Source organism: Elephas maximus, chromosome 18, assembly GCF_024166365.1.
Source record: "Elephas maximus indicus isolate mEleMax1 chromosome 18, mEleMax1 primary haplotype, whole genome shotgun sequence".
Classification (NCBI taxonomy): domain Eukaryota; kingdom Metazoa; phylum Chordata; class Mammalia; order Proboscidea; family Elephantidae; genus Elephas; species Elephas maximus.
In genome coordinates, this window is record NC_064836.1 from 20,441,672 (window position 1) to 20,685,464 (window position 243,793).

Genomic DNA, 243,793 nt, shown 5'->3' on the forward strand with positions numbered 1-243,793 from the left:
TTACACTGAATGTAAATAGCCTAAATGCACCCATAAAGAGACACAGAGTGACAGAATGGATTAAAAAAAAAAAAAAAAAAAGGATCCATCAATATGCTGTCTATAAGAGACACACCTTAGAAACAAAAATGTAAATTTATTAAAAAGCAAAGGATGGAAAAAAATATCTCAAGCAAATAACTACCAAAAAAAAAAAGCAGGAGTGGCAATACTGATCTCAGATAAGATTGACTTTACAAATCACAGCCAACAGCAAACAAACTCCAGAGGATAAGCTAGATAACTGGGATTTTCTAAAAATTAAACATATATGCTCATCAAAAGACTTCACCAAGAGAGTAAAAAGAGAACCTACAGATTGGGAAAAAAAATTTGGCTGTTACAAATCAGACAAAGGTTTAATTTCTAAAATCTACAAGAAAATCCGACAAAAATACAAATGATACAATTAAAAAATGGGCAAAGGAAATGAACAGACACTTCACCAAAGAAGACATTCAAGCAGCCAAAAGACTCGTGAGGAAATGCTCGCGATCTCTAGCCATCAGAGAAATGCAAATCAAAACCACAATGATATACCGTCTCTCCCCAGCATTACTGACACGAATCAATAAAACAGAAAATAACAAATGTTGGAGACGATGTGGGGAGATTGGAACTCTTGTGCACTGTTGGCGAGAATGCAAAATGATACGACGTTTTTGGAAAATGATATGGCACTTCCTTAGAAAGCTAGAAATAAAAATACCATTTGATCCAGCAATCCCATTCCCAGGAATATATCCTAGAGAAATAAGAGTCATCACACCAATAGATACATGTACACCCATGTTCACTGCAGCATTGTTCACAATAGCAAAAAGATGGAAACAACCTAGATGCCCATCAACAGATGAATGGATAAACAAACTGGGGCACATACACGTAATGGAATATTACGCAATGCTAAAGAACAGCAATGAATCTGCGAAGCATTTCATAACATGGATGCATCTGGAGGACATTATGCTGAGTGAAATAAGTGAGTCACAAAAGGACAAGTATTATATGAGACCACTACTGTAAAAATTCATGAAAAGATTTATATACAAAAAGAAACAATATTTGATGGTTATGAGGGAGGGGAGGGGTGGGGATGGAAAAACACTTTAAAGACAATAGATAAGTGGTAACTTTGGTGAAGGGTGAAACAGTACACAGTACTGGGGAAGCCAGAACAACCTGTACAAGGCAAGCCCATGGTAGCTCAATAGACACATGGGCCAGAGGGACTGAATTGCTGGGCTGAGGGCTGAGGGGACCATGGTCTCAGGAAACCTCTAGCTCAATTGGCATACAGAGTTTTTAAAGAATATGTTCTACATTCTACTTTGGACAGTACTGTCTGGGTTCTTAAAAGCTTGTGAGTGGCCATTTAGGATACTCCACTAGTCTCACCTCTTTGGGAGCAAGGAAGAGTGAAGAAAACTAAAGACATAGGGAAAAATTAGTCCAAATGACTAATGGACCACATCTACCATGGCCTCCGCCAGGCTGAGTCCAGTACAATGAGATGGTACCCGGCTACCACCACTGACTGCTCTGACAGGGATCGCAATAGAGGGTCCCAGACAGAGCTGGAGAAAAATGTAGAACAAAATTTCAACTCAAAAAGAAGGACCACACTTGCTGGCCTGACAGAGACTGGGGAAACCCTGAGACCATGGTCTCCAGACACACTTTCAGCTCAGTAATGGGGCCATTCCTGAGGTTCACCCTTCAGCCAAAGATTGAACAGCCCCATGGAACAAAACAAGACTAAAGGGGCACACCAGCCCTGGGGCAGGGACTGGAAGGCAGGAGGGAACAGGACTGCTGGTAATAGAGAACCCAGGGTTGAGAAGGGAGAGTGTTGACATGTCATGGGGTTGTTAATCAATGTCATACAACAATGTGTGTACTGTTTGACGAGAAACTAGTTTTTCTGTAAACCTTCATCTAAAGTTCAATAAAAAAAGAGAGAAAATAATAATAATAATGAATAAATACCTTTTGTTGTGGGGGAGAAAAAAAACTTATCGACTTGGCTACTTGACTTATGCCTGAGAATACCAAGCTGTAGGAAAGGACCCATTTATATCAAGTGGGAGAAACACCAGCCCAGTGCTTGGGGCATCAGGGATGTCATAGTTCATATCCACAGGAAGGGCTGACAGCGAGGACAGGTAGGCTGCAAGGCTAGGCACAAGCTCTTGAAAGATGAATCACCTTATAAATACTTTAGCATCACAGCAGCATTAAAGCATGAGTCATGCTCAAAAGACAGATGAAAGAATGGTGAGGGGGCACCAGGGAGGCAGAACGAGGAAGGAGCCAGGATTTTTTTGCTCAGGCTACTGCCCCCAGACTCTCTTTCAAGGTTTTAGTATGTTTTTAATCACTTTAGTATTATATACAAAGCCCAAGAGCGGGTGCCTGGTAGATGAAAGAAAAGAATGACTGAACGTGAGAGCCGTTTTCCCTTGATTTCCTTTCTCTTCATTTCCTTTTGACCTCAGCAGAGAGGCACAAGCCTCACTATTCAAACAATCGTAACTTAGTCCTTACTCATGGACTTTGTTTAAGAAAGTGCTTAATATTTTTCTTCATGTGTCCCAGGGCACTACATTTCAGGTGTTTAATCATCTTTACAGCCCCCAAATATTTGGGATTTATGGAAAGCATTTAAAATCTGTTAAAAAAAAAAAAAAGAGACTAAAAAGACTGTCCTAAATTCAGGGTAAATTTTTACTCTTGTTATGGGTGTTAATTTATGGTTTGACAATGATTTCAAGGTTTTACCTCAAATCCTCCAAGGCTTCTATTTTCAACCTGGTTTTATTCTGTGTCAAATGAATCACATCTTTGATCACACAGAGCACAGCGTTCTCCTGTCTGCAGAATTCAGTCTTAGTCCGTGGAATTATGAGCCCCCTCGGAAGAAGATCAAGCTAGTCCTTGTGGTAGCTCATTCCCCCTGGTGAGGAAAACACCTAATCCCTCAGACTGATTCTGGAGGGGCCAACGCTTCTGGGGGTTCGGCCTCCAGGCTGAGTGCCTCAGCCTCCTGAGTGAGAGTCCCTGCTACTGCAACACATTGAGGAGCTTCTCCAAAGAGCCAAGTGGTTTTGCGGAAGAGTCCATCTATGCTTTTCTTAAGTGGTCTCAACGCCTTGGTCTCTGTGGTGGTAGATTCTCTACACATGCCCCAGAGGTGGAAGAAGGAGCTGGGATTTGGGGCATGAACTATAGGAGGTGAGAGGCAAGAAGTGGCTGGATGGAGGTTCAAGGCAGATTTTGGGTGGCAGAGAAAATCCTTATACATTCAGCCCAACTGTCCTTGCTTCTGCCCTAGGCTGCAGGTACTCAATGAAATGCCTCTGCAGCCACCTCTCAAGGCTCCATGGCCCACCCTGCTTTGAACCTTCCCCTCTGGCTTTCCTGGACACAATCCCTCATCTCCCCAGATTCTCCCTTTCTGACTAGTCCCTGACTGGACTTTGGATTCAGCTTCTCCCCAAGATGATCTCAGCCCCATGTCACAGATAATGCCCTCACCTCCACACTCTACCCAAGCCTACAGTACCCCCAGAACCCTATTTGCCAGAAGGGAGATTAGACAGCCTGTGTGACTCACATTTCCTGAGGTGCAGGAATGTGTTGCCCAGGCTGATGCATCTCCCCTTCCCATGTCTCTCCTTGCCAACTCAGCCTGTACCCCCGGAAACCACTCAGGCCGCTCCCTCAGAGCTGCGCCTCCCCTCACCCACCTTCCCCATCAAAGCTGATCTAACGTGTCCCACAGTGCCCTGCTAGGTCAGTGATCCACTGACTTCTGACCAGGTGGAAATAGGAGTGGTTTTTAAAAAGCATATTTAAAGTTTTTAGAAAAAGTGTCTTAACTTGAAGAAATGAAAGCAGGAGTCACGGAACTTCAAGCAGCTGGATGGAAGAATTATTTTAGGGAAAATCTGTCAGTAGTGTTGCTCAAATCCTATTATACAGAGTAAAGAGACAGCTATAACGAAGAAAAAACTAACATTTATTTAGTAGCTACCATGTGCCAGACCATATGGTAGGCTTTTCCTCCCAAGTTATTTTATTTTATACTAAAAACCACAAAATATTACTTGCTTTTATAAAACAGAAACTGAAATTTAAAGAGATTAAGAGAATTTACTCGTGCCACTCAATTGGTAAGCTGAAGAACCGGAGTTCAAACCCAGGTCCACGTTTCCCCTTAAATTCAGGAGTTTCCCAACCCATGCTTTTCCCTTGGCAGATTTCTTCCTTCCGGAAGCCATATGCATTGACACGTTCTTCTGTAGCAGGAACTGGTGGCTGTGGGTGAAGCACTTTTCTCCATCCCCATCCTCTGCTCTGGAACTGACACCACTTGCCACCCTAGTGAACGCTACAGGTTGAGCTGCCCACACTGGTTCTTGCCCAGGCCCTGTAGAGAGGCAGGCCACCATGCATTCAGTTCTCTTGCTGCCTCAGAACAAGGCACTTTCGCCTCTCAGAGACCGTAGGGCCTCTCAAGAGTCCCTTCTTGCTTTTGACTCTACAGAGCTGCTCCTCAGATATGAGGTTGCAGAAGGGATAGTTCTAGGTTTGGGCCCTGAATTAGTTTTCTGGAGTCCCTGAGTGGTGTAAATTCTCAGCTGCTAACTGAAAGGTCAGAGGTTCAAGTCCCCTCAGAAGTACCTTGAAAGAAAGGCCTGGCAATCTACTTCCAAAAAAATCAGCCATGAAAACCCTACGGAGCCCAGTTCTACTCTGATATGTATCAGTGTTTATAATAGCAAAATAAAAAAAAGAGATTTAAAGTTCAGTACAGAATTGTTAAATAATTTATGTTATGTTCTTACAATAAAACTATTATGAAGCCATTTAGAAATGATAATGTTGATCTATATTTATTGACAAGGAGAGACGTTCAAGAATACTGCCAAACAAGAAATGCACAGAGCAGTCAAACACATACATAGAGAGAGAGACCTGGTGGTGCAGCTCAGCTGCTAACCAAAAGGTCAGCAGTTTGAACTCACCAGCGGCTCCTTGGGAATCCTATGGGACAGTTCTACTCTGTCCTGTAGGATTGCTATGAGTCAGAATTGACTCAACAGCAAATGGCATAGTAGTTAAGACTCAGCTACTAACCAAAAGGTCAGCAGTTTGAATCCACCAGACACTCGCTGGAAGCTCTATGGGGCAGTTTTACTCTGTCCTATAGGGTCGCTATGAGTTGAACTCAATGGCAACAGGTTTGGTTTATATATATGTGTGTGTGTGTGTGTTTGTTGTTGTTGTTAAGTGCATTGAGTCGGTTGTGACTCATAGTGACCCTATATGTACAACAGAATGAAACACTGCCTGGCCCTGAGCCATCCTCACAACCCTTGTTATGCTTGAGCGCATCGTTGCGGCCACTGTGTCAATCCATCTTGTTGAGGGTCTTCCTCTTTTTCACTGACCCTCCACTTTACCAAGCATGATGTCCTTCTCCAGGCACTGGTCCCTCCTAATAATATGTGAGACAAAGTCTTGCCATCCTTGCTTCTAAGGAGCATTCTTATTGTACTTCTTCCAAGACAGATTTATTTGTTCTTCTGGCAATCTATAGTCCTCATCAACACAATGATTCAAAGATGTCGATTCTTCTTCCATCTTCCTTACGTATGCATATGAAGCAATTGAAAACACCATAGTTAGATCAGGTGCACCTTAGTCTTCAAGGTGACATCTTTGCTTTTTGACACTTTAAAAAGGCCTCTTGCAGCAGATTTGCTCAATGCAATGCCTCATTTGATTTTTTGACTGCTGCTTCCATGGGTCATTTCCACAAGGGCCCTGGTAAACCCCTTAAGTGAGGACTCTCTTTCATCTGCAGAGAGACAAGCACTTAATTCATCAGAAAGCTCACCAAGCCTCTTTGGGGGCAACTGAACCCCTGAGTTTACTCATTACAGTTCAGTTTTAACCCTGGTGCTACCTATGGGAAAGAAAAGGAAAGAAAAATGGTGTAGGCAGAACTCAGGAGAGGGACCAAAGGTAAATAGATGAACAGGAACACTGGTTGTGATGGTTAAGGTTGTGTGTCAGCTTTACTGTGCCATGATTCTCAGTGGTTTGGCAGTTATGATGTAGTTTAGCAGTCATATAATGAGATAACTAAGCCATGATGAGACTTGATATAATGTGATCATTTCCTTGATGGAATCTGCTGTGAGTAGCCAATCAGTTGAAAGGGAGTTTCCTTGGGGATGTGGCCTGGATCCAATATAGGTGGACTTTCTGGAAAGGCTTTCAGGCTTGTGCTTGCTCTGGATCGTGTGGCTGTCACCTGTTCATCTGGCCTCTGGTTCTTGGGATTTGAGCTAGCAGTTTACCTGCCATCTTCCCTGCCCATCTGGGGATTCTTCAGTCTTTGCAGCCTGTGAGTAAGAACTCTGCTGCCTGATCTATCTTGGGCTTGCCATCCCCTCTGGCTACGTGAATCAGGAGAAGCCCCCAGCCTGACCCACAGACTTGGGATATTCCAGCCTCTACAACCAAGGGAGTCATTTCCTTGACATAAATCTCTCCGTATATAAATATTTATATGCTTTACTGGTTTTGCTTCTCTAGAGAACCCAGCCTAAGACACTGGTTTTCCTAACTGAGCTGCACAGAAACCAAGTTCCTTGGAGACCCTGTGAGGTGATGCCAGGGAGCCGAGCTAGCTGGGCTGACAGCCCTCCCCCCTGATTTCCCAAGAGCAGATCCATGCTTAATTCTTTTATACATCAGGAAAAACTTCCAGATTTTATTTCAAAAAAACGATGTTGCTGTTGTTAGTTGCCATCCAGTCAGCTGTGACTCATGGCAACCCCATGTATGACAGAACAAAACATTGCCCAGTCCTGCATGATCTCCGTAATTGTTGGTATGTTTAAGCCCATTGTTGTGGCCGCTGTGTATTTTGAGGACCTTCCAACCCAAGGAGCTCATCCTCCAACACTTCATCAGACAATATTCTGTTGTGATCCATAGGGTTTTCACTGGCTAATTTTTGGAAATAAATCACTAGGCTTTCTTCTTAGTCTGTATTAGTCTGGAAGCTCTGCTGAAACCTGTCCACTATGGGTGATCCTGTTGGTATTTGAAATAATGGCAGCATAGTTTCCAGCATCATAGCAACACGCAAGCCACACAGTACAACACACTGTCAGACGAGTGGTTAGAAAAAAATGATATCATTGCTAAAATCAAGGTTTAATAAAACGCTGATACCGTGATGGTGGACACATGACCATATGCATTTGTCAGAACCCATAGGACTGTAAAACACAAAGAGTGAACCTAATGTAAGCTGTGGATGTTGTATCAATACTGGTTCACCAAACAAATATAATCAATGCAAGATCTTAATAATAAGAGAAACTGCATGCAGGGGGTTGTCCCTGGGTTGTTCCAACAGGTAATACACTTGGCCGCTAACCTAAATGTTGGAGGTTCAAGTCCACTGAGAAGTGCCTTGGAAGAAAGGCATGGCAATCTACTTCCAAAAAATCAGTCACCAAAAACCCCATGGAGCACAGTTCTGCTCTGACACATATGGGGTCGCCATGAGTCAGAATTGACTCAGCATGAACTGATTTTGTGTGAAGGGGGAAGAAAGGGTAAATGGGAAATCTGTACTTTCTGCATAAATTTTATGTAAATCTAAAAACCACTCAAAAAAAATAAGTCTATTTAAACACTGGAGGAAAACAGTGAACTAGTGAACTAGGGCATTAGAGGAAGATAGGGTCTCAGGACTAAGGCCAGGGCCGAGTTCTGGTTGGAACATGCATTTATTCATTAATTAAAGAAATACTATGTGACTTGGGGTCAGCATGACCTGACTCACTGCAGAAGTGGAACTGTCTGACCCCTCAGGTTAGGACTGGCTCTGGGGATCGAGAGCCAATCTTGGTGTGTTCCAGTTACCTAACCAACCACCCCAAAGGTGGTGCTGAAAACAACAACACTCATCGACTGTATTCAGGGTCTGCAGTTTGGGCAGGCTCAGTGGGGACAATGTGTAACACAGCAGCATCACTCACAGGCCTGGCCGTGGGTGTGGCTGTCGGCTGGGACCTGGGCAGGAGCTGTCACCTCAGATACCAGAATGCAGCTCTCGTGCCTGCTTGCTGCCTTACCGCATGGAGGCTGGGCTCCAGGAGTGAACACCCCAAGAGTCAGTAAGTGGGAGCTGCCAGTTTCTTAAGGTCAGCCTGGAGACCTGTACTGAGTTGCCGTTGCTGTTGTTAGTTGCCATCAAATTAGCTCCAACTCATGGCAACCTTATGTTGCCTGGCCCTGCGCCATCTTCAAAATTATTGGTATGTATTATCGATTAAATCATGTCCCCCCAAAACATGTGCTGGGATCCTAAATCCTCTACCTGTGGATGCAATCCTATTTGGGAATAGGGTTTCCTTTGTTATGGTAATGAGGTCATATCAGTGTAGGGTATGTCCTAAACCTAATCAATTTCAAATTATAAAAATAGCAGATTAGATTGGAGGAACAGGGAGATAGATGCCACGTGAAGGTCACCAAGGAATAGAGGAACACCATGGCTACAAAGACTGAGAGAAGGCTCTTCCCCCAGAGCTGACAGAGATAGAGCCTTCCCCAAGAGCCAGTGCCCCCAGTTCAGACTTCTAGGCTCACAAACTGTGAGAAAATAAATCTCTGTTCTTTAAAGCTACCTACTTGTGGTATTTCTATTATAGCCACACTAGGAAACTAGGATGTTTGATTCTGAATCCTTCCAACCAGGGGCTCATCTTCCAGCACTATATCAAACAATATTCTGTTGGGATGCATAAGGTTTTCTCTGAGTAATTTTCTAAGTAGATTACCATGTCTTTCTTCCTAGTCTTAGTCTGGTAGCTCGTCCAAGCACTGTCCACCATGGGCAACCCTGCTGTTGTTTGAAATACTGATGGCATAGCTTCCAGCATCACAGCAACACACAAGCCACCACAGTACAGCAAACTGGTGGGACACAGTGTTACTGACCTTATATTCTATGTGTTAAGTAGTTACAGAGCTCAGATCCAAGGAAAGGGGACATATATCTGGCACTGGACGTAGGTCTCTTGATGAAAAGCATGCCAAAGACCTTTGGGGCCATGTTTTCAAATTGCCACGGCCTGTAAGTTGGGAAGAAATAGGCCAGCTGTGAGGAGGAAGAGCAGTGTGGACTGGCAACCTGGCTAAGCCCTTACCCTAGAGTGTAAGGGTTAAAAACGGGGATTAGCAGTTTGGTTTTTAAGTAATATCCTCTGGGGGACACCAGGAAAGAGTTAATTTGCCAAGGCAATGAATGAAGATTTCTTCAAAAAAATTCTCATATTTGCAAAGGAGACACTTTCATGGAGCCTGTAATTTTTTATTTAAGATTCCTTTAGACATCCTGGTAGATGTGTGCCGAAGGCATTTGACTAACCATCTAAAATTCATAAGAGGGCCAGAATAGGAAATAACTGTGTGTGTGGGTGTGTGCATGTGTGATTCTTCCCCAAGTGTGTGTGCTGCACATTTATGAAAAATTATCTACTAAGAGATATTCCATCTCCTGTCTGTCAGTTTGTTGTATTGTGGTGGCTTACATGTTGTTATGATGCTGGAAGCTATGCTACTAGTACTTCAAACACCAGCAAGGTCATCCATGGTGGATAGGTTTCAGTGGAGCTTCAAGACTAAGACAGACTAGGAAGAAGGGCCTGGTGATCTACTTTGGAAAATTAGCCAGTGAAAACCCTATCAACCACAACAGAGCATTGTCTGATATAGTACTGAAAGATGAGCCCCTCAGGTTGGAAGGCACTCAAAATACACAGCGGCTACAACGATGGACTCAAGCATAGCAACTATCATGCAAATGGCACAGGACCAGGCAATCTTTTGTCCTGTTGTACACGGGGTTGCCAAGAGGAAGAGCTGACTTAAAGCAACTAACAACAACAAGAGATGTTAGATTATAAAATTGGGGGAAGAACACATGAATTGTGGTAATGTTCACTTCTCGACCCAGCACTGCCCTGTGGAGCAATATGGAATATGCTTATGCCCTCTGCTATGGCAGCTGCCCAGTTCCTGGTCCCAAGAAATGCCTAGACCCCAGATTAAGCATTCTTACTTTCTTCATCCATTTCTTAACTTTGGTTTCTAGGCCCTTTACAAAACCAGCCACCATCTGAGTGAACTACCTGCACCAGTCTGTGTTCCTTGGAAAATGCAGCCTGTGCTCAGCCCTTGGATCACAGTCCGCACACCAGAACCAAAAACCACTGGCTGCCACCTCCCTTGTGTGGCTGCTGCATCAGCAGATGTAGTTGGGTGTCTCCAGCAGGCTCTTGGTTCTGCTGACACATCCTGAGTAGCAGGATCCAAAAGCTCTCTCCCCTGGAGGGCTATTAAATCCTGTTCCCACATTCCTACAATTAAATTCCAGTTATGAAGAGCTAACACTTATGGACCACAGTGCAGGACTTCACATCACCTCCAGAAGGGAAAAGTCATAATGGGTATTAAAACTTCCCTCTCTCAGAATTTTAAGAGCAGCTAGGGATAAACGAAAAGTCATCTACAAATGACAGCCAATCAGCTCGCACTACTCAGCAGAAACCAAGCAGGCAAGGAGGCAATGGGATGACTTATTCTGAAAAAAGAAGGAAAAAAATTGCCAGCCAAGAATCATATACCCAGAAAAACTGTCTCTTAAATATGAAGGTGAAATTAGGACATTTCCAGATAAACAGAAGTTTAGGGAATTCGTAAAAACCAAACCAAAACTACAAAAAATACTAAAGGGAGTTCTTTGGTTAGAAAATCAATAATATCAGGTATCAACCCAAGACTAGAACACTGGCCAGAGCAATCAGAAGTTAACCCAGACAGGGAAATCAGAAAAACAAAGCAAGATTAAAAAAAAAAAAAAGCTCAAAACAGGGTAACAGCAATGTTATTATATAAAAGAAGACAACATTAAAACAATAAAGAGGGGCTAAGAAATGTAATCATAGATCTTCCATATGGAGAGGGAGATACAGCGATACAAAGAAATAAAAGTTAGGTTTAAATTTAGAAAAATAGGGGTAAATAATAAGGTAACCACAAAGGAGACAAACTACCTACTCATCAAAATAAAATACAAGAAGAAAATAGAGACTCCACAGAAACAAAATCAACAACAACGATTATAAGGAAAGGACAATATATAAAGATAATCTACTCAGCACACAAAATTAAGTGGGAAAAGAAACTGTCAACAACACGCAGAAAAAGATATCAATGTGATACCACTAAATTCATACCTATCCATAATTATGCTGAATGTAAATGGACTAAATGCACCAATAAAAAGACAGAGAGTGGAAGAACGGATTAAAAAACATGATCCGTCTATATGGTACCTACAAGAGACACACCTTAGACTTAGAGACACAAACAAACTAAAACTCAAAGGATGGAAAAAAATATATCAAGCAAACAGCAATCAAAAAAGAGCAGAAGTAGCAATATTAATCTCTGACAAAATAGACTTTAAAATTAAATCCATCATAAAGGATAAGGAAGGACACTATATAATGATTACAGGGACAATACACCAAGAAGATATAACCATATTAAATATTTATGCACCCAATGACAGGGCTGCAAGTTACATAAAACAAACTCTATCATCATTGAAAACTTAGATAGAGAACTCCACAATAATTGTAGAACACTTCAACACACCACTTTCGATGAAGGACAGGACATTCAGAAAGAAGCTCAAAAAAGACACAGAAGATCTAAATGCTAAAATCAACCAACTTGACCTCACACACATATACAGAACACTCCACCCAACAGCAGCCAAGTATACTTTCTTTTCTAGTGCACATGGAACATTCTCTAGAATAGGCCACATATTAGGTCATAAACCAAGACTTAGCAGAATCCAAAACACTGAAATATTACAAAGCTTCTTTTCTGACCATAAGGCCGTAAAAGTAGAAATCAATAACAGAAAAAGCAGGGAAAAGAAATCAAATACTTGGAAACTGAACAATACCCCTTCAAAAAAGATGGGGTTATAGAAGACATTAAGGATGGAATAAAGAAATTCATAGAATCCAATGAGAATGAAAACACTTCCTATCAGAACCTTCGGGACACAGCGAAAGCAGTGCTCAGAGGTCAATTTATATCAATAAATGCACACATACAAAAAGAACAAAGGGCCAAAATCAAAGAATTATCACTACAACTTGAACAAATACAAAGAGAGGAACAAAGGAAACCCTCAGGCACCAGAAGAAAACAAATAAAAATTACAGCAGAACTAAATGAAATAGAAAACAGAAAAACAATTGAAAGAATTAACAAGACCAAAGGTTGGTTCTTGGAAAAAATCAACAAAATTGATAAACTGACAAAAGAAAAACAGGAGAGGAAGCAAATAACCCGAATAAGAATAAGATGACAGATATTACAACAGACCCAAATGAAATTAAAAGAATCATATCAGAGTACTATGAAAAATAGTATTCTAACAAATATAAAAACCTTGAAGAAATGGATAATTCCTAGAAACACACTACCTGCCTAAACTAACACAAACAGAGGTAGAACAACTAAATAGGCCCATAACAAAAGAAGAGATTGAAAAGGTAATCAAAAAACTCCTAACAAAAAAAAAAACCCTGGACCTGATGGCTTCACTGTAGAGTTCTACCAAACTTTCAGAGAAGAGTTAACACCACTACTGCTAAAGGTATTTCAAAGCATAGAAAATGATGGAATACTACCAAGCTCATTCTATGAAGCCACCATACCCCTGATACCAAAACCAGCTAAAGACACCACAAAAAAAGAAAATTACGGACTTATATCCCTCATGAACTCAGATGCAAAAAACCTCAACAAAATTCTAGCTGATAGAATTCAACAACATATCAAAAAATAACTCACCAGGACCAAGTTGGATTCGTACCAGGTATGCAGCGATGGTTCAAAAAAAAAAAAAAAAAATTTAATGTAATCCAAATAAAAGACCAAAATCACATGATTTTATCAATTGATTCAGAAAAGGCATTTGACAAAGTTCAACACCCATTCATGATAAAAACTCCCAGCAAAATAGGAAGAGAAGGAAAATTTCTCAACATAATAAGGCCAATGGCCAACATCATCCTAAACAGAGAGAGCCTGAAAGCATTCCCCTTGAGATCGGGAACCAGACAAGCATACCCTTTACCACTGCTCTTATTCAACATTATGCTGGAGGTCCTAGACATAGCAATTAGGCTAGATAAAGAAATAAAGGGCATTCAGATTGGCAAGGAAGAAGTAAAATTATCTCTATTTACAGATGACATGATCTTATACACAGAAATCCCTTAGGAATCCTCCAGAAAACTACTGAAACTAATAGAAGAGTTCAGCAGAGTATCAGGTTACAAGAGAAACACACAAAATTCAGTTGAATTCCTCTACACCAACAAAAAGAACATCAAAGGGGAAATCACCAAACCAATACCATTTATAGTAGCCCCCAAGATGATAAAATCTTAGGAATAAATCTTACCAGAGATGTAAAAGACTTATACAAAGAAAACTACAATACACTTCTGCAAGGAACCAAAAGAGACCCATATAAGTGGAAAAACATACCTTGCTCATGGATAGGAAGACAACATTATAAAAATATCTATTATACCAAAAAGCGATCAATAGATTTAACCCAATCCTGATCCAAATTCCAACGACATTCTTTAATGAGAAGGAGAAACAAATCACCAACTTCATATGGAAGAGAAAGAGGCCCCACTAAGTAAAGCATTACTGAAAAAGAAAAATAAAGTGGGAGGCCTTATTCTACCTGATTTTGGAACCTATTATACCACCACAGTAGTCAAAACAGCCTAGTACTGGTACAACAGCAAACACATAGACCAATGGAACAGAATTGAGAATCCACACATAAATCCATCCACATATGAGCAGTTCATATTTGACAAAGGCCCAAAGTCAGTTAAATGGGGAAAAGACAGTCTCTTTAACAAATGGTGCTGGCATAACGGGATGTCCATCTGCAAAAAAAATGAAACAAGACTCATACCTCACTCCATGCACAAAAACAAGTTCAAAATGTATCAAAGACCTAAATATAAAATCTAAAACGATAAAGATCATGGAACAAAAAATAGGGACAATGTTAGAAGCCCTAATACATGGCAAGTATACAAAACTTCACTAACAATGCAGAAGAAAAACTAGATAACTGGGAGCTCCTAAAAACCAAACACCTATGCTCATCCTAAGACTTCACCAAAAGAGTAAAAAGACTACCTACAGACTGGGAAAAAGTTTTTAGCTATGATATTTCCAATCAGCGCCTGATCTCTAAAATCTACATGATACTGCAAAAACTCAACTGCAAAAAGACAAATAACCCAATTAAAAAATGGGCAAAAGATATGAACAGACACTTCACTAAAGAAAACATTCAGGTAGTTAACAGATATATGAGGAAATGCTCACAATCATTAGCCATTAGAAAAATGCAAATCAAAACTACAGTAAGATTTCATCTCACTCCAACAAGGCAGGCATTAATCCAAAAAACACAAAACAATAAATGTTGGAGAGACTGTGGAGAGATTGGAACACTTATACACTGCTGGTGGGAATGTCAAATGGTACAACCACTTTGGAAATCGATTTGGCACTTCCTTAAAAAGCTAGGAATAGAACTACCATGCAATCGCACTCCTTGGAATATATCTCAGAGAAATATGAGCCTTTACAAGAACAGATATATGCACACCCATGTTCATTGCAGCACTGTTTACAATAGCAAAAAGATAGAAGCAACCAAGGTGCCCATCCACAGACGAATGGATAAATAAATTATGGTATATTCACACAATGGAATACTACTCATCAATAAAGAACAGTGATGAATCTGTGAAACATTTCATAACATGGAGGAATCTGGAAGGCATTATGTCGAGTGAAATTAGTCAGTTGTAAAGGACAAATATTGTATAAGACCACTATTATAAGATCTCAAAAAATAGTTTAAACAGAGAAGAAAATATTCTTTGATGATTATGAGACGGGGGAGGGAGGCGAGGTGGGAGGGAGTATCCACTAATTAGATAGTAGATAAGAACTACTTTAGGTGAAGGGCAAGACAACACACAGTACAGGTGAGGCCAGCACAACTAGACTAAATCAAAAGCAAAGAAGTTTCTGGAATAAACTGAATGCTTTGAAGGCCAGTGTAGCAGGGGTGGGGATTTGGGGACCATGCTTTCAGGGGACGTCTAAGTAAATTGGCGTAACAAAATCTATTAAGAAAACATTCTGCATCCCGCCTTGGAGAGAGGCATCTGGGATCTTAAATGCTAGCAAGCGGCCATCTAAGATGCATCAATTGGTCTCAACTCACCTGGAGCAAAGGAGAATGAAGAACACCAAGAACACAAGGTAATTATGAGCCCAAGAGACAGAAAGAGACACATAAACCAGAGGCTTCAACTACCTGAGACCAGAAGAGCTAGATGGTACCCAGCTACAACTGCTGACCGCCCTGACAGGGAACACAACAGAGAACCCCTGAGGGAGCAGAAGAGCAGTGGGATGCAGACCCCAAATTCTCATAAAAAGACCAGACTTAATGGTCTCACTAAGACTAGGACCCAAGTGGTCATGGCCCACGGACCTTCTGTTGGCCCAAGACAGGAAGCATTCCTGGGGCCAACTCTTCAGACAGAGATCGGACTGGACAATGGTTTGGATAGGGATGCTGCTGAGGAGTGAGCTTCTTGGATCAGGACACTTGACACTATGTTGGCATCTCCTCCCTGGAAGGGAGAAGAGAGGGTACAAGGGGTTATTAGCTGGCAAAATGGACATGAAAAGAGAGAGTGGAGGGAGGGAGCGTGCTGTCTCATTAGGGGGAGAGCAATTGGGAGTATGTAGCAAGGTATATATAAGGTTTTGTGTGAAAGACTGACTTGATTTGTAAACTTTCATTTAGAGCACAATAAAAATTTTAAAAAAAGAAAAAAAAAAAAAAACCTCCCTCTCTCAAGGACCCTTTAGTTAAAGGTCCTTGCCCAGAAGTATGGAAGTAGGACCAGCAGAGAGAGAGACATTACCTGTGCAGTAATCTTCACCAAACTTAGAATATGTGACAGGACAGTGACATGGTCCTGAAACATGCGAAAATCTGATTTCATTTCTCACAAACCAGCATCCTACCCCTTCCCAGGTAAGAGCCAGCATATCTGAGAAAAGATTTGGAACCTAAACAGACAGGTGGTGGCCTGGAGCTAGATTTATTTAGAAACACCTAATTAAGCTCCAGAGTAAACTAGTCACCAAGGTGTTTAATTGGCAGCATGTGACTATTAGAAGCTAATTAAGTTGTTCCCTTGAACTTTAATTAATGTTTGTCTTTGGCCGCTGGATAGTGGGTGCAAGGTTAAGGAAAGCAGAAGGGCTCCCTGGCTACTTCAAGGCCACGGTTCTATCTGTTCTCAGCACCTAGCAGAGCAGAGCAGACAGGGCCTTGTGTGGTGTTGGAAGGCACGTCCCAGTGTCCAAGCCCCAGAAGTTTCTTTGACTTCACTTAACAAATACTTACTGATGCTGCTCTGTGCCAGGTAGGGTTGCAGAGAGGGCAGTGGACAGAGTGTGGCTAGTCAAGGTGTAGAAACCACCTCTTCCTCTTACGAGTTGTGTAACTATGCACCACCCAGTATTCCTGAACTTCGTTTTTCCTACCTGTAGATAGAAGACAAGCAACACCTGCCTCATCCATCTATGGCTTTAAAATAAAAATCATATCTTCTGGGTCTTGTGCGTAAAACCCATCTCAGAGTAAAACTGACCGTCCATCTCAGAGTAAAAGCTGAGTCTTCGCAGTGATCTGGAAAGCTTTTTGGAATTTACTTCCTTCCCCTGTTCTCTTCCCCACCTCTCTCCCAACCTTCTCTTCCTGCTGCTCTCTCCTCACTCGGATCAGGCCCTTCTTGCTGTTCCTTGAAGGCACCAAGCTCTCCACTGCCCCAGGGCCTTTCTACCTGCCCTTCTCACTGCCCATGTGACCTTCCTTTCCAAATATGTACATGGCTCACTCCTCATCTTTGCTCAAGCCACCTTCTCAAAGAAGTTTCCCCTGACCGCCCTACTTATGATTCCGACACTCTCCGCCTTCATCCCAAAAAAGCTGGCAAGTACTCTCTCCTATCCCTAATTTATCTTTCTCCAAAGCATTTGATATTGTACATACTAAATATTTGCATGCATTGTGCTTATTTATTGTTTTAGAATATCTGTCCCCATCTAGAAAGCAAACTCAATGACCGAAAAAAAAAAAAAAACTTTTGGTTTGCTCACGGCTGTATTTCCAGTGCCTACAATACTGCCTGGTACATGGCAAAAAAAAAAAAAAAAAAGACAGGAAGAAAAATTGTCAAGTTGACTCTGATCTACGGTGACCACACATGTGTGCTATTAAATTCTGTCCCCTTATTCAGAGTAGAACTGTGCTCTGTAAGATTTCAATGGCTGGTTTTTCAGAAGTACATCTCCAGGCCCTTCTTCCAAAGCACCACTGAGTGAACTCATACTTCCAGCCTTTAGGTTAGAAGCTGACATGGTAGGCACTTGCTAAACATTTGTTGAGTAAGTGAATAAAAAAGAATTAAATGAGATAAAGTATGTAAAAGACATGGCACAGTGCCTGGTGCATATTGGTGCCCACAAATATTTGTTTCCATCTCTTCCCTTCCTCTTCTCTCAACACTGCAATAAGAACCCATCTTTCTTGGAAAAACTAATCATTAACTTTATAGGGAAAGGGAAGAGGCCCCAAAGCACTATCGAAGAAGAATAAAGTAGGAGGACTGGCACAACCTGACCTCAGAGCCTACAACACAGCTACAGTAGTCAAAACAGCCTGGAACTGGTACAACAACAGACACATTGACCAATGGAACAGAATTGAGAACCCAGATGTAAATCCATCCACCTCTGGTCACCTGATCTTTGGCAAGGGCCAAAAGTCCATTGAGTGGGGAAAAGACAGTCTTTTTTAACAAACGGTGCTGGCAAAACTGAATGTCCATCTGCAAAAAAATGAAACAGGGCCCATACTTCACACTATACACAAAAACTAATGCAAAATGGATCAAAAAACTAAATGTAAAACCAAAAACTAAAAAGATGCTAGAAGAAAAATAGGGTCAACACTAGATGCCCTAATATACGACACGATACAAACCATAACTAACAAGACACAAATTGCAGAAGATAAGCTAGATAACTGGGGTCTTCTAAAAATTAAACACTTATGGTCATCTAAAGACTTCACCAAAAGAGTAAAAACAGAACCTACAGACTGGGAAGAATTTCAATGGCAGTGGGATGGCAAATCTGACAAAAGTCTAATCTCTAAAATATACAAGAAAATTCAACACCTCTACAAGGAAAAGACAAATAATCCAATTAAAAAATGGGCAAAGGATATGAACAGACACTTCACTGAAGAAGACATTCAAATAGCTAACAGACACATGAGGAAATGCTTGCAATCACTAGCCATTAGAGAAATGCAAATCAAAACCACATTGAGATACCATCTCAACCCAGCATTACTGGCAGGAATCAGAAAAACAGAAAATAACAAATGTTGGAGAGGCTACAGGAAAATTGGAACTCTTATGCACTGCTGGTGGGAACACAAAAAGGTACAACTATTTTGGAAAATGATATAGTGCTTCCTTAAAAAGCAAGAAATAGAAACACCATATGATCCCACCCCTAGGAATATATCCTAGAGAAATAAGAGCTGTCACACAAACAGACACATGTATATCCATATTCATTGCTGCATTGTTCACAATAGCAAAAAGATGGAAACAACCTAGATGCCCATCAATAGATGAATGAATAAACAAACTATGGTACATTCATACAATGGAATACTACACAATGATAAAGAACAATGATGAATCTGCAAAGCATCTCACAACATGGATGAGTTGGGAGGGCATTATGCTGAGTGAAATAAGTCAATCACAAAAGCACAAATATTGTAAGACCACTACTATAAAAACTCATGAAAATATTTATACACAAAAAGAAACAATATTTGATGGGTGGGGAGGGAAAACACTAAATAGACTATAGATTAGTGGCAACTTTGGTGAAGGGTAAAACAGTACATAGTGCTGGGGAAGCCAGCACAACTTGTACAAGGAAAGGTCATGGAAGCTCACATCCGTAGACACATCCAAACTCCTTGAGTGACCAAATTACTGGGCTGAGGGCTGTAGGGACTCTGGTCTCAGGAAACATCTAGCTCAACTGGCATAACTTAGTTTATAAAGAAAATGCTCTACAGCCTACTTTGGTGAGTACTGTCTGTGGTTTTTTGTGTTTTTTTTAATAATATTTATTGAGCTTTAAGTGAACGTTTACAAATCAAGTCAGTCTGTCACATATAAGCTTATATACACCTTACTCCATACTCCCACTTACTCTCCTCCTAATGAGTCAGCCCTTCCAGTCTCTCCTTTTGTGACAATTTTGCCAGTTTCTAACCCTCTCTACCCTCCTATCTCCCCTCCAGACAGGAGATGCCAACACAGTCTCAAGTGTCCACCTGATACAAGTAGCTCACTCTTCATCAGCATCTCTCTCCAACCCATTGTCCAGTCCCTTCCATGTCTGATGAGTTGTCTTCGGGAATGGTTCCTGTCCTGGGCCAACAGAAGGTTTGGGGACCATGACCGCCGGGATTCCTCCAGTCTCAGTCAGACCATTAAGTCTGGTCTTTTTATGAGAATTTGGGGTCTGCATCCCACTGATCTCCTGCTCCCTCAGGGGTTCTCTGTTGTGCTCCCTGTCAGGGCAGTCATTGGTTGTGGCCGGGCACCATCTAGTTCTTCTGGTCTCAGGATGATGTAAGTCTCCAGTTCATGTGGCCCTTTCTGTCTCTTGGGCTCATAGTTATCGTGTGACCTTGGTGTTCTTCATTCTCCTTTGATCCAGGTGGGTTGAGACCAACTGATGCATCTTAGATGGCCGCTTGTTAGCATTTAAGACCCCGCGACTCAGGTTTTAAAAGCTTCTGAGTGACCATCTAAGATACCTACAGGTCTCACCACATCTGGAGCAAGGGAGGATGAAGAAAACCAAATACTCAACAGAGAACCCCTGAGGGAGTAGGAGAACAGTGGGATGCAGACCCCAAATTCTTATAAAAAGACCAGACTTAATGGTCTGACTGAGACTAGAAGAACCCCAGTGGTCAGGGCCCCCAAACCTTCTGTTGGCCCAAGACAGGAACCATTCCCGAAGCCAACTCTTCAGACATGGATTGGACTGGACAATGGGTTGCAGAGAGATACTGATGAGGAATGAGCTACCTGCACCATGTGGACACTTGAGTCTATATTAGCACCTCCTGTCTGGAAGGGAGATTGGAGGGAGAGGGGGTTAAAAACAGTCATGAAAGAAGAGACTAGAAGGAGGGAGTGGGCTGACTCATTAGGGGGAGAGTAAATGGGAGTACGTAGTAAGGTTTATATAAGTTTATATGTGAGAGACTGACTTGATTTGTAAACTTTCACTTAAAGCACAATAAAAATTATTAAAAAAAAAGAAAACCAAAGACTCAAGGGAAAGAGTAGTCCAAAGGACTAGTGGACCACTAGTACTACAACCTCCATCGGGCAGAGTCCAGCACAACTAGATGGTGCCTGGCAACCACCACCAAGTGCTATAACAGGGATCACAACAGAGGGTCCCGAACAGAGCTGGAGAAAAATGTAGAAGAAAATTCTAAATCCCCTTCCCCCCAAAAAATCAGACTTACTGGTCTAACAGAGAATGGAAAAGCCCCAAGAGTCTGGCCCCCAGACACCCTTTTAGCTCAGTAATGAAGTCACTCCTCAGGTTTACTCTTCAGCCAAAGACTAGAAAAAAAAAACAGGCCCATAAAACAAAACGAGACTAAAGGGGCATACCAGCCCAAGGGCAAGGATGAGAAGGGAGGAGGGGACAGGAAAGCGGGTAATTGGGAACCCAAGGTTGAGAAGGGGAGAGTGTTGACATGCCGTGGGGTTGGCAGCCAATGTCACAAAACAGTATGTGTTCTGTAAGCCTTCACTTAAGTACAGTAAAAAAAAAAAAAAAATGAACTGCTTTCTTTGCCTTTAAGAACCTTGAATCCAACAGGAAACAAACCCACTGCAAATACCTGCCATACAGCCTTCCATCCACACCCAAAACGAGGAGCAGAGGCCCCTTCTGGTTAGGCTGAGTTATTGCAATCAGCAACCCTCTGGATTTACTGCGCACTTGCAGCATGACAAGCATTCTGCCCTGTGCTGTGAGAATTCAGACAGGAATAGCATACGCTGCCCACCTGTGAGAAGCTTAGAGTCTGGGACTCTGCAAATTTTTCCTGTAAAGGTCCAGAGACTAAATATTTTAGGCTTTACAGGCCATAAGGTCTCTGTACTCAGCCCTGCTGTTTTATCAGGAGAACAGCCACAGGTGATATGTAAACAAATGCGTGTTAGTGTATTCTAATGAAGTCCTATTCATGGATACTGAAATTTGGAATTTTTATGTGTCACAAAATATTCTTTTTATTTTTTTCAACCATTTAAAAATGTAAACAATATTCTTAACTCACAGGCCATTTACAAAAACAGTCAGTGGAATGGAGTTGGCCCATGGACTATAGCTTGCCAACCCCTGGTCCAGACAGGAGAAAAGAGAAGAAAATACTGCTGCTCATAACTAAGGTCTAAACATGGTGCTACAGACTAAAGCTCATAAAAGTTCATAGATGGGGTCACTACATAAGGTTTGGAGCTGTCAGGGAAGGCTTTGGGGAAGAGACAAGGCTTAGGCCAAGCTGCAAAACGGTTAAGATCAGGTGGGCTAAGCAGAAGACGGGAAAGCTTCCCAGGTACAGTCAATAATAATAATTACAACAATAACCTATTGAGTGTATACGATGTGTCAGTCCCAGCTCTGCATTTTACAAGTGTTGTTTAATTTAATCCTCACAACTTTTGTTGTTGTTGCTAGTTTCCATCGAGTGGGCTCCAACTCATCATGACCTAGCGTGGAACAGAACAAAATGTCATCTGGTTCTTGTGCCATCTTCATGGTTGTTGGTATGTTTGAGTCCATTGTTCCGGCTATTGGGTCAATCCATTTCCTGAAGGGTCTCTCTTGTTTTTGCTGACCTTAAACTTTACTAGAAAACCCTGGTGGTGTAGTGGTTAAGTGCTACAGCTGCTAACCAAGAGGTCGGCAGTTCAAATCCACCAGGTGCTCCTTGAAAGCTCCATGGGGCAGTTCTACTCTGTCCTATAGTGTTGCTATGAGTCAGGATCGACTCAATGGCAGTGGGTTTGGTTTTTTATACCTTACCAAACATGATGTCCTTTTCTAGTGACTGGTTAAAAGTAAGTGAGCTGAAGTCTTGCCATCCTCACTTCTAAGGAACATTCTGGTTGTATTTTTCTAGACGATTTTTTCGTTCTGTATATTTTCAAACAAGGAGACCAAGGCTTAGAAGAGTTAATTGTTCAAATACACACTGTCAATAGCAGATTCAGAATTCAGCCCAGGTTGCTGCCTTCAAAGCCTACTCTCCCTCACACTATCCCTCCTCTGGGCAGACCCCTTTCATCTAGATTCCCTCCGTTTTCTATGATCAGATGCAGCCATGTCCCTGATGTGTCTGTATTCATGTAAATATTAAATATAGTCAATGAAAAGTCAATTACGTAGCAAAGTGGCTGAGGCTTGGATAAACAACCTAATTGTTCCCTCTGGGGCAGCTGGCTCAATCCCTGCTAAAGGAAGGAGGGGAGCTAATATTTATTAAGAGCTCTGCCTCGGGCCCTCATACAAGGTCTTTCCTCCTTAGCCAATGGGTCTGAGCCCCTGTGGCCACACCCACAATACATTTCAGGGGAGCAGCTAGTCTCATACCACTTGAGATGGTTCTAAATTAGAACCCCATAATGAGAGTACGCCTCTAACCAAGGCAAAGGAGTCCCCGGGTGTTGCAACAGTAATGCATTTGACTGGTAACCAAAAGATTGGAGGTTCAAGTCCACTCAGAGTCACCTTGTAAGAAAGGCCTGGCAATCTACTTCTGAAAAATCAGCCATTGGAAAGTCGATGGAGCACATTTCTACTCTGATACACATGGGGTCACCACAGATCAACTTGATGACAACCAGCAACAACCAAGGCAGACTGGAGAATTTGACCCCCAGAGATACCTTCCAGGTTCCTTTCTTGGACTGATTTGATAACAACCCCTCCAGGAAGGCCACCCTGCTTATACACCAAGCTGCCCATCAGCAATTTTGTCTTCTTAGGTTTGAAATTCTGTTATCAGACTTTTCTTCTTTTGAGTCAGGATACCATACCTAGTTGGTAGGCAAAGACCCCAGGAAGGGTATTCTATCAAACCTTATCAATCATTAACACCTTGCTCTGAATTAGTTTTCAAAATTTTCATCCAGACAAGTAGTTAAAATTGAGCAATTGCCTATAGAAAATGTAGAATCCAGGTTTAGGGCAGAGTAGGAGAGGTGTGGGTAAGTCGTGCTGGGCGGTGGAGGCATAGCTAAGCAAGGGAGGCCCCAAAAAGAAGGTATGGCATTCCAAAGGCATGAATCTGCATTTTTTTTCCCCAGTTAGCTATTATCAGTCATTTTTGATGAGCCAGACACAGTGGGTACCAGCGATACTTGAAGAAATAAGATCTAGTTTCCAACCTAGGACTCACAAATAATTACAACAGCCATACAATAAACATTGTAGAAACACAAGTGCCATATCAGCCAGTTCTGGAGCCAAGTGTTCCAAGGTTTGACCATCCCAGCTATGGAAGTTGTGCGGTAACTGAAGGAGCTCTGAACAGGGAGCCAAGAGACAAAAGTTCTAATCTTGGGTCTGCCATGTATTTGCTGTGTGACGTTGCATGAGTGCCTTCATCTCTCTGGGCTTGGGTTTATTCACTCATTCATTACTTCATTCACTCTACTCTACATCAACACTGTACTAAGCTCTGGAGATGGATATATTGATAACATAATAAATACCATTCCTGCTCTAATGGGGAGCCCTGGTGGTGCAGTGGTTAAGAGCTTGGCTGCTAACCAAAAGGTTGGCAGTTGGAATCCACCATCCTGTCCTTGGAAACCCTACAGGGCAGTTCTACTCTGTTCTACAGGTTGCTATGAGTTGGAATTCCCTCAGTGACAACGGTTCTGATAGGTTTTATAGACCAATGGGGGAAACATACATGAAAGAAATTATTTCACAGATAATTGTCCATAAAGTGATGAAATTGATCTAAACTCTGAGCACAGATTAGAGTTCACTGGAGAGCCCAAAAAACAGACTAATGTCCAGGCCTTAACCTCGAAGATTATAATTCAAACTGGCCTGGGTAGGGCACAGACACAGATAGTTTTGTAAGCTCCCCAGGTGATTCTGATGTCCAGCTAAGGTTGAAAATCACTGAGCTACGTACTACCTAAAATTCTTTCCAGCTCTAATATCCTATAAGTCTCTTATGTTCTACACGTAATCTAATGTGAACGTGTCATGTGCTGCTTAATGTCCATGATACATTCTGTGAAATAGGTCACTATGTGATTTGGATGTTGTGCAAACACCATACAGTATTATATAGTTAGCAAATAGACATGCCTAAATTGAGAGCAATAGCGTTCACTGATAGTCCACTTTCATGTTGTTTAATAACCTTTTCTTTCACTTCCAAATCAATACTTCTCCTTTGCCTCTTGATGCTGTTATCACTGCACTGGTTTTGCTGCATTTGGGAGCCATAATGCACTTCTGGTAATATTTTCAAAAGAAAATTAAAGAGAGAGATAACACTACAACACTCAAGAGATGTGTGATACACAAGATATTGGATGTTGTTGCCTACGTGTCAAAGCACACACTGTTATGCAGTAAGCTTTATTTGTGAGTAGGGAAAGTTCACATTAAAATAATGATAGAAACTACAGTACATACATAAGTCAGTAATAAGCATTTATTATGACTATCAAGACACGAGATGAATTGACACAGTGGCTGCAACAATGGGCTCAAGCATAACAACAATCGTGAAGATGGAGCAGGACCAGGCAGTGTTTCATTCTGTTGTAGGGTCATACAGAGTTGGAACCAACACAATGACACCTAACAACAATCAAGACATATGTATTATAAATTATATGTGTATCGTACCATTACCCACCTGGCAGCACAATCACTTTGTATACGAGACATGAGATACATGTGCTGTGTGCTGGAAGCTGTTGTGTCCCCTACATCTAGTTACATCCACTATGTCCCATTTTCTGATTGGAATTTCTGAACTCTATTACCACTTTATGGGACCATGGACATATATGTGGTCGAATCTTGCCCAGACGTTAAGTAGTTCATGACTGTACATGTTGTGTGGGTGAGAGAGAGGTAAAGACAGGGAGAGAGAGAGGAGCCATGACCATGTCATTCAAGTCAGCCCCCGACTCATGGTGATTCCATGCATGAATGAACAAAACACTGCCTGGTTTTGCACCATTCCCATGGTCCATTGCAGATAAGACCATTGTGATCCACAGGATTTTCATTGGCTTATTTTCAGAAGTAGGTCACTAGGTCTTTCTTCCTAGTCTGACTTAGTCTGGAAGTTCTGCTGAAACCTGTTCAGTATCACAGCAACACACAAGTTTCCACAGACAGACAGGTGGTGGCTATGGATAAGGTACAATGGCCGGGAATGGAACCCAGGTCTCCTGCATGAAGAAGACAAGAATTCAAACCATGTAGGTGGGACAAAACATTGAAGACCAGTAAGGAAAATAATATAAATCAACACTTCCCAAACATAGGATTGTTCAGTTGGATGTTAGTGTGTGGAGAAACTATTTGCCTACTCAACACTCATTCTTCCATTCCTCTTTAGATACAAAGCTTGTGTTTAATTCAGGTCAGCAATGTGCCCATCTCTAGGCCTACATTTCCCAAGCTCCATCACAGCCAGATGTGAGCAATGAGGTACAGGCAGAAGTCACGGGAGGACACTTCCAGCAATCTCCTTACAGGAGATGCTCACCAAAGGGAGCATACTTTATGCCCTCACCCTTTCCTTCATGGTTCTGCATAGCACATGGATGTGATGGCCAGCACATCATTAGTCACTGTCACCATGTCATGACTTTGAGGATGGAAGACTTCACCTAAGGATATGACAGCAGCAAGTTAGAAGGAGCCTGGGTCCTGAGCAATATTTTAGGGTCACAGTCACCTGAATGGTCTACTTCCATATCTCTTTCATCCAGAAGAAAATAAAACCCCTAATTTGTTTAAGGGACACTTTAAAGGATCTGACTCTGATACAGGTGTTCTATGAAAAGACGAGCTCCCTAGTCAAGTAAGGGTGAGAAACATTGCATGCCACAGTACATTCCCCCACTTTGTCTCTTAAGAGTCCCATTTTGCATTTGCCCATTAAAGGTTCCTAACAAGGAAACACATTCCCTGTGTTTAACTTGAAATTTCACAACCTGGACTTCCACACATCACTTAGGCAACACACACACACACGCACATGTACAAAAGACACAAGACACAGAGCATCTTTTACTATTTTATGAAATGAACACCTCAACATAAAACAAAAATCCTCACAACTGGACCAATAAGCAATGTCATGATAAATGGAGAAAAGATTGAAGTTGTCAAGAATCTCATTTTACTTGGATCCACAATCAACACCCATGGAAGCAGCAGTCAAGAAATCAAATGATGTATTGCATCAGGCAAATCTGCTGCAAAACACCTCTTTAAAGTGTTGAAAAGCAGGGATGTCACCTTGAAGACTAAGGTGCGCCTGACCCAAGCCATGGTGTTTTCAATCACCTCATATGCGTGTGAAAGCTGGATGATGAATAAGGAAAATGAAGAATTGACACCTTTGAATTGTGGTGTTGGCAAAAAATATTGAATATACCACGGACTGCCAAAAGAAGAAACGAATCTGTCTTGGATGAAGTACAACCAGAATGCTCTTTAGATGCAAGGATGGTGAGACTACATCTCACATACTTTGGACATGTGATCAGGAGGGACTAGTCCCTGGAGGACATCAGGCTTGGTAAAGTAGAGGGCTGGAGAAAAAGAAGAAGACCCTCGATGAGATGGATTGACACAGTGGCTGCAACAATGGGCTCAAGCATAACAACGTTGTGAGGATGGCACAGGACCAGGCAGTGTTCGGTTCTGTTGTACATGGAGTGGCAATGAGTCGGAACTGACTCAACAGCACCTAACAACAACAACAACAACAATATTTTTCAATGCAGTATTTGGGAATTAGGAGCCCTGGTGGTGTAGTAGTTAAGCGCTCGGCTGCTAACCGAAAGCAGCAGTTCAAACCCACCAGCTGCTCCGTGGAAGAAAGATGTAGCAGTCTGTTTCCATAAAGATTTACAGCCTTGGAAACCCTATGGGGAAGTTCTCCTCGGTCCTATTGAGCCACTACAAGTTGGAATTGACTGAACAGCAATGGGTTTGGGTTTGGATTTGGGAATTCTGACATAAATGTGTAAATATCCACATGTTTAAACTCTAGAATGAATACTCAACACCTGAGCAATTCAGCCCAAACCATCAATCAAATGCTTGATATTGGGTGTGACAGAACAACTAGTTAAATATTTTCTTTCCCATTTAGTGCTGGTCTATAGGAAAGAAAAAGTCACAGCTGGTCTGCTCAAAAAGATCTCCAACAACCCATCCAAGATGACTCAGGAGAGGTTTCTGTCTCCAGCAGCAAACAGCTTCTTGGTTGTCTTCTGTGGCTGACTTAGCTCCATGTAGTATGTTAACTTGTATTTTCTTGCCCTGTCCCACCTGGAAAGCTTCTAGAGATATAAACAAGAAATCAAGGTTGCCCAAGGACTGGCATTCAGAATGAATCTCTGTTGGAAAACCCATTTCTCAGGTTACCTTGGAGAGTCAAACCACCCAGTCATTAGCTTCTCCTTCATAGTAACTAACAGTGCATACACAAGCAACCTAGCCTATCCAGGCGTGCCATTGGGATTTGACCATTTCACTGATCCTCGGAGTTGCCCATATCCTTCCTCTCTTAACAGATAAGTTAAGAGATAAGTTCTTTCCTTTTACAAAAAGCTTAAACTGAAAAAAAATTCACAAGAAAAGGAATACTAACAAATTCATAAAAAGGATAAATGCCTGATCCTCTTTCCTGAGAGCTGGTTTTACCTTCCCTATTAGCTTATCTGTCTTTTTATATTTAAAGTGTGATTCATATATACAACGTATAGTCAGGTCTTGTTTTTTGATTTGTTTGTTTTATTCATTCTGACAGTCTGTGTCTTTTGACTGGTATATTTAGACCATTCACATTTAAAAGTAAAATACTTCCTGTTGGATTCTTTCATGCCTTAAGGGAAAACATAGAACTAACTCTACATGGAAATTCAGAGAAATTTCCTCTCTGCTGCCTCCTCTAGTGGCTCCCAAATCAGACTGCACATCACCCTGAGACCTAATTTAAAATGAACTTTAGACCTACTACACCAGAACCTTTAAGTCATGGAGCCCGTGAAACCATACTTTTAACATGATTCCCTATGTTCTGACTCACCCAGTCCATGGCCTGGCAATAGAGGACCACTGCTAAGTTCCATAACTGGGCATGTTGGTTGCTCTTCATGAAAGCTCAGAAGTGCCCACATCCCCAAACCAATCCTGACTTGTCTTGGGCCGTATTTAAAAAGCATTTACTTCTCCCTCCTTCCCTTCTTCGTTCAGGTTGACCTAGTGTCCTTCACACCCTTAGAGATGCACTCCAGAGCCCCAGAGCTGAGTGCTGGGCCCCCACTCTCCTTTGATGGCATTCAGTCAGAGAACATAGTGCTCCCAGTGACATTGGCTAAATGTTCCCACTGCCTCCCAGCTGTAACTTCTTCTGTTCTTTCTACCCCATCTGACCCCACTTAGGCCAGCCCATGGAAACATGGCCCCATTCATAAGTTCCAACTAGTTACCCTAATCCTCAGGTGCCTGTAGGACCTGATCCTTCCTAGGTCCCAGTCAACAGCTAGGGATCCTGATGGTCTACATGCTTTTACTAGATCTACATCCTAGACTGCTATCTTGCTCCATGTACCAGCCCATAGGCTGGTACCTTGCACCCTTAGACAAACTGCCTGTGAGAGCCATTGTTCCACCTGTTTCCCATGAATTCCAAACATTAGCCATCACAGATTCCCTAGAGTCACCTATCCATTTGTTGGAACCCTGCCATTCTCCTGGTGCCCTGTAATCACAGAAGGAGACATCTGTGCCCCTTGGACATGGGCTGGGCTCACTCATCCCAACAGCTCCATATGTCAGTATGAGAAGCAAAAATGGACTCCTCAGAACCTGGTCCAAGACTCTTCTAGGAGCCTTTGGAACCTAGGTTGCAATGTTTAAGGAGGCACTCACTCTCAGGATCATGTAATTGCAGGTTTAGCATCTAAAAGTCAGTGCTTCCTTAAATTTGGTTCCCTAAACTCACTTGCCTCACCTCACCCTAGGAGGTCCTACCTCTGCCTCAGGTTGGCAGAAATGTGCCAGGTCCCGGTGCAGAATTAAAAGTAGAGCATTAGCAACCCCAAAACCTCCAGAAAGTCATTTAGTCATCTAGCCAATGTACATTGTACATCCCTGGGTTACAAATACCAAGAAGGCAGAGTCCCTGTCTGTAAGGATCTCACAGCACCATAAGGATAGAGACATGTGAAAGGGTACCACAGGCTGGCTATGACACGTGCTTTATCACAGGAAGATGTGGAGGTGCAGAGGAGGGTGGGTTGCTACAACTAGAGAGGTAGACAAGGTTGCAAGGAAGTAGAGCGTTACTAGGCGTGCACAACATGTGGACTACATCTGGGGGGGAAGTGGGAGGCTGATGGCAGTAGGAAAGAGCTTTGTCACGTCTTGGTGTGTTCTGAGATCAGCAGGTAGTCAGGAATAATTGGAGGGTGGAGACTTGGAAAGAATGAAGAAGACAGAGACATGGAAGATGAGGTTGGAGAAGAAGAGGAGACGATGGTAGACAGCCTGGAACGCCATGCTAAAGAGCGCTAGGCTTCCACATGCAGGCATCTTGAAAGATTCTGAGGCAGGGGAGCAAAGTGCTTAGATTTCAGCCTCACAAATCAATAATCAGGAGGGGGTAGTGAATAAGATCAGAGATGGAAGGACAGCAGGTGAGAGACTGTTTTAAGAATACCTGCTGAGTAGAGCCTGGCTTTCTAAGCAAAAAAAAAAAAATTTTTTTTTTCCAAGGGGCATCAAATTTCAGAGGCTGCTATATTATGGGCTGGAATGGTCTAGATAACTGGGCAGCACTAGGAGAACCAGCCTTGACAGCATTCCTCAAGCATCTGCCAAAGCATTGGCCTCTGAAGAAAAAGAAGCTATAGCTACTGGCCCAGATGTTCTGTGGAACAGCAGCCTCCATAGCCACCTGTTGGAGATAGCATGCAAAATGGGGCTTGATGGGCATTGCGACCTGCATCCCAGGGTCCACCCAAGCTGCTGCTGCTTTGACAAGCTTCTGCTGGGAAGAAAAACTTCTCTCTTAAGTCCAAGAAGCAAAGCATCCACCTTTTAGATAGTTTTCAGCTTTGGGATTAGATGGCCCCGTTTTATCAGAAGCTCTAAAAAGGAATGCCCAAATGACTTCCATGCCCCCTTCCTGCCCTATCCATCTATGCTTAGGATTCCATGGGCATCAGGCCCAGATGCAGAAGAGTTTAGTCCACATGGACTCCCTCACTGAAGTAATTCCTGCAGTCTATAAATACGATGGCTCACTTCTCTTCATCCCCACCGCAAATATCCTAGTCCGAGCCACTGTTGTCTCCCACCTGGACCACTGCTATAGCCTCTCCCTGGCTCCAGTTCTGCCCTTACTCCTCATTTTATTGCCCACAAAAAAGCCAGAGCAGAATTTCTAACTCACATCAATCTGATCAAGTCACCGCTCTCTTAAAACCCTTCCTGTTGCCTTCAGGGGACAGTCAGGCTCCTCTGGGGGCTCACAGAACCCTTGCTTTCGACCTCTCCAGCCTTGACTCTAGAGCCCTCCCCAAACTCCAAGATCGGCAATTCAAAATCCCTTCCAGTTCTCCAAACCTGCCTACCTCTGAGTCTCTGCACAGACCATTCTCTTTGGCCAATAGAAATACACATAATTTTAAATTTTCTAGTAGCTGCGTTAATAAAAAAGAAAAAGAAACAGGTAATCTCATCATTAATAATATATCTTATTTGATTCCACATATCCAAATTGTTGTAATTTCAATAGGTAATTAATATAATAGGTTATGAATGAGATAGTTTACTGTCTCTTTTACACCATGTCTTACAGCCATCTCAGTTTGCACAGCTATGTTTTCAAGTGCTCAGTAGCCACATATGGCTAACCCACTGCCATCAAGCTGATTCCAACTCATAGCGACCCTATGTGACAGAGTAGAACTGCTCCATGGGGTTTCCAAGGCTGTAAAATTTATGGAAGCAGACTGCCACATCTTTCTCCCACCAAGCAGCTGGTGGGTTCGAATCTCTGACATGCCATTTGTGGGCGAGTGCTTTAACCACTGTGCCACTAGGGCTCTTTCACATATGGCTAGTGGCTACCATATTAGACAGGTAAGGCCTAGAGCTTTCTGCTTCTCCTCCAGCCAGCATATTACTCAACTCTTAGCAGAAAAGTTACTCTTCTAGTCCTGTCCAGTTGCCCTTCCTCTGTGCCCCACAGCTCCCTACGCACCTCAGGTCCCTCTCACCATCTCTGGTGAAAGCCTGTGTTCCTGTCTAGCTCCCTGAGGGCCAGGACTAAGTTTATCTTGTTTATTGTTAAACTCCAGCACTAAGCCCAGCAGCAAACAGATGCTGTGTGTACTCGATCAGTATCTGTTGAAGGAAGAAAAATAGTCTTGTGTGCCCTTACCCATCACTAAAAGATACCAGGATTTTTTTAATTTCCTTAAAGATTTCTTTCTGCATTGCCCTCCCTTTCTCCACCAACTACACACACACACACACACTCACTTTCACATGCCTTCACACTCATCCTCACACTCTCACACTCACTCACTATCCCTCTCAAACATACTCTTACACACCTTCACACTCACACACATACACTCACACACATTGCCAAGGTTGGTGGGAGGCCCAGAGGGGTCTTTTATTTGCTCCAGGTCACACATCACGGTGGGCAGGGCTGAAACTATATCCCAAGATGCCTGCTGAGGCAACCTTGCTGCCTCCCACTGGGCAAACAAGAGCATGGGGCATGAGCTGTCTGAGTTTAGTAATAACAATTCCTTTCAGCTGCCAACCAGTGGCTTCTGCCAGAACTAACCATCAATTAAGTGCTTTCTTGGGCTTTTATGATCTTAGCACAGGTCCTGCAGCTGCATTGCCTCAAGAGAAGTACCAGGCCCTGGTACTTCTGGCTAGGCCCTGCTGCCTTATCCTAGAAGGGCCAGGAGCCAAGCATCTCTACAGAAAATCGGATCACCCCCCTGTCTCGTAAGTGGAACACGAACCCCTGGCCTACGTGAGAGGAGCTCTAGGTGAGGGCCTAGAGCAGCAGTCTGCAAGCTGGGGTGCACATTCCCCTAGAGCTCACAAGACATTGCATTCATGAGAACTTCCCAAGGGTTGTGCAGATATGGCCACTTTGATCAGTTTTCAGATCCTCAAATTCCACATAAACTTTCTTCTACAATATAATAGGAGCCTGGGTGGCTCAGTCAGTTTGTGATCAGCGGCTAACCCAAAGATACCACAGAAAGAAGGCCTAGCTATTTGCTTCCATAAAGGTTTAAAAAAAAAAAAAAAAAAAAAAAAGCCCATTGCCCTCCAGTCAATTCCAACTCATAGCAACCCTATAGGACAGAGTAGAACTGCCCTGTAGGGTTTTCAAGACTGTACATCTTTATGGAATCAGACTGTCTCATCTTTCTGTTGCAGAGCAACTGGAGGGTTCAACCCATTGACCTTTGGCTAGTAGCTGAGTGCTTTAGCCACTGTGCCAAGAAAACTCTATGGAACTGTTCTACTCTGTAATACATGGGGTCACCGTGAGTCAGAATTGACTTGAAAGCAACAGGCTTGGTTTTTAATTTTTTAATATCATATAAGTTCCTTTTTCCCATCCATTCCCCTTTTTAATTGCCCTTCTTCTGCTTTACAAAAAAAAAAAAGGCGCTTCCCTCACTCATTCCCAGCCTTTCCATGGCAGACTCCAAGTGTGTAAAATCCTTCAGGACACCAAACAAAAAGGACAATTAAAAATAGTACTTCACATTTTCTTGTTCATTAAAGAATGATAAATCTACCTGGGGGCATCCAGTCTTTCTTTCATTTACACATGCTATTTTAGTTGACAGAAAGCCACAACCTTAGTAAATGGCCCTTGTTGAAGAGGTCTTTACTAAGATATATCATACAATACGGGTGGCACTGTCTGTGTAAGGACCCCATCTCTTACATTCCTCAGGTGTTCCCAAGATGGAGGAGTAGTCAGACGCTTCTGATGAACCCTCTTAAAACAAAGACCTGAAAAAAACAAGTGAAAAGATTACATTTATGATAAGCCAGAAGCTGTGAACATTAAAGGCAAAGTTAGAAAAAAGACTGAGCAGCAGCAGGAGGGAAAGACAGTTCAGAAGCAGAGAGGAGTTGCCAGACCTGAATCACCGGTAACCCTCAGGCACAATTACCTGGAGCAGCTGAGGCAGGCTGGTGGTAGCATTTGGCTGCAGTTCCCTTAGGGAGAAACATCCAGCCACACAGACTACTCACACCTTGAGAACCAGAGAAGAATGGTGCTTTCGGCAAAATTTAAGTACTTGCATATATTTTACCACTCCCCTTTCCCCAAAGCCGGCTTCAGTGGCTATTGATTTCCCTTGGCCTGAGATAGTTTCTGTTGTGTGGCCTGAGATAGTTTCTGTTGTGTGACCTGAGTCATTCTCTCAGCCTTGGAGAAGGAATAAATTCACAACTGGAGAAAAGATAATCTGCCAGTTCCAATAAACTGGGGAGCTCAGGACAGAAGTGGCTCCTGTCCAGGCATAAACAGTCTGTGGGTATTGAGTATCTTTCCCCTGCATGGACCTGTGCAGGCCTATTTCAGAAGAATAAGCCCTTGTTGGCAGGCTGCAACTGTTTTGGCTGTGCAGTGCAGAGTTGGGTATTTGATGTTTGACACTGCTTTACCTATTAAACAAGGTCCTCACCTACCCACATCAGGGGCCTAAGGACTGCTGGCTCCAGTCACATCACCCAGCCACGTGCGACTGGGGTCCAAGGATAACTGGTACCTCCCAGTTCTTACAACCAAAAACATTGGCTGCCCAAGGTCCATCTGCAAAACCCACCCATCTGTGTGCTCTAGGGAATAGGGATGCACTTTCCTCACAGACACCCGGGGGAAAGTTGTCACCCCCCTGCCTTGTTCAGAGCACAACCCCCTGCTGCAGTCAGATACCAGTACCTATACCAAACACTCCTGCCCCCCTAAGACTGTAGGACAGAGCCTGTACCACAGACTTTATGACCAACTACCTGGACACCTGAGCTGACTCCATACAAGAAAAGTGAATGGACTCCTAGGCTCATATACCTGGTAACAGTTCTAGCCATCTGGTGAAAGGACATCAGAGCTTCAAAGACAAAAATAATCAAGCTAGCTCACTCAAGCAACCTATCTGGGCATATCAAAAAAAAAAAAAGCTAGAAGCTAGGATACAATAAGCAAACATAAAATAAACTAATATAACTTATAGATAGCTCAGAGACAACAGTCAATATCAAATCACATAAAGAAGCAGACCATGACTGCTTCAAAAGCTCTCAAAACAAACAATCAAGGGATCTTCTGGATGAAGGTGCCTTCCTGGAATTACTGGATGCAGAATACAAAAGATTAATACACAGAACTCTTCAAGACATCAGTAAGGAGATCACGCAATACCCAGAACAAGCAAAGGAACACACAGATAAAGAAGTTGAAGAAATTAAAAAGTTATTCAAGAACATAATGAAAAATTTAATAAGGTGCAAGAATCCAAGAATCCATAGACAGAAATCAGAAATTCAGAAGGTTAACAATAAAATTACAGAATTAGACAAATCAATAGAAAGTCAGAGGAGAAGGATTAAGGAAGTTGAAGTCAGAATGTGTGATACTGAAGATAAAGCACTTGCCACCAATATACCTGAAGAGAAATCACATAAAATAATTTTAAAAAGAAACCCTAAGAATCATGTGGTACTCTATCAAGAGAAATAACCTATGAGTGATTGGAATACCAGAACAGGGAGGGATAACGGAAAATACAGAGATAGTTGTTGAAGACTTCTTGGCAGAAAACTTTCCTGATATTGTGAAAGATTAGAAGATACATAGCAGAAAATACAGAGATAATTGTTCAAGATTTGTTCGCAGAAAACTTCCCTGATATCATGAAAGATTAGAAGATATCTGTCCAAGGTGCTCATCAAACTTGACATGAGGTAGACCTTAAAAGAAAGTCACCAAGATATATTATAATCAAACTTACCAAAACCAAAGATAAAGAGAGAATTTTAAGAGCATCTAGGAATAAAGGAAAAATCACCTACAAAGGAGAGTCAATAAGTATAAGCTCGGAATACTCGGCAGAAACCATGCAGGCAAGAAGGCAGTGGGATGACTTCTATGAAGCATTGAAGGAAAAAAATTGCCACCCAAGAATCACATACCCAGCAAAACTGTCTCTCAAATATGAAGGCGAAATTACATTTCCAGATAAACAAGTTTACGGAATTTGTAAAAACCAAACCAAAACTTCAAAAAATACGAAAGGGAGTTCTCTGGTTACAAAATCAGTAATGTCAGATATCAACCCAAGACTAGAACACTGGACAGAGCAATCAGATGTCAACCCAGATAGGGAAATCACAAAACTCAATCAAGATAAAAAAGTGCTCAAAACAGGGAAACAGCGATGTCATTATGTAAAAGGAGACAACATTAAAACAATAAAGAGGGACTAAGAAATGTAGTCATAGATCTTCCACATGAAGAAGAAGACAAGGTGATACAAAGACATAAAAGCTAGGTTTAAGTTTAGAAAAATAGGGGTAAATATTAAGGTAATCACAAAGGAGACTAACAATCCTACTCATCAAAATAAAATACAAAAAAAAAGAGACTCAGCAGGAACAAAATCAACTACAGGAAAATACAATATATAAAGATAAACTACTCACAAAAAATTAAGTGGCAAAAAGAAACTGTCAATAACACACAGAAAAAAGACATGAAAATGACAGCACTAAACTCATACCTATCCATGATTACGCTGAATATAAATGGACTAAATGCACCAATACAGGGACAGAGAGTGGCAGAGTGGAAAAAATACATGATCCATCTATATGCTACCTATAAGAGATACACCTTAGACTTAAAGACACAAACAAACTAAAACTCCAAGAATGGAAAAAAAATATATCAAGCAAACAACAATCAAAAAAGAGGAGGAGTGGCAATACTAATTTTGACAAAATAGACTTTAAAGTTAAATCCACCACAAAGGATAAGGAAGGACACTATATAATGATTAAAGGGGCAATATACCAGGAGGGTATAACCATATTAAATGCCTATGCAACCAATGACAGGGCTGCAAGATACATAAACCAGCATTAACAAGTGAGATACACAGTGCCACCATTATACTAGGAAACATCAAAACACCACTTTTGGTGAAGGACAGAACTTCCAGAAAGAAGCTCAGTAAAGACACGGAAGATCTAAATGCCACAGGCAACCAACTTGACCTCATACACGTATACAGAACACTCCACCAATCATTAGCCAAGTATACTTTCTTTTCTAGTGCACATGGAACATTCCCTAGAATAGACCACATATTAGGACGTAAAGAAGCCTTAGCAGAATCCAAAACATTGAAATATTGCAAAGCACCTTCTCTGACCATAAGGCCATAAAAGCAGAAATCAAACAGAAAAAGTAGAAAAAAGAAATCAAACACTTGGAAACTGAACAATACCTTGCTCAAAAATGACTGGGTTTTAGAAGACATCAAGGATGGAATAAAGAAAATCATAGAATCCAGTGAGAATGAAAACATTTCCTATCGGAAGCTTTGGGGCACGGCGAAAGCAGAGCGCAGAGGTCAATTTATATAAATACATGCACACACCCAAAAAGAAGAAAGGGCCAAAATCAAAGAATTATTCCTAAAACTTGAACAAATAGAAAGGGAGCAACAAAAGAAACCCTCAGGCAACAGAAGAAAGCAGATAATAAAAATTAGAGTAGAATTAAATGAAATAGAGAACAGAAAAACAATTGAAAGGGTTAACAAGACCAAAAGCTGGTTCTTTGAAAAAATTAACAAAATTGATAAACCATTGGCCAAACCGACAAAAGAAAAACAGAAGAGGAAGCAAATAACCCAAATAAGAAATGAGATGGGAGATATTACAACAGACGAAACTGAAATTAAAAGAATCATGTCAGATTCCTATGAAAAATTGTACTCTAACAAATTTGAAAACCTAGAAGAAATGAATGTCTACAAACACACTACCTGCCTAAACTAACACAAACGGAGGTAGAAGAACTAAATAAACCCATAACAAAAGAAGAGATAGAGAAGGTAATTTTAAAACTCCCAACAAAAAAAAAAAAAAGCCCTGGTCCGGATGGCTTCACTGCAGAGCTCTACCAAACATTCAGAGAAGAGTTAACACCACTACTACTAAAAGTATTTCGGAGCATAGAAAAGGACGGAATACTCCCAAACTCATTCTATGAAGCCAGCATAACCCTGACACCAAAACTAAGTAAAGACACCACAAAAAACAAAAATTACAAACATATATCCCTCATGAACGTGGATGCAAAAATCCTTAACAAAATTCTAGCCAATAGAATTCTACAACATATCAAAAAAATAATTCACCATGACCAAGTTGGATTCATACCAGGTTTTTTTTTTTTTTTTTTTTTTAACGCAGGGATGGTTCAATATTAGAAAAACGATTCATGTAATCCAGCATATAAATAAAACAAAAGACAAAAACCACATGATCTTATCAATTGATGCAGAAAAGGCATTTGAAAATGTTCAACACCCATTCATTATAAAATCTTCCAGCAAAATAGGAATAGAAGGAAAATTTCTCAACAAAGTAAACGACATTTATACAAAGCCAACGGCCAACATCATCCTAAATGGAGACAGTCTGGAAGCATTCCCCTTGTGATCGTGAACCAGACAAGGATGCCCTTTATCACCACTCTTATTCAACTTTGTGCTGGAAGTCCTAGCCAGAGCAATCAGGCTAGATGAAGAAATAAAGGGCATCCAGATTGGGAAGGAAGAAGTAAAAGTATCACCATTTGCAGATGACACGATCTTCTATACACATTACCCTAAGGAATCCTCAAGAATACTACTGAAACTAATAGAAGAGTTCAGCAGAACATCAGGACACAAGATAAACATACAAAAATCACTTGGATTCCTCTACACCAACAAAAAGAACATTGAAGAGGAAATTACCAAATCAATATCATTTACAGTAGCCCCCAAGAAGATAAAATACTTAGGGATAAATCTTACCCAGAGATGTAAAAGACTTATACAAAGAAAACTACAAGACACTACTGCAAGAAACCAAAACAGACCTACATAAGTGGAAAAACATACCTTGATCATGCATAGGAAGACTTAACATTGTAAAAATGTCTATTGGGGGGAGGCGGGGCCAAGACGGCTGACTAGGTAGATGCTACCTCGGATCCCTCTTGCAACAAAGACTCCGAAAACTAAGTGAATCGATCATATACATGACAATCTATGAACCCTGACCAACAAACACAGATTTAAAGAGTTGCCTGGAGTGACAGAGACTGAGAACGAACAACTACGGGGAAGCAGCGACTGTTTTCGGAGCCTGGAGCCAGCGTCCCAGTCAGGACACCTTGGCACCGGGCTTTGGACTGGGTGCAGGGGAGCTGAGCACGGCATCCTGAGATGGTGCAAAAGCGGGGCACAGCCCTAGACCCCTGAACTGACCTCGGGGGAAGCCCAGCCAGCGCACGTAGGCAGCACAGCGATGCGGCTGACAGGAGGAGAAGTTACCGGGAGGCAGCAATTTGTTTTGGAGCCGGGAGTGCGGCGTCCCAGCCGGGGAACCTTGGCGCTGGGCTTTGGACTGGGAGCAGAGGAACTAACCACGGCTTCTGAGACAGTGCAAGCACAGGACATGGGCCTGACCATTGGGGACAATCTCTACCCAGCCAGTGCACACAGTTGACGCGCCCCTCGGGAATCTCAGATAAAACAGTCATCCCAAGCAAGATAAGTAATTCTGTCTATATTCTGGGGTGCTACTCTCTCCTATTTATCTGAACCCTCCCCTCCCCTTCCCAGGTGGCTTCATTAACATTGGAATTTCCTGAGCCAGAGGGAGAACTGCTCTGCGATTTTTCTTTTCCTTTTTTTTTTTTTTTTTTGGTCTTTTCCTAACCCATTCTCCTGGCCTGAGAGAAGCAACTACAAAAAACCCAGGGACCAAAAATCCTTCCCTAATTGGACTAAAAACACAGAACCAGCTCCAGCCAAGCATATGTGATCCACAGTCCTGGGCTTTCATCCCTGCAGGGAACAAGGTGGCTATTATAATGCAAAGGCATTTCTGATAGGGATCTGAGTGCAATTGTTTTAGCGGATTTACTGGAAAGACAAGTTTCCCAGGTCTGACATCTCTGCCTATTCAACAGACCCTCACTGACCCACAACGGGGAACTGAGGGCTGAAGCTCCCCCCAGACCACCTAGCCTCCTGCTTTAGGGGTCTAAGGAGGGTGACACCTATCAATCTGTAGAGGTACTTGCATTGGGGGCCTAAGGTACAGCTGCAGAGCCCACCCACCAAGGTGCTTTAGGAATAGAGATACACCTACCTCACTGACACTTGGGGGAAGCCTGTCAGCATCCTGCCCCCCTCCCCGGAGTGTGAACCCCAGCTGCTTCTAGAATCTGGTGCACACAAATATCACCACTACTTCTCTAGGTGGTTAGGTGACAGTCTGCATCACACACTTGATGACACAAAATCAGATTCTACTCAAGAATACTGAATGGACTCAGGCTTATACATCTGGTAACAGCCCAAACCAGCTGGTAATAGGACATAAGTGAGTCAAGGGCTACAACAATCAAGACAGTGCAATCTAGTAGCCCATCTACGTATATTGAAAGAAAACAAAACAAGATAAGACACAGTGAGCAAATATAGAATAAATCACTACAATATCTTAGTGATGGCTCAGAGACAGCAGTTGATATCAAACCACATAAAGAAGCAGACCATGACTGCTTCTACAACTCCCCAAACTAAAGAATCAAAATCTTTCCCAAATGAAGATACGATCCTGGAATTGCCAGATACAGAATATAAAAAACTAATTTAGAGAATGCTTCAAGACATCAGGGATGACCTCAGATATGAAATAAGGCAATCTACAGAAAAAGCCAAGGAACACACTGATAAAGCAGTTGAGGAACTCAAAAAGATTATTCAAGAACATAGTGGAAAAATTAATAAGTTGCAAGAATCCATAGAGAGAGAGCATTCAGAAATCCAAAAGACTAACAATAAAATTACAGAATTAGACAACACAATAGGAAGTCAGAGGAGCAGACTCAAGCAATTAGAATGCAGACTGGGAAATCTGGAGGACCAGGGAATTAACACCAATATAGCTGAAAAAAAAATCAGATAAAAGAATTAAAAAAAATGAAGAAACCCTAAGAATAATGTGGGACTCTATAAAGAAGAATAATTTGCATGTGATTGGAGTCCCAGAACAGGGAGGGAGGACAGAAAACACAGAGAGAATAGTTGAAGATCTGTTGGCAGAAAACTTCCCTGACATCATGAAAGACGAAAGGATATCTATCCAAGATGCTCATCGAACCCCATTTAAGATTGATCCAAAAAGAAAATCACCAAGACATATTATCATCAAACTTGCTAAAACCAAAGATAAAGAGAAAATTTTAAAAGCAGCCAGGAATAAAAGAAAGGTCTCCTACAATGGGGAATCAATAAGTTCAGACTACTCAGCAGAAACCTTGCAGGCAAGAAGGCAATGGGATGACATATACAGAGCACTGAAGGAGAAAAACTGCCAGCCAAGGATCATATATCCAGCAAAACTCTCTCTGAAATATGAAGGCGAAATTAAGACATTTACAGATAAACACAAGCTTAGAGAATCTGCAAAAACCAAACCAAAGCTACAAGAAATACTAAAGGAAATTGGTCAGAAAACCAATAGTATCAGATGCCAGCACAACACAAGGTCACAGAACAGAGCATCCTGATATCAACTCAAATACGGAAATCACAAAAGCAAATTAAGATTAATTTTAAAAAGCTCAAAACAGGGAAACATTGAAGTCAATATGTAAAAGATCACAATAATCAAAAAGAGGGACTAAATACAGGTGGCATAGAACTGCAATATGGAGAGGGATACAAGGTGATATAGGACAATACAAGTTAGGTTTTTACTTAGAAAAATAGGGGTAAATATTAAGGTAACCACAAAGAGATATAACAACTCCATAACTCAAAATAAACACCAAGAAAAACATAACGACTCACCAAACATAAAGTCAAATACTATGAAAATGAGGAATACACAATTTACGAAGAAAAATGTCTCCGCACAAAAAAATAAGTGGAAAAATGAAATTGTCAACAACACACATAAAAAGGCATCAAAATGACAGCACTAAACACATTCTTATCTATAATTACGCTGAATGTAAATGGACTAAACACACCAATAAAGAGACAGAGAGTCTCAGACTGGATAAAGAAACACGATCCATCTATATGCTGCCTACAAGAGACACACCTTAGACTTAGAGACACAAACAAACTAAAACTCAAAGGATGGAAAAAAATATATCAAGCAAACAATAAGTAAAAAAGAGCAGGAGTAGCAATATCCATTTCCGACAAAATAGACTCTAAAGTTAAATCCAACACAAAGGATAAAGAAGGACACTACATAATGATAAAAGGGACAATTGACCAGGAAGATATAACCATATTAAATATTTATGCACCCAATGACAGGGCTGCAAGATACATAAAACAAACTTTAACAGAACTGAAAAGTGAGATAGACACCTCCACAATTACAGTAGGAGACTTCAACACACCACTTTCAGAGAAGGACAGGATATCCAGTAAGAAACTAAATAGAGACACGGAAGACCTATTTACTACAATCAACCAACTTGACCTCATTGACTTAAACAGAACTCTCCACCCAACTGCTGCCAAGTATACTTTTTTCTCTAGCGCACATGGAACATTCTCTAGAATAGACCACATATTAGGTCATAAAACAAACCTTTGCAGAATCCAAAACATCAAAATATTACAAAGCATCTTCTCAGACCACAAGGCCATAAAAGTGGAAATCAATAACAGAAAAATTAGGGAAAAGAAATCAAATACTTGGAAAATGAACAATACCCTCCTGAAAAAAGACTGGGTTATAGAAGACATTAAGGAGGGAATAAGGAAATTCATAGAATGCAACGAGAATGAAAACACTTCCTATCAAAACCTCTGGGACACAGCAAAAGCAGTGCTCAGAGGCCAATTTATATCGATAAATGCACACATACAAAAAGAAGAAAGAGCCAAAAGCAGAGAACTGTCCCGACAACTTGAACAAATAGAAAGTGAGCAATAAAAGAATCCATCAGGCACCAGAAGAAAACAAATAATAAAAATTAGAGCTGAACTAAATGAATTAGAGAACAGAAAAACAATTGAAAGAATTAACAAAGCCAAAAGCTGGTTCTTTGAAAAAATTAACAAAATTGATAAACCATTGGCCAGAATGACTAAAGAAATACAGAAAAGGAAACAAATAACCTGAATAAGAAACGAGATGGGCCACATCACAACAGACCCAACTGAAATTAAAAGAATCATATCAGATTATTACAAAAAAGTGTACTCTAACAAATTTGCAAACCTAGAAGAAATGGATGAATTCCTGGAAAAACACTACCTACCTAAACTAACACAATCAGAAGTAAAACAACTAAATAGGCCCATAACAAAAAAAGAGATTGAAAAGGTAATCAAAAAACTCCCAACAAAAAAAAAGCCCTGGCCCGGATGGCTTTACTGCAGAGTTCTACCAAACTTTCAGAGAAGAGTTAACACCACTACTGCTAAAGGTATTTCAAAGCATACAAAATGACGGAATACTGCCTAACTCATTCTATGAAGCCACCATATCCCTGATACCAAAACCAGGTAAAGACACCACAAAAAAAGAAAATTACAGACCGATACCCCTCATGAACATAGATGCAAAAATCCTCAACAAAATTCTAGCCAATAGAATTCAACAACATATCAAAAAAATAATCCACCACAACCAAGTGGGATTTATAACAGGTATGCAAGGATGGTTTAATATCAGAAAAACCATTAATGTAATCCACCGTATAAATAAAACAAAAGACAAAAACCACATGATCTTATCAATTGATAAAGAAAAGGCATTTGACAAAGTCCAACACCCATTTATGATAAAAACTCTCACCAAAATAGGAATTGAAGGAAAATTCCTCAACATAATAAAGGGCATCTATATAATTTTTTTATTTTTTATACAAAGCCAACAGCCAGCATCACTCTAAATGGAGAGAGCCTGAAAGCATTTCTCTTGAGAACGGGAACCAGACAAGGATGCCCTTTATCACCGCTCTTATTCAACATTGTGCTAGAGGTCCTAGCCAGAGCAATTAGGCTAGACAAAGAAATAAAGGGCATCTGGATTGGCAAGGAGGAAGTAAAATTATCTCTATTTGCAGATGACATGATCTTATACACAGAAAACCCTAAGGAATCCTCCAGAAAACTACTGAGACTAATAGAAGAGTTTGGCAGAGTCTCAGGTTATAAGATAAACATACAAAAAACACTTGGATTCCTCTACATCAACAAAAAGAACACCGAAAAGGAAATAACCAAATCAATACCATTCACAGTAGCCACCAAGAAGATAAAATACTTAGGAATAAATCTTACCAAAGATGTAAAAGACCTATATAAAGAAAACTACAAAGTACTACTACAAGAAACTAAAAAGGACCTACATAAGTGGAAAAACATACCTTGCTCATGGATAGGAAGACTTAACATAGTAAAAATGTCTATTCTACCAAAAGCCATTTATACATACAATACACCTCTGATCCAAATTCCAATGACATTTTTTAATGTGATGGAGAAACAAATCACCAACTTCATATGGAAGGGAAAGAAGCCTGGGATAAGAAAAGCATTAGTGAAAAAGAAGAAGAAAGTGGGAGGCCTCACTCTACCTGATTTTAGAACCTATTATACAGCCACAGTAGTCAAAACAGCCTGGTACTGCTACAACAGGCACATAGACAAATGGAACAGAATTGAGAGCCCAGATATAAATCCATTCATATATGAGCAGCTGATATTTGACAAAGGCCCAGTTTCAGTTAATTGGGGAAAAGATAGTCTTTTTAACAAATGGTGCTGGCATAACTGGATATCCATTTGCAAAAAAAATGAAACAGGACCCATACCTCACACCATGCACAAAAACTAACTCCAAGTGGATCAAAGACCTAAACATAAAGACTAAAACGATAAAGATCATGGAAGAAAAAATAGGGACAACCTTAGGAGCCCTAATACAAGGCATAAACAGAATACAAAACATTACCAAAAATGACGAAGAGAAACCAGATAAATGGGAGCTCCTAAAAATCAAACACCTATGCTCATCTAAAGACTTCACCAAAAAAGTAAAAAGACCACCTACAGACTGGGAAAGAATTTTCAGCTATGACATCTCCGACCAGTGCCTGAGCTCTAAAATCTATATGGTTCTGTTAAAACTCAACCACAAAAAGACAAACAACCCAATCAAGAAGTGGGCAAAGGATATGAACACGCACTTCACTAAAGAAGATATTCAGGCAGCTAATAGATACATGAGAAAATGCTCTCGATCATTAGCCATTAGAGAAATGCAAATTAAAACTACGATGAGATTCCATCTCACTCCAACAAGGCTGGCATTAATCCAAAAAACACAAAACAATAAATGTGGCGAGGCTGCGGAGAGATTGGAACTCTTACACACTGCTGGTGGGAACATAAAATGGTACAACCACTTTGGAAATTTATCTGGCATTTTCTTAAAAAGTTAGAACTACCATACAACCCAGAAATCCCACTCCTCGGAATATACCCTAGAGAAATAAGAGCCTTCACACAAACAGATATATGCACACCCATGTTTATTGCAGCTCTGTTTACAATAGCAAAAAGCTGGAAGCAACCAAGGTGTCCATCAACAGATGAATGGTTAAATAAATTGTGGTATATTCACACAATGGAATACTACGCATCGATAAAGAACAGTGACGAATCTGTGAAACATTTCATGACATGGAGGAACCTGGAAGGCATTATGCTGAGCGAAATTAGTCAGAGGCAAAAGGACAAATATTGTATAAGACCACTATTATAAGATCTTGAGAAATAGTATAAACTGAGAAGAACACATACTTTTGTGGTTACGAGGGAGGAGGGAGGGTGGGTGGGAGAGGGTTATTTACTGATTAATTAGTAGATAAGAACTACTTTAGGTGAAGGGAAGAACAATACTCAATACACAGAAGGTCAGCTCAACTGGACTGGACCAAAAGCAAAGAAGTTTCCTGGATAAACTGAATGCTTCAAAGGTCAGCGGAGCAAGGGCAGGGGTTTGGAGACTACGGCTTAATGGGACTTCTAAGTCAATTGGCAAAATAATACTATTATGAAAACATTCTGCATCCTGCTTTGAAATGTGGCGTGTGGGGTCTTAAATGCTAACAAGCGGCCGTCTAAGATGTATCAATTGGTCTCAACCCACCTGGATCAAAGGAGAATGAAGAACACCAAGGTCACACGATAACTATGAGCCCAAGAGACAGAAAGGGCCACATGAACCAGAGACTTACATCATCCTGAGACCAGAAGAACTAGATGGTGCCCGGCCACAACCAATGACTGCCCTGACAGGGAGCACAACAGAGAACCCCTGAGGGAGCAGGAGATCAATGGGATGCAGACCCCAAATTCTCATAAAAAGACCAGACTTAATGGTCTAACTGAGACTAGAGGAATCCCGGTGGTCATGGTCCCCAAACCTTCTGTTGGCCCAGGACAGGAACCATTCCCGAAGACAACTCATCAGACATGGAAGGGACTAGACAATGGGTAGGAGAGAGATGCTGATGAAGAGTGAGCTACTTGTATCAGGTGGACACTTGAGACTGTGTTGGCATCTCCTGTCTGGAGGGGAGATAGGAGGGTAGAGAGGGTTAGAAACTGGCAAAATTGTCACGAAATGAGAGACTGGAAGGGTTGACTCATTAGGAGGAGAGTAAGTGGGAGTATGGAGTAAGGTGTATATAAGCTTATATGTGACAGACTGACTTGATTTGTAAACGTTCACTTAAAGCTCAATAAAAATTATTATAAAAAAATGTCTATTCTATCAAAAGTCATCTATAGATTAAACACAATTCCGATCCAAATTCCACAGCCATTTTTTAATGAGACGGAGAAACAAATCACCAACTTCATATGGAAGGGAAAGAGGCCCTGGATAAGTTAAGCATAACTGAAAAAGAAGAACAAAGAAGGAGGCCTTACTCTACTTGATTTAGAACCTATTTTACTACCACAGTAGTCAAAACAGCCTGGTACTGATACAACAACAGATATATAGGCCAATGGAACAGAATTCAGAATCCAGGCATAAATCCATCCACATATGAGCAGCTGATATTTGACAAAGGCCCAAAGTTAGTTAAATGGGGAAAAGATAGTCTGCTTAACAAATTGCGTAACTTGATATCATATTAAAAAAAGAAACAAGACCCATACCTCACATCATGCACAATAAACGAAATCAAAATGGATCAAAGACCTAAATACAAAATCCAAAAGGATAAAGATCAAGAAAAAAAAAATAGAGACAACGCTTCTTGTTGTTGTTGTTAGCTACCATCGAGTTGGTTCTGACTCATAGCGACCCCACGCACAACAGAAAGAAACACTGCCCGGTCCTGCCCCATCCTTACAATCTTGTTAGGCTTGAGCTCACTTTTGCAGCTAATGTGTCAATCCACCTCGTTGAGGGTCTTCCTCTTTTCCACTGACCCTGTACTTTGCCAAGCGTGATGTCCTTGATCCTTCCTAACAACATGTCCAAAGTATGTAAGACTCAGTCTCGCCATCCTTCCTTCTAAGGACCATTCTAGTTGTACTTCTTCTGAGACAGATTTGTTCGTTCTTTTGGCAGCCCATGGTATATTCAATATTATTCACCAACACCACAATTCAAAGGCATCAATTCTTCTTCGGTCTTCCCTATTCCTTGTCCAGCTTTCACATGCATATGATGCAATTGAAAATACCATGGCTTGGGTCAGGCGCACCTCAGTCTTCAAGGTGACATCTTTGCTCTTCAACACTTTAAAGAGGTCCTTTGCAGCAGATTTACCCAATACAATGCTTCTTTTGATTTCTTGACTGCTGCTTCCATGGCCGTTGATTGTGGATCCAAGTAAAATGAAATCCTTGACAACTTCAATCTTTTCTCCATTTATCATGATGTTGCTCATTGGTCCAGTTGTGAGGATTTTTGTTTTCTTTATGTTGAGGTGTAATCTATACTGAAAGCTGTGGTCTTTGATCTTCATTAGTAAGTGCTTCAGGTCCTCTTCACTTTCAGCAAGCAAGGTTGTGCCATCTGCATAACGCAGGTTGTTAGTGAGTCTTCCTCCAATCCTGATGCCCTGTTCTTCTTCATATAGTCCAGCTTCTCGGATTATTTGCTCAGCATACAGATTGAATAGGTATGGTGAAATAATACAACCCTGACTTTCAACCAATCAGTATCCCCTTATTCTGTCTGAACAACTTCCTCTTGATCTATGTAAAGGCTCCTCATGAGCATAATTAAGTGTCCTGGAATTCCCATTCTTCGCAATGTTATCCATAATTTGTTATGATCCACACAGTCGAAAGCCTTTGCATAGTCAATAAAACACAGGTAAACATCCTTCTGGTATTCTCTGCTTTCAACCAGGATCCATCTGACATCAGCAATGATATCCCTGGTTCCACAACCTCTTCTGAAACTGACCTGAATTTCTGGCAGTTCTCTGTTGATATACTGCTGCAGCCATTTTTGAATGATCTTCAGCAAAATTTTGCTTGTATGTGATATTAATGATATTGTTCTATAATTTCCACATTCAGTTGGATCACCTTTCATGGGAATAGGCACACATATGGATCTCTTCTAGTCAGTTGGCCAGGAAGCTGTCTTCCATATTTCTTAGCATAGGTGAGTGAGCACCTCCAGCGCTGCATCCATTTGTTGAAACATCTCAATTGATTTTCCATCAATTTCTGGGGCCTTGTTTTTCACCAATGCCTTTAGAGCACCTTGGAGTTCTTCCTTCAGTACCATCGGTTCCTGATCATATGCTACCTCTTGAAATGGTTGAACATTGACTAATTCTTTTTGGTGTAATGACTCTGTGTATTCCTTCCATCTTCTTCTGATGCTTCCTGTGTCGTTCAATATTTTCCGCATAGCATACTTCACTATTGCAACTTAAGGCTTGAACTTTTTCTTCAGTTCTTTCAGCTTGAGAAATGCCAAGCATGTTCTTCCCTTTTGGTTTTCCATCTCCAGCTCTTTGCACATGTCATTATAATACTTTGTCTTCTCGAGCTGCCTTTTGAAATCTTCTGTTCAGTTCTTTTACTTCATCAATTCTTCCCTTTGCTTTAGCTGATCAACAGTCAAGAGTAAGTTTCAGAGTCTCTTCTCACATCCATCTTGGTCTTTTCTTTCTTTCCTGGCTTTTCAATGACCTCTTGCTTTCTTTCATGGATGATGTCCTTGATGTCATTCCACAACTTATCTGGTCTTCAGTCACTAGTGTTCAATGGGTCAAATCTATTCTTCAGATGGTCCCTAAATTCAGTTGATATATACTCAAGGTCATATTTTGGCTCTCATGGACTTGTTCTGACTTTCTTCAGTTTGAGCTTAAACTTACATATGAGCAATTGATGGACTATTCCACAGTCAGCCCCTGGCCTTGTTCTGACTGATGATATTGAAGTTTTCTATTGTCTCTTTCCATAGATGTAGTTGATTTGATTTCTGTGTGTTCCCTCTGGCGAGGTCCATGTGTATAGTCACCGTTTATGTTGGTGAAAGAAGGTATTTGCAATGAAGACGTCGTTGGTCTTGCAAAATTCTATCATTCGATCTCTGGCATTGTTTCTATCACCAAGGCCATATTTTCCAATGACTGATCCTTTTTCTTTGTTTCCAACTTTCGCATTCCAATCACCAGTAATTATCAAAGCATCTTGATTGCATGTTCGATCAATTTCAGACTGCAGCAGCTGATAAAAATCTTCTATTTCTTCATCTTTGGCCCTAGTGGTTGGTGTGTAAATGTGAATAATAGTCATATTAACTGGTCTTCCTTGTAGGCGTATGGATATTATCCTATCACTGACAGCGTTGTACTTCAGGATAGATCTTGAAATGTTCTTTTTGACGATGAATGCAACACCATTGCTCTTCAAGTTGTCATTCCCAGCATAGTAAACTATATGCCTGTCTGATTCGAAATGGCCAATACCAGTCCATTTCAGCTCACTAATGCCTATGATGTCGATGTTTATGCGTTCCATTTCATTTTTGACAATTTCCAATTTTCCTAGATTAGTATTTAATACATTCCAGGATTCAGTTATTAATGGATGTTTGCAGCTGTTTTTTCTCATTTTGAGTCGTGCCACATCAGCACATGAAGGTCCCAAAAGCTTTACTCCATCCACGTCGTTAAGATCGACTCTACTTTGAGGAGGCAACTCTTCCCCAGTCATCTTTTAAGTGCCTTTCATCCTGGGGGCTCATCTTCCAGAACTATATCAGACAATGTTCTGCTGCTATTCATAAGGTTTTCTCTGGCTAATGCTTTTCAGAAGTAGACTGCAGGGTCCCTCTTCCTAGTCTGTCTTAGTCCGGAAGCTCAGCTAAAACCTGTCCTCCATGGGTGACCCTGCTGGTATCTGAATACCGGTGGCATGGCATCCTGCATCACAATGCTGGGAGCCCTAATACATGGCATAAACACTATACAAAACATTACTAACGATGCAGAAGAGAAACTAGAAAATCAAACACCTATGCTCATTGAAAGAGTTCACCAAAAGAGTAAAAAGATTGCCTACAGACTGGGAAAAAGTTTAACTATGACAAATAACTGAATTAAAAAATGGACAAAGGATATGCACAGGCACTTCACTAATGAAGACATTCATATAGCTAACAGATACATGAGGAAATTCTCACCATTATTAGCCATTCCCAACCCAGATAAGTGCAAATCAAAACTACAATGAGATTTCATCTCACTCCAAAAAGGCTGGTACTAATTAAAAAAAAAAAAAAAAAACACAAAATAATTAATGTTGGAGAGGTTGTAGAGAGACTGGAACACTTATACACTGCTGGTGGGAATGTAAAATGGTACAACCACTTCGGAAATCGATCTCATGCTTCCTTAAAAAGCTAGAAATAGGCCTACCATAAGATCCAGCAATCCCACTCCTTGGATTCTATCCTAGAGAAATAAGAGCCCTTACACAAACAAATATATGCATACCCACATTCATTGCAGCACTGTGTACAATAACAAAAAGATGGAAGAAACCAAACTGCCCATCAGTGGATCAATAGATAAATAAATTATGGTATATTCACACAATGGAATACTATGCATCAATAAAGAACAGTGATGAATCTGTGAAACATTTCATAACATGGAGGAATCTGGAAGGCATTATGCTGACTGAAATTAGTCAGTTGCAAAAGGACAAATATTATATAAGACCACTATTATAAGAACTCAAGAAATAGTTTAAACAGAGAAGAAAATATTCTTTGATGGTTACAAGACTGGGAAGGGAGGGAGGGAGGGAGAGGGGTATTTACTAATTAGATAGTAGACAAGAACTATTTTAGGTGAAGGGGAAGACAACACATAATACAGGAGAGGTCAGCACAACTGGCCTAAACCAAAAGCAAAGAAGTTTCCTGAATAAACCAAATGCTTAGAAGGCCAGTGTAACAGGGGCGGGGGTTTGGGGACCACGGTTTCAGGGGACATCTAAGTCAATTGGCATAATAAAGTCTATTAAGGAAACATTCTGCAACCCACTTTGGAGAGCGGTGTCTGGGGTCGTAAACGCTAGCAAACAGCCATCTAAGATGCATCAATGGGCCTCCACCCACCTGGAACAAAGGAGAATGAAGAACACCAAAGACACAAGGTAATTATGAGTCCAAGAGACAGAAAGGGTCACATAAACCAGAGACTACATCAGCCTGAGACCAGAACTAGATGGTGCCAGCCACAACTAATGACTGCCCTGACAGAGAACACAACAGAAAACCCCTGAGGGAGCAGGAGAGCAGTGGGATGCAGACATCACATTCTAGTAAAAAGGCCAGACTTAATGGTCTGACTGAGACTAGAAGGACCCCAGTGGTCAGGGTCCCCAGACCTTCTGTTAGCCCAAGACAGGAACCATTTCCAAAGCCAACTCTTCAGACAGGGATTGAACTGGACTATGGGATAGAAAATGATACTGGTGAAGAATGAGCTTCTTGGATCAAGTAGACACAGGAGACTATGTTGGCATCTCCTATCCAGAGGGGAGATGAGAAGGCAGAGAGGGTTAGAAGCTGGTGGAATGGACATGTAAAGAGAAAGTGGAGGGAAGGAGTGTGCTGTTTCATTAGCGGGAGAGCAATTAGAAGTATATAGCAAGGCGTATATAAGTTTTTGTATGAGAGACTGACTTGATTTGTAAACTTTCACTTAAACAATAAAAATTAAAGAAAAAAAAAGAATGCATTGTTTTTGACAGAGCCTGGGGAGAGCAAGGAAACCCCAGTGGCATAGTGGTTAAGAGCTATGGCGGCTAACCAAAAGGTCAGCCATTCAAATCCACCAGATGCTATTTGGAAATCCTATGGGGCAGTTCTACTCTGTCCTATATGGTCACTATGAGTCGGAATCGACTCGATGGCAACAGGTTTGGTTTTGGTTTGCAGGGTGGCGGGGCAGAGCAAAGAAAAGACAGCATAGTAAGAAACAATGAAGGCTAAATCTGGCTTCCCCCCACCACATATTAGACATAAGCAGCCCTTTGCAATGATTCTCAATAATCAACCCCAGGATGAGCCCCTGCAAAGAACCTTTGAACAGCCAAAGCATAAGTTTCTCATAGTGATTCTTTTAAACATAACTAAAGCACAACGTTTTAGGGGCTACTGAGGTTTATAAGTTATACTGGATAAAACCTACAGATAAAAATTTTATTTGATTTCTTTTGAATTCAGTGTGCATTATTCAATAGAGTAGTTAAAATCTATTTTATTAAATCATATAATGAAACATTTATTTCAATTGTGATCAATCCTGAGCTCATTTCATCTTATAAAATGTTTAATATTTTTGCTCATATACCACCTATTAATCAAAAAGTAAAATTAAGTGCTAGCTGCTGAACCAATTCATTTTTAGCCGTATATACTTTTCTTTCATTAAATTAATTGGAAGAGTTTCTCAAAATGTCTAATGAAATTATAAGAGTTATTTCTGTGTTTTTACACAAGATTCTTATTTAATGATTCCTAAAAGCCAACTCCAAAATTCAGTACACACGTGCCAACACATTTACCAAGAAAGAATGCCACATCTTTGATCATACCCTTTGTCTCATAAATAATTTACCATGTGGGCTGTACGTTACATTTCATTATGACAAACTAAGTAATGAGAAACAGCACGTAGATTTAATCTTGTGTCTATAATTTTTCATAAATTACATTCCTTAAGATTTTAATCTTGATTGCCTTCAGTAATTTTTCTATAATTAATTATTCTTACAGTGTTTGCTTTTTCCTAATATACCTCAAAACATGTATTATAATGCTTATTTGAGTTAAATACTTAAGTCAGACTTTTTCTTAGAGAAATCACTCGGATTTGTGGGCTGGTTAGACAAGGAAGACTGGCTTTGCTAATCCAGCTATGTGCAGAGCAATTTCCAGAAACTGAACAAGCTAAACCTGAGCTCTGAGGTTTTGACAAAAAGATATTTAAACCAGAAACTCAAACCCACTGCCATAGAGTTGATTCCGACTCATAGCGACCCCACAGAATTCCCAAGGCTGTAAATCTCTATGGAACCAGACCGCCATATCTTTTTCCCATGGAGCCTCTGGTGATTTTGAACTTCTGCCTATAATAGACATTTTATTTCTTTAAAAATTGCACTAAGAAAAGCATAATGAAATTAACTATATTTAAATTTCCCAACCCTTTTTTAATGAATGGGATGAGCCAAAGCGACTCTAACTGAAAAATAAAATGAAAATAAAAAATAATAACAAGTGTAATTAATAGTCATTTAAAAACATACAGAAACTCTGGTGGTGTAGTGGTTAAGGGATACAGCTGCTAACCAAAAGATTGACAGTTTGAATTCACCAGGTGCTCCTTGCAAACCCTATGGGGCAGTTCTTCTCTGTTCTATAGGGTTGCTAAGGGTTGGAATCAATTCGATGGCAACTTTTTTTTAATTTTTATTGTACTTTAAGTGAAAGTTTACAAATCAAGTCAGTCTGTCATACAAAAACTTACATACACCTTGCTAACCCAGTGCTGTCGAGTCGATTCCGACTCATAGTTGCCCCATAGGACAGAGTAGAACTGCCCCATAGAGTTTCCAAGGAGCACCTGGTGGATTCGAACTGCCAACCCTTTGGTTAGCAGCCATAGCACTTAACCACTACACCACCAGGATTTCTGTACACCTTGCTATATACTCCTAATTGCTCTCCCCCTAATGAGGCAGCACTCTTCTTCCCTCCACTCTCTCTTTTCATGTCTATTCTGCCAGCTTCTGACCTACTATACCCTCTCATCTCCCCTCCTGATAGGACATGCCAACATAGTCTCATGTGTCTACTTGATCCAAGAAGTTCATTCTTCATCAGTATCATTTTCTATCCCATAGTCCAGTTCAATCCCTGTCTGAAGAGTTGGCTTTGGAAATGGTTCCTGCCGGGCTAACAGAAGGTCTAGGGACCCTGACCACTGGGGTCCTTCTAGTCTCAGTCAGACCATTAAGTCTGGCCTTTTTACTAGAATGTGATGTCTGCATCCCACTGCTCTCCTGCTCCCTCAGGGGTTTTCTGTTGTGTTCTCTGTCAGGGCAGTCATTGGTTGTGGCTGGCACCGTCTAGTTCTTCTGGTCTCAGGCTGATGTAGTCTCTAGTTTATGTGTCCCTTTCTGTTTCTTGGACTCATAATTACCTTGTGTCTTTGGTGTTCTTCATTCTCCTTTGTTCCAGGTGGGTGGAGGCCCATTGATGCATCTTAGATGGCTGTTTGCTAGCGTTTACGACCCCAGACACCGCTCTCCAAAGTGGGTTGCAGAATGTTTCCTTAATAGACTTTATTATGCCAATTGACTTAGATGTCCCCTGAAACCGTGGTCCCCAAACCCCCGCCCCTGTTACACTGGCCTTCTAAGCATTTGGTTTATTCAGGAAACTTCTTTGCTTTTGGTTTAGGCCAGTTGTGCTGACCTCTCCTGTATTATGTGTTGTCTTCCCCTTCACCTAAAATAGTTCTTGTCTACTATCTAATTAGTAAATACCCCTCTCCCTCCCTCCCTCCCTTCCCAGTCTTGTAACCATCAAAGAATATTTTCTTCTCTGTTTAAACTATTTCTTGAGTTCTTATAATAGTGGTCTTATATAATATTTGTCCTTTTGCAACTGACTAATTTCAGTCAGCATAATGCCTTCCAGATTCCTCCATGTTATGAAATGTTTCACAGATTCATCACTGTTCTTTATTGATGCATAGTATTCCATTGTGTGAATATACCATAATTTATTTATCTATTGATCCACTGATGGGCAGTTTGGTTTCTTCCATCTTTTTGTTATTGTACACAGTGCTGCAATGAATGTGGGTATGCATATATTTGTTTGTGTAAGGGCTCTTATTTCTCTAGGATAGAATCCAAGGAGTGGGATTGCTGGATCTTATGGTAGGCCTATTTCTAGCTTTTTAAGGAAGCATGAGATCGATTTCCGAAGTGGTTGTACCATTTTACATTCCCACCAGCAGTGTATAAGTGTTCCAGTCTCTCTACAACTTCTCCAACATTAATTATTTTGTGGTTTGGGGGTTAATTCCAGCCTTTTTGGAGTGAGATGAAATCTCATTCTAGTTTTGATTTGCATTTCTCTAAAGGCTAATCGGAAACCCTGGTGGCATAGTGGTTAAGTGCTGCGGCTGCTAACCAAAAGGTCAGCAGTTCAAATCCACCTAGGCGTTCCTTGGAAACTCCACAGGGCGGTTCTACTCTGTCCTATATGGTCGCTATGAGACCGATCGACTCGCCCGACTCGCCGGCAATGGGTTTTTAATGGCTAATGATAGTGAGGATTTCCTTAAGTATCTGTTAGCTACTTGGATGTCTTCTTCAGCGAAGAGCGTATTTATATCTTTTGCCCATTTTTTAATTGGGTTATTTGTCTTTTTGTAGTTGAGTTTTTGCAAAATCATGTAGATTTTAGAGATCAGGCACTGATCAGGAATGTCATAGCTAAAAACTTTTTCCCGGTCTGTAGGTAATCTTTTCACTCTTTTGGTGAAGTCTTTGGGTGAGCATAGGTGGTTGGGCTCCCAGTTACCTAGTTATTCTTCTGTATTGTTAGTAATGTTTTGTATACTGTTTATGCCATGTATGAGGGCTCCTAATGTTGTCCCTATTTTTTCTTCCATGATCTTTATCCTTTTAGGTTTTATATTAGGTCTTTGATCCATTTTGAGTTCGTTTTTGTGCATGGTGTGAGGTATGGGTCTTGTTTCATTTTTTGGCAGGTGGATATCCAGTTATGTCAGCGCCGTTTGTTGAAAAGACTGTCTTTTCCCCATTTAACTGATTTGGGGCCTTTGTCAAATATCATCTGCTCATATGTGGATGGATGTATGTCTGGGTTCTCAATTCTGTTCCATTGGTCTATGCATCTGTGTGTTGTACAAGTACCAGGCTGTTTTGACTACTGTGGTGGTATAATAGGTTCTAAAATCAGGTAGAGTGAGGCCTCCTACTTTGTTCTTCTTTTTCAGTAATGCTTTACTTATCGGGGCCTTTCGCTTCCATATGAAGTTGGTGATTTGTTTCTCCATCTCATTAAAGTATGTGCTTGGAATTTGGATTGGAATTGCACTGTATCTATAGCTTTGTATGGCTTTGGGTAGAATAGACATTTTTACAATGTTAAGTCTTCCTATCCATGAGCAAGGTATATTTTTCCACTTATGTAGGTCTCTTTTGGTTTCTTGCAGTAGTGTTTTGTAGTTTTCTTTATATAAGTCTTTTACGTCTCTGGTAAGATTTATTCCTAAGTATTTCATCTTTTGGGGGGCTACTGTAAATGGTATTGATTTGGTGATTTCCTCTTCAATTTTCTTTTTGTTGGTGTAGAGGAATCCAAATGATTTTCTTATGTTTATCTTGTATCTTGATACTCTGCTGAACTCTTCTACCAGTTTCAATAGTTTTCTTGGGGATTCCTTAGGGTTTTCTGGGTATAAGATCATGTCATCTGCAAATAGTGATACTTTTACTACTTTCTTGCCAATCTGCAGGCCCTTTATTACTTTATCTAGCCTAATTGCTCTGGCTAGGACCTCCAGCACAATGTTTGGTAAGAGTGGTAAAGGGCACCCTTCTGTGGTTCACAATCTCAAGGGGAATGCTTTCAGACTCTGGATATTGGCTTTGTATAAATGCCCTTTATTATGTTGAGGAATTTTCCTTCTATTCCTACTTTGCTGAGAGTTTTGATCATGAACGGGTGTTGAACTTTGTCAAATGCCTTTTCTGCATCAATTGATAAAATCGTGTGGTTCTTGTCTTTTATTTATATGATGGATTAAATTCATTGTTTTTCCAATGTTGAAGCATCCTTGCGTACATGGTATGAATTACACTTGGTCATGGTGAATTATTTTTTGATATGTTGTTGAATTCTATTGGCTAGAATTTTGTTGAGGATTTTTGCACCTAAGTTCATGAGAGATAAAGGTCTGTAATTTTCTTTTGTTTATGGTGTCTTTACCTGGTTTTGGTATCAGGGATATGGTGGCTTCATAGAATGAGTTTGGGAGCATTCCATCCTTTTCTATGCTCTGAAATACCTTTAGTAGTAGAGTTGTTAACTCTTCTCTGAATGTGTGGTAGAACTCTTCAGTGAAGCTGTCAGGGCCGGGGATTTTTTTGTTGGGGTTTTTTGATTACCTTTTCAATCTGTTCTTCTGTTATGAGTTTATTACTTGTTCTACCTCTGTCTTAGCTTAGATAGGTAGTGTGTTTCTAAGAATTCATCCATTTCTTCTAGGTTTTCAAATGTGTTAGAATACAATTTTTCATAGTAATCTGATATGATCCTTTTAATTTCATTTGGGTCTGTTGGAATATCGCCCATCTCATTTCTTATTCGGGTTATTTGCTTCCTCTCCTGTTTTTCTTTTGTCAGTTTGGCCAACAGTTTACCAATTTTGTTATTTTTTTTCAAAGAACCAGCTTTTCGTCCTGTTAATTCTTTCAATTGTTTTTCTGTTTTTTATTTTATATAATTCTGCTTTAATTTTTATTATTTGCTTTCTTCTGGTGCCTGAGGGTTTCTTTCATTGCTGTCTTTCTATTTGCTCAAGTTGTAGGGATAATTCTTTGATTTTGGCCCTTTCTTCTTTTCTTTTTGTATGTATGCATTTATTGATATAAATTGACCTCTGAGCGCTGCTTTCGCTGTGTCCCAAAGGTTCTTATAGGAAGTGTTTTAATTCTCATTGGATTCTATGAATTTCTTTATTCCATCTTTAATGTCTTCTATAACCCAGTCATTTTTGAGCAGGGTATTGTTCAGTTTCCAAGTGTTTGATTTCTTTTCCCTGCTTTTTCTGTTATTGATTTCTACTTTTTTGATCTTATGGTCAGAAACGGTGCTTTGTAATATTTCAATGTTTTGGATTCTGCTAAGGCTTGCTTTATGACCTAACATGTGATCTATTCTAGAGAATGTTCCATGTGCACTAGAAAAGAGAGTATACTTGACTGCTGTTGGGTAGAGTGTTCTGTATATGTCTATAAGTTCAAGGTTCATTGTGGCATTTAGATCTTCCATGTCTTTATTGAGCTTCTTTCTGGATGTCCTGTCCTTCACCAAAAGTGGTGTTAAAGTCTCCTACTATAATTGTGGAGCTGTCTATCTCACTTTTCAATGCTGTTAGAGTTTGTTTTATGTATCTTGCAGCCCTGTCATTGGGTGCATAGGTATTTAATATGGTTATAGCCTCCTGGTATATTGCCCCTTTAATCATTGTATAGTGTCCTTCCTCATCCTTTGTGGCAGATTTAACTTTGAAGTCTATTTTGCCAGAGATTAATACTGCCACTCCAGTTCTTTTTTGATCATTGTTTGCTTGATATATTTTTTTTCATCCTTTGAGTTTTAGTTTATTTGTGTCTCTAAGTCTAAGGTGTGTCTCTTGCAGGCAGCATATAGATGGATCATGTTTTTTTAATCCATTCTGCCACTCTCGGTCTCTTTATTGGTGCATTTAGTCCATTTACTTCGGCGTAATTATGGATAGGTATGAATTTAGTGCTGTCATTTTGATGTCTTTTTTTTGTGTGTTGTTGACTGTTTCTTTTCCCACTTAATTTTTTGTGCTGAGTAGTTTATATATTGTCTTTTCCTCATATTCGTTGTTGTTGATTTTGTTTCTGCTGAGTCTCTATCTTTTTCTTGCATTTTATTTTGATGTGCAGGATAGTTTGTCTCCTTTGTGGTGGTTACCTCATTATTTACCCCTTTTTTTCTAAATTAAAACCTAACTTTTATTTCTTTATATCGCCTTGTGTTCCTCTCCATATGAAAGATCTATGACTACATTTCTTAGTCCTTCTTTATTATTTTAATGTTGTCTTTTTTTACATAATGACATCGCTGTTTCCCTGTTTCTAGCATTTCTTTTTTTTTTTTTTGATCTTAATTTATTTTTGTGATTTCCCTGTCTCGGTTCACATCTGATTGCTCTGGCCAGTGTTCTAGTCTTGGGTTGATACCTGATATTATTAATTTTCTAACCAAAGAACTCCTTTTAGTATTTCTTGTACTTTTGCTTTGGTTTTTGAAAATTCTCTAAACTTCTGTCTATCTGGAAATGTCCTAATTTCCCCCTTCATATTTGAGAGACAGTTTTGCTGGATATATCATTGGCTGGCAATTTTTTTCTTTCAGATCTTTATATAAGTCATCCCATTGCCTTCTTGTCTGCATGATTTCTGCTAAATAATCTGAGCTTATTGTTATTGACTCTCCTTTGTAGGTGACTTTTCGTTTATCCCTAGCTGCTCTTAAAATTCTCTCGTTATCTTTGGTTTTGTCCAGTTTGATTATAATATGTTTTGGTGACTTTATTTTAAAATCTACCTTATGTGGAGTTCGATGAGCATCCTGGATAGATATCTTCTCATCTTTCATGATATCAGGGACGTTTTCTGCCAACAAATCTTCAACAATGCTTTCTGTATTTTCTGTTATCCCTCCCTGTTCTGACACTCCGATAACTAGTAGGTTATTTCTGTTGATAGAGTCCCACATGGTCCTTAAGGTTTCTGCATTTTTTTTAATTCTTTTATCTGATTTTTCTTCAAATATATTAGTGCATAGTGCTTTATCTTCAAATTCACCAATTCTGCCTTCCAGTTGCTCAATTCTACTCCTCTGACTTTTCTACTGAGTTGTCTAATTCTGTAATTTTATTGTTAATCTTCTGAACTTCTGATTGCTGTCTCGCTATGAATTCTTGAAGCTTATTAAATTTTTCATTATGTTCTTGAATAACCTTTTTAATTTCTTCAACTGCTTTATCTGTGTGTTCCTGGGGTTGTCCTGCATATTACCTGATCTCCTTCCTAATCTCATTCCTGATGTCTTGAAGAGTTCTGTATATTAATCTTTTAAATTCTGCATCCACTAATTCCAGGAAGGCACCTTTATCCAGAAGATCCCTTGATTCTTTGTTTTGAGAGCTTGTTGAGGTGATCATGGTCTGTTTCTTTATGTGACTCGATATTGACTATTTTCTCTGTGCCATCTCTAAGTTATTGTATTAATTTATTTTGTGTTTGCTTACTGTATCCTAGTGTTTTGCTTTGTTTTTTTGTTTTTGTTTTTGTTTTTTTATATGCCCGGATAAGTTGCTTGAGTGAGCTAGCTTGATTATTTTCACCTTTGGAGCTGTGACATCCTGTCCCCAGATGGTTAGAGCTCTTATCAGGTATATCAACCGAGGAGTCCATTCACTTTTCTTGTATGAAGTCAGCTCAGGTGTCCCAGGTAGCTGATCATCAAGTGTGTGGTACAGGCTCTGACCTACAGCCTTAGAGAGGCAGCGGTGATTAGTGTAGGTACTGGTACCTGGTTGCAGCAGGGGGTCATGCTCTGAACAAGGCAGGGGGCTGAGAACTGTACCCCAAATATCTCTGAGGAAAGTATGTCCCTCTTCCCTAGAGTGTACAGGTGGGCAGGTTGTGCAGACAGGCCATGGGCACCCAGTGTCTTTGGTTGTAAGGACTGGGAGGTACCAGTTATCTTTGGACCCCTGTCACGGGTGGCTGGGTGACCTGGGTGGAGCCACCAGTCCTTAGGCCCCTGATGTGGGTAGGTGAGGACCCAGTTTAATAGGCAAAGTGGTGTCAAACATCAAACACCCACCTCTCTGCTGCACAGCTGAAATATTTGTAGTCTGCCAACAAGGGCCTATTCTCCTGAAATAGGCCCACGCTGACCCATGTGGTGTGGAAAGTTATTCAAAGTCCATGGACCATTTATGCCTGGACAGAAGCCATTTCTGTCTGAGCTCCCCAGGTTAATGGAGCTGGTAAATTATCTTTTTCCCCAATTGGAAATTTATTCCTTCTCCAAGGCCGGGAGGATAGCTCCAGGCACTCAACAGGGCCTGGCTCAGGCCTAAGTAAATCAACAGCCACTGAAGCCAGTTTGGGGACAGGGGATGTGGTAAAATAGACACAAGTGCTTAGCTTTTGCCGAGAACGCTGTTCTTCTCTGGTTCCAGAGGTGTGAGTAGGCTGTGCGGCTGGCTGCTTCTCTCTGAGGAAACTGCAGCTGACTGCTATTACCAGCCCACAGCAGCCACTCCGGGAATGGCACCTGAGGGATCCCAGTGATTCAGGTCCAGTAACTCCTCTCTACTTCTAAACTGACTTCCTCTCCTTCTGCTGCTCAGTCTGTTTTCTAACTTTGCCTTGATGTTCAGGGCTCCTAGGTTGTCATAAATATAACCATTTCACTTGTTTTTTGGGGTCTTTGTTGTAAGAGGGAATAGCCGGAAGCAACTGGCTATTCCACCATCTTTCCCTGCCTCCTCAATTTTTTTTTAATAAAACTTAGAAAAGATTTTTCAGTATTTTCCCAAAAATTGAGAAAGAAAATGGTTCTAGTGATGGGTAACAAATCCTGTAGCAAATTTTTTTCTTCAAATTGAAAACATTGAAAGATAAAATAATTTTTGATGACACCTGGGAATTGGAACATTTAACCCCCTAAAAGCCCAAATAATTGACAAAGTTGCTATAATAAAACACTTTCTATTCCCACCAAATTATTCAGGTGAGCAAGAGGTGTGTCAGTGTTTGCATGAATAAAATCAGAACAAATTAAAAAAAAAAAAAAGAACTGATGCTACACCCTTGTTCATTCTAGAAATAAATGGTATTTAGTATCGGAATTGACTTGATGGCAATGGTTTTGGTTTACTGTCTAATGGGTAGGAACACACTAGTCTCATTAAGAGTTGTATTTCCAATACATCTATTATGTATCAAAGTATAAAAAAAAATACTATTTATTTAATTTAGTATTGACAAGATTTAAATTTATGTATTTTTGATAAATGTGCACTAATAATAATCATAATGCTCCCTCAGTCAAGAAGTACTTTTACTCCTTAGAGCCTTATGTAAATATTTTAATATTAAAAGATTGCATATATAGCATTACTTTGGAGATGCATTTTAGATGATCAATAAAAGGCTACAGAGCATAAAAATACTACATTAGGGTAAAATTCCGTGGGGAATAAAATAGAAATATGAGTTTAAGAAGGCTAGAGAATGAAATAAAATTTCCTGATGTTAAAGAAATGGTTTGTTCACATATTTTTTTAAACAGATGTGATGAATATCAAATCACTGACATTTAGATTTCACTGAACACATTTAACAAGTGGTAACAGTTTCATTTTAATAAGTCAATATTTACAATACAGTGAAATAAATCCTTTGGAATTATTTCATTTTATGGAGAAAAATGGATGTCAACGTAAAAATGTTTGAGGAGCTATAGCAATTTTCAGAATGCTTTTAGCAGGTATGTGAACAAAACTTTGAGCCTGAGGGTAAGGAGGGGTCCTCCCAGCAGAGGCCAGCCCCAGGTTTCCCCTGGAGTTGTGATTACCTGCCCTTTTTCCCTCACCTCTTTCCTTCCTGGCACCTCTTTCTTCTGGAGAAAGCAGTGACCACATGGACCTAAGTTTTCAAAGGGTATGAGCTTCTTGAGTTTTATCCCTGCAATGTTACAACAGTCTTTCAGTCCAAAGGGAACCCCAGTCAGGCCAGACTTTTTACTACATGGGCTAGTTTGTTCATTTAGGAAGGAGAAGTGGTGGGGGCCTTTATATATTGAACAAGTGCTGTGTATAAGATGCTTTATAGACATTATCTCATTTATTAATAAAATAATTTTGGCTATTATTATGGTTGTTATTATAAGGAGCCCTGTGGTACACGGTTAAACATTAAGCTGCTAACCAAAAGGCTGGCAGTTCGAACTCATCCAGCAACTCCACAGGAGAAAAAGACCCACAAAGATAGCCTGGGAAAGCCTCTGAGGCAGCTCTACTCTGTCAAATGGGGTTGCTATGAGTCAGAATCAACTTGACAGCACCTAACAAAAACAGTTATTATTATACTGAGCACTTGCATGTCCCAGACACTGGGCTGAGAACTTTACATGAGTTAATCTTAACCAATCCCGGCATTTATTATCCCCATTTTACAGACGAGAAAAATAAGGCTAAATAAATCTCCCAAAGTTAACAGCTAATAGGTGGCAAAGCCTGACTACGAAGCTCACACTTTTACCATACCCATTTAAAATGACGCTCTGAGAGTTTAAATAACTTACCAAGACCACGACTGGTTAGTCAAAGGTCAGTCTGATTCATTCGGTCTCTATTTTGTTCCACAAAAGAATTAAGGCACTGCTTAATAACTACAAGTGTTCATATTTATCTAGAACTGTCCAAGCACATTATCCCCATTGCTTCTCTACCAATTGTTATGAAGTAGGTAGAACTGATTTTGTTATAATTACTGCTCCCCTCTCCCCTCCCCATTTTTTTTTTTTTTTTTTTGCAAATGAACTAAAATCCCCAGAACCTTTTCTGAGACTTGTCCTGCCTTGTCAGCTTCCTCCAAACTCCTGATCAGTGCAAGCGTGGCAGCTGTGGAAAACCAAGCCAAAGCAGCTGATGCAACACCAGGATCCCCAAGGCACAAACGGCTTATGTGGCTGAGCCCAGGCTAAGAAGCCCTTGACACCATCTTTTGTGCTTTTTGATATCACTGTGGGTGGGCTCTTATGACATGCCCCAGTAGGAGGGTGTCTGTCAAAGACTCACGCAGCATTTTGAGGAGGGATCTCTTGAGCCCTGGCCCAGGAGTAGACAGGAAAGGGGCATTTCTGGGGGTCTCCAGAGAGGAGGGGTGTATGAGTCTCCCTCCTCACTTCCACCCCCCGTTGTTGGTTAACAAAGGCAGGGTCTTCTGGAATGAGTCCCCGGGTGGTACAGTTAATACATTCGGCTGCTAACTGAAAGGTTGGAGGTTTGAGTCCACCCAGAGGTGCCTCAGAAGAAAGACCTAGCAAACTACTGCTGAAAAGGCAGCCATTGAAAACCCTATGGAGCATAGCTGTGCTGTGAAAACACCTGGGGTCGCCATGAGTCGGAGTCAGTAACTGGTTTTGGTTTCATTGGACTTTGCATAAAAGTCTGTGTTTACTCAGTATGCCCCAGCCAGTGGGGCATACTGCATCTGCATCTGCAAAAATCTGCAAAAATCCCAACAGTGATTTGACTCTGACAGACTCAGAGCTGTGGAGGAGCATGCTAACACAGAGAGAAGGAACAAGAGATAAACCAGAAGACTGTCCCTCTGCAGAGGGGTCCTCCATAGGGATGTTCCCACATAGCTGGCCAGCTGGGGCTCCTATAATTTCCCTATCCACCTTATTCTACTCCTCCCCAGAAATGGTACATCCCAAAGAGAAATAAATGGTCTCACACCAGTGCTCTTTTTTTTTTTTTTTTTTAAGGTGTAGGAGGGAAGAAATGGCTTTTGTCTTCTTTTTTCCCAGCTGGCAAAACATGATATGTGACCTACAGTCTTGGAAAACAACTTGACTAGCAGTGTGAGTGATTAGACAGGACACAGCCTGGGGTATTCGCTCATGGAATGTGAGAAGCCAGGGCTGTCTTCTCTTCTAAAATTTGTGACAATCATCAGAAAAGAGCAACTGTCAAATGTGCCCCAATGGGGCTGCCAGGCTGCTACTGTCTTTATTTGACTGGTTTATTAATCTCATAATACAATGTGAGACTCCATCTAATTGTGCCCACTAGGAAGACAGAAGAAAAATTGATGAGTTCAAGCTGTGGTGTTGGCAAAGAATATTGAATATATTGTGGACTGCCAGAAGAACACACAAATCAGTCTTAGAAGAAATACAGCCAGAATGCTCCTTAGAAGCAATGATGGAGAGATTTCAGCTTGCTTGCTTTGGACACATCATCAGGAAAGATCACTCACTAGGAAAGGACATCATGTTTGGAAAAGCAGAGGGTCAGAAAAAATGAGGACAACCCTCAATGAGATGACTGACCCAACAGCCACAACAATGGACCCAAACATACCAATGATCATGAAGATGGTGCAGGACTGAGCAATGTTTTGTTGTTGTACATGGGGTCACTATGAGTCAAAGTTAACTTGACAGCACCTAACAACAATAACAAAGTTAATCAGACTTGGACTTGGTAAATATTTTTATTTAGGCCCCAAAAGCCAAGAGTCCTGTATCCTCTTGGTCACACTCACCCATCAGGCTAGACACTAGCAAGAGCTAAATTAAACAAACGGATCTACCTTCCTGCCCATCTGCTTCCACCTGGGGGTGGCAACAGGAGGGGAAGACACTCTGAGGGAAGAAATGCCCTCCACTCCATCTAAAGTTTGCTGACCTCCACAGTGGGGGAATGGCTATTTTGTGGGAAAATGTTAATTAAGAGTTCTAGAGGGAAAGGAGAGAAAAGGACACCTTTCAAACTTTTAAGTACAAATCCTTGTTCTTCCCATACTTGTTTGAAAGGGAGAGCTACCTACCACAAAAGAGCATCCCTTCTCTAGTACTCTTTCAAGTCCAGGGTCAATGCCTCCACCCTAGAGAGAGGAACAGCAGGAGTCCAGGAAGAGAGGGTGAGCATGTCCAGAGATGGATCTGGAGAAGACATGTACTTACCCATGTTCTACAACAGTGTTCTAACTGCAGTGGGCACATTGGTCTCACCCAATCAACTGTGAGCCCTAACAGGTAACGACTGGTACCTAGCACAGTGCTGGGCACCTAGGTGGCATAGACTTTTGAAGTGGACAAAGAAGAAAGGGAGGGAGAGCAGAAGAAAGGGAAGAAGAAAAAGAAGGGCAAGAGAAAGAGGGAGGAAAGGAAGGGAAAGTAGGTGGGTGGGTGAGGAAGTGGGTGAATAGTTGCCTGGCTGGCTAGCTGGGTGTGTGGATGGATGAATGGATGGATGATATGATAGGGATTTGGGCCAGAGACTTCACTCACTATAATACAGACTCTGTGGCTCCAGAAAACCGTGCCATTGTGTTTCTTCTTCAGGCTGCCCTGTCCATGTGAGCAAGACTGTTTTTCCCAGGAGGGTACCCAGAGAGCATAGTCAGGGATGGCTTCACACCTTCACACCACACCACCAAAACAATGCCAGCAGGGAGAAGAAAATCCCAATCAATCTACCAGTTCAAGATTCTGAAAATCTCACTGCTCGAATGGTAAAGGCCTTTTTTATTTATCCATCTATTTGTTTTTGCTGAATTGTGTCACAGGGCACCAAGTACCCAGAATAAACAAACTACGAAAATTAAACCTACCATCTGGACATTTGGTTTTAGTTGACCCCGGTGGTTGCCTTATGGCTGTTTGTTTATGGCCCAGAGCAATGGTAGGGCAGAAGAGAAAGAAAGCATTGTTCAGAGTGATCGTACATCTCGCAATGCCCCTAAGTGACCAAATGTTCTAACCCATTATCAGGCTACGTTCCTATTTTTAATTTGGAAAATATGGCCACACTAGCTTCAGGGGTATGGGCAAGAGAATGGAGAAAAAGAGGAAGAAAGAGAGCAAGTGAGGAAGGAGCCAGCTGAGGCACATCTCTGAGCAGCAGGAAAGGGGCAACAGGAGACGGACCATTGCGCCATGTGGCATTCCCGAGGAGGCTTTCTCCAGAGCTAGTGCTTCACCCTAGCTTGGCAGGTCTCCTCACTCCCAGCCCGAGGCTCAGATGGAAATAGCCAGAGCCTCACGTTCCTCTAGGATGTGTCTTATACCAGTTTGAGGAACGCCACTACTTTTCCTCACTCCAGTGGTGTGGAACAGAAAAAGAGAGCGAGTATCTCCCGCACTCTCTGGAGAAGGAGCCTAAGGCTCAGGAGGAAGAGGAGGCTATCCAATGAAGAGCTTAAAGCCAGAGGTAAAATCTAAGCTCCTTGCTTCCAGAGTGGCATTTGGATTTTCCTCCCATTCCAGAGGGTATCATTGCCCACTGCCCACGCACACACTGAAATGCAGGCAGGACAGGAGATGGGCTGGAGACTGCTGGAAGCTGGGAGAAAGCCAGCACCACTTAAAACACAACTTTCGCGCCTCTCCTCACCTCCCCCCGCCCCACGCACACACTTGCGCACACACATGCCAAGTGCCCTTAAGATTCATTTTATTTTAAGCACATAGAAAGAAAAGCATCCTCTCTACAGGGTCATCCTCCCTCTCTGCTTGTCCAGGGTCTCCTCTCAGCCATGTCAAGCTTCCTTGGTGTGTTTTTGTTTTCTGTATGGAGTGACTGATTATAAAAGAGCAAATTGGTTCCCACTGCTTTTAAGACAGGTTTTATTTCATAAAGAGATGACGTGAGCATTAGTTACCACCCCCTGCCCCACCCCCTACTCCCCCACCCCAGCCCTCACTCCCCCGCCCCACTCCCTCGCCCCACTCCCCCCCACCCCCCCACCCCACCTTGGCTGGTAGCCTGCAGTTGCTGCAGGTTTAGAAGGGCATCCCCAGAAGGGGGAAGGAATAGCAGGTTCTTCTAGCCTCAGAAGCCCACCTTGCTGTGACCCAGTCCTGTGCCCACCTTGCTTCCCCAAGTTTCCTCCTCCTACCCCAGGGGAGTCTCTCTGGTTACTCCAGGCTACTTTATCACTCTCTGTACCAATACATGTGAAACCAGCTGCCTAGCACAGAGTCAGCACTGTCGTATGAAAGAACAAATAAATCTGTTATCAACACCAAAGCCTCAACTTAACTAAATGTGTTCTGGGCTCCAAAGTGCTCTCTCTCTGCTATCGGTCTTGTTACTCAAAGTATAGTCCTCAGACCAGCAGCAATCACTTGGGAGCAAAATCCCCAGGTAACCTATACAGAGCATTAAGAACCACTGTGTTGGCCTGATTGGAGGCAGGGTGGTAAACAAAATGACCTCTTAAGACCCTTCACTGTCTTATAAGTCTCTTAGGTTGATATGGTCACCAGAAGGCTTAGCTCAGGGTCTTTTTAGACATATAGCTGGGTCTAGTATGAGGAAGGTGGAATTTCAACTTTATTCCCTTTTGGTTCTAGCCGTTCCTGCTCTTCTGCCCCTCTATATGTCCCAGGTGACAATCCAGAGCACAGCATAGTTCTGCTCTGTCAACAGTTGGCTGCAGCTACATTCGTTATTAAAAAAAAAGGCTCATTAATCTCCTAATGCCAGAGTAGCCATGGTGGCTAAAAGTGCCTCTCACTTCCCGACACCCAGTTCTGAGTGGGGCCTCCTGATGACTTCTGGCAGCATAGCCATCTAAACAGCTACCTTCTCAGAAGGCTAAAATAGACATGGAGCCTGGCTGGTTCAGAGCCTGGTTGAGCCCTGGCCCTGGCTGGAATGATCCTAACAGCCCCAACCCAATTCTAGGGCACCCTTGGATCACAGAGCCTTACAATGGTCCAGGCAGCTGTAAGAGTGGGTTACTAATAACACAGGGAGGGCTCCCTGGGACCCCTTAAGTGTACTGAGGTGTTCTCTCACAGCCAAATAAAGGACTTTGTCCCTCTGTCTCTTGGGCATAGAGAAATCTTGCAGGGTATTAGGAGGCCCAGAAGAGGCATCCTGGAAAGTTCATGATGAGGAGCTTCTGAAGATCTTTGGAGTCTTTTGCCAAAGTGTTAATTGGAGGCTCAAAACTGCGTTTATCCTACAGCCCTGAGAACATGATCTAACTCTTCCCCTGGCTCTCCACTGTCACTGTGGGTTTGTCTTTTCAAGACATAAACTCTTAAGGAAAGGAATATGTTACATCTTTCACACCTACCACCTGGCGTCCAGTCCCTGGCCCTGCTATCAACCACCAGACCACATCTATGAACTGCCTAATGAAGGCTGGGGCCATTGCCCCCAGTGGCTCCGGGACTGACCCCAGACAGGGGAGCCTCAGGCAGTAGGATTAGAGTCAGCTCATTCTCTTTTTTCTTCCAATGTTTTATTATGAAAATTCCAGACATATATGTTGAATGAATTGTACAGAATATACTAATTTTCAAATATAGATTTTAGGTTATGTGGGTGTCTTTTTTTTTTTTTTTTTGCTGTTGTTCTTTAATTGGACCAGATTCTCTGGTTTCCATGAATTCCATCAATATTGCCAAAGTTAACAAGAGCAACCCATCCTGGTCTAAGGAATTAAGTATTTGTTAAAACAATACTGCCCTCTGCTGGCCACAGACTCTCATTTCTCTGGATTAGCTCTGCCTCCAAGGGCTCAGAAAAGGCTGATCAGATTGTTGTTCCCAGCCCTTTGCCTTGTCCCTCCTGTGTCTACCCTTTGCCGTGCCTCCCCCTTAGTTCTGGTGGGGCACACCAAGGAACAGTGGTGGGCCCCAGAGCCAAGAACTAGCCCAGACAATTAAGCGATATGTCAGGCCAATACATCTCTTTTTATCTTCATTTTTCTACAACCACTTACAGAGTACCTGTTTTTGCAAAGCATACTCTAGGGCTGTCTACAGTGCAAAGCTCTGTCTCCACACTGTGGACAAGTAGCCTGATACTCTGAGCCCCACTTTCCTCCTCGCTGATGTGGAGACCATCAGACTCTTTCTTCCCTGGGGTAAAAAGGAGCTTTAACACAGAGGGCCAGAGAGTGAAATAAAGACACAAATTGGGTTCTCCAAAATCTCAGTTTTTTTTTTTTTTTTTTTAGATGAGCCCGACAAATGTAATGAGATGTTTTCAGACACACTTGAAAGGAAATAGAAAGCAGTCACCTTCTTAAAACACACACACTCACGCACACAAATCCATTGCTGGTAGGTCAATTCTGACTTATGGCAACCCCATGTGTTAGAGAAGAGAACTGTCCCCATAGGTTTTTCTTGGTTGTTATCTTTATGGAAGCAAATCACCAGGCCTTTCTTTCACAGCACCACTGGGTAGGTTTGAACCACCAACCTTTAGGTTAGTGGTCATATACAAGCACAGTTTGTGCCACCTAGGGCTGCCCTTCTTAAAGCACAACTGAACGTATTTCCAGGTGGCTTGCTGACTCCAAGTAAATATACTAGGTCTCGATATACAAAATCGTTAACTATTCTGAGGTAGTTGGTATTTAAATATTTCCACCAATGGGAAGGGATAAAGAAGAATGGATCATCCCAAGCAGTGCCAGCACCCTGTACATGGCCTATTGGAGCAGGGTTCTATGAGAGTAGAAGCTGAGAAAACAAAATCTCTCCTCAGGCCTTTGACACCTCTTTTACTCAGGTCAAGTTAGAGCCACCAACACCGCCAACTCATGGTGCCCCCCATGTGTGTCTGGGTAGAACTGTGCTCCATAGGGTTTTCAAGAGCTGATTTTTTGGAAGTAGATCGCCAGGCCTTTCTTCTGAGGTGCCTTTGGGTAGATTCAAACTGCTAACCTTTTAGTTAGCAGCTGAGCACATTAAACATTTGCACCACCAAGGGACTCCAGGTTAGAACAGTGGCTCTCAAACTTGAGCTATATCATAATCACTTGGAGAGTTTGTTAAAACCCAGATTTGGGCTGCACCCTCAGAGTCTCTGACTTAGTAGGCCTGAGGTGGTGGCTAGTTGCAATTAATTTGATTCTGACTCATAGGGACCCCATGTTATATGTATTTAAATATATAAATACATACAAACTTTCAGAAGCAGATTGCCAGGCCTTTCTTCCAGTGCACCTCCTGGTTGGTTTGAAGCAACAACCTTTTGGCTAGTAGTCGAGAGCTTAACTGCTTGTGCCACCCAAGGACTAGGCCAGAGGTAGAGCCCGAGCATGTGCATTTCTAACAAGCTCCCAGGTGAGGGGACCAGACTTCAAGAACCATCTGGTTAGGCTAGACTATGCTATGGTAATAACCCCCAAATCTCCATGGCTTCACGTCACAAGTTTGTTTCTTGTCCAGGCTACATGTCAAGTAATAGTGTGGGCTCTGCTCCACACAGTCACCCAAGGGCCCATGCCAGCACAGGCACCACCATCTTTCAGCTGCAGCTTCTGGAACATATGAACTTCTTGGTTGCTGTGACAAAGGAAAAGAACCTGGAGAGTCGCATTTGGGTGTTTAACTGGTTCAGCCCAGAAGTGACAACATGAATCGCATCTGATCATGTGTCATCGATCAAAACTACCCACACAGCCCTGCCCATATCCCAGCCAGGAGCCTTTCATGTCCACAGAAGGAGAGGTGAACTGGATGGTGGCAATGCTGTACTGTCAACCTGTACCACCTAAGCATAACTCTTTCACTCTCAAAACCATGTGCAATCGAATCGAAATGAGATGGTGGTTAGTAAGGGAACGTTCTCAGCCTCTTCAATGTTGATCATATAGTAATGATGATGACGATGATGGCAATAACTACTGGGGCCCCCTGTGGCTAAGAACTGTTCTAAGTGTTTTACTTATTAACTCCTTTAGTCCTCATAACAACCACATATAGGAAGTGCCACTGACATTCTCATCCTATGAATCAGCAAACTCAGGAAGAGAGAAGTTAGACAATTTGCCCAAGGTCGTGCAGCTAGTAAGAAACAAAGCTGGGACTGGAACCCAGCCAGTCTCATGCTTCAGTCCATGTTTTTAGCCACTGTTCTCTCCATCACTGTGCAGTTAACGTTATTTTGTACTGCTTGTTTTATTGTGGTAAATACATATAACATAAAATTTGCCATTTTAACCATTTTTAGGTGCACAATTCAGTGACAGTAATTACATTCATAGTCTATTTCCAAATTTCCACCACTATCCTCAAGAAGACCTGGTGACGCAGTAGCTAAGAGCTCAGCTGCTAACCAAAAGGCCAGTAGTTTGAATCTACCAGCTGCTCCTTGGAAACCCTATGGGGCAGTTCTACTCTGTCCTATAGGGTTGCTATGAGTTGGAATGGATTCAACAGCAACAGGTTTATCTATTTCCAAAGCTTTTTAGTCACCCTAAACAGAAATTTAGCATCCATTAAGCAACAGCTCCCTGTTCCTCCCTCCCCCAGCACTGACCTACTGCTGTCTCTCTGCATTGGCCTATTCTAGGCATTTCATCTAAGTGTGATCAGACAGTATTTGTCCTTTTGTATCTGACTTATTTCACTCAGCATAATGTTTTCAAGGTTAATCCATGTCATGGCATATATGGGAACATTATTTCTCTTTATAGCTGAATTATACTCCATCCTATGGATGTACACATTTTGCTCATCCGTTCATCTGTTGAACATTTGGGTTGTTTCCACCTTTTGCCTGTCATAAATAATGCCACAACGAACATCGATGTACAATTATATGTTTGAGTCCCTGCTTTTAATTCTTTTTTGCAATTCCACCTAGGAGTGAGATTGCTGAGTCATATGGAAACCCTATTTTAACTTTTCGAGGAACCTGCCAAACTGTTTTCTAATTTTATTTGTAAAGAGAGAATAGGAAAAACTGTTGTGAGAAGGCCTAGCTTCTGGATAAGCTAATAGTCCAAACCCAAATACTTAAATGCAAACAGCTCCGCAAAGAGACCATCCCCATAGAAGTATGTAGATTTACTGGTACACAAAGGATCTGTCTCAAGTTAAATATGTTAAAATGGAATCGAGTTCCAACAAAAGGCCCTTAAAGGCCCTCACCAATGTCCCACAACCTGTGAAAGACCATGCGGTGTCTGCTCCACACAAAGAACACAGTTTTCCTGGTAATCGATCCAGAGGACGGAGCAAAACATTTATTAATTTTCTCATATGATTGCCTCCCAGGTCATACAAAAGCCAAAACCAAACCCAGAGCTGTGGAGTAGATTCCAACTCACACTGACCCTATAGGACAGAGTAGAAGTGCCGCATAGAGTAGCCATTGTTCATACAAGACCTTCTTAAATGGGGACCCAAGCATCTTCTTACCCTCACTTTCCTCTCTGACTGCTTCCCGGCTCTTTTAGATCTGGAGAAATACAGCTGGCTGCAGCGCCCCTGCCTGAGACACTGAGCACCTCCTCTCACTGGGCCCTGATGGGCCAGGGGCAGGTTCTTACTTCATGGTATCACAGGAGGAGGCTTTACAGCTTAGCATTGCTAAGAGGAAACAATTTCTCAGGACAGAGCACCTGTACGAAAAATCATTCTTTCTCCTACCAATAGTGGTAGCCTCTCATTAACTTCAATGAGTTATGTTAGTAAAAACTCTGTTCCTTTGTTCTGTCTCACCAAAGACTCCCTCCCCACAAGAAATTGGGAAAGGGGTAGGTAGAAAAAATACAGGTGAGGGATAAAACCAGAAAACCAAACCCTTTGCCGTCAAGTCGATTCCGACTCATAGAGACCCTACAGGACAGAGTTGAACTTCCCACACAGGATTTTCAAGGAGCGCCTGGTGGATTCAAACTGCCAACCTTTAAGTTAGCAGCCATAGCTCTTAACCACTAAGTCACCAGGGTTTCCAGCTGAGGGATAGGAGAGAAAAATCTCACTGGGGCATACTGGATTTGACAAAATCCTAAGGGGGCATCTCATGTCTGCTCTTGAGCTAGTCCACTTGGCTGGTACCCATTGTTGCTCTGTTGGGCTGCAGGTCCTACTAGGGCTGCTGCTTGCCATTCCACAAGGGTCAGAGATGCTCCACAAGCCACCCTGGTCCCATCTGCTTTCCTCCTGAGCTCTGTAGTTCTTCCCTGGTGACCATCACTGATTGATCACGCACTATCACCAATGTCCTGAACCTTCATAGTGCTATGATTCTATGCATGGGCAATGTAGGAATGAGGAGGAAGGGTTTGGCATGATTTTTTCCCTTTCATGGAACACTGTTAAGTGATGTTCCACAGCGGTGCCATCTGTACCCCGATGCTAAACAAGGTTTGGTGAAGCAAACCTTACTGTTTTTAATTAAAATTACTTTCTCTTCTGGGGGCACATATGAGGACTGAGCCAAAGCTGATTTCAAGAAACAGCCACCATGCTGTACTCAGAGTCCCTCCTCCCCTCCAACAATTAGTGTCTTCTCGGGATCAAACTCATCATGCCTCAGAACGACTCCTCTCAGTGGATCTTCTGCTCCCCTGCTATTAGCTTCTGGGGAACCATTCTTCCTGTCTACCATGACATGGTTGGTTATGTGTGACCCCATCAGTGGACCTATACTGAGGTTCTTTCCCAGGGTCTACTCCATCTCCATGCAAGCAGACTTTTGCAAGCCCACTTCACTAGTTTTCCAGACATGCCCAGATGTATCCAAATTTTTCTCAAATACAGTATTTCTTAAGCGTCTACTAAGTTCTAATCAGGTAGATGAATATGACAGTCTACCTGGAGAAACAGTCATATATAGAAGATATTTTCAACACAAAACCATCTATCTAGTGATGTTATTATCTTGTCCAATTGAGTCAATCCCAACACATTGCAACCCCATGTGTTACAGAATAGAACTTCTCCATAAGACTTTCTTGGCTGTAATCTTAACAGAAGCAGATCGCCAGGCCTTTCTTCCTCAGTGCCACTGAGTTCAAACCACCAACCTTTTGATTAGCAGCTGAGCACAAACTGTTTACTCCACTCATAGACCTTTAAATCTAGTTATAGAGGCACATAAGTAGAGTGATAGCATGTCACAAATCTCTCGCCCAGCCCAGAGAAGGCTTCTCAAGGAGGTGAAGTCTGAGATGGGTCTTAAAGGTGAAGAAATACAGGATAAGTAGCCTAAGCAGAGGGAGAGCACCTACACGAGAAAGTACATGAAGCATAAAACAGCAAGATGTATGCAGAAAGCCAAGAAAGAGCTAGGAGAGCCTACCATGCTGTGCCATAAAGCTTGAACTTGATCTTCCAAGCAATGGGAAGCCATGGGCAAATTTTAAACAAGAGTGACATGCTTAGACTCACATTTCAGAAGAATCATTGTCATAGGGTTAGTGGAGAATGGGGATGGGAAAGGGACAAAACTGGAGGAAAGAAAACCAATTCAGACTCTTATGCTAATCCAGGCAAGAGATGATGAAGTCAAACCATGAAGGAATGGAGAAGGGAAAAATTCACAAAATATTGAACATTGCACCCTAGACAGATGCACCATGCCATCCCTCTACAGCAAAGACCTGAAAAACTAAGTAAAACAGACACAAATATCAATCCCGGAAACCTAAGCACCAAATGAAGGGTTAAAGAACTAGATCAAACACCGAATGGAAGAAGAAGCTGAAGGAAAACACAGAGTGAGTAGAGATACGAAGTGAAAGTTCCCTGTCAACTAACACAGCACAGCGTCACCATCTTAGAACACAGCCAGCAGCAACAATCCTGGAAGGATGTACAGGAAAGCAACTTCACAGAACTCCCAACAGGAGACAGAGCACCCAGTAACTGGAGAAACACACTTTCCCACCCTTCACCTTTCTGCGCCATATGTCACCTCTACCCTTTCCCAACCAGCCACGCCGTGCTGCTCAGCTGGAGAGCCACTGGCCCACTGCCAACCTGGGGCCACCCCGCTACCACCCACTGGCTCTCACCATGCCTTTTTTTTCTACTTTCTTCCTTTTCTTTCTCCTTCCCACCTACCCCTGTAAGCCACATCTACCATATCTTGCCGAGCCACACACACCACTGTGGGTAAAGAGCCACTGAACCACTGCCATCTGGAATGCTCACCCCCACCCACTGGCTCCGCCCTGCAATTTTTTAATTTTTTTCTCTTTCTTCCTATCCTTTCTCTCTCCCATGTAGCCCACTATGCCACCTCCACCCCTTCCACTGGCTCCTGCAGTGCTGCCCAGGCTAGTGAGCCACTGGCCTGCCCCTGCCCTGGGTCCACCCCGCCCCCACCTGCCAGCTCCCACTGTGCTGCCCTTTTTTTTTTTTTGCTTTTTTGCTTTCTCTTCTTTCTTTTCTTTCTCCCTTCCACCTGGCCCCGTTCATCACCTCTCCTCCCTTTTCGCTGACACTTGGGTCTGTCCTGCCCTCACTCCCCAGCCCCCACTGCACAGCAGTTTTTTTAATTTATTTTCATTATTTTATTTCTCTTTTTTTCTCATTCTTTCTTTTCTTTCTCCCTCCCACCTAGCCCTGTATGCCACCTCCCTACTTTCACACTGGACCCCACCACACCACTGCAGTTAAAGAGTCACCAGCTCACTGGCCCGGCACTGCCCCAGATCCTCCCCACCCCCAACCTGCAGCCCCCACCACACCATTTTTTTCCCTTTCTTTTCTTTCTCCCTCCCACCTAGCCCAGCACATTTTGCAATACATGTAAAATGGTAAAACAACTATGGAAAATGATATGGCACCTTCTTAAAAAGCTAGAAATAGAAATACCACAGGATCCATCAATCCCACTCCTAGGAATATATCCTAGAGAAGTAAGGGCTGTCAATGAATAGACATATGTATACTCATGTTCATTGCAGCATTGTTCACAATAGCAAAAAGATGGAAATGACCTAAGTGCCCATTGACAGATGAATGGATAAACAAATTATGTTACATACACACAATGGAATACTATGCAATGATAAAGAATAATGATGAATCTGCAAAATATCTCACAACATGGGTGAATTTGGAGGTCATTATGCTGAGTGAAATAAGTCTATCACAAAAGGACAAATATTGTGTGATAACACTATTATAAAAACCAAAGAAAAGGTTTACACACAGAAAAAAAAAAACTTTGATGGTTATTAGGGAGGGAAGGGGAGGGGAGGGAAAAACACTAAGTAGACAGAAGATAAGTGCTAATTTTGGTGAAGGGAAAGACAGCACAACTTGATCAAGGCAAGGTCATAGATGCTTCCTAGACACATCCAAACACCTTGAGGGACCAAGTTACTGGGGCTGAGGGCTAGGGATCACGGTCTCAGGGGACACCTAGGCCATTTGGCATAACGTAGTTCATAAAGAAAATGTTCTACATCCTACTTTAGTGAGTAACGTCTGGGGTCTTAAAACCTTGCGAGCAGCTATTTAAAATACATCTATTGGTCCCATGATGTTCAGAGCAAAGGAGAATGAAGAAAGCCAAAGACACAAGGAAAATATTAATCCAAAAGACTAACGGACCACATGAACCACAGCCTTCACCAGCCTGAGCCCAGAACTAGATGGTGCCCGGCTACCACCAACAGCTAACTCCTCTGACAGAGATCACAATATAGGGTCCCAGACAGTGGGAGAAGAATGCAGAACAAAATTCAAATTAACAAAAGACCAGACTTATGGTCTGACAGAGACTGGAGGAATGCCCAAGAGTATCGTCCTTAGACACCCTGCTAACTCAGAACTGAAGCCACTCCCGAAGTACACCTTTCAGCCAAAGATTAGAAAGCCCCATAAAACAAACAATAACACACATGAGGAACGTGCTTCTTAGTTGGATCAAGTATGGGAGACCAAACGGGCAACACTTGCCCAAAAACAAAAACAAGTAGACCAGGAAAACTGGTGAAATGGACACGGAGAATCCGAGGTGGAAAAGGAAAGGGGGAGAGTGCTGATACATTGCGGGGATTGCAACCAATGTCACAGTCTTGAAGGAGAAACTAAAAAATAATAATAATAACAATTCAAGAAATATTTAGGAAATAAAGTCAGCAAGACTTGGCTGGAGATTTATTGCATGTGGAGGGACTTCAATGGGGAGGAGTCACAAGTGCCTCAGGCTTCCAGAGTGGACAGTTGGGGAGATGACAACACAGGACACAGGTGCGAGGGAGAAGATGTCAGGTACAGGGTTATAGCTCAACAACCCTTCGCGCTTCCTACTTCAAATTCCTCATGCCCCACGTAGTTACGACTGTAGCCATGGTGAGCTTGAGGTGACTGTGGGACATACGGGAGCAGGGTTCATCTGCAAACCACCTCATTCATGCAGCCACTCGTCAACCAAGCAACCATCACAGAGCACTGCTAAGATCCCAGGCACACTAGGCACAGGGGATTCAAAAATAATGAAGACACAGCCCCTGATCTCAAAGAATTCACATTCGAGCAGAGAAGATAGACATATATGATCCAGATATGCCTAGACTCAGCTACCTACAATATCCACAATTCCAAATCCAAAAGTCCTGAAAATCTGGCTGGGGACCATGGTCTCAGGGGATATCTAGCTCAACTGGCATAACATAGTTTATAAATAAAATGTTATACATCCTATTTTGGTGAGTAGCATCTGGGGTCTTAAAAGCTTACAAGCGGCCATCTAAGGTACTCCACTGGTCCCACCCCTACTGGAGCAAATACACAAGGGAACCAAATACCCAAGGGAAAGATTAGTCCAAAAGACTAATGGGCCACAGGTACCACAGCCTCCACCAGACTGAGTCCAGCACAACTAGATGGTGCCTGGCTACCACCACTGACTGCTCTGACACGGATCACAAGAGAGGGTCCCTGACAGAGCTGGATAAATGTAGAACAAAATTCTAACTCACACACGCGGAAGAAAGACCAGACTTACTGGTCTGACAGAGACAAGAGAAGCCCTGAGGGTATGGCTTCTGGACATCCTTTTAACTCAGTACTGAAGTCACCCCTAAGGTTCAGCCTTCAGTCAAAGATTAGACAGGCCCGTAAAACAAAACAAGACTAAACGGACATACCAGCCCAGGGGCCAGGACGAGAAGGCAAGAAGGGACAGGAAAGCTGGTAATGGGAAACTCAACGTCAAGAAGGGGAGTGTTGGCACGTTGTGTTGGCAACCAGTGTGACAAAACAAGGTGTGTATTGTTTAACGAGAAACTAATTTGCTCTGTAAACCTTCATTTAATGCACAAGAAAGAAGAAAAAAAAAAAGCCCTGAAAATCTGAAAGCATTTAAAAAAAAAATTCAAGTTCATTTGACAGCAAAACTAAATTGAATTGACCTGAGGCCATTTATACTGTTCATTTATTCCATTTAGTGTAAATACCCATACATTTTACTGCAGAATTATTCACATGCTTGATCACGGGGTACTGACTTAGATTCTGGGGAGGGTTGGTTCCATGGCAGAATTCATGTTTTCCATGCAGGAGGCCTGGGTTCAATTCCAGGTCAAGGCACAGTACCACCCTTCTGTCAGTAGAAGCTTGAGTGTTGCTATGATGCTTAACAGGTTTCCAGGCTAAGATGGACTAGGAAGAAAAGCCTGGCGGTACACTTTCAAAAATCAGCCAGTGAAAACCCTATGCATCTACAACAGTCCAATCTCGTTGTACATGGAGTTGCCCTGAGTTGGGGCCTGACTCAATGGCAGCTAACAACAAGTCTTAGACTTTGCTGGGGGTGTCAGGTAAAAAGAAATACATGCGCCACATTACCTTTCCAAAATCTGAAAAGATTTGAATTCCAAATAACATCTGGAGGGCCCTACAGGTTTTTATAAGGGAACAGTGTAACCATACCTGGATTTCACTAGCTTGTTGTCTCCCATCTGCCTCACTGTCGGACCTCAGCCTCCCTGTTAGAGTTTTCGCTCCTGGAAGCTCAAAAACATGTCACGGATCAAGCGACCACTGCCCCTATCTCTTTAGTCCCACATTCCATGGCTGCTGTCACAGCAGCCGACACTGCGTCCTCGTTCCAGTTCTGCTTCTCCAGGCTGAGGTTCTACTGCTGCCTGACAGCGAAAGGCCACTAAGCTAGGCCACCAGTCTGCCATGATGCCACAGCTGTCTGTGTCTCCATCCCATGGGCAGAGCCTTCACCAAAGAAACTCTCAGGCTTCACCATGACAGGAGAGCTGAAGATCTGCTGGGAAGGGAAACAGAGCCTGTCCTGTGCATTCAGCTCCACCGAGGAGCTCACGGGGCAGAGTCAATGGCCTAAGACGTTGCAGACTTTTACTTACAGTCTGCCTGTTCACAGTCTCTTCACTGTGCCCAGAATTATTGGTTGTCTCCAACCTCCAAGCCCTGTTTCTAAGCCTGCTTCTTGGTACCTGATACTTCTTCTTAAGGTTAAATTCACTTTGGAAGGCCCCCCATCCTCCATTTGTAATTTGGTTTTGGTTCTCCCCTCCTGGAGTCCCTGGGTCGTGCAAACGGTTAAGCACTCAGCTACTAACCAAAAGGCTAGAGGTTCAAACTGACCCAGAGGTGCCTCAAAAGAAAATCCCACAATCTGCTTCTAAAAGGTCACAGCCTTGAAAACCGTATAGAGCCTGCTACATGGAATCACCAACAGCATCGGAATCTACGTGACAGCAACTGGTTTGGGGTCTTCAGTTTTTTTCTCCTGTTACAACTAAGTTCACTGGTTCACGCTCATGTCTTCTAGCTCTTCTCTCTCCCTAGATGATCTTATTTGGGCCCTTGGCTTTAACCATATGTTTGGCTGCTAACGAAAAGACTGGAGGTTTGAGTTCACCCAGAGGTACCTCAGAAGAAAGGCCTGGTGATCTAATTAAAAAAAAAATCAGCCATTGAAAATGCTACAAAGCCCAATTCTACTGTGGCACACATGGGATCGCCACGAGTCAAAACTGACTCAACAGCTACTGCGTTGTTTTGTTTGTTTGTTTGTTTTGTTTTTAGTATATCCTAACCAGTCTCACATTTGTCTTATGGTTCAGCTCTGTACTCTGATCTCCAGACTTGCACATGGACACTTGGCTGTCTCACAGAGCCCTCCAAATAAGCATGTCCAAAACCTGCTCTTCTCTTAAGCTTACTCATATCTATAAATGATACAACCATCTACCCATCACTCAAGACTTAGGGTCCATCTTTGATTCCTTCCTCTCTCTCTCAGCCCGCCCCCACATCCAATTCATCACCAAGTCCTGCCTGCTCTGCCTCCAAAAGATAACTTGTCCCTGTCAACCTCTTCCTCCCTTTGCCGCCAACACCGCTGCCATGATCACCTCTAAGCAGGACCTTTGCGAGATCCTTCTTACAGATATCTCAATCTACTCTTACCTCTGTAATCCATTCTCCACAAAGCAGAAAAAGTGTCAGTTTATAACCATAGGTTAGGTCATTTCCCTATTTAACACTCTTGAGTCAATGGGTGTAATTCATTAGAACGAAATCCAAAATGTAGTATACTTAAGTGAGCTACAGAGGGAAAAAGGTAGCAATATGCAAGAGTGGTTAAGATCATGAAATTCTAGCTCTTCCACTCAGTGTCTGAATCAGTTTCCACCTGTAAAATTGGGGAACGACGATATCTATTTCCTAAGTTGTAGGATCAAATGAGATAATGCATAAAAAGCACAGCATAGGGCTTGGCACAAGGTAAGTGTTCAATAAATACTAACTTTTCTTTGATTATTATTTTTTTTCTTAATTTAGAGGAAGTTACGACTATCTCTGCTGTGGGGAACAAGGGTACCAGAATATTTTCAAAGAAAATGAGATGCTTGAAATTTCTTTAATAGACCTTATTTTTTAGAGAAATGTTAAAACCGGTGGCTGAGGAGTTGATTCCAACTCATGGAGACTCCATGAGTGTCATAGTAGAATTATGCCCCATAGCAGGCCTGTCCTAATCATCAAGTGCTGCTATAACAGAAATACATGTGGATGGCTTTAACAAACAGAAATTTATTCTCTCGCAGTTTAGGAGGCTAGAAGTCTGAATTCAGGGTGCCAGCTCCTGGGGAAGGCTCTCTCTCTGTCATTTCTGGGAGAAGGTCCTTTTCATCAATCTTCCCAGGTTGAGGAGCTTCTCAGCACAGGGAACCAGGGTCCAAAGGACACTCTCAACAGCAGGCACTTCTTTTCTTAGTAGCATGAGTTCCCCCTCTTCTCTGCTCACTTCTCTTATATCTCAAAAGAGATTCACTTAAGGTACAACCTAATCCTGTAGGTTGAGTCCTGTCTCATTAACATAACTGCCTCCAGTCTTGCCTCATTAACATCACAGAGGTAGGATTTACAACACATAGGATAATCACGTCAGATCCTAAAATGCTAGACTACCATACAATACTGGCAATCACGGCCTAGCCAAGTTGACACACTCTTTGGGGGGACACAATTCAACTCATAACAAGGCCTTTCTTCTGAGGTGCCTCTGGGTGAACTCAAACCTCCAAGGAACCAAAGAACACCCGGGGCAGCTGACAAGGAAAGAAACAGTAAGGCTGAGACCCTGATTTGAACTTTCAGCCTCCTGAACTATAAGAAAACAACTCTTTGTTCTTGAAAGCCACCCACTGTGGTATTTGTGTTACAGCAGCACCAGGAGACTAAGACAGGTGCATGAGGTGGATTCTCGTGGACTCCCATGAGATATGCTAGTGCTGCCCTGTTCTTGGTAGGAGGCAGGAACACCTATGCCTGTGTTTCCTTTTCGGAGAAAAAGGACAAATCAACAGTCCAGGAGTCTGGCTTATTGACTTATTGGCTCATTGCACCGCCAGCCCATCAGTCACATCTGAGAACGTGTCAGTTCTGTACCACCAGCTGCCAGCTCAGCACCATTCCAGGTTGGACACCGGGTCTGGCTTCCATTAGGGAGCCCAGAAATCTCTTTAGTCCACTACTCACGCAACTCAGCGTCCAGCCTTACTCAGGGCTCTGTGGATCTGTGACTCTGTGACTGAGTCCCTGCCTTGTTCCTGTGACCACTTCTATTCCCTGAACCCCATTTCCCACCTGGATTCCTGCATTAAGAATCTGCCCAGGGTTCAATTCTTCTGGGACAGGGGCATGTCCTTGCTTTGTGTCTACCCCTGACCCAGGTTAGAGTCTTGCCCTCATGGCTCACATGCTGGTAGCTCCCACCAAGCCTCACCTCTCTGCTACCTGCCAGCTGGCCTGCCTGAGTCTTAATTTATGTTTATTGAATGAATTAACAAATTACTAGCTGCTATTAAAAAAACTTTCTTTTTCTTATATGCTAGGCAGAGTTCCTAGGGGTATAAAAGGTTAAGCACTTGGCTACTAACAGAAATGTTGATGGTTGAGATCCACCCAGAGCCACCTCAGAAGAAAGGCCTGGTGATCTACTTCCAAAAACTCAGCCATTGAAAACCCCACAGAGCACAGTTCTACTCTGACTATCGTGGGGTCACCATGACTCCACAGGAATTGGCTTGGTGTGTTTGTTTTTATGCTAACCAAAAAAACAAACCCACTGCCATTGAGTCAATTCTGACTCAGCAACACTAAAGAGTTTCCAAAGCTGTAAATCTCGATGGAAGCAGACTGCCACATCTTTCTCCCATGGAGCGGCTGGTGAGTTCGAACTACCAACCCTTTGGTTAGCAGCCGACCACTTTAAGCACTGTGTGACCAGAGCTAAAATAGAATAAATATGACACAGTACCTACTCTAAGGGCTCAAAATTTAGTGGAATAAGTTACTTTAATAATTGAATATAGCTGGAATATAATGGAGTCCTGAATAAAATATTGCAAAACGCTAGGGAAAGAGTAAATCTTTTTGTTATGGAGAATTTCATAGAGAAGGTCAGATATGAGCTGGCTCTTGAAGCATAGTTAACAATTCTCTAAGCAGAAAAGAAGCTGACCCTCCAGGCAGAGGACACGGTACAGAGAAAGGTGTGTGGAATGGAAATCTCAGAATAGTGCCTTCCCCCAGACACCTGCTGCGGGTCTCTGCACACGGGTAATGCCCCCATTACCTCTTGCTGGAGCTTCAAAATGAGACACTGTGCTGGGCAACCCAGCTACTACCCATTGCCACCTCCTTCAGATACTGAGCTCCATCTGGTCTCTAAATCTTTTCATCCTCAGCAGGGTTACAGGTTACAATAAGGTCGATTGAGTCATACAGAGAAAGGTCCAAAACGATTGGCCTAGTCTTATTGCAAAGGCTGACACTCCCAGAGCTTCCTACAGTCTGCCTTTGATGCTGCCCTTGCTTTCTTTCCCAGGAATCTGCCTTCTCTTTTGCACCAGCTAATTTTTATGCCCTAGTCCAGAGGAAGACTAGAAAGAGTCTCTTCTTCCCCTTCTGTCTTCACATCTCATCTTGCAGGCCTGGCCCCCAAACATGACCCTTTCAGCAGGCTGATTTAGGGTCCTCTAGACCCCTTTTTTTAGACCCCAGGAGGAGTTCCCGGGTGGTGCAAACTGTTAACATGCTTGGCTACTAACCTAAAGGTTAGAAGTTCAAGTCTACCCAGAGGTGCCTCAGAAGAAAGACCCAGCAGTCTACTTTGAAAACCCTATGGAGCACAGTTCTACTCTGACACACATGGGGTCGTCATTAACCAGAATCACCTTTGTCGTAACTGGTAACTGGTAGACCCCAGGACTATCAATAATTTTCCCCTGCTACTGGCCTTCTCCTCCTGCCCCCCATGAAGATATAGGCCTTTGTCTTTCTGCTAGCGCTTAGTCTGGATACTTTACCCCCAGGTCTTGGAAAGCCTGCGCAGACCATTATCTTTACTTCCTCCCACCTGTTGGGGAGAGGTGGAAATGCTGAAAGCTGCAATCAACATAACCCATAATAGGGAGTGCAATGCCAACCTGCTCCCATCCCCAGGCTCCAGACTTGCCTCCAATGTCCACAGCTGCAGCAACTAGCCTTGAATTTGGAGTGTCTGTTGGCCTTGTTTCCCGTGCACCGTATGGAGAGGAAGCCAGGCCATTGTCCTTAGCCCACAGACCTTGCACTGGAGGCACCGTACCCACATTCCCTCCTTCCACGCAGTCAGAGGAGCTCTTTCAATTCATCTCTGAAGGTCATTATTTGGACCACAGCATTGAGAACATTCAGACAAGAGATCTGGTGTCTAAATCAAGCAACTGTTTCCTTCCTCAAGAGCAAAGCACTTCTGCCGATTTCTGCTTATAGTCAGTTCTATTATTTAAACGTTCCCTCTCTGAAACAAGAGCACACAAGAACACTTAGGTGGCGAAGCTGCTGCCTCAGGAACCCTCCTTCTCCTGAGAGCCTGGGAGAGGTGGAGGGAGAGAAGGTTCACCTCCCTGCAGCCTGTGTTTCAGGAAAGGACAACTGGAAGATGAAATTCCTTGTTGCTCCCCTCCTCCAGGAGTCCCCGGATGGTGCAAACAGTTCATGCACTCAGCTGCCAACCGAAAGGTTAGAGTGTCGATTCTACCCAGAGGTGCGTTGAAAGAAAGTCCTGGTGATTACTTCCAAAAAACCTTCCGAATAAGTCCCCTAAATAGGGCGTGCGTTTGGTGTGCTTGGGCGCTCAGGACCACTCTTCTTCCAGGAAAGACAGTTATCCCAGGAGGGGAGACCACCTGTCCCTCTAGGTCTTACTAACTTAACCTGAGACCTCACTGCTTATGGAAATCCTCCATCCCAGACATCTGGCTTAACGGACACGCACTTACAGACACCCACCCCCACCCAGCCACACAGACACTGGCTCTCCTTCACCACTGAGCTGCCTTCGCATCCATACTGATCCCTGTAATGTCTCAAACTAATTCATGCCCCTCGTGAGTCCTTTTCTCCTTATCATTTTCCAAGCATTTCACATACATTATCTCATTTAATTCTTCTGACACTCTTCATTCTCTTATACCCATTTTATGCCTGAGAAACTGAAGCTCAAAAATGTTAAGAAACTTGCCCAGGATCACACCTCTAGGAATAAAAACCAAACCAAACCTATTGCCATCAAGTCCATTCTGCTCATAGTGACCCTGTAGGACAGAGGGTTTCCAAAGAGCAGCTGGTGGATTACAACTGCTGACCTTTTTGGTTAGCAGTCGCAGCACACTGTAGCTTTTAACCACTGCACCACCAGGGCTCCTCTAGCAATCAAAAACACAAAAAAACCCAGTGAATAAAAAAAAAAAAAATTTTTTTTTTTTTTTTTTATGGGGCACCCAAAATTCAACCCCAAGCTTGCCTCGGGTGTCTGTTTCTTAATCTCTGCGCTACAATGACTCTGTAAGAGGCAGTGCCCAGGGCCCGGGAGCCAGGCAACGCTCTGGGGACACAGCCAGCCCACCGCCAGTTGCATTGAGACGATTCCAACTCATGGTGACCCCTTGGGTGTCAGAGTAGAAGTGTGCTCCATAGGGTTTTCAATGGCTGGTTTTTCAGAAGTAGATCACCAGGCCTTTCTTCCAAGGCACCTCTGGGTAAAATTAAACCTCCAACCTTTCAGTCTGCACCTGAGTGCATATTCTGAAATATTACAGAATTTCAGGATCTCTCAGAAGAAGGCAAGGTCCCTGAATGGCACAAATGGTTAATGCACTTGGCTACTAACCACAAGGTTGGAGGTTCGAGTCCACCCAAAGTCACCTCAGAAGAAGGACCTGGCAATCTTCTTCCAAAATATCAGCCACTGAGAACCCTCTAGAGCACAGCTCTACTCCGACAGACGTGGAATCATCACGAATCAGAGTTGAGGCCATAGCAACTGGTGGTGGTACCAGGGAACGCGCTCCTGAAGTCAACTATTTGCTTGATAGACCTTCCAAAATGCCTGCTTGGGGCCTACCTGGTGCCTGGCACTGTCCTAGGCACCCTGGGAGACAGAAAAGACCAGCGGACAGTCTCAGTGGTCCTTTTGCATCCTTTCCACAGATGGGAAGAGAGCTGAGTAATCATCCCTGGCAAGTTTCCAAAAGCCTGACATGGTGGGTGTGGCTGGTCTGTGATCTCCTCTCATAAGGGAGCCAGGGTGGGAGGCTGGAGGGGTGGGGTATTGGGGGTTCATCACAATGCCTGGCCCACTGCCTGCCCATAATGGACATCCGACAGACACAGAGGCTAGCAAGAGGGGACACTGGGGGGTAGGGTACTTGCTCCCAGGCACAAGTGCAAGGACACGCCAGTGACGTCACTAGAAGGGTGCGGGTGGTGGGGGTTGCAGACCGCACCTGATGGCACTGTCGGAGGGGGTGAAGCCACAGGGTCCAGAGATAAGTCCAGGACCAAACTCTGCAGGAATTGAGCTGCTCCAGAAAGCCGGTGCCCATTTCATGCATTGGGGCTGCCTTCTGCCCCGGCGTATGGCTCTAGGTGTCTGTTGGGGTGATTGATTTGCCCCGAGGTGTCGCCGCTGCCCTGGGGGCCTGAAACTCATCTGCCAGCCAGCCCATCGGCCTGGGCTGGGGTGTCACAGGTGTGCTGGCTTCTCCTTTTTGTCATTGCTATCAACATCTATTCATCTTGAAATTTGTGGGTGCAACTTTGAGATCGCCTCTGGGTGCTTGAATGGGGGAGGGGGCAATTTGGAGATTGCCTCTGGGCTCTGTTACTCTCCCTAGGCCTCTGGTCAGATATTTATTGGTTTAACCTCTTTGTTCTTAGAATATTATAGAAAAGGAGCAGCAGCCACCATCCATATCAGGAATGTGGAGAATTTTGAAGGGGTAGAAGGAAAGACTGTCAGAAACAATTCTGCCAAGAAAAAAAAATCTGTTGTCCCTGCAGCCAGCCGGAGGGGGAAACAAAGGCAGCAGGGCTGGGCAGGATGTGGCCACTAGAGGGCAGTAACAGCTCACTCCTGAGAAGCCAGCGCAAGCCCAGCCTCGTAACTCTGCTTCTTTGTGAACAGCAGCGGAGGGCATGGGGGTGCGCGCAGGTTTCAACTGGGAATAAATGTACCATTACTTTCACTTTTCATCCACAACATTTCATTTTATTTGACCCCAAGAGCAGATGCTTAGGGTAGACTGACATCACTAGCCCTTTTGACAGATGAAAGAAGGGAGATCCTTGAGGCTTAGACTCATCCCAGGCACCCGTCTCATAAAGGTGCAGCAGGGACAGGTGCCAGTCCTCCTGAACCCCGACCCCAGGCCGAATCCAGTGCCTATTTGTAAACATGGTGGTTTGAGCTAAATTCTCCGGTGAAATTCTCACCTTTGTGGGCCATTCCCTTTGTTATTTGTTCATGCCTTGGAGGGTTAGGAAGAAACAGACAAAGGAGATTAAAACCAAATGGACAGTTGAGTACTTTGTAAATTAAAGAAAAAAAAAAGAATTGATTCCAACTCATGGCAACCCCATGTGTTAACAGAGTAGAACTGCTCCAAGGGGTTTTCTTGGCTGTAATCTTTACAGAAGCAGATCGCCAGGCCTATCCTCTGCACTTTGTCAGTAGCCTTGACACAGTTTGGATGAGGCAAGTGATACTCTACCCTCCCTCCCCTCTTTGCCAGCCTTACAAGGTGATATACTGGTGGCCTTGGAGAGAGTCAGCACTGGTTCCTTCAGCTATGGATATGGAAGAACATGCAGATAATGTTGGACACAGAGGTGACAGTATGCAGTCTCTGCTAAGGACCAGAAACATGTCCCCACAATAGGAACTGACTAGGTGACAAGCAAAAAATTAGCAGTTCAGGGTAATGGGCTTTATTCTGCTCCCGCCTTTTCCTGGAACACGGCACCCACCAGGGCTGGATGATCCGGACATGTGACTCGAGGAAACGGAGGTGACAGATTCTTTTAGCACATCATCACACGGCCACACACGGGAGGAGAGGAGCAGGCGAAAAATGGACTTACCTTGTAGAGCCCTGGTAGTGCAACGGTTAAGCACTCGGCTGCTAACCAAAGGGTTGCCAGTTCGAATCCACCCAGCAGCTCTGTGGGAGAAAGACCTGGCCATCTGCTTCCATAAAGATTACAGCCAAGAAAACCCTAGGGGGCAGTTCCACTCTATCACATGGAGTTGCTATAAGTTGAAATCAACTTGATGGCACCCAACAATAACATCCTACCCAGAGTAGAACTAGATATAACAATATAACCAAATGTTTGACAAACCTTGGCAGACAGAGACTGAAGAGAATAGAAAACTTTGGGGGAGGAGGATATATACATGAAGAAAGAGGAGAAGAAGGAGAACGTCCAGACAGAACAGGCTGATATTTCCTGTCCAGGAGGGCTGACCGTGAGGCAGCAGCCCAGAGACCCTGATGGAACTGTCCCACCTCCGGGGACTCTAATGAAATTGGAAGATGCAATACAATAGGAATAAAAGGGCTGTTTAGAATATTCTTCTGGATTCTATGCACATAGGGACAGCAATGGTAAGCCTGTGTGCTAATGTACCATTCTCCTCTTCCCTCCCTTTGTTGATGGTGTCAAACTCAGGATACACCACAGAACTCTCATTTTTAGCTTTTATCCAGCCTTTTGATTTAGCAGGCCTTAGTGAACCAAGGATTCCCTGGTTGGTGCAAACAGTTAAGGTACCCAGCTGCGAATTGAAAGGTTGGAAATTTGAGCTCACCCATAGACACTTCAGAAGAAAGGCCTAGTGATCTATGTCCAAAAAAACAGCCATGAAAACCCTATGGAGCACAGTTCTACTCTGACACACATGGGATTGCCAGGAGTCAGGGTTCACTCAATGGTAACCTGTTTTTTTTAATGAAACATGCTCTCTTTCAAGCCATATGGCAGAATTCAGGTGACTAAAGGAAGTGTTGTTTCTACCTTGGAGAACTTGCCATTTCAAGGGCAACTCTGACATGCCGCAGGCCAGTTTCAACAGCAGTAGAGCAGGGCCCTTGTAGAGAGGGAGAGCTTTGGGAGCACAGAGCATTGGCCCATTCTGCCTGTGGATCCAGGAAAGGAAACCCAGCCAAATAAAAAGTTGAGCACAAGAGGCATCCTGACTGCACGAATAACGTGGACAGACACAGCTGCGTGAAGTGTCTATTTCAGGAAGTACTAGAAATCTGGTGTCTTACTTTTAAAATAAGTAAATACTAAAGTAGCAAGTCTTACATAGATTCACGTCTGTGTGCCAGCCTGTCTCTACTGTAATTCACATTCCCCCCACCTCCTCTTCCTGATCAGGAGCACAGCTCCATTCTCAGTTACTCAGCCTCAAATTGGAAACATGTTTATCTTTGGTTGCTCCCCCTCCCCCTTGTCTTTCCTGTCAAATATAACAACGTAGATATTGTTATATATCAAAGCCTCACACAGTCTGTTCTTTTTCCTGCCTCACTGGCTGCACCGTGGGCTACTTCCTCCAGCCACAATTCCTCTGTCTCTCCAATAGGCCTTGCTTCTTCCCACCCCAGGGCCTTGGCACACGCTGTTCTTTTGTTCCTCTCTTTTCATGTAGCTAACTCTTCCTTCTTCTGATTCCACTTGAAAGTCACTTCCTGAGGGCTTGGCAAGATCTCTTAACATATGTTTTTATAGCACCCTAAACTTCTTGTGCATAGCACCTATTGCAATTGTAATTTAATAATTAACTCTGTATTTGTTTAAAACCTGGCATTTTCTCTAGAACATAAAATCCATGAGGGAAGAGACTGTGTCTGTCTTGTTTATTACTGTATGTTCAGAGCCTAGCATACTGCCTAGTACACAGTAAAAAAAATAAATAAATAAATATATTTATTGAATGAATAAGTGTCCTTTTCCACCCTGGCATGTCATTTTCCCTGGCTGCCATTTGGCAATCCAAAAGGCTCAGTCTGTAGAACAAAACTCTAACTCACACACACAAAAACCAGGCTTACTGGCCTGACAGAGACTGGAGAAACCCCGAGAGTATGGCCCCTGGACACCCTTTTAGCTCAGTACTGAAGTCACTCCTGAGGTTCACCCTTCAGCCAAAGATTAGACAGGCTCGTAAAACAAAACGAGACTAAATGGGCACACCAGCCCTGGGGCAATGGCTAGAAGGTGGGGGTGGGGGGGGGGACAGGAAAGCTGATAATAGGGAACCCAAGGTGGAGAAGGGAGAGTGTTGACATATCATGGGGTTGACTACCAGTGTCACAAAACAATATGTGTATTCATTGTTTAATGAGAAATTTGCTCTGTAAACCTTCATCTACAGTACAATTAAAAAAAAAATTTTTAAGATATGAACTTAATATTTTATAAAATTCTGAAAAAAAAAAACAAAAAAAAACAGAGCTCAATCTGGAGATGTAATTAAATGTAAAAGCCAATGTAGACCAAGCAAGAATCTGCTCTTTAACAGAGAAAAACTGCTCTGTCCCCATGAGCACACCTCTCTTTTCTCCTCCTTACACCAAGCCATTAGAAGACCACTTATTTTGTTTATTGGGACAGGTAAGCACAACCAGATGGGAACACGGCCGCTTCTCTCTTTGTTAACATCACCTGTGAACCAAGCACCTTCATAAGCCCAGACCTATTGGTGGTTTCGGGTGAGAGGAAGATGCTCTGGCAGGCACTGGCATCTCCGTTACAACGGTTCCCCTTCTCATTCCTTTCTCTTCACCCTTGCTCCTACCATCCATCAAGCTCTCACCCCTCAGATCTCAGTGACTGCAAAAGCTCCCCAGCTGACTTCCCCGTCTCCAATTTATCCCACCTTCAGGCACACTGCCATTGATTTCCTATAAACACCCTTGCTTAAAACTTACAATATCTCTCTACTGCCTTTGCATTCAAGTTCCAACACTCCACCCCTCCAGCCTATTTCCCACTGCACCACAGGGCAGGCTTGCCATTGCAATACTCAAGCTGTGGGTGTTCTGTCCCCCACTCTCAGCCTCCAATGTTTCACGTACAACCTGGTCAGTACCTGGGAGGAGAACACGTCTTGTGTATTCCAACATCTGTGTTTTTCCTAATCCCACCCCACCTATCACTGACACCTCAAAATCTGGTCCTACTCATCCTTTAGGCCCAGGTTGACTTCCATCTTTTCCATGAAGCCATTCCTGATGTCTCCAGCCTACAGCAATCTCCCCCTGGCCTGTCTCTGATGACAATATACGTTAGTAGAACTCTATTTAGCTATTTCTTGATCTCCAATTGTTTTGTGCGTTTTAGTCATGTCTCCTCACGGGGAACATAACCAGTGGCTGTCGAGGTGAGTCTGATTGATGGCAACTCCATGTGTATCAGAGTAGAACTGTGCTCCACAGGGTTTTCAATAGATGATATTTTCAGAAACAGATTACCAGGCCTTTCTTCCAGGGTACCTCTGGGTGAACTCAAACCTCCAAACTTTTGGTTAACAGCCAAGTGCTTTAACCATTTGCACCACCCACAAAGTCCACTGGGCACACAGTTGATGTTTAATTTGATTTGATTGTTGACTAGGGATAATGTAGAGATAAGGTCATTAAAAGAATATGAACCAGGCAAAACTGCAGCTCAGTGTGTATGTGCGTGTATGTCTGTGTGTATGTATGTAGGCATGCATGTACATATGTTACACTGCCTAAAGCCCTCTTCCACTTCCTTGAGAAATAATATCAAACTCCTCTTTAGTTCTTTAGTCTCCTTCTGCCAATACTCAAGCTGTGGGTGCCCCGTCTCCCACTCTCAGCCTCCAATGCTTCACATACAACCTGGTCAGTACTTGGGAGGAGAACTGGCTTCTACATTTTCTTCTCTGACATCCAATATCGGCTGAGCCTATTTCTGTTTCCACAGCTGAGAATTCATTCCTGACTTTGTGGCTCGCCAAGACCACCAGTGTGCAGACGGACTCAAGGGACGAAGAGGAAGGAAAGATCAAACTTTTTAAAATCATATTTTTAAATAATATTTTATTAAGTTTTTAGTGAAAGCTTACACAGCAAGCTAGTTCCCACTTGACAATTTCCACACAAATTGCTCAGCAACATTAGTTACGTTTATCACAACGTGTGGCCATTCTCTGTAACTGTGTTCTGTTTGTTTCATTTCCAGTGCTCTAGTTTCCCTGCCCCCATGTCTTCTCATCTTTGCTTTTGAGAGATTGTTGACCTTCTGGTCTCATACTGGTGGTTTTTAAGTAGGGAACCGGTCTTATGGGTAATATGCTTTATTTTGCGTGCTACTCTGCTATTGCGCTAAAAGGCAATCTCAGGGGATAGGCTCAGTTCAGTGTTTAAAGGGTGTCTCAGGGGGATAGTCTCCGGGAGGGGATCTTCTGTTCTCTACTGTTCCACTTTATCTGGCTTTTTTTTTAAAATAAAAATTTGAGCTCTGCTCCATATTTTTCTCCCATTCTAGCCAGGACCAACTGTTGTGGCCCTGGTCATAATGGTCAGTGGTGGTAACTTGCACCACCTAGGGTTTCTGCTCTCAGGGTAGATAAGGTTGTGGCTCTTATAGACTTCTTTCTTCTCTATACTTTTGGTTACCTTCTTACTGTTTTGCTCCTGCCAAGTAGAATCCTGTAGTTGTATCTTAGATGGCTGCTCACAAGCTTTTAAGACCCTAAATGCCACTCAATTCACTAGGATGCAGATAATGATTTTTGTGAACTATGTTATGCCAATTGACTGAGTTGTCCCGTGAGACTATGATCCTAAGGTTTCAAATCCAGAAAACCAATCACGGAAGGTGTTTGGTTATATCTGAGGAGTATCCCTATTTATGTCTTCAATGAACATATGTGCCTGCGCATACATATTTGTATTTACACGTACCTGTAGATACTTCTGCCTGTTCTAATCGATGTGCACATGTCAACCTAAAACAGCCGAAAAGATTTCAAAGAGTGGCTCGAGAAGACAAAGTATTATAACGAAATGTGCAAACACCAGGAATTAGAAAACCAAAAGGAAAGAACAAACTTAGCATTTCTCATACTGAAAGGACTGAGGAAAATATTCAAGCATTGAATTGCAATGTTGAAGGATTCTATGGGCAAAGTATATAATGATGCAAGAAGCATCAAAAGAAAATGGAAGGAATACACAGAATCACTGTATCAAAAAGTACTGGTCAGCATTCAGCCATTTCAGGAGGAGGCATATGATCAAGAACCAATGGTAATGAAGGAAGAAGTCCACGCTGTGCTGAAGGCATTGGGAAAAAAACAAAGCACCAGGAATTGGCAGAATACCAATTGAAATGTTTCAACAAATGGATGCAAAGTTGGGAGTGCTCATTCACCTGGGCCAAGAAGTTTGGAAGACAGCTACCTGGTCAAATGACTGGAAGAGACACATATAAGTACCTGTTCCAAAGAAAGGTGATCCAACAGAATGCGGAAATTATTGAACAATAACACATGCAAGTAAAACTTTGCTGAAGATAATTCAAAAACAGCTGCAACAGTACATAGACAGGAAACAGCTAGAAATTCAAGCCAGATTCAGAAGAGGATGTGGAACGAGAGATAGCATTGCTGATGTCAGATGGTCCTTGGCTGAAAGCAGAGAATACCGGAAAGATGTTGACCTGTGTTTATTGACCATGCAAAGGCATTTGACTGTGTGGATCATAACAAATTATGGATAACATTAGGAAGAATGGGAATTCCAGAGCAATTGTGCTCATGTGAAACCTATACATAGACCAAGAGGCAGTCATTCGAACAGAAGAAAGGGATACTGCAAGGTTTAAAGTCAGGAAAGGTGTGCATCAGGCTTGTACCCTTTTAGCATACATATTCAATACGTATGCTCAGCAAATAATCAGAGAAGCTGGGCTATATGAAGAAGAATGGGGCATCAGGATTGGAGGAAGATTCATTAACAACCTGTGATATACAGAGCCTTCAATATGGATTACACCTCAACAAAAGGAAAACAAAAATCCTCACAACTGGACCAATGAGCAACATCCTGATAAGGGGAGAAAAGACTGAAGTTGTCAAGGATTTCATTTTGTTTGGATCCACAATCAACACCTACAGATGCAGCAGTCAAGAAATCAAATGACATATTGTATTGGGAAAATCAGCTGTAAACGACCTCTTTAAAGTGTTAAAAAGCAAAGATGTCACTTTGAAGACTAAGTCATAATTGACTGATTCATGTGTGTGGGCAGTGAAGTTCTATAAGCATAAGGACTGAGTCTAGTTTTGTATCCCTGTTACCCAGTACACAGTCAGCCCTTGATAAATATTTACAGAAAGAATGTATGTGTGTGTGCTGAGTAGGACTTCAGGAAGGTAGAATTCAGCTCCCTTTGGGATGAATTTTATAATATGTGTTGGTTCTCCTTGGGTACTACTTGACTGTCACAGGCTGTAGTAAACTCCCTAGTTCCAGAGTGCTCAAACAAGAGGACAGCTACTGGTTAGAGATGACATCCCCAGGGAATCTAAGCAATAAACAGGATGTCGAACCTATAAAAATAATATGTTATTATTCTTGTTATCAATACTAATGAATACTAATGCTCTCATTTATTGATCACATTCTACGTGTACCAATCACTAGCAAATCATATCTTCTTTAATAACAATAACTATCAAAGGCCTTTCCACTTCTGAGTGCTTGTGAATCTACCAGATCTAATAAGCATTTGCAGAGCCTCTACTCTGTGCCAGGTACTGGAGGAGAATTGGAGAAAGGACAAGAAGGAAGCAGGAAATACAGGCAAATCCTTGCCCATAAAGAACTCTCCATCCAAGAAGAGAGACAGAAGTGGAAACTCACACTATATTCAGGGTATAATAAGATTAAGAACTAAGGGAAATCATAGACAAAAAGCTTTGGGAACAATACACAGAAAGTTGTGATTAATGCTGAGGAGGTAGGGGAATCATGGAAGACTCCATAAATGAGATGGCATCTGACAGGAATTTTTAAAATCTATAGCATTTTACACCACTTGCTCTTGAATGTAGAGTAGCTAAAGTAAATGGGAGAAATGAAAAAGTAAGAGTTGAACAAAAGATTTCTAAGGGTGCTTGAGAAGACAAAGTAAAGTATTATAATGAAATGCACAAAAACCTAGAGTTAGAAAACTAAAATGGAAGAACACACTCAGCATTTCTCAAGCTGAAAGAACTGAAGAAAAAATTCAAGCCATGAGTTGAAATATTGAAGGATTTTATGGGGAAAATATTTAATGATGCAGGAAGCATCAAAAGAAGATGGAAGGTGCCCATCGACGGATGAATGGATAAATAAATTATGGCATGTTCACACAATGGAATACTATGCATTGATAAAGAACAGTGAAGAATCTGTGAAACATTTCATAACATGGAGGAACCTGGAAGGCATTATTCTGAGTGGAATTAGTTGCAAAAGGACAAACATTGTATAAGACAACTATTATATGAACTTGAGAAATAGTTTAAACTGAGAAGAAAATATTCTTTTGTGGTTATGAGGGGGGGAGGGAGGGATGGTAGGAGACGGGTATTCACTAATTAGATAGTAGATAAGAACTACTTTAGGTGAAGGGAAAGACAGCACACAGTACAGGGGAGGTCAGCACAATTGGACTAAACCAAAAGCAAAGAAGTTTTCTGAATAAACTGAATGCTTCAAAGGCCAGTGCAGCAGGGGCAGGGGTCTGGGGACCATGGTTTCAAGGGACATCTAAGTCAATTGGCATAGTAAAATCTATTAACAAAACATTCTGCATCCCACTTTGAAGGGTAGCATCTGGGGTCTTAAACGCTAGCAAGCAGCCATCTAAGATGCATCAATTGGTCTCAACCCACCTGGATCAAAGGACAATGAAGAACACCAAGGACACAAGGTGATTACGAGCCCAAGAGACAGAAAGGGCCACATGAACCAGCGACTACATCATCCTGAGACCAGAAGAACTAGATGGTGCCTAGGTACAACCGATGACTGCCCTGACAGGGAGCACAACAGAGAACCCCTGAGGGAGCAGGAGAGCAGTGGGATGCAGACCCCAAATTCTCATACGACCAGACTTAATGGTCTGGCTGAGACTGGAAGGACCCCAGTGGTCATGGCCCCCAGACCTTCTGGTGCCCCAGGACAGGAACCATTCCCAAAGCCAGCTCTTCAGACATGGATTGGACTGGACAATGGGTTGGAGAGGGGTGCTGGTGAGGAGTGAGCTTCTTGGATCAGGTGGACACTTGAGACTATGTTGGCATCTCCTGCCTAAAGGGCAGATGAGAGGGTGGAGGGGGTTAGAGGCTGGTGAAAAGGACATGAAAAGAGAGAGTGGAGGGAGAGACCAGGCTGTCTCATTAGGGGAAGAGTAATTGGGAGTGTGTAGCAAGGCGTATATGGGCTTTTGTGTGAGAGACAGACTTGATTTGTAAACTTTCACTTAAAGTGCAATAAAAATTATTTTTTTAAAAAAAGAAGAAGATGGAAGGAACACACAGAATCACTGTGCTAAAAAGAATTGGTTAACATTCAACAATTTCAAGACATAGCACATTGAAGGAACTGGCAAAGAACAAAGCTCCAGAAATTGACAGAATACCAGTTGAGATGTTTCAACAAATGAATGCAATGCTAGAATTGCTAACTTCTCTGTGCTAAGAAATTTGGAAGACAGCTACCTGGCCGAATGAGTGGAAGATATATATATATATATACACACCCATTCCAAAGAAAGGTGATCCAACAGAATGCAGAAATTATTGAACAATATCATTAATATCACATGCAAGTAAAATTTTGCTGAAGATAATTCAAAAGCAGTTGCAGCTGTACGTGGGCAGGAAACTGCCAGAAATTCAAGCCGGATTCAGAAGAGGATGTGGAATGAGAGACAGCATTGCTGATGTCAGATGGTCCTTGGCTGAAAGTAGAGAATATCAGAAAGATGGTTACCTGTGTTTATTGACATACAAAGGCATTTGACTGTGTGGATCATAACAAATTATGGATAACATTAGAAAGAATGGGAATTCCAAAACAATTGTGCTCGTGAGGAATCTGTACATAGACCAAGAGGCAGTTGTTCAAAGAGAAGAAGAGAATACTGTATGGTTTAAAATCAGGAACGGTGTGTGTCAGGGTTGTATCCTTTCAGCATACATATTCAATCTGTATGCTGAGCAAATAATCAGAGAAACTGCGCTACATGAAAAAGAACAGGGCATCAGGAATGGAGCATGGCTCATTAACAACCTGTGATATGCAGATGACACAACTTTGCTTGCTGAAAGCAAAGACTTGAAGCCCTTACCGATGAAGATGAAAGACTACAGCCTTCAGCATGGATTACACCCCAACATAAGGAAAACAAAAATCCTCACAACTGGACCAATAAGCAACGTTGTGATAAATGGAGAAAAGATTGAAGTTGTCAAGGATTTCATTTTACATGGACCCACAATGGATATGGCAATGGAAGCACCCATGGAAACAGCAGTCAAGAAATCAAACGAAGTATTGCATTGGGAAAATCTGCTGCAAAAGGCCTCTTTAAAGTGTTAAAAAGCAAAGATGTCACACCAAAGGCTAAGGTGTGCCTGACCCAAGCTACAGTATTTTCAATCACCTCATATGAATGTGAAAGCTGGACAATAAATAAGAAGAAGAGAGTAGAATTGATTCATTTGAATTATACTGTTGGTGAAGAATGTTGAATAAACCATGAACTACCAGAAGAACTAACAAGTCTGTCTTGGAAGAAGCATAGCCAGAATGCTCTTTAGAATCAAGAATGGCAAGGCTTCGTCTCACATACTTTGGATATGTTATCAGGAGAGACCAGCCCCTGAAGAAGGACGTTGTGCTTGGTAGAGAGTCAGAGAAAAAGAGGAAGACCTTCAATGAGATGGATTGACACAGTGGCTACAACACTGGTCTCAAACATAGAGATGATTGTGAGGATGGAGCAGGACCAGGCAGTGTTTAGTTCTGTTCTACACAGGGTTGCTATGAGTGGGGACCAACTCGATGGTACCTAACAACAAGAACCATGACAACATAGCATTCCAATAACATTTAAAAATCTATAGCATTCCTATAGAAGGAAGAAAATGCCAGCGTAAACAGAGACAGAACTTTGGAAATCCTTGGTATGCTAGAAATCAGAGTCTCATATAGTATGGTTAGAGTGGCAAGTGGGGCAGAGGAGGACTGGGTGGGGGGAGGGAGGGAGTAGTTTTGTTCCAAACCCAAAAAACCAAACCCACTGCCGTTGATTCGATTCCAACTCATAGCAACCCTACAGAAGAGAGTAGAACTGCACCATAGAGTTTCCAAGGAGTGCCTGGTGGATTTGAACTGCCGACCTCTTGGTTAGCAGCTGTAGCACTTAACCGCTACACCACCAGGGTTTCCAGTTTTGTGCCAGATCTTGGAATTGCTTTGATAATAGGCTGAGGTGTTTGGATTTTTTTCTGTAGATAATGGGACACCACTGAATGTTTTTGAGGTGGAAGCAATATGTTTTATTAATTCTCGCAGGAATGAAAGTTGAATTGGAAAGATAACAATAGTAGCTAATATTTGTTAAGTGCTTACCACATGCTCATCACTGTTCTAAGCAACTTGTATTCTGTCACGCTCCATGCTGCTAGTATATGAAGCATATTCAGTAATTACTTCATTTTACAGATGGGAAAACTGAGGCAAAGAGAGGTTAAGCAACTTGCTCACAGCCACACAACTAGTCAATGGAAGACCCAGCATGTCAACTTAGACGTCTTCTCCATAGCCATGTTTAGCTATTCCACTGCACCACCTCCCCAAGGGACCAGTTAGGACCCTATCACAATAGTACCCATGATAGAGGATGTGGACCTGGATTAATACTATAGAGATGGAAATATAAAGGAAGCAGTATTTATTTACTGCCTTTTGGGTAAGACAGGGGAGTGTATATGCATTCTTTTTTGTTCACATCCACATAAAGAAACACTGGAGGGGTACATGAAAAACTAATTGGTCACTATTGACAGGAGGGTGGGGGAAGAGGTGGAAGGAAGTGGAGTGGGGTGAGATACCTCAATGTATGCCTTTTAATATAGTCCTGATTTTTTATCTATATGGATGTATTATTTCTTAATAAATAAATAATGTATAATAACATAAAATAAAGAAGCACAATTTAAAAGCTAATTGAAGGAGCAATTGAAAATGCATAACAACTGATTGGATTTGGAAGACAATGAAGGAGGCAAAGCAGCCAAAGAGTGTTTGGGAAGATTGTAGCCCATTACGGTAGATAAGACAGGCAGGAGGAAAGCTAGCTTAAAGGGGGCCATAATGTGCTCAGGTTTGTTTGTGGATGGAAGCAGACATTTGGATGATGAGGTTCAGGAAGACAACCCAGACAGAGATATTGAGCTTGGACATTAACATGAAGATGGTGACAGATGCAGTGAGTGGATGTTAACACTGAGGTGGGACTAGTAAAGGAAAAGCAAGAGAACAGAAGACAGAGACATAAGGAAACGACCCTGAGGGGGCTGCCTATGAAAAGCTAAGATAGAGACAGTGAAGGCCTGGTCAAGGGGCAGAATGGACAGATGAGTACGATATGAGTTTCCCGAAGGAAGGGAAGGTCTCTGAGTGTCTAGTGGATTAGGACTGAGAAGAAGATGGTAGAGCTGGAGATAAGAAGGTTATACTTCTGGGAAAAGGGGAGACATGTCAGAAACGTTGGGTGGAAACTTCCAACATCAGGTTCCCCATATCAGAAACATGGGCTGGAACTTTCTAAAATAGGCTCCCCTTTACCAGGGACATTGGGTGGAGCCTTTCAACTTAGGGTCCCCTTGTGGGACATCCAAGGAGTTCTCTCTCCACCCTTTGAGAGACAATAAGCTGGGTGGACACTGAGGGCTCTTCAGTCTCTGCATTCCTGTAAATGTAAACATACTACTGCTCTGCAAAGTGTTTCCAGACAACATATTCCAGCAACTGAACTGTTAAAAAGGGAAACTGAGGCAGGCAGTCCTGTGAAGCTCCTCTGATTTTCTGTTATCAACTCACTCATGCCAATGGAAACATATAAGTTGATGTTTTGGTTTTGTTTCCTATTCTTCCTCTCTCTCTTTTCATGATACACATAAATGCAAACACATACATCAGGCATAAAAGGGCCCCTTCGAAAAAGCATTTTTCTGGATCAGACTGGATACAGCTGGGAGGGAGGGGATGCAGAGCAGAGGAAAGGAAAGAAAGATGCCAGCCACCCTAGCAACTTTCACTCCCCTTTAAGGCTGCCTGGTTACAGTCCTGGGAAAGAAAACTCCTGCGTTCCTCCCCTTTAATTCAGTTTATTGTTAAAGCGCTGGAGCCACTAATCCCCACAGACCTGTAGGAGCCAGTGGAAGCGCCCAGAGCACGGTTCTTTCTGAGTCCCTGGGTAAGCTGGACCTGCTTCTTTTCTTGGCTTTAGGGGTTTTTGCTTAGTAGGAGGCACAGGGCACCTAGAGAATGGATTTGAAGGGTCAGTTTTGTGAGCAACTTGGGCATTTCAACTCTAGCTTCAGTCTTTCCTGACTCTCGTAGTATCACGGGTAAGTTGTAGCTGTCTGGGAAATAAGCCTGAATGAGGGTCCAGGTAGGATCTCCCCCAAAAGCCATCTGGCTATCACTCCAAGGCTGAGGGGCAACTTCCGCCTTTCTGGGCAGGGAAAGGGGAGCAAAATACCTGTGTGCCCCACCTGCAATGCCTGCCTGCAGCATTCTGGTGACAATCCTATGGAGTTTTGAGCCTCGGAGGGTCATCCATCCAGGCTTCCAGCTCTTTGGCACCCTCCCTCCCGTTCAGTCTTCACCTCTTAACCTCTCTGACCCCCACCTGTCAAATGAGGTTATGCCTGCTCAGCCTACCTCTTGGGGTTGTTGTAAGGGTTAGGAAAGTCCGGGGCCAGAACGGAGGTTTGTGAGCAGCCTGTGGCTCAGCACACCCAAGGGAAGATAATTAGTCTCCACTGCTCCTGGCAGGGTCGATGGTCAGGCTCCAGGCTCTGTGTCCCTGGCTACATTCAAATGCAGAACCCAGGCGTGGTGATGCTGTCAGTCACGAGACCACTCCTTCACCTTCCCCAGGGGTGCATCTATCTCCCTCTGTCTTTAAACTTCTCTAGCTTAGTTTTCAAGCAAAGATGTTAAAGAGAGGTCTAGCTTCACCACTACCACCACTCCGTCCTCACCATGGCCCCTTCTCTCCGTGTAACTTTGATGCACAAACATTAACCCCAAAGCTCCTGAGGCAGCTGCCAGAGCCAGCGTTGGCCTGGCTGCAGCGCGTGGCTGGCCAGCTTCTTGTTCTGGAGTCAGACAAGGTGGTCATGAGGAAAATCTCCGAGAAGGATCAAGAGAGTCAAGCAGGTTCCATCTTGGGGAAGGAAAAGATCTTTCCCAGGCCAGAGACAGAGCTGGGTCCTGTCATTCCTACTGATCCAAGCTTCACCAGGGCCAAAGATGAGACCCAGGGGGCAGTGTCCAGGTCTGAAATAGACCGTAACACAAAGTGCTTAGTAATCCCTGATACAGGACTACACTTGACAGCTTCTAATGTGCTTTTAATTAATCACCCCTGGACAAGCCCGTCTGATTATCTTTCCGTCATTACAGGTGAGAAAACTGAGTCTCAAAGAGATTAAATGGCATGCCTGGGGTTACAAAGCTGGATGCTGTGCCCTTCCTACAGATAGCTATAGTGTGTGTGTGTTAATAGCATGCTTCAGGAAAATGGAGCAGAATTATTTTGGGAAAGAAGCCTGAGGTTAGGGTGAGAACAGATTTGAGATGGAGCCAGGAGTGGCACAGGCTATGGGCATGGTGCCCCCATCCTCGATTCTAAGAAATCTGAGTGCTCTTGGAATTCAGCCATTCCCAGATCATCCAAGCCACGTGCACCGGGAGGAATCAGTCAGCTGTTGGGATTGCATGAAAACATAATAAGGATGGGGCAGATATAAGTGACATCCTCGCAACCACTTCTAGAAGAGGCAGCAGGTAACATGGTACAGTGACAACGATACTGGTATTGGGGTCTGATGACCTGGGGCAACCAGCCCAGCTCTATCATTTGCTATTTGACTTGGGACATTTGACTTAACATTTCTACCCGTCAGTTCACCATATAGAAAATGGATTATTGGTTTTTTTTTTTTTTTTACCTTAAAGGTGGCAGCTAGGTATTAAATAAGACAATGCAAAGTGCCTAGCACAGTGCCAGTCCTGGTCCAGGTGCTCAGTCCGTGGCAGCAAAAACTAAGTCCCAGAGCAATTCTGGTTGGAAATAAAAAAGAATGCCCCTGTAAGAGGAGCGTGCATTCCTCGCTCCCTCTTCCCCACGCACACGCGCAGTCAGCCAGAAATAAATTGCCTGGAGGAGTTGGAGTGATGGCGTCCAGCCGCAGCCTGCCAGTGCCAGGCAGAGTGAATGAGCTGCAGCATGAATGAGAGGGGGAGGGCCGAGTCTGCAAACAGGCTGTGTGCCTGCGCTACTACTGCGGATATGCTGCCAAGGCCGGTGCCAAAGGGGCTGAGGCGAGAGCCACTGCCCACAAAAAGCAAGCCCCTGGGGAGCAGGGGGCTGCAGGGACTGTCAATGATTGTCAAACTCTTTAATCAGAGGGAAGGCTGGTGAGAGAGAGCCTCCTGCCACCACCCTCTTGGGCTCAACCTGTCCTTCCCTCTGCACCTCCTCCCCAAGTGAAGATCTATTCTCTCACTTTCTGAAGCCTGTGGAGTCCCTGCCAGAGGTGTTTGGTGGTAATGAGCACCACACCTGTACAAAGGAAGTGCACCTGCATGGGAGTTAGGCTTAAAGACAGGTGCCCCAGTTTATTGCCCGTGGAGAAATCCAGGACCAGCAGCGTTTTCTCCAGTGTTGCCACCAATGTCTGTTGCTTTGGTTGAGTACCAGATAAAGTACTTGGCTGGCATTGTGAGGCCATGTTGTACGGAAAACCATAGATTCTTTAAACACTAAAATGACAGTGAGATGGGATGCTTACACTGGGAGCTGAAACCAGCTGAGGAAACAGCCAATTTCACGTATCCTATCTCGTGTTCAGGGACATGGTGATTCAGTGGTAGAATTCTTGCCTTCCATGTAGGAGACCCAGGTTTGATTCCCAGCTAAGGCAGCTCATGTGCAGCCACCACCCATCTGTCAGTGGAGGTTTGCATGTTGCTATGATGCTGGAGATGCAGTGGCTAAAAGCTTGGCTACTAACCAAAAGGTTAGCAATTCGAACCCCCCAGCCACTTCTCAGGGGAAAGGCCTCAGTACCCAATGAGGCAGTTCTACTCGGTCCTATGAGTTGTCCTATGAGTCGCTATGAGTTGGAATTGACTTAAGGGCAATGAGTTTGATTTTTGTTTGTTTTTATGATATTGAACAGGTTTCAGTGGAGCCACCAGGCTAAGACTAGGAAGAAAGGCCTGGTGATCTCCTTCTGAAAATTAGCCAATAAAAACACTATGGATTACCACAGTCCATGGGGATGACTCAGGGCTGGGTTGTACAAGGGGTTGTCATGAATCAGGGGCAACTCGATGGCAGCTAACAATAGCATCTCGTGTTCACCCTTAATTAAATTATTTCTTTCTCTATCTGTTTCCACAGTGCATAGAGATTAATTCATGTGCCTGCAATGTGAGCCCACTAGATGGCACCTTAAAAAAATGGGTTGTTGTTGTTGAATCAATTCTGACTCATGGTGACTCCATATATGCCAGAGTAGAACTGCGTAGCATAGGGTTTTGGTTTTCAGTGGGAAATTTTTCAGAAATAGATCACCAGACCTTTCTTTCAAGGTGCTTCTGGGTGAACTCAAACCTCCAACCTTTTGGTTAGCAGCTGAGCACGTTAACCGTTTGCACTGCCCAGGGTCTCCAGATATAACCTTAGAAGCAGCAAAATGCTTACATGCCCATTATGCATTGGATCTCCACTATATTGCTGAGAAACAGACATAGTAGGGACCATTCAGCAGATGAGGAAAGTGAGGCCCACTGTGGTGAGGAGCACATTAAGAATAAGCAGTGCAGCTGGTCCTAGAAGCACACCCTACTTTCTCCAGCAGCTCAGATATGTTGACCTCACAGCCACCAAATTAAGCCTGGAGAATTCTACCCTCATTTCCTCTATGAGAGGCATACAAGCCACCATAAACGAACATGGGAATCTGGCTTGTCCGTGCACAGGAGTGATCTGAGCTAAACTTAAATGCGAGTTTGAGCCTGAAATAAGCTGCAGGAAACAATTGAAAAATCTTCCTCAGGGATTTTGTGAACAGCAGCTCCTGTGCGGAGCCGGCCCTTTAGATGCAGGATTAGCGGGAGAGCCAGGGAATGGTGCGTGATGTTCCCTGGAGTTTCTGTACAGCCAGGAGTCTCTAGGAGCCTGTAGCATCCAGGGCCTGGGCTTTGGCAAGTTGAGGAGCCACTTGGGTTGCAACACTAACTGGGCATGAGATCTCACAGCACACACAGACCCACTGCATGACTGACTCAGTGGCTGCAGGAAACGGTGAGCTATGGCTCAGACAATGGAGGTTATGACGGCCTCGTCCACATTTCCCAAAGTACACTCTGAGGAACCCTAGATCCCCTGGATGTCAATAGGTGACATGAAAGGAAAGGATTTCACAGCCTACTAAATGTGGGACTTGCCAAATTAAAGAGCATTAAACAGATGTCTTTAATAGTCCTCAGAGCCTTTAATAAGCTAACGTGGATCATGAATCTCCAAGCAGGGGGCTGGGTGCAGAGCAATTCCACTTTGCTCTTGGAGAGTTTCCTGGGACGAATATTCTAAAAAGCAAACTGCAGGGAGCCTTAATCTAGTCCCTTCCTCTCTGCTCGCCAGGAGAAAGACGGAAACCCAGAGAAGTACAATGCTCTCCCCGGAGCTGCCCCACTCCTCTGTGCCAAAAGGGCCAAGAACACAGGCTCTTTCCAGTCTGCCTCTTAGCCCAAGCAAGAAGGCTTTTTAGCTGTAGCCTTTCATTCCCTTTATAACTATGTGATAGATGTATTTCCATGGCTCCATGTGCCCCTGCCTAGAGGCAGAGAGCACACTTTTATTAAAGATGATCTAGCTGATAACCTTCCTCCCAAGGCCCACAGAACTTTCCAAGCCTTTCTTCCAAAGGACAGAAAAACCCAGAAACAGAGGACATATATAAAGCAGTCTTAGGGTGGACTGATCCCTCTGAGGACAGTACAGAGCCAGGCAGGGCCCAGAGGAAGGCCCTGAGACTTGCTCATCATGCCCCAGAATGGTTAACGGCTCCTAACAAGTCCCGAAGAGAGCCCTGGTTAGGCAGGATGGCTCTTCCCATCGATGCAGTTCAGATTCAGCCATTATTTGTGGGTTGGAGACTGCCAGGGAGCTACTCAAAGGGTTCTCTCCCTCCCTATACCCATCTCATCTCATCTGACATGCCATCACAGTGCATAAACTATCTCCAGTTTAGAAACACCACTGTGAGTTTAAGGAGCCCTGGTAGTGCAGTGGTTAAGTGCTTGGCTGCTAACTGAAGAGTCGGCAGACCGAACCCACTAGCCCAGCTGCTTCTTGGGAGAAAGATGTGGCAGTCTGCTTCCATAAAGATTTACATCCTTGGAAGCTCTATGGGGCAGTTCTACTCTGTCCTATAGGGTTGCTACAGTTGGAAACGACTCAACAGCAGTGGTCTCCCCGCAAGGGGTACTGTGAGTTTAGTAGGCATACATTGGATTAAATTGAACTGAATTCCTTTGGATTAAAGTGCAATGTCCCAAGATTCTGGACATCTTACTAGAAGGGTAACACTCAGGCTATTCACCCAGTTAATGTATTAATAAACACCTAGGTGGCCGTGACTCAGAATGGGAAACTTTTGATAGAAAGGCCGTGTGCAGCAGGGTGACTAGTGTTGAGAGCCCAGAGAGGGGGTCCTGGGCAGTGTGGGGTCACGAGGTGACCTGGCACCTTCAGGGCATGTTGATGGCAATGAAGAGACCACTGCCAGCCCTCTCCCCCTCACAGTCTTGTCTGGAGCCAGTGCTGTGCCTGCAAGCAATATTGCCAGGAAGGAGAGAAGGACAGTGGAGGCTCCGTGGAAGAAGCTTGTGAAGGGCGCCTGCTCCTGGGCTCTTGGCCCAAGCATCTCTCACCAGCACCTCATAAACAGCCAGCTAGCTGCCACCAGGGACCACACAGCCTGTCCCCAGAGCAGGGAAAAGTCTGCATTCGGGGGCAGCCTCCACCCCGAGGCCTGCCCTTCAGGGAAAACATTGCCCTTTATAGCCCCCTCCCCAGCTGCAAAGTCTTTCCCCAAGAGGCCAGGAAGACCCCTCAAATCATATGACAGCCCTGCCCAGGAGCCAGTCACTGCAGGCCCAGGGAGACAGTGAGACAGACAAGGCTTTGTCCCTGGGCAGCTCCTTTCTTGACCTCAGACAAACCAACAGGATAATTTCAGATTGTCATATGCATCACAGAGAAAAGGAGCAAGCCAACATGACAGAGTTATCTTTGGGTGGGGGTGAACTGACTCTAGACAGAATGGTCAGGGAGGGTCCCTGAAAAGTGTCCTAGGGAGGAACTGGCCCCAGATTCCACCCCAGGCCCACATCGTCTGTTCCTGAAGTGATGATGATGGCAAAGAAACCTACGTGATTCTGTCTGCTGTGCCATTCTGCCCCTCGTGGTGAGAACCACGGAGAGGGAAGCGCTGCAGCCTTACCTTTCCGGGGCTTCAGCTTCTCACCAGCTGTGGGGCCCTCTGTAAAGTAGTGTAAAGAATACATCCCCCCACCTGCCAACACTCACCTTAAGGCCTACTCCTCCACAAAGCCTTCCCTGATCAGCCCTCTCACTAGAGGTCACTTCTCATAAGTTCATTTAACAAGCGTGGGCTGGGCCCTTAGTGTGTGCCAGGCACTGTGCCAGGTGCTAGAGATACAAGATAAGAAACACATGGTCCCTGCACCTTACCAGCTCATAGTCTGGGGAGGGAGGCTGATAAGTAAGCAGAATGGTTATAGTCAACCTCTGAACCATTTTGGGCCTCAGCCAACCTGCCAGTTCATTTGCTAGTTGCCATGTTGTTTATTTATATACCTATGTTTGGTCTTTCCAACTTGATTGTAGGTAGTTGAAGGCCAGGCTCATCTCATAGGAATTTCTGTATTTAGCCCAGTGGGGGAGTCCCTGGGTGGCATAAACGGTTACGTGCTCATCTACTAGCCGACAGGTTGGCATCTGGAACCCACCCGGAGACACCTTGGAAGACAGGCTTGCTTGGCAATCTGCTTCCAAAAGCTCAAAGCCTTGAAAACCCTCTGGAGCAGTTCTACTCGGTATACATGGGTTCACCATGAGTTGGAATTAACCTGACAGTAACTAACAACGACAGTACAGTGGGTACACAGCAGGTGCTCAATAAAAGCTTTTTGAACGAAAGAGTGTTACCTCCACAACTCAAAGGTGGTCCCATGAACAAGGTCATTTCCTTTGGCAGGAGTTATTTTTGCAGGATATTCTTGAGGGTCTTGCCCCACTGAGGGGTGAGGGTCCTGACCAGCCTGAACCAACCAGGGGTGCCCGTATCCAAGGTGTTTCCTGAGCTGTGAACATGCAATCGGCTCCACACCTCGGAGAGGTCTGCAGTGGCTGTTCCTGAGCTTTGAAACCCAGTGGAAGTTGTTGCTAAAAAAAGTGAGAGGCAGGGAGAACTGTGGAAACCAATGAGAGCAATATTGGAGACTCAGGCTTCTCAGAAACTGACTTCTTTTTCTCTGAAGGGGTCAAAATTGCAAAACTAATAGGGGAGGGGAAGGACTTTAACTGAAAGAAGCAGGTGCAGCAGCAGGATGTGAACAGGCCCCTTGGAGCCCACTCTCAGTGGTCTGCTGCACAGGGTAGGGACTGCACAGGGCAGGGGCCGCACAGGGCAGGGGCCATACAGGGCAGGGGCCACTTCAAGGAGTTTCTCTGAGGCCAAGGAGGAGCAGGGAAGAAGGGCCAGCATGTGAGTTCACACCTGGGCCCCTGAGTTTTCCACATTGCACTGACGATAGAACTAAATTGTTAGGATTGAGTGTATGGGAAGAGGGGTGGGCGGGAAAGTTGTTTTCTTACAGCCGAGCTTCAGCTAAGAATACTGTGTTTTTAAGCTATTTAAAAGAATGGGGAAAGATGAATAGTGAGTGCAGATCTGCTAATGAGCTGGTGAGGCCTCCTGGAAAGCAGGCAGTTATCCCATGGGGGCTTCAGGAAGGGGTGATAAATGCCCAGCTGACGATCCCTGAGCTGGAGAGAAGGCTCTGGACATGGAAAAGCACCCATCTGCGGCCCCCGTTGTTCTGCAGAGGTGGGGAGAAACAGAGCACGACAGAAGAACCACGTCTGTTGATTTTGCTCCTTTATACGCTCACCGTTCTACTCATATCCCCTACACTCTCCAGGACTTCCCAGCTGCAGGGTGTCTACTCAATAAGAGGCATTGGTCCAAGCCCAGATGTCAAGCATCCTGAGAAGTAGAAGCTGCTAGAGTTGGGGTCAGAATCTGTAGAATGGAACCTGGCTAAAGATACCCCCACCCCATTCTAGTATTTCATTCTCTGCAAAGCAGTCTCTGCCAGTCGGGTTCCATTAGTCTCTGCCTTGTAGACTGTGTTCTTGAAACCAAATGTTGAGTTGCCATTGCTGGCAAGTCCTCCTCTGGCCAGTGACTGGGCCCTGAACTGCTTTGGTCCCTCTGGTCTGACCCTTATTCACTACCCTGACAAAAGAAGCAAATCAGCAAATGGCCTGAAGACACAAGCACAAGCCACCAGATCTACACACGGCTGAATCGAATGCTAAGGAATTCTGAACATTTCTCAAATAATTTTTTTTTATAATAGTGGAGCAAATGGTTAATGTACTTTGGCTGCTCAATGAAAGGTCGGAGGCTTGAGTCCATCCAGAGGCACCTCGGAAGAAAGGCCTGGCAATCTACTTCTGAAGAAGCAGCCATTGAAAACCCTATGGGGGAGTGTGCTGTCATTGTAGGGATTGCAACTAAAGTCACAAAACAATATTGTATAAATTTTTGAATGAGAAATTAACTTGAGCTGTAAACTTTCACCTAAAGCACAACAACAACAAAAAACCCTGTGGAGCACGGTTCTATTCTGACACGCATGGAGCCACCATGAGTCAGAATTGCCTTGATGGCAACTGGTTGGTTATTTCTTAAGTATATGGGTTACGAATGTATATACTAGGCTAAGATTTAAAAAGAAACCATAGCTTCTTCATTTCCTATAATACCTTTCTCATTAACTCCCACCCCACGAGGTAGCAACAGAGGGAACGGGAAACTCTAAATTTGAACTTGTCCCTTAACGACATCTCAATAACTTTTAACACTTTAAACAGTCTCATTTAAATAGATGACCCAGTCTCTTTTAGGAAAATGCGCAGCCTTGAGATGGCCTTTCCTCCTCCTGCTCCACATCAAGGAGGCATTTTGTAGCATAAGGTACTTACATGACCTCATTGAGGTATGGGAGAAGGGGGTTTTAGACTCACCAGAGGCCTCAGCTATCACAGTCCTCTAGGATCTCACCAGAAGCTGACTCTGACCACTGAGGTGTGATTGATCCTACTTGCCTGTGAGAGTCAGGCTGACACTCTCCACTAACGGCCCTGATCCCAGCCACTGGCTTCCACTTGAGAATTCCTGCTTGTAGCTGTCTCTTCTTCCCAGCCCCAGGCTTCTGTGAGCCGAGTGCCCTCCAGCACCTCTACGGCCCCTCTCCAGGGCCATGGGCAGTGCTAAGCTGGTAAATGTTTAACAATGATTCTCAATTTCTGTGTGGGGTAGGATTAGTCCTACCCTGTAGAAGTTGCCTGTTTCCTCGGTGTGAGTTCTTCCACTATGGCCAATTTTAAGCCAACAACAGGATACCACTAAACATGGAGTTGGGAAGAAATGTGCACAGCTGGCTCCCATAAGCTGGCCAAAGCTGGCTGCATCACTCTGGTGGCCCTGTGGAGCTTCTAGAGTCCCTGCCTGTCATACAAGCACAGTCTCAGACTTGTCCTTTTCCTATATGCCTGTCCCATGATTACTTAATGCCACTTGTGATGGTTAAGGTTGTTTATCAACTTGGCGGGGCAGTGATTCTCAGTGGTTTGGCAGTTATGATGTAGTTTGGCAGCTATGAAATGCTGTAATCACCTCCAAATGCTATCTGATCTAATCTAATCGCCTACATGATGGGATCCGCTGTTAGCAGCCAATCAGTTGAAAGGTAATTTCCTCGGTCTTGTGGCCTGCATCCAATATGTGTGAACTTTCTGGCAAAGCTTGTGGGCTTTTGCTCACTGTGGATCCTGTAGCTGGCTCCCCACCTGACCTCTAGTTCTTGGAACTTGAGCTAGCAGCTTACCTGCCAATCTTGGGATTCATCAGCCTCCGAAGCCTATGAGCCAGCAGCCTGCTGTTTACCTGTCAATTTTGGGATTCGTCAGCCTCCATAGTTTGTGAATAAGAGGGCTGTTGTCTCACCTGCAGATCTTGGGATTTGTCAGCCTCTACAGCCTGTGGGCCAGAGCCCTGCTGTCTGACCGGCTGATCTTGGATTCACCAGGCCCTACAGGTACATGAGTCAGGAGAAGCCTCCAGCCTGACCCACAGACTTGGGACTTTTCAGCCTTACAACCACATGAGCCATTTCCTTAATATAAATCTCACTTTATTTTTCCCCCATATATGTGCACACACGCACACATGTAGAGAGAGAGAGAACCCAGCCTAAGACACTCTTTGAGATGTGGTCGCAGTCAGTTCCTCACAGGCTCAATGTCTGCCACTTAGCAGGGTCCTGGGAAGCCGGCACATCCATGTCACCAGTCTGCCCCATTTTTGATGGATGTTATACTCCTAGAGAGTAAAAGCAAATATGTGTGCTTCTTACAACTACACCATCTAACTCTTCCATTTCCCTCCTGGTGTTCACTTGGGCCAAAGTATCAGTCTTTCTACCTCTTCTTCCTCTATGGCAAGGACTTCACCTGTATCACATTCTCCTTATTCCCAGGGACTCTAAGCCTCACAATTCAAGCAGTCATTCTAACAGAAGAAGGGGATACTGTGTGGTTTAAAATCAGGAAAACCTGTGCACCAGGGTTGTATCCTTTCACCATACTTATTCAGTCTGTATACTGAGCAAATAATCCGAGAAGCTGGACTATATGAGGAAGAACATGGCATCAGGATTGGAGGAAGACTTATTAATAACCTGCGCTATGTAGATGACACAACCTTGCTTGCTGAAAGAAAAGGACTTGAAGGACTTGCTGATGAAGATAAAAAAACTACAGCCTTCAGTATGGATTACACCTCAACACAAAGAAAACAAAAATCCTCACAGCTGGACCTATAAGCAACATCATGATAAATGGAGAAAATATTGAAGTTGACAAGGATTACGTTTTACTTGGATCCACAATCAAAGCCCACAGAAGCAGCAGTCAAGAAATCAAACAATGTATTGCATTGGGCAAATCTGCTGCAAAAGACTTCAAAGTGTTAAAAAGCAAAGATGTCACCTTGAGGACTAAGGTGCACCTGACTCAAGCCATGGTATTTTCAATTGCCTCATATGCATGTGAAAGCTGGACAGTGAATAAGGGAGACCAAAGAAGAATCGATGCCTTTTGCATTATGGTGTTGACAAAAAATACTGAATATACTGCCAGAAGAACAAACAAATCTGTCTTGGGAGAACAGCCAGAATGCTCCTTAGAAGTGGGGATGATGAGATTTCGTCTTATATGCTTTGGACATGCTATCAGGAGGGATCAGTCCCTGGAGAAGGACCTCATGCTTGGTAGAGGGTTAGCAAAAAAGAGGAAGCCCCTCAATGAAATGGATTGACACTGGCTGCAATGATGGGCTCAAGCACAGCAACAATTGCGAGGATGGTGCAGGACCAGGCAGTGTTTCCTTCTGTTGTACATGGTGTTGCTATGAGTTGGAACTGACTCGACAGCACCTAACAATGACAACAACAACTAAGCCTCACAGTTGAATTTAAAGGCAGAAGAAGTTTCCCTCTATACAATGGAAACTGTCTTATGACATGTATCCTCCAGATGTGACCAATGGTATGAGAATCATGGAAGACTTTGAACTGAGAATCACCAAGATGAAAATACACTGATTTAATACTTTTTTAAATGTTATCTCTGTTGTGTTTATTACGTGTGAGGCAATGTGTTAAGTCTCTATGAACACTATTTCATTTAACCTTTACCATGATCATGATGGAAACCCTGGTGGTATAATGGTTAAGAGCTATGACTGCTAACCAAAAGCTTGGCAGTTCAAAACCACCAGACACTCGTTGGAAACCCTATGGGGCAGTTCTACTTTGTCTTTTAGGGTTGCTATGAGTCAGAATTGACTCGATGGCAATGGGTTTGGTGTATATATATATATATATATATATATATATATATATATATATATATATATATATATATATATATATACAATCATGATGGGCTTTGTCCCCATTCTACAGATGAAGAAATGGACTCAAAGAGGTTAGTAACTTGCCTAAGGCCATTTAATTAGTAACTAGCAGAGTTAGGATTGGAACTCAGGTTCCGATTGTGGAGGCACAAACTTCCTCTTTGCTCTGAAGCTATTAGAAGACCCCAGGGTTCTATGGGCAGTTTTTTGTTTTTGTTTTTAATGGTGAAAGAAAGCAGTTGCCTAAGAGACATACTTTTCTACTTTTCTGCTGGGTCCAGGAAGTATGAGGGAGAGGGTGATGGCAGAAATGGTATCTCACCCATCACTCCCAGACACTTAATACCCCTGCCACTGAGCTGTAATAGGGGATAAGTAGGGCAGAGTACCCAAAGGAACAAAGATTCCCTCCACTCTGTCCCATCCCAAGAGCATGCTTCTCTCTAGTATTCATGATCTCGGTAAAGGTACCATCAACCCTCATGCTCCTACCAGAAACATGGAAGTCATCCTAGACTCCACCCATTTCACCATGCCACAAATCACCATATCCCATAGATTGTACCTCTAGAACATATCCCTGGCCCACCTACTTCTTCACTATCACCATGGTCTAAGGCACCATCTCTCTCCTGGACTTCTAAAATAGACTCCTACTCACTCTTCATGCACCAACTCTTGCATTCTTCACAGAAAAGCTAGAGTAATATCTTTAAAACATCAGCAATAAAATTAACTCGACTGCTAAAAATCCTTCAATGTCTTCCTGTTTCACTTAGAATAAAATTCGGTCTCTTTAAAAAAACAAAACCAAACCTGTTGCCGTTGAGTCGATTCCGACTCATAGTGACCCTATAGCAGGGTCTACAAGGCCCTGCGTGATCTGGCCCCTGCCTACCTTTCTCTGCCCACTTACCACCTCATTCCACCCTCCCCCTAGTTCACTCCACCAGCCCACCCTCCCCCTCAGTGTCTGGAGCACACCAAATTCTTTCTTCCCTTTAGGCTTTTGTATCTTATTTCTTCTGCTAAAATACTCTTCTGCATGGTCTTTGCTTAACTGGCTCCTTCACTAACTTCTGGTTCCCTCCTCAGACAGACCTTCCCTAACCACTTTATCTAAAAAAGATCCTCCTTGTTTTTCTCTATTAAAAACCCATGGTTTTCCCCCACAATTTGTAACTATAAACACGTTAGCTTTCTTGCTCATTGCCTGTCTCCTCCTCTAGACTGTAAGCTCCATGAAGGCAGGGACCGTCATCTGTTTTTCCCTCAGTATACATCCAGTACCTGGCACTTGTGGTTGTTGTTGTTAGTTGCCCTCCACTCAATTCTGGACTCATGACAACCCCATGTGTGCAGAGTAGAACTGCTCCATAGGGTTCAAACTGCAGACCTTTTGGCTAGTAGGTGAGTGCTTAATCATTTGCGCCACTGAGGGACTCCTCAACCTGGCACATGACAAGTACTAAATAATGATTTGTTGACTCTTGAATGATTATAGTTACTCCAGAATTCTGATATAAAGTTAGTACACTATTCAATTCAGTTTGTAATGAATATCTAATACAGTTGGCCCTCCATATCCTTGGTTCTATATCTGCAGATTCTACCAATCTTGGATCAAAAATATTTGAAGGAAAAAAAGCTCCAAAAAGCACTATACCGAACTTACACAAATGTAATGATGTGTAAGCAGACCCGGCTGTAGCCTCCACCATTTGACAGATCCTCAGTCTCTCTCCAGCACTCGTTGTCTGAGCATTGTTTGCCTCTCCTCACTATTCCCTAAACCATATAGTATAACAACTATTTACATAGTATTTGCATTGCATTAGGTATTGTACCTGTCTTGGACAAATCTGTCTTGGAAGAAGCACTACCAGAATGCTTCTTAGAAGCAATGATGGCAAGACTATATCTCACGTACTTTGAACATGTTATCAGGTGGGATCAGTCCCTGGAGAAGAACATAATTCTTTGTAGAGGGTGAGCAAAAAAGAGAAGACCCATAATGAGATGGATTGACACAGTGGCTGCAACAATGGGCTCAAGTATAACAATGATCATGAGGATGGCCCAGAACCAAATAGTGTTTCATTCTGTGGCACACAGGGTCACTATGAGTTGGAACAAACTCAATGGCACCTAACAACAATAGGTATTATGAGTAATCTAGAGATGATTTAAAGGATAAGGGAGGATGTGCATAGGTTATATGCAAATACTATGCCTTTTTATATAAAGGACTTGAGCATCCACAGATTTTGGTATCTGAAGGATACTGGAACCCACCCTCCTCAGATACTGAGGGACATCTGTGTTTGCCAAGTACTGTGCCAAATGTTGTGGGAGTCACAGGGGCAATACAATGCTCGTTCTTCTAGTCCTTCATTTAACGCAGGCTAGGTAGGAGAGGTGGGAGTAAGAAGGACTGAGGACGTGGCAGAGTTGAGCTTTAGAAAGGAAGCCAGATTGACTCACTAATGTGAATAAACATCTTGACAATCCTCTGAGTGACACAGGAAACACCTTGGCTAAGCTCAGATACCCTCACGCTTGAGTATCTCCAAGATAAGTTGTGCATATATGTATTATTATACTTCAGAGATGCACATGTTACAAAGTAGAATTTCCACTACTGACGCTAAACTCCCAGAAGGCAAGGACTGGGCCTTACTGATTCTGTGTTCATAGTACTAGCACAAGAGCATGTGGGGGGTATGCAATAACATGGTTGTAGCAATTAACAAAATAAGTGGGGAGAATAGTCTTATTTTTGCCAGTTATCCAGGTATTTCTCCTAATCCTTCTGGCCATCACAGAATTCCTCTCAAAACTTGTTCTCATCTTCTGTGAGAAATTAGCTGATTGGAGACTTTTTTCCCTCCCTCCCTCCCTCCCTCCCTCCCTTCCTTCCTTCCTTCCTTCCTTCCTTCCTTCCTTCCTTCCTTCCTTCCTTCCTTCCTTCCTTCCTTCCTTCCTTCCTTCCTTCCTTCCTTCCTTCCTTCCTTCCTTCCTTCCTTCCTTCCTTCCTTCCTTCCTTCCTTCCTTCCTTCCTTCCTTCCTTCCTTCCTTCCTTCCTTCCTTCCTTCCTTCCTTCCTTCCTTCCTTCCTTCCTTCCTTCCTTCCTTCTTCAAACAAAGCATCCCCAGAAGCTTCAACTCTGGAGGCAATGGGTCGAAAGGAAGAAGTTGACTGCAGTTCCTGGAAGAAACAGACCACCAACATCCGGAAAACATTCATCTTCATGGAAGTGCTGGGATCGTAAGTCCTGGAGCTAGGAAGCCAGGGCTGGGTTGGGCTGCCTACAGCGGGGAGTTGGAAAAGAAAGAGTTGTTCTGGGCTAGTAGCAACTGGTGAACTAGAACTGAGGCTCGCTGTGATATAACTTCAGTAGCTCTAAGGGACCTACCCATTGCCATTGAGTCAAAGGGACTTAGGGAGCCTCTCTGTGGTGCAAGGTGTTAACGAGCTCAGCTGCTAACTGAAAGGTTGGTGGTTCGAGTCCACCTAGGGAAACCTCAAAAGAAAGCCTTGGTGATCTACTTTCAAAAAACCAGTTATTGAAAACCCTGTGGATCACAGCTCTACTCTGACACACATAGTGTCTCCAGTCAGATTTGACCCACTGCAACTGGTAAGGAACCTAGGGAAAATTTTATGGCCTTGGGAGGTGGGCAGGGGGAGGACATCTTAGGTTAATACAGAGGACAATTAATGCATGGAGACCTCAGGGCATACCAGCCTCTCTCAACCAGTTTCTGCCTCTTTCTGACCCACTCCCAGTGAACCCCACCCTACTTCCTGATCTATGCCAATTAGGCATTCTTGCACTGATCTCAGGAGAGAAGTCCCACAGCACTTTCGGAGAGTCATTGACCCTACGATTTTGCTGGGTTTCCTCACCCATCTTCTTTATTTTCCCTGGCAGTGAACAGGTCAACTCTGTAGTCAGCTATATGGAAGAAAAGGGGCTTCTGGGGTCCAGAGAGCTCATGGGCTACACAACACCTGAACCAGCTCCCCACAACCACCCTCTTCTCCCTTTTTAAGTGCTTTGGCTGTGTTGGAAAAATAGTCACTCTGTAGTCCAAACTCCTCCCAGCATTCAGGGTGTCTCTGTTTGCCTCTTGACAATGTAGACCAGGGACAGCTCAGCTGGAGCTGAGTGCCCACTTATTTCTGCCTCTCCTCCAGAGAGGCACGCAGTCTCTGACACAGGTGAGCAGGCACTTCAGGCCACCAGCCCTGCCTCTTCAGAACACCAGCCAGTCAGCTAATAACCAAAAAAGTCAAACCCATTGCCTTCAAGTCGATTCCAACTCATAGTGACCCTATAGGTCAGCTAATTAGTTAAGACTAATTGGGCATGGGCAGTGAGAAGCAGTTAGTGGGCTGCCCATTCAGGCAAGCTTTCACTTTAGCCAATTCTGGCTAAGCTTAGCTCCATTCTGCCCTGCCCAGGAGGCAATGAACTCAGGCAATGATGGCTGCCCACAGTTTCACCTCAGGTGGAGAGGAGCCAGGTCTGGCCCTAAGGAGAGACCTCCAAGCTGAGCTCAGCACAGTAGGACCAGCCTGCACCACTGCTGGTCATCAGTGTTAGGCCTGCCAAGATTAAGTGGCTGAAAAAGGGCTAAGCTCATGGGTGAATCAGAGGTGATTTGCTAAGCATTCCAAAAGCCAAGAGAAGAAGGAAGCCCAGGTCGATAAAAGCTTATTTATCATCTGCTCAGACTTATGTTGTAGGACTGGGAACAGAGTGGTCAAAAACAGTCATACCTGCCCTCTTTGAGCTCAACGACATCTACCTCAGTGGCTTCTAACCCTAGGAACACCAAAGCCACTTGGGGAGCTTATCCCCCCAGCTTTTTTTTTAATTTTGGTAAAGTATGTTGTTGCTGTTAGGTGCCATCGAGTCAATTTTGACTCGTAGAAACCCATGTGACACAGTACAACTGCCCCATAGGGTTTGCTTGGCCGTAATCTTTTTGGAAACAGATCACCAGGTCTTTCTCCCACAGAGCCGCTGGGTGGATTAGAAAGGCTAACCTTTCAATTAGGAGCCAAAGTCATTCTCCACTCAACACCAGCCCATGGTAGCCACTAATCTACTTAATGTCTCTATGAATTTGCCTATTCTAGATGTTTCATAAAGAGCCTTGGTGGTGTAGTGGTTGAGCACTTGGCTGCTAACTGAAAGGTTGATGATTCAAACCCACCAGCCACACCATGGGAGAAAGATGTGGGGGTCTGCTTCCATAAAGATTACAGCCAAGAAAACCCTATGGGGCAGTTCTACTTTGTCCTATAGGGTCACCATGAATCCAAATCGACTCAACGGCAATGGGATTTTTTTTTTAGATGTTTCATAGAAGTGGGATCATACAATATTTTTTATTTCTATCTGGCTCATTTCACATTTGAGTCTATCCTGAAGTACCTTGAAAGAAAGTCCTGGCCATCTACTTCTGAAAAATCAGCCATTGAAAACCCAATGGAGCACATTTCTACTCTGACACATATGGAGTCTCCATGAATCAGAATGATTCCATGGCAACTGTTTTGGTTTTGGATTTATTTCACTTACGTAATGTTTTCAAGGTTCATCCACGTCATAGCAAGTGTCAGAACTTCATTCCTTTTTATGGCTGAATAATAATCCATGGTGACAGAGTGGTTAAGAGCTATGGCTGCTAACAAAAAGATTGGCAGTTCAAATCCACCAGGCACTCCTTGGAAACCCTATGGGGCAGTTCTACTCTGTCCTATAGGGTTGCTATGAGTCAGAATTGACTCGATAGGAATAGGTTTGGGTATTTTTTTCTTTTTTTTTTTTTTTTTGTTTTGTTTTGTTTTAATAGTCCAATGCATGTATATACCACATTTTGTTAATCTATCCATCTATTGATGGACATTCTGATTATTTCTACCCTTGGCTATTGTGAATAACGCTGCTATCCCCACTGGTGTACAAGTATCTGTTTGAGTCCCTGTTTTCCATTATTTTGGTCATATACCTAGGAATGGAATTGCTGGGTCATATGGTTTTTTTTTATGGTAATTCTATGTTTAACTTTTTGAGGATCCACCATACTGTTTTCCACAGTGGCTGATTCCTCCAACTTTTCATTATGAAAATGCTTAAACATAAAAGAAAAGGGAATTAATATTATAATAGACACAAATATACCAACCACCTAAATTCAGTGCTATTAATATTTCACCATATTTTTCCACACACATGTACACACACATGCACACACACTTTTTGTTCAGCTATTTGAAAGCAAGTTGCAAACAACATGGCCTCTCACCTCCGAATTTTCTGTCTGCATCTCCTAAGAATAAAGACTTTTCTTATATGCCCACAATAGTATTGTCACACTCAAGAAAATTAAAATAATTCCCTAACATCATCTTAGCTAGGTAATTTTTAAAAAATACACATTCCTGTTCTGAACTACTAAACTGAAATTTGAGGAGATAGGACCCAGTGGCCAAGAATCTGCATTTTAAGTGTGTCTCTGGTGACTCTAATGTAGCCAACCCAGCACTGATTCAGGGGAGTGGGAAGACAAACAGGGAACAGGTCACAGGTGTTGCAGCAGTTGGGCTAAGCAGAGGCTAATGAGAAGACACCTCTGTGGAGCTTAGGAGTAAGACAAACAGACCCAGGCTGCAAACCCCATAAAGCTACCAAGGTGAGGTGGGATGCTGCGGGGTGTAGGTAGCGGGAAGAACAGACTCCCCTAAGCAGAAGGCACCAGCATACCATGACAAAGGCCTCCTCTCCTGGTCCTCAGCTCTTCTGGAACAACACACCAGGTAGAATGGCCTTCTATTAACTCTGTCCAGACACCCATCCACAATCCCAGAACAACCTACTTCTGGAAACTCAGCCACTGAAAACCCCATGGAACACAGTTCTACGCTGACACACATGGGGTCACCATGAGTTGGAACCAACTCAGCTGTGACTGGTTTTGCTAATTTAGGGCAGCTTTAAAAAAAAAAAAAAAAAAAATTTTTTTTTTTTTAGTATTTACTGGGAAAAGCTCATCTGTAGCTAGGCTATGTCACCCAAGTCCTGGGCCTCCTCCTTTCTGGAAGAGAATTTTCTCCTTGGTCCCCCACCCCACCTTTTGCCCAGGCTCCCAAAGAGAAAGGAATGCTATTCTGAGCAGGAACTGCAAACCAAGCTCCATCGCAGTAGGCACTCCTGGCCCTGCTTGTCTTCTTGGCTTCTGACCCATGCAACTTTGGTGGCTGAAAAGTAGCTCTCTGCTCCCTACCCTGGCAGGAGGCACAGTTAAGTCTTCTAATCCCCCTCCCCATCCCCACCACACACACCTCCACACACAAAGTATGTGACTAAAGCAGTCTGAAGCCAAAGAACAGTAACACCATTTCAAATTGCCACAGCATTGCACAACTCTAGAAGGCACTATTTACATACACTGAAGAAAAACCAGGGGATACAAACGATGTCCCCAGGGCTGTACAGACTGAGGGCCTATCTGATCCCATTCCTTAAGAGGAGCAAGAGTAGGTGTCAGCTGTGAAATAAGTGGACCGTCCATGTGTGGCCCCAAGGTCACAGGTGAGAACGCCCAAGGTGGGTCTTAGCATGTCACAGCTCCTAGGAATCTTTAAGGCCATGTCATGGATTGAATTATGTCCCCCCCAAAAATGTGCACATCAGTTTGGCTGGGCCATGATTCCCAGTATTGTGTGGTGGTTCTCCATTTTGTGATTGTAACTTTAGGTTAAAGAGGATTAGGGTGGGATTATAATACCTTTACTAAGGTCACATCCCTGATCCCGTGTAAAGGGAGTTTCCCTGGGGTGTGGCCTGCACCACCTTTTATCTTACAAGAGATAAATGAAAAGGGAAGGGAGCAGAGAGACAAGCAAACTCATACCACCAAGAAAGCAGTGTCAGGAGGAGAGCACATCCTTTGGACCTGGGGTCCTTGAGTGAAGAAGCTCCTAGTCCAGGGGAAGATTGATAAGAAGGCTGACAGAGACAGAGTGCCTTCCCCTGGAGCGAATGCCCTGAATTTGGATTTTAGCCTACTTTACTGTGAGGAAATAAACTTCTCTTTGTTAAAGCCATCCACTTGCGGTATTTCTGTTATAGCAGCACTAGATGACTAAGAGAGGCCTGGTAGTTCAATTCCCTCATTCTACTGATAAGGAAAGGGGGCCTAGAGATGAATAGGGCACATAACTAATCCCACTCCAAACTTCTCACACATTTATCTATCCATCCATGCATGTATTCATTAAATAAATACTTATTTAGCAGTTTCCATTTATAATCGCCTCATATGCATGCGAAAGCTGGGCAATAAATGAGGAAGACCAATGAAGAACTGATGCCTTCGAATTACAGTGTTGGCAAAGAATATTGAACATACCACAGACTGCCAGAAGAACAAACAAGTATGTCTTGGAAGAAGTACGGCCAGAATTCTCCTTAGAAACAAGGGTTGTGAGACTACGTCTCACATGCTTTAGACACGTTAGCAGGAGTGATCAGTCCCTGGAGAAGGACATCATGCTTGGTAAAGTAGCGGGTCAGCGAAAAAGAGGAAGACCCTCAACGAGATGGATTGACGCAGTGGCTGCAACAATGTGCTCAAGCATAGCAACAATTGTGACGGTGGCTCAGGATCGCGCAGTGTTTTGTCCTGTTATACATAGGGTCGCTGTGAGTCGGAACCAACTTGACAGCACTTAACAACAACAATTCTCCCATCCATTAAGGCCAAGCTCATAGTGTTCTTAAGTCAGGGGGCCAGGTATTGTGTGCTCCTCAACTAGCCCAAGTGGTCACTTTGTACAAACTAGGAAAAAGTATTCCTTTCTCTAGGCCATTTGCCAGAAAAGTTGTCATAATTATTGTATGAAAATCTACACTGGCGCCAAGGTGAATGGCATCTCTTGGAACTGTGCAGCACATAACCTGCCCAACCATAGCAGATACCTTGTCTTAATGATCATTTTCTGTGATCTCATAATACCCCATGCTTATCCATACGTGTCTGTCTCCCACACTAGATTCTAAGGTAGACCACTACTGATCACAGCGCCTCACACAAACAGTTCCTCAATTTCATAAGCATTCACTAGATGCCTGATAACATTTTTCAAATCAAATGTTAATTGCTTACTTGTCTGTGATCTTCAGTAGACTACTGGTTCCTTAAGAGCAGTACCATTTACTCACCTTTTATCCCCAGTGTCTAGGACTCCATTGGTGCTCAGTAAATCCTGGATGGAGGAGTTAGTGAGTGAATGGATGAATACAGCAAGCTCTAAAGGCTTTGATTAACTCATTTCCAACTGCAGCTGGGGCAACAGGAAACTCATCACAAGAAACACCAAGTAATCCCTAATGAAGGTTTTTAAAGCCTAGGAAAGCTTGGGTGCTATCGGGCCTTCATTCTAGAATACCCAGATGGCAGGAAAGAGGGGCATTCTAGAATACCCAGATGGCAGGAAAGAGGGGGAAACCCTGGTGGCGTAGTGGTTAAGAACTACAGCTGCTAACCAAAAGGTCGGCAGTTTGAATCCACCAGGCACTCCTTGGAAACCCTATGGGGCAGTTCTACTCTGTCTTAGCTGTTTCCTCTCTTAAACTCTGCCTCCCCTTATTTAAAAAAAACAAAGTTGCCATTGAGTCAACTCCAACTCACAGTGACCCCATTTGTATCAGAGTACAACTGTGCTCCCTAGAGTTTCTAAAAACTGAATTTTCAGTAGATCATTGGACCTTTCTTCCGAGGCACCTCTGAGTGGATTCAAACCCCCAACCTTTCAGTTAGCAACCTAGCATGTTAACCGTTTGCACCACCCATGAACTATTCTCTCCCCTAATAGTATTCAAATAATAAAAATAGTAGTTAATCAGGCACCACAATTAAAACAGAGAACATAAAAATAATAGTTAATCAGGCACCACAATTAAAACAGAGAACATAGGGGCCCCCAAATCTGCAAACGAAGTAACAGGAAATGGGTCAGGGCACAGAAACAAAGCCATTCCCCAGAACAGTGGTACAGGATATCAGAAAACAGCCCGGAAACTTCCTTAAAGTTGTCTTTCAGAAGCAGCTGGATAAAACCAGCCCCAGGGACATGTGCAGAGCATCCACCTATGACCACTCTGTGACCTTCCACGAGGGGTAGTGACAGGCTGCAGCCGCAGCTGGGGAATCGAACTCGGGAAGCGAGAGACTGTGCAGGCATGACACCCCATAATAAGTCCTGCTATGAATCCCAGAGGCCTCCTGGACAGGAGCCATCTTAGAAAACTGCTGACTGCACACCTTAGTTAACATATCCCCGCCTATCCCCATGAATAAACATGAATCTTTTTCCGCCTAAAAACTTTTAAAAACTCAGGCAAGTCTTTTGTTCTGTGAGACGAGGGTAAGCATAGCTTAGGCCCTCCTTGTCTCCATTTGCAAGCCTCTTCAATAAAGCTTTGTTTGTGTGGAAAACTCTTCATGTCTTACCTGCTCATTCTTGACCAGTGAAAGGTAAGAACCTTATTCAATTCCGGTAACATGATGACAATGGAAACTAATTACCGTCCACACCTCCCTTCATCTACTCATTTCTATTGCTTCCAGCAATGCTCTGTAGCCAACCAGCACTAAATTTTATCTCTTGGTGTCTTCTCCTCAGGGGAGCTTTTTCAGAAGTTTTCCTGGTGAAGCAAAGGATGACTGGGAAGCTCTTTGCCCTCAAGTGCATCAAGAAGTCACCTGCCTTCCGGGACAGCAGCCTGGAGAACGAGATCGCTGTGTTGAAAAAGTGAGTGGTGTTGGATTGGTAGGGCACAACTTTGGGGTCACATTTCCCTCAAAAATTACCTTCAGGAACTGAAGCTGGATTTCCACACCCAAAGGGATTGCTCCCTTTGACTTAGTTGTTGGTCAGTTTGGTCAGTCAGCTAAGTTTAGTCAGACACCTGTCTTATCTGACCGTTTCTTTTTTAAGCAAATAAACTAGTGACACGGCTTGTGGCAGAGTTGGTTTGTGCACGTAGGCCAGAGAGTAATTAGCTCAAAGGAGCAAAATCAATAGAGGGCCAACACCAGTAAGAATAAATAATTAGCAGCATAAGATTTGGAAATTAGGCTCAATTTGTACCCAGCCATCATTATGGAAACTACACTAACAAATTATCAAATGTTTATAGTGGAGCTCATGCTACAAACCCTCACAGACCTCCTATGGTGTTCCAAAATGAGTGAGGTATTAGGACCACAAGGATGATGGACAAAATTTCTCACCTCAGGAGCTCACATTTTCTGGGCAGAAACAGAGATTGTTGTTGTTGTTGTTATGTGCCATCAATTCGATTCAGACTCATAGCAACCCCATGTGACAGGCTAGAGCTTCCCCATAGAGTTTTCTAGGCTATAATACTTATGGGAGCAGATTGCCAGGTCTTCTGTGGAGCTTCTGGGTGGGCTTGAACACGCCAAACTTTCAGTTAGCAGCCATGTGTTTAACCATCGCGCCAACAGGACTCCTTAGAGACAGAAGGGCCCATAACACTCTGGTCCTGTTGGATGTGAGTCCCACTAGCAGAAGGCAGAGTCTGGAGGAAACAGGAATTCATTTTGCCTACATGTGTGTTTTTATGAGGATGGGTTATTAGGTACATTTTCAAAGAACAGGGACCTTGATAGATGAGTAAAATTTTGTGAGGGCAGGAGGGGCAGTGCACAAGAGGAGGAGTAAGAGGGGAATTCAGGCCAAGAGTAGCATACACTTTAACACAGAGTCATGGAAGGGCTATTAGGGAAGAGTAAGTACTGGAAGCTCCAGAACTTAGAATGAGTAGCATCAAGGGACAGGAGATGAAACTAAAACAGTGAAGTGAAATCTGATGATAAAGGGTCTTGGGTTCCATGATAACAAACGTTGACTTTATTCTGTAGGCAAAGAGCAGTCATTAAAGGATTTTAGGTAAGGAGGGGCATGATCATATTTATATTTTAGAGCTATCCTCTTTAAGTATGGTGGAGGATGGATTGGAGGATGTGGGCCTAGAGGATGGGAGACCAATCACAAGACTTTCGCAGTGATCTCAGTAAGGGGTTAGGATACAAGTAAAGGTTGTGGCAGAATCACGTGGTGCAAAGAAGACTGGGTTCAAGAGATGTTTCAGAGAGAGGAGTGGTTGTGTTTGTGCTGCCTGCTAGGAGAGTAGAGGAGCCTTAAAAATGACCCTAAATGATAGTTGCTCACCATGATTAATGTAATCGATATCACCAAATTGTACACCTGAAAAATATTGAATTGACAAATGATGTTTTATATGTATGTCTTTACAACAATAAAGAATTTTTTTAATAGAAACAAAATGACCTTGAGATAGAGCGAATACGTGGACAGTAATATCATTGCTTGGGATAGAGAATGAAGAAGGACATGTAGAATTGGAGGAAATAGAAATAAATTTGTTTGAACATGCTGCATATAGGTATCTGCCTATCTTTACATGGAGGTATCTGGTAGGATGATGGAGATATAGGTCTGAGCTCCAGGGAGATCAGGGAATAGAGAGATTGTAAACTCATCGATAGCAGGGGCTATGGTGGTCTTTCTTATCATTGCATTCGTTTGCCAGTCCCTAAAAAAAAAAAAAAATTTTTTTTAATGTGGCAGATGCTCAATATTGGTTCAGTGAGCGATTGAATCAATGCATTAATGACAGCGTTGTCAGCTTCTAAGTGTAGTTGAATGCATCATGTAACTACTATGATATGTCTATATTTTTAAAAATACCTTAAAGATGATAATAGCTACTATTGATTACATATTTACTATTCCCCAGATACTATACATGCACTTTATATACATTATATCTTTTAATCCTGAGATAACTTTATGACAAAGGTGCTGTTTACAGACAAGGAAACCAAGGCATAGGAGATTTAAGTAAGCCAGCCAAAGTTACCCAGTTAGTAAGCACCTTGGCCAGATCTGACCCCAGGCCTACCTGACTCAGTCTAAATTCTGAATCCCTGTGCTTGCAGCCGTGAGTAAAAATGCCTAGAGACTTTCCTTCTGAAAAAACATTCACAAAATTGTTGTTGGAAAAGCCAAGCCTCTCAACTAATATGGCTATCTTGCTGCTTCAGCCTCTAGTAATCTCAGACACAGGTAGTCCAGGGCAGGCTTTTTGGACTGCTACACTACTACATTTTGGACCAGATAATTCTTTTGTGTGTGTATTGTAGGGTGTGTAGCAGAATCCCTGGCCTCCACACAATAGATGTCAATAACACTCCCTCAGTCATGACAAGAAAATGTCTCCAGACATTGCCAAACATCCTCTGGGGGGCACAACAGCCTCTAGTTGAGGATCACTGATTTAAGGTCTTTTGTTTTCCACAGAACAGACTCCAAAAATGATGTTACTCCTCACAGTCTCCCAGAATAATGATGTTGTAACATTTTCTCCATGATTAACCATCAAGAGATTTGTTCTTGTTGTTAATTGCCATTGAGTCACCTTTGACTCACGGTGACTGTCTTAGTTATCTAGTGCTGCTATAACAGAAACACCACAAGTGGATGGCTTCAACAAACAGAAGTTTATTCTCTCACAGTCTAGTAGGCTAGAAGTCCAAATTCAGGGTATCAGCTCCAGGAGAAGGCTCTCTCTCTCTGTCAACTCTGGAGAAAGGTCTTGTCGTCAATCTTCACCTGGACTAGGAGTTTCTCAGCCCAGGGACCCTAGGTCCAAAGGACACACTTTTCTCCTGTCACTACTTTCTTGATGGTATGAGGTCTGCCCATTTCTCTGCTGACTTCTGTCTTTTACATCTCAAAGGAGATTGTCTTAAAACACAACCTAATCCTGTAGACTGTGTCCTGCCTCATTAACATAACTGCCACTAATCCCATCTCATTAACATCATAGAGATAGGATTTACAACACAGAGGAAAATCACATCGGATGACAAAATGGTGGACAATTACACAATACTGGGAGTCATGGCCTAGCCAAATTGATACACACATTTTTGGGGGACACAATTCAATTCCATGACAGTGAGCTTAGACAAAACAGAAAGAAACATTACCACGTCCTCTGCTATCTTCATGTTTGAGTCCATTGTTGATTGTTGCAGCTGTTGTGTCAATCCACCTCACGGAGGGTTTCCCTTGTTTCCTCTGACCCTCTACGTTACTAAATATAATGCCCTTTTCTCATGGTTAGTCTTTTTCATGATGTGTTTCAAAGTAAGCTAACTGAAGTCTCACCATCCTTGCCTTTAAGGAACATTATGGTTGTATTTCTTCTAAAAATGATTTGTTCATTCTTTTGGCAGCCTGTGGCATATTCAATATTCTTCACTAATCCAAACTTCTTCTGGTGTACTACACTGTTTTCATGCAGTGTTTCCGAAGAAGACCTCTGAAGGAGATAACCCATTTTATAGAATAATCTTTTGTTAGGTGCTCCCTCTGCCTTCCTCAGTTCTTCCAACTCTCTCTTGGTAAGGTTTAAGAAAATTCCTAAAATAACAGTAAAATGCATTACCCCTACGTTCAGCAGGATGATCAACATTTATTCGACGAGTATAGACTGAACACCACACTGGGAATCTTTTCTCTGGGATTATTGTTACAGCCTTCTTGTTATGAAGGCTTCACAAGGACTCAATCTTTCTAAACATTGTCACCAAAAGTCTCTCTCAGAAATAACAGTCCAGTTGGGCTGCTACCACATTATTTGTTTCGACAACCTGAATCTCAGATCTTTCACCAACCATAACACTTAGATTTTTTTCCAGGATCAAGCATGAAAACATTGTGACCCTGGAAGACATCTATGAGAGTACCACTCACTACTACCTGGTCATGCAGCTGTAAGTGAAAGGTGACCCACTACCTCTGCAAAGGTCCTGGCACAGGGGCTTGTAGAAGTTGGTGGGTGGTGAGGTAAGACTGATGATTGAAAGGCAGAATCAAGAATTAGTTCAAAGAGCTCTAAAATGCCAAGAATTTCTTTAGCTCAGGGCGCTTCTGGCCGTGGGAGTATTCTGCATGGGCTGAGGGGTAAAACTGTGGCTGATTATTGAGTTGGTATACACCAGTACAGCCTCACTGCTTATTAAAATAATTCCTACCCACCAGTAAATAGCTGTGTTTCCAGCCCATCCATGCTTCCCTGGTGCTCCAGCCCCTCCCCTGGGCCTTTCTGAACCTCTCCACAACCCACGAACTTCATGAAGGTGTACAGCCTGGCGCAGCAGAGGGCCTGCAGAACCTTTCTCTGGCACCATGCTTGCCCATCAAACTGGATGTTAAATTCTTTAATATCACTCCAGGGTAAAATTATTGTAGGAGTAGAAACCACAGTAGATAGATTGCAATTCAATACAAAGAAAGACTTTCTCAAAAGAGAGCCAACCAGGTTAAGAACAGGCTGTGATCATGTTTGTCTATCTGTAGGATAGAAACTGTGCCTCACTGGAAAGGTCTCTAGGTCACTGTCATGTCCAAACAAGAGTTCTGGTGGAGAACAGCACTTGTAGTGATTAGTAGGGCTCCTGAGGGCCCAGCCTTGGCTCAGACACTTCTATTTATGAAGTACATACACACATACACTCACTCTCTCACACACTCAAACCATATACTCACACACTCTCTCACACACACACTTATACACACAGGACTCCACAATCTCAGCGTGGCTGGACGCAGTGTGGTTTTTTGACTTTACAGGCTGATCCCTCGTATCCCTCTAACACTCTGAAACTTTAATGAGCTAACCCAGGTCTAAGCGGCCTATTATTTCCAGGCTCAGTGAAGGCAAGTAACAGGCAGTCAAGGGAACAGAGTGAATCGAGGTGGGGTGGGCCCAGAGCAGCACTAACAAGTGAGCAGGGGCCATGGGTGGTCTTAATGAGGCGGGCTCAGCAGGATTAGCATGTGGTCTGTCAGGTCAGACGGCGAAGGGCAGGTGGAGAGGTAGAGGGCAGGTTTGGAAGTCACTGAGGGCTGCCAAGCCTCCTAGAGCATCACCTTCAGGACTCAGTCTGCTGAGAGTCAGGAAGGCACAGTTGTGGATAAAGACAGTCTTCCTTGTGGGCCTCTGGCTCCTACAGCAGAGTGGGATGATATGCGTTTTGGTGGAAGAAGTAACGCTTGCTTGTTACTGCTCTGTACTGTTGCATGCAGCATTCACATCTAATGTCTATGGGTCCCCACTGATTCCCAATCAACTTACAGCATTGGATTTAATGTCATGGACAGCAGGAAGGGGGGCTAGGATGGTGAGGGGATTGGGAACCCTGACTGAAGTAGTCTGGGAATATTTATCCTGGATAAGCAAAGGTCTTAGGAGAATATTTCACTGTCTTCAAATACTTGAAAATATTCACGTGTAAAAATGGTCATTCTGTATGGCCCCAACTGTGGACTTGGTATCTGCTATTGTATTTTTTTTTTTTTTTATTGTATTAGAAGCTACAGGGAGTCATATTTTAATGTAATATATAGAAAGATTAAGAGGCTGCCAAAAGAGAAAACAGTCTGTCTTCGGAGGCAGTGAATTCTCTGTCACTGAGGTGTTCTAGTGTTGGTTGGAAAACTTCTTGGCAAAAAAATAGTATAGATGGTATTCATGGGACTGATGGGGGTCAGAGCTGATCTTTAGGCTGCCCTGAGTCCTGCGATAGCATACCATTTGCAAAATACCCCTACAGTCCCCACCCCCCTAATTCCAGTTTTTAGTATCACAATTTTCAAAAATTAGGAAAGAAATCCTGGCAAAAGCAAAGTTAGTCTCATTTGCCCACCTTCTCTTTCCCGGTCTGCCCAGATTTCAGTCTTCCCTCACCTTTTCATCATGGTTTCCTATGTCCTAGTCTAGGAAGGAAAGTAGCTAAGAGAAGTGTTCTCACTAAGGAATTAGGGCTTCTTGTGCGCTCCCAAACGGGGACATTTGCATTTTAAAGGGAGTTTCCGGGGAGAGGTCAATGCTTGGCCCAAAGAGATGACTCCACAGTGATAGTAGCCCTCCCTGTACCCTTGAATCACAGTCCATGCGCACTTGCCCATGGCTACAGAGAAACACCTTCCTAGTTCCTTTGACCTGAAATAAGAACTGGATTCCTGCTTGCCCTTGTGCCCACAGTGTTTCTGGAGGGGAGCTCTTTGACCGGATCCTGGAGCGGGGCGTCTACACAGAAAAGGATGCCAGCCTGGTGATCCAGCAGGTCTTGTCAGCAGTGAAATACCTCCATGAGAATGGCATTGTGCACAGAGATTTAAAGGTGCCAGATGGGACTCCTCTGATGGAAAACTGATGATGGCTTTTCAGGAAGCCGCATGCAGCATGGGAAGTCTAAACTCTTCAAAATAAAATGGTTGGACCAGCTGATTCCTGAGACCCTTTCCCCTTTAGATTCCTTAAACGAATCTTGGGTGATCGAACAATTATTACAGATTTGCACCTCAGCCTTTTCCTGAACTAGTCACTATGCCTCCAACAGTTAGTATATAATCCACACATATCTTGCACCCAGCCACAATCAAAATCAAACACAACAAATACTTATTGAAGGTCTATATTGCACCAGGTACCAAACTTTGGAGAGATCAGAGATGGTTAACCAAGTGTTGTTGTTGTTGTTGTTGGGTGAGGCCAATTCAATTCCAACTCATAGTGACCTCAATTGTGACAGAGTAGAACTGCCACATAGGGTTATCTTGGCTGTAATCTTTATAGAAGCAGATCACCAGGTCTTTCTCCCATGGAGCTGCCAAGTGGGTTTGAACCACCAACCTTTAGGTTAGCAGCTAAACTCTTAACAATTGCACCACCAAAGCACCTTAACCAAATGTTAGTTACCTTAAAAAACTAACGGTCCCAGGGTACTTGGGGGTAAGGAGAAGGAGGGGTTGGGAATGAACGAGATGGGGACATAAATCACCATAAGGTGAAATAAAGTCAGGAAAGGGTGCAGATAGGAGCAAGGAGGGAATAATGAGGGAAGATGAACCTGGCCTTGAAGTCAGACACCTAGGGCTTGGCATCCTGAGAAATTATAGATCAGGGGAAGGAAGGAGATGTGTGTTTCGGTGATTATATCCTGCTCTGCATGATATTTCTCTTCCATCACAGCCTGAAAACCTGCTGTACCTCACCCCTGAGGAGAATTCTAAGATCATGATCACAGACTTTGGTCTGTCCAAGATGGAACAGAGCGGTGTCATGTCCACTGCCTGTGGGACTCCAGGCTATGTGGGTGAGCCTGGGAACAGGAGGGAGGTTGACCAATTGGCTACATGCCACCACGTAGATGTCACTCAATCACAGACAGGGGTGGTTGTGAGGAGACAGGGTTCAATTCAGGGGCAATCCAGGTAGAGTATTCACTTACAAGGCACAGCCAGTCTTTCTATTTCTGAAACCATACTACTGCTCCCAAATCCTGCATCTTTAAAGCTAGCCTAACCCTGAGTTCCTTCCCACAGCCCTGCCTATACTTTGGCTCTCACTTCTGCAGACAGACTTCCTGGTTCTTCTCCCCAGCTGAACCAGGGGCAAAGACAAGGTCACAGCCCTCTCTCTTTGTTTCCTTTCTGGAGGAGAGTTTGGTCCGGAACTGTTAGGAGCCCAGAAGCAGAGGATATTGAGGTTGGGCCTAATGTACCCAAATGTGGGTCCTCAAATATATACCCAGGAAAGCACCCTGGGAAACAGGCAGGGGTAGGGCCTCCTGTGTGAATAGCCCTGTAGGCTTCCACGACCCCCCAAAAGGTGAGAATGGGCAGGATACCAGGTGAGATACTTCCCCCTCACACACACACCCATTGCCATCAAGTCCATAATCACTCTTAGCCAAGCATTATCTGGTTGAGCTTGGGGAGTGGGAGACAGGGTCCAGACTCAAAAGAAAAAATCTCCTGTCTCCCAAAAAGAGAGATTGACCACTCACCAGAAGATACTGAGTGCCACTGGGTACAAAGCCCTGGTCTCTGGGATAAATACAGAAGTCAGCTCTCTACTGCCAGGAGGGACCTGATCCGATGAGGAATGCAGGGCTTCTGCTTTTATGGTGCTCTCAGTCTGATGGGGCAGACTCAGAACCACCTCAGAAAGTACCCAGAGTCTGGTTGGGAGACATACTACCTGCCCTTCAGGAGCTCCTGACCTAATAGGGAGACTCAGCATCTGCCTTCAGGGAACTCCCAGTCTGGTGAGAGAGAGACACCCCAACACTGGAAATCTCCCAGTCTGAAGTGGGAGACACAGCCACTCCTCTGGTGACCCCTCATCTGAGGAGGGAGACACGAGCCCTGCCTTCAGAGAATACCCAGTCTGATGGGGGAGACATAAACCTGGAGATCTCAAGTCTGATAGGGGAGTCATAGTCCCTGGCATGAGGACCTCCCAGTGTGATGGCGAAATTACAGACTCTCTTCTCAGGAAGATTTAGTCTGGTGGGGGGGTGACACAGCCTCTTCCCTCGAGGAGTTTTCATTCTCCTAGGAACAATACCAACCCCATGGCTGCCCTAATCCTTTTCTCTAAGCCCTGACTGACCTTCGGCCCCACCCTATAGCCCTCTCCTCTTGTCCCCAGCCATGACTCTGTCTTTGGTTTGCTGCAGCTCCAGAAGTGTTGGCTCAGAAACCCTACAGCAAGGCTGTGGATTGCTGGTCCATTGGCGTCATCACCTACATTCTGTGAGTAGAAGCATTGGCTCAGCGCCTGAGAAATCTTAGAGCCTGCCCACCCCTTCTCTTCCCTTCCCTGTCTCAGCTCCCCAAGCAGCACCCACCTCCAGAGCATGTGCTTGTGGTGTGTGTACGCACACGCGGGCTGACACATGAGCAGAGCCCCGAAGGTCCCTCTATCCTGCTGCCCACCAGATTATAAAACCAGAGCTCAGCGTGAGCCCTCTGTTCAAGGACCTGGCCTCCTTCTTCTGCAGCCCACCTGCACTTACTGTACGTGAATGTGCTGAGTCCCACTCCATGGACACGGCAGTGAAAAGGAGAGAGGCTGAGCCAGGCTCTGAAGCCAGGTGGACCCAATGTTCCAACATTTCAGCTTCCTCTCCTGTGACATTAGCCAAGGCAAAACCACGGCCTGGATGAAGTCTGTCAGGCCTCTCCAAACATTCCCGGCCTCTTCCTTTCCAACCTGCCCTTCCTTCTTCCCTGCTATCCCTCCCTGCCTTTAGCAAACTGCTGTGAGGAAAATACCTGCTTTTCACTGCTTACTCTTAGTGTGGGTTCAGCTCTCAATTTCCTCAGTTTGTGTTCATTAATGACTCTCACTCCTTCACTTTTTTCAACGAATATACATTGACTGTCTACTCTGTGCCCATGACTGGGACAGGTGCTAACGATTACAGCAGTGAACAAAACAGAATAAAGAAGATCTCTGCCCTCATGAAACTTACATTCAAGTGGACATTCTACCATCTTTCTTAAAGATATTTTACACATCATCCACGTACAGGCAGAGGTGGGAGACAGGGGCCTTCCAGGGCTGTCTGTTCCAAGTCCCGGCTTCTGCATAAGAACTTTATGGGGACTGTGTCATTCCTGAGTCTGAAGCAGATCCATCTCCTGGTCCAACCTCTGGTCTGGGACCTCACTGCCTGCCTGCAAAATCTGAGGGGAGGGGTGCGAAGCCCAGGGAGGGAAGGATGGTTCACCAGCACTTCTTCATCCTGTTCCACTGCAGGCTGTGTGGGTATCCCCCTTTCTACGAAGAAACTGAGTCTAAGCTTTTTGAGAAAATCAAGGAGGGCTACTATGAGTTTGAGTCTCCATTCTGGGATGACATCTCTGAGTCAGGTAAGCCCAGCGGGTGTAAAGAACAAGATAACAGGCTCAAGGCAAAGCTGCCAAGAGAAGAGAGTCTAACAAAGGCTGACAGCCTAGCTTTTGAGAGTCCCTGGGCGTTTCATAGAGCAGGCTGCCAAGGCAAGTGGAGAAATCTTCATCAGGTTCTAAGGCCAGTTAAATCCTTTGTGTCTGAGGCTCATGCTTTTGTTTTCCTAAAGGCAGAACCACAGGATGCCTGGTAAAGGGGAGGGGGGCAGTTTAGATGAGAGGCGCCAAAGACAAAGCCAGGCAGAGGGGAATGTTCTAGGTAGGACTGGCAAAACCAAGTGGTTAGATGCCAAGTCCCAAGAACATGCAATGTACACGCATGCTAGGAGGCAATCAATACAGCACATGCATGTTGGTTGGGCCTGTTAAGTGGAGAGCAGAGCTGGAACCAGCCTCACACGTGGGCCCCATCTCTGTGCAAATGCACGCACGTGTGGTGTGCAGACACACCGGTGCCTCGTGATGAGGGTGGCTCTGCAGGGCTGTGTGGGCGAGTGAGGCAACTTAGAGCCTCTCTTCCTTGGTGGCTTATAGTGGGCTGTTGTGAGGTGGTTTGGATTTTTTTTCTCTCTCTCTTTTGAGAACTTAAAATTGTTTCTGTGGAAGATTAGCTAGAGATGCATTTGCTGCCACCCCCACCAGCCTGGAAGTGAATTTCCATCAATCACACAATGTGGTCCTTAGCTGTCTTCTCTCTGATTGCCCCCTCAGCCAAAGATTTCATTTGCCACTTGCTGGAGAAGGACCCAAGTGAGCGATACACCTGTGAGAAGGCCTTGAGGCACCCCTGGTGAGTGACCGCCTGCCTCCCCAAACCTTGCGGACTCCGTAGCACTGCAACCGTGAGCCTGCAGATGTTTACCAGGTCCAGGTGGAGATGCAACAGCAGTTCTTGGAGCAGGTTCTGACCTGAGGTTGCAGCTGAGCCTTCCAATCAAGCACAGGAGGACGCTGTCAGCAGCACTGTGTGTTAGCCCCCAAACCAAACTCAGTTACCCCATAAGGTATCCAAGGCTGTAAATCTCTTAGGAAGCAGACTGCCACATCTTTCTCCATGGACCCAGTGGTGGTTTAGAACCGCTGACCTTTTGGTTAGCAGTCGAGCGCTTAACCACTGTTCCACCAGGGCCCCTATATTGGCCCCACAGGGGCAATTCTCTGTAGTAGTTCCTCAGAGGCACCTAAGAATAAGTGACTCTGCCCTTTCTTTCCAAAAAAAGCTAAACCCATTGCTATTGAGTCAATTCCAACTCAAAGCAACCCTATAGGACAGGGTAGAACTGCCCCGCAGGGTTTCCAAGGCTGTGATCTTTACGGAAGCAGACTGCCACATCTTCCTCTTGCAGAGCAGCTGGTGGATTCGAACCGCTGACTTTTTGGTTTGCAGCCAAGTGCTTAACCACTACACCACCAGAGCTCCTTGGTCCTCTCCCTATGAGCTTCATTTTACTCTGTGCTCAAAACGTGTACCACGTGAAGTGATTTAAGATCACGAAATATCCAATTGGTAAAGCCACTCTGCTGCTCAAGAATTTACAATAGCTCCCCACTTCCTGCCATAACAAGCCTAAATTCCTTTGCCTTTCCAGGCTTTTCTCAATATGGCCTCATGCTTTATCTCTAACCTCAATTTCCAGCAGATAGGACTAAGAGCTATACTTATCTCCCTGCCTTCCCTAACTATACCTTGGGTCATGCCATCTTCACCATCGTGGCTGTCCTGTCTCTTGCTCTGTCTCTCACATCCTTCGGGATCCAGGTCAGTCTCTGTTCCTTCCCAGAAGCCGCGACTCCTGCAGTCTGCGCAGACCTCCCCACGCCCAAGTTCCTACCGCTGTCTTTACTCAGTGCACAGCTACCATGAAGTGCTCTTGTTTATGGGATGAAACAACCCCACATCTGGACTGTAAGCTCCCAGGGATCAGGGTCCACAGTCCTTAATTCTCTGGGCCCCTTAGTGGCTAGCCCACTGCTGTGCACATGGCAGGTGCCTGTGGAACACTCAGAGATGAGTGAATAAGAAGGGGCAGGAGGAAACCCGGGTGGTGTAGTGGTTAAGTGCTACGGCTGCTAATCAAGAGGTCAGCAGTTCAAAACTGCCAGGCTCTCCTTGGAAACTCTATGGGGCAGTTCTACTCTGTCCTATAGGGTTGCTATGAGTCGAAATTGACTTGACAGCCGTGGGTTTGGTTTGGGTTTTTGGAAGGAGATACAGACCCCTGGTGGAGCAGCAGTTAAGAGCTTGGCTGTTAACCAAAAGGTTGGCGATTCATATCCACCAGCCACTCCTTAAAAATGATAGCAACGGGTTTGGTTTTTTGTTTTCTTTAGAGGACAGGGAGCACTGGTAGCAAAATGACTAAGTGCTTGGCTGCTAACCAAAAGGTTGGTGATTCACACTCATCCAGCCACTTCACTGGAGAAAGACCCAGCAATCTGCTCCCATAAAGATTACAGGCAGATGGCACCTAACGATAGCAACAAGGGGGCAGGGAAAGTGCACCCAGTGTCTGAGGGCCTGATTGAGGAAGGCTTCCAGGAGGAAGTGGGTTCCCAGCCAAGCTTTGAGCTAAAGGATGATGCCATCCCAAGTGCCCTCTAGAGCAGGGTTGGTGAACTTTTTCTGTAAAGGGCCAGAGAGTCAATGTTTTAGGCTTTGCTGGCTGTATGGTCACTGTCACAACTGCTTAGCTCTGTTGCTGCAGCGCAAAAGCAGCCACAGATGACGGGAATGAACAGGCGTGCCTGTGCCCCAGTAACTTGCCAGCCTGGTTTAAAGCAAGTTCTTGTTTTTGCCAAAGCAAAAGCCCGCTATGACCTGCCCCAGGGGACAGAGGACCCCTGGTTCCAGCCTTTTCCTGCTGTGGGCCACCTTTCTCCTGGGGCATTCCACCTGGCTTTAACCTGGACCTGAGGGCACCACCCCCTGCCCACCTCCAGCTGCATTTCTATAGCCACCCTCCAGTCAGGTGTTCCCTCCTGCCTCCACAGGATTGATGGGAACACAGCCCTCCACTGGGACATCTACCCGTCAGTCAGCCTCCAAATCCAGAAGAACTTTGCCAAGAGCAAGTGGAGGGTGAGTCACCCTCTCCGGGGGGGGGAAGGGGCGGCTCTGGGCCCCTGGAGGCTGGACTGGGCAGAGGCGGGCACAGGCTTTCCTTGGGACTTCTCTGTAGACTGGACCTCAGCAGACACTGGTGCTCCCTGGGCCCTCTCTGGAATGAGAAGACGGCACACTGGTTTCAGGAGGGCACAGGGCAAGGGAGAGCTTGAGCCCATGGCCCTGGGAGGCTGAAGCAGCGAGATCTGGTGGTGTGTTTCCTTAGCAAGCCTTCAATGCGGCCGCCGTGGTACACCACATGAGAAAGCTGCACATGAACCTGCACAGCCCTTTGGTCCGCCCAGAGGTGGACAGCAGGCTGCCTGTCACTCAAGTCCTGGAAGCCTCTAGGCCCTGTTCCCCCGAGATCACCATCACCGAGGCACCCGCCCTGGACCAGAGTGTTGCCCTCCCAGCCCTGACCCGGCTGCCCTGCCAGCAGAGCCCCTGTCCCACTGCCCCTGGAGGCAGGTCCCTCAACTGCCTGGTCAACGGCTCCCTCCGCATCAGCAGCAGCCTGGTGCCCATGCAGCAGGGACCCCTGGCCGTGGGGCCGTGTGGCTGCTGCGCCAGCTGCCTGAGCCTCAGGAGCAAAGGGAAGTCCTCCTACTGCTCTGAGCCCACGCTCCTGAGAAAGGCCAACAGAAAACAGTGAGTATTTTCAGCCAGAACTGGAGGCTCAGCCCAGCTCAGCCTGGGTCTAAAAGAACTCAGGCAACAGGACTGAAAGGGATTAAAAAGGGCCCCACCCACTCAGAACCAGTTCTATAGGGTAGGAAGAGCTCTGGGTCAGGCATCAGGGAACATGCTCCTAGCCCTGTCCCTACCACTCACTAGCTGTGTCGCATTGACCAGTCAGTGAAAGTCTGTTTCTGGTTTGCTCATCTGTAAAATGGGTTAGTCGGCTTTCACTTACCCACTCAGCCAGCTGAATAGAGGCACTGGTTCAGAGGAGCTGCAGACGCTGTTCACACCCACAAAAACCCTAAAGTAATGGGTGCATATGACCTGTAAGCGCTAGGTTCCCTGAGACCTGGGTGTCTGGGGGCTGGGAGGGATGCTTGCTTGTCTTTTTTGCAGGGTATTGTACTTTCTGAACCCCATAAAGGCAGAATTTAGTAGATGCCACAGGCACAGAGAATGACAACCCCCCAGCTCTGTTTTCTCTTCAAATACATCAAATCTGCTGCTTCACCTCCTTTCCAGGCATTTCAAATCAGAAGTCATGGTGCCAGTGAAAACCAGTGGCAGCTCCCACTGCCGGGCTGGGCAGACTGGGGTCTGTCTCATTATGTGATCCCTGGAGCCTCTGCTTGTGCCACTGGAGTTTTCAGGTGAGGAGACCAGAGGCAGGAGGGCCGAAGGCCAGGGCTGAGTGTGGGGCAGGGGGGAGGCCCTGGGGAGAGCAGACCCACCCCAGAGTCTAAATGATGGGGTCTGAGGGGAACAAGAGGTAGCAGCCCCACCCTCACCCTGAGCCCCTTTCCTTCACAGGGAAGACGTAGACTCTTCTGCCCATCCTAATCTGGCACCTGCCCTGCAGAGGGAGGAAGGGGGAGCAAGTGGAGTGGGGCCTGGCAGGAACGTTTTCTGGTCAGAGTGCCCGACTGCAGCCACGCAGGGGCAGGCCCTCAGAGGTGTCCTCAGAATGAGCCCCGCGGTATGAGGCTGTGAGGAAGCTGTGGGCAGGAGGAGCGGCTTCACTGGCCCCCAGGTCTCCCTGACCTGCCTGCTCTGTGCCCCCGACCCTACGTGCTGTGGCTCTGTGCAGTGTGCCTAGATAACTCTTGCTGGGTCTGTGTCATTTGTCATGAAAAGCTTAGTGGGCTGGCCAGGCTGCCACCTCCAAGCAAAGCCATATGGAGCATCTCCCATCTCCCTGCTCTGTATACACTCGCCCTGCCGCTGCAGCCTTATCCTCATGGCCAGAGTGGCTCCTAACATAGACGCCTGCTCGTCTGCATGAACACTGACAGCTCCCCGGTCTGCCTGCGGCTCTCCAAGTTCTTATCCTGAACCCCAGGACTAGTTCCCACCTGATGTGACACAAGGCAGCCGATTCCCCGGCACATTCTGAACCACCTCCCTTCCAGCCCCAATCTAAAGGCAATCTCACATCCTCCACGGTGAAACAGAAAGAAATGCAGCCTAGGGATCTTAGGAAAACTATCCTGGCCCAGCCCCCTTCATGCATACCCAGCTGAGTACAAACCAGAGCTGATAAATTTCCACCAGTGACTCTAACCCTGCCCCTGTGGCCATCTCTCCTGGAAAGCCAGGCACAGCATTCTCATTCCCCCCATTTCCCTGCCCCTCCAGCCTCGCCAGCTTCATGCTCAGTGTTGTGCTCAATAAAATGGACATATTTTTCTCTATGAGGCTTCATTTGGTTCTTTCCAAAGTCAGAAGAAACTCAAGACTTGTGAGCCTGAGTGGAGTATTAAAAATTGTGTGGAGAGTTTGGGGTCAGGTAGAAACTGACAATCATGGCTGATGTGCGTTGAGAGTGTAGAGTGTAGCTGGTGGCTAGTACACCAATACCTGAGTTACACATATTAACTCATTTACTCCTCATAGCAACCCTTGGGGGCAGGTTCTGTTGGAGACCAAGCTGTCTGGCTCCAGCATCCATTCTTTGGGTTACTGTACTAAATGAGCATGAGTTCGAGGCCCAGCTCTGCCCTGACCTGCCAGATCTGTGGCCTTGGCTGTTACTTTACCTTTCATGCCTTGGTTCCCTCTCTTGTCAAATGGGGATAACAGTGCCACCTATAGCACGAGATGACATAGGCGACGTGCCTAACATAGTGCTCAACAGATAGTTAATATAACTAATATTGGTAAAGAAGTGAGTGCAGAGAAAACGCCTAGGACAGTGCCTGGGACACGGTTAGCACACAATTTTCATGTCATTTCCATATCCTCTGACCCCCCCCACCCCCCACCACACACACGTATCTGTTTAGAGCTTCCCTTTGAGCTCCCAAGAGACATAGCTTCTAGCCCCAGTCCTGTGTCCAAGGAGCTGTGTGAATTTTGATACTGCTTCTCTGATTCCTACCATCATCTGTAAAGGGGAAGCCGGATAACTTTCAAAGGTGGAAACTGCTTGTCCTGTCTCTCAAGGATCAAATCCATCAGGTCTTAGGGCAAAGGGGTCCATCTCCAAGCCAACCTAAGTCTGGGTGATGGGCAAATTGGACTGAGCAGAGTAGGGTAGTCTATGCTTCATACCCCCCACCTTGAGCTCAAATAAAGGAGCCCTCCAGGAACTGGGTTTGTTCCAGGAACCCTGATGGAGGCAGAACAATGGCTTACTCAATGGAGAGAGACCATCTTCCCTCATTGAGCCTCCAGGCTCCTTTCCAAAGATTTTTATTGGACTTTTCATTTGTACATCATTTGTGGTTAAGTTTCTGTACTGGTCCAGAATTCAGCCTCAAAGAAGGAAGAGGGGAGGTGGAGGGACGTTGCCCAGCTCAGCTCCCTCCCCTTGAGAAATCCCAGTTGCAAAGGCAGGGCTACCTCCACCTCTGTCCCTCCAATGGAGTTGTTCCCTCCATTCAGGCTCAGCTGCAGCCCAGGGACACCCCGGCTGGGCTTCAGGCTGAAAAAATGTCTCCTAGAGCTGGAAAGCATTCCAACTCAATTTCCAAAAGCAAAGGGGGCAGATAAGCAGGGCCCGGGGCTGGAAGCAGAGCATCACTTGCAGGTGGCGTAGTAAAGCACGCGCTCATTGATGTGGTCTCGGATCTGCTCCACATGCTTCTCCAGCCCCGTCAGGGCTGCAGAGCGAAGAAGGATGGCCTGGCTCCCCCGCAGCAGCTCCGACTCCATGTCTGGGGACAGATGGAACAGCAGGGTAGAAGGGAGAGCTGACGGGACAACCAAAGCCTCCGAACCCTTCCTTCTCCTCCCACCTCGAGGCTACATGTTCAGGAGATATAGTCTCTAGGGCAGTCTGGCCCGTAAGCTAATGACTGTGACCACATGCAAAATGGCCTCTCCAGCCCATGCCTCTCTTCAAGCCACCATCCAACTCTTAAAGGAATGCAGCAGGTGCCAGACCCAGGAGGCCCTAGTGCCCAATTATTCCCTTGCCCCCACTCTGGGCTCTCTCAGTTGTTCCAGACTAAGGCCATTGGCACCAAGATTAGCAGCACACTGCTGCTAGACCTAGGCAGCTGCCACCCACCAATGGTCCCCAGTTGGGCTCCATGGCAAAAGAACTGGTCAGGTGACCAGAATTTTCCTCCCCATTTCCTCTTCCCAAAACACCACTCCAGACAAATCCAATCTTCCCCCTCATGCATACCACCACCCAACTATGCCTAGAGAATCTGAAAGACTCCAAAGTTCAGGCTATTCCTCCTGTTGTTCCAGGCCGCTGTCCCTTCTTCAACATTCATGAGAGCTGGTAACCAGCCTCAGCCTGAACTTTTCAGGAATAGGGGGAAAGGCTGCCTCACAAGGCTCTGACTTTAGGCAGCTCGAATTACTCAACCTGGTGGCATAGTGGTTAAGTGCTACAGCTGGTAACCAAAGAGTTGGCAGTTCAAATTCACCAGGCGTTCCTTGGAAACTTTATGGGGGCAGTTCTACTCTGTCCTATAGGGTCACTATGAGTTGGAATTGACTTGATGGCAACGGGTTTGTTTTGGTTTAGTTACTTAAAATGTCTTTTTCTCACTAAGCCAAAATCTAACCACTTTTTGCTTCCATCCAATTGTGTGGTTTCTGGGGGGGAAGGAATATATCTGTTCTGTTTCCTACACGGCAACCCTTCACATGTTTGAGGCCTTATCTTCTCTGGGTTAGACAGCTCTAGTGCCTTCATCCAGTCCTCATCTGATATAATTACTGGGCCTCACTCTCCCTCGCAACCCTGGTCACTCTCCCCTGATGTGTGCAGGTTTGTCAATATCCCTTCTGAAGACACACTGGCCATCACTTGAACACCATCCCCCAGGGGAGAGCCTATCAGCAGAGTGTACAAGGGTTATGACTGGGCTGACATCCAATCTGAGGACACCTATATGGACCCACAGCTGGTGAAATATCAAAATGCTTCTATAGTTACTGTCTCCTACCTCCAGGTCAGATGCCCCCATGCCCATGATCCTCCATAATCCAGCAAGCAGGAAAGTGCCTATTCCTGTGCTACAGCCTGAGCCTTTTCTGGGTGGTAGGAGCATGCCATGCCAATTGCTAAACATTTTTAATATCATCCCTGAGCTGTTCATCATCTTATTTTGGCTGCTTTGTGTTCATTAGCTCTTTTGGCAGTAGCAAGACACTGCTGGCTTCTATCAAGCTTGCAGTTACTCAAAGCTCTTGGGTCTTTTTCAGGTGAGTAACAACTCATATTTGCTAATCATTCACCAGTTATGAAGGGTTTGCAGCAACATCAGCCACTGAGATACCAGGCCTCACCTGAGCTGTACTTGTATGCTTAGGCCCAGAAAAGACCAGTGTGGGAGATAACTTTTCTCCTTATTTAATTTCATCCTGTTAGTTTCAGGACATCCTTTTAGACTTTTGAGCTTTCCTTAGAACACTGGGTCTGTTATCTCATGGACTATGTGTTATTCACAAACTTGATAAGCACATTCTTTATCTTCATGCAAAGGGTTGATGGGCAAGGTCAGGACAAGCAGAGGCCCAGCCACTAGGCTCATCCCTTAAGGTCAGCCCCTCTGGCCCTGCCCTTTGGTGTGGTCAGCCACAGCTGAACATCTGCTCAACCTGCCAACACCGCCCCCCCAAACCGTCTCCATGGTATCCACCTGGCTACCCAAAGAGATTTTTTCAACAGCTTTTACTGAAATTCAGAGATGCTCTGTGGTGTTCACTGGGCACATCAGCCCAGTGACCCATCATCACAACTTAGAGAAGTGGCCTTGGTCCCTGGAAATCCCTGTCCCCCTTTCTGAGTGAACCTCAGCATCCTTTCAAACACTGGATTCAAAAGCCTTCACTGGTTCTCCACTGCATCCACAATTAGGTCTGCCCTCCTCCTCCTGATCCTGGAGCCAACCTTGTTGATGCAGGCTGCTTCTCTCCACCAGTCCTGGCCCTCATAAATCCTGCTTTCCTGGGGGTGGGTCCTGACCTCATCCATTGAACATGCCTTGTTTCTTCCCACCCACCCTAGTCTTCATGTCCCTTCTCTTCCTCTCAGTCTCTCTCAGGCCTGCACTTCCTTCAAGGCCCACCTCCAATCTGATCTTTTCTGAACATTACTGTCACTGAACATTCTCCTTGGAAATGATTCATTCTTTGAAGTCCTAGAGCTCTTGTTATTCAGGCCCCTATCTCAGGCCACCTTGTGCTATGAAATATGGTTTTGTGCATCTTACAGGAGATGGGGAAAATGGCCCCACCTAGATTGTAAGCTTTTTGAGGGCATGGCCAAGTCTTGGGCCGAGAACACCTCTGCATTTCCCACAGCCCCTCATTGACACTTATATTTATTAGGTCCCCCATGAATCCCAACTGGTCTCACTTTCTTAGTACCACCTGCTCTACGAGCAGTGGACCTGGGAAGCTCTGGGCAAGGACCTGCCTTTAGGGATGCACTGTGGTCCAAGACCCGGGACCATCCCCTCACCTTTCATCCTGTCCATCATCTCCATGGTCTCCCCAAACAGCTTCTTGGCCTCCTCCTGGACGCTCAGAATCCGACTGCCCTGTTCACCCAGTGTGGAGCTTTGATTCAACTGGTTCTTCAACTCCACATACTTTTGCTTTACTCTCTCAAATCCCTGGAAAAGGCAGAGAGGTCTCAGTGTTACCATCAGCAACATCCAAAGTCCTAAAGACCTCAGGTTAAAGCACTTGATATCACTCAAATCAACACACAGTGATATGGTACCTCCCATTATGCCACAGTGGAGTCCCTGGGTGGTACAAACAGTTAAGTGCTCTGCTACTAACTGAAAGGTTGGATGTTTAAGTCCATGGTTTAGAAAAGCCTGGCAATCTACTTCCAGAATGTCAACCCCTGAAAACCCTGTGGAGCACAGTTCTACTGTCACACACGAGAGGTTGTTATGAGTCAGGGCCAACTCAAAGGTCATTACACCCTAACATAAAACCCCTAGGCCAAAAACTATGACTTAAACCTCTTCTGTGTTTCCCTTCCTGCCACCCCCAGCTCCTGCCATTTTACCCACCTCACTTCCAGTACAACGCCAGGGACACAGTTGTCACTTAATAGTATAATTGGCATGTGGCCACTGGGTGGGACTACAAGGGCCAAGGTTCCTGGCCCTGGGGAAAGCAGATGGCAGACCTAAGACATGGAGAATGGCCCTTTAATCTTCTCTCTGGTCTAATTCACGCAGTGATATGGCCTGGTTAGACTAAGTCAAGAGCATCTGTCTGTGCTAGGGAGCCAAGACAGGGCCCAGCAGAGTGGGACAAGCTCTGGACTACATGTCCAGAGACCTGCTTGTAGATGACCTCTGGCCTCTGGACAAGTCACCACCTCACCTGTAAAACGAGGTGACTGGCCCAGATTGTCTGCAATATCCCTGAACGGACTACACCACAGGCAGCCAGGGGGAAATTCAGGTGCTAGCCAGGTTTGGGTTATTTCTGAAGCCCCTTCTTGTTCTGTTATCCTGATTGCTTTTGAGCCAACAGTGTTACAAAGCGTATAAAGTCCTCTCCTGCCCTGGGCTCCCTCACTGATGTGCTTCCTCTGGCACGGCCCTTAACTCCATCCTGCTCCATACCTCCTGGGCACTCAGCGCCCGTTTGCTGGCACCCTTGGCGAGCTGCTGGGCCTGGGTCGCCTGTGCCTGCTGCTGCCCAACCTGGTGGTGGAGTGCCTCCATTCGAGTCTGGAATCCACTCAGCTGCTCCATCATGCCCGTCACCAGCCTTTCTGTCGGCCCCAGTACCTGCTGAACCTATGAGAAAGAGGGAGGACTTCAGAGTTTGTGGTGGGTCTTCCAGACAAGAGTCTTCAACACCTCATTTTTCCCTGACTCATCAGGCAGCAAAACTCTCTCCAAGCTGGAAATCACAGACTGTCCCCCTCTCAATCCTCTGTCTGTCCCACTGACATCCAGGCTTCTTCCTCCTCCCATTCAACTGACCCCACCCCTGCTGGGGCTCAGAGTCCATCTCTGGCTTCTGCATCCCAGCTAGGAGACCAGAAAATCAAGGGCTCAAAGCCAAGCCCAAGACTTATAACCCTATTTCTTCAGGCCTCCTGCTCAGCTTCCATCAGGGGTCTCTTTCTGGTATCATCTATGCCCTGGGCTTGTATCTGGCTGTACATTCCCCAGATATGGGGAGGAGGGGAAGGCGGAAAGAAAGCCACTTCACTTCACCTCAGCAACCCTGTCCTGGATCAGCCGAAGGGAGCGGCTGGTGCCTTGCATGGTGTCCTGAGCTTCCTGCAGTGCCACTGTGCCCTGTCGCAGGTTCCCCACCACATCCTCCACCTTGCCTTCCACAGCGTGGGCTCGGGTCCTAGGGCAAGGGGAGAGCAGACACAGAAGGAGTGAGCAAGAGAATGAATAAATATGTGATTCTCCTCACTTGCCAATCCAAGAGAATAGTCTTCCCAGCCAAGACAATGGGCAAGGGGAGTACTAACCCAGTAGTAGCTTTTATACCCTAGGGCTCCCCCAAGTAGACAATGAATGTCAGTGTTATGTCTAAGACCCCTTAAGGTAAAGTCTCCAATATGGAAAGCAGGGCCACTCTGAGTAAAGTTTAATCTAGACTCTGCATCACTTAAGCATCTGCTCCCATGGTAAGCACCCTTCTGTCCCCAGCCCTCTATACCCTCTGATCTGCAGAGGTTCTTCTCCCACTTCCAGCAACAGGGTTGGGGAGCCAAAATCCAGCCCAAGCTGGCTTGCGCAGGGAAGAAGTTCCGGGCCCGGACCATACCTAGCCTGCTCAGCCTCGGCCTGCAGTCTTCGGGCCCGTGCAATGTCGTGCTTGGTCTGGGACAGCACCAGGTCCACGTTGGGGAGCCGGGCCGCGATAGCCTGGATCTCGTTCATCTTTCGCAGGACTGTAGCGGAGTCCGTGGGCAGCCACAGGGCCAGCACTGCCTCACTGACCTCCTGGATGGTGGCTGCATCAGTGTCAGGGTCTGGAAGACAGGCGTCCATCAGATTCAGGGAGTGCACCCCTCTCTTCAAAGATCCACGCCAAGCAGCACCCATGGGAGGTACACGCTGTGGCCCTTCTGCCGCTGTGTCCCAAGGAGCTGCTGCTTCTTCTCACCCAGCCTCAGGCCCCATCCCGGAAGGGCATCTGAAAAATGCTGGAGGCAGATGGCTGTCCTGGGCAGATGACTGTCCTAGGCTCCCTGCTGCACGGAGGAGGGTGTCTACACAACTGTGGCAACTAAGTGTCTAGAGCCACAGGCAGCCACAGGCTGGGGAAGGGAGGTGGCACCAGACAGCTGGTAGAAAACAATGCTGGAGCATATACATAATCACCCTAAATTAGGAAGAGCAGCCAGGAATTGGAGCTTCCCTGAAAATAAGACCCGGTCTACACACCCCTCCTTGGGCCAGGGTGCTCATTTTTGCAAAGGCAGATAAGATCATGGTGTCTTTGCTCAGACGTCCCCTACCCAGCCTCCAAGCTACCCTAGCACTCCTCATCCTCCTTCCCTGCACAACCCACAGGCATACACTGAACTCACTGATCTGGCTTCTTGTCTGTTCCTCCCAGAATGTAAGCTCCATGAAGACAGGGGCTTTGTTTTGTCCTCAGCTCTATCCCCAGCACCTAGCATAGTTCCTGGCACTTGGAGGCACTCAGTATTTGTACAGCACATGAATGATTGAAAGGGCTCCAGACTCAGCCCTCCCCTTTCCTACTCAAGCAACCTGGGGCAAGTCTGAGCTCAGTTTCCTGATCTGTGAAATGGGAATAAAAAGCTTCAACCAGAGTGGATGAAATGAAGTAATCCACTAGCAAGACAGTTTAGAAGCCAAATCTGTGTCAGAGAGCAAGGGCAGAACTAGAGTCCCTAGTGGTACAGACAATGTGCTTGGCTGCTAACCAAAATGTTTGAGTCCACCCAGAGATGTCTTAGGAAGAAAGGCCTAGTGATCAGCTATTGAAATATCAGTCACTGAAAACACTATGGAGCACACTCTGACACACGTGAGGAGGTCACCATGAGTTGGAATCAACTCAACCGCAACTGGTTTTTATTACATTATGGATTATATTTGAAGAACTGAGTAAGGTGGCGTCCCCTCCTCCTCCACACTGCGGCTCTGCATGTCAACAGTGCCTAGCACCCAGCAGCAGGACTCTGGAAACTAGAACCCACACTGCTGTAACCAGTACAACAATTATTTGGGGTCTCTCCCTGGGGTCGGGCCTCTCTTGGGCCCTGTTCCTTCTCTCTGTCCCTGCCCTCATCATAGGATTTGACCTGAGACACAAGTATAATCAAGAGGACAAAAGGGTCCCACAGCCTAGTCACTCCCTACCTGTTCGTGTGGGCCTTGGCTGCACCCTGGAAGAAAGACTTCCAACCCAGGTCCCACCCTCTGGGGCGGGACCCCTGTTGGGGTTAATGCAGGGCGGGTGGCCATTCTGCCTCCCTGGGCTGACTCAGTGGCTTAGCTCATCTGTGAGTCGGTGCCTCAAGCCTGGGCCTGCCCTTTGCTCTGTGGCTGTTGTGCACCATCCCTCTGCATCCCCTCATGGCACGCTCCCCCTGTGTGGACCTCTTGGGGAGGCTGACCCCGCATGACCTTGACAAGTCACAGGACTTCTGTGCATCTTTTCTGCCTATCTCTGACCTGCTGTTGGCATTCAGGAGGGGTCTCTCGCCCGTCTGGGACAAAGGCACTGCAATAGTAGCAAGAAGAGCCACTATAGCTACATTAAGCCCTCGGCTCATATTAACTGGGCTCCCAGCCAAGCATTTCCTTGGCAGAGACCCGAAATCTAATAATATCAACTCACATTCCTGACGTACTTTTAATTTTCCAAAATACGTTTTACATCAGTTATTTGATCCTCAGAATCAACCTGTGAAATACTATTGTTATGGATTGAACTGTTTGTCCTCCAAAATGTGTGTCAAATTGGCTAGGCCATGATTCCCAGTATAGTGTGGTTGTCCACCATTTTGTCACCTGATGTGATTTTCCTATGTGTTATAAATCCTAACCCCTATGATGTTAATGGGAGCCCTGGTGGCACAGTGGTTAAAAGCTTGGCTGCTAATCAAAAGGTTGGCAGTTTGAATCCACCAGCTGCTCCTTGGAAACCCTATGGGGCAGTTCTACTCTGTCCTATAGGGTTGCTATGAGTCAGAAGTGACTTGATAGCACATAACAACAACAATGTTGTTAATGAGGCAGGATTAGAGACAGCTATATTAATGAGGCAGGGCTCAATTTAGAAGATTGGGTTGTATCTTGAGTCAGCCTCTCTTGAGATACAAAAGAGAGAGCCGAGCAGGAAGGAGGAGTTCATGCCACCAAGAATGAAGATCCTGAAGGGGAGTGCATCTTTTGGACCCGGGGTCCCTGCACTGAGAAGCTCCTAGACCAGGGTAAGATTGATGACAAAGATCCTCCCCTAGAGCTGACAGAGAGAGAAAACCCCGGAGCTGGCACCCTGAATTTGGACTTCTAGCTTCCTAGACTGTAAGAGAATAAATTTTTCTTTGTTAAAGCCATCCAACTGTGGTATTTCTGACAGAATTTGGTACCAAGAGTGGAGTGCTGCTCTAACAGATACCTAAAATGTAGATGCAGTTTTGAAACTGTGAATGGGTAGAGGCTGGGAAAGTTTTAAGGTACCTAATAGTTTTTTTTTAATAGTAAAAGCCTAGATTGCCTTGAAGAGACTTTTGGTGGAATTATGGACACCAAAGACAATTCTAGTGACGAATCAGAAGCAAGTGAGGAGAGCTCTAAGAACAGAGACAGCACAAATGGTGAGAAGCAGCAGCAGAGAACCAGCAGCAGCAGAACCAAGAGACCAGTGAGAGACAGCACAGGAGCCAACGCACAGAGCAAGAGAGCTGAGTGCCTTTGCTCAGGAGGCTTCCTGGCCAAGAGGGGTACCTTCAGGCACTTATCGGGGGAGCTAGGCTTGCCAACCCATGGAGCAAGGAAGCTGGGTGCCTTCTGGCAGAGGTTTACTGGGGAAGTGGGGTGCCTCCAGGCACTTATCAGTGGAACTAAAGAGTCTTGGAACACTTGCCCCAGCAGGGCAGATGCAGGCAGCAAGGCCTGAGGGGCCGAGAAGCCAAGGAACCAGGAATCAAAAGCTGAAGAGACAAGGAACACAGGAAGCAGAGCTGCCTCAGTCTCAAAAGGTAGGGCCACAACCTCTGGGACCTCAAAGGGTGGAGCCATGACCTCTGGGATTTCAAAAGGCGGGACCACAGCCTCCTAGATTTCAAAGAGTCAGATCTTCACCAGCTCCATTCCAGAGTGTAGGGCTGCCTTTCACAACTGGCAGAGGGATGGGGTCAGATCTGCTGCCCAAACCTGAAGGGGTGGGGCTGCCATGCCCAAGGGACAGAAGAATGAGGCTGAGGTGATAGACTAGCCACTAAGAAGGGCTAGGAGAATGGGGCCACCTAAAGCCAAGGGGGCAGAGTTGCCTTTCCAGTGGGCCTGGAAAACAGAGCTGAAGCCCAGGGCTAAGGGGCCTCCACCCAGAATCCAGAGAATATGGGCAACACCCAGAATCTGGAAGGCAGGGCCATTGCCAAAATGGTCTCAGAGAACAGAAAATTATTTTCAAGGCTTGAGAGCTAATGCAATGTGTTCTGCTGACTTGCTTGGTGCCTGATATCCCTTCTTTCCCTTCGATTTCTCCCATTTGTTATGGAAATGTCTACTTTGTGTCTGTTCCACCATTGTACTTTAGAAGCAGATAACTTGTATTCTAGATTTTGCAGATGAAGAGGAATTTTGCAGATGAGATTTTGGACTTGTAGTTGATATAAGACTTTTGCTTTGATATCATATGAGGGGGTGGATGTATTTTACATGTGGCAAGGATATAAATTTTAAGGATATAAATTTTGGGGGGCTGAAGGGTATAATGTTACGGATTGAACTGTGTCCCCCAAAATGTGTGTCAACTTGACTAGGCCATGATTCCCAATATTGTGTGTTGTCCATTTTGTGATTTGTTGTGATTATCTTATGCATTGTAAATCCTATCTCTATGATGTTAATGAGGCAGGATTAGAGGCAGTTATACTAATGAGGCAGGACTCAATCTACAAGATTAGGTTGTATCTTCAGTCAATCTTTTTGAGATATAAAAAAGAGGCTCAAGCAGGGACCTCGTGCCACCAAGACTGAAGAACCAGGAGGAGAGCACATCTTTGGGACCCAGGGTCACTGTGATGAGAAGTTCCTAGACCAGGGAAAGGTTGGTGACAAGGATCTTCCCACAGAGCTGACAGAGAGAGAAAGCTTTCTCCTGGAGCTGGCACCCTGAATTTGGACTTCTAGCCTCCTAGACTGTGAGAGAATAAATTTCTCTTTGTTAAAGCCATCCACTTGTGATATTTCTGTTATAGCAGCACTAGATAACTAAGACAATTATCATCCTGGTTTCCGGAAGTGAAAGAGGAGGCCAAGAGAAAAGTAACTTGCCCCAAGTCACACAGGTCTCCTGAGTTCTAGCCCAGGATCTTTCCATTACCCAGCCCTTTCTCACTCCCAGGGCAACAGGAGAGGGGAGCTGGCCCATTTATTCATTCAACAAATGTGGGGTGCCTTTTCTGGGCCTAGCATTATGCTAGATGCTGGCAATACAGTGGTAAACAAGACAGACAATGACCCCTGCCCTCTTGGAGTTTACAACTAGTAGGGAGACAAACAATACACTAGTGGACAAATGAATCCAACAATCACAACCTGAGTATTGTTGTCAGGTGCCGTCAAGTCGATTTCTACTCAGAGCAGCCCCGAATAACAGAGTAGAACTGCCCTATATGATTTTCTAATCCATAATCTTTACAGAAGCAGATCACCAGGTCTTTCTCCCATGGAGCTGCTGAGTAGGTTCGGACTGTCAACCTTTCAGTTAGCACCCAGGCACTTAACTATTTGTGCCACTATGTCTCCTTACAGCCTGAGAAATGCAATGAAAGTCAGACACTGAAGGGAAGGGAGGGGAAGGGATGACCAGATAGGGTGGTCAGGAAAGGCCTCTCTAGGGAAATGGCGTTTATTTATTTCTGGTCTGACCTTCATTTTTTTCCTTTCTTCTGGTAATTTTAGGCTTAGTTTACTCTTCTTTTTCTAATTCCTCAAGTTGTAGAGTTGGGCTATTGATTTGAGATCTTTCTTCTCTTTCAACGCAGGCATTTATTGCTGAAAATTTCCCTCTGAGTACTGCCTTTGCTGCATCCCATGAGTTTTGGTATGTTGGGTTTTCATTTTTGTTCAATACTAAGTATATTTTTTTTTATTTCTCTCTTGATTTCTTCCTTGAGCCATTGGTTATTTAATAGTGTGTTGTTTAATTTCCATGTATTTGTATGCTTTCTGGTATTCCTTCTGCAATCAATTTCTGCTATTGTTCCCTTGTGGTCTGAGAAGACACTTTGTGTAACTTCAATCTTTTAGAAATCATTGAGGAGGACATGGCATTTAAACTGAAGCCTGGAGGACAGGAACTGGACTTGGGGAGAGCATTCCAGGTGGAGAAACAGCAAATTAAAATCCCTGAGGCAGGTGAGAGCTTAGCATGTTCGAGGATCAGAAGAGAGAAAGCTGGGAGCAAGGTAGGGAGCAGCACAAGGCCACATCCAAGAGGTGGGCAGAGGCGAGACTTTGCAGGACAAGATAAGGTATTGGGATCTTATTCCAGGAACAGCATGAAGCCATGGAAGGAATTTAAGCATGAAAGGAATACAATCCAATTTACATTTGTGAAAGCTATTTCAGGCTGTTACTTTAAGAATGGATTGTATGGAGCAGGAGGGGAAGTGGGGAGGGTAATTAGAAGACCCCAGCAGTGGTCCCAACAAGGGCTGAGTGGTGGCTCAGACCAGCCACAGTGATGGTATGAAGTGATGGAAGGAGACAGCTATTTGACAAGCTGAACATGGGAGTGAAGGGCAGGCCAGAATCAGACATCAGCGAGGGGAGGACAGAGTCCAGGCTCACCTGTGAGGAAGTCCCGGACCTGCTGGATGAGGAGCCGGATGCGTCTGACATCTTCCTCCATCTGGGAGCGGCTGGTGCTCACCTGGGTCTCCAGGCGTTGAGCATCTGTTTGGATCTGCAAGGCAGCTTCCTCGGCTGCCCTGATCTGTTCATGCACACAGTGGGTCAGGAGCAGTCAGAGCCCTGAGAAAGCTTCTCAGCAGCACCCAAGGACTCCGCAGGCCACCCTCTACCCCAAGGCCTGCCTAGGAAGCATTTGTAACTAACACAGTTTGGCCCTAGAAAAAATGGTGTGGATGTCACATAAAAAGCTCAACACACTGGCTCCAAACCCTCTCTCTCACTTGCTGTGGGGCTTTGGGTCAGTCGTCTAACATCTCTGGGTTTTAGTCCCCCAACTGTAAAATGGGAACTCTAAATTACCCAATGGGTTCTATCCACTTTGCCTCCTCCTAAAAGTGCCCACCCACCCTGTCCGTACCTACCATCTTCCGGGTCTGCTGGAGCTGGGCGTTGAAGCCCCGAAGCTGCTCAGCCACCTGCCCTGCGGTCCGGAAGGCCCCACCGGCCCTAGGCAGAGCACCTCTGCAGTGGGAGCCACAGGCCGTGCCATTGCCTCGGGGACACAGCTCACCAGGGCATGCTCCAGGGGTGCAGGCCATCTGCCTGGAGCCCCCACAAAGCTGTGGAGATAGGGGTGTCTAAGAGGCTACTCCAAGGCTCAACAACCACTCCCATCCCACACCCCAGAAAACAAACAGCCAGACATCTCCGTGGCAACCAGGCACCAGAAATGTGTTTCCTTGGCAACCACTGAGCACATCAAGAGGGGCACAAGGGTGGGGATGGTGGGAGGTGGGGTGTATTCTCACTGGGGTGGGTTTGCCCTAATAGGAAATGTGTGGCAGCAGTTGGGGTGTGGCAAGCTGGGGGCCTCCACGAAGTGGGACTCCATGCCATGAGTCAAGAGCCCACCTTGTTGATGGTGGGCGTCAGGTCAGGGAATGAAGCCATCTGCAGCCTCAGGGCTGTGAGCTGGGGGCCGCTGGCACCTCCTCCTGCCAGCTGCCTCTCCAGTCGCTCAGCCTCTCTCCGGCTGCCCCTGTGTTGGAGCAGCAGGCGGGAGCTATCGGAGACCTGTTGGGCAGCCTGGGATGACAGCTCGTAGGCTGTGGTCAGCATCCGGAAAGCTCCTGTAGGAAAAGGGGAAGGGGACTGAGTCGGCCCTGGAGATGAGAGGTCGAGCAGGAACCGGGTGGTGGGATGGCCATGGCAATGCCCGGAGCTGTCTGAGTGCCCCTACTCACCTGAAGGATCGGCACGGCTTATTTTTTCAAACTGGTTCCTCTTGTTCTGGTACAAGCTGAGGAGACGGTTGAAGCTTCGGTCCAGGTTCTCCAGGTGCCCTGGGAGGGACAATGTCTCCTCCTCTAGGGGCAGGTCCAGCGGCAGGCCCTGAAGCGTCCGCCTGAGATGGGAGGGGGTCTATCACTAAAATACAAGAGGAGTTTTGCCTTCCCCAGGACCAGCCATTTCCTCGGAGAAACTGCTGTTGAGTCAGAAAAAACAGCAGAGGCAACCGAAGGGAGAGCCCCCAGGCTGAAGATGGGTCTCCTGGACAAGGGCTGGGAGTGCTGAAACAGTCTCCCTGGTCCTCTGAAGGTGGGCCCTGAGTGTGACTTCCATAAAAGTCTCTCCTTCCTTTACTTTGGTGATGTCAACATTCCTGGTTCTCCACCTCTCAGAGGCTGCTCTCCTTGCTCCTGGCTTTCAGAGGGGCATCACCCTGACCCCACTCTACTCAGCTCTCTTTGGGCTAATTTCAGCCACCACCTCTGTTCTGGAGGCCAAACCTCCCACTGAGCTCCAGATCCTTAGCTGCTGCCCACCAATCATCTTCCCATTAAGGGGGTTCAGGATCCACCTGCCCCAGCCCATACCCATTGAGATTTCAGAGATTCCTCTCTTGTCCATGCCCTTTGTGGCCCTACCACCTACCAAGACCCCCTCTCCATGCCTCACATTCTTGCACCTCCGGACTTTGCTCAGGCCTGGAATGCCCTTCCATGCCTACATGTCCAGAGAACTGGATGCTTGTGGAAGGCCGGCCCACTCAACTTTTGAGACTTAGGGCAGACGGCCTTCGTCATGAAGCCTTCCTGACCACCCCTCTGAAGCACTTTTCCCTCTTCTTTAACGTGCACCACTATGAATTGGAATCAACTTGACAGCAACGGGTTTTTCTTTGGTTTATAACATGAAATACATTACAGTCAGTGTTGACACATCTGCCTCCCCCCACAGGAATCTTCTGAGGGCAAAGGCTATACTGTATTAATTTTTATATACCCAAAACTTAGCACAATGCTCAGCCCATAGGTCATGGCTCAAAAAAAAAAAAAAAGCTAACTGAATGAATGAATGAAACCCGACATTTGCTGTACCTCCTCTGCCACAGCCAGCAAAAAGAAGCTGCTATGTGCCCAAGAGTTACCAAGACTCGGTTATCATCCTCCTGGTTATCACTCTCCCACTGTGCAACCATGAGTGACCGAGCCTCAGTAATCATTCTCCTGTGCACACATGGGCCCTTTATCGTTCTCCTCCTAGGTTCCCATGGGCCTCTTATTACTCTCATCGTATGCATCTACGAGCCTGTAATCACTCTTCTCCTATGCACCCATGAGCCATCATGGGCACCCATTAGCCTGTTATCATTCTCCTGTGCACCCATGAGCCTGATATCATTCTCCTCCCAGGCACCCATGGGCCTGTTATCACTCTTCCCCTAGGAAGCCATGGGCCTGTTATTAATCTGTTCCTGGGCACCCATGAGCCTGTCATCATTCTCCTCCTAGGCACCCATGGGCCTGTGATCATTCTCCTAGGCACTCACTGAGCCTGTTATCATTCTCCTCCTAGGCACCCATGGGCCTGTTATCATTCTCATGTTATCAAGCTCACCCATGAGCTTGTTATCGTTTTCCTTCTAGGCACCCATGAAACTGTTATTCTCCTCCTAGGCACCCATGAGCCTGTTATCACTCTTCCACTAGGCACCCATGGGACTGTTATCATTCTTGTCCTGGGCACCCATTAGCCTGTTATCATTCTCCTGTGCACCCATGAGCCTGATATCATTCTCATAGGCACCCATAAGCCTGTTATAATTCCCCACCTAGGCACCCACATGTCTGTTATCATTCTCCTCCTAGGCACCTATGGGGCTATAATCATCCTCCTACTTTGCACCCATGGGCCAGTTATCATTCTCCTCTTGGGCACCCGTGGGCCTGTGATCATTCTCCACTTGTGCACCCATGGGCCTGTTATCATTCTCCTCCTAGACACCCATGGATCTGTGATCATTCTACTTCTAGGCACCCATGAGTCTGTGATCATTCTCCTTCTGTTCACCCATGAGCCTGTTATCATTCTCCTCCTGTGCACCAACTGGCCTGTTATCATTCTCCTCCTAGACACCCAAGTGCCTGTTATCATTCTCCTCCTAGGCATCAATAGTCCTGTTATAATTCTCCTCCTAGGCACCCATGAGCCTGTTATCACTCTTCCCCTAGGTACCCATGGGCCTGTTATCATTCTCGTCCTGTGCACCCATAAGCCTATTATCATTCTCCTCCTGTGCACCCATTGGCCTGTGATCATTCTCCTCCTAGGCACCCATGAGCTTGTTATCATTCTCCTAGGCACCCCTGAGCCTGTTATCATTCTCCTCCTGGGCACCCATGGGCCTGTTATCATTCTCCTGTGCACCCATAAGCCCATTATCATTCTCCTTCTAGGCACCCCTGAGCCTGTTATCATTCTCCTCCTGTGCACCCATGCGCCTGTTATCATTCTCCTCAGGCTGCCTGTTTCCTGCTGCTAATCAAGCAGCTGGACAGCTCCAGGTACGCTTAGTCAGTCAGTGCTTGTGCACAGCAAACTAATTTTAGAAAATTCCAGAACCAAATCTCACTACAGAGGCACCTCCGCTGATGGGAGGTCGTGTGGGGGGGAATGATTCTATTGCAAAGGCAAGTGTAAGTTATTTTTAGAGCCCCTGCCTCTCTGATACCCTCTGTCAGGGTGACTAATCCAAGGCTGACTCTCAGGCCACTGTGCAGGTACTCGGAACAAGTCCTGGGCTCCGAGCCTGCATTTGAGGTGCTGCCCTGCCCCTCTGTGGCCCAACCTACGTGGGAGGCGCAGCCCTGCCCCCCTGTGGCCAGGAGTCTCTGCCACACCACCTCCCTGCGCTTGTGTCCTCAGGTGCACAGTGGAGGTGCTAACAGCCACCACATGGCCTCACAAGATTGCGGTGATAATTAAGAAATGACATACAGGAAAAGGCCTTGTAAGCTGTAAAGGGCTATACACACATAAGAAGGACGAGTGTGCCCCTTGCATAAGCCCACGAGGTAGAGTTCCCCTACACCCTGGTAGGGAAAGGGAATCACCTGATGGAGAAGATGGCATTGCCCACTTGGGTCACCTCCTGCTCTGTGACTGGGGCGCTGTTGAGAATTGCATGGATTTGATCGATCTTCCTCTTCATGTCCAGGATGTGGGAGGCCAGGCTGCGGTCCCCTAGACCTGGCCCAGGCCGCAGGCCGGTGGTGGCGTTGTGGAGGCTGCTGAGGCGTAGGGCTTGCTCCCGGAGGTCAGCATCATAGCTCTGGAAGCAAGGGTGGCAGGCCACACACAGCGGGTAGCGATTGCAGTAGCCTCTCTGGCACTGGTCGCAGCGGGGCCCGGTCAAGCCGGGGCGGCAGAGGCAGCGGCCTGAGGCCTTGTCACAGCCTGCACCTTCAGTTCCCCGGAAGTCACAGTCACAGGCTAGGGTCAGGAAGAAATGATGGTCAGAGGCTGGGGGTCAGCAGACGAAGGTGTCCATAGAGGAGGTCTGACTTAGAATAACAGACTGTCGAGGCCCAGGTAACAATCATAGCAATGAAAGCAAACACTGAATTAGCACCTACTGTGTACCAGGCCTCCCTGGGTGGTGCAAGTGGCTTGCTCTCAGCTAACCAGAAGACTACAGCCAAGAAAACCCAGAGGAGCTCGGCTCTATCTGTAACACACGGGATCACCGTGAGTCGGAATCAACTTTACAGCAACAGGATTTGCTTTTTTGTGTATGTGTGCCAGGCGCTGTTCTAAACCAGACACACACATACACATTAACTCACTTGATCTTCACAACCACTCTACAAGTTTAAAAAAAAACCAGTTGCTGTTGAGCAACTCTGACTTAAGGCGACCTCCTGTGTATCAGAGCATAACTGTGCTCTGCTGGGTTTTCAATGGCTAATTTTTCAGAAGTAGATCACCAGGTCTTTCTTCTGAGGTGCCTTTGGGAGGACTGGAGCATCCAACCTTTCAGTCAGCAGCTGAGTGCACTAACCACTCACACCACCCAGGGGCTCCCTCTGCCCATCAGCAACTCTTGTTTTCCTATTTTATAGATGTGGCAACTGAAGTACAGAGAGGCTAAGCACAATGTGTCTCATTCTACAGAGGAGGAAGCCAAGGCCGAAAAGGGAACGTGACGTGCCCAGAGTCACCGGGCGAGGCAGGGACAGAGCTGGTCCCGAGCCCGGGCCTGTATACCCCGATCCCAGGCTTCTTTTGACTGCATCAGACTGACTCTCTGCGAAATTGACATATAACCTCCCCCTCAGGACTCGCTTTCTCCACTTACAAAGAGGGGAGATATGTCCTGGAGAGGGCTCTGGAAGATGCCCTTTCTCAGGGATGTTGGAGAAAGGCAGCCACCTGCTATGGGGCCTGGCATTCTTGCCAGGGGCTGGGAGGACACGGACTGGCCGGGCAGACAGCAGTCGTGTGGTGTGTGGCGCTCAGGGGGCGCTGGCCCAAACCACATGTCAATACAGTATGTCTGCCCCCATGACAGCCCACACCACACATCAGTACAGGATGTCCTCCCCACACAGCCCGCACCATATGTCAGTACAGGACGTTCTCCCCACACAGCCCACACCACACATCAGCACAGGATGTCCGCCCCGCAACAGCCTATACCACATGTCAGTATAGGACTTCCTTCCCACGACAGTCCCCCACCCCGCGTGTACCACGTGTATGTACCCCCACACCCCTCAGTGACCACACACCTTGACATCCTGTGGTCACATCTCCATAGGTCTGGTCCGGACACTGGTGGATGGCTGCAGTGCTGCACGTCAGTCCCCCAAACCCTTCCCGACAGGGGCACTGCCCTGTGAACTGGAAGGAGGGGAGGACTGTCAGGGGAGCCGCCCTCGCAGTCTCCACCTTGCCTAATATCAGAGGCTGTGTCCCAGATCCCTGGTCAGCAGACAGAATCCAGGGCCCCCACTGCCTGCAGAGCTGGTGAGCCCCCCAAAGGCTCCCTCTCAGAGATAAGCCTGAAGTCAAAGCCCAGGTGTGGCCAAGAGTGCATTACCAAAGCTGAGAGCCATAGAGGGAGGGGACATTTGGTAGTCTCCCCAAGAGGCCCAGCCTGGTCTGGAAAGTCCCAGAAGGGCAGCGTGTATTGAGAGAGAGGCACTGGGGCAGGACCCCTCTCCTGGGGAAGGCCCTGGCTCTGCCGGCACCTGTACCTGGTTACACTGGGGGCTGAGAGAATTGTGTGGGTCACAGGCGCACGGTTCGCAGCCCCGGCCGCTGGCCAGCTTCCAGTGGTAGGGTGCACACTGGTCACACTTGGGGCCCACCACGCTGGGTAGACACAGGCAGTGCCCACTCTCTTCATCACAGGGCATATCTCGCCGGGACCCCAAGATGTTACAGTCACAGCCTGCAGAAGGAAGGGCTGCTGAAAGAACACCTCAAAAAAACTCACCTCCAGAGGATGGACATCCAGGGAGTGCACCTAGCCTGGGAAAGGCACAGGGGCAAGGCCATTTCCTCCACATAACGTGGCTGACTCACGGACCCCTGTACTTCCCCACCTGCCCCAGCCACCTGGCCTTTTAGCAGCCTGCCTCCCTTCCCTCCCTCGCTCACTCAGTCCACCTCCCCAAGCTGGGCCCATGCTGCCACCTGCAGGAGAGGCCAGTGCCACAACACCCGGTACTGGAGAAGGAGAGAAGTTGGACCTTCAGGCACATCCCCACTGTCTACCCTGGACTGGGGTTTCTTCTAGAGAAAGCATGGTGAGCAGGACAAGTCATGGGTCTGGTGGCCCCCATGCAGCTGCCCTGCACCTGCAGGCCAAGCCCACTTGCACTCACGGTGGCAGCCCTGCGGGTTGGCGTAGGTGAGTCCAGTGAAGCCCGGCTTGCATAGGTCACAGCGCTCTCCCTGCACATTCTCCTTGCACACGCACTGCCCGCTCACTGGGTCACAGGGAGCCCCTGGCACTGCCCCATCCGGGTCACACTCACAGGCTGAGAGACAAAAGCAGCACCAAGGTAGGACAAAGAAGAAATGCTGAGGGTTAAGCGTTGATTCTAGGTACCAGAATGCCTGAGTTCAGATCCTTGTTCCGCCATTTACCTTAGTCAAGTTAATTCACCCCCACCCAGTGCCTCAGTTTCCTCACCTGGAGGAATAGCAATGGGGATAATAACACAGTCCTCATAGGCTTCCTGTGAGGAATGAATGACTAAATGTAAGGAATGTAGAACAGTGAGTGCTTAGCATGTGTTAAGCACTATAGATGTCTTTTTGGCTGTCATTATTTATAGAGTAACCACTATGAGCCATGAACTGAGCTCAGCACTCACACATGTTGCATTATTTAATCCTTTTGATAACCCCAAAAGTTGGGTATTAAGATCCCCATTGTATAGATGAGAAAACTGAGGCTTAGAGATCTTAAAGAACTTCTCAAGTCTGTCTTACTCTTTCCACAGACAGTATCAACAAAAGTGGCCTGGCCTGCCCCATCCCCACTTCAAGACCTCTTTTATGCCTTTCAAAACATAAGATTCCTCCCAGAAAGTCTTCCCTGATTCCACTTGCCCTAACCAGATTGCTTCAGTCCAGTTTGCTTTCCCCTATATGAACTCACTGGCACTTGTGGACATGGTAAGTTACTCCTGGGTGTTCCATTCCATTACATTCATATGTTCATTCAATAAACATTCCTTAAGCATCAGTTATTTGCCAGTCAGTCATTGTGCTGGGGTGATCAAGGAGCTCTCAATGTTGGGAAAAGAGAAAATAAATAGCAAGCCTCATTTACATGGTAGAGGCAATAACATGTAAGTGGATGAAGGGAACTTGAAGGACAAGTAGATGTTTGTGGGGTGGAGGCAAGGGGATGGAGGCAGTCACAGTGCAAAAATTTTATAAATATTTAATAGCGTGGCGTGCCGGGGAAGAATAAGCCGCTGCAGGCACCTAGGGTGCTCCCTGGAGGAACATCAGCATGAGGCTGAAGACACTGCCGAGCCAGACCACGCAGGACCTTGCATGCTGTGTGCAGAGCGGGGGTTTTATCTCGAGGTCTGTGAGCAGGGCATTCACATCGGATTTGTGTAGCAACCTCACAGCATTCTGCAGGGCGGAGGGCAGTGGTCCCAAAACTGCTCCCCTTCCCTCATTCGCTCTCACTCATGGATCCGCCCAGTTATTGCCCTTTCCAGGCCCGTTAGGAAGATTACTCAACACTTTGTCCCTTCCCTAGTGGGGGTATCAGAAGTGGCCTGACCTTTCTTCTTTAAAGACTAAAGGAGCTCGGCTGCCCCTCCCAGCTCTCCTCACCAAATCTGCACCAGCTCAGAGAGGCACTCACTAGGTGTTATTTTCCTCCCTCCTTCCTCTCCTTTCTCTTTTCATGTGCATGTGGCTTATATTACCAAGTGTTTGTGCTTCTTGGTGGCAGAAACTGTATTTTACATTTACTTTTTCCTCTCCATGTCTCAAAATAAGGGCCACATTTTTAAATTTTTTATTGACTGGTGGTCTAGACAGTTTAAGTGACTTGTTTAGAAGTGCACAGCTAAGTTGAAACAATCACTCACTAGTGCCGACCATAACCAAGTCTTCATGCTCCCTGTGGGCCTTTGTGTCCCAGGAATGCAGGCAGGGTCACCAGTGCAGATGAGGGTGATGGACAGCCACTACTCACGGATGCAGGCCTCCTGAACGGGAGCGCCGGGGCGCCGGTTCCGGAAATAGTGCAGCTGGCAGCGCTCACAGTTCTTGCCCTCGGTGTGATCCCGGCACTTGTCACACACGCCTCCGTGTGCCCCCTGGCTGGCAGCAAACACAGCTGAGTCGAAGTGGCATGTCTCTGAGTGACCATTGCAGTCACACCCTAAAAAAGGAACAGAAAAGGCCACATAAACCAGAGACTCCATCAGCCTGAGACCACAAGAACTAGCCAGTGCCTGGCTATCACCAATGACTGCCCTGACAGAGAACACAACAGAGAATCCCTGTTGGAGCAGGAGAAAAGTGAGATGCAGATCTCAAATTTTAGTGAAAAGACCAGTCTTAATGGTCATAATGAGACCGGAGGGACCCCAGAGGTCATGGCCGTGGACTCTCTGTTAGCCCAAAACTAAAACCATTCCCAGGGCAAACTTTCAGAGATTACACTGGACTATAAGACATAAAATAATACTGGTGAGGACTGTGCTTCTAGCTCAAGTAGACACATGAGACTATGTGGCCAGCTCCTGTCTGGAGGAGAGATGGGAGGGCAGAGGGGACAGGAGCTGGTTGAATGGACATAGGAAATACAGGATGGAGAGAAGAAGTGTGCTGTCACATTGTAGGGAGAGCAACTAGGGTCAAATAACTATGTGTGCATAGGTTTTTGCATGAGAAAATGAATTGTAAACTTTCACTTAAGGCATGATAAAAAAAAAAAAAAAGAAAGAAAGAAAAAGAATTAGATAGTTCCCAACTTACGTCATATTCAAGTTACAACGAACCGCAAAAAAAAAAAAAAAACCTCTATGAGGCCAGTCAACAATTACTTTAAAACAAAGATGAGAATGTAAGAGGGTAGGGAAACTAGATTAATGAAAATAGAACAACCAGAACAGAAATAATGAGAATGTTAACACATTGTGAAGAATGTAACAATGTCACCAAACAATTTGTGTAGAAATTATTGAATGGAAACCTAAACTGCTGTGTAAACCTTCACTGAAAACACAATAAAGTATTATTTAAATAATATATTTTAAAAAAGAAAGTCCCAGGTCTGACGTTCCACAACACTGCCACCATCTACAACGCACCTTCACAGTGGCTTACTGGCATCTCTGAGCAACTCTGCAAGGTACATACTCAGGGCAGGGAGATGGGGAAACGAAGGCCCAGAGAGGTATGTGCAATTTATTTAAGGTTAAAAAAAAGCTGCTGTTGAGTTGACACCAACTAATGGCAACCCCCTGTGTGTCAGAGTGGAAATGTGCTCCATAGGGTTTTCAATGGCTGATTTTTCAGAAGTAGATCACCAGGCCTTTCTTCTGAGGTGCCTCTGTGTGGACTCAAACCTCCAACCTTTCAGTGAGCAGCTGAGAACAGTCAAGTATGTTACCATCTGCACCACCCAGGGACTTCTATTTAATTAAGGTTACATGACCAGTAAGAAGGCAGAGTGGAGAACTCAGACCCCCTGACTCCCAGTGTGGGGATAAACCTGAGAACAGTGGCCAGGTCATGCCAGAGAGAAAGCCCTCAGGCCTGGCTGAGTAGAAGGATGGGGACAGTGGGGGATGCCTCCAAAACTCTCTCCATTCCCACAGAAGAACAGGAGCTTAAATTGCAGTGATATAATTAGATTTAGATTTAAATAATAAAAAGTAGATTCTCCCTGTGTCCCAGGTGAGGTCATCGAGGCCCAGAAGGGCCAGCATCTGACCCGGGCCACCAGAGAGGAGAGGTGATCCTAGACTCATACTTTGGCATTCATGGGGGTCCTGGTCATCTGCAGGTCTCCAGGGCCGGTCGTTGTAGAAAGGTGCACAGCGGTCACAATTGGGGCCAGCGGTGTTGTGCTGGCAGATGCAGACATCATGGACCTAGGAGGAAGGGCCATCAGTAATAATTAAACAAGGGAGGTCCCAGAGGTAGAGCTGCCCTCTCCCCTGACCCTTCAGCCAACCAGTCAGGGCCCAGCTCAGGTCCCAGCCTGACCGGGATATTTTCCCTGAAGGCCCAGCCTCCACTCAGCTTGTGACACTGCCTGTTTGCCCTGATGTGTGCACACACACGTTCATTGAGGTCATGACACTGCCTGTCTGCCCTGCTGTGTGCACGCATATGTTCACTCAGCTCGTGACAGTGCCTGTCTGCCCTGCTGTGTGCACACACATGTTCACTCAGCTCGTGACAATGCCTGTCTGCCCTGCTGTGTGCATACACGTGTTCACTCAGCTTGTGACACTGCCTGTCTGTTCTGTTGTGTGCACGCCCCCGTGTGCCTGCTCCATTCTTCTGGCTAGAATTTTTAAAAAGTTCATTCCTTGTACTTGTACACCCCCACACTTCTCAGCCTAGAAGGTGTTCACACGCCCTTGTTGGTAAACTGTGATTCTAGAAACTTGTGGGTCCTCTGAGATTTATGTTCCAAAAATCTATGAGTGTGGTTGTTTGGTTAATGAGACTGTTATAATGAATTGTTACTAGACTCAGTGAGGTATAAAAATAGAAGGCTGTTGTATGCTAATTGCCTTCCAAATTAAGCCCAACACCCTTGGCCCAGCATTCAAGTATGTTTACTGAGTTTGGCCCCTTTCTCCTCTCCCACTCCCTCCTAAGAGCACAGCCAAACGTGACAACTAGCTGCTCCCTGTGCAAGCCCACCTTTTGGCCTTTGCAGGTGTTTTTCCTTTTGCCAGGAATTCCCTTCTCTCCACGTTCACCAGCAAAATCCTGCCTGTTAAGCTCCAGTTTAGGATGGTTCTTCCTTCATTACGCCTGCCCTGGTCTCTCTCATCCCATAGACTGAAAACCAAGCTTTTCTTCAGAATTACTGGGGAGCATTTATAAAATACCAATACAAGCTCACACCAAATGAATTCATTCAACTCTCAGGGAGGGGCGAGGCACAGGCCCACCACTGTTTTGTTTTCACTTGACAATAGATTTTATTGTTTTAGCATTACAGAAACATTGTGCAGAAAGTACAGAGAGCTCCCTCTCTCCTCTGTGAAGGGTTTCTCCTATTATTAACATGTCCCACTCCGGGGCCACACTTGTTACAGTTGATGGAGCAGTATTGATACATTGTTATTAACCCAAATCCACGGTTTACATGAGGGTTTACTCTGTGTTGGGCAGCTCTATGTGTTTTGACAAATGCATAATCTAATGTGTCCAACATTACTGTATTATACAGAGCAGTTTCACACACACACACACAAAAACCCACTGTCGTCTAGTGGATTCTGACCATATGGAGTTTCCAAGGCTGTAAATCTTTACAGAAGCAGACTGCCTCATCTTTCTCCCGAGGAAGGGCTAATGGGTTTGAACCACCGACATTTTGGCTAGCAGCCGAGTGCTTAATCACTGCACCACCCTGAGCACCACCTATTCATCCCTCCACCTGTACCCTGAAACCTTGGCAAGCACTGATGTTTCACTATCTATAATTTAGCCTTTTCCAGAACATCAAATAGTTGGGATCCCACCGCATTTTTAAGTGGCCAGTCTCTTGGGCAGATGTGAGGAACACAGGGCAGGGGGTGCTCTCTCTGTCCCCTGGGTCATGTGGCACTCTGCAGTCCTCAGAAGCTGGCCACTCCACTTTGCTGTAGTGGTTTGTCTGTGAGCCCTAATGACCTCCCACTCTCTGAGCTGAACTCACACTGGACTCCCCTGTAGCCTGAGCAGAAGCTGGCCCAGAAGTGAGAAGAATGAAGCTCGCTGCATGCTCATTTCACCTGCATTTCCCTCCCAAGCCACATTACACAATTTCTGCTTGCCCTCTACCAACAGGGCACATATCGTGTCACCATTAAGGTGAGAGAAGAGACCTTGGGTGGTGCAAATGACTAACATGCTCAGCTGCTAACCAAAAGGCTGGTGGCTCAAGTCCACCCAGAGGCAGCTTGGAAGAAAGGCCTGGGAATCTACTTTCGAAAAATCAGCCATGCTATGAAGCGAGGGTGGGGCCAAGATGGCAGAGAAGTCAATGCTTCCGGTGAAGCCTCTTACAGCAAAGACCCCAAAAAAACAAGTGAAAAGGTTACATTTATGACATGCTAGTTTTTTAGAAGCCCTGAATATCAAAGGTAAAGTTAGAAAATGGACGGAGTGGCAGGGGGAGGGAAAGATTGTTCAGAAGCAGAGAGGAGTTGGCGGATCTGAATCACCACATTCCCTCAGGCGCCATTCCCAGGAGCAGCTGAGGCGGGCTGGTAGTAGCGTTCAGCTGCAGTTTCTTCAGGTAGAAACAGCCAGCTGCACTCCTTACTCACACCTCCAGAACCAGAGAAGAACGGCGCTCTCGGCAAAAGCTAAGTACTTGCATATATTTTACCATGCCTCCCCCCCACCTGGAAGCTGGCTTCAGTGACTATTGATTTCTCTGGGCCTGAGACAGGTCCTGTTGCATGTCCTGAGCCATTCTCCTGGCCTTGGAGAAGGAATAAATTCACAGTTGGGGAGAACATAATCTGCCAGCTCCTCTAACCTGGGGAGCTTGGGACAGAAGCAGATCCTGTCCAGGCATAAACAGTCCATGGACATTGAATACCTTTCTTCCCTGCATGGACCTGTGCGGGCCTATTTCAGGAGAATAGGCCCTTATTACCAGACTGCAACTGTTTCAGCTGTGTGGTAGAGAGGTGAGTATTTGATGTTTGACACTGCTTTGCCTATTAAACAGGGGACTCACCTACACACATCAGTTCTCAAAGGACTGGTGACTCCACTCAGGTCACCCAGCCACCAGCGACAGGGGTCCAAGGAAAACTGGTACCTCCCAGTCCTTACAACCAAAAGCATTGGGTGCTGATGGTCCGTTGGCAGAACCCCAGCCTGTGTGCTCTAGAGAACAGTGACATGCTTTCCTCAAAGAAACTTGGGGGATGGTTGTCAGCCCCCTGCCTTGTTCAGAACACGACCCCCTGCTACAATCAGATACTGGCACCTACACCAATCACCCCTGCCCCCCTAAGACTGTAGCACAAAGTCTGTACCACACACTTGATGACCAACTACCTGGACACCTGAGCTGAATCCATACAAGAAAAGCGAATGGACTCCTAGGCTCATATACCTGGTAACAGCTCTAGCCATCTAGCGACAGGACATTACAGCTACAAAGACAAAAATAATCAAGCTAGCTCACTCAAACCACCTATCCGGGCATATCAAAAAAAAAAAGCAAGAAGCAAGGATGCAGTAAGCAAACATAAACTAAACTAACACAATAACTTATAGATGGCTCGGAGACAATAGTCACTATCAAACCACATAAAGAAGCAGACCATGATCGCATCAACTAGCTCTCAAAACAAAGAATCAAGCAATCTTCTGGATGAAGGTGCTTTCCTAGAATTACCAATAAAGAGAGTGGCAGAATGGATTAAAAAAAAGAAAAGATCCATCTATATGCTGCCTAAAAGAGACACACCTTAGACTTAGAGACACAAACAAACTAAAACTCTAAGGATGGAAAAAAATATATCAAGCAAACAACAATCAAAAAAGAGCAGGAGTGGCAGTATTAATCTCTGACAAAATAGACTTTAAAGTTAAATCCACCACAAAGGATAAGGAAGGACACTCTATAATGACTAAAGGGACAATATACTAGGAGGATATAACCATATTAAATATTTATGCGCCCAATGACAGGGCTGCAAGATACGTTAAAACAAACTCTAACAGCATTGAAAAGTGAGACAGACATCTCCACAATTATAGTAGGAGACTTCAACACACCATTTTCGGTGAAGGACAGAACACCCAGAAAGAAGCTCACTAAAGACCCAGAAGATCTAAATGCCACAATCAACCAACATGACCTCATAAACATGTACAGAACACTCCACCCAACAGCACCCAAGTACACTTTCTTTCCCAATGCACATGGAACATTCTCTAGAATAGACCACATATTAGGTCATAAAGCAAGCCTTGGCAGAATCCAAAACATCGAACTACTACAGAGCATCTTCTCTGACCATAAAGCCATAAAAGTAGAAATCAGTAACAGAAGAAGCAGGGAAAAGAAATCAAACATTTGGAAACTGAACAATACCCTGATTAAAAAAAAACTGGGTTATAGAAGACATCAAGGATGGAATAAAGGAATTCATAGACGCCAATGAAAATGAAAATACTGCCTATCAGAACCCTTGGGACACAGCGAAAGCAGTGCTCAGAGGTCAATTTATACCAATAAATGCACACATACAAAATGAAGAAAGGGCCAGAATCAAAGAATTATCTCTACAACTTGAACACATAGAAAGAGAACAACAAAGGAAATCCTCAGGCACCAGAAGAAAGCAAATAATAAAAATTAGAGCAAAATTAAACACAATAGAGAACAGAAAAACAATCAAAAGCGTTAACAAGACCAAACTCTGGTTCTTTAAAGATATTAACAAAATTGATAAACCATTGGCCAAATAGACAACAGAGAAACAGGAGAGGAAGCAAATAACCCAAATAAGAAATGAGATGGGCGATATCACAACAGACCCGACTGAAATTAAAAGAATTGTATCATATTACCACAAAAAATTGTACTCTAACAAATTTGAAAGCCTAGAAGAAATGGATGAATTCCTAGAAACACACTACCTACCTAAACTAACACAAACAAAGGTAGAACAACTAAATAAACCTATAACAAAAGAAGAGATTGAAAAGGTAATTTAAAAACTCCCAACAAAAAAAAAAGCCCTGGCCTGGATGGCGTCACTGCAGAGTTCTACCAAACATTCAGAGAAGAGTTAACACCACTACTACTAAAGGTATTTCAGAGCATAGAAAAGGACGGAATACTCCCAAACTCATTCTATGAAGCCTGCATATCCCTGATACTAAAACCAGGTAAAGACACCATAAAAAAAAGAAAATTACAGACCTATATCCCTCAGGAACTTAGATGCAAAAATCCTCAACAAAATTCTAGCCAATAGAATTCTACAACATAGCAAAAAAATAATTCACCATAACCAAGTCGGATTCATACCAGGTATGCAGAGATGCTTCAACAGTAGAAAAACAATTAACGTAATCCATCATATAAATAAAACAAAAGACAAGAACCACATGATCTTATCAACTGATTTAGAAAAGGCATTTGACAAAGTTCAACATCCATTCATGATAAAAACTCTCAGCAAAACAGGAATAGAAGGAAAATTCCTCAACATAATAAAGGGCATTTATACAAAGCCAACCGCCAACATGATCCTAAATGGAGAGAGTCTAAGAGCATTCCCCTTGAGATCATGAACCAGACAAGGATACTCTTTATTACTGCTCTTATTCAACATTGTGCTAGAGGTCCTAGCCAGAGCAATTAGGCTAGATAAAGAAACAAAGGGCATCCAGATTGGTAAGGAAGAAGTAGAAGTACGTCTACTTGCAGATAACATTATCTTATATAGAGAATACCCAAAGAAGCCTCAAGAAAACTACTGGAACTAATAGAAGAGTTCAGCAGAGTATCAGGATACAAGATAAACATACAAAAATCAGTTCGATTCCTCTACACCAACAAAAAGAACACTGAAGAGGAAATCGCCAAATCAATGCCATTTACAGTAGCCCTCAAGAAGATATAACACTTAGGAATAAATCTGACCAGAGACGTAAAAGACCTATACAAAGAAAACTACAAGACACTACTGCAAGAATCCAAAAAAGACCTACGTAAGTGGAAAAACATACTTTGCTCATGAATAGGAATGCTTAACATTGTAAAAATGTTTATTCTACCAAAAGCAATCTATAGATACAATACAATTCCGATCCAAATTTCAAAGACATTTTTTTAATGATATGGAGAAACAACTGCCAACTTCATATGGAAGGGAAAGAGTCCCTGGATAAGTAAAGCATTACTGAAAAAGAACAAAGTGGGAAGCCTCACTCTACCTGATTTTAGAACCTATTATACTACCACAGTAGTGAAAACAGCCTGGTACTATACAACAACAGATACATAGACCAATGGAACAGAATTGAGAATACAGACATAAATCCATTCACACGTGAGCAGCTGATATTTGACAACGGCCCAAAGTCAGTTAGATGGGGAAAAGACAGTCTCTTTAACAAATGGTGCTGGCATAACCGGATATCCATCTGCAAAAAAATGAAACAAGACCCATACCTCATACCATGCACAAAAACTAACTCAAAATGGATCAAAGACCTAAATATGAAATCTAAAACAATAAATATCATAGGAGGAAAATTAGGGACAACATTAGGAGCCCTAACACATGGCGTAAACAGTATACAAAACATTAGTAACAATTCAGGAGAGAAACTAGATAACTGGAAGCTCCTAAAAATCAAACACCTATGCTCATCCAAAGACTTCACCAAAAGAGGAAAAAGATTACCTACACACCGGGAAAAAGTTTTTAGCCATGACATTTCTGATCAGCATCTGATCTCTAAAATCTACATGATACTGCAAAAACTCAACTACAAAAAGACAAATAACCCAGTTAAAAACTGGGCAAAGGATATGAACAGGCACTTCACTAAAGAAGACGTTCAGGTAGCTAAAAGATACATGAGGAAATGCTCACGATCATTAGCCATTAGAGAAATGCAAATCAGAACTACAATGAGATTCCATCTCACTCCAACAAGGCTGGCATTAAACCAAAAAACACAAAATAATACGTCTTGGAGAGGTTGTGGAGAGACTGGAACACTTATACACTGTTCCGGTGGGAATGTAAAATGGTACAACCACTTTGGAAATCAATTTGGCGCTTCCTTAAACAGCTAGAAACAGAACTATCACATGATCCAGCAATCTCACTCCTTGGAATATATCCTAGAGAAATAAGAGCCTTTACACGAACAGATATATGCACACCCATGTTCACTGCAGCATTGTTTATAATAGCAAAAAGAAGGAAGCAACCAGGGTGTCCATCAACGGATGAATGGATAAATAAAGTATGGTATATTCACACAGTGGATTACTACCCATCGATAAAGAACAATGATGAATCCATGAAACATTTCAAAACATGGAGGAATCTGGAAGGCATTATACTGAGTGAAATGAGTCAGTTGCAGAAGGACAAATATTGTATGAGACCACTATTAGAAGAATTCGAAAAATAGTTTAAACAGAGAAGAAAATATTCTTTGATGGTTGTGAGAGCAGGGAGGGAGAAAGAGAGAGGGGTTCTCACTAATTAGATATTAGATAAGAACTATTTTAGGTGAAGGGAAAGACAACATACAATACAGGAGAGGTTAGCACAGCTGGACTAAACCAAAAGAAAAGAAGTTTCCTGAATAAACTGAATGCTTGGAAGGCCAGTGTAGAACGGACGGGGGTTTGGGGACCATTGTTTCAGGGAACATCTAAGTCAACTGGCTTAATAAAATCTATTAAGAAAACATTCTGCATCTCACTTTGGAGAGTGGCGTCTGGGGTCTTAAACACCAGCAAGCTGCTGTCTATGATGCATCAGTTGGTCTCAACCCACCTGGAGAAAAGGAGAACGAAGAACACCAAAGACACAATGTAATTATGAATCCAAGAGACAGAAAGGGCCAAATAAACCAGAGACTCCATCAGCCTGAGACCAGAAGAACTAGATGGTGCCTGGCTACCACCAATGACTGCCCTGAAAGGAAACACAACAGAGAGTCCCTGATGGAGCAGGAGAAAATAGGGTGCAGAACTCAAATTCAGGTAAAAAGACCAGACTTAATGGTCTGACTGAGACTGGAGGGACCCCAGAAGACATGGCCCTCGGATTCTCTGTTAGCCCAAAAACAAAACCATATCCAAAGCCGACTCTTCAGACAAAGGTTAGACTGAACTGTAAGATATTAAATGATACTGGCGAAGAGTATGCTTCTTGGCTCAAGTAGATACAGGAGACTAAATGGGCAGCTCCTGTCCAGAGGCGAGATGAGAAAGCAGAAGAGGACAGGAGCTGGTTGAATGGACATGGGAAATACAGGATGCAAAAGAGGAGTGTGCTGTCACACAGGGAGAGCAACTAGAGTCATATAACAATGTGTGGATAAATTTTTGTATGAGAAACTAACTTGAACTGTAAACTTTCACTTAAAGCACAATTAAAAAAAAAAAATCAGTGGTTGCCAGGGGTTCAGAAGAGGGGTGGAGGGTAGAGCAGAGGGCATTTTGGGGGCAGTGAAACTATTCTGCACCATCCTGTCTGGGCTGTACAATACAAAGAGTGAACATTCATGTAAACTGTGGACTTTAGTTAATAACAATGTATCAATATTGGTTCATCAGTTGTAATAAATGTACCACAGGGATGCAAGATGTTAATAAAAGAAACTGCATACGGGGGAAGAGAGGTAGGTGGAAACTCTGTACTTTCTGCAGGATTTCTCTGTAAACCTAAAAATGCTCTAAAAAAATAAAGCTTATTTAATAACAACTAAATAATATGATTCTGCATAGTGTCTGAGGGTAGAGGTCTAGCATCTAGGCACTGGGTTTTTATGTGCAGCCAGGATTGAGAAGCATTGCCTTAAGCTCCTCCAACACCTACAGACTTACATGTAACTGAAAAAAAAAATCATCCCAAACCATGAAGCAGGTCTAAGGAAATACTACAAAATTCTGATTTTTGAAGTGATGATAACTTAGATTTTTTTTTTGCTGTTGAAACATTAAATCTAAGTCTTAAATTCAGTGCTCTCCCAAAGATGTGTCCCCTCTCCTCTGCCCTTCCCACCAGGGCTGTCACCTGCATGGCAGTGGAGGGGCCTGCAGGAGCTCCAGGCATGGGGGCACATTGGTCAGCGTGGCCATGACAGAAGCAGCTCCCTTGCAGGCGCAGCTGGGACACTGCATAGTAGGCGCTGGGCGGGTGGTAGCCCCTCTGGGGCACAGGGGCCAGCCTGGTAAAGTTGACTCTCAAGTTCGTGATCTCCCCTAGCTCTGAAAGGGGGCAAACAACAATGAAGGAGAGGGTTGGGGACGGGAAAAGAAAGTTAGAGGTAAATAGAGTCTCCCAAGGCAAGATGCATAAGAAAAGAATACCAATCTCACCCTCACTTCCTCCCTGGCTTCATAAGATTATTCCAAGGACCACCATCCCCAGCCCTCAGCCTCTGACAGTGCCATACTGCCTGGGGGAAAGACCCCACAACTCAGGCTTTTTGAATATCGGGCTACCGCAACACCGCTATGGGGTAGGCAGGGAAAGTATTAAATCCCCAACCACGTTGATGGAAATACGGAAGACCAAGAAACGTCCGTCACTCAGGTTCTAGCCTGCTTCATTCCCCATGCCCACACACAGTCCCACAGGCTAGAGGAGTAGCCACACTGACCTTGAATCTTTTGACTTTGGGTTGCTGGAGTCCCAGAGGCTAAATCCATGATGTTAAGTTGGACCTGCAGAGAGAGGGGGAAAAGGAAGAGCTGAATAAGAGGTCAACAGTGCACAGCTCAAAAGAAGTCCTTTCCACTGAATGTCATGCCCACTCCATCTTACTCAAAGTTTCTTCTTCCCTGGAGCTTGAGATAGACCATGGATGTGAGGTGGGCCAACTGCCCTAGAGAAAAGAGATGATCGCTGGACACTAAAGTCATCTGAGAGTGCGTGTGTGTGTGTGTGTGTGTGTGTGTGTGTGTGTGTGTGTGTGCAACCTCTCCTCTCCAATTAAAAATATAGGTATCCCAAGAATTCACCTATTTCCTTGGGTCAAAAGTTGTGATAAGATGCATAACTCACACACAGAGATTGCAAAAAAAAAAAAAAAGCCACTGCCATCGAGTTGATTCTGACTCATAGCAATCCTATAGGATAGAATAGAACTGCCCATAGGGTTTCCAAGACTGTAATCTTTACAGAAGCAGACTGACACATCTTTCTCCTGCAGAGAGGCTGGTGGGTTCAAACTGCCAAACTTTCAGTTAACAGCTGAGTGCTTAACCACTTTGCTATGAGGGGCTAGGGGATGCTAGTTTTCCCATGACTCAGGATGAATGAAAGGCTACAGATCCCTAGGTACACAGATATGGTGACTGACCACAGCCCTCTGGACCACCCCAATTTCAACTCTATTTTTTCTTTTTAATAAAAACCACTCATTAGATACGACTTCATCCTGGAAAGAGTTTTCATGTCAATCCTCCAGAAGTCAAGAAAGAGTCCTCATGTTCTGATCTGGGGTCTGCAGAATGTGGCTAACACAGATTTGGATAAGGGCATGACCAAGGAGGAGCTGTAAGGACTGGAGGAAAAAGATGCATTGTCCACAGGGAGGGTGCCACTGGCCTGCAGTCCAGTGAGAGACACTCTGAGTCTGCACCAGAGAAAGAAGAAGGGAAAATACAGCCTCAGTCTAGGGGCAGAGAAAAGGAGTTATGAAAGAAATACACCCACTCCTCACTTATCAACATGACTAGGTTCCAAAGACCAGCTTGTTATGCAAAATTGGAGTTATGTGGAAATGGAGGGTGACCACATCAGATCAGAAAATGGAGGATGATGACATCATTACACAATTTCCAAATTACATCATTACATAACTGCCAAACCAGTCAGGATTATGACCTAGCCAGAGTGACACATAACCTTAACAATTACAGCCAACATTACTCTCACCTTGTACCTCAGCATTCATTGTTGTCAGATGTACATCATTAATGTGCAAAATAGCTGAATAGTAGATTTTTTACTATTTTCATACATGTGAAATGTCAAATAATGAGATCGTTGATAGTGAAGATTACATGTGAAAGAATTAGACTCAAGTTGAGAGGATTGGGGAGAAACATTCTGAGATGTTTCTGGAGGCAGATTCTCATTTCTAACTCAGGGTTTAAATCCAGATGAACTTAACCCCCCAAGAACTTTGTTGTCATTGTTACCTGCCACTGAATCTGCCCCTGACTCATGGGCAACCTCATGCATGACAGGATTGGACCATTGTGATCCATTAGGTTTTCACTCTGATTTTCAGAAGCAAATCACCAGGTCTTTCTTCCTAGTCCATCTTAGTCTGGAAGTTCTACTGAGTCCTGTTCAGTATCATAGCAACACATAAGCCTTCCCTGACAGACGGGTGGCATCTGCACATGACATGCATTGGCAAGGAATCAACACTGACAGGGAATTCTACCCCTGAACCACCAATGCCCCCAAGGACTAGGAACGGGCTAATAGGTGAATTAAACCTGAAAAGTTCAGTCTTGCGTTAAACCCTACCAAAGTGAAATCAGAGAATAAATTAAATTTGTGTGATTTGCTCACTTGTATCTAACTAACCATCCAAGAGTCCTCACACGAAGTAAAGCTGAGTCTTCCCTGTCAGCCACAGGGATGTACCAATGAGCTGTGGGGGAAGAAACTGCGGGCAAGAGGGGAGCTGGGTTATGCAGTGGACTCAAGATGTTTCTAAAGCGTCCCTACTGGGCAGCAAAGAGATGAACAGCAAATGTTTTGAGGGTGGCCAGAGGGGTCATCATTGCAGACTTCAGGGAAGACAGCAAGGTGAGCTGACCGAGGGTGTTCTTGCCTCTTCTCAAACCGATTTCTGGGTTGTACAGTGAGTCACTGAAGCCCACCATCTGTCAGGAGGGTGAGGACAGAGCTTCTGCGGCTGGGGGAGAGCCTTGTGTGAGTGATTGTAGGAGCAGTGAGACATCAGGGACCTCTCACCATGACGACTTTTACAGGCCAGGCCCCTCTACCTACCTTGCCTCCATTTAGGTGTCCGTTAGGCCTCTGGGGGAGGGAATGGCACTGAGCTTCCTGCCACCTCTGAGGCTGACCCTGGCGCACCCAGGGGAAGGTGGAGGTGCAGTCAGCAGCCAGGTACTGGTACACCTGCCAGGTCTTGCCGAAGTCTGAGGAGCGCTCAATCAGCATCCCGGCAGGCAGAGGCCCCTGTGGAGACATGGGCAGGGTGGTGGCCTTGAGTGATGGAGGGAGGGGGATAGCTGGCATTGCGCCCCCCAAGGCCACAATCACAGGAACAGGTTCCTAAAGAAGTGTGATGACCCCTGAGACCTGCGGTGAGGAATAAGTAAGGGGACTGAGAGGGAGCCCGTGGGTTCTACCTGGCAAACCATAGGCCATGGCAGGTTTTCCCTAGGCGAACCAGGGGAAGTAATAGAAATGAGATCTCTTTTGTAGAAGATACGTTCCTAGCTCAGCCTGCCACATGGGCCTCCAGGTCAGCAAACTCTCCTGCTCTTGTACTGCCCATAGCCAACGATTCTTCATCATGTCAGCTCTCGATTCTCCTCACTGCCACAGTTACCTGAGCTGCATTGCAGCAACAGCCTAGAACTAATATCCAGCCTCTGTCTTGCCCCCTCCAAACCTCTCCCCCCACTTCACTGAAGGGATTTTCTAAATGGTTCGTGGATCATGTTGCTCCCCTGAAAGACCCCTAAATCCATCTACACTGGCCGAAAGATAAAACACAAGCTCCTTCGCATGACATGTTGTCTTCCTACACTCTTTCCCTCAGTGATTTATTGGGGCTTTAGATGGTGTCTTCAGTGAACTGTCCCCAGCTGACAATTTGAACTTAAGGTTCAGAAACCCAACCTCCAAAATAGATCCAACTTCTCAAATCAAGCCCAGTGTTGTGAATAAACTATGTCTCCCAAAAAGATGGATTGAAGTTCATGGCCCCTGTAACTGTATATATGATTCTGTTTGGGAACAGGGATTTTCTTTTTTTTATGTTAGTGAGGTCAATCAGAGTAGGGTGGGTCCTAAACCTAATCACTTGTGAGTTGTAAGAACAGAGTAGACACAGAGACACACAAAAGGGGAAGATCACGTAAAGACAGACACATACAGCAGATGGATCTAGAAGCTCAGGAATGCTAAGGATTGCCGTCATTGCCAGAAGTTGAAATAGACAAGGAAGAACTTCCCCCTAGAACCACGCCCTGAATTCAGACTTCTAGCTTTCAGAACTTTGAGAAAATAAATTTCTGTTCTTCAGAGCCACCCACTTGTGGTATTTTTTGTTACAGCAGCATCAGGAAACTAAGATGTCCATCTCTCCAGCTTCTGTGCCACCATGCTGTCCAGGCTGCCACCACCTCCTCCCAGCTCTGTAAGGGCCTCCCACCTGATTTCCCCTCTTTCACTCTTACTTTGGTCACACCTGTCGCCACACAGAAAGAGCCTTCTTTTTAAAGCATAAAATGGCCGTGTCACACCTAACTACCCAATGGCTTCCCAGTATTCTTGAATGAAATTCAAACTCCTGACACTGAATGAAGAGGCACTGTACTACCTGGGCCCTGCTTGCCTCTTCACCTCATCCGCTGCCTCCGTGTGCCTCCATCTCTCCCCGCAGCTGTGAGTGAGCCCTTGAGCACACCAAGTCCGCTTTTCCTCAGGGCCTTTTCTCAGATGCAGCCCCTCTGGCCATTGCCCTCCAGTCCACTAAAATGCATTCCTTCCTCAGAGTCTTTTCTCAGATGCAGCCTCGCTGGCCATCACCCTCCAGTCCACCAAACGCGTTCCTTCCTTAGCGCCTCTGTGAATATTGTTTCTTCCACCTGGAATGCTCCTTCTCCTGGTGGTTCTTTCTCATCTTTTGTCCTCAGCTTCAACGTCACTTCCACATTGAGATCTTCCTATATCTATCTAAAGTGCATTCTTCTGTTCATGCCTGCCCACCCCACATCATTATTTTTTATCACAGCAAAGTGCTTGTTTCCTTCATAAAAGTCACCACAATTTCCAGTTGTTTATCAGTTTCTCCTTTTTGTTCTTCTCCCACTAGACCAGAGTATCTCACTATTGACATTTTGAGCCAGGTATTTATTTGGCGGGCTGTCCTGTGCATTGTAGGATGTTTGGCAGCCTCCCTGGACTGTGCCCACTAGATATCAATAGCACCCCTCACAGTTGTGACAACCAAAAATGTCTCCAAACCAAACCAAAACCAAACCCGTTGCTGTCAAGTCAATTCCAACTCATAATGACCCTACTGCCCCATAGGGTTTCCAAGGCTGTAATCTTTATGTAAGCAGACTGCTTCATCTTTCTCCCACAGAACAGCTGGTGGGTTCAAACCACCAGCCTTTCGGTTAGCAGCCGAGTGCTTAAACACTTTGCCACTAGGACTCCTTCAAGATGTCTCCAGACACTGCCAATGTCCTCGGTGGGGGCCAAATCACTCCCCGTTCAGAATCACTGGTCTAGACTGTAGCACCTGCATCTGTTGTTCACAGTTATATTCCCAGCTGCAGCTTTCACATAGTAGGTGCTTATGTACATCTGTTTATTGAATGGGTGAATCTCTAGCCTGCTCCCTCCTGCTACAAACCCCTTTATCACCAGCCTACAGCCCTCTGCTCCCCAGCCCCCATCTCCAGCATACACATTTCACCCTGCAGACCCCACCCCCAACCATACACCTTCCTGCCTCCTGCTGCCTTTGCACTTGCTGCTGTCTTTGCCCTCACTTGGTTACTCCTGGTCTATGAGGGTTCATCTTCCCCTGGGTGTGTTCTCTGATCCCTCCAAGATAGGCCAACCTAGATGCCCCTCTGTGTCCCTAGCAGCTTTTTTTCCAATCCCAGAGCCCTCATCATACTTTCTCACTGCTATTTCTTGGTCTGTCATATAAAGCAGGTTGAGGGTCATGATTTAGTGTTTTTTTTTTTTTTTATCCTTTTATCCCTGACATCTGGCACCAAGTCTAACGTATAACCAGGGTTCAATATGTAGCGTGAATGGACAAATAAATGAATGGGTGAGTGATAAAAAAAAGCAACAAGACTGTTTAACATGATCCATCCAAATGAATGTTGCCCTTCAAAGTTCTCACCTTTAGAGGCTGGGCACTTATTCAAATGGCACTGGCATTTCTCAAAATAATTTTGACCTTTCCTTGGGACAAGCCTCTTGGAGCCAACTTCCTCAGTCACGTGAGAAAACACGTCCTATTACTTTTTATTCATTGCTCATTTTAACTCTTGAAAATTATATCACCCTTCCTGATCATCTAATCTTATTAGCCAAGCTTGATAATAGTTGACCATTTCTGCGGAAAAAATGAAATAAAATAGCTGGTGGGGGGGGGATGATGTTCTGCCACAAATGAGTGAAAATATGCCCTCCAAAAGGAGTATATCAGAAAGCTAGTCTGAAAGTGGATACCTAAGGCACTTTGAGAAGTAATAGCACTGAATGAGTGGATTGCCCACCGAGAGGGCTTCTCTAAAGGCATATCTTGCATGGGCAAGTTCATGGCTCTGAGTTAATCTAGAAATCTCCAAGGTCCATTCTGGCTTCCAAGTTCTGAGTCTCTTCTGTAACTGTAACATGTCAAAAATCCTTTGGACAACTGACTATCCGCAAAGTTATGAAAACACAGTCTACCAACAGTACATAACTGTATAATCAGCAACCAAAAAAAAAACTAAACCAGTTTCTGTCAAGTCAGTTCCAACTCATGGTGAACCCATGTGCGTCAGAGTAGAACTGTGCTCCACAGAGTTTTCAATGGCTGATTTTTCTGAAGTAGAGTGCAAGGACTTTTTCCAAGGTGCCTCTGGGTAGACTCAAACCTCCAACATTTTGGAATGACTCGAGCGTGTTAACTGTGCCATGCGAGGACTCCATAATAAGCAACCAGGCCTAGTAAAATTGGTACTTGGCAGAGCTGAACTATTTAGATGGGGGGCGGGGTGCAGGAAGAAGAGACACAACCACTGCACAACCAAGACAGGGAGCCTCTGCTGTCACCATGATATAGGCTAGGGGTAAGTATAACACCAGCCTGGAGATGGGAGGTCCACCCAGCACGTGATGCCATCATGCCCAGCTTGGGAGGCAAGGATACTATGTTCCTCAACTCTTGGAGGGCCCAAGTGCCCTCTCCTACCCACTGCCGTCCCCAGGAAGCATACCTTAAAATCCATCATGATGTCCTGAAGCTGGAACTTCCTGTCCAGGTCCAGCTGCAGAGAGACAGGATTCATATCTGGAAGGACAAAAAGTAACTTTGGGCCAGAGGCTTCCCAACTTCCCAGCCCTGAAGAAGGTTCTGGGTTGCACTGGCTCTAGGAGGTCATAAACTCTCTAAACTTGACTCTCTGATCTTCCTCCTGGAGAGGAATGATACCAGAATGCTTCTACTTAAGTAATCCATTCAAGACCCTGTCTGTTCTTGGTCACATTTCCTTCCTACTATTATTTGATACCCCTAATACCTTGAAGAGTTTCAACTTGTCTGTTCAACACAGTCCTGTTCCCAAAGCTCAGTTCCTTCCACAAGCTCACTGTAATTAAGTCAGGTGAAATAAATCATTCCCTTCTTCTCTCACCCTTTCCTCAGCCTCTAATACACCAATATCATCTGACAGACCCCAAATACAGAGGTGTTCGTCAACCACATTCATCCCACCACCATAAAAAATGTCGGGAAGCCCAAAGCGTTCCTGGGCACCATCCATCCATCCCCATCTGATGGAAGCTGTCAGAAGTTTGGGCCCCTGTAGGTGGCAGGCCCTCACCGTTCTGTGACTGCCACCAGCGCATGGGGCCCGAGGATGAAACCACATTCTCCACTCGGTGACTGTTGTAATTATGAGGCAGCCTGGAGTCACACTTGCAGCATTTCATCTGCCACTGTGGGAGAAAGAGGCAAGAGAGACTCAGAGGCACAGGCCTGATGGAATTCTTCCCTTGTATCCTGAGAGCCCAGGGCATTCCCTCAGTGTAAATGTTAACCTTGGCAATCCATTGATTTCATTAATAAACACAGAGGACTAACCTCGTAGAACAGGTCTGTTGGTCATCGTCTAATTTAATCCCTGTGTGTTTCTGCTAATACCTAGCTAAGTAAACAGGTGGTGTGACTGGGGGAGAGATATGAAGTGGTGGAAAAATATTTTTGGTACATGACACTGCCTTGAGGAGGGAGAGAAGTGTAGTGCTAAGGGCAAAAAGAAGAAAGGAAGAGAAACACACTTTTTAGCACCTATTTTTAGGCATGAGCTAGAAAGTTTTATATGCTATCTCATTTAATCCTGGCAGCCTCAGGAATACTAGGATCAGTGGGAGGGGACACCAAACTGGCAAGAGGGAGAAACGAAATTTGTGGTTGCCATCCTGGATGTGATCCTCTCCCCCTCCCCCACCTCCCGGGCTCCGTTTTCTCCTCTGTGATTGACTGGGGGTTGGAATATGGTCATTCATTCACTCAACAAATATTCAGGAGCATGTACAATGTGTCAGATGTTGCTCTGGGCTCTGAAGATACAATAGCAAACACAACAGAGGACTGCCCTTGCGTAGCTCACATTCTAGTGACATTTCGGTGATCTCTAAGGACTTCCAGCATTGACATCTGGGACGTGAGCATCCTTCACAGGCTTGGCCCCTCCCTTCCCAGAGGAGCCCAAAACCACCAGATTTTGGGAGAGTAGCCTGGAATCCCCAGCCAAAGAGAGCTCTGTAGGTGAGTAGCCCCAGGCCAGAAAGGCACAGGGCCGAGGGAATCTGCAGCCACAGGGTTGAGGGCAGAGGCCCTTCCCCATGAAGATCTAGGCCCACGTCGACAGCCAAGGGGAATGAGCCTCACTAAGGAGGTCCCTAATAAGCACCTTTCACTGGCCTGAGCCCGTTGCTGGAGTGAGCCAAGAGATGGAACTAAACCCCATGGGCTCCATGGCAGGGCAGGAATCACCAAGAAAAAGAACATGGCCAGAGAGGTTCTTTGAGTTTGTACCTGTGCACACACCCAACACAGAGGCACATATGATATTCTCCCAGCTCCCCTGTGTGAAACACATGACGTCTATGTTTTGTCTAAGTAACCATAGTCACAAACCCTGTGCCCAGCTTAAAGAACACTGTCTAGAGGGCTCCAGATTCACCCAAAGCCTGGACAAGAACTTCCCTGGCCTGCTGGTCCTTCTGGGTAGGCGTAGCTATACCTATCACATGACACAGGCCCAGCTTTCCCCTAACCTCCACTCCCCAGAATCAGAGACAGCTCTGACGCCTTCGCTGAGGCTTCCCAGCTCCAGGGAAGGGAATAAGCTAACTGGGCCGAAGCCATAGAACAGGTGGTGTCTATTGAATTGTATGGATTCCTGGCAGACCCATCCCAAAGAGACTGAGTGAATATGCATTGCCGGTACCTGGAGATATGGAAACTCCCTGCCCACACCCCCAGGCCATCTCCTTAGCTGGCTCCGTAGGCCTCTGCATCCCACCCTACTTTCCATCTCTCACCTCCAATCTGCAAACTAAGAGAACTGTCACCTTTCCTGGTGCTTGGAGGTATCCTTGTCACGTCCATCAATGCTTTATTAAACACCAATTCCTTGGGTGTTTAATGCTTAAATAGTGGCTGGCACATGTGCCCTATTAAAATAGCCTCCACTGTCCCCTTCCCCTCCACTGTCACTGTCCATCCCCTCCCCCTGCTATATTTTTCCTCACAGCACGTATCTCCACTTGACATGCTACATAGTTACTATTTCTTTACTGTTTATGGCCTGCCTCCCCCACGCAATACTCCATGAGAGCAGAAAATTGTTTTTGATCCCTGTTTATTCCTAGAGCTTAAAACAATAATGCCTAGCACAGAGTAGGCCGTCAGTTAATACTGAATGAATTAATAGTGAATGATCAACAAGTGCTGTTTCCACCAACATTATTGTAGGCCATTCCCTTCCTACACTGAGGGTGTCTACAAGGAGGCTTAGGAGAGGATGAGGTAATAAAATGTCAGTACTAAGTGGCTAAGGGCCCACCGTGTGCCAGGTACTGCATTAGGGACTTTCAATAGAATAACTTATTTAAATCTCACAACAACCCTCTTCCCATTTCACAGATGAGAAAGCTGAGGCTCAAAGAGACTACATGGCTTTCCTATGGTTGAATAGCCAGTGTCAGAGCCAGAGAGGGTCCCATTCCATTTCCCCCTCCCTCCCTCTCAACCTCTCATTTCCCCTAGGAAACCAGCTGACTCAAGTACACAGATATTGTGGGAAGCATGGTAAAGGGAGGAAGTCTCTGTCTCTCCTGGTGGGCCCCAGGAAGGGCTCGGCCTGACCCTTGAGCTGAAAATGGAGAGCCCAAGGCAGAGAGAGCACTTTGGGAAGACAGTTGGCTTCTCGGACTAACCCAGTCTAGGTACCACAGAGATGAGATGACACAGCTGCTGGAACACCTGAGCACTTAAAGTAGACCTTTCTGAGCCAGAGAAGGCTGTTGCCGGAGTTGGACTCCCCTCTAGAGCCCTGTTTCAGGCCCTGGCAGTGAGTACATCCTTCTCCCCACTCTGGCCAGCCTCTCAGGAGCAATTTTTTTCACTCCCTGACCTCTGTCTGCACTTAGCACATGTCCTGAAAAGAGACATGGGCCAGCTGCCTTCCGGCTGCCTGTCACCAGACCTCTCCCCAGCTCTGCTGGGAGCTGATCCCAGCCTGATCTCCAGCCAAGCGAGTGCCAGAAACAACGCTCTTTCTTTTCCTGGGCCATGGGACACAGAGCTAGAATGGTTCAACCTGAGGCTGCGGAAATGCCCTTGATGCTCCCAAATGATGGGGTATTGCATAATTATTAAAAACATTGCTTAGAGAATGTTTTTAGTTGCATGGGGAAATGCTTACACAATAATGTTTATGGAAAAAAAAGCTGGGCATAAAATTCTATATGTATTGTGATTTCAAATATATACTTTTAAAGGAATAAAAAAATGTTTGGAAGCAAGTATACCAATATATTAGGCTGAACCTATGAAATTACTGATATTCAACCATTTCAACCATAAAAATGGCAACTACATAGTGTTCAACCTAGTATCTCAGGGTAAGGGAACTACAGCGACTTTTTTCCATATATACGTGTGTGTGTGTGTGTGTGTGTGTGTACACACATACATATATTCCAAATTTTATATCTTGAACATATAGTAACTTTTATACTCAGGAAAATAAACATTATTATAAAACAGAACAGAAATGTCCAGGGAGTTCAGCATGGGCTCATTACCCGGCCTCCTCTGTTTCCCAGGAATGGTCTGGAGGTGCCCCGTGCCTTCTCCACCTTCCTTCCAGGCATGGATGGAGGGGTCGGATGGCCTTAGGAGCTTAATAGCTATGTGCTGCTTATCATAGTAACACAGCTAAGGAGGATTTTATTGCAGTCCTTAGCGACAGGCTAACCCAGATGATTTGAACAAGTATTTAAGTAGCTCTGCTTGTTAGCTAGCTAGCAGGACAGAGACCCACAGAAAGACAGGCTGCTTACTGCTTTTTTCCCTCTGGGCCTCAGTTTCCCTTTCTATTTTCTTCCTGTGCGCTTATATGAGAGTGTGTGCGGTGTGTGTAAGAAAGAGTATGCGCTCTGACTCTCAGCGTGAGTCTCTCTGCTTCACGTGTGTTACGTGCCTACATCTCTTCCTGAAATGGAAGCTGTCAGCAGGGGCTGCCTCCCTCTCTGGGGTCATTTGGCCAGCGATCTGCTGGCTGCGCTACCTCAGAGACGCGGCATTATTACCAATTCAGCCTGTCGGGCCTCCAGCCAGTTTGACTCCTGCTTGCTCTCCAGCTGAAAAGTCTGGGCCTTCTCCCTTATCTTGGAACTTTCTAGAAGCTCAGGAGCCTGGCCAGAAGACAAACCCTCCCAGAGAGCTAGGGGAGAACAAAGGAGAAAGCGAAGCCAGCAGGAGTCTGCACTGGACTCGGGACTGCAGTGCAGAGGGGTGGAAAAGGAAGACAAATGCAAATCGAATTCCCTGAGTCTTTGCAGAATACAGTGCTAATTCCAGGGAAAAAAACAGAAAAACAAGCTCTGGTTATACATAGCCCAGCTGTCTCCCATGAGCAAGCCAGGGGGCAAAGTTACCATCTAAGGAGCTACAGCGAGGGTCATGGCCACCAGCCAGGGCCAAAAGAAAGGAAGCCAAGACCAAAAGGAATCCAGCTGAATGCGAGAAAAGACATTTCCCTCACTTTCAACTTCCTTATTGATAAAGTGCAGGGGTTGGATGAGATAATTAAGCCCCTTCTTGCTCTAACAAGCTATTAGAATTCTCCCTTATGCCAGCTTATCAGTCTAGAAGTTAAAGGCACTCCCAGCAAGTATGCAAAGGAAGCAAGAGAAAAGCAAGGCATTGGCTAGATGCCGTCTTGGAGAAACACTTTCCAGCAATGAGGGGAGACAGAGAGGGGGCTGTGATGGTTGGTTTTGTGTCAACTTGGCTGGGATCTAGTGCCCAGTTGTTTAATCAAACAGTAATCTAGGTGTTGCTGTGAAGGTGCTTTGTAAAAGTGATTAACATGTACAATCAGATGACTTTTTGCTTTCCTCTGATAGCATCCTTGCCCCCCAGTGTCCCTCTCCATTTATTTTCTGTCCCCTCAAAAGTTGCTAATTGTGGGTCTAACCTTCTTAGAACACTTTGCAAAAGTCACAGCTACTTTTCTGATAAACAAACCCTGGCTAAAGGAACTAAACCAGTTGCCCTCAAGTTGATTCTGACTCATAGAGACCCCACGTGTGTCAGAGTAGAACTGTTCTCCATAAGGTTTTCAATGGCTGATCTTTCAGAAGCAGATCTCCAGGCTTTTCTTCCAAGTGCCTCTGAGTGGACTTGAATAGCCAACCGTTGGTTTAGCAGCCCAGTGCATTAACCATTTGCATTACTCAGGGAATCCAGCTGAGGTAGGGATAGTTGATAAAAGATTGATATAGTGCCCTTACCAGGGGTGCTTGCATTTTAAACAAGAAATTCAACAATGCTTTACTCAAAAGAGTGAATCCTCAACAGTAAGAGCTTTGGAAGTTTTAGATTTGTCCAGAGTTCATGGCAAACAGGAAAGCAGACATCTTGATCAGAGACAGGCTCTAAGTCTTCTGTGGGTGGAGGACGAGGATCACAGTACACATATGAACGCATCCCCTGTCCACACACAAGCCTTTCTAAAGGCCAAGAAAACAGACAATTGCTAAACAAAGAAAGGCTGTAGTTGTTGAGGTATGTACACATGTGTGTGAGCACACGTGTGTGTGTGTGTGTGTGTGTGTGTGTGTGTGTGTGTGTGTACTGGGGAGGAGGGACCTCCAACTGACTACTGCTTCTCAGCTAGTTTCCAAGAGATAAAAATGACAGCTGTTTGGTTTACACAGTTAATTAACCTGAGGAATGCACTGTGTAAAGTTGCTATTAAGGCAAAAGGGTAATTAGGTTTTCCCCAGAAAGGGAGGGGACTGGGGATAAATAAAGCATTTAGGGGAGCAGACACAACACTGGAGGAGACATTTTGGGGTGCAGAAATCAGGACCGGAAGGCTTCCAGACAAAACCTACTGGCCTCTGAAGAGCGTGCCCTAGCCGGAGATGACTGAGGGATACGACTCAACCCCTGAGAGACTGTGCTAGACCCTCAGTCAGGTCACACACATGGCCCAGTTGGCCCTGAGAAGCAGGCATCAGCGCCAGAACAAGCACTAAAGGTTGACTAGCCCAGCTCTTTCATTTCATAAATGGGGAAATGGCAGTCCAGAGAGGAGCTGTGACCTTCGCCAAGTCACACAGCCATCACAAGTGTCAGAATAAGGACCAGAACTAGAGAGGCTCCACCCCCAGGCCAAGGCAGCGTTGCTAACCACAACTGCCTCATGATTCTCCAACAGCCTACTGCAAATCAATGGAGTCCCTGGGTGGCACAAACAGGTAAGCACTCGGCTACTAGCCGAAAGGTTGGTGGTTGAAACCCACCCAGAGGCTCCTTGGAAGACAGGCCTGGTGATCTGCTTCCAAAAGTCACAGCCTTGAAAACCCTATGGAGCAGTTGTCCTCTACACACATGGGGCCACCAGAAGTCAGAACCAACTCGAAGGCAACTAACAACATCAACATTGCAAATGAGATGAGCAGCAGTCACCTTGAGAGGCAGACGGCAGGCCAGCCCAAGGGCAGGTTACTTTCAATGAGGAATGCAAGTGTGCGTCCTGACCAGTGAAGAAATGATCGAAAGCACAATTCTCAGATAGGGAAAGCCTCTGCGTGGAGACCCAGCTTCTAGGAAGCGAGGGGACATGGAGGGAATGCAACATTCAGCGTCTGTCAGGCACCAGGCAAGGTCCTTGGGTGGCTCAGTTTTTTTCTCGGCTACTAACTGAAAAGTTAGCAGTTTGAGCTGTGGAAGAAAGTTCTGCTGATCTACTTCCATGGGATCACAGCCAGTGAACACCCTATGGAACGTAGCTGCACTCTGACACACATGGATTTGCCATGAGTCAGAATTGACTTGACAGCAGTGGGTTTTAGGCACCATGCTGGGGTCACTCCACACAGCCTTTCATCAGTCCTCATCATAACTCATCTCGATGGGTGCTATTATTACGCCCATCTTTCAGGTGAGTGACTGAAGCTCAGGGAAGCATGGAGAGAGAACAAAGGAAGGAAGGTGTCACAGGTATTTTCATCCATGCCTTGAGCTCTAGGCAAAGAGGCTGCTGTGAGCTCACCCAGAAGTTTGCTAGGAGCTGGAAGAAAGAGAACAAGGGGACAGGGCTCTTTTGGTAAAGAATAGCCTGGGACCAACCTCAGACAGTTAATGGGCAGCCAAGGCAGGCAGGCCCAGAAGGGCAAAGGGAAGGGGGAGAGAAAGTGCCACAAGGCAAAGCTGGCCAAGTCCTGTCCATTACAAAGGTTGCAACACGGACCCAAAACCCACAGATGCAAGCCCTCCAGGCCAGCAGGACTGAGCCACTGAGACAGCCTCAGGCAAAGGCAGCAACGTGAAAACAGGCTGAGGTTGCCTATGACAAAGGTGGGGCCACACTCAGAAGTGGGAGCAAGGAGAGACAGTTTTGGAACTGGAAGGAGTCCTCCCTGCTCCTGCCACTCCCACCAGCTGAGCCCCCCATTAGAGAACTGGGGTGGCTGAGGAAGTAGGTAGAAGGAGTCACACAAAAATGTCCAGGAGTCATAAATCCCATCGCACCACACCCTTGCTATCAGCAGACAGGCAGCAGGTGCTGGGTGATTTTGTACTGGGCTCAGGGCTCGCCATGCCCTTCCTGCATGGAGAAGAGAAGCATGAACTGGAGGCCTTGGCTTAAGGGATGTGTGTATGTGGTGGTAGAGACTAGTTGAGAGGGGGAGGAGGAAAAGGGTGAAGAGGGGCCACTGGTAACTCGGCTCTGTGACATAGCACCCAGCTGTGGCTGTCTAGTACCACCCCTGTCTGTGGCTAATCAGAAAACCGAGCACCTATATGGTTCTTTCAGGAGTCTGGAGTCCCAACACCCAAACCCTCCAAAGTCAGGCTCACGGAGATAATAGTAGGCATTTCATTAGTATTGTGAAAATTAATGGAGATGATTTATATAAAACCCTTCGTATGATACCTGGTATACCTAATATGTGCTTAATAAATGATAGTTGCTATTAATATCATTTAATATTAGAAAAATTAAATTTAAAAACTGAAATTTTAACTGAAGTCAAAATCTCCATTTCTGATTTTTATCACACAGCCACCACTGAGCCCAGAGAGCATTCAGGTCAATCCCTATAGAGGACAAGAAGTGAGTGTCTTGTGCTTTTAGTTTATGTCTTGATTGCTGGCCACCAATGGCTTTTGAAGGTCCCTGGTGGCACAAATGGTTTACACTTGACTACTAACCTAAAGGTTGGTGGTTTGAACCCACAGAAGGTTTAGAGCCTATCTCTGCCCAGTGGTACAGTGGAAGATAGACCTGATAGCTTGAGATTCTTGGCTTGAGATTATAGCCAAGAAAATCCCATGGAGCAGTTCTACTCTGTAACACATAGGGTCACCATGAATCAGAATTGACTCAACAGCAGCTAACAACAATGTCTTATGAGAAGGTTACAAATGTAAGCAAAAGGGAAAGAAATGAAACAAGATGGAGAGGCAGAAGGCAGGAGGAGAGAAGTACTTCTCATCAGCCCACTTACTCCTAAAGAATGCTGGAGCAGAGAGAGACCCTAAAGGCCATCTCATCTAACCCTCACTGACAAAAGGGGAAACTCAGACAGAGAGGGCTCATACCTTGCCCAAGACTACCCAAAAAGTTAGTAGCAGATGTGGGGCTACAGACCAGGGGCTCTATCCCACCCTCAAGATGCCCCATCCTCTGCTCTTTCCAAGAGGCTCCATGAATTTATTTCCCCTGTATAGAGGAGAAAAAAGCAGCAATTGTTCTCGGCTTTCACAGCAGGAAATAGCCGATATTTATCCATCCCCTGGGTTACAAAAGTCTAAACTTCTCTTTTGCAAGCACTCTGTTTTGCTCTCAGGGGACTGCTTAAGAGCAGGGAAGCCACTTGACTCCCTGAGGCAGCTAAGAGAGTCAGAGGGCATGTTAGAGTGCAACCAAAAGCCCCAGGCCTACAGGGAGAGAGTGTGCAGACAGGGCTAGTCCCAAGGTACAGCCCAGCATCCAGATCTGACCTCTCCTTGCTTCTCCTCCAAGAAGGCAGGTCAGCCTGAGCAGGGAAATCAGCAGAGGTTTCCCCAAAATTTTCAGGCATGGGCTCAGTGGCCCAAAATTTTTGAAGAGCAGGAAGGGAGCAGCTAAAATCATTCTATTGCTTAGAAAACGTCATACTGCCAGATTGCCAGATGCTTGTGGAGTAACTGGGCAGACAGGGAGTACTCTCCTGATGCTGGCCATCTTACCCAACCCTACCAAGTGGCCCTTCCCACCTACATGGGTGAGATGCAGAAACACAGCCATCTCTGCTCAGCATCTTCAAAACCACTACCTGGTAGCATCTGTGATTTTAAACAGCCAACAACACAAGAAAATAAAACTACACGCCAATATCTCTTATGAATATAGATGCAGAAATCCTCAACAAAATACTAGCAAACAGAATTCAACAGCATATTGAAAGAGTCATATACCATGACCAAGTGGGATTTATTCCAGGAATGCAGGGATGGCTCAACATTAGAAAATCAATCAACATAATACACCACATCAATAAAACAAAGGAAAAGAACCACCTCTATAAAAAAAATTTTTTTTTTTCCCCTATGGAAGCAAAAAAAAGCATTTAATAAAATCCAATGCCCTTTCTTAATGGAAACCCTAAAGAGTATTGGAATAGAAGGGAATTTCCTCAATATGATTCAGGGCATATATGAAAAGCCAACACCCAACCTTACAGTCAATGGGGAAAGACTGAGAGCTTTTCCTTTAAAATCAGGAACAAGACAAGGGTGCCCATTCCCACCACTTCTATTCAATATTGTATTAAAAGTCGTAGCCAGAGTAGTAAGACAAGTAAAAGAAATAAAAGGTATCCAGGTTGGAAAAGAAGTAAAATTATCTCTATTTGCAGATGACATGACCCCATATATAGACAATGCCAAAGAGCCCACAAGAAAACTTCTAGAGCTAATAGAGGGATTTAGCTAAGTTGCACGGTACAAGGTCAGCAAATAAAAATAGTTGGGATTCGAGGCGGGGCCAGGATGGCGAACTAGACATATGCTTCTGGTGAACCCTCTTACAACAAAGACCCAAAACAACAAGTGAAATAATTGTATTTATGACAAGCTAGGAGCCCTAAATATCAAAGGTAAAGTTAGAAAATGGACTGAGTGGCAGGGGGAGGGAGAGACAGTTCTGAAGCAGAGAGGAGTTGCCAAACCTGAATTGTCGGGAACCCTTGGGTACCATTCCCGGGAATGACTGTGGCAGGCAGGTGGTAGTGTTTGGCCGCAGTTTCCTCAGGGAGAAACAGCCAGCCACACAGGCTACTCACACCTCTGGAACCAGAGAAGATTGGCACTCTTGGCAAAAGCTAAGTACTGGTATACATTTTATGGTCCCCAGCCCCCAAGCTGGCTTCAGTGGCTGACGATTTCCCTGGGCCTGAGATAGGTCCTGTTGCATGACCTGAGCCATTCACCCAGCATTGGAGAAGGAATAAATTCACAACTGGGGAAAACATAACCTGCCAGATCCTCTAACCTGGGGAGCTCCAGAAAGAAGCAGATCCTGTTCAGGCATAACAGTCTGTGGAGGCTGAATAACTTTCCCTCCTGCATGGACCTGTGTGGGCCTGTTTCAGGAGAATAGGCCCTTGTTGGCAGACTGCAGCTATTTCGGCTGTACAGTGAAGAGGTGGGTGTTTGAAGTTTGACACCGCTTTGCCTATTACACAGGGGCCTCACTTACTCACATCAGGGGCCTAAGGACTGGTAACTCCACTCAAGTCACACAGACTCGTGACAGGGGTCCGTGGAAAACTGGTACCTCACAGTCCTTACAACCAAAAGCGTTGAGTGCCCATAGTCCGTCTGCAGAACCCACTCACCTGTGCGCTCTAGGGAACAGGGATGCGCTTCCCTCACAGACACTCAGGGGACTGTTGTCAGCCCCCTGCCTTGTTCAAAGCATGACTCCCTGCTCCAACCAGATACAGGTACCTACACCAATCACCCCTGCCCATCTAAGACTGTATGACAGAGCCTGAACCACACACTTGATGACCAACTACCTGGACACCTGAGCTGAATCCATACAAGAAAAGTGAATGGACTCCTAGGCTCATATACCTGATAACAGCACTAGCCATCTGCTGACAGGATGTTAGAGCTTCAAAGGCAAAAATGATCAAGCTAGCTCACTCAAACAACCTATTTGGGCATATCAAAACAAAACAAAGCAAGAAGCTAGGATACAGTAAGCAAATATAAACTAATACAATAACTTATAGATGGCTCAGAGACAACAGTCAATATCAAACCACATAAAGAAGCAGACCAAGATGGCTTCAACAAACTCTCAAAACAAAGAATCAAGGGAGCTTCTGGATGAAGATGCCTTCCAGGAATTATCAGATCCAGAATACAAATGATTGATATACAGAAATCTTCAAGACATTAAGAAGCAGATCAGGAAATACGCAAGACAAGGAACACACAGATAAAGCAGTTAAAGAAATTAAAAAGGTTATTCAAGAACATAATGAAAAATTTAATAAGCTGCAAGAATCCATAGCGTGACAGCAATCAGAAATTCAGAAGATTAACAATAAAATTACAAAATTGGACAACTCAGTAGAAAGTCAGAGATGCAGAATTGAGCAAGTGGAAGGTAGAATTTGTGAGATTGGAGATAAAGCACATGGCACCAATATAGTTGAAGAAAAATCAGATAAGTGAATTTAAAATGAAGAAATCCTAAGAAACATGTCAGACTCTATCAAGAGAAATAACCTACAAGTGATTGGAGTACCAGAAACAGGGAGGGATAACAGAATACAGAGAGAATTATTGAAGATTTCTTGATAGGAAACTTCCCTGATATCATGAAAGATGAGAAGATACCTATCCAAGATGCTCATCGAACTCTACATAAGGTAGGTCTTAAAAGAAAGTCACCAAGATATAGTATAATCAAACTTGTCAAAGCCAAACATAAAGAGAGAATTTTAAGAGTAGGTAGGGATAAAGGAAACGTCACCTACAAAGGAGAGTTAGTAAGAATAAGCTTGGACTACTCAGCAGAAACCAAGCAAGCAAGAAGGGAATGGGACGATTTATAGAAAGAATTAAAGGAAAAAAATTGCTAGTCAAGAATCATATATTCAGCAAAACCATCTTTATCTCTCAAATATGAAGGCGAAACTAGGACATTTCCTGACAAACAGATCTTTAGGGAATTCATAAAAACCAAACCAAAACTACAAGAAATACTAAAGGAAATTCTCTGGTTACAAAAAGCAGTAATATCAGATACCAACCGAAGACTAGAACAGTGGACAGAGCATTCAGAAGTTAACCCAGATAGGGAATTCATAAAAATAAATCAAGATAAAAAAAATGCTCCAATAGGGAAACAGCGACGTCCTCATGTAAAAGAAGACAACAATAAAACAATAAAGAGGGACTAAGACATGTAGTCATAGATCCTTTTTATGGAGTGGAAGACAAGGCGATATAAAGAAATAAAAGTTAGGTTTAAATTTAGAAAAATAGGAGTAAATATTAAGGTAACCACAAAGGAGAATAACAATCCTACTCACCAAAATAAAATACATGAAAAAAATAGAGACACAGCAGAAACAAAACCAACAAGAACGAATAAGATGAAAAGACGATATATACAGATCAGCTACTTGGCACAAAAAATTAAGTGGGAAAAAGAAACTGTCAACAACACACAAAAAAAGACATCAAAATGACAGCATTAAACTCATACCTATCCATAATTAAGCTGAATATAAATGGACTAAATGCACCAATAAAGAGACAGAGGGTTGCAGAATGGATTAAAAAACACGAAGCATCTATATGCTGCCTACAAGAGACACACCGTAGACTTAGAGACACAAATAAACTAAAACTCTAAGGATGGAAAAAAATATATCAAGCAAACAACAATTAAAAAAGAGCAGAAGTGGCAATACTAATTTCTGACAAAATAGGCTTTAAAGTTAAATCCACCACAAAGGATAAGGAAGGACACTCTATAATGACTAAAGGGACAATATACTAGGAGGACATAACCATATTAAATATTTATGCACCCAATGACAGGGCTGCAAGATACATAAAACAAACTCTAACAGCATTGAAAAGTGAGATAGGCATCTCCACAATTATAGTAGGAGACGTCAACACACAATTTTCAGTGAAGGACAGAACACCCAGAAAGAAGCTCACTAAGACACAGAAGATCTAAATGCCACAATCAACCAACTTGACCTCATAGACATATACAGAACACTCCACCAAACAGCGCCCAAGTATACTTTCTTTTCCAATGCACATGGAATATTCCTTAGAACAGACCACATATTAGTTCGTAAAGCAAGCCTTAGCAGAATCCAAAACATCGAAATATTAAAAAGCAACTTCTCTGACCATAAGGCCATAAAAGTGAATAAATAACAGAAAAGGCAGGGAAAAGAAATCCAACACTTGGAAACTGAACAAGAACCTGCCCAAAAATGACTAGATTACAGAAGACACCAACGATGCAATAAAGAAATTCATAGAACCTTTGGGACACAGTGAAAGCAGTGCTCAGAGGTCAATTTATATCAATAAATGCACACAAACAGAAAGAAGAGTCAAAATCAAAGAATTAACCCTACAACTTGAACAAAGAGAAAGAGAGCAGCAAAAGAAATCCTCAGGCACTAGAAGAAAGCAAATAATAAAAATTAGAGCAAAATTAAATGCAATGGAGAACAGAAAAACAATTGAAAGAATTAACAAGACCGAAAGCTGGTTCTCTGAAAAAATTAACAAAATTGATAAACCATTGGCCAAATGGACAAAAGAAAAACAGGAGAGAAAGCAAAAAACCCAAATAAGAAATAACATGGGCAACATCACAACAGACACAACTGAAATTAAAAGAATCTTATGAGATTACTACAAGAAAACGTACCCTGACAAATTTGAAATCCTAGAAGAAATGGATGAATTTCTAGAAACACACTACCTACCTAAACACAAACAGAGGTAGAACAACTAAATAAACCCATAACAAAAGAGAGATTGAAAACGTAATAAAAAATCTTCCAACAACAACAAAAAAGCCCTGGGCCTGAGGGCTACACTGCAAAGTTCTACCAAACATTCAGAGAAGAGTTAACACCACTACTACTAAAGGTATTTCAGAGCATAGAAAAGGATGGGATACTCCCAAACTCATTCTATGAAGCCAGCATATCCCTGATGCCAAAACCAGGTAAAAACACCCCCCCAAAAAAGAATTACAGACCTATATCCTTCAGGAACTTAGATGAAAAAATCCTCAACAAAATTCTAGCCAATAGAATTCTACAACATAGCAAAAAAATAATTCACCATGACCAAGTGGAATTCATACCAGTTATGCAGGAATGGTTCAACATTAAAAAAACAATTAATGTAATCCATCATATAAACAAAAGACACGAATGACATGATCTTACCAATTGATGCAGAAAAAGCATTTGACAAAGCTCAACACCCATTCGTGATAAAAATTCTCAGCAAAATAGGAATAGAAGGAAAATTTTTCAACATAATAAAGGGCATTTAGACAAAGCAAACAACCACCGTCATCGTAAATGGAGAGAGTCTGAAAGCACTCCCCTTGAGATCGGGAACCAGACAAGGATGCCCTTTATCACCACTCTTATTCAACACTGTGCTAGAGGTCCTGGCCAGAGCACTTAGGGTAGATAAAGAAATAAAGGGCATCCAGATTGGTAAGGAGGAAGTAAAAGTACCTTTATTTGCAGATGACATGATCTTATATACAGAAAACCTTAAAGAATCCTCAAGAAAGCTACTGAACCAAATAGAAGAGTTCAGCAGAGTATCAGGATACAAGATAAACATACAAAAATCAGTTGGATTCCTCTACACCAACAAAAAGAACATGGAAGAGGAAATCACCAAATCAATACCATTTACAGTAGCCCCCAGGAAGATGAAATACTTAGGAATAAATCTTACCAGGGACATAAAAGACCTATACAAAGAAAACTACAAGACACTACTGCAAGAAATCAAAAGATACCTACATAAGTGCAAAAATATTCCTTGCTCCAGGATAGGAGGACTTATCATTGTAAAAACGTCTATTCTACCAAAAGCGATCTATAGAGATACAATGCAATACTGATCCAAATTCCAAAAATATTTTTTAATGAGATGGAGAAACAAATTGCCAACTTCATATGGAAGGGAAAGAGTCCCTGAATAAGCAAAGCATTACTGAAAAAAGGACAAAGTGGGAGGCCTCACTCTACCTGATTTTAGAACCTATTACCATCACAGTAGTCAAAACAGCCTGGTACTGGTACAACAACAGATACATAGACCAATGGAACAGAATTGAGAAACCAGACATAAATCCATCCACATATAAGCAGTTGATATTTGACAAAGGCCCCAAAACAGTGAAATGGGGAAAAGACAGTCTTTTTAACAAATGGTGCTGGCATAGCTGGATATCCATCTGCAAAAAAATAAACAAGACCCGTACCTCACTACATACACAAAAACTAACTCAAAATGGACCAAAGACCTAAATATAAAATCTAAAATGATAAAGATCACGGAAGAAAAAATAGGGACAACATTAGGAGCCCTAATACATGGCATAAACAGTATACAAAACATTATGAAGAATGCAGAAGAAAAACTAGATAACTGGGAGCTCCTAAAAATCAAATACCTATGTTCATCCAAAGACTTTACCAAAAGAGTAAAAAGATTACATATAGACTGGGAAAAAGTTTTTACCTATGACAGTTCCGATCAGCACGAGATCTCTAAAATCTACATGATACTGCAAAATCTCAACTGCAAAAAGACAAATAACCCAATTTAAAAATGGGCAAAAGATATGAATAGACACTTCACTAAAGAAGACATTCAGGTAGCTAACAGATACATGAGGAAATGCTCATGATTATTAGCCACTAGAGAAATACAAATGAAAACTACAATTAGATTTCATCTCACTCCAACAAGGCTGGCATTAATCCAAAAAACACAAAATAATAAATGTTGGAGAGGCTGTGGAGAGACTGGAACACTTATATACTGCTTGTGGGAATGTAAAATGGTACAATCACTTTGGAAATCGATTTGGCGCTTCCTTAAAAAACTAGAAATAGAACTACCATACAATCCAACAATCTCACTCCTTGGAATACATCTTAGAGAAATAAGGGCCTTTACACAAACACGCCCATGTTCACTGCAGCATTGTTTACAATAGCAAAAAATGGAAGCAACCAAGGTGCCCAACAACAGATGAATGGATAAATAAATTATGGTATATTCACACAATGGATTACTACCCATTGATAAAGAACAATGATGAATCCGTGAAACATTCCAAAACATGGAGGAATCTGGGAGGCATTATGCTGGGTGAAATAAGTCAGTTACAGAAGGACAAATATTGTATGAGACCACTATTAGAAGAACTCAAAAAATAGTTTAAACAGAGAAGAAAATATTCTTTGATGGTTATGAGGCAGGGAGGGAGGGAGTGTGAGAGAGGGGTATTCACTAATCCTCAATAAAGTGAATGTTTTAAAGGCCAGCGTAGCAGGGGCAGGAGTTTGCAGACCATGGTTTCAGTGGTCACCTAAGTCAATTGACAAAATCTATTAAGAAAACATTCTGCATCCCACTTTGGAGACTTGCATCTGAGGTCTTAAACACTAGCAAGCGGCCATCTAAGATGCATCAATTGGTCTCAACCCACCTGGAACAAAGGAGAATGAAGAACACCAAAGACACAAGGTAATTATGAGTCCAAGAGACAGAAAGGGTCACATAAACCAGAGACTACATCAGCCTGAGACCAGAAGAACTAGATGGTGCCTGGCTACAAGCGATGACTGCCCTGACAGGGAACACAACAGAGAACCCCTTAGAGGGCAGGAGAGCAATGGGATGCAGACCTCAAATTCTCAAAAAAAGACCAGGCTTAGCGGTTTGACTGAGACTAGAAGAACCCCGGAGGTCACAGTCCTCAGGCCTTCTGTTAGCCCAAGACAGGAAGCATTCCCAAAGCCAACTCTTCAGACAGGGATTGGACTCTACTGAGATAGAAAATGATACTGGTGAGGAGTGAGCTTCTTGGATCAAGTAGGCACATGAGATTATTTGGGCAGCTCCTGTCTGGAGGGGAGATGAGAAGGCAGAGGGGGTCAGAACCTGGCTGAGTGGACATGAATATAGAGGGTGGAGAGGAGTGTGCTGTCTCATTAGGGGGAAAACAACTAGAAGTATATTACAAGGTGTATATAAATTTCTGTATGAGAGACTGACTTGATTTGTAAACTTCTACTTAAAAAAAAAAAATAAAGCACAATAATAAAAAAAAAAAAAACTGGGTGTCTATACACCGGCAATGAGAAGTCTGAAAGGAAAATTAGGAAAACAATTCTGTCTACAATCACATCTAAAAGGATGAGAAGGACTTATACAATGAAAACTATAAAACACTGCTTAAAGAGATTTTAAAAAAAAAACCATTGCCATTGAATCAATTCTGACTCATAGCAACCCTATAGGACAGAGTGGAACTGCCCCATAGAGTTTCCAAGGAGCGCTTGGTGAGTTTGAGCTGCCGATCTTTTGGTTAACAGCCATAGATCTTCACCACTATGCCACCAGAGTTTCTGAAATAGATTAAAGGAGACTTAAATAAATGGAAATATGTTCCATGTTCATGGATTGCGAGATTTAATATTGTTAAGATGTCAATACCACCCAAAGAGATCTATAGATTCAACGCAATCCCAATGAAAATTCCAACAACCTTCTTTACAAAAATAGAAAAATCAATCCTCTTCTTTATATGGAATGGCAAGAGGCACTGAATAGCTAAAACAACGTTGAAAGAGAAGAACAAAGTAGGAGGACTCACACTTCCCTACTTTAAAACATACTGTACAGCTACAGTAATCAAAACAGCCTGGTACTGGTATAATAATAGATGCATAGACAAATGGAATAGAATTGAGAGTCCAGAAATAAACCCACACATCTATGGTCAACTGATTTCTGCCAAGAGTGCTAATTCCCTTTGATGGGGAAAGAAGAGCCTTTTCAATAAGTGGTGCTGGGAAAATTCAATTTCCACATTTAGAAAAATGAAACAGGATCCATGCCTCACACCATACACGAAAACAAATTCAAGATGGATTAAGGCCCTAAATGCACAAACTAAAACTATAAAATTCTTAGAAGAACAAGCAGGGGCAACACTGTCAGGCTTAGCTTTCAACAATGGACTATCTAATATACTAAGAAAAGGATAAACAGCAAAAGACAAAATAAATAAATGGGACCTTATAAAAATTTAAAATTTTTGTTCATCAAAAGACTATATCATAAAAGTGAAAAAGACAAGCTACCAACTGGGAGAAAATCTTTGGAAACCATATATCCAAGAAGAATCTAATAACCAAAACATATGTAAAACTTTGACTGCTTTACAACAAAAATATAAAATAACCCAACCATAATATGGGCAAAGGACTCGAATAGACATTTCACCAAGAGGGCATTCAAGTGGCCACTAAACACTTAAGAAGATGCTCAGTGTCATTAGCCATAGGGAGGTGCAAATTAAAACAACAGTGAGACACCATTTCACCCCCACAGAATAGCTAAGATTTAAAAAAAAACAAAGAACAGAAAATATCAAATGTTGGCGAGGATGTGGGGAAATTGTAACCCTTATCCATTTGCTGGTGGGAATGCAAAATGGTACAGCTGCTGTGGAAAACAGTGGTGGTTCCTCAAAAAACTAAAAATAGACTGCCATAACCAAAAAAAACCAAACCTGTTGACATTGAGTCAATTCCAACTCATAGCAACCCCAGCAATTCCACTCCTAGATATATACCCAATAGACTTGAAAGCAGAGACTCAAAAAGAGACTTGTACACCAATATTCATTGCATCACTATTCACAATAGCCAAAAGATAGAAACAACCTAAATGCTCATCGAGAGATGAATGGATAAACAAAATGTGGTACAGACATACAATGGAATACTACTCAGCCAGCAGGAGAAATGAAATCTTGATACATGCTACAGTGTGGATGGAGCTCGAAGGCATTATGCTGAGTGAAATAAGCAAATCACAAAAGGACAAATATCATGTGACCTCACTTACATAAAAAAACAAGGCAAATTTATAGAGACCAAAGTTGATTAGTGGTTACCAAGAGAGGGAGGGAGGGGGAAAGGGGAGTTAACAATGATGGAAAAATCACATTGATTAAGGGTATGGTTGCATATCCGAATACTGTCATTGCTGTCAACAAGTTATACACCTGTAAAATGTTGAATCTGCAAAAGCTGTGTGATAGATACATTTACAGCAATGACAAAAAATAGAGTAGCTGCTAAGCCTGCTTATGTACAACCAAAAACGTCCTGGGATTTGATTTCTTGGTTTGGAGGTTTAGGGTCATGGTTTCAAGGGACATCCCAGTTAATTGGCCTAATAACACATTTAGTGCTTCTGTTCTACCTCCTGGCTCGTTACATAGTGCCTGGGGTCTTAAAAGCTTGCAAGCAGCCATCCAAGGCACTACAATTGGTCTTTATTCACTTGGAGCAACAGAGGAAGAAGGAGAGTCAGGAATAGGAGGAGGTTATGGAATGTGTGGCTAATTGCCTCCATGAACATCTGCATCCTTTGCCATGAGACCAGAAGAACTGGATGTGCCCGGCTAACATTACTGAACATTTTGATCAAAGATTCTATAGAAGAATCCTGATCAAAAGGGGGAAAATACAAAACAGAATTTCCAATTCTCATGGACTCTAGACTTTCTGGAGCAATGGAGGATGGATGGGCCCCTGAAACTACTGCCCTGAGATAATCTTTAAACCTTAAACCAAAAATATTCCGTGAAGTCCTCTTAAAACCAAACGACAGTTTAGCTTAACTAGTAAAAAAAGTCTGCCTTGAGCATTATGCTCTTTTAAGAACTATCTATATAGGATCAAACTGACAACAGCAACTCAAAAAATTAAATAGGAATGTTAGGGAGCAGTGAGTTAATGTTCATGAGGGAAGAACAACTCAGAAAAGAAGGATGAGAATGGTTGCAAACTTGAAGAATGTAATCAACATCACTGAATCAAGATCACTAAACAGTACATGTAGAAACTGTTGAATTGGTATCTGTTTTGCTGTGTATATATTCAACGAGCACAACCAAATAAATAAATTTAGGATAAAAAAAATAAAATAGCCAAGAGAACACAGGGGACTGGAACGAAGACCAGTAAAGCCCAGTGGCAGTATCAGATACCACGTTCCATGGTCCTGAGGAAAAGGGCAGTCTGGAAAGGGGGAATCACAGATAACCCAAGTCGCCGTCACGGTAATCAATCTCTCTCGCGTGTCACTTTCTCTTTATATATTTTCCCTCAAGGCTGCAGAGACTCATGGCAAACCTCTTCTTCACCCATTCCCTTGTTCAAGCTCATGCTTTGAGGACAGAAAAAAATGGCCAAATGAGACAGGCAGCTGAGAGACAAGAAAACGAAGAGTGATTTAAACCTTGGTAAACGTGAGGAAACCCTGGTAGTGTAGTGGTTAAGTGCTACGGCTGTTAACCAAGAGGTCGGCAGTTCAAATCCACCAGGTGCTCCTTGGAAACTCTATGAGGCAGTTCCACTCTGTCCTATAGGGTCATTATGAGTCGGAATTGACTCAATGGCAGTGGGTTTAAACATGAGGAGCAAAGAAAAAACCCAACCTTGTTGTGGGTAAAAGAAAACAAAACCAAAATTCCTATGAAAAAGGTACACAGGCAATGTGGGAGACAAACTATAACAGCTCTTTGAAAAAAATCAGCTGCCTACATAGGCAATGTCCACTGACATAGCTCAAAGCCTTTGATTCCTGGATTTGCTTAGCTCCTTTTCTCACTAACCACTGATCTCTGAACCTCCCTGCTAACCTCAAGTCAGTTCTTCATTTATTTCACTGATCTATGTCCTTTAAGAACAGCTTGTCCAGGTTGGTGAACCATGTGGACCAATGAGATGAAAGGTAGGTTGGCTCATCATACATGACAGTGGAAAAACATAGATGGCAAATCCCATTCCACAGTCATATCCACCCCTTCTAGCTCTACCCCCACCCATGACACTCCACTGGCCACAAAGATGGTGGCATGAATGGCTATGGCCCAACTCAGTGCATTCCATGGCAAGAACATAACTCAATACACACATCTCAGCAACAGTGCTCCACCAGCCTGGTCTTTGTCCACCAAAGATGACACATTGGACTTTACATACGTAAAGGATGAATACTTGTCTGATTGCCTACTCCCAGACCTGGAAAATTGCCCTGCCCAGCCCATATCTAAAGGCTGAGAAAAAAAAACTTCAGCTTTATCCAGCAGAAAAGATCTGTTCAGCTAATTTTCTCCCTCCTAGTCAAAGTGTCAATTCCTCAGAGGCAGGGATCATGCCTTATACTTTTTGCATTTCCCACCCTCACCCCACTGTGCATAGGGCTGGGCTTCTCTCCAGTACTTCCTGAGTATTTGGTGAAGAAATGGTGGGCTCATAGTACTCCCACCCCACCTTCTTCCAGCCCTGGAGCCCATGGAGGTAGAGCCTACCTCGCCATACTGGGTGCAGTAGGTCTCAGGCTTGGTCAGTCCACAGGTGGATGAAGCTCGGAGAAACTGGGTCCTCCCAATAAGCAGGTCCCCAACAGGTGGGTAGCAGGCCCCATGGGAACAGGCTTGCTGGGCACGCAGGAGGCTGGGCAAGGCTGAAATCACAAGAGGTGCTGGGGTACAGCCCAGATAGGGGCCACCTCAGTGTTCCTTAAGGGAGCTGATGTTGGCAGGACTCTCTCCCCCACTCGTGCTCCCACTTACCGGTGTGGATGAGTAATGACAGAAACCCTGATACCTTTAACCAAAAACGCTGACTTCATATTCTGAAACCTGGCAACCAAAAACTATGGGTGACCCTGAAATGTGGCATCCATATGAAGCTTTTAGAATTGAGCTTGGGACACACGCTGGACTCTCAGGACACAGGGTCTACAACTCTGTTCCCAGCAGCCTGGCCTCTGTCAGAGCCCTGAGCAGGGCTGACTGCTCGGCCAGTTGTGGGCCATTGAGAGATGCCTGCATTCTGCTCCTTTACCTGTGAAGCTGGCCTAACCACATTTTGTGAGTGCCCAGCTACCACTCACATCGAAGCCACGATGGCTCTGAACTAGCTTGGGAGTGAGAGGATGGAAGATAAACTGTGATGAACAATCAGGGAACCACAAACTACACTCAGGTAAGAATAAGATACTCGGAGCCTTTCAAGAGAGGCAGATGCTGCTTCTTCCCCAAAAGCCCCAAAGAGTGGTGAAATCTCATGGGTACCCCCAGTGGACTAGTTCCTCAACCTATGGGCTGACAGGATGACAAGTGATACACTGTGGCAAACTCTCCTCCTGCCTGTGGCTGTCACCTCCCTGCTCTATCACATGGCTTAGAAGGGTGGGAACGGATACTTACCAAAACACAGGAGAAGAAGTGGCCTCATCTTCAGCCAGTCGGGTGATCCCCAGAATGGCCCTCACCTGGAACACAGCAAACAGCCCAGTAGACAGTGCAAAGGGCACATTGGCCCTTTTTCTCTCCTGGAACACTTGTGGGCAGCAGGCAGGTGCACTATCACCAAGAGCTTGGAAAATGCCCCTGTCCCAGCTGATGCGTGACTCACAGGGTGCCCTTGCAGACTTCAGCTTCCTCCTCTGAAGTGGAAGGAAAGGAGGACTGACCTTGCCCTACCCTGCACGGTCATAAGGGCAAAGAGGGGGCAGGGCAGGGCTGGGCTTTTTGCCAAAGAGAAGCTGTAGAGAGGGCTGAGGCCTTGTTGTTGCCTGAAGAGAAAAGACAGGCCAGCAGTTTCACCCAGCCCAGCCCAGAGGCCCACAGGTGGCTGTGAAAAGTGGCTGAGGTAAACCCTCTTCTTCCACTGGCATGGTTTCCAGTACCACCCAGGCCCACCCTGAGGGTAAGGCTGTGGTGGCCACAAATCTGAGCTAAGCAGGTGCTGAGATACGATGGGGACAGAGACAGCAGTTTTTTAAAAGTGAGTGAGGATTTCACCTAAACTGGACGCAACCCAAAATGTCTCCAACGATGGGCTGGGGCTCTGCGGGAGGGGTGGGGCGGGAGGAGACAAAGCAGGGATCCAGAAGGAAGGAGTCTGGGGTGGACCCTGAAAGCCACAATGGGGGTCTGAGATGCAGGCCTGCCCTGCAGGCTCCTCTCTTGCTCACGCACTGTGCACCTCCACCTCGGACTGGAGGCTCACTCTGCTCCAATGCCAGCCACAAACTCCTGTGGCTGGGTTCAGGGGCTGGGGGGTTGGCAAGGTAGGGCAGAGGAGGAACTGGGGTTGTTCCTGGCATCTTTAAATCATGTCTCCTAATACTCTGAAACCAGTCCTTCCAATCCCCTCCCAGAACAGCCCAGGACCCAGCGAGGAGATGTGGCTTGGGGTCACACAGCTACATGACCTAAGAGGCAGAACTGTGTCCTGATTTTCTCCTAGTTTCCTCTCAGCTCTCCCAGCCCAGGCTGGAAATCCCCTGGCACTGGGCATGCCGAGCGGCACTCAGAAGACTCCAGCAAGCCAGCCCACCCTTCCCTCTGCTCTTCTGTGCTCAGTCCTAGATTTGAATCTGCTTTCTGCTAAGTCATGGAGCCGCTTATCAGATGTGAAAAAGAAATCCAAACAGTGGCAGACATTTTAACCTACCGTGTTAGAGGTGAGCTTACTCAGGGAAGCTCCCAGGAAGAGGAATGAATTGGGCCCTGCAGCCAGGCCCCACGTACCCAGAGATCTAGCAGTTATCCAGCGTCTCACCCACTGGGCAGGTGAAGGCAGGTAACTTACCTCACCTGTGCTGCTGCTATTCTTTCTCTAGATCACTCTCTGAGATCTTCACTTGAATGTGGAGGTCTCTTCTCCTAGCTCCAAGTTTTTAAACAACTGCCTCACCTCTGGAGACTCCTGGCTGGGTGTAGCCCCACTGCAGGGCGGTCTCAGGAATCTGGCAGCCGGCACACCCATCTGCCGTCACTGCACCCCCACCCCGGGACAGGACTGGGCAAGTGGGTTGGTCCTGAGGACTCACAATGGGCTTGGAAGTGCCCCCCTGTCTAGGGTACCTGGGGGGTAGAGGGAGCTGCAAACAGGAGCACCAGGCAAATTGTTAGTGATCATTAGAGACCAGGATGCCCAGGGTGGGGAAGGGCACTTGCATTTGTACTAGGCACTCCACTTGGCATTTTCCCAAGGTCAACAGGGTCAATGTCCTCCTGTGACCTAGACCACCTGGAGAGAAGACCAGGCAGAGGATACAAAGGTCAGGGCTTGTGTATGAGTGTTATAGCCCCAGACATGTCAGCAGGGCTGAAGATGAGATGACCCAAAACTCCAGGGCCCTGGAAAACACCCCACCCCTCCCAAGGTAGTATAAAGTAGAAAAGCCCAGCTTCTTGGGGAATTTGGAGGATCCTTAAAGGGCAATGCTTCATCCAGAGGGGGTCAAAGCCCAACTCAGCCAAGGAGTTTGGGGAAGTTTAAGAGGAATGAGAAGAGTAACTAAACACCTCCCCTCTGGCTCCCTCCGCAGAGTTGGCAGCCAGCCTGAGGACAGGTACTACCTGTGACTCACTGCTCCCAGCTCCAGGGAGGGTTGGTCTCCTCGCCCCTCCCTGCCTGGGCAGGAATGCCTGCCTGGAAGGCCAGAAAACAGTTCTGACCACAACAGGTAGAAGCAAAGGCTGAAGCACAGCTGGACTGATAAATGCAAACCGGACGTCCCCTGGCCCAGTGCCAAGCCTGAGAACAGGGCTTCCTTTGTGGGGCCCTGAGGCGGGCTCCCGGCTTAGAGCTCCTGGCTTCGAGCCAACGTAAATGGCAGTGAGTAAAACATCCAGATTGAGAGGCTGGTCTCATAGGACACTCTTCCCCCAGGTTAGGGGTGGAGGACTTTGAGAGAGGTATGGGAGGTCACCAGGCCATATGTTGGCCCTGAAGAGCCTGCACCGGCATGGTCTTAGAACACTACCACCTCCTCTCTCCTCTGCCACAGTATCCCCAGGCAGAAAGTTCTTTACAATTGGAGGATTGTGCCCAAGAAATTGGTTTGAGAGCCCCTAAGGGAAGACTGTGGGATTTTCTGGGTTCACTTGGACATTTCTAACCAACAGGTTCTAGGTTAGCACGAGAGGTTCAGACGGGGCCTGGAGCAGACACTATGATTAGCAAGTAGGCATTAGTTGTTTAGATGAATAACTGATACCTCAATAAATGGGCCTGTCCCCCTTTAGGAAACCCTGGTGGCGTAGTGGTTAAGTGCTACGACTGCTAACCAATAGGTCGGCATTTCAAATCCACCAGGCGCTCCTTGGAAACTCTATGGGGCAGTTCTACTCTGTGCTATAGGGTCCCTGTGAGTTGGAATCAACCTGACAGCAATGGGTTTGGGTGGTCCCCCTTTAAGCTTTCCAGTGAAATCTGGCTTAACTCAGCAAGTGGGTGTCCCTACGAGCAGCTTCCCTTCATCTGCCCATTCCTCTGCCCACAAGAGCACAGAGCAGTGTCACCTCTGGTGCCACTGGGTTTGGGGCCCCCCTGCCTGGTCTCTTTCCCCGCACTTCTCCAACTCCCTGAGCTCAAGGCTTCCAGGAAGTTTTCACACTCCTGGAACTGCCCCTCCTCTGCCCACCACCTGGAAAGAGGGTGTGACAAACAGCTCATTGATAACTGACTCACCAGAAGAGCAGAGGTGTTGCAACCCTGGGTTTTCAGACAAGGCGGGGTAGGCGTGAGGCAGGCCTCACTGCCAGTGGCTGAGGCCCTTTAAACCCCTCTCCTCCCCTGCTCATGGGCCCAGCAGCCCAGGTAAGCAACTGTTTGGTGCCTCAGACTTCACGGGTCGGGGCAGGTCCCAGGAGCAGTTTGGCATGCAGGAGAAAATGGCAGTTCCTCTGCCAACACCCCCCACCCCCCACTCCCAGCAAAATCCAGGAGAATCTTTATGCAGGCCCCAAAGGCAGTCCAGTCGGCCTTGCCTCACTCCCAGGGACACTGCAAATTCCCAACCCATTTCCCCTGGAAATCCCAACACAGGCTTTAGAACTCAGAACTCTGTTCAGACAGAGAAGCAGCAACAGCGCCAGAAGGCTGATAAGGGTCTGGCAGGACTACAGCAGAGGTGGAGAGCGCTGCTCAAGCTCCTCCGACCCTTTTGGGCCCTTTCTCCTCTCCCTGCCACCCACCCTCCTACTTCACAGTCCCCAGCCCTCAGGTTCCCCAGAGCCTTGGTTCATTTATGCTCAACTTATGCTCAGAAAAGTGAGCTCCTCCTTCCAAAGGTAACCAGAATCCGCTTCTACCTCTTGGCAGGGCCTCTCTTGTCCAGACTTCTGCAACAGCCTCCTCATTGCTGTACAGTCTTGTCCCATCAACAGCTCCTGTCACCCCTGCTCAGAGCCCGCACCAGCTCCCCATGGCACCCCACAGAGTCTGTGCAGCCCTGCATGATCTGACACCCTCCCTCATTTCCTCTCTCCTGCTACTGCTACTGTGCCCGCCCTCCTTTGCTCCAGCCATTGGGCCTCCTCAAGTGCCTTCAAAGGACCAGCCTGATCCGGCCTCTAGGCTTTCAACCCAGCTGCTCCCTCTGCCTGGAAAGCTCTCCCCAGGACAGCTAGCTGCAAGGCTAGCCTCCTTACCTCTTCCGAGTCTTTGTTGGAGACTGCCTTCTCAGTGGAGCCTGTTCTGACCACCCTATTTAAAGCTACAACCCACCTCCCTGCCTCACACTGTCCCCCCCCAACACCCTCCACCTCTAGCACTTCCAAGCCCACTCACTCTGCATTTTTATATTTTTTGTAACACCACCTTCTAACCAACTGTATAATTTACAGTTGGTTACTTACCAAACGTTTATTGTCTGCTTCCTCCACTAGAATGTAAGGTCCAAGAAGGCAGAGATTTTTCCCTACTGTACTCTAGGTGTTTAGAAATGGTGCCTGGCACATAGTAAAAAAAAACCCAGTGCCGTCGAGTTGATTCTGACTCATAGCGACCCTATAGGACAGAGTAGAACTGCCCCGTAGAGTTTGCAAGGAGCACCTGGCAGATTCGAACTGCTGACCCTTTGGTTAGCAGCCGTAGCACTTAACCACTACGCCACCAGGGTTTCCAATATTTGTGGAATGAATGGCTTCACACTAAAGTGCAAATAGCTGATATGACTTAATGAGTGCCCCTGCCCCTTAGGTGTAGTTGCACTCTCCCAGGGGACAGAGTCCAGGGTTTTCTGTCAGCAAGATGGATCGCAAAACATGGAAATTCATGCATCAGCCAGCTTCAGAGGGGAGGGAGGGCTTTTTTGAAGCACCTACTGCCAGGTCCCAGAAATGTCACGTTGATGCAGGCAGACTCCTTCTTTGCCTGCAGGTCAGTCATCCCTGGTAATGTCTCTGGCAGGGTGTGAGGTGGTACTAGAAGCTACTATCTCTATTATCCATCTGTCAGGCTCAAGCCATCCAAGTTACCGGGGACATCAGCCAAGATCTGTTCAATGATAGATCAAAGAATGGGAGCGAGGGAAGGAGAAAAGGAAGGAAGAAAGAAAGGAGGGAGAGCCTAAGAGGGGTAGGGGGCCTGGTCCAGACTGTGACTACTGAATCTCAGGTGTTAGAGGTGCAGGTGCTAGGCGGGTAAGGCCCAGGCAGTGAGTCATGGCCGAGCCCTTGTCTGTGGGATAGGGTGGGCTCCAGGCATAGCCCTGGGGATTTGCCCTGTGACTAAAGCTTGCATGTACTCCACTCCAGTACAGTGGTTCAGCTGCCCAGACAATCTGTCAGTCTTCTGTGTGTCTCCCCAGGAGTCAGAGAGAGAAGGTGGGCCTGTTATGGTGTTAAGGCACAGGACAGCAGTAAGCAGGACAGGCACCTGGGGCTACGTGTATGTCTTGGGGTGACTCCACCCCATCCCCTTCTCTCTCCCCCGCCCGCCTACCCAACCTGAATATCTATCCAACAAACAACCAAGGCACACTCACTTAGCCCTGAAGTCTGGGAGAAGTCTGGCAGTCAGCCTGAAATAACTACAGCTCACATTTTACTGCTTCAAGCCATGACATGTATGAACTCATTTAATACCCTCACTTCTACCCATGTCCTTATGGGGATAGAAACGTAATTACCCTTGTTTTGCTGATGAAGAAAATAAGGCACATTTTCAGTAGCTTGGCCCCACCAGTGAGTGCTGACTTAAACTCAGACCAAGTAGCCCCAGACTCCTCTTCTTGACTATGACATAGAGGCTAAGATGTGCCACATCTTCTAAACTCTCATGTCTCCATCTTAGGAATGCCTGGCCTTCATGTCTCCCAATCCTAATCAAGACACAGTATCTGAAAATTCCTCTTTGTACCGCTGCTCCAACTCTTGAGCACTGGTGTGGATGGGGGACTCTAGGGGAGGCACTGATATAGAAATGCCTAGAACAGACACCGTCTGGCACCTCCTCATTTGTTTTCCATATTTACAACCCATCTTGCATGGGCACGGATGGAGAAGGAGCTGGCCTCCAGGTCCTCCATCTCAGAAGTGCCCTGCACAGATCAGCAGGGTTTCCCTCAAACCAGCAGGAAGCTGCTGGGAGTGAGGATGTGAGCACTCTTGAGGGGAGGGCAGGCCGAGAAGGTGACTGGACACACATCACAGTGAGTTCACAAGATTAAACAAAAGCATGATAACTGGGTGACACAACTCCCCCTCACCAAAGAAAGGGCAGTCCCTTCCCCGAGGTCAGGCTCCTGGGATACCTCAGGGGCCTCAGCTCCTTCTGCTCTGTCACCCCAGGTGCATGACCAAATGCTCCCCGCTACCATCCCACCTGAAGGGCATGGTCCAGGGAAATCTTCAGCTTGGTGGAACTATGTGCTGCCCCTGGCCTAGCTGGCTCCTCAGAAAAGAGGGAGGAACACCTTAGCATTTTTGCTACCTCTACTCGACGGCACTGGGTCTGGGTGGGACCACCCTCCCAGGTTCCTGGCCTTCCCCAGGCCAACAGACTGGCCCATCACCACCTCCAGCAGCACACACCTCCTCCTCTACCCCAACACCTCCACCTTCTTCTCCACTACCTGGCCTTTGAGCTCTGGGAATCAAGTTCTCAGGACCTAAAGCCAGGCTTTAGGACCTCAGGCCTCAGATTTGCTATGTGGGGATGGTCAGGTCTTCTCACCTGAGAAGAGAGAGACACGGACCTTTCTGAAGGGGCAACATGCAGCCACGTTGCACTTCCAGGCCAGAACATCTGGTCTGGAGAAGGGGGAGACAAAGGAATGCTCAGAGGGACTTGGGGCATTTGCACACTAAGGTCTATTTTTTGTACAACTCAAGGACTGCCCCTGACCTGAAAACAAACCCACAGAACTTTAAAATTCTAAATATGATCCCTGAAAGGGCCACTGGAGAGACCAGCTATGTTCCTTCAAATTGGAATCTGAAGCTGAGTAGGTAGAAATAAACACTCTGTGGTTTGAGGGGAAGGGGGCATGGGAGTGTCTGGCTTCCAGTCTGTAATCAGCACCTCCCTGCAGTGCCAGTGGCTATGTAGGGTATATGTGTAAGCTTCAGCAGCTCTTAAATCCTAGACACAGTTTCAGCTCTTCGGCCCAATGGCTATATAAACTCGGGCAAGCTCTCTCTTGGCCTCAGCTCCATCGTTTGTAAATAAAGGGGGTGCATTTTAGTGGTTTTCAATCCAGGCCACCCCTTAGAATTACCTAGAGAATTAAAAAAATTATATACCCCTACAGACCAACTGTAGTCCCTGGGTGGCACAAACAGGCAAGCACTCAGTTGCTAACCAAAGGGTTGGTGGTTTGAACCTACCCAGATGCATCTCTGAAGAAAGGCCTGGCGATCTGCTTCCAAAAGGCCAAAGCCTTGAAAATCCTATGGAGCACAGTTCTACTGTGCAACACACGGGGTCTCCATGAGTTAGAATCAACTCCACAGCAACTTTTTTTTTAGCAACTCAACTACAAGCAACCCAACTGAAAAAGGGGCAACTGACTTGAATAGACATTTCTCCAAAGAAGATAAACAAAGGAAACCAGCAAACAGGTCAAAAGATGCTCAAAGTCATCAGTCATTAAGGACATGCAAATCAAAACCACAATGAAATGCCAGCTAGTTATCTCAATGAAATAACACCCGCTGGGATGGCTATTATCCAGAAAATAACAAGTATTAGAGACCCTCTGCCTTCGAGTTGATTCTGACTCATAGCGACCCTATAGGAGAGAGTAGAACTGCTCCCACAGGGTTTCCAAGGAGCAGCTGGTGGAGTCAAACTGCTGACTTTTGGTTAGCAGCTGAGCCCTTAACCACTATGCCACTGGGCTCCTATAGTGTTAGAGAGGATGTGTAAAAATTGGAACCCTTGAAGTGCAGCCAACATAGCGTCCCAGACAGCCACACCATGCTGCCCCTCTGCAGCAAAGACCTAAAAAACTAAGTAAAACAGATACAAATGTCAATCCGGGAACCCTAGGCATCAAATGAAAGGATAAAGAACTAGGTCAAATACCGAACGGAAGAAGAAACTGATCGTGAACAGACAACAAGGAGAGATATGGGGTGGAGGCCCTTTGCCAACTAACAAGGTACAGCGTCACCATCTTGGAACACAGCCAGCAATAACCCCCAACAGGGAGTACAGGAAGGCAGCTTCAGAGAGCTCCCCACAGAAGGCAGAGCACCCAGTAACCAGAGAAACATGCCTTCCTACCACTCACCCTTGAGAGTAAGTAGCAGCTAGAACCCCTCTAGCCCAGCAGCCCCCCAACTGGGGTCCACAATACAAGCACTCTCCTCCAGCCGACTCAAACCCCTCCTGCTACACAACTTTTTTTTCACCCTCTTTTTTTCCTTTGTTTTCTCCCTCCCACCTAGTCACGTACACCACCACCCCTTACCACAAGCCCTGCAGCACCACCTCAGCCAGCAAGCCACCACCCAGCGAGCTGTTTCTGCACCACCATTTTTGTTTGTATGTTTTCCTTTTGTCCCTTTCTCCCTTTTCTTTCTCCCTCCTACCTAGCTCCGTATGCCACCTCCCCTCACCTCCACCAAACCTCTGCCATGCCACAGCAGCTAGACAGCCACCAGCCCACTACCACCCCCGGTCTGCCCTGCCCCCACCAGCTGGCATCTGCTTAACCACCATGTTTTTTCTTTTCTTTTTCTTTCTCTTCTGTCTTTTCTTTCTCCCTCCCACCTAGCCCTGTACATCACTTCACCTCCCATCCCACAGACCCTGGGTTCACCCTACCCCCACACAAAGGCTTCGCCACACTGCCATTTTTTTTTCTTTTTTCCCTTTCTCCCTCCTACCTAGCCCCATAGCCACCTCACCTCCCTCCTGCTGAACCCCCACAGCTAGAGAGCAACTAGCCCATGGGGCCCCAAGCCCATCCCACCCCTCACCTGACAGGTCCCACTACACTGTCTTTTCTTGTTTTCTTTCTCTTCTGTCTTTCCTTTCTCCCTTCCACCTAGCCTCATACATCATCTCCCATCCCTTCCCACCTGCCCCCTGATCCACCCCACCCCCATTGGCCAGCCCCCGCCCCATGCCACTATTTTTTTTTCTTTTTTTCTCTTTCTTCCTATTCTCTCTCCCTCCCACCTAGCCCCGTATGCCACCTCTGCCCCCTTCCTGCCACCCCGGCCACAACACCGCAGATAGAGAGCCAGCACTGGCCTGCTGCTGCCCCAGGTTTGCCCCAGCACCACCTGCCAGTCCCCACCATGCTGCCATTTTTTCCCCTCTTTTTCTTTTTCCCTCCCACCTAGCCCTGGATGTCACCTCTTCTCCCTTTCCACCAGCCCCTGGGTCCACCCCACCCCCGCTCGCCAGCCCCCACCATACCATCATTTTTTCTTTCTCTTTCTTCGTTTTATTTCTCCCTCCTACTAGCCCCATATGCCACCTCCCGCAATTGTCACTAGGCCCCATCATGCTGCCACAGCTAGAGAGCCACCAGCACTACAGCCCACTGCTTCGCCAGGTGCCCACTGCCCCTACCTACAGGCTCCTGCCAAGTCGCCCTTTTTTTCTTTCTTTTCTATCTTTATTTTCTCCCTCCCAGCTAGCCCCATATGTCACCTCCTCTCCCTTCCCACCAGCCCATGGGTGAGTCCAGCGCCTACTCGCTGGCCCTCATCATGCCGCCATTTTTTCTTTTTCTCCATTCTTATTTTTCTTCTCCCACTCCACATAGACCTATATATACTGCCTCCTCCCCCACTTCCCAATAGCCCCCACTGAGCGACCACAGAGTGCCACCAGCGCACCAGCCCACTGCTACTCCAGGTCTACCTCATCCTCACCTGGCGGTCCTGTGCCATCCTCACAATCATTGCTATATTTGAGCTCATTGTTGCAGCTACTATGTGAATCCATCTTGTTGAGGTTCTTCCTTTTTTCTTGGAGGATATATTATTCTTGGTTACTAGTTTTTTCTTTTAAGGTTTTATATATGTCATCCCATCACTTTCTTGCCTGCGTGTTTATCAGAGCTTAGTCTTATTGTTTCCCCTTTGTATGTGACTTTTTGTTTTACTCAAGCTGCTGGCAGGATTCTTTCTTTGTCTTGCCAAAAGAACTGCTTGGCTTTTCTAATATATACAAACAGAAACCTGAGGAATATGTGTGGGAATGGCTATCAAGGGTGTGGGATAGTGGTGCAAGGAACATAAAGATGGATCAGTCTGAGTTTATTGATATGGGTCCACTAAGCACAGATGTTTCAGGTTGAGAAGTTAGTAAAAGATCTAATAGTTTATTTGGTTGAATCACTGAAACATGGATTATGAAGTGGCCTACACTAAATCAAGCTGAAGTACCAGACCTGCCTTGGTATACTATAGAAAAAGGTATCCAAAGGCTTAGGGAAACTGGCATACTAGAGTGAATTTATCAGTTTAGACCCACAGACCCACACATGGAGTACCCAGAGGACACATCTTTTACCACAACTGTGAGGAACAAATTTGTGAAGGCTGCTGTGATTGCTATTTTATGTAAGTCAGATTTGATAGTGGGAATTGTTCTAACTGGATTAAGACACCTAACTACAATGGGGCTGACTGGACCCCATGGTAGTAGGAGTCAAGTTGCTGCACTCAGTTGACAAGGTAGGCATGGTTACAGTAATAGACAGTAGAGTCAAGGCAGCAATCAGAATAGTCTGACTCGTATGGACTTATGGCATTGGCTACTTAGTGGTGGTGTCCCTAAGAGTGAAATAGATAGGAAATCTAAATATTTACTTGATCTGTACAATGACTTCTTCGTCAAGTGAACAGCAGTCTAACTTGAATTGCCAGAATAAAGAGTCATAGCTTCTCAATCAATTCCCATACATGAGTGAATTTAAAGACCCACAACCACTTGAATGAAGGGGGGCCAGGTCCCCTTGAGGAAGGCCTCCAATACACTGCAAAAAATTTATACTGTTAATCTTTCTCCCAGCCTTCCCTAAAGGGATCCATGGCCTTTTACAAGAATTTTCATTGGCGGAAAGGAAATAATTAGAATTTTCAGGGATTACTGGATACTGGCTGTGAACTGACACTAATTCCAGGAGACCCAAAACATCACTGTGGCCCACCAGTCAGAGTGGTGACACATGGAAGTCTGGTTATTAATGGAGTCTTAGCTCATATTGGTCTCACAGTAGGTCCAGTGTGTCCCTGAACTCATCCTACAGTGATTAACCGTCCCAGAATGCATAATTGGAATAGATATACTCAGCAACTGGCAGAACCCCTACACTGGATCCTTGACAAATGGAGTAAGGGCTATTATGGTAGGAAAAGCCAAGTGGAAGCCATTAGAACTGCCCCTACCTAGGAAGATAGTAAACCAAAAGCAATACTGCACTCCTGGAGGGACTGCAGAGATTACTGCCAACATCAAGGACTTGAAGGATGCACGGGTAGTGATTTCCACCACATCCCCATTCAACTCACCTTTTTGGCATGTGCAAAAAACAAGTAGATCTTGGAGAATGACAGTGGATTACTGAAAACTTAACCAGGTGGTGACTCCAATTGCAGCCTCTGTTCCAAATATAGCTTCATTGCTTGAGCAAATTAATACATCTCCTGGTACCTGGTATGAAGCTATTGATTTGGCTAGTGCCTTTTTCTCCATACCTGTTTTAAAGGACCGTCAGAAGCAGTTTGTCTTCAGCTGGCAAGGCCAGCAATACACCTTCAGTTTCCTACATCAGGGCTACATCAACTCTCCAGCCCTATCTCATAACGTAGTCCACAGGGACCTTGATCATCTTTTCCTTCCACAAGACGTCACACTGGTCCATTACATTGACGACATTATGCTGATTGGACCTAGTAAGGAAGAAGTGTCAATGACTCTGGATGTATTGGTAAAACATTTGCATGTTAGACAGTGGGAAATTAATCCCACAAAAATTCAGGTGCCTTCCACCTCAGTGAAATTTCTAAGGGTCCAGTGGTGTGGAGTATGTCAAGAATATTCCTTCTAAAGTGAAGGAAAAGTAATTGTATCTGGCTCCTCCCACAACTAAAAATGAGGCACAATGCCTAGTAGGCCTCTCTGGATTTTGGAGGCAACATATTCCTCATTTGTGCATGCTACTCCAGCCTATTTATCAAATGACTTGAAAAGCTGCTAGTTTTGAGTGGGGCCAGATCAAGAGGAGGCTCTACAACAGGTTCAGGCTCATGTATAAGCCGCTCTGCCACTTGGGCCATATGATCCAGCAATGCTTGAAGTATCCATGGAGATACAGATGTGGTTGTAGTCTTTGGCATGCCCCTCTTGGTGAATAACTGTACAGACCCTTAGGATTTTGGAGCAAAGCCCTGCCATCCTCTGCAGATAACTTCTGTCCTGTTGAGAAACAGATTTTAGCTTGTTACTGGGCCTTAGAAGAGACTGAATGCTTAACCATGGGACACCAAGTCACCATGCAGTCTGAGCTACCCATCATGAATTGGGTGTTGTCTGACCCACAGAGTCATAAAGTTGGATGTGCACAGCATCACTCCATCATTAAATGGAAGTGGTATATATGAGACCGGGCCCAAACAGGACCTGAAGGCACGAGTAAGTTGCACGAGGAAGTGGCCCAAATGCCCATGGTCTCCACTCCTGCCACATTACTTTCCATCTCCCAGTCTGCACTATGGCCTCAAGGGGAACTCCTTATGATCAGGTGACTGAGGAAGAGAAAACTTGTACCTGGTTTACAGATGGCTCTGCGCGATATGTAAGCACCACTCGAAAGTGGACAGCCACAGCACTACAGCCGCTTTTTTGGGGCATCCCTGGAGGACAGTGGTGAAGGGAAATCCTTTCGATGGGCAGGACCTGAAGCAGTGCACCTGGTTGTTCACTTCACTTGGAAGAAGAAATGGCCAGATGTGCGATTGTATATGGATTCATGGGCTGTGGCCAATGGTTTGGCTGGATGGTCAGGGACTTTGAAGGAACATGTTTGGAAAATTGGAGACAAAAGTTTATAGGGAAGAAGTATGTAGATAGACCTCTCTCTGGATGGGCCAAAGAAGTGGAGATATTTGCGTCTTATGTGAATGCTCACCAAAGGGTGACCTCAGCAGAAGAAGATTTTTAGCAATGAAGTGGATAGAATGACACGTTCCACGGAAACCAGTCATCTTCTTTCCCCAGCTATTCTCATCACTGTTCAATGGACTCATGAACAAACAGGACGTGGTGGTGGGGACTGAGGTTATGCGTGGGGTCAGCAACATGGACTTCCACTCACCAAGGCTGACTTGGCCACAGCCACTGCTGAGTGCCCAATCTGCCAGCAGCACCTTGAGGTGATCAGCCAGCAACCTGGTGGCGAGTTGATTACATTGGACAACTTCCATCATGGAAAGGACAGCATTTTCTTCTTACTGGAATAGACACTTACTCTGGATATGGATTTGCCTTCCCTGCATGCAATGCTTCTGCCAAAACTAACATCTGTGGACTTACAGAATGCCTTAGCCACAGTCATTGTATCCCACACAGCATTACCTTGGATCAAGGGACTCACTTCACAGCAAATGAAATGTGCAGAAATGGGCCCACACTCATGGAATTCACTGGTCTTACCCTTGGAAACCCTGGTGGTGTAGTGGTTAAGTGCTACGGCTCCTAACCAAAGGGTCGGCAGTTTGAATCCGCCAGGCGCTCCTTGGAAACTCTATGGGGCAGTTCTATAGGGTCACTATGAGTCGGAATCGACTCGACGGCACCGGGTTTGGTTTTTTTTGGTTTACCATGTTCCCTGGAAACCCTGGTGGCATAGTGGTTAAGAGCTAGGCTGCTAACTAAAAGGTTGGCAGCTCAAATCCACCAAGCACTCCTTGGAAACCCTATGGGGCAGTTCTACTCTGTCCTATTGGGTTGGTATGAGTTGAAATCAACTTGATGGCAATGGTTTTGGTTTTTGGTACTATGTTCCCCATCATCCTGAAGCAGCTTTCTTGATAGAACAATGGGATGGCCTTCCAAAAACCTAATTACAGCACCAGCTAGGTGGCAATACCTTGCAGAGTTGGCACAATGTTCTCTTTAGGCTGTATATGCTCTAAAATAGCATCCAACATATGGTGCTGTTTCTCCCATAGCCAGGATTCATGGTGCAGGAATCAAGGGATGAAATGGGAGTGGCACCACCCACTGTTACCTCTAGCAACCCACTCACAGGATTTTTACTTCCTGTACCTGACCTTATGTTCTGTCAGTTTAGAGGTCTTAGTTCCAAAGTGAGGAATGCCTCCACTTGGACACACACCACTGATTCCATTGAACTGGAAGCTAAGAATGCCACTTTGGGCTCCTTATGCCTCTGGATCAATAGGCAAAGAAAGGAGTTACCATGTTGGCTGGTGTGATTGATCCTGAGTATCAGGAGGAAATCAGGGATTTACATTATGTTTTTTAATGGAGGTAAAGAACAATATGTCTGGAATGCAGGAGATCCCTTAGGGTATCTCTTAGCACTACCATGCCCTGTGATTAAAGTCAATGGAAAACTACAGCAATCCAATTCCAACATGACTACTAATGACCTAGATCCTTCAGTAATGAAGGTTTGGGTCACGTCACCAGGCAAAAAACAACAACCAGCTGAGGTGTTGGCTGAGGGAAAAGGGAATACAGAATGGGTGGTGGAAGGAGGTAGTTCTAAATACCAGTTACAGCCACGTGACCAGTTGCAGAAACAAAGACTGTAATTATTATGAGCATTTCTGCTTTGTATATGTATATCAAATATTTTTGTTTTCTTCACTTATAAAATATAAGATGTAAACAGGGCTAGTACATTTTTGGTTGTGTGTATGTTCATTGTATCGTGTTAGGCCCAAGTATGACTTTATAATTGTCTTTATTCAGACATTATGTATGGTTTAAGGAGATGTGTACAGGTGCCAAGTTAACAAGGGGTGGACTGTGATGGTTAAGATTGTGTGTCAACTTGGGTGGGGCATGATTCTCAGTGTTTTGGCAGTCATATAATGTTGTGATCACTTTCCTGTTGATATTCAATACGTGATGACTTCTATGATGGAATCTGCTGTGAGTAGCCAATCAGTTGAAAGGGAGTTTCTTGGGGATGTGGCCTGCATTGAATATAACGACATTCTGTCAAGGCTCAGGGGCTTTTTGGCTCGTGCTGGACCCTGCAGCTGGCTCCTGTTCATCTGACCTCTGGTTCTTGGGACCTGAGCTATCAGCTTATCTGTAGTCTTGCCTGCCAATCTTGGGATTCATTGATCTTCGCAGCCTGTGAACAAGAGTCATGCTCTCTAACCTGCGGATCTTGGGTTCACCAGCCCCTGTGGCTATGTGAATCAGAAGAAGCCTTTATTCTGGCCCACAGACTTGGGACATCCCAGTCTCTACAACCATGTGAGTCCTTTCCTTGATATAAATATCTCTATATATACATATTTATAAGCTTGGCTGGTTTTGCTTCTCTAGAGGACCCAGCCTAAGACAGATACCTAACAACAACGAAGAATGGCATTATTCTTTTATACACATACCGTCTATAAATAATAGAATTAGAATTAATATTTTAAATGAAACTTTAAAAAAATTGGAACCCTTATCCATTGCTGGTGGGATTGTAAAATGGTGCAGCTGCTGTGGAAAACATTTTGGCAGTTTCTCAAAAAATTAAACAAAATTACCATATGACCCACAATTCCTCTCTTAGGTATATACTGAAAAGAATTGAAAGCAGGGATTTGGATACTTGTATGCCAATGTTCACCGCAGAATTATTCACAATAGCAAAAAGATGGAAACAACCCAAGTGTCCATCAACACATGACTGGATATGCAAAATATGGCATATCCAAACAATGAAATATTATTTAGCCATAAAGAGAAATGAGGCTCTGATAAATGCTACAAGATGGATGAAGCTTGTCAACATGCTGAGTGAAACAAGTCGAACACAAAAGAACAAATGTTGTATAATCCTACTTACATATGAAAGATCTAGTATAGGCAAATGCACAGAGACAAATGTTTATTAGTGGTTCCCAGGGGCTGGAGGGGAGCGGTGGAGACTTACTGCCTAAGGGGCACTGAGTTTCTGTTTAGGGGGATGAAAAACATTCAAAAATGGATAGTGGTGTACAACATAATGAATGTAATTAATGTCACTAAATGAAAGACTTAAAAATGGTTAAAATGGCAAATATTTTGTTATATATGTTTTACCATAATAAAAAAATAAAAATTGCCAGTATATGTGAACACCAAGCTTCACCTGAAAGATGTAACTGGCTTGCAAAGGGGCAGGGACATTCACTATGTTTTAAACAGTATGTTTTCTGGAGTCCCTGGGTAGTGCAAACAGTTAAGCACTTGACTAGTAACCAAAAGTTTGGTGGTTCAAATCCTCCAGAAGTGCCTCAGAAGAAAGGCCTGCAGATCTGCTTCTGAAAGGTCATGGCCAATGAAGTGCAGTTCTACTCTGCAACACATGGGTTTCCATGAGTCAGAATCAGTTCAATGACAACTAGTTTTTTTTTGTTGTTTGTTTAAGGTGATTCTAATGTGCAGCCAGAGTTGGGAAACACTGAAGCTCTCTCCAGCTCTAGGATGCTCTGTTCTCAGCAGGTGATTTTGAACAGTAGGAATGAGTCGGATGAAGGTTCAAGTCCTAATTCTCGCACTCACCAGCTATGTGACTCAGACAAATCATTTAACCTCCCGATGGTGCATGACTGCAGTGCGGGTAGTGATAACTACCTCATCGATCCTTAAAAAGATGAGAGGAGACACCGCCTGTGTAACTCTCAGCCCAGTGCCCGGCTAAGGGCACGCTCTCCAAAAGATGTCTGTTCCCACATGGTATCACAGACAGCTGACTACTATGCTCAGCAGTCTTTACAGTAGTGCTTAACAGAAAGCACAGCTCATGTACCAGAAGTGAGCCGGCACAGGCTGCTTCTCCTCCTCCCCCTTCAGGGGGGCCCAGGTCTGTGCTATCAGCATGCCACACTATTCCTTTGGGTTGGAAGCTCCCCAGCAGCCACAAGCTGGACCAGAAGGGAAGGAGGGAGGTCTGGGGGATGTTTCTGGTCTTCCTAGATGGGGAGGTGTTTACAAACACAGAGGACAGAGGGCAGTGGAACAAGTGTCAACATGAGAAACTTACCATTTCATGGCCCTTAAGAGCTAATAAAACCAGGGTCCAACACCTGAAAAGATAGGAGTCAAAGCTAGTCTGGACATCAGGTTTGTAATTTAATTCAGGGCAATTGCCCAGCAAATCTGAGGGCTGCAATGAAAAGGTACTTTTTTTCTGGAGGCCTCTGCTTACTCGTATCAAAATTGGTTTCCCATCAGACAAGGGTAGTGAGTCCTTATCTAACGTAGTTATTTCCCCTTAAAACATAATTCAAAATTGACCTTCTGACCTACAGTATTGATAAGTAGGTTTTAATTGCCTGGGGAAATGTTTATGAAATATTGTTAAGTGGAAAAGTGGTTAAGTGCTTGGCTACTAAACGAAAGGTCAGTGATTTGAACCCACCAGCCACCACGCGGGAGAAACATATGGCAATCTGCTTCCATAAAGATTACAGTCTTGAAAACCCTATGGTGTGGTTCTACTCTGTCCTATGGGGTTGCTATGAGTTGGAATCGACTCGATGGCAACAGTTTTGGTTTGGTTTTGGTTTGTTAAGTTGGAAAAAATAAAAGAAATTTGCATAAAATCTACTTGACTATAAAGAAAAAAAAAATACTCAGGGAGAAGACCAGGAGAAAATATCTAAAATGTTAACATTTCCTAACTCTCTGTACACTCTTACTTTCTACAATGGGCACATTTTGCTAGAATAATCAATAAAAATAAAATTAAAAAGTTTCAAGGCAAGGAGGAAAGACTTTTGTCCACCTTGAGTAATCCTTCCTCTCTCTGCTCCTTCCTTCACCTTGAACCCCCTTCCACTATGCCCTCAGGCTGCCCAGAAGTTTGCACTACGAGTTTCCGAAATCATTGTAGATTTTGTAAGATCTGGGTTCCCCTTGTTAAGAAGTACTACGCTTGGAGCTGTCAGATCTGTGACGTTAAGAAAGCACTCACCACAGTTCCTCAATAAATGTGTGAGGAAGGAAAGAAAAGAGGAAGGGAGGGAGGGAGGGCTGAAAATGTAGTAAGTAACGGCCAGCACCTTATCTTCCTGCTTTATAACTGCATGTTTATGTTAGGGCAAATCATAAGGAAAGGAAATAGGGTCAGCTCTCATTTATCTATGTTTGGATAAGAAAGAGGAAGTAAAGATAGCTGAAATTCCTACCCTCATCCAAATTTGCCTCTTCCCTGAAATTCTTCCAGGATAATGCCTCCTAATTCTTATCTTTTCCAGTGCCTGCATGGAAGTTTGTATACCCAGCAGCTCACATTGTTCAAGTGTAAATGCACATGTGATTGTGATTGGGGTGTTTTGTCTCTATCTCATGTGTCTGCACTGTCTTTAGCAAGATGCCATAAGTTCCATATAGTTAGGGTTGCCAGATAAAAATAGAGGATATCCAGTTAAATTTGAATTCCAGATAAATAATACTTTGTTAGTACAAGTAGGCCCCAAATATTGCATGGGACACACCTATATTAAAATATTATTCATTGTTTATCTGAAATTATCTCACATTTTGAGATATTTACTTTTATTTGCTAAATCTAGTAACCCTACTTGTAGTAGGTTGTTCACCCAGTCCCATGACTTCCAGATTTTTCCTATCCTGCCCATCTTCCTCTAGAAGTTCCCCATCTGTCAATAATCTTCCTAAAATATGCTTAGAAGTGATCGATAGTACCCTGGTGGCATCCTCTGGGCATGGGCCTCTATTTAAGGTCACTCTGGGTGAAGGCCCAAGAGTTGAACCAGCAGCGCAGAAATGGGCTTATTCCCCCTATCACCTGGAGATTACATATGTGCTCCTAACGTTGTCACGTTATACCAAAACCAAACTCGTTGCCGTCGAGTTGATTCTGACTTATAGTGACCCTATAGGACAGAGTAGAGCTGCCCCATAGTGCTTCCAAGGAGTGGCTGGTGAATCCAAACTGCAGACCTTTTGCTTAGCAGCCAAACTCTTAATCACTGTGCCACCAGGGCTCCTTTATAGGTTGTATTTACTCCTTTGAGTACTACTCCAGAAAGAAACAGCTAAAAAGAAATCACTGTGTATTTTCCTGAGAGAATAGAAAGGAACAAAATATTTTTCCAGCTCTTGCTGTATAGCAGGCACCATTCTAGGCAATGAATGTACAGTATCTCATTTAAGCATCACAAACCAAAAAAACTAAGCCTGTTGCTGTCGAGTCGATTCCAACTCATAGTGACCCTAAAAGTCAGAGTAGAACTGACCCACAGGGTTTCCAAGGAGTGCCTGGTGGATTTGAACTGCCGACCTTTTTGGTTAGCAGCTGTAGCTCTTAACCACTTCGCCACCAAGGTTTCCTTAAGAATTACAGCAGCCCTTTAAAATAGCTCTTTGAGGGAGATGTTATTATTCCCTTTTTTACAGCCTCAGCATGTACAAAGTCACAGAGTTACTGTTTTAGTCAAGTTAGGCTAGTCTAGGTTGCAGTAGGCTAGGCAATTGAATGTGGAAATTATCGAACAATATCACACACAAGTAAATTTTCCTAAAGATCATTCAAAAGCACCTGCAGCAGTACATTGGCAGAGAACTGTCAGAAATTCAAGCCAGATTCAGAACAGGAGGGATATCGTTGCTGATGTCAGATGGATCCTAGCTGAAAGCAGAGAATACCAGAAAGATGTTTACCTTTGTTTTATTGACTATGCAAAGGCATTCAACTGTGTGGATCATAACAAGTTATGGACAACACTGCAAAGAATAGGAATTCTAGAACACTTAAGTGTGCTCATGAGGAACCTGCACACAGATCAAGAGGCAGTCATTTAAACAGAACAAGGGGATACTGCTTGGTTTAAAGCCAGGAAAGGTTGTATCCTTTCACCATACCTATTCAATCTGAATGCTGAGCAAATAATCCAAGAAGCTGAACTATATGAAGAACAGGGCATCAGGACTGGAGGAAGACTCATTAACGACCAGCATTATGCAGATGATGCAACCTTTCTTGTTGAACATGAAAAAGACTTGAAGCACTTACTGATGAAGATCAAAGACCACAGCCTTCAGTATGGATTACACCTCAACATAAGGAATACAAAAACCCTCACAACTTGACCAATAAACAACAACATGATAAATGGAGAAAAGATTGAATTTGTCAAGGATTTCATGTTACTTGGATCCACAATCAACACCCATGGAAGCAGCAGTCAAGAAATCAAACAACACTGGTACAACAACAGATACATAGACCAATGGAACAGAATTGAGAATCCAGACATAAATCCATCCACGTATGAGCAGTTGATATTTCACAAAGGCCCCAAATCAGTTAAATGGGGAAAAGACAGTCTTTTTAACAAATCGTGTGGGGCATAACTGGATATCCATCCACAAAAAAATTAAACAAGACCCATACCTCATACCATGCACAAAAACAAACTCAAAATGGATCAGGGGACTAAATATAAAACCTAAAATGATAAAGAGCATGGAAGAAAAAATAGCGACAATGTTTGGAGCCATAATACATGGCATAAACAGTATACAAAACAACACTAGCAATGCAGAAGAGAAACTAGATAACTGGGAGCTCCTAAAAATCAAACACCTATGCTCATCCAAAGACTTCATCAAAAGAGTGAAAAGATTGCCTACAGACTGGGAAAAAGTTTTTAGCTATGACATTTCTGATTAGCACCTGATCTCTAAAATCTACATGATGCTGCAAAAACTCAACTGCAAAAAGACAAATAACCCAATTTAAAAATGAGCAAAAGATATGAACAGACATTTCACTAAAGAAGACATTCAGGTAGCTAACAGATACATGAGGAAATGCTCACGATCATTAGCTGTTAAAAAAAAAATGCAAATCAAAACTACAGTGAGACTCCACCTCACTCCAACAAGGCTGGCATTAATCCAAAAAACTCAAAATAATAAATGCTGAAGAGGTTGTGGAGAGACTGGAACACTTATACACTGCTGTTGGGAATATAAAATGGTACAACCACTTTGGAAATCAATTTGGTACTTCCTTAAAAAGCTAGAAATAAAACTACCGTACAATCCAGCAATCCTACTCCTTGGAATACATCCTAGAGAAATAAGAGCCTTTAAACAAACAGATATATGCACACCCATGTTCATTGCAGCACTGTTTACAATAGCAAAATGATGGAAGCAACCAAGGTGCCCATCGACAGAAGAATGGATAAATAAATTATGGTACAGTTACACAATGGAATACTACGCATCAATAAAGAACAGTGATGAATCTGTGAAACATTTCATAACATGGAGGAATCTGGAAGGCATTATGCCGAGTGAAATTAGTCAGTTGCAAAAGGATAAAAATATTGTATAAGACCACTATTACAAGAACTCGAGAAATAGTTTAAACAGAGAAGAAAATATTCTTTGGTGGTTACGAGGGGGAAAGGGTGGGACGGTGGGAGAGGGTATTCACTAATTAGATAGTAGATAAGAACTACTTTAGGTGAAGGGAAAGACAGCACACAATACAGGAGAGGTCAGCACACCTGGACTAAACCAAAAGCAAAGAAGTTTCCTGAATAAACTGAATGCTTTGAAGGCCAGCATAGCAGGGGTGGGGGTTTGGGAACCACGGTTTCAGGGGACATCTACGTCAATTGGTATAATAAAATCTATTAAGAAAATATTCTGCATACCACTTTGAAGAGTGGCATCTGGAGTCTTAAATACTAGAAAACGGCTATCTAAAATGTGTCAATGGGTCTCAACCCACCTGGACCAAAGGAAAATGAAGAACACCAAGGATACAAGGTAATTACGAGCCCAAGAGACAGAAAGGACCACATAAACCAGAGACTACATCAGCCTGAGACCGGAAGAACTAGATGGTGCCCAGCTACAACCAATGTCTGCCCTGACAGAGAACACTTGAGGGAGCAGAAGAGCAATGGGATGCAAACCCCAAATTCTTGTAAAAAGACCAGATTTAATGGTCTGACCGAGACTAGAAGGGCCCCGGTGGTCATGGGCCCCAAACCTTCTTTTGGCCCAGGACAGGAACCATTCCCAAAGTCAACTCTTCAGACAGGGATTGGACTGGACAATGGGATGGAGAGGGATGCTGGTGAGGAGTGAGCTTCTTGAATCAGGTGGACACTTGAGACTCTGTTGGCATCTCCTGTCCGGAGGGGAGATGAGAAGTCAGAGGGTCATAGAAGCTGGTGGAATGGACTCAAAAAGAGAGAGTAGAGGGAAGGAGTGGGCTGTCTCATTAGGGGGAAAACAACTGGGAGTATGTAGCAAGGTGTATATAAGTTTTTGTGTGAGAGACTGACTTGATTTGTAAACTTTCACTTAAAGCACAATAAAAATTTTTTTAAAAAGGAATCAAACATTGCATTGCATTGCATTGGGCAAATCTGCTGCAAAAAAACTTCTTTAAAGTGTTGTAAACCAAAGATGTCACCTTGAAGACTAAGGTGCATCCGACCCAAGCCATAGTGTTTCCAATCACCTCATACGCATGCAGAAAGTGGGCAGTGAATAAGGAAGATCAAAGAAGAATTGATGCCTTTAAATAATGATGTTGGCAAAGAATATTGAATATACCATGGACTGCGAAAAGAATGAACAAATCTGTCTTGGAAGAAGTGCAGCCAGAATCCCCTTAGAAGCGAGGATGGCAAGATTTCATCTCACATACTTTGGACATGTTATCAGGAGGGACGAGTCCCTGGAGAAGGACATCATGCTTAGTAAAGTAGAGGGTCAGCGAAAAAGAGAAAGACCCTCAATGAGATGCACGGACACAGTGGCTGCAACAATGGGCTCAAACATGAAAATGGCACAGGACTGGGCAGTGTTTTGTTCTGTTATATAAGGGGTTGCTGTGAGTTGGAACTGACTCGACAGCACCTGAGAACAACAGGCTGCCGTAATAAATTAACCCCCAAACCTCAGCAGTTTGACACAAGGAAAGTTTATTTGTTGCTCACACAAGTTAGGATGCACAACAGTAGTGGGGAGAAGTCCTGGACTTCTGATTTCTCGTGGCTGCACCATCCAGGACAAGACCCATGGCCTTAAAGGTTACTACGCAAGGTTAGAAAGAGCATGGAACAACTCTTCCCAGTTATTCCATGCTTCAGCTCTGAAATGACACAGCCATTTCTACTTTCAACTCATTGACCAGAACTACTCTCATGGCTCTTACATGATCTTTCTAGGTGCCCAGAAAAGGAAAATGAAGTAGGACTTGATGAACATATAGCATTGTCTACCACAACTAGTATATAAACCAAACCAAACCCATTGCCGTCGAGTTGATTCGGACTCATAGCAACCCTATAGGACTGAGTAGAGCCGCCCCATAGTTTCCAAGGAGCAAATGGTGAATTTGAACTGCCGACCTTTTGGTGAGCAGCTGTAGCACTTAACCACTACGCCACCAGGGTTTCCAACTAGTATATAACCTAAAACTCAATGGCAGATCTTTAAGTTTCCAAAGTCCGTGCTCTTTCCACTAAAACATTTGGCTTCCCAAGATTGAGGGGATCTGTTTTTCACAGAAAGGAGATACCATATGAGATAGATACCACCTCAAAGAAACTGGTAGAAAAAATGAACATGATGAATATTCTAGATTTGCAAAACCTAGAGAATGAAAAGATTGCCCCTGGAAAACTTTAAAAACATAGACAATGAGGTCTCTGAGAATTAGAGCCAGAGGGTAAATATCTATGAAACATGTATGCCACTCCAGGCTCTAAGGGAAAACTCAATGGGGTTGGGGACAAATCTTCAAGGAGAAGATTCTGGTATGTTGTAGGGTGACCAACCATTCTGATTTTCCCTGACTCTCCTCATTTTAACATTAATATTTCCACATCCCAGGAGATCTTTCAGTTCCAGGCAAACTGGGATTGTTGGTCTCCCTAGTTGTGCACCAATACTTTTTCCCCCAGACAACTTTTGAAAGTGTCACCTCAGGTGGCTCAGAAAACCCTGGGTGAAGACACACATTGACCTGTTAAAGTAAAGTTGGCTCTCAGTTCAAGAAAAACCTTGATGGAAATAGCACATGGGAATATAACTCTCCCGTAGGAAAGAGCTCAGGAAGCCCCTAAGTGAATGTTGGCTCACCTTAGCAAAACAGTTCTCTTCATGGACGCCGGGGAAGAAAATAGTCTGCCAACATGACTTTTGCTCTGGAGACTCTACTCCTACTGCTGCAGCCTGACGTACAGGAGGCTTTACCCAGCCAAATCATACCACAAACCCATATTGAGTTTGTTGTTGTTAGTTACCACTGAGATGGCTCCAACTCATGACGACCTTATGTATAACAAAACAAAACAATGCCAGGTCCTGTGCCATCTTCATGGTTGTTGGTATGTTTGAATTCATTGTTGCAGCATCAGCTAATGTTCTGTTGTGAGACATAAGGTTTTCATTGGATAATTTTCAGAAGCTCTGCTGAAACGTGTCCACCATGGGTGACTGTGCTGGTATTTGAAATACCAATGGCATGGCTTCCAGCATCATAGCAACACGCAAGCCACTACAGCACAACAAACTGACAGACAGGTGGTGCTTATTATTAAGCTTACTGTGCATAAAAAAAAAAAAAACCCAGTGCCATCGTTATAGATACATTAATACCGCTATCTTTTTCAAGTAAAATACTATTAAAACAGGTTGCCTCCATCTTGCATTTGTGCCACTCTTTAAACACATATGCGTGCACATGTGCACACACACACACACATTTACACACCTTTACACTTTCTTCTATTGCATTTCATCTTATTAGTTTTGGCCTAGTGCTCATCTGCTGAGTTGGACTTGCTATGGACTTTGTCCTACACTTTCTCCATCACCTCCAGGTTAAAGTCCAGAGTCCTCAGGCAGGCATCCAGCATCCTGCTGGAAAAGCTGCATTCCCAGCCTTCGCTCACACAGTCCCTCTTCATACAAGTGTTCGAATCCCTGCCCTTGGCCATACATAGGCTTGATCCATCCTGCTCTGCATGTGTACATGGCCCTCTCCACCCGCTTTGTACTTGACAAAATTGTAAATGCAAGACTGATCAGACTCTTGGATCAGTTGTGCCTGTCTGGTATTCTCTGTAAATTCTTCCCCAATTCCCACAGCGGATCTTATGTCTACAATTCAACTAGCAACCAGTTCTGCTCTGTTTTGCAAATCCCTTCTATTTCAAATTTACATATTTACAGTTTAACTTTTAGTTATTTTGTGATTTTTTTCCCCAAGTCTGGAATGTAAATTCCTTGAGGACAAGGACAATCCTTGGTGAATTCCTCATATCCCCTAGTGGGTGCATAACCCATGGTGTGCACATATTAAGTGTTCAATAAACAGACGTCATGGATTGAATTGTGTCCCCCAAAAATATATGTATCAATTTGGCTAGGCCCTGATTCCCAGTATTGTGTGATTGTCCACAATTTCATCACCTGATATGATTTTCCTATGTGTTATAAATCCTACCTCTACAATGGGATAGGTGGCAGTTATGCTCAGGACTCAATCTAAAAGATTAGATAGTGCCTTAAGCCAATCTCTTTCGAGATATAGAAGAGAGAAGTGAGCAGAGAGATTGGGGGACCTCATACCACCAAGAAAGCAGTGCCAGGAACAGAGCACATCCTTTGGACCTGGGGTTCCTGCATGGTGAAGCTCCTAGTCCAGGGAAATATTGATGACAATGACCTTCCTCCGCAGCAATGACCTTCCTCTGGAGCTAAAGTCCTGAATTTGGATTTCTAGCCTACCAGACTGTGAGAGAATAAACTTCTGTTTGTTAAATCCATCCACTTGTGGTATTTCTGTTTCAGCAGCACTAGATGACTAAGACAACAGACATTGAGTTATTAGTGTGTATTCTTGGGGCAAGGGAAAAAGCTAATACAAAAGTATTTGAAGAATAAGATGCCATAATTTTACCCCATAACTCCCTCTCATAACAGCATAGACAGGAAAAGACCTAGAAAAGAAATATCAAATTTTTCCCATAAGAATTGGATATGGGAAAATTCTCGATCCAAGATCAGCATGCTACTAAGGCTGTGCAGCCTAGCATCATATGTCAACTTTCTATTCTGTCAGCCATGGCTGGAACTTAGGGATGGGGATACTAGGAACCAAACTGACAGTACTTTTGGTATTTGAAACTGAAATACTTGTAGCGTCAGGCCATTGGATCCTAGCACTTGAGGCCTTCAAGATTGTGAAGAACTTTTTAAGAACCATGAGAGGTGATGAAGAGGTAAATGTGGGTGTGGGGGAGTAAAAGGTGAGAATGGACAGAGGATCTTAGGAAGCACGAATTCCTAAGTATGATTTAAGGATTCTTTGTCACTCCCAAAGAATCAAAGAGCATGTGTAGCAAAAGGCATTTCAGTCCCTGCCTGACCCTATGATGCCAACAATAATGTCTCATCTCTACCCTAATCCTTGGCCAATGAGCACCTAGCCTGGTACACGAAGAAACTCCTTCCCACAACCAAATGTCGTCTGGAAATATTTGTTTTTCTAAGTCCATTGACCAGGGGTGAACAGTGCCCAGGTCAGACATCAGCATTAAAGGGCACAGCAGTCCCTCTGTGTGTCTAATTTACTGCTTTTACGGTCTTTCTGTCTGGGTCTCTGATAATGCCTGTTATCTTTTCATTATCCTGGCACCCTAAAGTTCAGGTCTGAGTCCTCCCAGCAAATCAATCTGCATATTGATCCTCCTCCCCTTCCCGCCCCCAGCTTCTACCTGGTCCTCATCCTCAGGGCCTGGACATTTCTTCCAGTTTTCCTCATCACATCTCAGCAGACCTTCTAACTTATGACCCAGAGACACAAAAACATCCAGAACCACTCATTCATTCAACAAATATTTATTGAGCACCTATCCGATGCCAGGCACCCAGTGGCACAGCAGTAAACAAGTCAGACACAATCACTGTCCAAAGGGAAACTACTGTCTCATGTGGGACACAAATATTAAACACATAATTACCAAATAATTTATTAATTATGCAACTAGAGTGACCGCAATTTCTTTAGCCATTCGAGAGTCATTCTTTCCTCTACTATCCAATAATAATAATTCTGAGAATTCTAGGAAAATGCTAACAGATAATATAAATTCATTCTAGCTGCTGCTTATCCTTTCTCACTGTGGCCTTCTCCCTAAACAATTCTAGCATTCTTTTTATTTATTCATTTTTTCTAGCATTCTTATAACCACTACTCCGTGCTGTCCCTGATCTTTCTAGCTGATTTTGACCTCAAAGCATAAAACAAGGTCGTTCCTCTTTTCTCCAAAGAACAAAACACATAACTAGTGAGTAAACTTTATGGAAAGTTCGGAGATGACACACTTCAGAACTACCTAGAGAACTTTTTAAAATATAGGTTGCTAATCCTGCTTCCAGAATTTGTGAGTCAATATGTTTAGGGTGGAGCCTGAGAGATGGCATTACAAAAAGTTCTCAGGTGAGGTTGATGCTGTGGGTTCCAGGGAATGCACTTTGAGAACCACTGGTTTAAGCTTATGGTGGTAATACACTCCTCCTTCATAAGTAGTTTTGGGGGTGGGCATGTAACCTGTTGTGACCAATGACGGGGGGGTTCTAAGAAAGTTCTCCTTGTTGACAAAAGAGAAAGACGGCCTCTCTTCTTTCATTGTATGTTGTCACATTGAATATGATGCCTGCAACTGTGGTAGCTATCTTGAGACCATGGTGGGAGCTAGACTATGGAGGCCCTACATACTGAAGAGATCAGAGTGGAAAGATAGAAAATACCTAGGTTCTTGATAGTGTTAAGATACTGAATTAATCAATTCTGGAATCTCTGTTTTGTGAGATAATATATTTTTCTTATTGTTTAAGCCATTTTGAATTAGATTTTCCTACCTGCAGCCCAAAGCAACCTAATTTATTCAGGGGCCCCAAAACCTTAAGTAGTTGAGCCACGAAGGCAGAGCATACGGATACTGATAGATTTGGTGATTGGAAGATGAAGTCTCTCCTGTCTAATTCTTTCTATTTGACATGCATAAGGTGATAGGGTATTCCTTCAATTCCAGCAACCTTGTTTTTCACCAATTCCATTCAGTGCAGCTTGGACTTCTTTCAGTACCATCAGTGTTTGATCACATGCTACCACCTGGAATGGTTGAACACTGACCAATTCTTTTTGGTACAGTGACTGTGTATATTCCTTTCATCTTCTTTTGATACTTCCTGCATCGTTCAATATTTTTTCCCATAGATCCTTCAGTATTGCAACTCAAGGCTTGAATTTTTTCTTCTGTTCTTTCAGCTTGAGAAATGTTGACCATGTTCTTCCCTTTTGGATTTCTAACTTCAGGTCTTTGCATATTTCGTTATAATTCTTTACTTTGTCTTCTTGAGCTGCTCTTTGAAATCTTCTGTTTAGCTCTTTTACTTCATCATTGAGATGTTTCAACAAACAAATCTAGCAGTAGGGGTGGTCACTCATCTATGTCAAGAAATTTGGAAGACAGTTTCCTGGCCGACCGACTAGAAGAGACCCATATTTGTGCCCATTCCAAAGAAAGGTGCCTGCTCCAACAGAATGCACAAATTATCAAACAATATCGTTAATACCACACACAAGTAAAATTATGCTGAAAATCATTCAAAATCAGTTGTAGCAGTACATCAACAGCGAATTGCCAAAAGTTCAAGCCAAATTCAGAAAAGCACGTGGAACTAAGGATATCATTGCTGATGTCAGATGGATCATGGCTGAAAGCAGACAGCCAGGAAGATATTTATTGTTGTTGCTGTTAGGTCCCATTGAGTCAATTCCAACTCATAGAGACCCTATGTACAACAGAGCAAAACACTACCTGGTCTGACACCGTCCTCATAATCATTGATATGCTTGAGCCCATTGTTGCAGCCACCACGTCAATTCATCTCATTGAGGGTCTTCCTCTTTTTTGCTGACCCTCTACTTTACCAAGCATGATGTCCTTCTCCAGGGACTTGTCCCTCCTGATAACATGTTCAAACTATGTGAAACAAAGTCTCGTCATCCTTGCCTCCAAGGAGCGTTCCGGCTGTACTTCTTCTAAGACAGATTTGTTCATTCTTCTGGCAGTTCAACGTTCTTTGCCGACACCATAATTCAAAGGCGTCAATTCTTCAGTCTTCCTTATCCATTGTCCAGCTTTCGCATGTATCTGACGGGATTGAAAACACCACGGATTGGGTCAGGTGAACCTTAGTCCTCAAAGTAACATCTTTGCTTTTTAACACTTTAAAGAGGTCTTTTGTGGCAGACTTGCCCAATGCAATTCATCTTTTGATTTCTTGACTGCCACTTCCATGGGTGTTGATTGTGGATACAAGTAAAACGAAATCCTTGACAACTTCAATATTTTCTCCATTGATCATGATGTTGTTTATCAGTCCACCTGTGAGGATTTTTGTTTTCTTCATGTTAAGGTATAATCCATACTGAAGGTTGTAGACTCAAAATGAGAAGAAAGAGCTACAAAAAAATCTATTAATAATACAGATGTGGAATGGATGAAGTATGAATCTAGGAAAATTGGGAATCATCAAAAATGAAATGGAAAGCATAAACATCGATATCTTAGGCATTAGTGAGTTGAAATGGACTGGTATTGGCCATTTTGAATCAGACAATCACATGGCATACTATGCCAGGAATGAAAAATTGAAGAGGAATGATGTTGCATTCATATCAAAAAGAACATTTCAAGATCTATCCTGAAGTACAACACTGTCAGTGATAGGATAATATCTATATGCCTACAAGGACAGCCAATTAATACAACTATTATTCAAATTTAAGCACCAACCACTAAGGCCAAAGATGAAGAAGTTGAAGATTTTTACCAACCTCTGCAGTCTGAAATTGAACAAACATGCAATCAAGATGCATTGATAATTACTGGTGATTGGAAGGCAAAAGTCGGAAATAAAGAAGGATTGGTAGTTGGAAAATACAGCCTTGGTGATAGAAATGATATCCAAGATTGCATGACAGAATTTTGCAAGACCAACAACTTCTTCATTGCAAATACCTTTTTTCAACAACATAAATGGTGACTATATACATGGATCTCGCCAGATGGAATACACAGGAATAAAATGGACTACATCTGTGGAAAAGGTCAATGGAAAAGCTTGATATCATCAGTCTGAACAAGGCCATAGGCTCACTGCAGAACAGACTATCAATTGCTCATACGCAAGTTCAAGTTAAAGTTGAAGAAAATCAGAACAAGTTCACAAAAGCCAAAGTACAACCTTGAGTATATCCCACCTGACTTTAGAGACTATCTCAAGAATAGATTTGATGCTTTGGAAGCTAATGACCAAAGACCATAAGAGTTGTGGAATGACATCAAGGACATTATACATGAAGAAAGCAAGAAGTCATTAAAAAGACCAAAATCGATGTCAGAAGAGGCTTTGAAACTTGCTCTTGAACATAAAGTATCTAAAATGAATGAAAGAAATGATGAAGTAAAAGAGCTGAACAGAAGATTTCAAAGGGTGGCTCAAGAAGACAAAATAAGGTATTCAAATGACATGTGCAAAGACCTGGAGTTAGAAAACCAAAAGGGAGGAACACACTCTGCATTTCTTATGCTGAAAGAACTGAAGAAAAATTCAAATCTCGATTTGCAATATTGAACAATGCAGGAAGCATCAAAAGAAGGTGGAAAGAATACACAGTGTCACTGTACCAAAAAAGAACTGGTCAACATTCAACCAAATCAGGAGGTAGCATCTGATCAAGAACTAATGGTACTGAAGAAAGAAGCCCAAGCTGCCCTAAAAACATTGGTTAAAAAAAAAAAAAAAAAAAAGACTCCCGGAATTGACAGAATACCAATTGAGATGTTTCAACAAACAGGTACAGTGCTGGAAGTGCTCGTTGTCTCCCAAGGAATTTGGAAGACAGCTACCTGGCCAACTGGCTGGAAGAAATTCATATTTATGCTATTCCAAAGAAAGGTGATCCAACAGAATGCAGAATTACGAAAAAATATCACTAATATTATGGTCAAGTAAAATTGTGCTGGAGATCATTCAAAAGTGGTTGCACCAGTACATCAAAGAGGAACTACCAGAAATTCAAGCCGGATTCAGAAGAGGGCATGGAACGAGGGATATCATTGCTGATGTCAGACGAATCATGGCTAAAAGCAGAAAATACCAAGAAGATGTTTACCTGTGTTTTATTGACTATGCAAAGGCATTCAACTGCATGGATCATAACAAATTACGGATAACATTACAAAGAATGGAAATTCTAGAACACTTGTTTTCATGAGAAACCTATACATAGACCAAGAGGCAGTCATTTGAACAGAACAAGGGGATATTATGTGGCTTAAAGTCAAGAAAGGTGTGCATCAGAGTTGTAGCCTTCACCATATTTATTAAATCTGTATGCTGAGCAAATAATATGAGAAGCTGGACTACATGAAGAAGAACAGGGCATCAGGATTGGAGAAAGATTCATTAACAGCCTGTGATATGCAGATGACAAAACCTTGCTTGCTGAAAGTGAAGAGGACTTGAAGCACTTACTGATGATGATCAAAGACTACAGCCTTCATATGGATTATACCTCAACATAAAGTAAACAAAAGTCCTCACTACGGGACCAATAAGCAACATCACGATAAACAGAGAAAAGATTAAAGTTGTCAAGGATTTCATTTTACTTGGATCCACAATCAACCCCCATGGAAGCAGCAGTCAAGAAATCAAAAGATGCATTGCATTGGGCAAATCTGCTACAAAAGACCTCCTTAAAGTACTAAAAAGCAAAGATATCACCTTGAGGACTAAGGTTCACCTGACCCAAGCCATAGTATCTTCAATCACCTCATATGCATGCAAAAGTTGGGCAACAAATAAGGAAGACCGAAGAAGAACTGACGCCTTTGAATTACAGTGTTGGTGAAGAATATTGAATATACCATGGTGTCATGGATTGAATTACGTCCCCCCAAAAATGTGTATCAACTTGGTTAGGCCATGATTCCCATATTGTGTGGTTGTCCTCCATTTTGTGATTGTAATTTTATGCTGACAAGATTGGGGTGGCATTGTAACATCACCCTTACTCAGGTCACCTCCCTGATCCAAGATAAAGGGAGTTTCCCTGGGGTGTGGCCTGCACCACCTTTTATCTCTCAAGAGATAAAAGGAAAGGGAAGCAACCAGAGAGTTGGGGACCTCATACCACCAAGAAAGCAGCACCAGGAGCAGAGTGCATCCTTTGGACCTGGGATCCCTGTGCCTGAGAAGCTCCTTGACCAGGGGAAGACTGAAGACAAAGATATTCCTCCAGAGCTGAAAGAGAAAGTCTTCCCCTGGACCCGACGCCCTGGATTTGGACTTTTAGACTACTTTACTGTGAGGAAATAAATTTCTCTTTGTTAAAGGCATTCACTTGTGGTATTTCTGTTACAGCAGCACTAGATGACTAAGACACACGGATTGCCAGAAGAACAAACAAATCTGTCTTGAAAGAAGTACACCCAGAATATTCCTTGGAGGCAAGGATGGCAAGTCTTCATCTCATGTACTTTGGACAGGTTATCAGGAGGCAACAGCCACTGGAAAAGGACATCATACTTGGTAAAGCAGAGGGTCAGTGAAAAAGAGAAAGACCCTCAACAGGATGGATTGACAAAGTGGCTGCAACAATGGGCTCAAGCATAACAACAATTGTGAGGATAACATAGGACTGGGCAGCGTTTCATTCTGTTGTATATAGGGTCACTATAAGTGGGAATTGACTTGAGGGCACTTAACAACAACAAGGCCATAGGGGAGGAGAGGATACAGTCATTTTGGGAAGAGGGGAGAAAGTGTGAGGAGAGTTTTTCAAGAGTAATGAAAATAATGACTTGAGAAATACAATAAAATTATTGCTAAACATCCATTTGAGACTTAGTCTTAAATTTACAGAAAAAGTCAGCCTTGTCAGATAATTTTCTCCAGCAATGATAAACTCTTTGGAAGCACGTTTAGGTAGAGCAGATAGCTGACTCCAACTGAGCGTAAGTCTTTCCAGGTGCATATAAAAGAAGCAGAGAAGGGGAAGGGGATACAACATATCAGATTTTATGGAAGTGCTTGAATAGAATTTAAGCCAGATTCTCCCCACTCTGGTTAGTTTTCCCCAGTCCTCATCAAGCTTTGAATTGGTTTTCTCCTGTCATTGCAGCAGGAGCTCCTCGCATGATGCCTTTATTAGTTTTCTATTGCCACAAATGTAAAACCTTAAAACAACACCCATTTATTAATTCATACTTCTGTAGGTCAGAAAGTCTGAGCATAGTGGCTCAGGGTTTCACAAAGCTAATGTCGATGAGAATGCTGGGCTGCATTTTCATCTGGAGTTCAGAGTCCTCTTCCAAGTTCATATGGTTGTAGAAGAATTTAGTTGCTTATTGCTGTAGGATGGAGGTTTTTTGTTTTTGCTAACTACTAGCTGGGAGCCACTCTCAGCTCCTAGTGGCCACCCACATTCCTTGCCACATGGCTCCCTCCATCTTTAAAGTCAACAAGGGAGAATCTTCCTCACTTTGAATCCCCCTCACACTTCCAATCTATTCTTCTGGAACATCCCAGTTCCTTTTAAGGGCTACCTGAATATCCCCCTATCTTAAAAAAAAAAAAAAAAAGCAAAACAAAACTGTGCCATATAATGTAACCTAATTACAGGACTGATTATTCCATCATAGTCGTAAGCCTTGGGGATTATACAAGGTGTATATACCAGGGGTAGGGAATCTTGGAAACCATCACATAAATCTGCCTACCACATAAAAAATGAGCCATTATGCCAAGAGGACTCCTGACCTAAATTCTGGGTATAAAGTGGAAGAAAGACTATGATGCATACCCATAGAGCTGAGCTACTTTGTAGCCCAATTTAGGAAATTAGACCATATTGCTCTCCTTCACCACTAGCCCCTGGCAAAAACAGCTATTCCCCCCAGCTCCCCAGGTTCTATCCTTACAAGCCATCCTAAGGATCTGGGACATTTTCCAAAAGGCAATGTGGCGATCCATTGAAAAATTTTAAGAAAAAGTGGCATGATGAGGTCTGCATTTTAAGTTCACACTGGATTGGGTTGGATTCGATTTGATTCAACTGAATTTGATTGGATTGGATGGGTCAAGACCAGAGGCAGAGAGACTGGTTGTGAAGCCAAAGTGATAGTCCAGGTGAGATGATGGTGTCTTGGACTAGAAAAGTGGCAGAGGGAATAGAAAGCAGATAAAATCAAGAGATATTTAAGAGGTAGGATGACAAGTCTTGGTGAATGTTCAGATATGAGAAGTGACAGAGGAGAGCAAAGGATGGCTCTCAGGCTTCTAGCCTGAGCTACTGGGTGGATGGTGATGCCTGAAGAAAGAAAAATGCAGATGCAACCTTGTGGGTAGAAATATTGAATTTGGCTTTTGGCATGGTAAGTTTGATACCTGCAAGACATCCAAATCAAGATGAAGAATAGGCATGTGGATACACAGGACTAAAACCCAGACATATATGTCATCTGTATAGAGATAGTAATGGTAGCCCTGAGAGTGGATTAAATCACCTAGAGAGAGCATAAAGAATTAGAAAAGAGGCTCTAAGACTGAGTCCTGAGACATGCTGGCATTTAGAGAATGGATAAAGAAAGGGGACTGAGGAAAAGATACTGAAAAGCAGTGTCCAAAAGAATAGGGTAGGAGGAAATCTAGGAGAATGTGATGTCATGAAAGCCAAGGAGTATTTCTACAAGAAGGCAGTGGTCAACAGCTCCCTCCATGGCATATGTAGGTGGTCATTTACACAATTGTTCACTATGTGGTTCCTGTCAACTCAGTCCTCATTTCCTGCCATTTCCCCAAACCTATCCTTTCTGCTCTAACACCAGTGATGCCTAACTTGTCTTGGACCATGCAATGCTTTCTCACACTTTCTCCCCTTTTCATATGCAGTTCTGTCTCCTGCAAAACCTACCCCAGTCCCCCACCCCTCCTGAACACTATTTATCCTTTAACACCATATCTGCTCAGGTACCATCCACTCTTAGGCATTTTTGGCCAATTTACTAGTACGTATTTATACTATTGTGCTTATCCATTATACTGTAATAATTTGTTTACAGGTTTGTGTCTTCTGCTTGACTATAAGCTTCTTAAGGGTAAGGGCATGGTTGTATTCTGTTTTCTATAACCATGCTTAACACAGTGTCTGACATGTCTGACTTCAACAAATGCTTTTGGGCTTTACTGGGGCTGCCTAAATGCTACCTGTGGAATATGGAATGTCCTGGGCTGGGATAAAGGACCATGGGAATTGCTGACATGGAACAAGAGGCAAAGAGAACTGAATAGCAACAGCTATTGATTTATTGACTATGTTTTATTGACTATGCTAAGGTATTCGACTGTGTAGATGATAACAAATTATGGATAACATTGCAAAAAATGGGAATTTCGGAACACTTAATTCTGCCCACGAGGAACCTGTACATGGATCAAGAGGCAGTCGTTCAAACAGAACAAGGGGATGCTGCATGAAAGGTGTGCATCAGGGTTGTGTTCTTTCACCACGAAAGGTGTGCATCAGGGTTGTGTTCTTTCACCATACCTATTCAATCTGAATGCTGAGCAAATAATCCAAGAAGCTAGACTATGTGAAGAAGAACAGGGCATCAGAATTGGAGGAAGATTCATTAACAGCCTACATTATGCAGATGACACAACCTTATTTACTGAAAGTGAAGAAGACTTGAAGCACTTACTGAAGAAGATCAAAGACCACAGCCTTCACTATGGATTACACCTCAACATAAAGAAAACAAAAATCCTGACTACTAGACCAATAAGCAACATCATGATCAATGGAGGAAATATTGAAGTTGTCAAGGATTTCATGTTACGTGGATCCACAATCAACCCCCACGGAAGCAGCAGTCAAGAAAGCAAAAGATGCATTGCATTGGGCAAATCTGCTGCAAAAAGAGCTCTTTAAAGTATTGAAAAGCAAAGACGTCACCTTGAGGACTAAGGTGTACCTAATCCAAGCTATGGTGTTTTAGTTGCCCCTTACGCATGCGAAAGCTGGGCAATGAATAAGGAAGACAGAAGAAGAATTGACGCCTTTGAATTATGATATTGGAGAAAAATATTGAATATACCATGGACTGCCAAAAGAAGGAAAAAATCTGTCTTGAAAGAAGAACATCCAGAATGTTCCTTAGAAGCAAGTATGCCAGAACTACATCTCATGTATTTTGGACATGTTATCAGGAGGGATCAGTCCCTGGAGGACATCATGCTTGGTAAAGTATAGGGTCATCGAAAAAAAGGAAGACTCTCAACAAGATGGATTGACACAGGGGCTCAACAATGTGCTCAAGAACAGCAACAATTGTGAGTATGGGGCAGGACCAGGCAGTGTTTCATTCTGTTGTGCATAGGATCGCTATGAGTCAGACGATGGCACCTAACAACAACAATAGCTATTGATTGCTTCATTTGTGCTAGATACCACCAAGCCTTTTACAGTGCTCTATCTCATTCAGTCTTCACCACATCCCATGTAATAGATGGTATTATCATCCTCATTTTACAGTGGTGGAAATGGAGGCTAAGGAAGTTAAGTAACTTATCCAAGGTCAGACCCTAGTAAGTGGTGGAGCCAGGACTTGAACTCAAATCTGCTCATCTCCAGAGCCCTATATACTTCAAGTCCAAGTGGCATTTGAGCAAGGTGGAAGTTCCTTGTAATGTGTAGCACAGCGATTCAGAAGCGGTACATAGGCAGCGGGTTGGGGGTGATCCTAATTGTATCACCTATGGCTATCCATGGCTTCCAACACACCGTGCATGCTGGTGGCTCTGCCTGGCCAGAAGCCATGATGGATAAAGGTAAAATGTCTACGAAGGGTCTGTCCTTCAGTGTTGATGTGTCAAGGCTCAGGGCCCCAGGGGCAGGTTGGAGGGGTGCCCCAGAGCAAGCCAATCACTGCAGTGCCAGCACTAAGTCGGGAGAGGAAGTGAAAGGTAAGGAGGCCAGAGTGTAGGAAACTAAGCCAAGTTGTCAGGCCTTGGGCGATTTGAACCCCAAGGCTCCGAGCCAAGGACAGGCCACTGTGCCTAAAATAACCTCCCAAGAGAGTCTAAACTGGTCATTTTGCAATCTCTACCCCAACGCTGATTTTCAGGTCAGTCTAACAATCAAACTAATATTGATTGAACCCCTATTATATGTCAGTGCCATGAAAAGTACAAAGATTTGGTCCTCCCGGAGACAAGGCAAGGGAACAATATGAGAGTTGTTTGAAACAGTACATGATCCAGGGCCAACCTATGTAGGAAGAACCACAAAGGCAGCTTAAATTCACAGAAAGGAGGGTCCAGGGTATGCTGGCATAGGCAGTGGGGCTTCTTGGAGTACATGAACTTGAGATGGGTCTCAAAGAAGGTGGGAAGATAGAGTAGAAAGAGGACAGTGTTTCGGGGAGGAAGAAGAGTATGCACAAAGGTGAGGCAGCAGAAATGAGAATGAATTTTTCCTTAGTCTGTGAAGAAGCTGTCAGTAGAGCAAAGGGTTCCATTATAGAAGAATGGAGGAAAAGTTAGATGTACAGGGAAGCTTGGACCGTGTAGGCCCTGGATTCCAGGAACATTAAAGCAAGCAAATTCAACATGCAGCATCACAGGTTCATTGTGTGGGCAATGAGAAATCATCTTAGTCTTTAAAAAATTAAATTTTGGGAAGATGAATTTGATGATAGCTCTTGAGATGAATTAGAGGAGAGGGCTGAAGGCAAAAAACTGTATGCCCCCCACCAAAAAAAAAAAAAAAACTGCATGTTTCTTTGTGCATCCACAAAAAGTCTGGCTGCATTGAACACACAGTCACTCCCCACACAAGCTTCACAGTCTAATGGGGAAGACATTCATTAATTCCGTAGTTACCTGTTAACTGGTGCAGCGATTAAGCGCTTGGCTGCTAATTGAAAGGCTGGCAGTTCAAACCCACCAGCCGCTCCACAGGACAAACATGAGGCAGTTTGCTTAAAGATTACAGCCTTGGAAACCTTAAGGGGCAGTTCTACTCAGTTCTGTAGAACTGTTATCAGTCGGAATTGACTCAACAGCAATGGGTATGTGCTAAGCACTATACTGGGCCCCGGAAACAACAATGAAGAGCAAAACAATGCCCCAGCCTCATGGAGCTTATCCTCCAAAGGGCATGGAGGACAACACAAAAACAAATCAAGAGTAAAACGGCATTTGCAAAGTAAGCAGATGACCATATATACACTGAAGGGGACTCTCATGGTGGGCTGCCACAGCAGTATTGTAGAGGAAGCTAATTGGCCCATCCCCTTGGGTGCCCAGGACAGAGAAGCCAGCACACCATCTTCTGCTTGGAGCAATCCAGAGCTCTAAAGAGGGTGTAAAAAGAGAGCAGGAGTGTGCCCCACCTTGAAGTGTGCCAATTATTAGGATGGGGCAAGGAAGAGGAGTCTTGAAAGAAACAGGGAAGAGTGTTTGGGGAGAAAAAGGGACCATACTTATTCTTCGAAGTGAACTTTATAGGGAAGAAAGTCCCCCTGTGGATAGACGTGGCAGGCTTGGTACTTCACAGGCTCCATAGCTTCCCCCAGATCTCTGAGATTTCAAAGCTACTGTAAGAAGCCCTAAGGTATAGGGCTGTGCAGAAGGTATGGAGAGGGAGGGCTTCACCTTGGGTCATGCCCGTGTAGGGAATGGACAACTGAGCAGGAGCTGGGGCTGGAGTCAGGGATGGTGAGACCTAGAAGGTCTGGTGGGCAGGGACACCCCCAGCAACTAAAATGACCCCCTCCCTCCAGCCTCCTGGAATCCCAGGAGTGAGCAGTGATTTGGGGTAGGAAACAAGCAGCTCATAATAAAATAATAACGATAACTGAGGCTCACACAACTAACCATCTGAAGGACCTGTCTGCCCTGTCCCCCATAGCACAATTATTGAGACCGCTCTGCGTCACTAACTCCTTACACTCCTAGTGCTCCTTTGTGATTTCTCCCACTGCACACAGCTCTGGGTTAGTGTTTAAGGGGAAAGGATTTGGAAACCAAAATAAATAATTTTTAAACTTCCCCTTCCTGCCTTCCTGACAAGTCAGAAGTATACACTGGGATAGATTCAGGGCTAGGTGACCAGTCTTCTGGTTTGTCTGGATTCGTATGGGTTTTAGCACTGATAGTCCCACATCTCAGAAAACAACTCTGCCCTGGACAAACTGGGACAGCTGGTCACCCTACAGCATGCTCTGACTTCCACAACTATAACCTATCTGATAGTTTACCTCCCTGAAGTGACATCAGTACAGTTAAAGAAAACGCTTCACTTCCTGAGCCTTACCTAAGGCCCCTACCCCTGAAAGCTAGGCTCTCTGTCCTCATCCAGACACAGCAACTGTGCCCAGGAATTCCAGGTTTGTTTGCACTGGATTCCTCAGCCTTCTACTCCAGCCATCTCCCACTCCATCCTCAGCCCCAGCCACCACCTCAACTGGGAACACCAAATCCATCGGGAACTCCAGTCCATGTCATTTGCTGTTCCCTCTGCCCATCCTTGGCCAGCAAGCTGGTGGGATATGCGGGTCCACGTCAGATTATCAAGAGGGGAACTAACCTGAGGAGAAGATGACGTGCTCTGACAAGCAAGTCACAGGAAAGGGGAACCCCAGGTAAATTATGGCTTGCTGACGTTGGAAATTGCGCGATTGGTGTCTGAGTTTCTGAAACGCAGGGGAAATGCTTACTGGCAAGTCAATTTTGGAGTTTTGGGTCCAGAGCTGGGCTGACTCACCTTTATAGTGAATACCAGGGGAAAGCTCTGATAGCAAGGTACACATCTTCTGTGCTTCCAGAAGCCATCTTGTTTGCAACCCTCGCATATGCAGAAGCTTGGCTTTTCAGAACACCTGGCTTGTTCTTCACCTTGGGAAGGTTCACAAAGAACCTCTGCCAGTTATCAAAGACTGCTCCAGAGTTTCAAGGAAGATTCAAAAGAAATGCCAAGAGTGATATTAAACTCAGTTTGGGCCCTTGTGACAGAATTTTCCTGCCTGACAAGGTTAGGAAAACAATGGACAGGCACAATGCTCCAGGCATGTGGTCACCTTGTCTACTTGTACACAGACTACAATGCTGAATTTTAGATAAGCTTTTGAGGTAACCCTCTCTGTCTCCACACACAAACCCTTTTACCTGAACTGCTAATAGCCAAGGCAAAGGGTCGTTGTTACTGTTGCCATTTTTAACTGAATTCTAGGAAATTTCCTCAGATCCCAAAGAAAGATTGCCGTTAATATTTCAAATGACTAAAATAATTTGATCCCTAAAACAACCCGTTCCTCTTCTCCTCCCCACCCCTGGCTCTGCCTGCGGACTGTCACAGGGTGTTGCAGGATTGCATCACTGACCTTTGCCAGTTCGATTTCCCCTCTTCCATCCCTCCACTGTCCCTCCCACCCCCTTGAAGCCCTTTGGCCTACTTGCCTCCCCTTTCCGCCTACACTGCTAACTCTGGTATATCTATCACCAAACCTGAGTCAGAACCTCACCAAGGTGACTGTTTAATCCTTGCCAAAATTCTACTCATCCTCATGCTTCCAAGGACACCCTCCACTCTTTTAGCTTCTCAATCAAACTGCCTACTTCTTGTCCCTAAACTTCTTCCACG

The 243,793-nt window shown here is 44.5% G+C and overlaps 2 protein-coding genes across 6 annotated transcripts; one reads left to right on the forward strand and one right to left on the reverse strand.

Annotated features, from left to right (window-relative positions):
• Positions 1-101,289: 101,289 nt before the first annotated feature.
• On the forward strand, positions 101,290-139,019 carry CAMK1G (calcium/calmodulin dependent protein kinase IG). Of its 2 annotated transcripts, XM_049857991.1 has the most exons (13): positions 101,293-101,340; positions 116,605-116,725; positions 124,160-124,288; positions 128,293-128,367; positions 130,641-130,779; positions 131,631-131,754; positions 133,123-133,198; positions 134,208-134,320; positions 135,071-135,149; positions 137,351-137,438; positions 137,689-138,113; positions 138,669-138,796; positions 138,957-139,019. In XM_049857991.1, the coding sequence occupies exons 2-12, from the start codon at positions 116,634-116,636 to the stop codon at positions 138,757-138,759; spliced, it is 1,431 nt and encodes a 476-aa protein (XP_049713948.1). In that variant the 5' UTR covers positions 101,293-101,340; positions 116,605-116,633; the 3' UTR covers positions 138,760-138,796; positions 138,957-139,019. The 2 variants fall into 2 exon arrangements, with proteins under 2 accessions (XP_049713949.1, XP_049713948.1); XM_049857992.1 differs by lacking the exon at positions 116,605-116,725 and having other exon boundaries at positions 101,290-101,340.
• A 1,756-nt stretch (positions 139,020-140,775) lies between these two features.
• Positions 140,776-243,546, reverse strand: LAMB3 (laminin subunit beta 3). 4 transcript variants are annotated; one of them, XM_049857916.1, is made up of 24 exons: positions 242,918-243,546; positions 214,521-214,715; positions 202,767-202,831; positions 201,864-202,018; positions 180,240-180,354; positions 179,634-179,707; positions 175,441-175,632; positions 173,069-173,132; positions 172,480-172,673; positions 163,482-163,602; positions 161,694-161,882; positions 159,850-160,005; positions 159,217-159,413; positions 158,749-158,860; positions 157,072-157,450; positions 153,919-154,079; positions 153,587-153,804; positions 153,097-153,294; positions 152,612-152,756; positions 146,373-146,580; positions 145,805-145,946; positions 145,202-145,378; positions 144,073-144,226; positions 140,776-141,301 (listed from the first exon to the last, which is right to left on the reverse strand). In XM_049857916.1, the coding sequence occupies exons 3-24, from the start codon at positions 202,792-202,794 to the stop codon at positions 141,165-141,167; spliced, it is 3,516 nt and encodes a 1,171-aa protein (XP_049713873.1). In that variant the 5' UTR covers positions 202,795-202,831; positions 214,521-214,715; positions 242,918-243,546; the 3' UTR covers positions 140,776-141,164. The 4 variants fall into 4 exon arrangements, with proteins under 4 accessions (XP_049713873.1, XP_049713874.1, XP_049713872.1 ...); XM_049857917.1 differs by lacking the exon at positions 214,521-214,715; XM_049857915.1 differs by lacking the exons at positions 214,521-214,715; positions 242,918-243,546 and adding an exon at positions 206,667-206,816.
• Positions 243,547-243,793: the final 247 nt, after the last annotated feature.

Excerpts from the sequence above, each read along its gene's own strand:
- CAMK1G (XM_049857991.1), top strand. The coding sequence starts at position 116,634 with ATGGGTCGAAAGGAAGAAGTTGACTGCAGTTCCTGGAAGAAACAGACC. Across the intron at positions 135,150-137,350 it reads AAGGCCTTGAGGCACCCCTG|GATTGATGGGAACACAGCCC; the intron begins GTGAGTGACCGC and ends CTGCCTCCACAG. Across the intron at positions 138,114-138,668 it reads AGAAAGGCCAACAGAAAACA|GCATTTCAAATCAGAAGTCA; the intron begins GTGAGTATTTTC and ends CCTCCTTTCCAG.
- LAMB3 (XM_049857917.1), bottom strand. The coding sequence starts at position 202,794 with ATGAGGCCACTTCTTCTCCTGTGTTTTG. Across the intron at positions 173,133-175,440 it reads GACACCTAAATGGAGGCAAG|GTCCAACTTAACATCATGGA; the intron begins GTAGGTAGAGGG and ends CTCTCTCTGCAG. Across the intron at positions 154,080-157,071 it reads AATGCCATCTTCTCCATCAG|GCGGACGCTTCAGGGCCTGC; the intron begins GTGATTCCCTTT and ends CTCCCATCTCAG.